Source organism: Oreochromis aureus, linkage group 3, assembly GCF_013358895.1.
Source record: "Oreochromis aureus strain Israel breed Guangdong linkage group 3, ZZ_aureus, whole genome shotgun sequence".
NCBI lineage: Eukaryota > Metazoa > Chordata > Actinopteri > Cichliformes > Cichlidae > Oreochromis > Oreochromis aureus.
The window spans coordinates 20,402,822-20,649,177 of NC_052944.1; the positions used below are offsets into that span (position 1 = coordinate 20,402,822).

The following is a 246,356-nucleotide window of genomic DNA, read 5'->3' on the forward strand; positions in this document are numbered from 1 at the left end:
GTTTAGCTCAAACCACTGTAGCAGACAAAGTATTACAACTTAAGTCATTTTAATGTAGTAGCTATATAATTACATTTTCTGTCTAAAAACAACAAACAAGTGATTTAATATTCATACTTGAAACATGAAGTCATATTGTTTAGTAAGTATTCATATAGTACGTTTAAATGTGCTGTGGATTTATTTATCTATTTATTTTTTTTACAATAAAATTAAGCAAAATAAAGAACTTCCCAACGATTGACACATTAATACATTTACTTCCCTCAGACCACATGGGGTGAAGCCTAACTTGGTTATTATAACCCTTTGAGTGACTTTACATGTTTCCCCTTGTGTTCAAAGCTCAGGTGAGAGTGACGGAGGGGTGTGGTCTAGTGAGGTAAAGGAAAGAGGTGGGGAAGGAACCCGCAGCATTACAGGTAGATGACTTATCCACTTGTCACCGGGAAACGAAATAATATAGGGCAAACCTGTGACTAAAAACACCCCGAATTTGTCACATGGTGATTTAAAAAGAGCGGGTTTCGGGCTCAGACAGAAGCTTTGATTTGAAGCGAAGCACCGTCGTCGACGTCGTTACAGGTTTCACCGCAAACATGGAGCACTTGTCTCGAAGCGTCTGTGACTAAGACAGCCACCAACCGGCGACTAAAGCGTTTTAACAAGAACTCAATAATATAAGTAAGTTTGCTGAAATTGTTTTTTTTATTTTTTTATTAAGAAATGCAAAACTGTGTTAAATGTACTGTTTTGTATCCGACTGTCATTTCCTTTGAAGAATAATTGAGAACAAATTCTGAGAGTTAATGTCTTTGTTAAAGTACTGTGTAGTTTACTTACATGGTGCTTTTATACTAGCGTGTTTCACTACATGTATCTATAAAATACAACACTTTTTAGTACTTTTTTACATTTATTTGACTGCTGTGTTTTCAATACAGCTACAAAAGATTTGATCAGTTTATTGAAGTAGGTGCAATCAGTTTAATAATAATTAAACCACCAAGCCCTTTATATGGCAGATCCAGTAAGGTAACCAAAATAACTACATTATCGTTTATTCTCTGAGTACTACTTTTTTCAGTTATTAGCCTTCTTACATACTGTACATATTAGTATGCTTACTAATTACTGCTTTTTACCTAGGTAAGAAATCAAATCTCTTAATGCTCATAGTGTCCTTTTTTAGGCACACCCAGCACCCTTTCAATCACAGATCAGAGTGTCTGTGGACTATAATATTCCAGTCATGACTAAAAATATGCACTTTCTTTGAAAAGTAATCCTCCTCTGCGCTTCCTTGTCAGTTTCGTCTTGATTCATTCTTAAATTGCTCAAGTTTCTGCAGTGTAAACATATGCACCTGTACTGGATAAACAACACAGTTTGGTATTTGAAGTTGGGAAGGGGAAAAAAAAGACTGCCTGTGTGATAAATGGTGGGGGAGTGCTACACGTGACTGTTGAGCCACATTAGGCTAACTTCATAGTTGAACTCCTTGGGTTCACGTGAGACTGAGAGGAGATTTCAGTAGCTGGGCAACAGGTTAAATATTCATCACTGTGTACATAAAGACAATGATCACAGAGTTATCTTTGTTTACCTGTGTGCATTTTTGTGTGTGTGGGCTTTCACTAATTAACTTGAACGCAATCTGCAGGGAATTGAGTTGATTTGAACTTGCAGTAGGTGCTCATTTAATTGGGAGTTGTCCCTACAAATTGTAATGCAAGCCCGGGCTAGTACCCTCTTGCACCCTGTGCATGGCTGTTAGAATGAGGAAAGCTAATTGTCAAATATAATGTAGCCCAGCTAGTTGCTAAGTCTAAGGTGTTTTTGTTTTGTTTTTTCCTCAGAGTAGCTGATAGGGGAATGTTGAAGGCCTTCCCTCTCTCATACCTGCTCGGCTTAGTTTGGTGATAAGCAAGTGTTTTATGGCGGTACAGTCTTCCAGTAAACTGAACAGCATGGTTCATAAAAGAAGAATTTGCTGACATTTAACATTTCGTTTCTTGTAGTGAGGAAGTTATTCAGATTAACACACTCCTTCTGTTTCACTCACAAAGAGCTTCAAAACTATCAGCACTAACATTGGTAAATTTGAACTAAATATGACCAGAATCTTCATATCAGTCACAGTCATGCAGCTGTTTCAGAGTTATTACAACACACATGATCACTTCTGCAGTTACATAAATGCTGTGCGAACAGGATCCGGTTAGACTGGTGCCCCTAAACCTCAGACAAGCTAAAGTTTCCAACTGTGTTTTTCACAGAGCACCGGGATCGTTGCCTCTGAGGTTCAAAATTAGTCACGCACAAGCATAGACTGGTCTTTTTGTAAGGTCCTATTTTGAAGGCTAGACTGGATCTGACTAAGAAAGCGAGGGACAAAGCACACTCTTAAGGTGTTAACGTGTGAACCAAACTCAGCCCCAGATTAAAGCAGATATGAAAGACTACATGTATAAAGGCTAATTTACACTGTGGAGCCCTGCTTTCAGGAGTGCCACAGCTCCGACTCTGTGAAGGTGTATTTAAGAAATACATGAAATGGAAGTTTTTAGAGCATGTGTTACACCATCTTGTTTAAGTACAGAACGTGGCGTCACTGGGTTGGTTGGTTGGTGCTAATATTTTACATGAGCTAACTAGTGACAGAAACAGTAACTAATAAAGAGCAGTTAAAAGGGTCATTTCTGTGCTGCTCCTGGCTGAAGAAATGAGTTTTCTGTTAAAAAACCAAGGATGTTTACGTTCACTCTCTGTCTCTAAAGCAGTAAATGGTTCTTCAGTGTTTGCTAGCTGCACTCAAACAGGAAAACCCACCTGTTAGCTGTAATGTTCGGGTTTGTAGACCACTTCGTAAATGACGACAGTGTGGAGGAGGGCCTGTTTGAGGCAGATGCACTGGTATTCAGCAGACTGTCAAGCTAGAGTCAGATACAGATAGTTTTTCAGTTTATGCAATGTCATGCTAGTCTGTGTTTGTGGTACCTTTGTCTGCTTGTTTCATTTTCACTTATCTGCATCTTCCACCACGTTTCAGCACTTTCTATGTCACATTGTGACCTCATTTGCGTATCTGACAGAAAGTGTGAGCCATATGCAAATAAAAGTATGTTTATATATATATATCAGCAAATGTGAAGTTGGTCATCATTATACGATTCCTGCATTGTTGAAGAAAAGTTGGCTCTTTGTTAAAAGCTTAGCTAGAGCTTTCTCCTACTTGACCTAAGCGTGAGCTGAGGATATTACAAGTTTTGGTGTGATATCCTCAGGTCCCTGGATGTTTCGTCCTATAAGAATTTTCCATCTACTAGAACAACATTAGATTTTTCAGGAGAAGGAAAAAATAGGCCAGAAATTCTCTCCACTGTCTTATAACCTCTGACCTATAACCCCAACAGGAAGGTCAGCCAGGTCATGGTGATGGACCAGGACACTCAATGGCTATACCAACTCCTAGCTGAAGTCCAGCTGGAGAAGTTTTACCTGCGCCTCAGAGATGGCCTCAATATCACTCGCATTGAGCACTTCAGCTACGTCAAAGAGGCCGATCTGGAGCAGATAGGAATCAGCAAACCTGGTGAGCCTGATCATCCTCTCTGATCATTCATCCTGGCTGTAAATGAATAGGAACTGCTCCCCCTGACTGAAAACATTTCCCCTTAGGCTCAGTAATGGAGTTGGGCTAATCACAAAAGAAAGACAGGCTTTAAGTGCCCCTCAAACAAAAGCATTGTCCCCTGTTTACCTGCAGGAGATTGGCTTCTAATCAGTGTAGGTCTTATTTAATGATGAATTTAAAGCCCGTTTGAGTAAAGAGTTTAACATAAAAGAATCTTTTTCGTAGCCACATCTTCTGGCATTTCAAACTTCCCCCTAATTTAAAATAATAAGAAATGTTTTCTGATGTAAATGAATTCACGTTGTTTGCAGCTAAGATTATTAAGATACCAGCTCTACCTAGTTTTCAACATACTGTCACACAGAGCAGCAACTATTTCATAGGTGTATTATCAACTATTACTTGATAATGTTATGGTTATTCATTTAGTGTGTACCATTTCAGAAGGGTGTAGAATAAAGGAAAGTAACAATTGCTGCTGATTTAAAGATATTCAATATACTTAACAGAAAATGCAAACATTTCTGTATTTTCTTTCCTGTAGGACAAAGAAGACTATGGGAAGCTCTGAAACGCTACAAGACAAGCGCACGCGGGCGGTCATGGGTGCCAAAGGTCCGAAACACTTTGCATTAGCTTTATTATGAACTGTTATGTGTTAGCTATATTTCTCAAGCCTGATATCATGTTTGTCATTTTTATTGACTTAATGATGCACACAGGTGTTCAGCGGCCGAGGTTCAGATGGCGGAGAGCAGTTAACTGGAGGTGGCCAAGCACAGGGCCAGGAAGTCGGAGTCCGGGCTCTTCCTTGTCTGATCCAAGACAGTGAGCTGATTCTGGCGGAGAGGCTGGGCTCTGGGTCATTTGGGGTGGTGAAGAGGGGAGAGTGGCACACGCCCACTGGAAGAGTGGTGAGGACCAGTTACAGATCTGCTGGACTTTCTCTGGCACAAAGTTTGTTTTTAACAATTACGTTAACAACTTTTTGGTTTTTACAAAGATTAAATACGTTTTAAAAACTGTTACTGGCAAATAAATTTTAAAAGAGTTTTGGCCACAACTGTATGCAAAAGGTGGACATAATCAACATAACATCATCCCAGTTCATCCATTGGAGTGTAATCGTGTATCTGAATGTTGGGCAAAGTCTTTTAACATTGAGGGGAAAAGTGCTTATATGAATGTAAGGGCACTTTGAGTGCTCAAAGAGCAGAAAAACATTGAATAAGTACCAGTCCAATTACAATATTTGGATGACAATGCTAAACTGTCAGCTAACAGCAAGCGTGCTATCTTGCTAATCAAGCTAGCAAGGTACATCCATTGACTAAAGTATTACTCACATAGTACGCTCACAAAAAACTGGAGCACATACTTCTTAAGCAGACTGTTAGTGTAATTAATCGCATAGCATTCATTGTTATTAGTCAGAAAGTTAAATTAAAAGCGCTCCAAAAATGACTCAGTGAAGGTCAAAGCTTGCTCATAGCGGACAGTTACAGCTGCCAGCGTGAACATGTGCTTATCAGTCAGAGAAGCCATACTCCTCAGTTTAAACCTTAATAATGTATAAATTTGTGAGTTAAAAAAAAATCACAAAGGGAAACAATTTTTACATAGACAAATGAAAATAGGTGTAAACTTTTTTTCTGCTCTAAAGTAGGACATTTTAACATGGAGTCCATGAAGATTACTTTTCTGCCACTTGATTATGCCTTGCAAACGAAGCTTGCTAAGATTAGCTGATAACTTATCATTCCATCGTTCCGTATAAATAGTGTTAGCCATTGCTCAAAAAAAGAAAATACCAGCAGGTGACTTCAGAGTGGCTACGTTTACCTTTCGTGTTCTTTTTATGATTGTACCCTGGAACAGTAGGCGTGTACACAGTGAGGTGTCGATCTTTGTGCCTGATTGAAACTGAGCATCTGTCTTTATCCCCTTCCTCTCCTCAGTTGCCTGTGGCAGTTAAATCGCTGAGGAGCAGTATGTCGAGGCAGGCGGACACACTGAAAGACTTTCTTCAAGAAGTAACCGTCATGCAGTCTTTAGACCACCCCAACATCATACGACTCTATGGTGTGGTGCTCACACAGCCCCTCAAGATGGTAAACTAGAAATAATTCGTTGGCGTATGCCAACTACTGTGTTTTCTAGGAGGCAGATTTTTTTTTTTTTAAATCCTTTTTTTCCTTTCATCTAGGTAACAGAGCTGGCCGCCTTGGGCTCGCTTTACGACACCCTGCGTGCACGTCAGTATGAGTACTCTCTGGTCCGCCTTTGGCTCTTTGCTACGCAGATTGTGTCAGGCATGGAGTACCTGGAGAGCAGGAGATTCATCCACAGGGATCTGGCTGCAAGAAATGTACTGCTTGCATCCAAGGATATGGTGAAGATCGGGGACTTTGGTCTGATGCGAGGCCTGAACCAGGAGAAAGATCACTACATCATGTCGGCACACAGGCGGATACCGTTTGCATGGTGAGGGCAGTTGGGTAAAATTTGAAGCTTGAGTGGGAAATAATTAGAAATCTAACAGATTCTCACTAATAACACCAATGACTCTTTCTTTTGCTTCTGGTTTGTCTGCCTCCCTTCTCTCCAGGTGTGCTCCAGAGAGTCTTCGCGTCGGCTCTTTCTCCCTTTCCTCGGACGTGTGGATGTTTGGTGTCACTCTCTGGGAGATGTTTACCTATTGTGAAGAGCCCTGGTTTGGTCTGTCGGGCCGGCAGGTAAGCGTTTGTCAGAACACTGACGCCATGTTTTTTCTGTATTTGTGTGCATGCCAGGCAAGGTATTTGTCATTCATGTTTGGAATGTGTAGCACCGCCCTTATGTTGTTTGTTTTTTCTGGCATGCTCTATGACTCAGTGTGTTAGCATCACTGACATTCACTCTTCCCCTAGATATTATGGCGGGTAGAGCGGGAGGGCGAGCGCCTGGAGAAGCCACAAGATTGCCCTCAGGAGATATACGCTGTAATGCGAAAGTGCTGGGCATGCAATCCTACAGACAGACCCAGCTTTGCCCAGCTCACCGCGATGGTAGCAGAGGTCTGAAGCTTTTCTTGTCCTTTTCATTAAAAAAAAAAATCAAAGCAGAGATTGCTGTTCTAGCACTTTTCTGCATGTCACATCATTTCTTTTCCGTCTTCCTCCACAGGCTAAACCCAGAGAGGTGCAAGCAATAAGAGAATTTGCCGAACCCAGAAAGCTCGCCCTTTTGCCCAACGACCTCGTGACTGTCATCGACCACAGGTGGGTGAGAGAAAGGAGGGTGGGCGGGACGAAAGGGGAGTAAAGGAAAAACTTTAGCTGGCACAATGGACCTTTGTTGAGACGAGACGGGGATTTGAACCAGCCCGCTCTTAAAGAGACATTCCGCTCTCAGCGAGTCTTCGAATGCATTTGACTTTGCTGAACAGGTCGAGCAGCTTTGAAATCTCCCTGTGTTGTTTTTATTTTACGTAACACATCTGATGGGTATATTGGTATTACCTACGTCACGATTAGCACTTTTTTTCCACCAATCTTGTTGAATATAAATCTGACAAACTTCATGAAGTTTATTGTTTGCGACACAAAAATCTACAATTAAAGGTATATTAGTCATGCAGTGAAAGGCCAAAGTTAAATCAGATTATCACACGGCAGGTATTCTCTTTAGAAGTGACTGACAATGCTGGAAGTTAAGCCCACTGATGTAATGTAACTGCTTACGTGATACAGATGGTATCCAGGCAACAATAGTGTTTTTGTAGTAGTGTTTAGTTTTATTTATTTATTTGTTCACCATGAGTTTATTGTGACGTCTCCAAACAGAATGAGTAATGGTCGAATTTCACTTCACCTCGATTTGTTTAGCAAAGCGACTTACTCAAAAATATGTGCTTAGAAGTGATCTGTATCCTGCCAGCCCCTCGATGGTTGCTGCTATTTAAAGTGACACGGTTTAACTTTAAAATGAGAAGCTAACACATAATTTCTGTTACTAATTAGGTTTTAATGCCGAAACAATAAAATGCACCTTTTCATGGTTAAGCTTGATTTATAAGCTGCGTTCCAGTTACCTCAGAAGTCGGAATGCAGGAACTTGGGAGTGACATCAGTCTTGAGTTGTGCCTGCCAGAAAGGAAGTCATATTTGTTTAGCTTTTTAGCAAGGCAGAGCTAGTCATGTATCACTGGCAGTACAGCGTATTACAAATACAAATACACGTCAAGGGCAGATTTAAAGTTTAACAGTTTAACTGTTGTTTACCTTCAATGCCGCCATCTTGGATTGTTAACTCAGGGTTGGAGCCGACTTTCCGAGTAGGAAATGTCAGTTGAGGGAGCGTTTCACATGAACATTCTGGCTTATTGCATCATTATTAGAATTTATTACATTTTGTTTAATGGAGGCATAATCATTGTGCTAATCATTATACTGTGTTTTCACTGCAAATGACCACCAAGTGAGCCGATTACACATAACTCTCAGCTACTTTAGAGGGAAGCTGCATGTCAGTGTAAGGCCTCATTTAGACTTCCGCAGGGAGCAGCGATGTAACCTACATAAGTGGCCGATGTCATTGCCGGCATTATGTGTTAATTACCTCGTGGGCATGTTTTGGTGTTTTATGTGCGGTGCCAGCTGATAGAAACAAATAAAACGCTGTTTTGTTTCCTTATTAACCAGTTGTTTTCCCTTTCTCTTTGCAGTCTGGAGCTGAGTGAGTGGAGGGGGCAGAACCAGAGGACGATGGCCATCGGCTGGTTTCCCGCAAGCCTCACTGTCCCATCACTCCCCTCAGGTGCCGCAGTGTCCTCCAGCAGCTCCGGGCCTAACCCTGGTGGCTACATCTCAACCCCAGTAAAGGGCAGTTTGCACCACACCGGGCACGGAGACGTCAACCCTGATCACTCCTGGGGAACGCCTGTGACCCTGGACGAGTCAGTCATAACCCTCATTCACTTATCCATAAATTAGTTTTTTAAAGAATCTTTGAGTCTTTAATTATTTTTATTCTGCCTCTTCATAATGTCCTGATCAGATAGAAAATCACGTCCTGTGAAATAGCAGTGAAAAAGATGTTTCAGTTATAACTCACACAGTTATTCTAACTGACTAGTTTTGTGTCATGGAAAGAAAAAAATATAAATATACATTTTCATCTCAGGTCACTGAGTTTTATTGTACAATGACAAGCATAGCACTCCACTGTTTCCTGTTTTCAGTTAATATATTTTGTGAGTTAAAGATGTCAGTCTAACATGTTAGCTGTGGTGATCTGTGCAGGGCTGGCGGTGGCTGGAGGTCAGGCCCCGGCAGGGAGAAGGAGGGATCCAATCTGCAGAAAATGGCAGGTAGGACCTAAGAATACATGTGGGTATAAAATGTAGTGAGCAAAACCACCAGGTACAGCTCTGAAAAATACAAAGTCAACATAAAAAAATAGACTGTCAGAAACTGAAGGCAAAGACATGATCATTTCATATTGATGTGTTAGTATATTCTCTGTGTACATTATTGTTTCCATCATTTAGTCTAGAATCACCATTCATTGTTTTTGTAAGACATTTAGAAGGTATTAATCTGTTTTATATACAGCTGAATGAAGCAATTGCAGTCTTAACCCTTTAAAGTTCAGACTTCTTTCATGAAGCATCAAATCCATGTCAGGTGGAAATTGCTCACTTTTGTTTAGCAACTCTGCCCCCTGGTGGCTCAATCAGGAAGCTTGTTAGAAGCTGGAATCTGCATCACTGTGGTGCTGTCTGTGTGGAGTTTGGATGGTGTCATTGTGCCTCTGTGGGCTCGCTCCGGGTACTTCCATGGCTTCCTCCCACAGTCCAAAGAGGACTCCATGTTTAATGCATGCATATTATATTAACTGGGGATTCTACAGACTGGTGATCTTTGATAGCTGGTAGAGGATCGAGCACCACCACAACCCTGAATTTAATTAGGAAATGGATGGATGAAGAGAAAATGATTAATATCTGAACCAATATGTTGGTTTTCTAAAGAGCAATCAGCAGCAGTTGCCCAGCTTTCTGCCTCAGCTCACTAGTGCATAACTTTAATCTACTTGATCGTTTTTACACATTAAAAATGATTTTCCTTTGTCTTCAGCTATGACTAGAAGCCTGGAGTCAGTCTTAGGTGGACATCGGCCCCGAGCTCAAACAGTAGGGATGTTCAGAGTGGATCAGCACGGCAAACTCCTTCCTCCTGTGATGCCGGCTCATAGTGCGGTGATGCAACAGGATCCGCGCCGGTTGAGCGAGGCTAGTATTGTTCCCCCTCCTCGACCGCCACCTCCCAACCTGAAAGTGCTTAGAAAAATCCAGAGGAGACCTACAATTAACCAAGCCCAGGGCAATGCATTGCCCCAGCAAATGGTTCCCTCTGCTCTGATACAGACACAACCTCAGCCTCAGCAGGTTGTCGGGGGTTCCAACCTCACCAAAATGGCCCAGCTGGCACGCTCTACCCCACAGCTGGATGAGTACTCAGACAGCAGAGAGAGAGATCGGGAGCGAATAAGAGAACGGGAGAAAGTGCCTCAGAACACAAGAGAGGGTCTCATCGCACAGGCAAGTGATGACATTCCTGCAGATCAACATGATTTTATGCCTCTACAGTGGTAAAACTGAACCTGTTTAGATCAAAAGTGAAGGTCAGTATGACCTCCTGTTCATGCACATTTTGTGAAATACCTGTAAGGAAACAAGGGCTCACCTGAAAAATGTCTCATGGTATAAAAAAGAGGACATTTTATATTCAAAAAAATCAAAGGTCAACTTCACAGTGACACATTTGTTGTGCAAAAGCCCTTTTCTGGCTATTACTGAATCATAGACAGTATAAAACATGGGCATAGCTTCCGCTTTGGAAAGAAATGAAGCCAATGTGGAAATTGTCTCAAATCTGCATTCTATCTGAAGGCCAACAGATGGCGGTAGCTGTGGTTGCAAAAAGACTTCCAGTGATATAGAAGAGTATGGAGACACAGTTTCCTGTCAGCAAACACTTTGTCATTTGAGAGTCATATTGAATGAAAATTGGTCTTGGTCATATTTAAAAACAGAGGATTATCCGTGGTATAAAACCACACGTTCATTAGCTAATTTGTAAATCACAGATTACCCACATTACCATTATCCAATTGTTTTGCAACCACCCTGCCTCACCACATCAGCTTTTTGTAACCAGGATGGTGTCAGTATAAACCAACAGATGACATCACCCTGTCTACATCCATCTTCTGTCCTGTTTATGTACTGAACACCATAAAAGACAGGAAAAAAAGGACAAATTGCGGCCACAGTAAATTCACCTAATAAATTCTTTCAGAGTTTTTACTAAATATACTGTGAGTGCGGACAGACACTGATGTAAACTACAGCTTGTCTGGTTGGTAGTAATTCAAGTTTTCCTACTCACTGTCAGCTGTTTTCATTTCTCTGTTCAGGTTATGGAGGCGGTACATGGCGTGACCACAGATGAGGTTCACAACGCACTTCAACGAAATGAGTGGAACCCAGTGCGAGCTGAACAGCAACTAAAGGTCAGACCATCAAATAAAAGAATAATTAATTTAAAAACCCACTTTGCTGCACCTGTTTTTTGAAGCTAATGATAAAATACAAGCCAAAGGAATCCAGTTTATACCTGTAAAATATAAATGGTTATCTAGGGAACTCAAAACAGTATATGTACGATATAAAAAAAGTCATAATGTTAACATATACTGCCTATTCAACATGCACATAAATAGTAACAATACTCAAAATATGCACATTAATACAGCACAAGAAGTCTTGTTTTGTTTTGTGCCCTTTGTTAGCAGGAGATAAAGGCAGGTGGTATATTTCTAACTCATGATATGAATTTTGCAGAGGGTCTCTGAGTTAAAAGCTCGGGACCATTATTGTTTTAGTTAAGTTACGTTATTTAAATCAACACTATGGCAATAAAAAAACAGAGGTCATTAGCCAGTGGTTCTGCAACCACCCTTCCTCATCACATCAGCTTTTTTGCAACCAAGATGGTGACAGCATAAATGCTCATCTCAAGACTACAAAAGAGGAATTCAGAAACCAACAGATTGGTACAATAAATGGGGCACAAAAGTAGGTAACTCGGCCCATACTTTTTGTATTATGGCAGCTATTTATCGCCTGGTTTGTGCACTTAATGCTAGGACGCCACAGGGCAGTAGAGGTGAGTTTAATATGTAACCAACAGTGAATCTGTGTCCAGAGTAGCCAGTTGTGCTTTACAGGCTTGTTCATGCATGTTAAAGCAATACTTATTAACTGTAAACTTACTATCAAGTAGTTAAAGAGAGGAAATCTGCAGTCTGTGCACATGTTACATGCTGCTTACGGTAAACTGCTGCTTGTGTTTGTGCTGCTTCCATACCCACAGTGGGGGGGTTTCTCTTTCTGAGCTTGCTCCTCTTGTTTCTCTCTGCAGATGGAGCAGCTGTACTCGCTGAGCCTCTGCTCCAGAGAGGACTGCGTCAAGATCCTCGCCAAATACCAGTGGAACCTGCAGATGGCCAGCCGCTATCTAATCCGACTGACTGCCAGCGACAGGGCCGGCCCACCTGAGAGGGATCGGTCTCTGATCAGCCCGGAAAGAAGAGTCTAAAGAGATTTGAGGTGGCCACTGTGGCTGACTTTTTCCACACCATCCTGGTGTAACAGTGACACACTCCAACGCTTGGAGCCCCTTGACTACAGGAGCGCTCCCGTGCACATGGAAGTAGAAAAATGAAGGTGGACAAAGACAAAACTGACTAATATTTTTGAAACAACTTAGAAGAAAGATGTGACAAGATGACATGATGTGGTTTTATATAGCACGTCTTTTGCACATAGGTTTTCTATTTTAATACATTTGTACATATTGTAGGAGAAACTTTGTTAAATAAAACTGATCTCTGGTGTGTAAAAGTGTGTATGTTGCATCCATTTCCTGTTTTATAGCAAAGTCTTTTTTAGTATTATTGCTAAGATTGCAATAGCAGGTATAATATTAGGTGATTATGCATGAAAACAAACTGCAAAGCAATGCGTCAGTGTTCCTGAGGGATGGATGGACATGTGCACAACGACATGTGAGTGCACAACTTAAATCAACTGTACATGCTTTGGTTAGTTATCCTAGAGCGTACTGGCCACTCAATATATACATATATATTTATGCATGCACATACAATACATTTGGTTGGTGATGGCAAACAGCTAGCTGGATTTGAAAGCACTTGTGGCAACCAGGTTTCACACTGGAGGTGTTCCCAGAACAAGAGTGATTATTAAACACAGAAGTGCAACATTAACCTCTCTTCTATCAAAGTCTGTAGAGCAAAGCAACCAAATAAGAAAACAAGTCAATGGATTCAGTTAAGATTCTGGTCTCCCTCTCTCTTTCTCTGTACCAGCAGTCATTATAACTGCAGCAACTCTTTCCAGGGACTTAAGAACTACACAGTGTTTCACGCAAGCTTTGCTGGTGGGGTTTTCCAACCATTCTGAGGCCAGATCAATGCTCACTAACCTCAACATCTGCTTTTAAATTTTTCCTCGAACCCTGCAGTTTGCAGTTTTACCTGCAAAACAGATAAAACTCCCACTCAGCTTGTTCGTGGCAAAAAATGGCCACCTTTTGTGTACCTTCACTAAATGTTATAAAATTAATATATATATATATAAACATTTTAATACATTTAACGACTTGACTCTTTAACTTAGCACCAGTTTTGGTCATGAGCACAAGACCATTTAGAGAAATGTCATTCAAATTCAGAATTTTAACCCTTTCAATACCAGTTAGATCACATAATTGTAATGATTTAGAAAGAGAGAAAAGCTTAAAATCATTATTTCTGTTCAAAATAAAATATGCAATGTGATTTATTTTCTCACCATGATTGCAGTAAGATGTATATCAATAATTAACAGTATCAATTTATTGATTGATTTTATATGCATAATTACTTTTTTGTGCAGTGACAGAAAAACTCCAACTCAGCATGTTCGTGGCCAAAAGTGGCCACCTCCTGGTTACGTTCACAAATTGCTATAAAATGAATATATATTAAAACAGTTTCCACTTGACTAGTTAAATCGGCATCAGTCCTTGTCATGAAAACCAAAAATTTATTTAAATTCTTTTTTTTTACCCTTTAAATGCCAGTTAGGTTATATATTACCAGTAACTTTTCAGAAAAAAGGGGGATAAAGTTCAAATTTTTTCACCATATAATTGGTGAAACGTCATATTTTTTTCAGCTGAGCATTAACTGTTTGGGACCAAAAAAATAATAATGACATTGTTTCGGCGCTTAAATGAACTTTTGTATGAATCTTAAGTAACAGAAGAGAAAAATAACCATTAGCATGAAGATCCCACAGTCAATTCCAAAGTCTTGGCTCGGAAAACCCTTTATTACAGTGAAAATAAAGGCTCATTAATAAAATCCCTTAAAAGAAGACGAGTGTAATTCAAACTAGCACATACCTTCAAGTCAAAGTTATTTTTTACTGACCACTTACTGACCATCAGAATGTGAAGATGAGAAAAAAAATCAAATAGTAATGCATCATGCTGATATAGTTTATAAGCAAGCATGTGAATGTACTGTATGTGCGAACACTGCAGATCAACAAAACATGATCTGGGATGCACTTAACCTGGAACACTGAACAGGTTCCTTAAAACTCTGGAACAAACCAAACATGCTTATAAAAATGTGACCTCAAAAGTGAAACATACTTTTGGCCACTAAATCCTGCCTTTGTGTATAGTGGGTTAAGCTTAAAACTCTTCATATACAACATACAGTACCTTTGACTGAACAATTTTAGTGATAAGCTCAAAGCAGCCACGTCCAATCTGAAAAAATTAATGAACACTTTATTATTATATATTCACAGACCAAATCAGAAATACTTACTATAGATTCCAATTGTTCATTTAAACCCGGAGTCCAAAAATCAGCCCGCGTGAGACATCCACTAGACGTTTCAGCAATCAGCTCATCTTTGGGCCTGCTGATGTCCAGAACATAGTTGAGCTAAAGATAAGTATCATACACTGTGGATGAGAAAAGTAGATAAGTACTAAAAGTACCACTTTGTGACATGTGAAAACTTTAACATACAAGGGTGCGGCACAAAAGACCACGATGAACGGCTGGCCAAAATGTTCTCAGGCGCTGTCAGGGCTTTGCACGGTGGTCCACACAGGTCAGGAAAAGTTGCATCTGTTGATCTTCTATTGCCTTTATTGTCATCAACTGGTACCAGAGGTTGTATAGGGATTTCCACAGGTTTTATAACACTACAAAACACTACATATTAAAGAACACAAATGCAAGAAAAACAAGCACTATTTATAGAAGAAGGGAATGCTTTTAAAACAGCAGGTAAGGAAATCTGTTATGAACCCTCAACTTCAGCAAGATAATGAATGCAAGATTATCATTTCACCTATATATAACAAACACTACTCAAACTAAGAAATTTGAAGCTGACTGGTTCAACACAGTTTTAGTGGTTTTTCTGGGTTTATTGCACACCTGTAGGGCTAGGGACACAAAGAAAACAGCAATATACACACAATCAGGAACAAATGCAATCTGTGAACAATGACAGCTTTCTGGTCTTGTGAAAAACCATATATCGTTTACTTACAACAACTTGACCCAGTGCAGACAGTGAGATATTGATCTGTCCAAGTCGACCATGTCTTAACTGCCTCTCCAGAGGTTTCTTGTTGGTGACAGTGTTATAATGGTGAATTATATTTCTCATCAAAAACACATGTGCGAATGGACTCGTATTACTTCAAAAGTAATTATTTTTCCTCATGATAACAAAGAACTGTTCAACAACTTGACTGCTCAGCCAGCCTTTCAGCTCTCGGACAAGTTGAATTCTATGTAATATGTCCTTGGGATCTTTTGTATTTCTCTCATGAAATCAGGACATAATGGTCAGATGATCCAGTGACAGCATGAGGATTTTTATTTATTCTGACCATCCTTTCATGTAGCCATGGAAGATTCACTTGCAATCCTCCATCCCGTGCAGCCTTAACATTTTCCTCAGTGGGCTCAGCCAGTCAACCTTCATGTGGATGAAATGGCAGTCTATTAAGAAACCGCAAGTTGGTGTGTGCCACCAAACCCCTCACAAAATCATCATTTGGTATTTGCTTCCAAGACAGGAGAAGGTCAGCAAAATCCCTGGGACTTTCAGCACAAAGATTCAATTTAATATTGTATACAATGCCATGCGGACATAGTATTACAGACCATCCACCTGCGAGCAAAGATTCAACATGTTGTCTGTGATTGTAAACAATAATTTAATGCTACTTCTTATAATCACTAAGTGATGCTTACCAGAGGCACCCCATATGCTTTGAAAGACCTTATCACATGTCTGCCTGCTCTTCATCTTCTCCCTCAGTCTGGTGATGACATCAAAGCGGGAGCCTTTGGAGTCGATGTTGCAGGCTTTGCACAATTTTCTCACCACTCCAACCTGACAGTAATTAGGGAAAACTGCAAATGGAACAACCACTGAGCTTTATTTGACATATTCTGAAAACTTCAAAGCAATGTTACCTTTTGTTTGGCGAGTTCATCAAACAGACAATCTTCTGCAACACTGCTAAGCTGTGTTTCATGTGAAGAGCTTGTTCTTACTTTTTTAAACTCCGTGTTAAGCACAATGTCACTCGTTCGAGTTTCACTCCTGATCCATGGTGCCCAGTGCGTGTAACTTGGTGGAACTGAAAACTGATTCTTCACGCTGCCTACACAAAATGGTATGCTTTTATTCACATTCTCAATTACTTTAAATCACTGAATGACTGTAAATACGTTTTTGCCATCACTTACATGGAAAAAACCCATTGCCTATCATCTCCAGGTGAATAGAGTTCAAAAAACTTTTAATTTCATGTTCACCCTTGAAGTCTTCAGGGGGGTTGAGGTCACTCACTGTAATAACTTGACTCATTAGGGTGCACATACTCCATGAACTATAAAAACAAATGTAAATAAAACTTATCTTCTAAGGTGAACACCCCTTTTCTGTGTAAGTCCATAACTACAACAGGGGTAAAATCCACAGTTTATGCAGGAGTACAGGTAATCTGTGTCAGTCAAAGCCTCACAAAACAAAACAATGTGGTTGTCAAAGTTATGATGCAAATCCATCTAATCCTGGTATCTGTACACCATGTGGCACTGAGGACACAATCTATGGTATGTTAAAACATCTGTTAAAGACAAACCACATTACATTACAACATTAATACAGGAGCAATTATAAGTCATAATTCCCAGAAGGCTTTGCAAAAAGATACTTTACAAGATACGTATGTCACAAATAAAAGTATCTATTGACATACAATACATACAATTTAACAAAGGCTAACTAAAGTCTGGCAAATGCAGGTGGAATGTGAGACATGAATATAGTGCAATATGCAGTAAATGGAACAATGTACATTGATGTTACAGATAGTGAAAAGTAGTGAAGTGAATTTGTTCAATAAGAAGCCAAAACCAAATACATTTAAACTGGCAAAACAAAGTATTTGTACTTTGTTACTTTCCATCTCTGATGCCAACAATAAATCATATTCTAATGCAAAATGTGGTTTAGAGACTATTTTTGCCATGTCGCTCACAGAAGCCCTCTTACTTAAACCAGGGCCAGGAAACAAACATATCTGTGTGTTTCTCTGCCATGGAGCACGATAAAAACAAAAAACAAAATTTAAAAATGACAGTTGTTGTTTCTGCCTACTGCACTCCACAGTGGTTGCAGCCAGACGCTTCCCCCCAGTTTACCGTAGCTAAATGTTTCCCATAAGCTTTGGTTAAATGACACAAGGACTTAGAGTGATGCACTTCCTGGCTGTAGTTAGCATTTAGCCCAAATCGAGCCTAAAGTTAAAAGATTTGCATGGACATACAAATACAAATAATGTCAAGCACATTTAATGATTAGCATCCGCAATTATGTTTTAGTGTATTTACAAGCTAACATTTGCTAAATAACCAGAGCGGTATTACCATGGCTAATGTCCAGGTTTTCTGATAAGTGACAAAAAGATTAAAAGCTGTGCTAGTGGCGCTGTATAGTGGGACTGGCCCAGAAGTGGTTAACGCCAAATGCTTATGCTAAGATATTCACAGTGACATTGATATAATGAAGCCAAGGCAGGTTTGAGGCTTACCATATCAAGCATCATATCTTAGTGTGTTTTTACATGCCAACAGTTGCTGATTAACACTAAATACAGTGGAGGCTCAAAGGAATGTAATAGGTTTGGTAGAGCATACACCAAAGTAATAAACAAAAGCTAACTTTTAAAATAAAAATATCTGTACACAAAATATGATTATAGTCAGTACAGAACAAAAGTATCTATAGAAAGACACTCCATCATACCAAAGCAATGGACTGACAGCCAGACTCTGCCACCATTTAACTGGATAAATGAAGGCAAAGCAATGAATACATCTTCTACAAAACAGTATTGCACTTATACTAGATACACTGTGTTCTCTATCATATCGAGACTATCTTTCCACTGCGTTATACAGTATGACCCCCTTTGGTCTTGGCATGTGGATATTTCCTTAAGACACCTCGGCTAGTAGTTTTCCCTCCCATGGCCCCACCTCCGAGCCTGGGCCGGTGGAGGATGGCTATCAGGTGGAGGACGCTCATGAAGTGTCCGTTCTCTCCTCTGGTGCCCCTCACCTGTCCCCTGGATGGCCCCAGCTGGCTTCCCAGGCACGGCCAAGTTGCATGGAGCCATGACTACGCAGGCTTGCCTTCCCAATTAGCGGCCATTTTGGTGCTCCACTTGCGGCACTTGGCACGACAGCTGCAGGCGGGCTCTGGGGACCCAGACAGTGCAGGGGAGCTCTTGGCTTCTTCCTCGCACCTAGCCTCGCTCATGAAGGAGCACGCCATAGCTACTGGCTGCTCCTTAGCCTCATTTTGGGTGGCAGGCCGCCACCTCTGGCTTTCATAATCACAGCTCCGGTCGGACGACCGGAAGTGCCTGATGTGGCTGCTGGGTGACCCTACAGCCACCTCGCCGCGCGGCTCAGGAGAGGTGAGGGGGCCTACGCAGGCATATGGCCAGAGTGGGGAGGCCCAGAGCTGGACCCTGGGACTCCAACTTTGGGCCCCGGAGATCTTCTGTCCCAGCTTGTGGCCTTTCGTACATAGGGGAGGTGCGGAGGACCTGGAGGCAAGACTCAGCTGTTCTCCAGCCACCAAACCCTCCTGACATGACATCCCTGAGTCAGGCCCAGTGGCAAGCTGCTGCTACAGGCTATGTTCCCCTGGCGTATTGCCTGTTCACAGGTTTATACACCAGTTGAGCCTTGCTGTGTCTGACACCTCAGCCAGCAGTTGGAAGTTTTCCAACCTACAGTGCCAGCTCTCTGTCTAGCGTATTGCCCACATGTTGCGGGTTTACGCAGCCAGCAGAGGCCCGCTCAGTGAGCTAACACTCCCTGGATGCCCACGAGTGTCTTGTTCCCGAGTTCGCTCTTGCTCCTCCCCTGTCTGTGGCCGGTGCGGAGTGGCTGCTCAGCTCTGGGGATGGGCCGTCGGGTCATGTCCCTGGCTCAGCCCTCCACTTAGTAGCCGAGCTGCTGCTGTAGCTGCAGGCTGTGTTCCCCTAGCATTTTCCCGCGGTTTGCCGGGTGTTGCGCCAGTCGGACCATGCTGTGTCTGATACATCAGCCGGCCAGTGTGAGTTCTCCAGTCTGCAGCGCCAGCTCCTTGTCCAGTGTATTGCCTGCGGGTCACCTGTTTGTTCACCCGGCATGGGTCCCCTCAGTGTGCTGAGCTTTTTGGCTGCACCTGTGTCTTATTCGAGTTCACTCTTACTGCTCCTCTGTCTGCGACCAGCATGGAGCGGCTGCTGGGCACTGGTAATGGACCTTGGGTTCACATCCCCATTGGGCCCCTCCACTCTCAGTGGACTAAGCCACCAGCCCCTCCCTTGTCTTCGGATGTCGCGGGTCGCTTGCTCAGCTCTGGGGACAGACCTGGGACCCCGTCACTAACTCGGCCATCCTGCGTCTCTAGCTCGGCCATCGGCAGGCTGTCTTCCCTCTGGCAAGTTACCTGCGGTGTTGTTGATTAAGTGCCAGTCGGATATCTGTCATGACTGAGACTTCTCCAGCCTGCAGCACCGGCTTCCCATTAGGAGCAAACCACGATAATATATTAAGTAATCCAAACTATTCAGAATACGTTACTCTCATTGAGTAATGTAACGGAAGACATTACAAAATACATTTTAGAGCATGTATTCTGTGATCTGTAGTAGAATACATTTGAAAAGTAACCTTCCCAACACTGTCCCCCAGGAGTCTACACCTGTTGCAGCATAACTAAGGGAGGATTCAGGGTCACCTGGTCCAGCCCTAACTATATGCTTTAGCAAAAAGGAAAGTTTTAAGCCTTCTTAAAATCTTAAAAGTAGAGATAGTGTCTGTCTCCCGAATCCAAACTGGAAGCTGGTTCCACAGAAGAGGGGCCTGAAAACTGAAGGCTCTCCCTCCCATTCTACTTTTAGATATTCTAGGAACAACAGGTAAGCCCGCAGTGCGAGAGCAAAGTGCTCTAATGGGGAAATATGGTACTATAAGGTCATTAAGATAAGATGGGGCCTGATTATTTAAGACCTTGTATGTGAGGAGCAGGATTTTGAATTCAATTCTGGATTTAACAGGGAGCCAATGAAGAGAAGCCAAAATAGGAGAAATCTGCTCTCTCTTTCTAGTCCCTGTCAGTACTCTTGCTGCAGCATTTTGGATTAGCTGAAGACTTTTCAGTGAGTTTTTAGGACATCCTGATAATAATGAATTACAGTAGTCCAGCCTGGAAGTAATGAAAGCATGAACTAGTTTTTAATCGTCACTCTGAGACAGGATATTTCTAATTTTAGAGATGTTGCGCAAGTGGAAGAAAGCAGTCCTACATATTTGTTTAATATGTGCACTGAAGCACATATCCTGGTCAAAAATGACTCCAAGGTTCCTCACAGTGTTACTGGAGGCCAAGGTAATGCCATCCAGAGTAAGAATCTGGTTAGATACCGTATTTCTAAGATTTTCAGGGCCGAATACAATAACCTCAGTTTTATCTGAATTAAGAAGGAGAAAGTTAGAGGCCATCAAGGTCTTTAAGTTTTAAGACATTCCTGCAGTTTAACTAATTGGTGTGTGTTACCTGGCTTCATGGATAGATAGAGTTGGGTGTCATGTGCATAGCAGTGAAAATGTATACTATGTCTTTTGATGATATTGCCCAAGGGAATAATGTATAATGTAAACAAAATTGGTCCTAGCACCGAACCCTGTGGAACACCATAATTGACCTTAGTGTGTGAAGAGGACTCTCCATTTACATAAACAAATTGGAGTCTTTTAGATAGATATGATACAAACCACTGCAGCACAGTACCTGTAATACCTACGGTGTGCTCTAATCGCTCTAATAGAATATTATGGTCAACAGTATCGAACGCAGCACTGAGGTCTAGCAGGACAAGCACAGGGATGAGTCCACTGTCAGAGGCCATAAGAAGATCATTTGTAACCTTCACTAAAGCTGTTTCTGTGCTGTGATGAGCTCTGAAACCTGACTGAAACTCTTCAAATAAGCCATTCCTCTGCAGATGATCTGTTAGCTGTTTGACAACAACTCTTTCAAGAATTTTTGATATGAAAGGAAGATTACAAATTGGCTTTTAATTAGCTAAGACTGCTGGGTCTAGAGATGGCTTCTCAGTCTACAGCGCCTACTCTGTCTGGTGTATTGGCCGCATGTCACGGGTTTACGCAGCCAGCTGGACCCAAATTGGTAGCTCGGTGTGCTATGCTTCCTGGCGGTCAGCCAAGCGGCTCGTGGGCTGACCCTCCCCCCAGCTCGGCCTTTGCGTCTGACGAAGCCCTGACCAGGCTGGTGCGTAAATATGCACATTTGTATATAGTTCATTGGTACTTTCACTCTGGGATTCAGTTGCACTGTCTCCTCGCAGGGTGTCTTACAGAGTTACCCTGTACATAGTGAATATGTAACGCAGTGGAGAGATAGTCTCTCACTCAGAGAACCAAGGTTACAATGTAACCGTACAATCTCTTCATAAAGCTCGAGCAAGCACATAAAATTACTAATAATAAAAGACAAACTGGTGGTGACAAAAAAAAGAAAAAGAAATGAAATGTGAACACAAGTGCAGCAAAAGCACATTCAAAAGGATGCGTGTACAAACCCGTTTCTAAGTTTAATTTTCTTTGGTAGTGTAAAGTGTTTGCTACGAATACAGTGATGTGCTTAAAAAGAGGTGAAACATCTACAGACTGTAAAGAAACACTGAAAACTTCATTTCAGTTTTTGCATTTGGAGAGATTTCCAGCATTAAATCTAATCAAGATTTTATTCGCTCACAATGAGTTGTATGTGTATATAAACAGATTCTGGGACTGGTAACAAAATCAACAAAAAATTTTTACATGTTAAATAACAGGAAATCCCCCCCAACATTCCCTGTTTCCTCTGTTATGAAAACACATTGCTTCGCTGGTTGGCCTCTCCAACTTTCTCAAAGAACATGAAATCCTGCAAAGCAACGTCAAAAGTATTACATTTTTTTATTCAGCAACAAGCCACATATTTCAAAATCAACAATGTTCATCTAGATCGTGAGGAACGAGGAAGCAGGCGCCCATCAGCACAGCTTTCATCTTCACGTCCAAGTCCAGCGGGAACTGGATGCCAAAGTTATCCGTGTCAGAGAAGGCTTCCTTCAGAAGGCCGCTCCACTGCCTGCTGATGCGACCAATGGGTGGGCCACCATCTTTCCCCTTCAGCTGAACAACAATAAGAATACCAGCGTTCGTCAGCCACAATTGCTTTCTTAAATGCTCAAAACTGTTAACATTGCTGCTGATTTGTTTAAATTTGTTTTGCCTTCTTGCTGAGAAATATGAGCTTAATATGCAGTTAGCTCACCAGGAGATAAACCAGCTTTTTTGGTTCTGTATGAAAGGTAACAAAATCAGACCACCAGCACCACTAAGGATCATTCACTTGGTGTCGAAATAATGGGAAAAATTAGTTTCCATGAATTAGTGTTGGAAAAGTAACTGTAACTGTGTTGGAAAAGTGGGAGAAAATACTGACAAGCAAGTTCACCAACAAACAAAAAGAAGACAAAATAAAGAAAATCTCAGAGACAACGATTGTGGAAACAGATGACAAAAGTCGAGCTCTGCTGCAATCCTGGCAGATCAGCTGACCTGATCTGCTTTTTAAGCTGCTTTAGCCTGCCTACAATTGCAATTCACCTGCAAGCTGCTTTGCAACCAACCTCCACCAAAGCTCCTGTTTTTATAATTATTAACTGCCCAGTCTATTCTGTATGAAGGTGTTGCTGCTGTTCTCCCCACCTCTGCATTTTTCACATATACACATGGCAGGGTGAAAAAGTAATGACTGAAAAATGTGCATTCCCTGACAAGTTGTTAGGTTGGTTGCTGGAGGTTGATGGTAGTCAGTGTGAAATCGATTGCTAGAGACCCGTCGTTGACCAACCACTTGCATATTCCCTGATCGTATTTGCTGCAGTGCTAAGGGACAACTTTTACTTTGAAGGTGAGCAGTCTCCATTTCTGTTTTACATCACACGTTTTCAAGTTTTACTATCTCTGGGCTACGTAGTTAGAGAGTGTTTGCCAACGAGTCTTTCATGCAACTGCAACGAACTAAATAATTACAGGAAGATGGTGCAGCACCCCTCCTGCGACTAATCACAACTAGCGTCAGCCACCAACCTCCAACAACAACCACTCGAAATTTTGTCCTTGCAGCCAGTAGTTGTATCATGTCAACTCTCAAGTAATGTGTGCAGGATGTCATGTGGGAAACCTGAAAGTGAGACTAATGGGAGCATTTAATTTTTTCAGGGCACAGGCTGAATAGTAGCCTGACTTCGAGGTGTACATTCATATTTTAGGGACAGATAAGAGTCGCATCAACCTTTTCATTAAACTCTACAATGAAGTGAATAGAAAGTGTTTTCCAAAACTATCAACTATTCCTTTGAGTTTATTAAAAACATCATCAACATCTCTGCGACTGCCACCAATCTGTAACAAATCACTGTTGGCTGATGGATGAAATCTACTTAAAGTTCAGTTTCCCCCACAAACAAAGATCCTCTGAGCTCACCTCAAAGTTGAGATCTTCACAGCAGTTGCAGGCAAAGTAGGGCCCCTCCAGTCTCATGAGTGTCTCCTTGTTTGCTCCCTGGATGGAAAACGTTGGCAGGAAAGGGTGCCAGTCCTGTTTGATGTACCCTATGGTGGTCCCAGGTGGAGCCTGGACCTCCATCTGTTGGTCACATAGTTAGTTAGACACATAGTGGCTCTGCACAAAATTAGAAAATTATTTCACAGAGCTTAGTTTGCTCTCTTTCCTGGACACTGACAGCTATAAATATAACGTCAGACGGTTGCACAGTGTCACGCTGGACAGCAGGAATGATAAGTGAGGCTGACTGCTTGATTGTTAAACCATATAAACAAAGGGAATGCATCTCACATGGTTCCTCTCTGAGTAAACAGAGAGCTGCAGTATGAGTGCATATCTGCTTGGATTCGTGCCAGTGGGAACGGGCGAAGAGAAAAAGGTCTCAGTGGACGGATGGCAAAGGATCAGGGTTTCTAGCAGATAGTTTGGACAGACAAAGGGTCATTCATGGTCTTAACAAACCCCTGCCTGAGCAGAGTGGCACACAAAGGCACTGAAACACCAGTCAGCAGCAACCACTCGGCAACAGTAACAGTAACAGTAAAGGTAAAAGTATGAGCCGCTGGCACTGTGAGGCTGCAGGTTGTTATGAAGAACTAAGAACTGATAGGCCTCTGTAAGGTTTTCTTCCAGTCCGGCTCCAAGTAGCAGTATCAAATGTCAGTTATATGCACTATAATGTGCACTACAAAAAGTAAAAAAATAAAATATCACATGGCACACCTAAAGGGAGTGCACAGAACAAGGTGCTAAACACACTGACAATTTAATAACCAAAGTCTGTTGATAATAAATTTGAATTTGATGTTCTAAACAGGCTATAGAACAGTGTATGATGGGTGATCAGAGAGCTCTTGAATCAAAAGCCTTCCCTGATTCTAAGTTTGGCCTTAACACCATCTTCTTGAGCATGCCTGGATGGACCACGGTTAGTAGCTGTTAATATTTTGATTGCTCTCTGGAAGCCTCGTTATAAGTGCTTACATTGTGCACTGATGATGATACAGGCAGGGTCTGCAGCGACTATCAATGCAGAGAACATTAATCTGCATGCAGTTGTTTCCAGCACAGAGCACACTGATAACTCAGAGCAATTTCTTTGGTCACCTGGACCAATCAGCAGTAAATCACTAAATCACCACTTCCCATCCCGAACAAAAATTATTTTAAAAATCAAATTTTCAGTATTTTGACACACTGGAGGAGATCCAGCACGGTTTAGACATGCAGGAAAATCAGATTTGTATAGCAGCTCCACTAAAAACATGTCTGATAAGTAGAAGTAAATCCTGAACAGCAGATGAGCTGTCATGAGTATAAGCCTCACAGAATAAACTACAGAGCACGTTTCTCTTAAAATCTTCAGATTTTTCTTTTAATTTCTGCATTACATAAAAAAATGTCATTTATTTGTCTTTATCTGATCTAACTTTTGCATCTATCTTTATTTAATCAAAAAAGTGGTTAGGTATGGCTTATAACATAAACTATGAACCGAGTGCTACAGAAAGTAAAGAGTTTATTCTTCCCTATCAGAGTCTCTTCAGATATTTACTATAGCTAAACATTAACCAGCACATCTAGGTCAAATACAATAGTCCAGATATGATGGATGAGTACTCAGATTTGACACCAAAAATGCTTTTGACCGGGAACAATATTGGTCTAGGTGTGGTAAATGAACATAATATGACTCCATTAACCTCTTTCAACACTTGCCAAGTCACTTCTACTCAAACACAGAAACATTAGAGTGGACAGACCTCTTGCAGGCAGCAGGGACAGCAGCAGGAGACGCAGCGGAAAGGCCTGATGAGACGGATGACCTCCCTGTCCATGTTGTCTTTGATTGTCATGTCAAAGCTGCGCAGAGAGCCACAACAGTTCCTGGTGCAGCAGTCACTCTTCTCTTTGGCCTTGTAGATCTTTTGACCCAGAATGTTTTTTATTTCATACTGTCTGTTTTTCTCAAAACCGGTGAATGCTGGGCGTGGTTGGGAGAAGAGAAGGGAAAACAGTGAGCAATGAAGTAACGATAAGTAAGGAATTTCAAGGGCAGACATCATTTTTCTTCCATTCGTATTTATCTTGAGAGGCTTTAAACCTCACACACAGCTGCTTATGAGCTGATGAAGGATTAAATATTCTGTGTTGAACAAGATGCGCGCCTCACCTTCGACATTCTGATGGATCAGGATCTGGTCAATCTAAAGCCAAAGGAGAGAAAGCAAACTGAAAATGAGGCAACTCTGTGGCACATCCTGCAGTTTGAAAGTGTCTTCTTTATAAGAACAATTAAAAGCACATATCAGGCATTCACAATGCAAAAGACCTTCCCAGATAAACATTCATTCTTTAACGTCTTGATGCATTCTCAATCATCCAGGAAAGTAAATCTCCAAAAGTTGATTCTGTTCATCTGGACGTAGCGTTTTGTGGGAGAAAGCGTTTGTCACTCATCAAGTGACTTCTTCAGTCTCAGCTGACTGCAGTCTTCCCCAATCTTATAAACAGTACATTTGCATAACGACTGAAACCAGCCCACTGAAGGAACAATGGGCTGTGAGGTCAGTTCCTTAATCATAATTATGCAAATTCTCATGACCATTGATCAACAACCACTGACCAAAACCCACTGATCAAAGACCACTGATCAATTGCCATGAGTACCATTCACAGAGAGTTGGGGAATGGCTGCAATCAGTGATTGTTGATCAATGGTCATGAGAATTTGCATAATTATGATTAAGGAACTGACCTCACAGCCCATTGTTCCTTCAGTGGGCTGGTTTCAGTCGTTATGCAAATGTACTGTTTATAAGATTGGGGAAGACTGCAGTCAGCTGAGACTGAAGAAGTCACTTGGATGAGTGATGAAACGTTTCTCCCACAAAACGCTACGTCCAGATGAACAGAATCAACTTTTGGAGATTCATTCTTTAAGCCACAGAGTATTTCAGCTCCATCAGACTCTGTTAGTTAAACAAAAGTTAAACAAAAATACCTTCTTTTTCTTTGTCTGGAAAGCCAATCAAGCACTAACGTGTATAAAATGGGAGGTGTTTCCTTTAATATCTGCACAAAGAAATCCCATAGAAGGATTTTTTAAGAGAACAATGTCGAATGTGATCTTTAACAGGGTTCAAAAGGCCAACGGGAAAGACCTCACCTATTGTTTTTAAAAGGAAACTGACGTCACAAATTTCCAAATCCAAAATGAGAGTAATGACCACCAGAAAGTGCAGCAAACTACAAGTCTTTCAATGATGAGCCAATAACAGAACTAGAAACCGCTACTTTAACTCACTACAGTCTTAAACGTGTGACCTTTTCTCTTACAACAGATCGAGGAACTGTATCAGGTTACGCCCACGGCCAGCAGCTTTTCAGGTTCATACAAAATCATACAAAAGAGTGCATTCAGATCATAATTGTGACTCCAAAAGCTGCTGGACAGGACGGCGTATAAAAGAAAACAAAAAAAAAAAAACTGTGGTGCTTTAACCTATCTCTGCCCTACCTGTGTGAGGTACTCGAGTCCAGGTGGGACACCAACAGCGACTGCTGGAACTCCAGGAGCTGGGGAGATCCCTCCTGGTGGGCCACCGTATTCAGGGCCTGGAGCTGGCCCTACGGGTCCTGGCTGGTACATGACCGCAGGTTGTCCTGAATAGCCCATGATGAAGCCCGGTGTGGGGGCTTGACTGGGGTGTCCATATCCAGGAGGAACTGGATAGGGTCCTCCGCCGGGCTGAGACATGGGATAGGGTGGCTGGTTTGGAGCACCTGGGTAAACTGGAGGGAAATCTTTTCAGATATACAGACAGTTTGATTTGACTGAATTTGAATATATGAGCTCAGTTGTTGCTGTAAAAACTTGAGAAAGTAGATCTCAATTTTTACCATGGCACAAATGAGAAATACAAGGGAAAAAGCCATACAATGTAAGAGAGCACAAAAAACTCAAACAAACCATCAACTCTGAGTATGAATGAGAATATAAATATACACTGTAGCATCCCTGGCTGAATGATGGTCTCTTATACTGATGCTTCACAGAGGTTTTATTGGAAAAGTTTTTATTGAAACATTCAGTGAAGACACCGTAAGAGCTAGGAGCAAAACAAAACCAACAATATTAATACCATAACATCAAAAGAAACAAATTTCTCCTGCTCACATATAGCATATACATTAATATTTACATCACTCAATTCATTATATCACCTCACTAACTTACAACTACACATAAAGGTCACGGTCAAGGTTAACAACACATTAACTCTATTAAACGACATTTTGATTGCACGTAACTTATTCCGTTAAAGGAAACATTAACAAACCTTGTACCACTGTCAGCTACTAATTGGCAAAGGAAACGTACATATTTTTCACTTTAAGGCACACTATTTATTGTATCCTAAAACAAACGTTACTAACAAGCCCTTTAATGGTTTTGCGCCAGTTTCCTGTTTCAAAATAAAAGCATGGATTTCAAAATAAAACCGGAGTACCTTTAAAACAAACGTAAAAAATTTTACCAAATTTAAAGGTCATTTACACTCCCACCAAATCATGAATGTTTTAACAAAAGGGAGAACCATAACACGAATGATTTTTAAAAACAAATGACCTTAACCACAAGGCCTTTTACATAACGAAAATAAAGATTTATCCATGCATGAGCCCGCAGGTAATGTCCACAAGTCTTCATACAATAAAGGATATAGTCGTTGTCTTAGACAGCCTCTAAAAGCAAGATCAGTTTCTGAATGGGCCGTTCAACAATAGATGGGTTGCCAGAACATTGACCCTCCCTTTTCATTTTCTGGTCTCCAAGACGAATTTTAACTTTCCTCACAAGTCCATCTTTATCAGCGACTGTTTCTTCAACTCTGGCTAATCTCCATTCGTTCCGTGGCAGATCATCCATCCTTTCGATGACTATGTCACCAACTTTCAGATTCCTTCTAGAAATATGCCAACGTTGTCTAGTGGCAATATTAGAGAGATACTCTCTTCTCCAGCGGTTCCAGAATTGCTCTGCTAGATACTGGATATGACGCCATCTCTTACGAGCATACATGTCTTCTCTGATGAACATCCCCGGAGGTGGTAAGGCTCCAGTGGGTTTCATAGTGAGTAGGTGATTAGGAGTCAGCGGTTCTGGACCATTTGGATCATTCGGGTTATCCACAGTGAGTGGACGGCTGTTCACAATAGACATTGCCTCGTAAAACAATGTCCTCAAACAGGCATCATCTAATCTTCCAGGTGAGAGTGAAAGAGTGGACCGAAGTACATTTCTTACTGTTCTGATCTGTCTCTCCCAGACACCTCCAACATGGCTTGAATGGGGAGCATTCATAATGAAGTCGCACTGCCTCTCAGCCAAGAATGCAGTCAGACGACTGACATCCATTTGTTTCAGCGCATTATACATGTCATTCTTAGCTCCAACAAAATTGCTTCCTTGGTCACATCTTATTTGTCGTACTGCTCCTCTTATGGAAACAAAACATCGGAGGCCATTAATGAAGGCATCTGCTGACATATCATTCACCATTTCAATGTGAATTGCTCTACAACAAAGGCATGTGAAAAGCAGACCATAACGTTTATTCACCTTACGCCCTTGCTTTGTAAAAAATGGCCCAAAACAGTCCATTCCGCAATAAGTGAAAGGTGGAGATGGATCCACCCGCTCAGATGGCAGGTCTGCCATTCGATGCTCCTCCACTGATCCCCTGAGTTTCCTGCATTTGACACACTGATGCACATAAGATGCAACAGCTCTGTTCATTCCTGGGATCCAGTATCCATTTGATCTGATCTCGTTGATGGTTATACCCCTTCCTTGGTGTTTAACCTGTTCATGATGATGAGCTATTATCATCCTCGTTATGTGGTGGTCCTTTGGAATGATCATTGGATGTTTCTGAGAGGCAGGGAGACATGCATTTTTCAGTCTTCCTCCCACCTTGAGGATTTCATCTTTGTCAAGAAAGGCATCCAATCGAAACAGTTTACTCTGGTGTGAAAGTTGTAAGCCATTACTAAGTAGCTGGATCTCATCTGGATACACTCCTCTCTGTAAATCTCTTATAATGATGCGCTGTGCATCCTCTCGCTCCTGAACTGTGCTGTGACTTGTTGACTTGTCACTCTTGGCTCGGCGAAGAAGTCGTGCAACAGCTTGTTTGACCTTACACCATGAAGAAAACTTTGACAAGCGGTCTGAAAGAGTCACTTGTTCTGCAGACTCCAAATTTAGTGCTTGAACCCTTTTAACTTCAGGGTCCCCAACTGGGATTTCTGGGATTACCTCTACCTCTGGTGATACCTCTTTCTCCCATAAGAACTTGGATCCAGTAAACCAGTTCGATGTCAGAAGCTTGCTTGCACTAGAACCTCTTGATGCAAGGTCTGCAGGATTCTTGTTAGTAGAAACATATCGCCACTGCTGAGGAGTTGTACTGAGATGTATTTTCTGAATCCTATTTGATACAAATGTGTGGAAGCGACGTGCCTCGTTGTTAATGTACCCCAGTACAACCTTGGAGTCTGTCCAGAGGTATTCATCAATCCCTGAAATTCCCCGTTCTTCCTTTAGAGTATTGCTTGCTGCAACTGATACAACAGCAGCAGTCAGTTCTAAACTGGGGATGGTCACAGCTTTGATTGGAGCAACTCTGGACTTTGCCATAATCAGAGCACAATGAACAGTTCCATTTTCATTCACATGTCTCAAATATCAGCACTGGCCATAACCATACGTCCTTGCATCAGAGAAGTGATGTAGCTCTCTCTTTGTGACCTTTCCAAAGTCAGCTGGTACATAGCATCGGGGTATGGTGATTTTATCCAAATTTGCCAGATCACTCTTCCAGGATCTCCAGACTGGTTGCAGTTTACTGATGAGTGGGTCATCCCAACCTGTACCATGCCTACACATTTCTTGAAGAACCCTTTTCCCAGTTAGCAGGAAAGGAGCAATAAGCCCAAGTGGGTCGTAAAGAGAGGCAACAGTGGATAGTATACCACGGCTGGTTTCTGGTTGGTCCTTCAAACGGGTATGGAACCTGAAACTGTCTGACTCAATGTGCCAGTGGATTCCTAAGGCTCTTTCCAGCGATGAATCACTAAAGGCAAGATCAAGAGCCTTTACTTCAGTGGCACGCTCAGATGGTGCTATACTCTCAAGCACCTTTGCATTGTTACACACAAATTTGTGTAGTCGCAGACCACCCATAGCACAGAGCCTTTGCGCTTCTTTTGCGAGCTGAATAGCCTCATCTACATCTGCTATGCTTGTGACACCATCATCCACATAGAAGTCCCTCATAATGAATTGGGAGCCCAGAGGAAACAGGCTCTCGTTCTCCTTAGCGAGATGTTTCAACCCATAGTTGGCACATCCCGGTGAAGATGCAGCACCAAAAAGGTGAACTTTCATACGGAATTCCTGCGGCTCCACACTGAAGTTTCCATCCTTCCACCACAGGAAACGTAGGTAGTCTCTATCCGCTTCGCGCACATGAAACTGATGAAACATCCTTTTGATGTCGCACATCAGAGCAACATGGTTCTGTCGAAATCTGATAAGAACACCAGTTTGAGTATTTGTCAAATCTGGGCCCGACAGGAGATGATCATTTAGGCAAGTTCCCTTGTACTTAGCCGAGCAATCAAAAAGCACTCTGAGCTTCTCTTGTTTTTTGGAATGATAAACTCCGTGGTGTGGAATATACCATGTTTCACCTTCCTTCTCTTCACAGAGAACTTCTTCAGCATCATTGTTTTTAATTACCTCATTCAAAAACGTTATGTAGTGAGTCTTGTAGTTCTTGTTGTTCAGCAGCTTTCGTTTGAGATGGTTGAGCCAGATGATAGCTAACTGCTTGTTGTTGGGAAGGTAGGGTCTCTCTTTAAAAGGGAGAGGTATCTCATAGTGACCATGGGCGTTCATGTAAATGCTTTCCTTTAGCATATTCAGGAAGAGGATGTCATCTTGAGACACTGTTCTGCTGTCCTTGCTGATGTCCTTAAAGTCAGACTCAAGTACTTTAATGGCATCGGATGGTGTCACTGGAGGAAGCTCTTTGACAGTTACTCTATGGCATATGTTGGCGACAGGAGGAGATTCAAGGTGAGGTGGTGAGCAGCCTATGATGCTCCATCCTAGGTCTGTGCGGCCTGTGAGCAGTTATAGCCTATTAGAAGACCAACTTCACAGTCTAAATGTGGCGGAATGTCATCTGCTATTGCTTTGAGATGATTCCAATGCCTCGCCGTTTCACTGGTAGGAATGTGCCTTCGATTCACTGAGATTGTGGAGGTATAGCCACGCACTCTGAGACCTGAGACTCTTTCACTGTGTGTTACTGTGTCCTTTCCGATCATGGCGGTTAGCTTTAGCCTTACAGGATAGGTCTTGGTTGTCAAGCTACGACTAACATCTTCATCAATAAACACAGTGTCACTCTGGGTGTCGAGCAGAGCATAGACAAGCCTTTCTATTCCTGGGTTGTTGGAAGAGGAAACCCAGACTGGCAAAATCATGGATGTAGTCGTAGATGTGTGCTCAGTCTCTGTATTGAGAGACAATGTCATAGCTGCTTCATCTGTGTTCTGATTAGGGGCTAACACAGGATTCATGTTGGAATATCTGTCGTCATGAAGGCAAGTTGGGTGTCGTCCCTTACAGATATCACATAAGTGTCTGTGGCGGCAGTCTTTAACATTATGGCCTGGTTTCAGACAACCATAGCAGAGTTTGTTTTCCCTTACATACTTTCTTTTCTCTTCCAGAGGCGTTCCTTTAAACTCTGGACAACTATGTAGGCGGTGTTTGTTATCATGACAGAACGTACAAGGGGGCTTTAAGCTTGTCTTGGATGGTACATTCTTCTCATTCTCTGTAAGTGTCTGTGTATGGAGAACAGTAGATTTATTTTTCCTTTCTTTCAGATGATGTTTCTCTGCAGGTAAGTCTGATAAACGTAATGCATGGAGGGAAGTTACTGGGTTACAGGCAATCTCTGCTTCTAATGACATGAAGTTGAGAAAGTCCTGAAAGGCTCGAAATTCCCGTCTGTCCTTCATAAACTGGGTCACCTTGCGGTTCCACCTTGAAGCTGCCCACTCAGGTAACTTTTGGACCAGCTTTTGGTTCTCTTCACAGTCATTCAGAATGTCCAGCCCTTTAATATGAGGCATGGCTTGCTGACATGCATGTAGGAAGTCGGCGAATGCTCTGAGTTGTTCTGCATCCTTTGAGTGGATCTTTGGCCAGCTAGCTAGTTTTTCTCTGAAAGCTCTCTGCAAGACGAATGGTTGACCGTACTTGCTATTAAGGCGATCCCATGCATCCTTATACGCTTCATCATCCTCCCTGTAAAAGATACCATCAAGTGTCTTTCGTGCAGGGCCTCCCACATATCTTCTCAAATAATGCAGTTTGTCAGCTGAACATATGTTCCTTTTATCTATGAGGGATATGAATGAAGATTTCCATTCAATGAACTGGATTGGGTCGCCGGTGAATACAGGTGGCTCTGGCATTGGAAGTCTGTTCATGGCTATGCTGTCTTGTACTGCTTGAGCTAAGTGGGACACATCTGTCTGTGGAGGTGAAGCTGGAAATCTTGTGAGATGCTGAACTGGGGCCGGAGACACAGCTTGATGTGGGTGCATATGTTCCTGGTTCCTTAGTTTGCTGTTAGCAGAGCACAAGCTGCCCTCCTGCATTACTTCTTGGTTGTAAATTGACAATCTTGCTCGTGCTGCTCTTATATCCTTTTCAGCTCTTAGTCTTTCTAGTTCATGTTTTTGAGCTTCAAGATCCCTTTTCTGTTGCTCTACTAAGAGCTGGATCCTTTCTTTTTGTTTTCCTTCCGCCAATAACAACTCATATTCCGCTTCCTTTGCTGCTAATTCTGCTGCAGCATCTGCTCTTTTTACTGCGACAATGGAGTCTATAGTGTGTTGACTTGGAGGTGAAACTGTGGATCCATATATGGAATGAGCATAGTCTCTGTTAAGGAGCTCACGAAGGCGTTCTTTGACTGCTTCACTATCATAGTCTTCGTCTAAGCCTGATATTCTTTCATATGCAATTTTAATAATGTCCTTTGTTACGGCCTCACATGCATCAACACGACGTCTCGTTTCACTGGATGGTGTGAGGTGATCTCTGATTTGTACATAAATGTCTGTAACATCATTCATGTATTTCTCTAAGATATCAATGAGAGCTGCGATTTCACTCTCTGGAATGTCTAGCTTTAGCTGATGTCTTGCCTTACGTGCCTGGATCTTCCACTGATCATAAAGGTGCATGAGCCGCTTCTCCTTTTTGTGTGCCTCCTCTCTCTGAAATGCAAGCATCTTCTCCGTGGGATTTCTTGGGCGATCAGATCTGCGAAGTTCCTCATCCTTGCTTGCTTGACAGATGTCCTTTATCTGATCTGAGCCTTCTGCTTCTGCAGTTAATATCTGAGATGCTTCCATTTTGAGCGAGTGTCACATTTAGACCATCACCATGAATCCCTCTTCTCTCATCATAGACTTTGGCAGTCAGGTGAAACTCGTGAGGCTGAAGCTCTTACTGTAGCATCCCTGGCTGAATGATGGTCTCTTATACTGATGCTTCACAGAGGTTTTATTGGAAAAGTTTTTATTGAAACATTCAGTGAAGACACCCATAGCTGGACTGGCCATCGGGCATACTGGGCATTTGCCCGGTGGGCCGATGGTGATTTTTCGTTTTTATGTTGTTGTTTTTTTGTTTTTTGTTTTTTCCTGTAACGGTATAAACACTGAAAGGTGGTGGATTGGCCAGATGCTGGGAGATGTGTAAAAATAACTCAATTGTTTGGTGGTGGCTATTGCAGAGCTTCCACAGATTCAGTAATATTAGCAAGTGGTGGAGGCCAGCAGATGCAAAACGCTGGCAGGTGGATGACAGAAACGCAGAAGGAGCAGAGACCTGAGGCGGTGAACTGAACTTCAGGTAAGAAGTTATGACCTGCAGTCTATCTGGGTCAGATATAAACCAAGTTTAGGTGGAGTTTATTTTCGTTGTGCTGACTTTTTACAGTCAGTTACAATAACTCGTACTGCTTACTAGCTAGCATGACGGAGTTTATATACTGCTGGGCAGGTGCTATGATATTATTGATGTTGAACTTGTTTTATTTTATTTTATTTATAAGGTTAGTTATTAGAGTCTCCAACCGTCCTGTAAAAAACGGAATCTTCTCGTATTCAGAGTAAATATTGCGTGTTTTGTACTGAGGTGAAAAGGAACACAGTTTGTCCCAGACTTCAGCTACAATGAAAAAGACACAAAGCTGGAATTATTCTGTGTCTTTGCTGCACAGCTGCCTCTTCTTCTCCCATTCTCTCCCCCTCCCTCTCCTGTTTCTACTTCAATCATGAAACTGATCAATGATCAGCTGATCGGCTTTTCTCTCTTGTTTATTTATCGCCCACTTTGCGTCAGAAACAGGAAACTGGATGTCGCGCTAAACAACAGCAGCACATTTAAGCTTAAACAGCTGTTGTTAGAATTTATTTAATATTAGTTTCTAGTATCAGCTGATGTTTGCTGGAGCCACAGCTGTAAAAGCTGCTGGTCATGATATCGGTTTGGATATCTGGTGAGAGGGAAACATGCAGATGAAACCAGGAGATGTCCTTACTGAATCATCAGAGCTGAACAGGTGATGGAGAAACAGGTTTACCTTTTAGGTGACATGAATGGGTTGAAGGGAAGTTATGAACTGTTTCTGAGAGACAAATAACACCAGGATCCTTTTCTATGTAGCTGACAGCTGGTAACTGTGCAGGGGCGGGTCTAGCAAAGTGTTGCCAGGGGGCCAGGTAGGGCATTAACAGGGAGAGGGGGGCACAAAGAAATACTTTTCTTTCTTATTCTCATTTAAAATGTCTCGCTTTTAACAAAAAATTATCTGAATCTTACAACAAACATTTTCATCTGATGTAAAATATATAGAAATCCATTATTGTACATAGTAATTTTTTTAGGGTCCCATCATAATTTCTTCAGAAGTAGCTAAGTACTGTATATGATGCCAGTATTTTCCCACATTTTCTAGATTCTGTACCAGTACTGTGTGTAAAATGCCATCAAAAAGTCAATTAAGTTTTATTCTTTCTCACCTGTCTTTCTGTCTCCTTTCACTTTTTAAAGGTTGCCATGTTAGAAAAAATATTTTGCCCTGCCATGCTGTTTATTGATGTGGCAAATGAATGGTTTATGAAAATATATCTAAATCTGTCATCAGTAATCAGTAATGATCATGTCTCACCTCTAGTCTTCTCTGTCTTAATTTCAGGTTTTCACCATGTGTTGTAGATAGTTCAGGAGGTTAACTCGACCAAGCAGTCTACTTTCGGGTACTGTTTAGAATACCAGAATAGGGAGGATGGTGTAGGTTTAAGTTTATTAGACTGATACATATATACCAACAAGACAGTGTACATCACTGTGACAACAGTGTTTGTTTTCATTCAAAGGATTTATGGTTTTTCCTATAATACCTGGTGGGCCGGTCTCTAGTCAAAATGCCCGGGCCGATTTTTTGTCCCAGTCCAGCCCTGAAGACACCGTAAGAGCTAGGAGCAAAACAAAACCAACAATATTAATACCATAACATCAAAAGAAACAAATTTCTCCTGCTCACATATAGCATATACATCAAATTTACATCACTCAATTCATTATATCACCTCACTAACTTACAACTACACATAAAGGTCACGGTCAAGGTTAACAACACATTAACTCTATTAAACGACATTTTGATTGCACGTAACTTGTTCCGTTAAAGGAAACATTAACTAACCTTGTGCCACTGTCAACCAGGTACTAATTGGCAAAGGAAACGTACATATTTTTCACTTTAAGGCACACTATTTATTGTATCCTAAAACAAACGTTACTAACAAGCCCTTTAATGGTTTTGCGCCAGTTTCCTGTTTCAAAATAAAAGCATGGATTTCAAAATAAAACCGAAGTACCTTTAAAACAAACGTAAAATTTTTTACCAAATTTAAAGGTCATTTACATACACACATTAAAATTACGCTAAAAATTACGATTATAAATATATATATATATATATATATATATATATATATATATATATACACACACATATATATACACACATATATATATATATATACATATACATAAACACTCTTACTTCTTAATATTTTCTTCCAAAGAAAACAGGAAAACAAAAGTCACCATAAATGTGAAATCTTGTCACTTAACAGGAGCAGACACGGTGAAGAGCTTTTCTGGGTGGAGGAAGAAAAAGGTCAAACTTCCCGATGCAATCCCACGGTTTCTATGGGAAACTAAAAGGATACAGGGAAGAAGAAGAGAAAAAAGAGGAGGGGTGGGTGTAACAGAAAAAAGCTTCTTCAGTTCTAAGAGCAAATCTTGGACTCCCCACTATTTCCTCTTAGAAATGATGAAGCTTCTCAGATGAGGTGAAACATCTTCAAGAAATTTAAAGAAGTCCAGATGCTTTTCTTTCCAAGCTCCTTAGACTAAGAAAAAAAAACACTCGAGCACTGATAAGGTGAGGAACAGCACACACTCACACAAAAATATCTCACCTCTCTGGCTGTTTCCCCTGAAGTGAAAGCGACAAGAAATGAAACTTAAGTGGGGGAAAACAGAGGTTTGCTGTCATCTTCCTCTAACCCGTTAGCTGCAGCTCTGCTGTTAGCCTCTCATGCTTTCACTTCTCTGTAGTCTCCTCCCCCTTTCCAGGATGTTAAGGCTAAGGCTTTGGTGGGTCATTGAGCTGTAAAAATGAGGGGTTTTGTGCACTGGGCAGAAAGAGGAGACTGATGTTACCAGGGACGTTTAAACTTGTTAAGGCTGGCTGCAGCTGCGGGAGGAAGTCAAGAAGGAGGGGTGCGATCTGTGAAACACTGGGGCAGCTTCGACCACCAGGTGGCGCCAAAATGCCAGAAATCACAGCCACCTCCTCCTGCTCCTCCTCAGGAACCACAAAGACTACAGTAAATACACATAGAGTGTACTGTGACACTTTTTGATTATACAACGCTGAAGTTAAAGAAGAGTAAAAAGTCAGACTGATATTGTATAAGAGATTAGTAATAATTTTGTGAAACACCTGTAGGGAAACAAGGGCTCACCTGAAAAACATTTTATGTCCCAAAAAAAAATCAAAGGTCAACTTCACAATGACACATTTGTTGTGCAAAAGTCCTTTACTGGCTATTACTGAATCATAGACAGTATAAAACATGGGCGTAGCTTCCGCTTTGGAAAAATGAAGCCAATGTGGAAGTGTCTCAAATGATCTGCATTATATCTGAAGGCCAACAGATGACAATAGCTGTGGTTGCAAAAAGACTTCATATAGAAGGGTATGGGGACACAGTTTCCTGTCAGCAAAAACTTTGTCATTAAAGGGTCATACTGAATAAAAATTGTGCCTTGTTCAAATTATATTTAAAAACAGAGGATTATCTGTGGTATAAAACCGCACGTTCATTAGCTAATTTATCAATCACAGGTTACCCACATTACCATTAGGCAATGGTTTTGCAACTGCCCTTCCTCACCACATCAGCTTTTCTGCAATGAAGATGATGACAGGATAAACCAACAAATGACATCATGCTGTCTAGATCTTCTGGTACCCAGTGCGAGTTGAACAGCAACTAAAAAATTAAAAAAGAATATTAAAAATCCCGGTTGCATGCACCTGTTTTTGAAGCTAATGATAAAATACAAGCCAAAGGAATCCAGTTTATACTTGTAAAATATAAATGGCTATCTAGGGAACTCAAAACAGTATATGTACGATATAAAAAAAGTCATAATGTTAACATATACTGCCTATTCAACATGCACATAAATAGTCACAATACTCAAAATATGCACATTAATACAGCACAAGAAGTCTTGTTTTGTTTTGTGCCCTTTGTTAGCAGGAGATAAAGGCAGGTGGTATATTTCTAACTCATGATATGAATTTTGCAGAGGGTCTCTGAGTTAAAAGCTCGGGACCATTATTGTTTTAGTTAAGTTACGTTATTTAAATCAACACTAACTATGGCAATAAAAAACAGAGGTCATTAGCCAGTGGTTCTGCAACCACCCTTCCTCATCACATCAGCTTTTTTGCAACCAAGATGGTGACAGCATAAATGCTCATCTCAAGACTACAAAAGAGGAATTCAGAAACCAACAGATTGGTACAATAAATGGGGCACAAAAGTAGGTAACTCGGCCCATACATATTTTTGTATTATGGCAGCTATTTATCGCCTGGTTTGTGCACTTAATGCTAGGATGTCACAGGGCAGTAGAGGTGAGTTTAATATGTAACCAACAGTGAATCTGTGTCCAGATCAGCCCTAACAGGGTATCCAGCTGTGCTTTACAGGTTTGTTCATGCATGTTAAAGCAATACTTATTAACTATAAACTTACTATCAAGTAGTTAAAGAGAGGAAATCTGCAGTCTGTGCACATGTTACATGCTGCTTACGGTAAACTGCTGCTTATGTTTGTGCTGCTTCCATACCCACAGTGGGGGGGTTTCTCCTTCTGAGCTTCCTCCTCTTGTTTCTCTCTGCAGATGGAGCAGCTGTACTCGCTGAGCCTCTGCTCCAGAGAGGACTGCGTCAAGATCCTCGTCAAATACCAGTGGAACCTGCAGATGGCCAGCCGCTATCTAATCCGACTGACTGCCAGCGACAGGGCCAGCCCACCTGAGAGGGATCGGTCTCTGATCAGCCCGGAAAGAAGGGTCTAAAGAGATTTGAGGCGGCCACTGTGGCTGACTTTTTCCACACCATCCTGGTGTAACAGTGACACACTCCAACACTTGGAGCCCCTCGACTACAGGAGCGCTCCCGTGCACATGGAAGTAGAAAAATGAAGGTGGACAAAGACAAAACTGACTAATATTTTTGAAACAACTTAGAAGAAAGATGTGACAAGATGACATGATGTGGTTTTATATAGCACGTCTTTTGCACATAGGTTTTCTATTTTAATACATTTGTACATACTGTAGGAAAAACTTTGTTAAATAAAACTGATCTCTAGTGTGTAAAAATGTGTATGTTGCATCCATTTCCTGTTTTATAGCAAAGTCTTTTTTAGTATTATTGCTAAGATTGCAATAGCAGGTATAATATTAGGTGATTATGCGTGAAAACAAACTGCAAAGCAATGCGTCAGTGTTCCTGAGGGATGGATGGACATGTGCACAACGACATGTGAGTGCACAGCTTAAATCAACCGTACATGCTTTGGTTAGTTATCCTAGAGAGTTCTGGCCACTCAACATATACATATATATTTATGCATGTGTAACAAACGGGGGAACTAAAGCAGTCGCGCCAGAATGTCATGCTAAAAAGAAAGATTCTTTAAAATGCAAGGGGGAGCAAGCGAGTCAGATACCACGGGCACAGAGATGAAGCAGGTCTAGTCAGAAACAGTTTATTACTAGACCAGGGAGCACAAATAAAAACACCATTAATATGTACGTAGTAAAACGTTGTCAATCTACTAAAACTAAATAAAACAATTCTAAAACCCGTAAAACTACCATTTTCTACATTCACTAAAAAAAACCCTGCTAATAATTATGCCACATGTTCATTATGGGTCCATCAGCAGGCCAGGAATTCCTTCTTTAGAGCAGAGTCCACGCCAGCCTCGTCTTCGGTAGACAAGAAAGAGCCTCCCATCTTCTTGTCCTTCCACTGGCCCATCACTTCCCAGCCCGGCTTGCGTTCTGCACCCGAATCCATCATGCGACCACCGCCACAGCTCCCCTTGCGTCGGTGTCCTGAAAAAAAAACAAATAGGGGCCAGAACAATGGTCCCAGAAGCAGCCCTGGCTCATGGCCATGGCGGTCCCAATCCAGCTGCACCCAGTAAACAACAGTAGAGACCCTACTCACAAATGCAGGTAAACCTCTGCACTGCTGCCAATCACACGCGTTGTCTCCTACTGTTGCCGTTCCATGAGGTCAGGACTGGGTCACCGTGTCACGCTGGCCATCTAGCATTCACCTTCCAGTCTGGGGTCTCTCCCCTTCAGTGCTCAGCTAGCCTGCTTTTAAAAGGTCTTTACACAGCTGATAGGCCACCTCTGGACACACCCATGCCTCAGCAGGTGGTCCCTATCAGCTAATTTGTCCCATGTGTAGCCAGTCCACAGTGGATTAAAACCATGTCATGTAAAACACTAAAACCATGCAATAGAAACAGAACAAAACCATGCAAATAAAACGACACTCATAAACAAACACCAAAAATCAAAATAAAACAATATACAAGATAAATACAAATTTCCACTGTGTGACATCCCCCCATATTTTAACTGTGACAGTCCCCGTCACAACATTCAGGTGTTCTGTCCAGGAGGGTAGCTGGACAACATTTGACCTTGCTGGCTAATGTGTCTCTGGTAGTCCCTTCTGTACACGTAACACATGAAACATCAGCAATAATCTGCTACCAACGAGTTCCTTTGAATGTATCCTAGGAAAGTTACAGCATAGGTGAGTTATACAGTCCAATTCCCACATCCAGATAACCTCCTTTTCTTCAATTTTGTGACCACATAGCATAGCTAATATATGGGATTATTAGAACACCAACTCCTCTCAGCCAGGCACTACTGGGATCCTTCCAGGCATAACCTGGGCTTCATGCTTCTCCTCAAGCACTGCTGCATAGCAGCAACCCACGATCCCACAGCCAGCAATCCTTGAAGCTCAGCTCCTCTGATATCCCTGTGGATGAACACTACTCATGAATCCTCACGTGGCAATAAAAAGTCTTGTCTGTGCACCCCTTGCTCACAACCCTCAACGAGGGTAGCTGATTTAAACACTTGACTTTGCATTCTATCATCTATATCTGTAGCCCAGGCACTGAACACTGCTCCCAAACTTGTATTCTGTCGATAACGCCAAAATTATGTAGCCGCTAAACTGGTGACCTAAATCTTCGCCACCACGTCTATATACATACAAGCGTAAGGGGAGAGAGTGAATCAGCCCTCGGAGTACGGACACTGGGTTGGCTTTAAACACACCATTTATTTTTTAGAAGAACAGCCAGAATCACAAGTATGAGTTAAAATCCCCACTATACAATGAAAAATAAATGTTCACAACCTGCTAAAAGCCCTACCGGCAGAGATAAATATACAATAAAAAAATCAAAGCTAAATGAAAAAACTTCCCCCCCCAGAGTCCTCTATTCCCAGTGTCCAACCACACACACTCGGGCAAATGTTCCTTAGCTGAAAGAGACAGAAGGGGAGCTCCTCTTCCGGGATGGGGAAATCTCGCCAGCAGAAGGCCAGGGAGGAGGCTCCTATCCCCACCTGGCGGCGCGTGACCGTGCAGTCCAGCCACTCTCCACACCCGCACACGGCTTCCCTCGTAGCCCGGCCCTGAAACAACAAACACGGGCCAGCAACGTTGTCGGCACAGCCACTGTTACCCTTCCCCTGCAAAGCCACGCCTAGCGCCCAACAGTGGGAAAGCGATACTCACGGTTGCAGGCAGAGGCATCCCCTCTGCCCTACTGTGGATTTCACACGTCGCCTTCCACTGTTGCTATTCTGTCCGTCAGAACTGAATCGCCGGGTTATGCTGGCCGATCGCCGGAAGTCTCGTGACGCCTCACAGGCAGGCCGGTCCTTCTATACATGTGCTCGTCTGCACACGTTTGGTTTCCTGCTCTTCGCTTTCCGTGTGTCTCTCTTTTCTGTCTTTGCACTCACTATCTCCCTTAAGTCCGTTTGGCGGCCAATAGGCCACCTCGGGGGGCACGCCCCCACCTCACAGGTGCACCCAATTATCTGTCCAATCCACAGTGGAATAAAAAAAGAATACTGTACAACAACACAAAACACACAGTATAAATATGGAATAAAATCATGCAATAAAAATTATTACAATAAGATCATGCAACTAAAATTGACACTATGCACCAACACACAGTCCAATCCAAAACAAAACATAAAAACACAATTTTCCACTGTGTGACATCCCCCCATATTTTACCTGTGACAGTCCCTGTCACCCTAGTCAAGCGATCTATAACGGGCGGGTGGCTGACCAAAATTAGGCCTCGTCGAGTGCCGCACCTCTGACAACTCTCCCGGCTGCTGGGCTGGAGTGCTGGGCACAAAACCATAAAATGGAGGCTCAACTAGCATCTCTCCCTCAAGGCTGACTCCCTGCCCCTCTGGGTGGTAGTCTGCTGCAGGGGTAATGCACAACTTTAGTGCATTCCGATGGAGGACCTCCCCCCCCCCCTTTCTCCGGCTGCACCCTATACACTACACCTGTATTGCCAACCTCTTCCACTACCACATACGACTCTGAGCTCCAACCTGGGTGCAACTTGCCTTGTCCCTGCCTATTCCTCTCCCTTATCCAAACTCTCTCGCCTGGCACCAATGGTAGGGCCCACGCACTTCGGTCATAAGCCCTCTTGTTTTGGGTGGCTGCTGCCCTCATCTTCTTCCTAGCCATCTCATAGGCAAAAGATAGTTTCTGGTGATGGTCCTTAACCCACCCTCCCAGGTTGTGGTATGGGGATTCCCGCTCAACACCTAGGTTTAAATCCACCGGCTGTCTCAAATGTCGCCCAAACATCAGGTACGATGGCGCATACCCTGTGGCACTATGGACAGTATTATTGTATGCTTGTAAGAGCTCTGGGAGATATTCTGGCCACCTCTGTTGTCTCTCTGACTCTAGGGACCGAAGCATGTGCAGCAATGTCTGGTTCATCCTCTCAACCCCACCTTTTCCAGCCGGGTGGTATGGGGTGGTCTTGCTTTTTGTAATGCCATAGCACTTACACAGCTGGTACATCAGGGCAGACTCAAAACTACCACCTCTATCTGAGTGTAGCCTGGTCGGGCAACCGAAGGTCTGAATCACGTGAGCCCAAAGAGCATGCACTGCAGTCTGAGCAGTCTGATCTTTGGTAGGAACTGCCCAGGCGTACCGTGTGAAAAGATCAGTCATCACCAGAATATTCTGGTACCTGTCTGTGGGCCTCCCCAATGTAAGAAAGTCCAAGGCCACAATCTCAAGGGGTTACAACACAATAATGGGATGCAAAGGAGCTCTAGGCCTATTTCTATCTCGCAGGCTACACGCAGCTCACCCTAGCTGGAATTCACGCACCTCCTCTTCCATGCTGGGCCAATAAAAGAAGCGACGTATCCTGGAAAGTGTCTTTTCCACTCCTGCATGCGCCGCTGCCTCATGATACTTCTCCCACACCTCCTTGTGTCTCTCTGCAGGACATAGGATCTGAAGGTACATTTCGTTAGTGTTAGGGTCCCTTACCTCTCTGCACAGCGTACCCTCACAAACCTGCAGCCTTCTCCATTGGTGTAATAACTTCTGTACAGGGCCAGGCAGGGATCTCCTCGTTGGTGCATCCGGGGGGACTCCCCGTTCCACATACTCCCTCAGGATGCGCAGATCCATGTCCTTTTCCTGCGCCTCCTTCCAGTCATTCATCTGCGGCACCAGCCCCTGTGGATGCCGACATGGCGCACTCGTTGTGTTTATATAGGCTATTTGGCAGTCTGTGGGGTTCCTAGAGAGAGCATCAGCATTAGCATTCTCTTTTCCGGCCCTGTACTTAACCTCGAAGTCAAAGGATGCCAGCTGCGCCACCCAGCGTTGCTCTGTTGCATCAAGTCTAGCATTCTGTAGGTGGGCCACCTCGGGGGGCACGCCCCCACCTCACAGGTGCACACAATTATCTGTCCAATCCACAGTGGAATAAAAAAAGAATACTGTACAACAACACAAAACACAGTATAAATATGGAATAAAATCATGCAATAAAAATTATTACAATAAGATCATGCAACTAAAATTGACACTATGCACCAACACACAGTCCAATCCAAAACAAAACATAAAAACACAATTTTCCACTGTGTGACACGTGCACATTCAATACATTTGGTTGGTGATGGCAAACAGCTAGCTGGATTTGAAAGCACTTGTGGCAACCAGGTTTCACACTGGAGGTGTTCCCAGAACAAGAGTGATTATTAAACAGAGAAGTGCAACATTAACCTCTCATCTATCAAAGTCTGTAGAGCGAAGCAACCAAATAAGAAAACAAGTCAATGGGTTCAGTTAGCATTCTGGTCTCCCTCTCTCTTTCTCTCTGTATCAGCAGTCATTATAACTGCAGCAACTCTTTCCAGGGACTTAAGAACTACACAGTGTTTCATGCAAGCTTTGCCGGTGGGGTTTTCCAACCATTCGGTGGCCAGATCAGTGCTCACCAGTGTTGGGACTAACGCGTTATTAAGTAACGCGTTACAGTAACTACGTTATTATTGTGGTAACGAGCACGGTAACTAGTTATTATGCCAAAACCAGGAACGCGTTACTCGTTACTGGGATTTAGATAGGCTCGTTACTCTCGTACTGTGTGGTGGATATCGCGGAGCTTCCACAGATTCAATAACATTAGCAAGTGGTGGAGGCCAGCAGGTGGATGAAGGAAAAGGGAGGCAAGAGCAGAGACCCGAAGCGGCCGCCGGTCCGCGTGTCAGGTGAACTGAACTTCAGGTAAGAAGTTATGACCTGCAGTCTATCAGTCAGATATAAACCAAGTTTAGGTGGAGTTTATTTTCGGTATGCTGACATTTTCGTACTGCGTGCTAGCTAGCATGACGGAGTTTCTATACAGCTGGGTGGGTGCTATGTTACTGATGTTGAACTTTATTTTGTTCATACGGTTAATTATTAGAGTTGCCAACCGTCCCCTAAAAAACAGAATCATCTGGTATTCAGAGAAAATATTACGCGTTTTCGCACTGAGGTGAAAAGGAACACAGTTTGTCCCGGACTTCAGCTACAATGAAAAAGACACAAAGCTGAAGCTGCACAGCTGCCTCTTCTTCTCTCATTCTCTCCTCTCCTGTTTCTACTTCAATCACGAAACTGATCAATGATCAGCTGATCGGCTTTTCTCTCTTGTTTATTTATCGCCCACTTTGCGCCAGAAAGAGGAAACCAGCGGATGTCGCGCTAAACAACAGCAGCACGTTTAAGCTTGATCAGCTGTTGTTAGAATTTATTTAATATTAATTTCTAGTATCAGCTGATGTTTGCTGGAGCCACAGCTGTAAAGCTGCTGGTCATGATATCGGTTTGGATATGTGGTGAGAGGGAAACATGAAAATGAAACCAGGAGATGTCCTTACTGAATCATCAGAGCTGAACACGTGATGTAGAAACAGGTTTACCTTTTAGGTGACATGGATGAGTTGAAGGGAAGTTATGAACTGTTTCTGAGAGACAAATAACACCAGGATCCTTTTCTACGTAGCTGACAGCTGGTAACTGTGCAGGGGCGGATCTAGCAAAGTGTTGCCAGGGGGGCAGGTAGGGCATTAACAGGGAAAGGGGGGGACAAGGAAATACTTTTCTTTATTATTCTCATTTAAAATGTCTCACTTTTAAAAAAAAATAATTATCTGAGTCTTACAACAAACAATTGATAGATTGATACATATATACCATCAGAACAGTGTACATCACTGTCACAACAGTGTTTATTTTCATTCAAAGGCTTTATGATTTTTCCTATAATGGTGGGCGGTCTCTAGTCAAAATGCCGGGACGATTGTTTTGTCCCAGTCCAGCTCTGTATGCAGCTCATCTGCAGTCTGGTGTTACCTACATCTTCCTATTCAGAAGGCAGAATTTCCAAGTTCTGAGTACAATCAAAAGCACCACGACTGCAGTTTTGTGTTGGATGTAAAAAGCAGGCTAGAATCATGGCGGCGGTCAACGACGGTCCAGGCGTGGGATTTCTCTCGTGGAAATGTGCGCATTATTTTTTCCTTTCTATTGGTAGGTGGCACAGTGCACTTGTGGCAAGTAAGCAAGCTAGAAGACTGGAACTCTCGCTGGGTATCCAGTTACGGAAGCAACACATTAACAAGAGAATTCTGAGTAAAACCAAAGTTACTTTCCCTAGTAACTAGTTACTTTGAAAGTAACGAGTAACTTGAAGTAACTGAGTTACTTTTTTAGAGAAGTAACTAGTAATGTAACTAAGTTACTAATTTAAAGTAACTTACCCAACACTGGTGCTCACTAACCTCAACATCTGCTTTTACATTTTTCCCTTTGACCCTTAACCTGCAGTTTGCAGTTTTACCTGCAAAACAGATAAAACTCCCACTCAGCTTGTTCGTGGCAAAAAATGGCCACCTTTTGTGTACCTTCACAAAATGTTATAAAATTAATCTACAGGGTGGGCCATTTATATGGATACACCGTAATAACATGGGAATGGTTGGTGATATTAAAGTCCTGTTTGTGGCACATTAGTATATGTGAGGGGGCAAACTCCTCAAGATGGGTGGTGACCATTTAGAAGTCGGCCAGCTTGGATACAACTTTTGTTTTTTCAATAGGAAGAGGGCCATGTGACACATCAAACTTATTGGTAATGTCACAAGAAAAACAATGGTGTGCTTGGTTTCAACGTAACTTTATTCTTTCATGAGTTATTTACAAGTTTCTGACCACTTGTAAAATGTGTTCAATGTGCTGCCCATTGTGTTGGATTGTCAATGCAACCCTCTTCTCCCACTCTTCACACACTGATAGCAACACCGCAGGAGAAATGCCAGCAAAGGCATCCAGTATCTGTAGTTTCAGGTGCTGCACATCTCGTATCTTCACACCATAGACAATTGCCTTCAGATGACCCCAAAGATAAAAGTCTAAGGGGGTCAGATCGGGAGACCTTGGGGGCCATTCAACCGGCCCACGATGACCAATCCACTTTCCAGGAAACTGTTCATCTAGGAATGCTCGGACCTGGCACCCATAATGTGGTGGTGCACCATCTTGCTGGAAAAACTCAGGGAACGTGCCAGCTTCAGTGCATAAAGAGGGAAACACATCATCATGTAGCAATTTCAAATATCCAGTGGCCTTGAGGTTTCCATTGATGAAGAATGGACCCACTATCGTTGTACCCCATATACCACACCAAACCATCACTTTTGTTGTTCCAACAGTCTTGGAGGGATCCATCTAATGTGGGTTAGTGTCAGACCAATAGCGGTGGTTTTGTTTGTTAACTTCACCAGTCACATAAAAGTTTGCCTCATCACTGAACAAAATCTTCTGCGTGAACTGAGGGTCCTGTTCCAATTTTTGTTTTGCCCATTCTACAAATTCTGTGTGCCGATCTGGGTCATCCTCGTTGAGATGCTGCAGTAGCTGGAGTTTGTAAGGGTGCCATTTGTGAGTAGCTAATATCCGCCCGAAGGATGTTCGACTAATGCCACTCTCCAGTGACATGCGGCGAGTGCTACGCTGTGGGCTCTTGCTGAATGAAGCTAGGACAGCCACTGATGTTTCTTCATTAGTGACAGTTTTCTTGCATCCACATTTTGGCAAATCCAACACTGAACCAGTTTCACGAAACTTAGCAAGCAGTTTGGTAACTGTAGCATGGGAGATGGGTGGTCTCGTAGGGTGTCTTGCATTGAAATCTGCTGCAATGACCCGGTTACTGCGTTCACCAGATATCAATGCAATTTCAATCCGCTCCTCGCGTGTTAACCTCTTCGACATGTCACTGGGCTGTGAACAAAGAGAAACTTGTAAGTAACTCATGAAAGAATAAAGTTACGTTGAAACCAAGCACACCATTGTTTTTCTTGTGACATTACCAATAAGTTTGATGTGTCACATGGCCCTCTTCCTATTGAAAAAACAAAAGTTGTATCCAAGATGGCCGACTTCCAAATGGCCACCATGGTCACCACCCATCTTGAGGAGTTTGCCCCCTCACATATACTAATGTCCCACAAACAGGACTTTAATATCACAAACTATTCCCATGTTATTACGGTGTATCCATATAAATGGCCCACCCTGTATATTAAAACATTTTAATACGTTTAACGACTTGACTCTTTAACTTAGCACCAGTTTTGGTCATGAGCACAAGACCATTTAGAGAAATGTCATTCAAATTCAGAATTTTAACCCATTCAGTACCAGTTAGATCACATAATTGTAATGATTTAGAAAGAGATAAAAGCATAAAATCATTATTTATGTTCAAAATAAAATATGCAATGTGATTTATTTTCTCACCATGATTGCAGTAAGATGTATATCAATATGTCTGTGAAGGTTCTCAGTCATCCAGGTCATCGTAGTCAAAGGAGTTTGCAAAGAAAAGCGTCTGGACTTCTTTAAGTTGCTTGAAGACCAACTGTCTGCCATCTATAATCCAGTTTTGAGTTCCCTCCCCAGACGCCTTAACGCCCACTCACATCCTGGGCCATCTGACCTCAGGAAATCACATGATAGGGTGGGGCCAGGTTTCACAATGAGCTCACCCGAAACCCTGGCTGATTAGGTCCCACACCCGCTTTCACACCTTGGCGCATGTGATTAGAGGATCACCAGGGAGTCCTTTGTCCCTCCTTGGGGGGATTCTCCCACTGGGTTTAAATCTGGGACTCTCGGCCATTTGACCTTAGAACTGAAGAAGCTTCTCGGATGAGAGGTGAAACGTCTTCAAGCAACTTAAAGAAGTCCAGACGCTTTTCTTTGCAAACTCCTTTGAATGTATATCAATAATTAACAGTATCAATTTATTGATTGATTTTATATGCATAATTACTTTTTTGTGCAGTGACAGAAAAACTTCAACTCAGCATGCTCGTGGCCAAAAGTGGCCACCTCCTGGTTACGTTCACAAATTGCTATAAAATGAATATATATTAAAACAGTTTCCACTTGACTAGTTAAATCGGCATCAGTCCTTGTCATGAAAACCAAAAATTTATTTAAATTCTTTTTTTTTACCCTTTAAATGCCAGTTAGGTTATATATTACCAGTAATTTTTTCAGAAAAAAGGGGGATAAAGTTCAAATTTTTTCACCATATAATTGGTGAAACGTCATATTTTTTTCAGCTGAGCATTAACTGTTTGGGACCAAAAATAATAATTACATTGTTTCGGCGCTTAAATGAACTTTTGTATGAATCTTAAGTAACAGAAGAGAAAAATAACCATTAGCATGAAGATCCCACAGTCAATTCCAAAGTCTTGGCTCGGAAAACCCTTTATTACAGTGAAAATAAAGGCTCATTAATAAAATCCCTTAAAGGAAGACGAGTGTAATTCAAACTAGCACATACCTTCAAGTCAAAGTTATTTTTTACTGACCATCAGAATGTGAAGATGAGAAAAAAAATCAAATAGTAATGCATCATGCTGATATAGTTTATAAACAAGCATGTGAATGTACTGTATGTGCGAACACTCCAGATCAACAAAACATGATCTGGGATGCACTTAACCTGGAACACTGAATAGGTTCCTTAAAACTCTGGAACAAACCAAACATGCTTATAAAAATGTGACCTCAAAAGTGAAACATACTTTTGGCCACTAAATCCTGATTAAGCTTAAAAATCTTCATATACAACATACAGTACCTTTGACTGAACAATTTTAGTGATAAGCTCAAAGCAGCCATTTCCAATCTGAAAAAATTAATGGCCACTTTATTATTATATATTCACAGACCAAATAAGAAATACTTACTATAGATTCCAATTGTTCATTTAAACCCGGAGTCCAAAAATCAGCCCGCGTGAGACATCCACTAGACGTTTCAGCAATCAGCTCATCTTTGGGCCTGCTGATGTCCAGAACATAGTTGAGCTAAAGATAAGTATCATACACTGTGGATGAGAAAAGTAGATAAGTACTAAAAGTACCACTTTGGGACATGTGAAAACTTTAACATACAAGGGTGCGGCACAAAAGACCACGATGAACGGCTGGCCAAAATGTTCTCAGGCGCTGTCAGGGCTTTGCACGGTGGTCCACACAGCTCAGGAAAAGTTGCAGCTGTTGATCTTCTATTGCCTTTATTGTCATCAACTGGTACCAGAGGTTGTATAGGGATTTCCACAGGTTTTATAACACTACAAAACACTACATATTAAAGAACACAAATGCAAGAAAAACAAGCACTATTTATAGAAGAAGGGAATGCTTTTAAAACAGCAGGTAAGGAAATCTGTTATGAACCCTCAACTTCAGCAAGATAATGAATGCAAGATTATCATTTCACCTATATATAACAAACACTACTCAAACTAAGAAATTTGAAGCTGACTGGTTCAAGACAGTTTTAGTGTTTTTTCTGGGTTTATTGCACACCTGTGGGGCTAGGGACACAAAGAAAACAGCAATATACACACAATCAGGAACAAATGTAATCTGTGAACAATGACAGCTTTCTGGTCTTGTGAAAAACCATATATCGTTTACTTACAACAACTTGACCCAGTGCAGACAGTGAGATATTGATCTGTCCAAGTCGACCATGTCTTAACTGCCTCTCCAGAGGTTTCTTGTTGGTGACAGTGTTATAATGGTGAATTATATTTCTCATCAAAAACACATGTGCAAATGGACGCGTATTACTTCAAAAGTAATTATTTTTCCTCATGATAACAAAGAACTGTTCAACAACTTGACTGCTCACCAGCCTTTCAGCTCTGGGACAAGTTGAATTCTATGTAATATGTCATTGGGATCTTTTGTATTTACCTCATGAAATCTGTCATACAGGGCATAATGGTCAGATGATCCAGTGACAGGATGAGGATTTTTATTTATTCTGTCCATCCATTCATGTAGCCATGGAAGATTCACTTGTAATCTTCCATCCCGTGCACGTACATGGACAAGCCGTCGGGGCTTACCATCATTCCACTGCAATTCATCCATAACCCGTCACATACCATAAGAACGCGGAAGGTCACCTTTCGCATTCCTCACGAACGCCGCAGGACGTGACAAAACATTGGTATGCTACGCCCCAGGAATGAGAACGGGCTGCTTTTTTTGCGCTAGATTCTGAAGCTGCAGGTTTTGTCTCTCTTCACCCAAAATTGACTGAATCAGCAGCAATAGAAGATCAAAACAAGACTAGAATATTTAGTAAGCATTACAGGGAACGCTCTTGAATGGTTTAAATCGTATCTTTTGGAAAGGTCCTTTTCTGTTACGATGGGGAGCTACTCTTCCTCTGTTACCCCTTTTCACTGTGGTGTGCCCCAGGGGTCTGTTCTTGGCCCTATGTTGTTCTCATTGTACATGCTACCCTTGGGCTCCATATTTGACAAATATAACATTTCTTTTCATTTTTATGCTGATGATTTTCAAATCTATTTTTGTCTAACCGACGATACCCCATCTTCACTACACTGCTTTCTTGATTGTATGAGGGAGGTCAAAGGCTGGTTATCGAGTAACTCCCTTTTTCTAAATGAAAAGAAAACGGAAATTATTGTCTTTGATAGCCATATCCCTCGGGGACAATTAGCCGATATATTAGTGGCCCTTTGCTACCTCCCTCTCTGATACAGTACGTAACTTAGGTGTTATTTTGGTCAGCTCCTTTAAACTTGATAAACAAGTGTCCTCTGTAGTACAGTCTAGCTTTTACTAGCTACGACAAATCTCTAAGGCTAACCATTACATACCGCGAATGGATCTTGAAAAACTTATACATGCATTTGTTACTTCAAGATTAGACTACTGCAACTCCCTTTACCTGGGCCTCCAATCTACCCTTCTTCATAAACTACAACTTGTCCAAAATGCAGCAGCACGCCTTTTAACTGGTACTAGGTTTGATTCTATTACCCCAATCCTTGCTGACCTACATTGGCTGCCCATCAAATATCGGATTGATTTTAAGATTTTATTGCTTACATTCAAAATCGTAAATAATATTGTGCCTTGCTATTTAACTGAACTTCTCAGCCTGTATACTACGAGAGCACTTTGATCATCGAGTCAAATGCTCTTGGTGCAACCTAGGTCCCGGATGAAAACCAGAGGGGATCGTGCCTCTGCCATTGCTGCACCTAACCTCTGGAACAGTCTTCCAGCTGATATTCGCGCATCGGAATCTATTCAATCTTTTAAAACACGATTGAAAACTTATTTATTTGATCTTGCATTTTAGATTAGTTAGTGATTTGTCATTTTAAGCTATTGGTTTTTCCATTTGATATTGCTGTGTTGATTTTATCTAACTTTTACACTAGGTGTGAAATATTTCTTTTAACATAGTACTCACGTCTTTAAATGTGCTATATAAATAAAGTATTGATTGATTGATTGATTGATTGAAAACTATGCTTCAAATTTGATAAACATCGTCATGAATTCCCTCTTACCTTTGCTGTTTTACTTTCACCACAATAAAAATCACACTTCCTGAACAGCTGCTCTCTCTCTCTGTGTGTACTTCAAGAACAGTTTCCCATCTAAAATCTCTGTTTTCTACATTATTCATTTGCTTATTACGCACAAGGCATGTACAGCGCTGTTGGCTGCTGTTTTTTTTGTTTGTTTGTTTGTTTGTTTTCCAAAAATGACCTCCGACAAGAGAGCCTCATTTCTGCTGTTTAATAGCAAAGAAATTTAAACTTTTTAAAATTATGCCAAATTGCAAAACGCTTGGCTGTGTCTGTAATAAAACCTCTTTAACTTTGCTCTGCTTCACTTCAGCAGCATCAGGTAATGTGGTATAATGCAGACCTCAATGATACATGGCAACTAGAACAACTAAGGCAGAACTTGGCTAATGACCTCAAGCAGATAAACAACACTGCACTGAAGCTGAAGCTGTGGTGCTTCCAGTTTGGGTTATTACCCAGACTACTGTGGCCGTTGACAATGTACGAGGTCTCACTCATGCCAATCGACTAGAGAGGCTAGTGAACTCCTACGTTAAGAAGTGGCTCGGACTTCCCAAATGCCTCAGCAGCGTTGGACTCTATAGCGACGGGATACTGTAATTGGATCAGAGGCTAATTTTTCCCACAGAGATCGTAACAACTACTCTGCGACCAGACCTCGTCCTTTGGTCTAACTCCCCAAAACTTGCGTACGTCATTCAGCTGATGGTACCATGGGAGGAAGCAATTGAGGAAAGATTTGAGCGTAAGAAGCTGCAGTGTGCTAACTTGGCAGCTGAGGCAGAGGACAGAGGCTAGAAGATCAAGGTGCACCCGGTGGAAGTGGGGTGCAGGGTCTTTGCTGCCAGCACAACAGCAAAACTGCTTAGAGAGATTGGGATCAGAGGACAGACGCAATGCCAGGCTATAAGAGAATTAGCTAACACTGCTGAGAGGACCGGTCACTGGCTATGGCTAAAAAGGGCTGACATCACTTGGGCAGCTAAGGCAGTCAGCTAACCGCTAGACATATGCCCAGGATTGATCGACCCATGGTGGGCCTGCCTCAACAGGGGGCATCAAAAGGGTAAAACATAACATTAGAAGTTTTGCTGGTTGACTGATACAGCTGTCTCAGGGCCTCCTGTGCAGTTAACCTCATGGTAGAGAAACCTAAAGGAGGAATGAAAGAATAGGAAAGAAAAATGTTCCGCTCCTCTCCCCTTTTCTGGGAGGCAGTGGGGAGGTAGAGCGTACAGCCCGATCCGGCAGGGAAGTGTGGGAAGCAGATCGGGCGCCCCCCTTCCGGTTCTCCTCTCTGCTCTTGTCCTTTTTGTCTTACTTCTCTCTATCACCTTTTCTATCCCTTTGAAGAAGTGAGGCTCCATAAATGTTAAAAAGGTAAGTTTTATTTCTCAGTTGCAGTAAATAGATAGAAGAAAATAAACTGTAGAAAACCAAACAGCAGAAAGAAGAAGAAATAACAGTTTTAACATAAACCAGTGACACACTCCAGGGCCTGATCAACCTTGGCAGGGCCTCCTTGGATGAGGGTGTCTAGTGATAATGGCTGAAACACCCGATGAATCCAAGGTCCACTGCTGACGATGTGTCCCAAATTTTAATATGATAATGAAGATCAGATCTCTAATCCCTAAACCTAACCAAGGAAATATGGCAGATTAGCTTGGGTAAAAGACCAAAAGTTGAGGCACACAACGATTTGTGCCACTGGTTAAGTTGCTGGGCTGCCTTTCCTCATAAGAGCCATCCCTCAAGATTTTCTCCATTTAAAGCAATGCATTATAACATCTAGTCCTTTTACTGAATATGTTGATTCATGTTCATTATGTTCATTCACGTTTCCTTCAGTTTTTGTTCTACTGCAGAATATTTTTAAGGTTATCTGCTATTAAAAGCCAGGCCAGGCTGATGATTAAGTTTAACAGTGCCTACAATATTGCCACGGTGCTCCAAATACAGAACTTTGTGTTGACAAGATTGTTAGTTAATCATTTACAAATCAATATTGTTTGTATGGACAGCAATTTAAAAAACAAAACAAAAAAAAGTGAATATGTAAAACAGGGGTTCAGCGATTCGGGTGAAAAATTTGGGTGCACCTAACTTTTGTGCTGGTGGTGAAAACACACTGCTGCAATCGTTGGTCTCTCTGATTTTCTCAAAGAACATGAAATCCTGCAGAGCAACTCCAAAAGTATTATTATTTTATTCAGCAATACACCACATATTTCAAAATCAACAATGCCCATCTAGGTCGTGAGGAACGAGGAAGCAGGCGCCCATCAGCACAGCTTTCATCTTCACGTCCAAGTCCAGCGGGAACTGGATACCAAAGTTAGCTGCGTCAGTGAAGGCTTCCTTCAGAAGGCCGCCCCACTGCCTGATGATGCGACCAATGGGTGGGCCACCATCTTTCCCCTTCAGCTGAACAAAAATAAGAATACCAGCGTTCGTCAGCCACAATTGCTTTCTTAAACACTCAAAACTGTTAACATTGCTGCTGATTTGTTTAAATTTGTTTTGCCTTCTTGCTGAGAAATAGGAGCTTAATATGCAGTAGGTTACCAGGAGATAAAACAGCTTTTTTGGTTCTGTATGAAAGGTAACACAATCTTGACATCAGCACCACTAAGGATCATTCACTTGGTGTCAAACTAATGGGAAAAATGAGTTTCCATGAATGCTCTTTAGTGTTGGAAAAGTAACTGGATCAGTGGGAGAAAATACTGACAAACAAGTTCACCAACAAACAAAAAGAAGACAAAATAAAGAAAATCTCAAAGACAACGATTGTGGAAACAGATGACAAAAGTCGAGCTCTGCTGCAATCCTGGCAGATCAGCTGACCTGATCTGCTTTTTAAGCTGCTTTAGCCTGCCTACAATTGCAATTCACCTGCAAGCTGCTTTGCAACCAACCTCCACCAAAGCTCCTGTTTTTATAATTATTAACTGCCCAGTCTATTCTGTATGAAGGTGTTGCTGCTGTTCTCCCCACCTCTGCATTTTTCACATATACACATGGCAGGGTGAAAAAGTAATGACGGAAAAATGTGCATTCCCTCACAAGTTGTTAGGTTGGTTGCTGGAGGTTGATGGTAGTCAGTGTGAAATCGATTGCTAGAGACCCGTCGTTGACCAACCACTTGCATATTCCCTGATCGTGTTTGCTGCAGTGCTAAGGGACAACTTTTACTTTGAAGGTGAGCAGTCTCCATTTCTATTTTACGTCACACGTTTTCAAGTTTTACTATCTCTGGGCTAGTAGTTAGAGAGTGTTTGCCGATGAGTCTTTCATGCAACTGCAACAAACTAAATAATTACAAGAAGATTTTTGGTGCAGCACCCCTCCTGCAACTTAATCACAACCAGTGTCATCCACCAACCTCCAACAACCACTCGACATTTTATCCTTGCAGCCAGTAGTTGTATCATGCCAACTCTCAAGTAATGTGTGCAGTATGTCATGTGGGAAACCAGGAAGTGAGACTAATAGGACGATTTAATTTTTTAAGGGCACAGGCTGGATAGTAGCCTGACTTTGAGGTGTACCCTCATATTTTATGGACAGATAAGAGTTCTATAAACTTTTTCACTAAACTCTACAATAAAGTGAATAGAAAGTGTTTTCCAAAACTATCAACTATTCATTTGACTTAATTAAAATCATCATCAACATCTCTGTGACTGTTACTAATCCTGTTTAGATTACCTGAGTGGATCTGTAACAAATCACTGTTGGCTGATGGATGAAATTTACTTAGAGTTCAGTTTCTCCCACAAACAACGACCCTCTGAGCTCACCTCAAAGTTGAGATCTTCACAGCAGTTGCAGGCAAAGCAGGGCCCCTCCAATCTCATGAGTGTCTCCTTGTTGGCTCCCTGGATGGAAAACGTTGGCAGGGAAAAGTGCCAGTCCTGTTTGATGTACCCTATGGTGGTCCCAGGTGGAGCCTGGACCTCCATCTGTTGGTCACATAGTTAGTTAGACACATAGTAGCTCTGCACAAAATTAGAAAGCTATTTCACAGAGCTTGGTTTGCTCTCTTTCCTGGACACTGACAGCTATAAATAAAACGGGGAGAAAGCAGAACAAAGTGGTAAACACACTGACAATTTAATAATCAAAGTCTGTTGATAATAAAATTTGAATTTGATGTTCTAAACAGGCCGTAGAACAGTGTTTAATGGGTGATCACAAAGCTATTGAATCAAAATCTTTCCCTGATTCTAAATTTGGCCTCAAGACCATCTTCTTGAGCATGCCTGGATGGACTTCGGTTAGTAGCTGTTAATTGTTTGACTGCTCACTGGAAGCCTCCTTTTAACTGCTTACACTGTGCACTCTGTACATTTCACCATAAAACTCAAACTTGCATAAAAAGCAAATACCAGTGTCCTTGTCAAACTGACTCCAATTTCACATGGTAAATGGTAAATGGCCTGTATTTATATAGCGCTTTACTAGTCCCTAAGGACCCCAAAGCACTTTACACATCCAGTCATTCACCCATTCACGCACACATTCACACACTGGTGATGGCAAGCTACATTGTAGCCACAGCCACCCTGGGGCGCACTGACAGAGGCGAGGCTGCCGGACACTGGCGCCACCGGGCCCTCTGACCACCACCAGTAGGCAACGGGTGAAGTATCTTGCCCAAGGACACAACGACCGAGACTGTCCAAGCCGGGGCTCGAACCGGTAACCTTCCGATTACAAGGCGAACTCCCAACTCTTGAGCCACGATCGCCCGCACATCAATGATCACTAATGATACAGGCAGGGTCTGCAGCTCCAATCGACTGTCAATGCAGAGAACATTAATCTGCATGCAGTTGGTTCCGGGACAGAGCACACTGATAACTCAGAGCAGTTTCTTTAGTCACCTGGACCAATCAGCAGTAAATTAGCCCACTTCCCACCCAAAAAACTATTTTAAATCCAGCAGGGTTTAGAGAGGCAGGGGAATAAATCAGACTTGTATAGCAGCTCCACTAAAAACATTCCTGAAGACTAGAAGTAAATCCTGAACAGGAGATGAGCTGTCGTAAGTGTAAGTGTCACAAAATAAACGACAGAGCTCACGTTTCTCTTAAAATCTTCAGATTTTTCCTGTAATTTCTACATTACATTAAAAAAAAAATCATTGCCGCTTATAAAACTGTAATGTCTTTATTTATTTGTCTTTATCTGATCTAACTTTTGTATCTATCTTTATTTAATCAAAAAAGTGATTAGGTATGTCTTATAACATAAACTACGAACCGAGTGCTACAGAAAGTAAAGAGTTTATTCTTCCCTATCAGAGTCTCTTCAGATATTTACTATAGCTAAACATTAACCGGCACATCTAGGTCAAATACAATAATCCAGATATGATGGATAAGTACTCAGATTTCACACCGAAAATGCTTTTGACCGGGAACAATATTGGTCTAGGTGTGGTAAATGAATGCAATATGACTCCATTACCTCTTTCAACACTTGCCAAGTCACTTCTACTCAAACACAGAAACATTAGAGTGGACAGACCTCTTGCAGGTAGCAGGGGCAGCAGCAGGAGGAGCAGCGGAAAGGCCTGATGAGACGGATGACCTCCCTGTCCATGTTGTCTTTGATTGTCATGTCAAAGCTGCGCAGAGAGCCACAACAGTTCCTTTGGCAGCAGTCACTCTTCTCTTTGGCATCGTAGATCTTTTGACCCAGACTGTTTTTTATTTCATACTGTCTGTTTTTCTCAAAACCGGTGAATGCTGGGCGTGGTTGGGTGAAGAGAAGGGAAAACAGTGAGCAATGAAGTAAAGATAAGTAAGGAATTTCAAGGGCAGACATCATTTTTCTTCCATTCGTATTCATCTTGAAAGGCTTTAAACCTCACACACAGCTGCTTTGAGCTGCTGAAGGATTAAATATTCTGTGTTGAACAAGATGCGCGCCTCACCTTCAACTTTCTGATGGATCAGGATCTTGTCAATCTAAAACCAAAGGAGAGAAAGCAAACTGAAAATGAAGCAACTCTGTGGCACATCCTGCAATCTCAAAGTCTCTTCCTTCTAAAAACAATTAAAAGCACGTATCAGGCATTTTCAGTGCAAATGACCTTCCCAAATAAACATTCATTCCTTAATCCATAGAGTATTTCAGCTCCATCAGACTCTGCTGGTTAAACCAAAATACCTTCTTTGTCTTTGTCTGCAAAGCTAATCAAGCACTAATGTGTATAAAATGCAAGTGTGGGAGGTGTTTCCTTTAATATTTGCATAAAGAAATCCTATAGAGGGATTTTTAAGAGAACAATTTTGAATGTGATCTTTAACTGGGTTCAAATGGCCAACGGGACTGACCTCGCGTATTATTTTAAAAAGGAAACTGACTTTGGTGTCACACATTTCCAAATCTTAGATGAGATTAATGATCACCAAATAGTGCAGCAAACTACAAGTATTTCAATAGTGAGCCAATAACAGAACTACAAAACGCTACTTTTACCCACTACAGTCTTAAACATGTGACCTTTTCTCTTACTAAGAGGCCTATGACAGATCGAGGAACTGTATCGGTTCACCCTCAGGTTCATACAAAATCCAAGTAAAATGGGAGGATTAAATGAGCCATCGTCATTGTTGGAAAGTTGAGTTTAGTTCGGCTTTTAATACCATTGTGCCTGAACTTCTCTCCTCCAAACTCTCCCAGCTCAGTGTGTCACCAGCTACCTGACAGCCAGAAAGTAGCAAGTGAGTCTGGGGGAGATCACCTCTGAAACTCGGTCCCTCAGTACTGGTGCCCCACAAGGAGTTGTCCTCTCACCACTATTGTTCTCCCTCTACACCAATGACTGCACCTCCAAGAACTCGGCTGTTAAACTCCTGAAGGTTGCAGATGACACCACCGTCATTGGCCCCATTCAGAATGTTGACAAGTCTGCATACCGGCAGGAAGTTGAGTGGCTGGTACTCGGGTGCAGTCAGCACAATCTGGAGCTGAACACGCCTAAGACTGTAGACATGACAGTGGACTTCAGGAGACATCCCTCAACACTTGCCCTCACCATATCAGACAGCCCGGTATCGACTGTGGAGATCTTCAAGTTCCTGGGTACCACCATCTCCCAGGACCTGAAGTGGGAGACCAACATCTCCTCCATCCTCAAAAAGACCCAGCAGAGGATGTACTTCCTGAGACAACTGGGGAAGTACAGTCTTCCACAGGAGCTGCTGATCCAGTTCTACACTGCAGTCATTGAGTCTGTCCTGTGCTCCTCATCACAATCTGGTATGGTGCAGCCACTAAACAGAACAGGTGCAGACTGCAGCGGATTGTACGAGCAGCAGAAATAATCATCGACACCTCCCTGCCCTCCAGGATCTGTAGCTCTCAAGAACCAGGAAACGGGCAGGGAAAATCATCACAGACCTCTCACACCCTGGACACAGACTTTTTGACGGTATAGAAGCCTGCAGACCAGGACCACCCGACATAGGAACAGTTTCTTTCCTAAACAGTTGAACTGTCACACTACCAGAGTGCAACTGCACCTTATGTACATTCTGTGGTATTTATTCACTTCTATATGCATACACATACATCTATCTATCTATCTATCTATATGTAAATATATATATATATATACACACATATATATATATATATATATATATATATATATATATATATATACACACACATACATACATATACATACATATGCATATACATATATATATATGTATATATATATGTGTGTGTGTGTGTGTGTGTGTGTGTGTGTGTGTGTGTGTCGTTAACATATTGTTGTGATTTACATTGCTGTGCTAGTCACAATCTACCGGAATCAAATTCCTTGTGTTTGCGATATGGCCAATAAACGCGATTCTGATTCTGATTAAAATTCATGACATTTGACAAGACACTGGAACCAATGCCGCAGCACTCACAATCACCTGATTGCAATGACTTTTTATTTTTTATTCTGCCTGTCAGCCTGGATATTGTAATACTAAACATACTATGCAATGACTGATATAACACTAATAGAAAGGAATAACTAGATAGATAAAAGTAAGACATGAACAAGTGGAGCCTACAATGAATCAGAGCTCATCTTGGAAAAGCAAAGTATGTTTGGCACAAGAGTGCATTCAGATCATAATTGTGACTCCAAAAGCTGCTGGACAGGACAGCGTATAAAACAAAACAACAACAAAAACTGCACTGGTTTAACCTTTCTCTGCCCTACCTGTGTGAGGTACTCGAGTCCAGGTGGGACACCAACGGGGACTGCTGGAACTCCAGGAGCTGGTGAAATCCCCCCTGATGGGCCACCGTATTCAGGGCCTGGAACTGGCCCTATGGGTACTGGCTGGTACATGACCGCAGGCTGTTTTGTATAGCCCATGTTGAAGCCCAGTGGAGGACCATGACTGGGGTGTCCATATCCAGGAGAAACTGGACACGGTACTCCACCGGGCTGAGACATGGGATAGGGTGGCTGGTTTGGAGCACCTGGGTAAACTGGAGGGGAAATCTGTTCAGATATACCGACAGTCTGATTTGACTGAATTTGAATATATGAGCTCGGTTGTTGGCATACAAACTATGACAGTCAAACTTGAGAAAGTAGAGCTCAATATTTACCATGGCACAAATAAGAAATACAAGGGGAAAAAGGTATAAGATGTAAGAGATCACAAAAAACTAAAACAATCCGTCAACTCTGAGTATGCATGACAATATAAATATACACACATAAAAACTACGCTACAGATATATATATAAATTCCCCTCTCTATCCTTCAAGCTCGGGTCCTCTATCAGAGGCCTGGGAGCTTGAGGGTCCTGCGAAGTATCTTAGCTGTTCCTAGGACTGCGCTCTTCTGGACAGAGATCTCTGATGTTTTTCCTGGGTTTGCTGGAGCCACTTGCTTAGCTTGGGAATCACCGCACCTAGTGCTCCAGTAACCACTGGGATCACTGTTACCTTCATCCTCCACATCTTCTCCAGCTCTTCTCTGAGCCCTTGGTACTTCTCAAGTTTCTTGTGTTCCTTCTTCCTGATGTTGCCGTCATTCGGAACTGCTACATCGATCACTAAGGCCGTCTTCTTCTGTTTGTCTACCACCACTATCTCCAGTTGGTTGGCCACCACCGTTTTGTCCGTATGTATCTGGAAGTCCCACAGGATCTTAACTCGGTCATTCTCCACCACCATAGCTGGCGTTTCCCATTTTGACCTCGCGACTTCCAGGCCATAGTAGGCACAGATGTTTCTGTATACTATGCCGGTCACTTGGTTATAGCATTCCATGTATGCCCTGCCAGCTAGCATCGTGCACCCTGCTGTTATGTGCTGGATTGTCTCAGGGGCATCTTTACACAGCCTGCACCTGGGTCCTTGCCTGGTGTGATAGACCCCAGCCTCTATGGATCTTGTGCTCAGAGCTTGTTCCTGTGCTGCCATGATTAGTGCCTCCGTGCTGTCTTTCAGTCCAGCTTTGTCCAGCCACCGGTAGGATTTCTGGATATCAGCCACCTCCTCTATCTGCCGGTGTTACATACCGTGCAGGGTACTGTCCCTCCATGATGGTGCCTCCTCTTCCTCGGGTTTCTGCTGCCTGAGGTATTCACTGAGCACGTGGTCGGTTGGGGCCATCTTCCTGATGTATTCACGGATGTTCACTGCCTCATCCTGGACTGTGGTATTGACACTCACCAGTCCCCGGCCTCCTTTCTTCCACTTAGCATACAGCCTCAGGGTGCTGGACTTGGGGTGAAACCCTCCATCCATGGTCAGGAGCTTTCTTGTCTTGATGTCAGTGGCTTCTATCTCCTCCTTTGGCCCACTTATTATCTCAGCAGGGTACCTGATCACGGGCAGGGCGTAGGTGTTGATAGCCCGGATCTTGTTCTTACCGTTCAGCTGACTCCTAAAGACTTGCCTGACCCGCTGCAGGTACTTGGTGGTTGAAGCTTTCCTAGCGGCCTCTTAATGGTTTCCATTTGCCTGTGGGATCCAGAGGTACTTGTAGCTGTCCTCGATGTCTGCAATGTTGCCTTCTGGTAATTCGATCCTTTCAGTTCTGGCTACCTTCCCTCTCTTTGTTATCGTCCGACTACACTTCTCAAGTCAGAACGACATTCCGATGTCATTGTTGTATATCCTGGTGGTGTGGATCAGTGAATAGATGTGTTGTTCACGCTTGGCATACAGCTTGATGTCATCCATGTACAGGAGGTGGCTGACAACTGCTCCATTCCGTAGTCGAGGGGGTTCAGGCCTATGCAGAACAGCAGTGGGGACAAAGCATCTGCTTGGTAGATCCCGCACTTGATGGTGACTTGTGCTATGGGCTTGAAGTTGGCGCCACATCCAACTGAGTTCCTGATGAAGGCTCTTAGGGTCCTGTTGATCTTGTATAGGTCTAGGCATTCCAGGATCCAGCTGTGGAGCATTGAGTCATAGGCCTTCTTGTAATCAATCCAGGCATTGCACAGGTTGGCCAGCCTAGTCTTGCAGTCTCGGGCGACTGCTCGGTCTACCAGTTGCTGGCGTTTTGCGCCTCTGGTATTCTTGGCAATCCCTTTTTGTGCTCCACTCATGTATTGAGCCATATGCCTGTTCATCTTAGCCGCTATTATGCCTGACAGGAGCTTCCATGTGGTATTGAGACAGGTTATTGGTCGGTAGTTGAATGGGACCGGTCCCTTCTGGGGGCCTTCGGTTAGCCATTCTGGGTGTCTCTCGACAACTGTCGTCCTGGCTCCCCCTTGCCGTAGCATGTGTGTTGTACCTCATCAATCTCTAGCTGTGAGAGCAATCCCTTCTTCTGAATGTTGGAACATATATATATATATATGTATATACATATATACACATATATAAGATATATAAAGCCTATAAAGCATGAAGTGCCTGTGTCATCCAGGGAAGGACTGACTCTATTGAAAGTTTTGTTTGGTATGTTTACTGTGTTTTAGTGTGGAGTGTCTTTATTTATATTTTTTGTATTGCATGTTTTGGTTACAGTTTAAAAGGGATAGGCCAAATAAGAAGATGGAGGATAGACTGTTGGAGCCAAAGCCAAGGACCACTGAGCAGATGGGTATGGACAGTGTGCGCAGGTATGAGTGTTTGGCCACAAGAAGAGTGAATAAGGAATGTCCAACCTAGGTTATCATGGGAGGTCAGCTGCAGGGTTGCGGGACGTGGGGTAATGGTTTGCTGCTAGGCAGCAGTGCTTGGGATTAAGCACGAACCCAGGTTAGGCCTGGAAGTATCCCCACAGTAGCAGCTAGGTGCAGTTTAGGACCTAATGGCTTCCGGGTAGCTATGCTATTGGAACGTGAAATGGATTATTTTGTGGCATGGGACAGAAGGGCGCATATCATTATACTTCTGCTCAGGTTTAATAGAACAGAAATTGGGACTCCAATAAGTCTGCAGAATGTCGCTGATACTACCAGAATTATGGGACTGGAAGCTGTGCCGTAGCAGGGACTGCTAACGTTTTAGTGTGGGGGGACGTCATCCAGGGAAGGACTGACTCTATTGGAAGTTTTGTTTTGTATGTTTATTGTGTTTTAGTGTGGAGTGTCTTTATTTATATGTTTTGTATTGCATGTTTTGGTTATATTTTTGTGGAGTGTTTTATTTATGTTGCATGTTTTATTGAATATATTAACTTCCCCTGGAGAGACTCCGCCCACTTCTAATCACAAATCAGATACACCTGGGAAAGCACAGAGGTGGATAAGAGAGCCTGCCAGACTGCTGGGAAAGAGGCTCGAGGAGGCCTGTGAGACAGAGCGGCAGAGATGGCTCAGTGAATGGGGTCAGGCGGCGGCGCCTGCAAGCCCGTAGACGGGCTGGTGTAGGTTGGCGGCGGTGAGTTACAGACAGTGCTGAGTGACACATACACACTGGTGGAGCTTGGCGTCAAGCGGGCAGCAGGATACGACGCCAGATCACGCTTCTGTGGGGAATTAGAGGTGGCGAGAGAGTGCTCTACCTCCGCGGCGAGACGGGCCGGTGCCGATTGGCGTGTTCAAGGAAGCGGCGGGCAGAGTTGAGAGCTCTGCCCACCCGGGGTAAGTCTTCTGACTTATCCCACTCTAACAAACGGCACCCGCTAAAAGAGTAGTGACTGTCGCTGCCCTTTTTTGTTTTGTTTAGCATGCCGGAGCAGAGAATACGGATAGGACGGCGAGGACGCCGCCGGGTTTCCCCCTTCTGCACCGCTTCACTGAATTTTTAATTCTTAGTGACTTTTATACCGTGGCGGTCGCCACTGGACTTTTAATGTTGTGTTTTATTGATTTTTATTGTGTTGTCCCCTGGCCAGGGCTGTTTTAATTCCTTTTATATTTTTAACTGTTTAAATATAATAAATTATATTTTAGAAATACAGTTTTTAATTTAGTGCATTCCCTTGGCTGCTCCACTGCTCTGTCCGTTTTGAGGAAGGTTTCCCTCCTTTTAATAACACTTGTGCTAAAATCACCTTCCCTCCGTTACACCTGTATGGTTTCTCATTTCAGGATTTAAGGCCAGGTTCTTACCTTCCAGTTAGAGAAGACACAGAAGCTGAGAGCAGTGATTGGCGAGTGTCTGGCCCAAAGCAACTGCTCTCTGCTCACCAGAGTGCGAGTGCATGTGTGTGGGCGCTGTGAATCCCCCCCATCACCCCCCTTTTTTAAGTAGGCAGGGAAGAGCTAATTAGCCAATGATTGCTACATGACAGTTAGAACACACCTATACTGGAAAAACTGAAACTATGATACGTTGGAAACCAATTGTCAGTATTCCCATGGTGGAAAAACTGAATATATGATGTGATGTTATAGCCTGGGTCTAAGGACCCAGGGCTCATGTATTTTTTGTATATGTTTATTTTTCCGTATGTTTTGTTTTGGTGGTTTTCTCTCCTTTTTTCCTCCTTCTTCCTGTGTGTGTGGTCCAGCGTTTGGGTCCTCAACTCCACGGTCTGCCATCGTTGACCGTGACAGTGATAACAAGTGAGTTGTTTTTCTTTTGGGGGGGTGGACAGGAATCTCTGCTCACATTTTTAAAACACTCTTACATCTTCATATTTTCTCCCAATGAAGAAAGGAAAACAAAAGTCAGCATAAATATGAAATCTAATCACTTACCAGGAGCAGACATGGTGCAGAGCTTTTCTGGGTGGAGGAAGAAAGATAAGGTCACACTTCCCAATGCAATCCCACGGTTTCTATGGAAAAGTGAAAGGATAAAGGGAAGAAGAAAAGAAAAAAGGGGAGGGGTGGGTGAGATAGAAACCAGCAGGACTGGAGGAGGGTGCACAGAGAGCGACAGTTGCACAAACATGAATGTTTAACCTTAATCGGTTATGCCCTCAAGGCGAGCGACTCGAAGTTGTGTGTAAATGTGCCCTGTCTGGGATCCCGACACAGAGCTTCACGGATAATATTCAGACACAGCTCAGAGGTCCAAAGCAATCCTGACAATGTTGGGTTGAAACTCGTGGCCCTTTTGTCCCCGATGCAGACCTAAATTATGAAAATCAAAAGATTGGGCGTGCCCCGTGTCAGGGCAGGTCTTGCAGCTAATGGAGCCCTTTTTTCCCCATTTATATGTCATTAAAGTAAACTCAGGTGCCCATAAGAGCTCATTAAAAAGAAAAACACCTACAGCTTCTTAAAGCCCGCGAGCATCTCCTGCCTCGTGAGCACTCTTTACGTTGTAGTAAAAGAAAGAATAAGGAAAAAAAGATGTCTGTGAAGGTTCTCAGTCAACCAGGTCATCGTAGTCTAAGGAGCTTGGAAAGAAAAGCGTCTGGACTTCTTTAAGTTTCTTGAAGACGTTTCTCCAACCATCTGAGAAGCTTCTTCAGTTGTAAGAGCAAATCTGGGACTCTCCACCATTTGCTCTTAGAACCCAAGAAGCTTCTCAGATGATAGGAGAAATGTCTTCAAGAAACTTAAAGAAGTCCAGATGCTTTTCTTTCCAAGCTCCTTAGAATAAGAAAAAAACACTCCAGCTAAAATAAGGTGATGAACAGCACACACTCACACAAAAATATCTCACCTCTCTGGCTGTCTCCCTTGAAGTGCCAGTGACAAGAAACGAAACTTAAGTGGGGGGAAAGCAGAGGGTTCCTGCCCACTTCCTCTAACCTGTGCTGTACGCCTCTCATCTGGTCTCCTCCCCCTTTTCAGGATTTTAAAGCTAAGGTATTGGTGGGTCATTGAGCTGTGAACATGAGTGTTTTAGTGCGCTGGGCGGGAAGAGGAGACTGGTGTTACCAGGGACGTTTAAACTTGTTAACGCTGGCTGCAGCTGCGGGAGGAAGACGAGAAGGAGGGGTGCATGCTACCTGCGAAACACTGGGGCAGGAGGCGCCAAAATGCCAAAAATCACAGCTACTTTCTCCAGCTCCTCCTCCTCAGGAAACACAGAAACTACAGTAAATACATACAGAGTATACTGTCAGACTTTTTGATAATACAGCACTGGAGTTAAAGAAGAGTAAGACTAATATTGTGTAAGAGAGTAGCAATATTATGTACAGTATAATAATATGTCTGCTCTAATAATATGTAATATAAGAAACAGCTCCTTGAGGTATGTGTGTGGAATACCATGTCTGTGTTTACCTGTCACAGAGTGAGGTTATTATACAGTTATTATACAGGTTTATAGACAATAGTAGGAATGATTTCCTGAAGCTGTCTTTATGGCACTGAGGTTGAATCAGTTTGAGGGAGAAGGGGCTCTGGCGCATCAGTACTGTGGAGTGGAGCGGGTGTGATGGGTTGTCCATGATGGAGAGCAGTTTGTTTAGTGAACTCCTGTCTCTGACTGAAACGCCTCCAGATTTAGGCCATCTTGTTTACCCTGCTGGCATACCCTGACATACTCATTTTTAAGAACTCACATCGCTAATAAGTTATTGCAGTAACCCATGTTAAGCCTTTGTTAATTACTCGGTTAATAGTAGCTACTAGGCCACATTGATCTCTTCTCATTTGTTTTCTAATTAAATAGCAAAGTAAGCTAAACATGTTTCCCCGTGTTAACACTGCTTTTCTTTGTCTTCAGCTATGACTAGAAGCCTGGAGTCAGTCTTAGGTGGACATCAGCATCGAGCTCATACAGTAGGGGTGTTCAGAGTGGATCAGCACAGCAAACTCCTTCCTCCTGTGATGCCAGCTCACAGTGCGGTGATGCAACAGGATCCTCGTCAGTTGAGCGAGGCTAGTATTGCTGCCCCTCCTCGACCGCCACCTCCCAACCTGAAAGTGCTTAGAAAAGGCCAAAGGACACCACGATTAACCAAGGCCAGGGCAACGTGTTGCCCTAGCAAATGGTTCCCTCCGTTCTAGAACAGACACAACCCCAGCCTCAGCAGGTTGTCGGGGGTGCCAGCCTCGCCAAAATGGCCCAGCGGGCACGCTCTACCCCACAGCTGGATGAGTACTCAGACAGCAGGAGAGAGATCAGGAGCGAATAAGAGAACAGGACAAAGTGCCTCAGAACACAAGAGAGGGTCTCATTGCACACGTAAGTGATGAGATTCCTACTGATCAACATGATTTGTATGCCTTTATAGTGATAGAACTGAAATTATTTAGATCCAAAGTGAAGGTCAGACCTCCTGTTGATGCAAATTTTGTGAAACACCTGTAGGGAAACAAGTGCTCACCTGAAAAATGTCTTATATTATAAAAAAGAAAAACTTTTATAACCAAAAAATCAAAGGTCAACATCACTGTAACATCATATGTTGTGCAAAAACCCTTTTCTGGCTATTACTGAACCATAGACAGTATAAAACATGGGCATAGCTTCCGCTTTGGAAAAAAATGAAGCCAATGTGGAAATTGTCTCAAATCTACATTCTATCTGAAGGCCAACAGATGGCGGTATCTGTGGTTGCAAAACGGGTTCCAGTCATATAGAAGGGTATGGGGACACAGCTTCCTGTGAGCAAACACTTTGCTCCTGAGTTTATGGGCTCAGTAAGTCATAGTAAGTCATTTGAGAGTCATATTGAATAAAAATGGTGCCTTGGTCAAATTCTATTTAAAAACTGAGAATTATCTGTTGTATAAAACCGCATGTTCATTGGCTAATTTTTTCAATCACAGGTTACTCACATTGCCATTAAGCAATGGTTTTGCAACCTGCCTTCCTTTTTAGCAACCAAGATGGTGACAGCATAAACCAACAGATGATGTCACCCTGTTTACATCCATCTTCTGTCCTGTATATGTACTGAACACCATAAAAGACAGAAGAACAAATGTACAGATGTAAACTACAGCTTGTCTGGTTGGTAGTAATTCCAGTATTCCCGCTCACTGTCAGCTGTTTTCATTTCTCTGTTCAGGTTATGGAGGCGGTACATGGCGCGACCATGGAGGAGGTTCATAAAGCACTACAATGAAATGACTGGAACCCAGTGCGAGCTGAACAGCAACTAAAGGTCAGACCATCAAATAAAGAAAAAAAAAAAATCCCACTTGCCTACATCTGTTTTTTTTTTAAGCTAATGATAAAATATAAGCCATAGGAATCCATTTTATACATGTAAAATATAAATGGCCATCAAGGAAAATCAAAAAAATATATATGCTCTATATAAAAAGGTATTTTTAAAAAAAAAAAAAAAGGTAATAATGGTTACATATACTGAATATACTATTCTTGAAACAGCTTAGAAGAAAGATGACATGATTCATTCATTCATTTGCTTCCGCTTATCCTTTTTTCAGGGTCGCGGGGGGCGCTGGAGCCTATCCCAGCTGTCATAGGGCGGGAGGCGGGGTACACCCTGGACAGGTCGCCAGTCTGTCGCAGGGCTAACACACATGGACAGACAACCATTCACACTCACTCGCACATTTACACCTAGTGGCAATTTGGATTATCCAATTAACCTATCCCCACAAGCTGCATGTCTTTGGACGGTGGGAGGAAGCCGGAGTACCCGGAGGGAACCCACGCAAACATGGGGAGAACATGCAAACTCCACACAGAAAGACCCCGGCCTGATGGTGGAATTGAACTCAGGTGTGCGGCAACAGTGCTAACCACCGTGCCACCTGTGGCTAAGACATGTGGTTTTCAAATAGCACGTCTTTTGCACATAGGTTTTCTGTTTTAATACATTTGTACATATTGTAGCAGAAACTTTGTTGAATAAAACTGATCTCTGGTTGCCTGAACTCAGGATCTCAGCTCTGAGGCTCTTTAGTTCTCTAAGAGAGGCTGTGACCCTTGTCCTACTGCCTGCTAAGATCGACCCTGTGTACACCGACACGCTACAACTGGGTTAAATATTTGCAGAACAATAGCAGGTAAAATATTAGGTGATCATGTATGAAAACAAACTCCAAAGAAATGCCTCAGTGTTCCTGAGGGATGGATGGACATGTGCAGACATGTTCTGAAATACTATACATGAACATCTCACATGCTCCCAGGAGATGGAGCACTAAGATTTGGTATCTAACCCATTGGCACTGCGGTTGTCTTCCACTCATGCTTCTGAACTAGGGCATGGATATAAATAACTTTCTGTTAATAGGCAAATAGTATAGAAAGTTCAGACTGAAGTGAGGATGACATTCAACAGTTAAAAAAAGAAAATTGGCTAAAGCACGATTTGAATGGAGCTCATTTTGAGGCGGAGCACGAGGGACTAGATTTCCCCCACTAAACCAAAGCTCATGTTTTCCAAGTGCAACCAGATGGTCCACATTTAGGCCGACTAGAGTGCCTTCCCCAGATTTTCCCGCAGCATCACTTGGGCAGAAAAACAAGAGACAACTGTGCTTTTAATGAAGGCTTATCATTGCATTTGTTTATTGGAGAAATACATTATTGCTTGTATATGTAAAAATGTCCAATCACAAGAAAAGTGTTACAAAACATTTTTGATTAAAAACACGGGAAACATGTTGCAGCCCCTCCCAGCTGCACATATATGATAGAAAAAGCCTCCAGAGGAACACTAAACTGTGAGTTCCCAACTTAAATCAACTGTACATGCTTTGGTTAGTTATCCTAGAGAGTACTGGCCACTCAACATATACATATATTTATGCATGCACATACATTTGGTTGGTGATGGCAAACAGCTAGCTGGATTTTAAAGCACTTGTGGCAACCAGGTTTCACACTGGAGGTGTTCCCAGAACAAGAGTGATTATTAAACACAGAAGTGCAACATTAACCTCTCATCTATCAAACACTGTAGAGTGAAGCAACCAAATAAGAAAACAAGTCAATTGATTCAGTTAAGATTCCGGTCTCCCTCTCTCTTTCTCTGTACCAGCAGTAATAACTGCACCAACTCTTTCCAGGGACTTAAGAACTACACAGTGTTTCATGCAAGCTTTGCCGGTGGGGTTTTCCAACCATTCTGAGGCCAAATCAATGCTCACTAACCTCAACATCTGCTTTTACATTTTTCCCTCACCTATGTTCAAACACAGTGGTATGTGAAAGAAACTAGATGGTGAGGTGTCACCAGTGTCACAGGCAACCACCAAACTCCATAAAGGGAGCACAGGACCATTTAGAGTAAAGCCTGTTCAACAGCTTTGCATCATGCACCGTGGCTGAAGACATGTTGCTGAATAGAAAGAGTGCACTTTAGTAAAAATGTGTGATTCACAACTTCACACCAATAAAGGCAACACATCCCTAAACAAGTGACAGCGGCTAACTCGTTCAGAATTTTTGTAAGGCGGTCAACTAACTGCAAAATTAGGACAAGGCAGGTACTGTCTGTACGTAGGCACAGTAGAGCTTTGGGCTAAATGCTAAAACCTCAACAGTGGCACATGTTAACAACAGGTTGTTTAGTAGTTAAGATGCTTGCCATTTCAACCATCTAAGTTAGCATGTCTACATGCTATTACGATGTCACTTCCTTATGTGGGCTAAATGCTAACAGCCAGTTTACTGTGGCTAAATGTTTCCCATAAGCTTTAGTTAATGCCAAAAAGACTTAGGGTGATGCACTTCGTGGCTGTAGTTAGCATTTAGCCCAAACTGAGCTTAAAGATAAACTATTTACATGGATGATAAAATAATGTCAAGCAGGTTTAATGATTAGCATATCTGCAATTATGCTTCAGTGTATTTACATGCTAACATTTGCACATGATGCCACCCTGAGCTAAATAACCAGAGCAGGATTCCCGCGGCTAACCTCAAGGTTTTCTATATGGCTTCTGATAAGTTTCAAAAAGATTAAAAGCTGTGCTAGTGGCTCTGTGTAGTGGGACTCTGGCCCACAAGTGGTAACCGCCAAATGCTTATGCTAAGATATTCACAGTGACATTGATATAATGAAGCCAAGGCAGGTTTGAGGCTTACCATGTCAAGCATCACATCTTAGTGTGTTTTGCATGCCAACACTTGCTGATTAACACTAAATACAGCCTACAGTGGAGGCTCAAAGGAATGTAATAGGTTTGGTAGAGCATACACCAAAGTAATAAAGAAAAGCTAACTTCTAAATTAAAAAATATCTGTACACAAAATATGATGATCATCATACCAAAGCAATGGACTGACAGAGCGACTCTGCCACCATTTAACTGGATAAATGAAGGCAAAGCAATGAATACATCTTCTACAAAACAGTATTGCACTTATACTAGATATACTGTGATCTCTTCATAAAGCTCGAGCAAGCACATAAAATTACTAACAATAAAAAACAAACTGATGGTGACAAAAAAAGAAGAAAGAAATGAAACGTGAACACAAGTGCAGCAAAAGCACATTCCAAAGGATGCGTGTCCACACTTGTTTCTAAGTTTAACTTTCTTTGGTAGCGTAAAGTGTTTGCTATGAATACGGTGATGTGCTTAAAAAGAGGTGAAACATCTACAGACTGTACAGAAACACTGAAAACTTCAGTCTTTGACTTTGGAGAGATTCAAAGTTTCAAATCTAATCATGAGTTTATTCGCTCACAATGAGTTGTATGTGTATATAAACAGATTCTGGGACTGGTAACAAATGAACAAAAAAATTGCAAATGTTACATAACAGGAAAACACCTTCATCACAGGCCGTCCCCCCCACGTTTCCTTTTTCCTCTGTTATGAAAACACACTGCTGCAATCCTTGGTCTCTCCGCTTTTCTCAAAGAACATGAAATCCTGCAAAGCAACGTCAAAAGTATTAAATTATTTTGTTCAGCAACACACCACATATTTCAAAATCAACGATGTTCTTCTAGATTGGGGACTTACAATGAGGAAGCAGGCGCCCAGCAGCAAAGCTTTCATCTTCACGTCCAAGTCCAGCGGGAACTGGATGCCAAAATTATCTGTGTCAGTGAAGACTTCCTTCAGAAGGCCGCTCCACTGCTTGCTGATGCGACCAATGGGTGTGTCGCCATCTTTCCCTTTCAGCTGCAACAAAATAACAATACCAGAGTTCGTCACAAGTTGTTAATCCTGTCGCATTCGCATTCTTTAAACACTGGAAACTATTCACCTTGCTGCTGATTTGTTTAAATTTTTCTTGCCTTCTTGCTGAGAAATATGAGCTAAATATGCACTTATCAGGAGATAAAACAGCTTTTTTGGTTCTGTATGAAATGTAACACAATCTGACCACCAGCAGCACTAAGGATCATTCACTTGGTGTCAAAATAATGGGAAAAATTAGAGTCATGGATGCTCTTAAGTGTTAGAGATGTCCGATACCGATATCATAAATTTGGATATCTGCCGATACCGATATAAATCTGATATAGCGTATTTTATAATGAATAAAACTTTTTTTTTGAAATCTTGCTGCATTTTGTATAAGTTGATACTCAAGTTAAAAAAAAAAACAAGCAAAACTAAAGCTATTCTGTTATAGCTGTATGCAAAAAATACACTGCACCCAAAATATTTCATAGTTCAGCAACACTGATCAATCTAATAAACTTAAACCTACTCCATCCTCCCTATTCTGGTATTTTAAAGAGTACTTAGTGGAAATATTAAGCATCCTAACTAATAGGGTTGCCAAGTGCCAAGATTGAAGTAGCAACAGGAGAGGGAGGGGGAGGGGGAGAGAAGAAGCAGTTACTCCATATATCGGTTGTTAAGCTTAACGTGGGACTGCTTTACAAACATTCAGAGATGAACTTACACACTTGCTTTACTTCTCTGGCATACCTTTCTCGGAGATGAAATGCTGGTTTAGAAGCGATGCTCCAAAGGCTCAACCAGACCGTCAACAGGTCTCGCACGCCACAGCCGCTCTATCACGTGACACATACTCCTCCGACGTGCTATGGTCATGAGCTGGGTTACGCTATGTCGCAAATTTTGTGAGGTGCTTTTGTGATATTTAATGGATCGGATTACATTTTTTATTTCCCTCCGATATCCGATCCAGTAATTTAGGTCAGTATCGGACCGATATGATACGTAATATCGGGTGGATAGTAGCCTAACTTCGAGGTATACCTTCATATTTTATGGACAGATAAGAGTCATATCAACCTTTTTGTTAAACTCTACAATAAAGTGAATAGAAAGTGTTTTCCAAAACCATCAAGTATTCCTTTGAGTTCATTAAAATCATCATCAACATCTCTGTGACTGCTACCAATCCTGTTTAGATTATCTGAGTGGATCTGTAACAAATCACTGTTGGCTGATGGATGAAATTTACTTAGAGTTCAGTTTCCCCCACAAACAAAGATCCTCTGAGCTCACCTCAAAGTTGACATCTCCACAGCAGTTGCAGGCAAAGCAGGGCCCCTCCAATCTCATGAGTGTCTCCTTGTTTGCTCCCTGGATGGAAAACTTTGGCAGGTAAAAGTGCCAGTCCTCTTTGACGTACCCTATGGTGGTCCCCGGTGGAGCCTGCACCTCCATCTGTTGGTCACATAGTTAGTTAGACACATAGTGACTCTGCACAAAATTAGAAAATTATTGACAGCTGACAGCTATAAATAAAACGTCACGCAGTGTCACGCTGGACAGCAGGAATGATAAGTGAGGCTGACTGCTTGATTGTTAAACCATGTAAACAAAGGGAATGCATCTCACATAGTTCCTGTCTGGGCAGTAAACAGAGAGCTGCAGTATGATTGGATATCTTCTTGGATTCGTGCCATTGGGAATGTTCTGTAGACAGACCGCTAACGATGTGATTACACAGGGGCAAAGAGAAAAAGGTCTCAGTGGACGGATGGCAAAGGATCAGGGTGTCTAGGAGATAGTTTGGACAGACAAAGGGCCATTCATGGTCTTAACAAATCCCTGCCTGAGCAGAGTGGCACACAAAGGTACTGAAACACCAGTCAGCAGCAGCAACTCGGCAACAGTAACTCAAGACAAAGAGAGGAAAGGCAAAAGTATGAGCCGCTGGCACTGTGAGGCTGTTATGAAAAACGAAGAACTGATAGGTCTGTGAAGATTCTCAGTCATCCAGGTCAACGTAGACTATGGAGCTTGGAAAGAAAAGTGTCTGGACTTCTTTAAGTTGCTTGAAGACGTTTCACCTCTCATCCAAGAAGCTTCTTCAGTTCTAAGGTCAAACGGTGGAGAGTCACAGATTTAAACCCTGTGGGAGTGTCCCCCGAGAGGGACAAAAGGACCCCCTAATGATCATCTACCTAATCACATGAGCCAAGGTGTGCAAACGGGTGTAGGTCACAATCAGCCAAGGTTTCAGGTGAGCTCATCGTGAAACCTAGCCGCACCCTATCATGTGATTTCCTGAGATCAGATGGCCCCGGATGTGAGTGGGTGCACTGTGGTCCTAAACACAACGGATTACCACGCAAAGATCACTACTCTCCTGAGTGACAACAATACCTATGAAGCCTTAAAGAGAGACCCCACAAGCAGCTACAAAAATAAAGTTATAGCTCGCCTTCAGAACCTTGAAAAGGACAAAATCACTGACCGCCCTACATATCATCGCCTATACCCAGGGGATGCCATACCCTGCATTTACGGACTTCCTAAGATCCACAAAGAAGGTGTCCCACTCAGACCCATTGTTAGCAGCATAAACTCAGCCACTTACAACATTTCGAAACACCTTGCTACCATCCTAGCACCACTTGTGGGGAACACCCCACATCACATCAAGAACTCCACCGACAAGGTCCAGAAACTTACCCTGGATCCAGATGAAACCATGGTGTCCTTTGATGTAGTCTCTCTCTTCACCTGCATACCCACCATGGAGGCAGCGGAGACTGTCAGAAAACGACTACAAGAAGACAGCTCCTTGGAAGACAGGCCCAACTTCACCCCCGATCAGATTTGCACACTGTTAGACCTCTGCCTCACCACTACATATTTCAAATACAACGAGGGTTTCTACAGGCAAAAACATGGCTGTGCCATGGGCTCCCCCGTGTCACCTATTGTAGCCAACCTTTACATGGAGGAAGTGGAAAGAAAGGCTCTTGGCTCTTTTAAAGGGAGAGTACCCAGCCACTGGTACAGATATGTAAACGACACCTGGGTCAAAATCAAAACACAAGAAGTGGAATCCTTCACTGCGCACATTAACACCGTGGATAAAAATATCAAGTTCACCAGTGAAGACACAAAGGCCAACGGTTTGCCTTTCCTGGACTGCGCTGTGCACATTGAAGAGAATGGAAACCTCAACATTGAAGTTTACCAGAAGCCCACACACACGGACCAGTACCTCCTCTTTAACTCCCATCACCCTCTGGAAAAAAACTTGGAGTAATTAGGACCCTACATCACCGGGCAGAACATGTTCCCTCTAAGCCTGAAGGGAAAAAGAAGGAACACATACATGTAAAGGAAGCTCTTAAAACATGCGGTTATCCTAATTGGGTGTTTATAAAGTCAGCAAAGATGCACAGAAAAGAAGATCAGACACCAGCGAGGGAGGATAAGAAAGACAGACGCAACAACATTGTCATCCCCTATGTAGCCGGTGTATCAGAGAAACTCAGGAGAGTTCATCTTGTACATTGGAGAGACCAAACAGCCACTTCATAAACACATGGCACAACATAGAAGAGCCACCTCGACGGGACAAGACTCAGCAGTCCATCTGCATCTAAAGGACAAAGGTCACTCTTTCGAGGATGCCAATGTTCACATTATAGACAGAGAAGACAGATGGTTTGAAAGAGGAGTGAAAGAGGCCATTTATGTCCACTGTGAGCGACCATCTTTGAACAGAGGTGGTGGCTTACGACACCAACTGTCTGCCATCTATAATCCAGTTTTGAGATCCCACAAGGTGGTAAACACACTGACAATTTAATAATCAAAGTCTGTTGATAATAAAATTTGAATTTGAGCATTAATCTGCATGCAGTTGGTTCCAGTACAGAGCACACTGATAACTCAGAGCAGTTTCTTTGGTCACCTGGACCAATCAGCAGTAAATTAGCCCACTTCCCACCTCAAAAAAAAAACAGTTTAAAAATCAAGTTTTTAGAGAGGCAAAGAAGTAAATCCTGAACACTTAGACTTATGACAGGAGATGAGCTGTCATAAGTGTAAGTGTCACAAAATAAACTACAGAGCTCGCGTTACTTTTAAAATCTTCATGTTGTTCCTTTAATTTCTGCATTACATAAAAAAATGTAATTGCCGCTTATAAAACTGTCTTCATTTATTTGTCTTTATCTGATCTAACTTTTGTATCTATCTTTATTTAATCAAAAACTGATAAGGTACATCTTAACATAAACTACGAACCGAGTGCTACAGAAAGTAAAGAGTTTATTCTTCCCTATCAGAGTCTCTTCAGATATTTACTATAGCTAAACATTAACCGGCACATCTAGGTCAAATACAATAATCCAGATATGATGGATGAGTACTCAGATTTCACACCAAAAATGCTTTTGACCGAGAACAATATTGGTCTAGGTGTGGTAAATGAATGCAATATGACTCCATTAACCTCTTTCAACACTTGCCAAGTCACTTCTACTCAAACACAGAAACATTAGAGTGGACAGACCTCTTGCAGCCAGCAGGGGCAGCAGGAGCAGCGGAAAGGCCTGATGAGACGGATGACCTCCCTGTCCATGTTGTCCTTGATTTTCATTTGGAAGCTGCGCAGAGAGCCACAACAGTTCCTGGTGCAGCAGTCATTCTTCTCTTTGGCATTGTAGATCTTTTGACCCAGACTGTTTTTTATTTCATACTCGTTGTTTGTCTCAATACCGATGAATGCTGGGCGTGGTTGGGAGAAGAGGAGGGAAAATGGTGAGCAATGAAGTAAAGATAAGTAAGGAATTTCAAGGGCAGACATCATTTTTCTTCCATTTGGATTCATCTTGAAAGGCTTTAAACCTCACACACAGCTGCTTATGAGCTGATGAAGGATTAAATATTCTGTGTTGAACAAGATGCGCGCCTCACCTTCCAGGAGTTCGACTTTCTGATGGATCAGGATCTGGTCAATCTAAAACCGAAGGAGAGAAAACTGAAACTGAAAAATGAGGCAGCTCTGTGGCACATCCTGATCTGAAAGTCTCTTCCTTCTAAAAACAATTAAAAGCATGTATCAGGCATTTCCAATTCAAATGACCTTCCCACTTAAACATTCATTCTTTAATCCACCGAGTACTTCAGCTCCATCAGACTCTGCGGGTTAAAGAAAAATACCTTCTTTTTCTTCCTTTGGAAAGCCAATGTAGCATACTAACAGGTATAAAATGCAAGCGTGGGAGGTGTTTCCTTCAATATTTGCAGAACGAAATCCCATAGAGGGATTTTTTTAAGAGAACAATGTTGAATATGATCTTTAACGGGTTTCAAAAGGCCAACAGGACAGACCTCACCTGTTGTTTTAAAAAGGAAACTGACTTTGGTGTCACACATTTCCAAATCCTAAATATGATTAATGATAACCAAAAAGTGATCGAAAGTTGAGTTTTAAATTTGTGACATTTGACAAGACACTGGAACCAACCATAGCAAGCAAAATCACCTGATTCACTGACTTTTCTTTCTTTTCATTTTTTTTTCATTCTGCCTGTCAGCTTGGATATTGTAATACTAAACATACTATGTAAAGACTGATATAACACTAATAGAAATTAATAACTAGATAGATAAAAGAAAGACAAAAAACTGCACTGGTTTAACTTTTCTCTGCCCTACCTGTGTCAGGTACTCAAGTCCAGGTGGGACACCAACAGGGTCTGCTGGAACTCCAGGAGCTGGGGAGATCCCCCTTGGTGGGCCACCGTATTCAGGGCCTGGAGCTGGCCCTACGGGTCCTGGAGCTGGCCCTACGGGTCCTGGCTGGTACATGACTGCAGGTTGTCCTGAATAGCCCATGTTGAAGCCGGGTGGAGGGGCTTGACTGGGATCTCCATATCCAGGAGGAACTGGATACGGTGCTCCGCCGGGCTGAGACATGGGATAGGGTGGCTGGTTTGGAGCACCTGGGTAAACTTGGGAGGGAGGGGGGGCGAATAGACACAATCAAAACCTGTTCAGATATGCCGACAGTCTGATTTGACTGAATTTGAATACACAAGCTGGGTTGTTACTGTACAAACTATGACAGTCAAACTTGAGAAAGTAGAGCTCAATTTTGACCATGAAACAAACAAAAAAATACAAGAAAGAAAAGGCCATGAAATGTAGGCGAGCTTCTGTTTGGTTTCTCGTTTCAGGATTTAAGGCCAGATGTGTTGACTACGGCTGGTCGTCTCCAGGTTCTTACATTCCAGTTAGAGAAGAGACAGAAGCTGAGAGCAGTGATCGCCGAGTGTCTCGCTAGAAGCAGCTGCTCTCTGCTCACAAGATTGTGTGTGCGCTGTGAATCAATACTTTTTTCCTTTTCTTTTTTTTTAATAATAGGCAAGGAAGAGCTAATTAGCCAGTGATTGCGACATGACAGTAAAAGACTTACCTTGTGATGGCTGCATGCAACCACACAATTGAACTACTTGGGTAATATTCATGTTTCCCGTTTTTGTCTTACTTTTACATTCTGCTCTAAAGCTTCTGTGATTATAAGTTACAAATTCAAAATTTTGAGTTTATCTGTAATGCATGACAGCAGTAAGCTATAGTCCAAATGGTGGCATAGACTCTGTTTTGCAGTGTTTATTATTTTTTATACGGGTATATGCTATATTAATTATTTATCTGTTCTTTTTGAGTTACCTGGCTGCCACTCCAGGCCTTCCTGGTTTGGCTGAAAGAGGAGGCAGAGGGTGGAGCTGGTTTAAATGCAGAAGCCAATAAAATGGACTGAACCATCTATTGTGACCATGCAGGGGGGAATGGGGTTCTTCTTGAGTGATGGTTAGATGTTATCTCTGTGGTTTTCACCTTTGTTATATACAATGGTTTATTCATTTGCTATAAAACTGGAGCTGTTTCTCATTTGGGCAGGTCAGTTTGTTAAGTTATGTTTTGTTACGTGGCTTTTGAGTAGAATTGTGTTAAGTTTACCTCTTTTATGGGCCCACTTGGTTCTTATAGTTTGTTTTTGTCATTTTGGATTTTTGTAATCATTTTGTCCTTTTTGGGGTATAATAAAACCAATTTTTTTGAAGATTACACCTGTGCCTGTATGTTCTTGACTTCTTGGTCCCTGATATATCTATACTGGAAAAACTGGAACTATTATATGGCGGATACCAATTGTCAGGAGGAACTATGACTGGAGAAACTGAATATATGATGTGATAACATTGTTTGATTTGGGAGGTTTTTTTGGACAGGAAGTTCTGCTGACATTTTTAAAACACTCTTACGTCTTCATATTTTCTTCCAAAGAAAAAGGAGAACAAAAGTCAGCACAAATGTGAAATCTAGTCACTTACCAGGAGCAGACATAGCGCAGAGCTTTTCTGGGTGGAGGAAGAAAAATAAGGTCACTTCCCGACGCAATCCCACAGTTTCCATAGGAAATTGAAAGGATAAAGGGAAGAAGAAGAGAAAAAAAGGGGAGGGGTGAGTGTAATAGAAACCAGCAGGACTGGAGGAGGGTGCACAGAGAGCAACAATAACACAAACATGAATTTTTACCATCAATCGGTCATGCATTCAAGGCGAGCGACTCGAAGTTGTGTGTAAATGTGCCCTGTCTGGGATCCCGACACCAAGCTTCACAGATAATATTCAGACACAGCCCAGAGGTCCAAAACAATCCTGACAATGTTGGGTTCAAACTCGTGGCCCTTTTGTCCCTGATGCACAGTATCTCAGACCTAAATCGTTAAAATAAAAGGAGTGGGTGTGCCCCGTGTCAGCGCAGGACTGGCAGCTAACTGCCACTAAATGTCAACACGGAGCTCTTTTTTCTTTTTTTCCCGTTTAGATGTAATTGAAGTAAACTCAGGTTCCCATAAGAGCTCATTAAAGAGAAAAAACAACACAAGCTAAAACAAGGTGAGGAACAGCACACACTCACACAAAAATATCTCACCTCTCTGGCTGTTTTCCCTGAAGTGCCAGCGACAAAAAATTAAACAAAAGTGGTGGAAAAGCAGAGGTTTGTTGTACCCCTCCCCTCCCTCCACTTCCTTCTAGTCTCCTCCCCCTTTCCGGGATTTTACGTGGGCTAAGGCTTTGGTGTGCTAAGATGAGAGTTTTTTGTGGAGGGGAGGCTGGCATCACCAGGGACGTTTAAACTTTATTACTGGCTGCAGCTGTGGGAGGAAGACGAGAAGGAGGGGCGCGATCTGTGAAACACTGGGGCAGCTCCAGAAGCCACCTCCTCCTGTTCCTCCTCCTCAACCTCCCCAGGAATCACAAAGACTACAGTAAATACACACAGATGGTACGACTTTTTGATAATACAACGCTGAAGTTAAAGAAGAGTAAAAAGTAAGACTGTAGGGTGTACACTATAATAATATGTATGATATAAGAAACAGCTCCAAGAGGTATGTGGAATACCATGTCTGTGTTCATCTGTCACAGAATGAACTTACTATACAGTTATTATACAGGTTTATAGCCAATGGTAGGAATGATTTCCTGAATCTGTCTTTACGGCACTGAGGTGCCATTATTTAGATAAGATCTCTGTCTAAATAAATACATTTATTTTAAACGCCAGAGGACCACCAGCATTCTTGTCGGCTCTCCACTGCTGCATTAAGAATCAGAATCAGAATACTTAATTAATCCCTAAAAATTATTGCCAGATGGAAAAAATACCACATGGTGACTCTGCTTATTTATGTATATATTCAATCATTTACATCACTGTATTGACACCAATAAACTATACCAACAACTATACACATGACCTCGTAAAGCTAAACCTTGCCGAGCTAAATATTTGATGGAGCCTACAATCTTCAATAATCCATACCTTACTTCCTCCTGTTGTCTGGCAGCTGCTGAAGAAAGCTGTGAAGCCACAGTGTTCCCTTTTTGAGCACAGATGTTCATGGCATGGATATGTACCTGTGTCATCTGTGTTTGACTGGTTCCTGACACGGGGGCTGAAGTCCCTGTGGTAAAACATGACAAGAAAACCTGTCACTCTCTGAAATAACTGTATATTAAATGATTGTATTGCACATACTAACAACATTATTGACATTGTTGAATTTGAAAAAAATCTATTAATATAACCTTGCATTCTCACCTGCCATTTGCCTGACTGTTGATCTCACCATATGACCCTCTGTGAGGAAACCACATGTCCAAATACAAATCAGTTCAGTGTTCTGACAGTGTGTGCTTGCATGCACAATTATTTGTGTTGTTTTTTTATGTCTGTTACCTGGTCTTCCATGCCTCATGTGCAGCCTTTCTCTCCCTCTCTTTGGTCATCTGACCCACTGCCACCTCCTCCTTTCTGTTGCCCAAGTACTACACCTCCTTTGTTCCTCATCTCTGCTTCCATGTGTCCCTCTTTGATCACCTGCTCTGCAAACCGACTGAACCTGATTTTAAAAGCTCAGTTAATTTTTATATGGTTTGAGAAAGGTGGTATATATTCACATCAGTTCTGGAGAATGCATGTTACCTTACCAAGAAGTTGAAAAGCATTTCAAACACCTTTTGCCCTCTTACTAGCATATTAAGATAATCTTTCTTTTAATGTTGTTTCAGTGTTTCCCACAGAAGTTTACTGTAATACAGTAACTCAGGAGAGTTTTCTCCAAACACGACATCCCAGTGTATTTCAGACCCAGCAACACACTCAGACAAAAACTGGTTCATCCCAAAGACGGAACTCCTAAACACAAACTTAACAATGTAGTGTATGCTGTACAGTGTAGCGAGGAAGGCCCAGACCTCTACATTGGAGAGACCAAACAGCCACTTCATAAACACATGGCACAACATAGAAGAGCCACCTCGACGGGACAGGACTCTGCTGTCCATCTGCATCTAAAGGACAAAGGTCACTCTTTTGAGGGCGCCAATGTTCACATTTTGGACAGAGAAGACAGATGGTTTGAAAGAGGAGTGAAAGAAGCCATCTATGGCTACGTTCACACTGCAGGCAAAAGCGCATCAAATCCCACTTTTTTGACCCTATGCGACCCATATTCGATCATGGTATGACAGTCTGAACAGCACAAATCTGATATTTTCAAATCCGACCTGGGTCACTTTTGTATGTGGTACTGAATGCGATACATATCTGATGTTTTAGAAAGCGACTGCTGTTTAAATGGTCATGTCGCATTAAATCCGTCTTTTACGTCACTGACGCAAGACAGACGCCAATTATCAGCGCCGGAGAAGACAAACCTCTCCACGGAGGTAGCAGTCACTGCTGCAAACAAGGCCATTGTTAAAGCACGGGCTCTCTTTTTTCTCAGTGTGCTTCTTTCTCTAATTAATTTGTCAAAATTCTGTTGGTTACGACTGAAGAAATTGATAAACAGCTGCAACAACACCTACTAGCTTTGCAGCCACCATTTTTACTTCCTTAAACAGAGCGCGTTGTGTGTGATGTCTTCTTTTGCAAATGCGGGCCGCTTTGAGGGCCGTGAACCGTCCACACTAGAGCAACGTTTGCTGTCACATTTTATTTGTAGTGTGAACAACCAGACAAAGAAAATCGGATTTGATCAAAAAAATTGGAGTTGAGCATTAAGACCTGCAGTTTGAACAAAGCCTTAGACCACTGTGAACGACCATCTTTGAACAGAGGCGGTGGTTTACGACACCAACTGTCTGCCATCTATAATCCAGTTTTGAGATCCTTTCCCAGACACATTAATCCCCACTCCCATCCTGGGTCCTTTTGACCTCAGGAAATCACATGATAGGGTGGGTCTAGGTTTCACAGCGGGTTCACCCAAAACCTTGGCTGATTGTGACCTATACCTGTTTTCACACCTTGACTTGTGCAATTAGGTACAGGATCAACAGGGAGTTCATGACCCCCTTGGGGGACACTCCCCTAATACTTAAATCTGGGACTCTTCACCATTTGACCTTAGAACTGAAGAAGCTTCTGAAATGAGAGGTGAAATGTCTTCAAGCAACTTAAAGAAGTTCAATTCAATTCAATTTTATTTATATAGCGCCAAATCACAACAAAAGTCGCGTCAAGGCGCTTTATATTGTACAGTAGATCGCACAATAATAAATACAGAGAAAAACCCAACAATCATATGACCCCCTATGAGCAAGCACTTTGGCGATATTGGGAAGGAAAAACTCCCTTTTAACAGGAAGAAACCTCCGACAGAACCAGGCTCAGGGAGGGGCGGCCATCTGCTGCGACCGGTTGGGGTGAGAGAAGGAAAACAGGATAAAGACATGCTGTGGAAGAGAGACAGAGATTAATAACAGATATGATTCAATGCAGAGAGGTCTATTAACACATAGTGAGTGAGAAAGGTGACTGGAAAGGAAAAACTCAATGCATCATGGGAGTCCCCAGCAGCCTACGTCTATTGCAGCATAACTAAGGGAGGATTCAGGGTCACCTGGTCCAGCCCTAACTATATGCTTTAGCAAAAAGGAAAGTTTTAAGCCTAATCTTGAAAGTAGAGATAGTGTCTGTCTCCCGAATCCAAACTGGAAGCTGGTTCCACAGAAGAGGGGCCTGAAAACTGAAGGCTCTCCCTCCCGTTCTACTTTTAAATACTCTAGGGACAGCAAGTAAGCCTACAGAGCGAGAGCGAAGTGCTCTAACAGGATGTTATGGTACTACAAGGTCATTAAGATAAGATGGGGCCTGGTTATTTAAGACCTTGTATGTGAGGAGCAGGATTTTGAATTAAATTCTGGATTTAACAGGAAGCCAATGAAGGGAAGCCAAAACAGGAGAAATATGCTCTCTCTTTCTAGTCCCTGTCAGTACTCTTGCTGCAGCATTTTGGATTAGCTGAAGACTTTTCAGTGAGTTTTTAGGACATCCTGATAATAATGAATTACAGTAGTCCAGCCTGGAAGTAATAAATGCATGAACTAGTTTTTCAGCATCACTCTGAGACAGGATATTTCTAATTTTAGAGATGTTGCGCAAGTGGAAGAAAGCAGTCTTACATATTTGTTTAATATGTGCGTTGAAGGACATGTCCTGGTCAAAAATGACTCCAAGGTTCTTCACAGCATTACTGGAGGCCAAGGTAATGCCATCCAGAGTAGGAATCTGGTTAGATACCATATTTCTAAGATTTTCAGGGCCGAGTACAATAACCTCAGTTTTATCTGAATTAAGAAGCAGAAAGTTAGCGGCCATCCAGGTCTTTATGTCTTTAAGACATTCCTGCAGTTTAACTAATTGGTGTGTGTTACCTGGCTTCATGGATAGATAGAGTTGCGTGTCATCTGCATAGCAATGAAAAATTTATGCTATGTCTTCTAATGATGCCGCCTAGGGGAAGCATGTATAATGTAAACAGAATTGGTCCTAGCACTGAACCCTGTGGAACACCATAATTGACCTTAGTGTGTGAAGAGGACTCTCCATTTACATGTATAAATTGGAGTCTATTAGATAGATATGATACAAACCACTGCAGTGCAGTACCTGTAATACCTACAGCATGTTCTAATCGCTCTAATAGGATATTATGGTCAACAGTATCGAACGCAGCACTGAGGTCTAGCAGGACAAGCACAGAGATGAGTCCACTGTCAGAGGCCATAAGAAGATCATTTGTAACCTTCACTAAAGCTGTTTCTGTGCTGTGATGAGCTCTGAAACCTGACTGAAACTCTTCAAGTAAGCCATTCCTCTGCAGATGATCTGTTAGCTGTTTGACAACTACTCTTTCAAGGATTTTTGATATGAAAGGAAGGTTGGAGATTGGCCTATAATTAGCTAAGACAGCTGGGTCTAGAGATGGCTTTTTGAGTAAAGGTTTAACTACAGCCACCTTGAAGGCCTGTGGTACATAGCCGATTATTAGAGATAGGTTGATCATATTTGGGCTTCCTCCTCACCGTCACCCAGCCGCCCTCTTTCCCCAGCTGCTTGGGGTCTGCCGGGGAACAGCTAGCGGGGCCTACGCTATCTTCGGCTGCACCAGCTACAGGGGCCTGGCTAGCTACGGGTGAATGAAGGGTGCGAAGCCGAGTCTCCAATTCAGTAATCCTGGCCTCCAGAGATGCAAATATGCTACATTTGTTACAGGTATCATTACTGCTAAAGGAGGCCGAGGAGTAGCTAAACATCTGACACAATGAGCAAGAAAGTGCAGGAGGGACAGGTGAAGTAGCCACGGTGCTAACGAGTCGGCTAAGAGCTAAGCTAGCGAAACAGTACAGAGACAGTGAGTGAATACTTTAGCTATAAATTAGGTAGTGAGTACACAGAAGGGTGCTTCAGATGAAGCACGTGAAGATTATACTATGAAGAAGGAATGTATCTAAAAGATTTTAATTAAATTGCTAAGCAGAAAAGCTACTCAGAAACACCACTGTGGTCGTGTCCAAATTCATGGGCTGCATCCTCCTGAGGCCGCATTTGTAGACCGATTACGTCACAGCGACGCGCCAAAGGGCTGCTCCGAATGCAGCCGACAAATGGGTCCTCATTTTCTCCGAATTTGAGGATGGGTCTGATGTATCCTTCTTTGCCCACCATATCCCAGAATTCATAGCGCGGCCCAGCCAAACTCTAGTTTCCGGTAATGGCGGCCGATACTACGTTTTAAAATTACTCTTATTAATTTTTCTGGGTCACAAAATAAACTTTTAACATATTTTCAGGCGAGAAAGTAGCTGTGTAAACATCAAATATCTGCTCGGTTTATCAAGATATCGCATATTTGGAAAAGTGCTTCGACGTTTTCCGAGACGTCTGTTACCCACCAGCTCGATAGCTAGCCGGGAGCTCGACGGTCACTGAAGCCGCCGAGAACGGCACAACTCCCGGCACATCATTTTCAGATCACCGCGGACTTTCGCTACTCGGGTTAAACGTAGTATATAAGTACCTGAGACAACCTGAAAATGTTATTGTTGGGCTTTTTCAGTGTTTTGTTTGTTCGTGAGTAAATCGGTTTGGCTGAGATTAAAGTTATTAGATTAGATTAGATAAAATAAAACTTTATTAATCCTCCGAGTGGGTTCCTCCTTGGTTTTTATACAGCTGACTAAACGTCAAACAGAAAACTGATTAAACAGAAGTGTGAGATGGTCGAGAATTTATGCCAGTGTACTGTTATATTTTACATAGCAAGGAGCAGACGGCCGAGTTTATTAAACTCCACCGAGACAGCGGTGACGTTAATCAGAAGGCTAGACCGTCCAATTTCACTGCCGTTTACTTCCGGTCTACCCGACCGTCTGAGGACCCGGCCCACTTAGATTGCGAAGGCCGGGTCCTCAGGAGGATGCAGCCCATGAATTTGGACACGACCTGTGTTTGAGCAGGAACAGGAAGTGATACTCTACCACAAAGCGAGTGAACACCAAGTGACAGCGCCACCAAGAGTCTAGTGCCAGAGTTTCAAGTCTAGACACTTTTCTTTCCAAGCTCTTCAGACTACGATGACCAGGATGACTGAGAACCTTCACAGACGTAATACAGTAACATTTACACTACATTCTTTTTACAGTGTCATATAGGGCTGGGCCATATCATACCGTTCACGGTAATACCGGTGTAATTTTGGACGACTTTGCTAAGCTACGAACCGCACCGCTTGATGGATTGTCGGAGCATTACGGCTATCGTAGGCAGGAGCCTCGCGGAGTGATACGTACTGTGCTTCAACATAACCTCTTTTTAAGTTTTGTGGATATTATACATGGTTATGCTGAGGATATGTCGGCCAATTTCCACTGGAAATGCCTTTTGGTTAAACTGTCAGCAAGGAATTTGCACTGTTACATTTTTATATAACTTTAATGCAAATAAAAAACAGCTGCTTGTTTAAGTGAAAATACATTGATAGGTTTTTTTGCACTAATAAAGTTGTGGAGTTGTAAAGTATTTTGTCTAGTGTCAATTATATCGTCAGTTATATCGTTATCGCAAATTTTCAAATATATATCGTGATAAATATTTTTGGTCATATCGCCCTGCTCTAGTGTCATATACTTATAACACGCACGTATATACATAACATTCCTCTATTGTTTGACCTGCCTTTCTCTCCCCACACTTCTACATACAGCACAATGCCCCACACTCACAAATACCCACACACCACTGCCATCATCAGTAAGCCCCTTCCCCACATATACAGCACAGTGTTAACATCTACATTTGCAGTGATTTATAGTGGCAGACGTCAACAAATAGGGCAAATATTTCCTTTTCCTTACATTGCAATTATTTTGCATTTAGTATTTCAGATTTTTTGCAGACAAGCTAAAGAACAGCTGACCAGATGTTGCCGTTAATCCTCAACTCACCGTTTCCGTAATAGACTACTTTTTGTAACTAACAAGCCTACAAACATGCACCGTCATTCACCGTATGTCTGTCTGCAGGCGTGTACGCTCGAAATGAGTGGAGTCATCCCCTATGCTCTGAACTAACCATCAGCAGCTAGCTGTCAATGACAGAGTTAAGCAGAAGAACGCGTGTATTGTAGCAAACAGCTACTTAAGTTACAATTCAGCGAAACTGACATTGGTCCTAAACAGTAGGCTACATCATTGACAGCCTCCGGCTTTTCCTCACAGGAGTCTAGGCTGGCAATCGAACTACTAACTAACCAGCTCCGGTCAACAAATCATCATATTGTCTAACTCTAACTTAACAACACGGGTATTTACCTCCTTTTGGTCATGACTTTTTTTTTTCTTTTTGCAAGCGTTTGGTCTTCACCAGCAATTAAACGGTGTCGTCTGTCCGCCTCATTCATGTCCGACATCTCCACAGTTCAGTTAGCAGGGACTTAGTTCGCACCAGCGACTGCGCTAACAAATATACAGCAGGTTGTGAAGGCTTGGTAGAAAAAGCGGGTTGGGTAATACCAAGTATTCGGCGAAGGAGGCGCGGGAGGGGGGTAGATTACCATACGATTAAACGCTACCCCTCCTCGACCGCCACCTCCCAACCTGAAAGTGCTTAGAAAAGCACAAGGGAGACTCACGATTAACCAACCACGGTCAGGACAACCGATTGCCCCAGCAAATCCCTCTGTTCTAAAACAGACACAACCCCAGCCTCAGCAGGTTGTCGGGGGTGCCAGCCTCGCCAAAATGGCCCAGCTGGCACGCTCTACCCCACAGCTGGATGAGTACTCTGACAGCAGAGAGAGAGATCAGGAGCGAATAAGAGAACAGGACAAAGTGCCTCAGAACACAAGAGAGGGTCTCATCGCACAGGCAAGTGATGAGATTTCTACTGATCAACATGATTTGTATGCCTTTATAGTGATAAAACTGAAATTATTTAGATCCAAAGTGAAGGTCAGACCTCCTGTTGATGCAAATTTTGTGAAACACCTGTAGGGAAACAAGTGCTCACCTGAAAAATGTCTTATGTTATAAAAAAGAAAAACTTTTATAACCAAAAAATCAAAGGTCAACATCACTGTAACATCATATGTTGTGCAAAAACCCTTTTCTGGCTATTACTGAACCATAGACAGTATAAAACATGGGCATAGCTTCCGCTTTGGAAAAAAATGAAGCCAATGTGGAAATTGTCTCAAATCTGCATTCTATCTGAAGGCCAACAGATGGCGGTAGCTGTGGTTGCAAAACGAGTTCCAGTCATATAGAAGGGTATGGGGACACAGCTTCCTGTGAGCAAACACTTTGCTCCTGAGTTTATGGGCTCAGTAAGTCATAGTAAGTCATTTGAGAGTCATATTGAATAAAAATGGTGCCTTGGTCAAATTCTATTTAAAAACTGAGAATTATCTGTTGTATAAAACTGCACGTTCATTGGCTAATTTGTCAATCACAGGTTACTCACATTGCCATTAAGCAATGGTCTTGCAACCTGCCTTCCTTACCGCATCAGGTTTTTAGCAACCAAGATGGTGACAGCGTAAACCAACAGATGATGTCACCCGGTTTACATCCATCTTCTGTCCTGTATATGTACTGAACACCATAAAAGACAGAAGAACAAATTGCGGTCATATTTTACTAATTAAATACACACACACACACATTTTGTGTGTGTGTGTGTGTGTGTGTGTGTGTGTGTGTGTGTGTGTGTGTGTGTGTGTGTGTGTGTGTGTGTGTGTACAAACACTGATGTAAACTACAGCTTGTCTGGTTGGTAGTAATTCCAGTTTTCCCGCTCACTGTCTGCCGTTTTCATTTCTCTGACCAGGTTATGGAGGCGGTACATGGCGCGACCACGGAGGAGGTTCATAAAGCACTTCAATGAAATGACTGGAACCCAGTGCGAGCTGAACAGCAACTAAAGGTCAGACCATCAAATAAAGAAAAAAAAATCCCACTTGCCTACATCGGTTTTTTGAAGCTAATGATAAAATATAAGCCATAGGAATCCATTTTATACATGTAAAATATAAATGGCCATCAAGGGAACTCAAAACAATATGTGCACGTGGAATATATGCACCTTCAGTATGTGTAAACATATACTGAAGGTGGATGAAGACAAAACTGACTAATATTCTTGAAACAGCTTAGAAGAAAGATGACATGATGTGGTTTTATTATAGCACGTCTTTTGCACATAGGTTTTCTGTTTTAATACATTTGTACATATTGTAGTAGAAACTTTGTTGAATAAAACTGATCTCTGGTTGCCTGGACTCAGGATCTCAGCTCTGAGGCTCTTTAGTTCTCTAAGAGAGGCTGTGACCCTTGTCCTACTGCCTGCTAAGATCGACCCTGTGTACACCGACACGCTACAACTGGTTTAAATATTTGCACAGCAATAGCAGGTAAAATATTAGGTGATCATGTATGAAAACAAACTCCAAAGCCATGCCTCAGTGTTCCTGAGGGATGGATGGACATGTGCAGACATGTTCTGAAATACTATACATGAACATCTCACATGCTCCCAGGAGATGGAGCACTAAGATTTGGTATCTAACCCATTGGCACTGCGGTTGTCTTTCAACAGTTGAAAAAAGAAAAGTGGCTAAAGCACGATTTGAATGGAGCTCATTTTGAGGCGGAGCACGAGGGACTAGATTTCCCCCACTAAACCAAAGCTCATGTTTTCCAAGTGCAACCAGATGGTCCACATTTAGGCCGACTAGAGTGCCTTCCCCAGATTTTCCCGCAGCATCACTTGGGCAGAAAAACAAGAGACAACTGTGCTTTTAATGAAGGATTATCATTGCATTTGTTTATTGGAGAAATACATTATTGCTTGTGTATGTAAAAATGTCCAATCACAAGAAAAGTGTTACAAAACATTTTTGATAAAAAACACGGGAAACATGTTCCAGCTCCTCCCAGCTGCACATATAAAATGATCGAAAAAAAGCATGCAGAGGAACACTAAACCATGAGTGGACAACTTAAATACACCGTACATGCTTTGGTTAGTTATCCTACAGAGTACTGGCCACTCAACATATACATATATTTATCCATGCACATACAATACATTTGGTTGGTGATGGCAAACAGCTAGCTGGATTTTAAAGCACTTGTGGCAACCAGGTTTCACACTGGAGGTGTGCCCAGAACGAGTGATTATTAAACAAAGAAGAAGTGCAACATTAACCTCTCATCTATCAAACACTGTAGAGCAAAGCAACCAAATAAGAAAACAAGTCCATGGATTCAGTTAGCATTCTGGTCTCCCTCTCTCTTTCTCTGTACCAGCAGTAATAACTGCACCAACTCTTTCCAGGGACTTAAGAACTACACAGTGTTTCATGCAAGCTTTGCCGGTGGGGTTTTCCAACCATTCTGAGGCCAGATCGATGCTCACTAACCTCAACATCTGCTTTTAAATTTTTCCCTTGAACCCTTAACCTGCATTTTCTCTCTCCCCTATGTCATTACCCGGGCACACGTTCAAACACAGTGGTATGTGGAAGAAACTGGATGGTGAGGTGTCACAGGCAACCACCAAACTCCATAAAGGGAGCACAGGACCATTTAGAGTGAAGCCTGTGCAACAGCTTTGCAACATGCATCGTGGCTGAAGACATGTTGCTGAATAGAAAGAATGCACTTTGGTAAAAATATGTGATTTACAACTTCACACTATTAAAGGCAACACATCCCTAAACAAGTGACAGCGGGTAACTGCAGCCAAAGTTCAGGATTTTTGTAAAGCAGTCAACTAACTTCAAAATTACTATAAGGCAGGTACTGTCTGTACGTAGGCACAGTAGAGCTTTGGGCTAAATGCTAAAACCCCAACAATGGCACATGTTAACAACAGGTTGTTTAGTAGTTAAGATGCTTGCCATGTCAACCTTCTAAGTTGGCATGTCTACATGCTAGTACAACATCACTTCCTTATGTGGGCTAAATGCTAACAGCCAGTTTACTGTGGCTAAATGTTTCCCATAAGCTTTAGTTAATGACAAAAAGACTTAGGGTGATGCACTTCCTGGCTGTAGTTAGCATTTAGCCCAAACTAGCCTAAAGCTAAAAGATTTACATGGACGATACAAGTACTGTCAAGCAGATTTAATGATAAGCATATAAGCAGTTATGCTTTAGTGTATTTACAAGCTAGCATTTGCACATGATGCCACCCTGAGCTAAATAACCAGAGCGGGATTACCATGGCTAACGTCCAGGTTTTCTTTATGGCTTCTGATATGTGACAAAAAGATTAAAAGCTGTGCTAGTGGCTCTGTGTAGTGGGACTCTGGCCCACAAGTGGTAACTGCCAAATGCTTATGCTAAGATATTCACAGTGACATTGATATAATGAAGCCAAGGCAGGTTTGAGGCTTACCATGTCAAGCAACATATCTTAGTGTGTTTTTACATGCCAACAATTGCTGATTAACATTAAATACAGCCTACAGTGGAGGCTCAAAGGAATGTAATTGGTGTATGCTCTACCAAACCTAAGTAATAAACAAAAGCTAACTTTTAAATTAAAAAATATCTGTACACAAAATATGATGATCATCATACCAAAGCAATGGACTGACAGAACGACTCTGCCACCATTTAACTGGATAAATGAAGGCAAAGCAATGAATACATCTTCTACAAAACAGTATTGCACTTATACTAGATACACTGTGATCTCTTCATAAAGCTCGAGCAAGCACATAAAATTACTGATCATGACAAACTGATGGTGACAAAAAAGAAAAAAAGAAATGAAATGTGAACACAAGTGCAGCAAAAAGCACATTCAAAAGGATGCGTGTCCACACTTGTTTCTAAGTTTAACTTTCTTTGGTAGCGTAAAGTGTTTGCTATGAATACGGTGATGCGCTTAAAAAGAGGTGAAACATCTACAGACTGTACAGAAACACTGTAAACTTCAGTCTTTGACTTTGGAGAGATTCAAAGTTTTAAATCTAATCAAGAGTTTATTCGCTCACAATGAGTTGTATGTGTATATAAACAGATTCTGGGACTGGTAACAAAATCAACAAAAAATGACAAATGTTACATAACAGGAAAACACCTTCATCACAGGCTGTCCCCCCCACGTTTCCTTTTTCCTCTGTTATGAAAACACACTGCTGCGCTGGTTGGCCTCTCCGACTTTCTCAAAGAACATGAAATCCTGCAGAGCAAAAGTATTAAATTATTTTATTCAGCAACATGCCACATAATTCAAAATCAACTATGTTCTTCTAGATTGAGGACTTACAATGAGGAAGCAGGCGCCCATCAGCACAGCTTTCATCTTCACGTCCAAGTCCAGCGGGAACTGGATGCCAAAGTTATCCGTGTCAGTGAAGACTTCCTTCAGAAGGCCGCTCCACTGCTTGCTGATGCGGCCAATGGGTGTGTCGCCATCTTTTCCCTTTAGCTGAACACCAATAAGAATACCAGCGTTCGTCACAAGTTGTTAATCCTGTCGCATTCGCTTTCTTTAAACACTGGAAACCATTCACCTTGCTGATGATTTTTTAAAATTTGTTTTGCCTTCTTGGTGAGAAATATGAGCTTAATATGCAGTTAGCTCACCAGGAGACAAACCTGCTTTTTTGGTTCTGTATGAAAGGTAACAAAATCAGACCACCAGCACCACTAAGGATCATTCACTTGGTGTCGAAATAATGGGAAAAATGAGTTTCCATGAATGCCCTTTAGTGTTGGAAAAGTAACTGGATGAGTGGGAGAAAATACTGACAAAGAAAGTTCACCAACACACCAAGAAGATTACGTAATAAAGAAAACCTCAAGCACAATGATTGTGCAAACAGATTACAAAAATCAGGCTCTGCTGCAATCCTGACAGATCAGCTGACGTGATCTGATATAGGGCTGTTTAAGCTGCTCTAGCCTGCCTACAATTGCATTTCCCCTGCAAGCGTCCTGCATCTAATCTAGTGGTCAGCCACCGACCTCCAACAACCACTCAAAATTTTGTCCTTGCAGCCAGTAGTTGTATCATGTCAACTCTCAAGTAATGTGTGCAGGATGTCATGTGGGAAACCAGGAAGTGAGACTAATAGAAACATTTAATTTTTTCAGGGCACAGGCTGGAAAACTCGCCTGACTTTGAGGTGTACATTCAGTTAAGAGTCGTATCAACCTTTTCATTACACTCTACAATAATGGTAAATGGCCTGTATTTGTATAGCGCTTTACTTAGTCCCCAAGGACCCCAAAGCGCTTTACACATCCAGTCATCCACCCATTCACACACACATTCACACACAGGTGATGGCAAGCTACCGGTACATTGTAGCCACAGCCGCCCTGGGGCGCACTGACAGAGGCGAGGCTGCCGGACACTGGCGCCACCGGGCCCTCTGACCACCACCAGTAGGCAACGGGTGAAGTGTCTTGCCCAAGGACACAACAACCGAGACTGACCAAGCCGGGGCTCAAACCGGCAACCTTCCGATTACAAGGCGAACTCCCAACTCTTGAGCCACGATCTATTCACAATAAAGTGAATAGAAAGTGTTTTCCAAAACTATCAAGTATTCCTTTGAGTTCATTAAAATCAACATCAACATTTCTGTGACTGCTACCAGTCCTGTTTAGATTATCTGAGTGGATCTGTAACAAATCACTGTTGGCTGATGGATGAAATTTACTTAGAGTTCAGTTTCCCCCACAAACAAAGATCCTCTGAGCTCACCTCAAAGTTGACATCTCCACAGCAGTTGCAGGCAAAGCAGGGCCCCTCCAGTCTCATGAGTGTCTCCTTGTTTGCTCCCTGGATGGAAAACTTTGGCAGGAAAGGGTGCCAGTCCTGTTTGACGTACCCTATGGTGGTCCCCGGTGGAGCCTGGACTTCCATCTGTTGGTCACACACTTAGTTAGACACATAGTGGCTCTGCACAAAATTAGAAAACTATTTCACAGAGCTTAGTTTGCTCTCTTTCCTGGACACTGACAGCTATAAATAAAACATCACGCGGTTGCACAGTGTCACGCTGGACAGCAGGAATGATAAGTGAGGCTGACTGCTTGATTGTTAAACCATGTAAACAAAGGGAATGCATCTCACATGGTTCCTGTCTGGGCAGTAAACAGAGAGCTGCAGTATGAGTGCATATCTGCTTGGATTCGTGCCAGTGGGAACGTTCTGTAGACAGACCGCTAACAATGAGAAAAAGGGGCAAAGAGAAAAAGGTTTCAGTGGACGGATGGCAAAGGATCAGGGTGTCTAGGAGATAGTTTGGACAGACAAAGGGCCATTCATGGTCTTAACAAACCCCTGCCTGAGCAGAGAGGCACACAAAGGCACTGAAACACCAGTCAGCAGCAACCACTCGGCAACAGTAACTCAAGACGAAGAGAGGAAAGGTAAAAGTATGAGCCGCTGGCACTGTGAGGCTGCAGGTTGTTATGAAGAACTAAGAACTGATAGGCCTCTGTAAGGTTTTCTTCCAGTCCGGCTCCAAGTAGCAGTATCAAATGTCAGTTATATGCACTATAACGTGCACTACAAAAAGTAAAAAAATAAAATATCACATGACACACCTAAAGGGAGTGCACAGCAGCTAGACATCAGCCTAGACTATGGTGCATTCAAATGTCTCAACTGTGCAGAGGATTATGTCCTCTGCCTGAGCAGCAGGATTTTTAAAAAAGAAGAAGCAGACTTTAAGTTCAATCTAAACCAGCGATGTCAAACATAAGGCCCGGGGGCAAAAACTGTCCCGGCAAAGACTCAGATCTGGCCCTCTGAACAGCTTTTGAAAATGTGAAGGATGGCATCAGTTTTGGACTTGGCTTTTCCTGCTGATACTGACTCTACCCCAGCCACGGAAAGAGCTTCACATGAAGCGTTTCAACTGCCAGTATTTCATATTTGGTCGACTGGTGGATGGGAGTGAACATGTATTACTGTGTGTGAGTGATGTGTGCACGCTGTTTTTTGCACCTGATGAAATCACGAGGTTTGGACCGAAACCTCGTGATTTAATAAAAGTCTAAGCTGTAAATTTGTTAGAGATGTGTTGATAAGCAGCTTTTTTACATGTTACTTGTATCTGAGCCACAACAGCAGGGGGCTCCTGCTTAAAAACAAAGTTATTTTAATGGATCTGACTGTGCACAACATGTTTAACTTCACCTCCAAGAGAAGCCAACACCAAAGCGAGTCTGTCCCCACAGTCTTCCTGTGTTAAACTCAGCAGCTTTAATTAGCATATTTACAGCATGCTACCAAACAGTATCAGCCTTTATGTGCTGCTTTCCCATTCAAAACATCTGTAGAGGTTTTCTTAAAGAACTCAACCATCTGATACCCGATGTTCTGTGGGAAATTCAAGAAATTAAACAGTCTGCATCTGTTCAAACTTGCATACAAGGAAAATACCTGTTTCTTTGTCAAACTGGCTTTAATTTCACACGAATGATCACTAATGATACAGACAGGGTCTGCAGCTCCGATCGACTGTCAATGCAGAGAACATTAATCTGCATGCAGTTGTTTCCAGCACAGAGCACACTGATAACTCAGAGCAGTTTCTTTGGTCACCTGGACCAATCAGCAGTAAATCATCCCACTTCCCACCCTCCAAAAATATTTTTTTAAAAACAAGTTTTCACCATTTTGACAAATTGCAGGAGATCCAGCAGGGTTTAAAGATGCAGGGTAATAAATCAGATTTGTATAGCAGCTCCACTAAAAACATTTCTGATAATTAGAAGTAAATCCTGAACAGCAGATGAGCTGTCATGAGCCTCACAGAATAAACTACAGAGCACGTTTCTCTTAAAATCTTCATGTTGTTCCTTTAATTTCTGCATTACATAAAAACAATGTAATTGCCGCTTATAAAACTGTAATGTCTTTATTTATTTGTCTTTATCTGATCTAACTTTTGTATCTATCTTTATTTAATCAAAAAGTGATTAGGTATGTCTTATAACATAAACTATGAACCGAGTGCTACAGAAAGTAAAGAGTTTATTCTTCCCTATCAGAGTCTCTTCAGATATTTACTATAGCTAAACATTAACCGGCACATCTAGGTCAAATACAATAACCCAGATATGATGGATGAGTACTCAGATTTCACACCAAAAATGCTTTTGACCAGAAACAATATTGGTCTAGGTGTGGTAAATGAATGCAATATGACTCCATTAACCTCTTTCAACACTTGCCAAGTCACTTCTACTCAAACACAGAAACATTAGAGTGGACAGACCTCTTGCAGGCAGCAGGGACACCAGCAGGAGACGCAGCGGAAAGGCCTGATGAGACGGATGACCTCCCTGTCCATGTTGTCCTTGATTTTCATGTCGAAGCTGCGCAGAGAGCCACAACAGTTCCTGGTGCAGCAGTCATTCTTCTCTTTGGCCTTGTAGATCTTTTGACCCAGACTGTTTTTTATTTCATACTGGTTGTTTGTCTCAAAACCGATGAATGCTGGGCGTGGTTGGGAGAAGAGGAGGGAAAACGGTGAGCAATGAAGTAAAGATAAGTAAGGAATTTCAAGGACAGACATCATTTTTCGTCTTGTGAGGCTTTAAACCTCACACACAGCTGCTTATGAGCTGATGAAGGATTAAGTATTCTGTGTTGAACAAGAAGCGCGCCTCACCTTCCAGGAGTTCAACTTTCTGATGGATCAGGATCTGGTCAATCTAAAACCAAAGGAGAGAAAACTGAAACTGAAAAATGAGGCAGCTCTGTGGCACATCCTGATCTGAAAGTCTCTTCCTTCTAAAAACAATTAACACCACGTATCAGGCATTTCCAATGCAAAAGACTTTCATTCTTTAAGCCACAGAGTATTTCAGCTCCATCAGACTCTGTTAGTTAAACAAAAGTTAAACAAAAATGCCTTCTTTTTTTTTTGCCTAGAAAGCCAATTTAGCATGCTAACATGTATAATATGCAGGGCAGGTGTTTCCTTTAATATCTGCACAAAGAAATCCCATAGAAGGATTTTTTAAGGGAAAGACCTCACCTATTGTTTTAAAAAGGAAACTGATGTCACAAATTTCCAAATCCTAAATGAGATTAATGATCATCAGAAAGTGCAGCAAACTACAAGTCTTTCAATGGTGAGCCAATAACAGAAGTAGAAAACGCTACTTTTACTCACGACAGTCTTAAACATGTGACCTTTTCTCTTACTAACAGGCATACAACAGATGCAGGAACTGTATCAGGTTACGCCCACGGCCAGCAGCTTTTCAGGTTCATACAAAATCCAAGTAAAATGAGTCATCGGTCACTGTTAGAAAGTTGTTTAAAACTTTGTGACATTTCACATTTCACACTGGAACCAATGCTGTGGCCCTCAAAATATTATCATTATTGTCAAAGACTCAGATCAGGTCATACTAAACATGGAATGTAAAGACTGATATAACACTAATAGAAATTAACAACTAGATAGATAAAAGAAAGACATGAACAAGTGGAGCCTACAGAGAAATTTCAAAGCTCATCTTGGAGAAGCAAAATATGTCTGGCACAAGAGTGCATTCAGATCATAATTGTGACTCCAAAGGCTGCTGGACAGGACGGCGTATAAAAGAAAACAAAAAAAAAACTCCACTGGTTTAACCTTTCTCTGCCCTACCTGTGTGAGGTACTCGAGTCCAGGTGGGACACCAACGGGGACTGCTGGAACTCCAGGAGCTGGGGAGATCCCTCCTGGTGGGCCACCGTATTCAGGGCCTGGAACTGGCCCTACGGGTCCTGGCTGGTACATGACCGCAGGTTGTCCTGAATAGCCCATGTTGAAGCCGGGTGGAGGGGCTTGACTGGGGTCTCCATATCCAGGAGGAACTGGATACGGTGCTCCGCCGGGCTGAGACATGGGATAGGGTGGCTGGTTTGGAGCACCTGGGTAAACTGGAGGGAAAAAAAAATTAGACAGAATCAAAACCTGTTCAGCTGTACAGATAGTCTGATTTGACTGAATTTGAATATATGAGCTGGGCTGTAGCTGTATAAACTATGACGTTCACACTTGAGAAAGTAGAGCTCAACTTTGACCGTGACACAAATAACAAATACAAGGAAAATAAAAAAAAGCCAGAAAATGTAGGAGAGCACAAAAAAACTAAAAGAAACCATCAACTCTGAGTATGAATGAGAATATGAATATACACACATAAATTAAAAAGCCTAAAAGCAGGAAGCTCCTGCCTGGTTTCTCTTTTCAGGATTTAAAGCCAGATGTGTGATCGTCTCCAGGTTCTTACCTTCCAGTAAGAGAAGAGGCAGAAGCTGAGAGCAGTGATCGCCGAGTGTCTCGCTAGAAGCAGCTGCTCTCTGCTCACAAGAGCGTGAGTGCGTCTGTGTGCGTGCTGTGAATCATCCGCCCTTTTTTTTTTTTATAATAGGCAGGGCAGAGCTAATTAGCCAGTGATTGCGACACAACAGTAATAACCTACCTATACTGGAAAAACTGGAACTATGATATGGTGGAAACCAATTGTCAGTGTTTCCATGGTGGAAAAACTGAATGATAAAAGTGAGTTTTGGGGTATTTTTTTGGACAGGAAATGAAGATTCTTACATTAAGTGAGGATTTCAGTTAGGAAGAATGGACACCGCCAGCACAGGAGAGATATGCAACTTTGTCTCTCAGAGTGTTTGCATGTTATTTAAAGCAGCTGTTGCTGTTCATAAGTCTCCAAACCAACAGAACTGTAAGTGCACACTAGTCTCAAGAGGCTAGCAGCCAGCCTACCCTGTGTCTGCCCTGGAGAACGCCACGAGGGGACATAAGACTTTCCACAGGGCCACTTGCACCTCTGCTGTGTCTTATGGGACTCAGTTTGACAAGATTCATAACAATGAATAACTGGGGATTGCTTACTTTTATGAATGTGTAAAATGCTGTTATCAGATAAACTGCAAGGTCCACTGGAACACAGCTGTCCTCACAATCATATGTTATGCCAATAAAGTCTAAACTGGGTTAAATGGTTTGTAATGTCCTTGCTTAAAATGCAAAAATGTGATCATTCTCATTTCATAACGACAACAACATCGGTCACAATTACACAACATTGACCGATCGGTCTTTGGCGTGTAAGAAGACACATTTCCCCCACCACTACAGTCGTGCACACACACGTACACATATCTCGTTCCATAGTACAGACCTCATTTAGAGCACATAGCATTTAAGCCCCACTGTACAATGTGAAGTGCCAGAGACAATGGAAAATCAATGGCGAATTTTATTAACCGCCTTCCAGCTTACGTTATCCTGCTTCCAAGAATAAAGGTTAAAAAAAAAAAAAAATAGTTAATAGTCTCACTATCATAGGACTGCTGCTGACATTCATTTTTTTGTAACAGACAAGATTAAAAAAAGAAATCTGGTGTGGTGGAGAGGCAGAAAATGTAGTCTTTAAAAATTTTAATAGTGCAAGTCTAATGCATCGTGGTGGTCGTTTATACTTGTACTGAGGACAGTTTCCTTTAGCCCTGAGAACTGTGTGTAAGCCGGCTTGACCTAAAACCCCAATGTCACGATTATGGTTATCAACTTCCTCGATTAAGCCAGGCTTTCTGCCTCAGCCTCTGTGTGCGAACACATTAAAAGAGACAAAGTGATCCCTGTGAGCGTCCCCTATGACATTATCAAACGATGATGATAAATGGTGATGATAATAAAAATCTAATGGTGAAACTCACCACTGTTACAAACACAAACATATTAAAGCTGCAGAAACTTGTTGATTTTGTGATTTAGTAAACAGAGCAGTAAAAATAAACATTTTCATTTGAGAAAATTATTGAAACACTGCATGGTGCTCTTGTTTTGTTCTAACATGACGGCTACACATTTAACTAATAATAAACATTAACATCCCATGAATTAAGACGTGGAAATAGCATAAAACAGACTTTGCAGCACATTAGAATCAGATCTAAAAACATTTATACTTTTTCTGCATCACCAATCAAATACATCCAAATTCCAGTGACACTGCAAAGCACAGTGCACACTGCTGTAACTTTACCTGGTGCTTCTGACCAGGTTATGTGCACAGCAAAGGTTGCTATGGTGATTTAAAGTTAATTTCAGCGGCTCCCTTATTGACAAAGGGTAACTCCACATATTTCAATGTGACAGAATTTTTTTACTATATGTCTCCACCTGGGATCAAAGTGGGGCTCTTAACGTATTAATGAAACACACAGAAAACTCACTGGAGAACACATTTAGAGAAAGTTGTGAACTGTCCAACCAAAGAAAAGGAAGCTGAAGTGGAAGCTGAAACCATTTTGGCTCTTAGGGAAATTATTGTTTACAGAACGTGATGGTTCACTTTACTACACAGTGAGTATAAACCATAAAGTCACTGTCTTAAAACACACGGCGTGATGTCATGTGTTCCTGAGTCACACCTGCTGACAGACCGTCACGTGAAATTACCTGTGCTGTGGTGTTTTCTAACAGCATTGAGGACAAAATTTAGATCAGAAAGATCAGATTTAGATCAGCTTATTTTTGGTGGCGAGAGCCTCCACGTGCCGGTTGGGTTTCTCTCTGTATGTTATATATGAGCTGCTTTACAGTGTGTTCTTTACAGATGTGCTTTTTGATGTGAATCACAGCGAGTATACTGGTAATGGAAAAAAAAACTAAACAAAAAGGCCTATACACATTTAAATGAAATGGCATGTCAATAAGGGATTTTGGTCTCAAGACTGGCCAAACTGGTTTTTATTCACGTCTTGCAAATACCCGAAGCACGTGAGTCTAACTTTTCTGAAGGTCACTGGCCTGTGGTTTGTTTTTTTCCCCTCTCTCTCACTCTCACACACATGACCAAGTAAAAGAGTGTGAGAGAAAGGCAGCTGTAGGAGTGCCCGATGATCTTTCCACAGGCTCATCTAGAAAATTTTACTCCCTCTTGTGAGCAAGCATGGACTTCTATGGAAGGGAGAAAATGCACCATGAGTTCAAGTCTTAGAAGCAGAGCGTCTTCACTCCCCCCCTTCCACCATTTTTACTTAATTTTATGACTAATATTGGTTTACATATTGACCTAACAAGGAAAAGATCTCCGGTTCGATGCCGGGAGGATCCTTCTTGTGAAGTGACGCCATCACTGATGCAGATCTTGTCCCGTTTAAAAAGACCTAACACTATTTGCGCTCTCCTCCCCTCACTGCTTTACCACCTATGTGCAGGTCAGGCTCAGTCAGCAGTGAGGAATACATGTAAACTATAAAATGATGTTTCCCATCAGTTTGTACTTGATATTCCCACACTTTTCAGCAAGAAGGATAAATACAAAGTTGACAACTTTTTGTTTTGTTTTTCCCCCTTTCCTGTCTTGGCACTGTATCGATTAGAATTGTTGTCCGAAGGCCAAAGAATGCCAAAGAGATTTAGTTTCACGAGTGGAGCATTACTTTATTTTGAGTTATTATAACCACAACGAACAAGACCAGGTGACTGGAAAAGCCCATTTAGTCATGAGTTTGCTGGCAAAGGCTGATGAATGTAATAAAGCCTCGTGGACTACAATTAAGACGGAAAACAACCTCTTGTGCCACTTCTGTTTAATGGCAGTTAAAAAAGGAAGTTAGACAGTGTGAGCTAGACAGAGGTCTGCCTTTGCTCAACATCCCTCTCTTTACTTCACATTAAAAAAAAAACAGAAAAAAGTGTGGGCACATCCACTGCCCTCGCATACACAAACAATAACACCTTTCACCTTTTCCAGTGAGAGAAGTCTGCTGGGCCAAAGACTCTGACGTGTTTTCAAGAAAATATTCCAGGAATTTCTTGGAGGAGAAAAAACAAAATAAAAACATCCCCCACCTTCAAGAGTCTACTGTGTGGGCTGGACAGTGTGCTCATTATTCAGGCTGTGACATTTAGTGGAAAGCTAACGGGGCAAGTGTGAGAAAACTTTTAGCGTTTCACAAAGCTGACGTAATGGAAACAAAGTGTTAAAGCTGTTAATGTACGCAACACTAACCACATTTTTAAAACACGCTTACGTCTTCATATTTTCTTCCAAAGAAAAAGTGAAAACAAAAATGTGAAATCTGGTTACTTACCAGGAGCAGACATGGTGCAGAGCTTTTCTGGGCGGAGAAGGAAAAATAAGGTCACTTCCCGACGCAATCCCACGGTTTCTAGGGGAAACTGAAAGGATAAAGGGAGGAAGAAGAGAGAAAAAAGGGGAGGGGTGGGTGTAATAGAAACCAGCAGGACTGGAGGAGGGTGCACAGAGAGCGACAATAACACAAACATGAATGTTTAACCTCAATCGGTCATGCGTTCAAGGCGAGCGACTCGAAGTTGTGTGTAAATTTGCCCCGTCTGGCATCCCGACACCAAGCTTCACGGATAATATTCAGACACAGCCCAGAGGTCCAAAACAATCCTGACAATGTTGGGTTGAAACTCGTGGCCCTTTTGTCCCTGATGCACAGTATCTCAGACCTAACTCGTGAAAATAAAAGGAGTGGGTGTGCCCCGTGTCAGCGCAGGACTGGCAGCTAACTGCCACTAAATGTCAATATTGAGCTCTTTTTTCTTTTTTTCCCCTTTAAAGGTAATTAAAGTAAACTCAGGTTCCCATAAGAGCTCATTAAAAAGAAAACCGCCAACAGCTTCTTAAAGTAAGGCTCGCGAGCATCTCCTGCCTCGTGAGGACTCTTTACGTCGTAGTAAAAGAAAGAAGAAGAAGAAAAAACACTCACACAAAAATATCTCACCTCAGTGGCTGTTTTCCCCGAAGTTCCAGCGACAAGAAATGAAAAGAAATTGGTGGGAAAGCAGAGGTTTGCTGTCCTCTTAACCTGTTAGCCGCAGCTGTGCTGTACGTATCTCCCCTCTCCACTTCTCTCTAGTCTCCTCCCCCTTTCAGGGATTTTACGTGGGCTAAGGCAGCGGTCCCCAACCTTTTTTGCGCCACGGACCGGTTTATGCCCGACAATATTTTCACGGACCGGCAATGAGGTGTCGCGGATGAATACAACAAAATAAAACTAGTGCCGGTACCGAAAAAAAGAAGATTTATTCATAACACACGTGAAAAGACCCAGGAAAACCGAGTTAACGATAAAAACAATAACAAAATAACGCTGAAAACCGATAAAAACCCTGAAAACCATACATTTCACACCTGAACCTCAACTCTCGCGGCCCGGTACCAAACGACTCACGGAACGGTACCGGTCCGAGGCCCGGGGGTTGAGGACCGCTGGGCTAAGGCTTTGGTGGGTCATTGAGCTATGAAGATGTGGGTTTTTGTGCACTGGGCGGGAAGAGGAGACTGGCGTCACCAGGGACGTCTAAACTTGTTATCGCTCGCTGCACATGCGGGAGGAAGACGAGAAGGAGGGGTGCGATCTGTGAAACGCTGGGGCAGCTCCGACCACCAGGGGGCGCCAAATGCCAGAAATTACAGCCACCTTCTCCTGCTCCTCCTCCTCCTCAGGAAACAGGGACACTACAGTAAATACACAGAGTGTACTGTAAGACTTTGATTATGCAACGCTGAAGTTAAAGAAGAGTAAAAAGTAAGACTGATATTCTGTAAGAGAGTAGTAATAATATGTATACTATAATAATATGTCTTCTATAATAATTACACTGTATTTATAAACCATATTTATTATAGTATAATACAACCAACATTCCTACCTCTGTTTATAAACTGTATTTTTTATAAAGCAACCACAATTCCTACCTACCTAGTCCTGCCTCTTACTCAATGTGCACTACCACCGATCACATCGCACATTATATTGCACTGATCACTTGCTCCTTAAATTGCACCTGCTCCCTTATATATGGCACATATAATTTGTATACAACTTGTACACATCTGTGTAGATACTTACGTTATTACATACATTCCCTGTGTAGGCACCTCATAAACTTTTTTTTCTCCTTGTAAAGGAACTTTAATGTAAATATCTACATGCTGCTATTGGAAAGATGCCAGACTGTGTTTATTGTTCTTCTAACAGTGACAATAAAGATTTATTCTATTCTATTCTATTCTGCTATAATAATATGTATGATATAAATATAAGAAACAGCTCCAAGAGGTATGTGGAATACCATGTCTGTGTTCATCTGTCACAGAATGAAGTTACTATACAGTTATTATACAGGTTTATATTCAATGGTAGGAATGATTTCCTGAAGTTGTCTTTTTATGGCACTGAGGTTGAATCAGTCTGAGGGAGAAGGGGCTCTGGCGCATCAGTACTGTGGAGTGGACTGGTTGTGATGGGTTGTTCATGATGGAGAGCAGTTTGTTCAATGACTGTCTCTGACTGAAATGCCTCCAGATTTTGGGCAGCTTGTTTACCCTGCTGGCATACCCTGACATACTCATTTTTAAGAACTCACATTGCTAGTAAGTTATTGCAGTAACCCATGTTAAGCCTTTGTTAATTACTCGGTTAATAGTAGCTACTAGGCCACATTGATCTCTTCTCATTTGTTTTCTAATTAAATAGCAAAGTAAGTTAAACGTAATGCTTCCCTGTGTTAACACAGTTTTCCCTTTCACAGCACACATGGGCTCTGAGGCCGATATTGTAATTCAGTTGAACTACACTAATCTAAAGTAAATTCATGGAAAACAAGACAAATAAAAACATTAGTTGATGTTACAGCAATTTAACTAGCCAAAATACTGAAGTAGCTATCTAGCTCATTTTAGCTAACACTAGGTCACTGTTTCCTTTATATTCTCTAAATAGGACAAAAGCAAATGACAATGTTAACAACACAGGACTAAATAAAGATAATTTAAACTCCTTTAGACCAAAATTCAGATGCATATTTAACTGTCTTTCAAAATTAATATTAAAAGAGTACAATGTGATAGGAACTGAATTATAAGCATCTGATGTCTGTTTAAACTCATTTACACAATGTGGCATCCACTAGATGACAAAGCTAGTATCTAAGTTTAACTAAGTGGTGTAGATCCTATCTGCCTCTGCTGTCTTTTCAGTGTCAGAAGTGTGTGAAAGGTGAAGAAATCACCTGAAAGAAAAACAAAAAAAACCCCAATAAAGTTGAGAAACAACAAAGGTTTGAACATAATGCAGACTGTGGTCTTCTGAATGGTGAAGAAATCTAGTGATTAAAAAGAAGATGTTTTTTGTCTTGTCTCGTTGTCTCACCCCAACCAGTCAAGGTTGCCCCTTCCCGAGCCTAGTTCTGGTTTCCTCCTGTAAAATTACATAAAATTGAATTGAATTGACTTAACAGTTTTGGTGGAAGATGTAGCAGATGGCCATCTTAGGGACTTCTACATCGTTATCTTAGACAGATATAAGGAGACTTATGTTGGACTGACGTATTTATCAGCTGGCAAGAAATTCACTCACTATAAATCCTAATATCCACCCATACTTGATGTTTGCTAATCTGTCCCCAATAATCAAAAGTACAATTAATCCAGCTTTAAAAACAATGTAAAAGTGATCTTAAACTCAAAATATAATGTTTAAAACTAACTTGTTCTTCTTATAGAGCATTTTTCCTATGCTATACTCTGGCTTTTCAAACATAGCAAGAGGTTAAAAAATTAGCAATAACTTAATTTAAAACATTACACAAGGGGAAATCTGAGTATTCATAGAAGCGAGGAAGGATTAGCAGTAAAAACTTGAACTAAAAATAAAAATAGTCATACTTATATCAGCAGAATGGAAACTGTAAGTATTATATTATTAAATTAAAATTAATTCTAAGTTTCAGTAATGGGTAAACACCAATTTTACATTGGTAAGATCTTGTACTGCTACTGCTATATATAAAGTCATGCAAAACATTGGACTTTATGGGGCAACTAAAGTGTCCTATAAAATGAACAGGCCAAAAATAAACATATGAGTAGTTTGTATAAAAGTAGAAATAGAAATGGCTCCCATCAGCAGCTCAGTGTGCGTTTGTTTTGGGTGTCTCACTTTGTACTAGCTCACAGTGTATTTACAGCGCTGGTTTCTTTCACAATAATACGACAAATGTCTTCCGTCTCTGTTATGCAACTGATACGTTGCTCATTTTGATATTTCTGCTCATCTCTGTGTGAAAACACTAACACAAATAGCTGAACTTACATTGCATTTCAATGCAGATTCAATCAGAGAAAAATACAGTTATATATATATATTTAGTTTTTTCTCGTTAATATTTTTTGTGAACGAGGATCGTCTCTGTGAGTCTATATTTGGGACCTGCTGCAATGCCTGATACTTATAGGCCAAGAAGACGGGGCGGGGTGTCAGCTCACACACACAGTTAGAGAGAGAGAGTGCCATACACATACTACCAATCACTCTACTGTGCAAAATCTTGAAGCCTCCACTTATTTCCAATATTTTGCTACTAATGAGCCAAACTTTTTTACTTTTTTAAAAAGTGGTCTTAAGCAATAGTTCTCCAGGCTTTCTGTAGGTCTTTCTTTGTTCATTGATTGCTTTTTCACTCATTTTCAACACAGTTCTTGTACCTGTCATGGTTTAGAGCTGAATTTCAGCCAGTGGTGTTGGAGAGCTTGTATAAATTTATAGAATTATGAAGGTAGAAAAGTGCAGATTTTGGTCAACCATGCTGTACCATCTCCAAAGAGTTTGATTGCCGACAAGTTCATTTTTCAGCATGACAATGATCCCAAACACACTGCCAGTGCAGTAAAAGCATAACTGGATAGAAAAACACACAATGACAAACTATCAGTGATGGATGGGCCTCCCCAGAGACTGGACCTCAACATTACTGGAGTAGTGTGAGATCGGTTCAGAGGAGGGAACAAAAAGGCAGAAACATCCAAAGAAGAGCTTTGAATGTTCTTCAAGAAACCTGGAGAACTATTCCTGAACACTACTTAATAAATAAGAAAGCGTTTCTAAAAGCTGAGTTCCATGTATGTTTGTACATGTTTATATATGTCGCATCAATCAAATCAATCAAAATATAAAGAAGACCGTACTGTATCCTTTCACTTACGCCTGCTGTCTTTGACTGTATGCTAATACACTTAAATCCCTATCCATGACTTTTGCATTTTAGACATATGATTAATTTTGGTGTCACAATTTTACTCTATACATTGTGAACAAAAAATATTTAAATCCACTGCATTTACATAGATCTGTTGCAATTTAAAACATTATTTGAGTATGATCCAATTAAAATTAGCTAAAAATGTGTGCATGCGTGTTATGTTATGTAAACATTTTGATCTGGTTTATTTGCTTTATTGATTGATTTTTATATTTTTTTAGAATAGAAAATCAGTAACACTCAATAAACATTAACCTATGACCAACAAACATGATTAAATGTACCTACTGGTCAGCTCTTAAGTAAGCCAGCTGCTAGGCATCAGTACTCTCCTCTCAGCCTCAGAATTAGTAAATATTAAATTTAGGCTCAGATCAAGTGCAGGTAGTCTTAGCTAGAGTTGGATGTCTCGAGACCGGTCTTGGTCTCGAGACTGGTCTTGGTCTTGAGACCGGTCTCGAGACCACTTTTACGTGGTCTTGGTATTGTCTTGGTCTCGGATCCCTCAGTCTTGTCTTGGTCTCGCTGTCTCGGTTTTGCTGTCTCAGATCGACATAGTAGTCGGGAGATTTGGAGTCAACAGTATCCATGACACACAACGTAACGTTCGATAATGTGTCATGCGCAAAAGCATCAGCTCTAAGAGCCGTGCTTAGAGAGTGCTTTGTAGTAAATCAGAAGAGACGACTCCCATTGAGCGAGAGCCGACTCCACACTTAATTTCTTTTCGCTGCTCAGCTCTCACACAGTGGCTCAGCTATGCTCCAATCCCTCCATATTTTGGCCAATCACATGCGAGGATATAGGATAATATCATTATGTGAAAAACAGAGAGGGTGAGAGACGAGACAGTCAAGTCAGTAAGCGAGTGAGACAGTAGACAGCGGTGAGGAGGGCTGTGCGAAAGCAAAAACACATAAATATGCCTGACACCCATAAACAAAGCAGCATCTGGCTGCAGTTTAAAGACTTTTTTGTCTCGGTCTCGGTCTCGTCTCGACTTCGTCTTGGTCTTGACTCGGTCTGTCTTGGTCTTGGTCTTGTCTTGGTCTCGATACCCTCTGGTCTTGGTATTGTCTTGGTCTTGGTTTAGGCGGTCTTGACTACAAGTCTAGCCTTAGCACACCTTTAAAAACCCAAGACGCAGGAGCATTTGTGTGGCTTAATCCTAGCCTTTAGCCTCTAACCAATCCTACCTCTCTACTGAAACCTGTAACCTCTTAAACACGAGAGCCAACAAAATGTCCTAACATCTGAAAGATGATCCTCACGTTTACATCGTCGGGAGGACATTTGGTCCTGTGTTGCAACAAAAGGACACGTACAGTCGCACACCCAGCTCGAGGCTCCTAATGAGGCCTGTCCCTGATAATGGGGGTAATCAGTGCAGCCTATCTGGCCTCTGCCCGTGCTGACATGCTGCCAGCCTTGTCGTTTCTTATTTATACACGACTGATCTATCAACACTGGCTCTATGTTTGGTGAGCCTCAGTGTCCCGAAATAGAAATAATTAGGACAGGGCGGAAAAAGAGGAAAAGTGAAAACGTGTCTCAAAGCGCATACCCTTCAAGTAGACCCCCACCGGCCCCACCCGATTCTCTGCCAATCTCTATCCATCCCGGCTGCACTGTCTCTCCTGTGTTTTGTTTTCTGCAGCAGGCCGGCGGGAGGAAGACGGGTGGAGAGGGCTGTCTGTGTGGTCTCAGTGGGGTGGTGATTTGAAGTCGGGCGAAGCAGAGTGCTTTAGATTACCACACACACTGATGCTATCTCTGATTGCTGTGGATGGGTCCTTTTCTTTGGGGATTTACAACACAAAAACAAGCTGACTTACACAAATACTTTAATTAATTAGTAAACTTACTACAGTTTTCATTGGTCAGTAATTATTAATGATTGATTAGGTAATCTAGATACACTTATTGATTGCAAAATGCATTTAAATTCTGTAATAATTGAGCAAGTTATGTGTTCTCTGGGTGGATGCTAAACAGATAGCGGTTTCCAGCAGAGAGCAAAAGGAGTACAGCATATTTTGTTCTTATCAGAGAGAGAATGAACCTTCATTTGAGATGTTATTTGTCATCTGATGTTTGTGCATTTCAGCAAAAGTCTTTTAATCTTTAAACTCTTTCAAAATAAGTTCCCTGTATGCTGTAGTCTGATTATTATAGGCTGCATAAAGGAACTTGTTTGAAGAAAACAACCGCACAGTCTATAGAAACCTGACAGAATAATCCAGCTGAAATAACAAAAGTTGTGTGTAGCTGAATTCACTGCACGGGCTCAGGAGCACCTCTGAATACCATGCTCAAAGAATATAGTTGCTTTACACACAAATGTTAAAACAGTCTCCACAAACAGCAGTGTCTTCTCTGGGCCTGAGTTCCTTTAAGGCGAGGTGGAAAAGTTGTCTTGTAAAATGATGAGTAAAAAATTGTGTTGCTGCTTTTCAAACGTTCACAGATGCTGTATGCTCAAGGTGAGCCGCGCCATTGCTGCTGTTTTTATATCGACACGCGGCTCAAAATACAGCATCTGCAATGGTATGGAGGCACATCAGTGCACATGGCACATCTGTGAAGGCACCACTGATGTTGAACAATATGTGCAGGTTTAGGAGGAACATATGATGCCACCCAAATGACTTTTTCCTTTTCAAGGAAGCCCTTGCTTAATTAAACAAGATAGCGCCAACACAAATTTAATGTGTTGGTAATAAGATAGTTCATGGAGCACTGCAGTGAGATGTTGCTACACCCACTCTCCGACCACAGTGTGACGGTACTTGGCTTCAGGACTTCGGGTGAGCAGTGGAGGTGTTCGGGGCCCTGAATATTGAACTGTCAACAGTGGATCTGCCAGTGGAATTCGTCGCTGTTGGTGCTATTTGAATCCAATTTGAATCAACACATTGTTTGGATTCCTCCATCAGATGACATCCAAATGACTCCAGCTGTGGTCAGTGGTTTTGGATCCTGACCATCCTCTGCTCCACTTAATGCACATGCAGCTGAAGACTTTATCTAACACGTGTTTGAGCTCCACTGCCACGAGGACAGCTAGAGAAAAAAGTTGTACCACAATACCTGCATTAATTTTACATTTAATAAAAAGCTTTTTGCTTTTTTGTATTTTCCTAACTGAGCTCCTTATTAGTGTAATTTTGGGTTGTTTCTTTTAGCTATTTTGTTCTGTGACAGCGGTGACATAGCAGTAAATAAATTATTTCTTATCTTATGTTAAGCTATCCTAGTTTAAAGAAATCTGGGTGGTAAATGTTCTCGCAGTTTGGATCTGTCACCCACTGAAAAGAATTTATTTTGAAAAGACAAAAACAACAAAGGACACTACGAGCTGTATATAAACATACTTTTCTCCCAACTTTTATTTTACATTTAAAGTAAAATACTCATATTTATCAGCTTCATGATTTTATATGTCAGCTTTGAATGTTTCTCTAAATGATTTGCAGATCAGTTCGCGGTTCATAACTCCATGTAAATCTCTGCTTTTGTAAAAACCGGGCTGACCAGCATTCGATGTGATAGAGTATAAAAAGTATAAAGAGTATAAAGATGTTGTTTTCACTCATGCTTCTCAGCTTCATGCCTGCATAAATGACATGGGAGGATGTAAAGCCTGAGGGTATGCATTACTCCGGGCGAGCTTGTAAACTAAGTGGTCTTATCATACTCTCATCTGTCCGCAGCAGCAGTAATGAAAGCGGAGGAGGGCGTGGTGGGGCTGAGGCCATGTGTGTGTGTAGTTGTATGTAAGTGTGTCAGGGCATGTTGTCTGAATCTAAAATCTCTTAAGGTTTTGACAATAATGATTGACAATAATGATGTTAAGGAAGCAAGGCGGCAGGTTTAATTGGCATGTCTGAAGTCACATAGTCTCTCTCACACACACACATACACACACTTAGCCTAAACAGCCCCATAATAGTCCCAAAATATAAACCCACCCTGGAAGCATGGCTACAAATACCCTCGTCTCCACACTGGTCAGCAGAGAGAGAACCGCACAGAGACGCACAGTTGGACCCAAGACAGCTTAGAGTCGAAATCCAAAGAAAAAACCAGAGATTTTAAGGTGAGCAAAGGGTTTGTTTTCAGATTCATTTTCTTGTGTGTCTGCACCCTTACAGGGAATTAAGACTCACAGTCTGTCTTTTGCACCGTTCAGATGCTTGGCTCTAGATGGATGCTGCCCTTCCTGGCTCTTTACCTGCTGCTGGAGGAGATATCTGCTGCTGTCATACCAAGCAGATCCAGAAACAAAAGGGTAAGCCGCCTTCTTTTTTTAAAATTTTTTTTACAGACATTAAATTTATCACCATTTTCAGACGAGCAATTTAAACAGCTACTGGCGTTTAATCCTTTGCCATCTTATTGAATGATCTGATTACGTCCTCAGGAGGTCACCTTAATGGACCAAGAAGTCTTTTCCCACCTGTTCGATCACTTGGACATGAGCGACCTCTCTGTGGGTGACACAGGGGAGACAGTGGGAGATGTGGGCAATCGCTCCTTTCAGTCAGAGACTTTCATCGCCCCAACAGAACACCTTCCTGCCCAGCGGCAGCACCCGAACCAGCACCAGCATAACCGGAAAGCCAACGAAAAGAGGTTAGGACAAATGGCTCTAGATATTTGTCGAACAGTTAGTTATACAGCCACACATGATAGAGAAAAGGTGTAAATAGTACAAATTAGCTGTAAATACAGCAACTATGTGCTTATGCAGCTTAAATAAACTGACAAGTTTTGATTTATGGAGATGATTGTTACTTATATTAGATATATTAATCCTATGATGTAATTTACAAAAAAGGGAACTCATAAATTTGGAGTTAAGTAGATATAGATTTTTAGCTCTTGGCCAAAATACATGTAATGTTAAAGTTTTGTGTATTCTGATGTAAAAATGAGAAGATCAAACGATCAGTCCAGAACCAAATGATGTCTTTTGATTTGATTCCAGCACATCTTAAATTCCCCGATGTTGTGTTGAATTGACTGTTTTTCTCTCTCTGCTGCGTCTACAGGAGGAAGGTCGCTCCTCTGGACCCCATCGGCGGCTTTCAAATATCCAGCTTCAGAACCCGAATGGTGAGCTGCAAACGACACTTTTCAAGCTCCTTAGACACTTAGACCCATTTTCCCCACCAAATAACCTGCATCACGGCAACATTTAAATGCCACAAGCTCAACACATGCACACACTCACCCTGTTGAAACATAAAGTATACATGTGGGCCTGAAACATCGATGGCTTTAGCTTTAAAGAGCTGTTATTAATTAGATTATTTTTAGCAGACTGCAAAGTAAAAAATATTAAAACAGAACTATATGCTGTCCCATTCAGTGCAAAGAAAGCAATCTATTCTTAAACTTGTATTCTATGAACAAAAATATCTAATAAATAGTATAAAATATACATAAATACACAGATATCTATGTGTGGATGTGCACTGAAGTTATTATTACTTGAATGTCCTACTTGCATAGGCAGCTATCGTCTTTCATGGCTTGTTGAAGTTTTCCATGACACTGGTAGCCATTTCTAGCTGTACTACAACAATGCTTCAGCATTAATAATTCAAAAACCTTGCACTTGTCTAATATGAAGAACTGAGCATTTATATATTTTGTTTTGCAGGATGAACCAGACCTCCACGGGGAAGATTATCAGAACTAGAAAGCCTGCTAAATATCATGCATGAACTTTGTAGAACTTGGTATTTATTCAGCATCTGTGCCATACTAACGAGTGAGATTCCTGCCAGCTGTCGCCCTCTGCTGGTAGAAAACAAAACCTGACAAACACAACTGTGTGCCAACACCTAATAAAATGTGATATGTAACTGTTTCTTGTTTTGTGTGTGTGTGTCATTTTATTAAAGAAAATTAAAAACTCAACCAGCATGTTCCCAAAGACTTTTATTTTTCAAGCTACAATTAAAGGAAAAACAAAACAATATCAGACTGCAGAAAATATAGAATTTGCTTGAGTATTCTCTCTTCACTTTCACATATGTACATTTGTCAAAGAACAGGATATGTACACAGAAGTTTAAGTTGTACGGAGAGTGCAACTGCTACTGGAGACTTACCATGACTCTCCCACGAACAAAAGAAAAAACGCACATGGTAAAACCAAACAACATAAACAAAATGACAACCTAGACAGCCTCGACTTGTTTTCTGTACACTACAACTTTGTTCTCGATGTGAGACAATCGTATGTCCTTTTTCTGATGCGGGGTGCATCTCTAATCCCCCCCTTCCTCAGAAAGCCTAGAAATAAAAAATACATATATATATTTTTTAAACAACCATTCATAAACGAGCCTCAGAGCCACTTTGACATCGTAAAGCACGGCAACAAACCAGTCGTCTTACAGCAACGTTCCCCCCGCCCCGATATCAGATGATTTAAATACAAAAACAAACACATAAGTAAAAACTGACTCACGGTTAATGGCTAAGTGATTAATAAGCCGGACTGTGAGAAACACTAAGCGCACCATCGACCAAGTCCGGTTTTAATTAGCTGTAGCTCATCTTAGCCCCGCCCCCAACTTTCAAAAAAAAAAAAGAAAAAAAAAAAGAGGCGGGGTGTATTTAGGTTTTAAAAGTGCACTGCTGAAAGGATAGTTTGAGTACAACTAGATGCATATGAAGATGCAAAGTAATAAATCTTATCCAAGTCAGTGAATTGAAACTTCTTATTTCAGGAGGCTTAAAGACAACCCAAGAAAAAGCTCAACACAAACTACCAGAGTACGATCGAAACCAAAATGAGCTGCCCGTCTGGCATTATGACATGCGTATAAAGTAATAACAGGAGTGACATTATCCACCTCTTATGTGACACAATGTAAGCTGGGCTTCCCTCTCCCCAACTCTTCATGTGTTGCATTGATTTAAGGGTGGGAATGATTGGAGCAAGCTCAGAGTGGTACTCCGGAGACCAAAGGAAAAGGTTTTCACTAATTTGTCAATATGCACAAGAAATAATTTACAAGTCAAAAGTGGACCTTCAGTCTATATGAGAACTATTGAGAGAAAAAAAAAAAGTATATGCACATCACCAGAACTGTAATAGCAAAGCCAATCAACGTTGACGTCAATTAAGAACTTAAAAATGATTTGGAACCGTCAATATTGCCTTTTTTCCAGTTCTTCACAGTAGCCAAAGGGGGAACGAAAACTAGACGTGAGGGATAAATAAGAATGGTTGTGATTGTCGAAAGAAATCCAACAAACTGACTTTACAGTTGCCCTCCAGGTGATAGTTTAGGCTGTTTTGGCTGTAGGCATCAAATAAAGTTAAGTGTCAGAGGACAGCAAAAACAGATCAAACGCTCCTTTTCCCCTCCAGTCCTGCTCAGCTTTAAGTGTCTTTTTTGTGTCCCGACCGCCGCAAGTCCCTGCACTTGTGGCAGTAAAAGATGTCGGGAACGTTTGACTTCTTGATCTTTGCGCATGACAAGTGCACCCATATGCCGCACTGGTTGCACTCGATCATCGGCCGACCCGCGAATGGCTTCCCGCAGTAACAGGTGATCAAGTCCCATGAATCATCCCCTGTGTGGATAAACAGACCAGAGTTACAGGGGGATTATGGTTGTGAGTTAGTTCAAAGTAAGCAACCACCAAGTAAATAACAGACAAAAGGTCAAAATCACAGTGTCTTACCCGATTCCACCATAATGTCTTCATCAGCGATCCATGTCTCACCCTCACTGGAGCTCATTTCTGCTTCCCTGGATTCGTCTGGCTGCACCTTCCCCATGCTCTGCATGCTCGAAGAGGAGCCCCCATGCCCCGGCAGCTCCTCCCTGCCAGCTCGTACCTCGGAGTGCGTATTCCGTGCCTCGGAGTCAGTCTCGCTTTGAGGAGCTGAACTCTTGAGCTTCTTAGCTTTGGGCTGTTTTGAGTTCTTGCTGCGTTTGATGCGGGCTCTTTTCTCACCCTCGCTGCTGCCACTATCTGCTGCCCCCATGGCAGAATCCAGTGACAGTTTTTTCAGTTTTTTGTCCTTCTTGCGCTCTCCCTTAGTGCTGGCCTGGGTCTCATAAAGAGAGTCTTTAAGCTGCATCTTATCCAGCAGGGTGCTGTCAGAGTGCATGCGCCGAATATTTTTGCCCTTATTTGCTCGAGCTTTGCGGACAAACGTATGGATGGTGTGGATGTCGGAGCCCCCATCTGCCCAAGCATTGCCATTGGAACTGCTCCCTCCACCTCCACCATCTGCTGACAACCCCGAACTATGTGCAGAGCTGGATGATGTCGGGGACCACGAGCTTTCCTATAAGAGCAGACAAAAACATCTTCTGTCACAACTGCAAAGCAGTCACTACATCTAATATGATACTTTTTTTTAGAAAAGGGGAAAAAAAGAAAGAAAAACAGCAACAGCTCACCTCTTTTGGACTGGGGATGTAACCAGCATAAGCCAGGACGAAGCTGCAGAACTTGTTGAAGTCCTCAACAGTCCTCTTCTTCTTCTCTGGGGGCTACAGGAAACACATGTCTTTGTTTAAGAGAGTGAAGCTAACCTACACAGCCCTCCACAACAGAGGGCAGCTGAGTCAAATAAAGTGCTCAAATGATAAAAATACTCACCAGAGGTTCCGTTTTACACGTTAACAGTGAATCTGTTGAAGAAGAAAACACGTCTGTAAGTCACAAGTGACCACTTTTCAGCCGCTTAACAGCCACTACATTACAAAGCATACTGTTGCCGAGGGAGAGAGTGGACTAATGCTAGCATTAGCTTGCTAACACGGCTCAATACCTTAATCGGGATTATAAACGATGAAGCGCATGCTGGTCTTATTTTAAAACAGTGTGTTTGTAAAAACTACGTTAAATTAACGTACATAATTGACTGAAGGTCACTTGAGCGAAAAAAAAAAAAAAACAACCAACTAACATCTTCAAGACAACTTCTGCGTCCTTAAACAACCGCAACCGGTGTCACTTTGTGACTGCTTGAACTTCACAAAATTAGTGGGTGTTTAAAAATCACTCTAGAAGAAGAGTTCATCGTTTTCACGCCAAGTTTATAAGGAAAAGTTGACTGGATTGCTAAAATCGCGTCTGTTTGCTGGACACCATGCTTTTGGTACATTTTGTGTCTATGCTAATGCTAGGTGACGTTTAGAGGGGAAGCTAACTGAACCGTATGTAGTTTGTAGCGTTAATCGCAAACGGGCAAGGGAGAGTTACTTCATTTCATTGAGCTTCTACAACGATAGTTTTGCGTGGTTGAAGGCTTAATTTGATAATTTTAAGGGTTGTCTTGTGGCTAACACCCTCTTGATCAGCTAGCAAACCAAGGTAGCTTTCTTGATACAGCAGTGGGAGGCTCCATAGCAGAGATAGCTTTGTGCTATCGGCTAATGTTAATCGGGCGTGTCGTGCTGGCCACCTTTGAAGTTTGAGCTAATGTCCAAAAAAAGGGGGCATTTTTCGGAATTATATTTGTAAGCCAGATTATCTCAACTGACACGTTAGAGAGGCTTCAGTGAGTTGGTTTGCAACCGTGGCTATGCAGCTATTAAGCTATGTGGTTCGGCGCGTTAATTAACTAGCAAGCTAACGGGAACTGTGTAATAAATGTTAACGTCAAATTTATGAACTACAATAACTATACAAAAAGTTGGAATCACACAGTCTTCACTTTTAAAGAACTTTCACGGTAGTTTAACGACAACACGTCCGACTGTCGGTCAATAGCGAGCTGTGACATTATTACAACACACGCAACAACGACGTTAGCCGTAACTCACTTTAGCTTACTGTCCTCAAAACGACAGCTTTACGCGACGAACAGATTAACATCAAGTGAGGACTGTTTTTCGTTGGGTTTTGTTGATAGTCCATAAGCATACCTTGGTGTTCAGACATTATGTCAAGCATTGTCGCCTCGCCGACACGGCCTCGATCCGAGAAGCAGAAACAGCAGGCGAGCTAGCCGGAGAGTGGCGCGGCCGTCGCTCTGCGCCTTCTCCCGGCGTGGCTGCACCTTAGCACCGGGAAACTTTGGCAGCAGAAAGCCAACTGTGTGGAGGATCGAAGATGCTGTCCTTCAAAGAAACTCCACACTTTGTCGAAGTCGTCCTTGTATTCCCTCGAGGGGGAATCCCAATCGGGGGCAAACCACCACCGACCTGTCGCCACACTATTAGCCCGACAAAATACTAATACCACCGTCGCTTGTTCTCAAATCTCCCACTCTTCGTCAGTGCACTAATCTAACCACAACCGAAGTATAAACTTTCATCTAATTAACGCTGCGAATCACTGCAGATCCATGACGGAAACTTCCCTCGATGAAGTTTTTCGTTTCTTCGTCGTAGACATACAAAACGACCGGAGTTGGGGCTTTTTATTCCGCACGGTCCTCTTCGTGCGCGGCAGAAGCCTCTTGAGGCTGCCAACCAAGGGGTATGCTGCAGTGTATGCTGGGTAATGTAGTTTAACTTTCGGCCTTTCCACCAAACGCGTGTACGAGTGTAAACGTTTAATAAACTACATTTCCCTACATGAAGACGATTGAAGCAACAGGGAACTATGGGATACGAAGTTTTTTTTCTTTACTCTAACCACCCCAAACATAGTAGCTAACGAAATCTGCTGTACTTTCACTGGACAGGGAAAGCTTTATTTTCCTGCGAAACATTACTTGTAGCGACTTTAGGTACTTATAATTGTTAGCTTTAAGCTACGTCGTTCTCGTGAAGGCGAATTACTCATGTTTTCTTTAGTATTCATGTTTTAAACGGTGGTGAAGCAGAGGCATGCTAACTAGCTGATGCTACCATGTTGTCTGAACTATTGCAAGGCACTGATACTGGGGCGGTTCTTATAATACAAGGTAAATATGTGAACGTTGTCGAGCATAAGTATACACTGTTATCAGTAATGATGACATTAATTGATGTAATTTATACTTTCATAGATTCTTGTAGTTATTCTGGGCAGCACCTACTTAAGAGCTTCATCAGTGCCGCATTGAACAAGTATGTAACCGTGTTTCCTTACATGTTTCCTTGTTTCCTAGGGCAACAATAGGTATATTGTTGCCCAAAAATATGTCTAAGTTATGTATTGGCTCAAAAAGTAACTAGCCTGTGCTATGATTTTAGAGAAGAAGCTGTCCACGTGCTTGGTTTTGATGTCAGTGAGGAAGAACTGAAAGATGGATTAACAGCATCTACTCAGAGGTATTGAACTTTAATGCTGAAACAGTTATTTGATCAACAACAAATGATGTGATTTTGCTTAAAAGTTTACTTCATCTACCAAGCGAAATGCATAATAGTACCTGCTTCCAGTTTTTCCAGTGTGAGCCATTGTTACTCTGTTAAAAGAGTGTGTAATGTGTTTTTTCAAATGGCCATATAACATATATAGACTAACCAAAGACCCACACATTGGACAGCTAAACGGAAACATGATACACATGGAAATACTTGATGTATTTGGTACACACGGCAGATTCTATTACACCAGACTATTTTCCTCCCTAGAAGGCCTCGGTCCCTGCCTTCTCAGGGCAAAAACAGAGTTTTCAAAATTCTTTAAACTTTCTTATGAAGCTTTCTTGCAATTTCTTTAAGTATGTAGGAAGGACATTCAAAGGTCTTCTTATAGATTTTGGCTGGCTTTTGTTGTATTCACTGTTGAGATGGTCCCACACTGCTTCAGTAATGTCTTGAGGTCCAAATCTGGATTCATAACTCTTATCAGACCTGTTTTCACTGATTTTCAGCCAAGTTCTTGTGTAATCTGGCATACCTCAGCCTTTTCTCACTGTTTCCTTAACAATAGCTTCTTGACAGCCTCCCTTCCACTGACACCATTTCTAGATCTTTAACGTGCAATCAAACGTTCATCTTGTGCTTCTTTTACTTCAGGTTGCACTTTCACAGTGCTTATACGGACCCCCTTGGGTGGACTAATCGGACGGCTTTTACAGTTCACCAGTTTTGTGTGGAGGAACTCACTCATCTGCTCAAACAAACATCACACCCCAAACCAGTGACTTTAGTAATCGACTCGCTGTCGTGGATATTGAGACATGTGAGTCCACCTGCTGTCTGCAAGACTCTTCAGCAGCTCAAGAAAGGTGATAATGTGTCTCTGTGTGTGTGATTCAAGGTCCATGTCTTCAGTAATTTTACAGAATGAAGGGAGGTCTGACTTCCAGGGTCTGAGCATGCTTTTAATGCTTTGACCTTTTACCAATCTTTCCCTGAGCCTAACTGATCAGAAATCATATCGTATCAGCATTTCTGTTGTGCGATCTGCAGCGTAACAAAACAAAACGTAATGCAGAAAAAGATGCTCATCTTGGCTCCCCCCCAAAAAAATCTATTAAGTGGTAATCTTTCTTTAAAAAGCATATTATGCACGAAAGGCTGTCTGTGTTCACAGTCCTTTATCAAAAAGACCTTCACGGGTGGTTTATTTTTAGTAGGCTGTGCAGCACTTCCTCTGTTTAACGATTACTTTCTGTGTTTTCATTAGGGGGAGCTGTGAGAGCTGTTATTGGTCTGCTCCACGCAGATATGCACCAGAGGGGTACTGTGGGAAGCGTCTGCCACTTAGCTACTTCAGTTATCACAGTGGCACCTGGAACAAAGGGAGATGAAGCAGTGGCAAAAATAACAAAGCGATCAAAGTCGGGGAAAGTTATGCAAGATGTAGGAATTGTTTGAACTTTAATTACTATTTTAAATTCCTACAAATTTTATGAAATATTTATTGTTCTGCTTTTTGTCATTAGGAGGAGATATTCAGCATCAAAGGGGATTTCTCAGTTACTGTAGTGAGTAAAACCAGCCATGCCGGACACAGACAGACTGAACCAGAGGAACACCAGGTACAGTGTAACATGTGTACAACAGCTTCACACATTATATGGATAAATAAGCAAATATGTTATGACGTAAGTGTTCTTTTTGTGTCTGTGTAGACGGACCCAACAGCTAACTTGACCTTCAACATTCGCCTGTCTGACACAGAGCGCGAGGCCAAGGAGAAACTTGCTCTTCCCTTTGTCTTCAGCAAAGAGAAGTCAGACTTTTTTTCAGTGACCACATCTAATATATGTTGCTTTTCTTTCTTTCTTTTTAATTTTTTTTAAACAAACAACTTAAAAATACAGTCCCCTTTTAATCTTGCAGGAAAACCGCTCTGCTCCAGTCGGGTCCAGGTTCAGGTCGAATTCTGTATGAGCCTGATGCCAACGATGACTACGACCAGGAGGACCCTGATGATGATCTTGATGTTTAGATTTAAGGCAGGAAAATCTGCTGAAGATCCACGTTTCATCTGCTTTTTTCGCCATTGAAGGACTGAAAAGCTTTCAATGCTTTAAACTTATTTCATTTGTGCTATCTGTTGGAAACTCGAAGACAAAAAGTCATGTACGAGACGTTATCATTTCACTTTTTCTAAAAGCAAAGTTGTTTTTTTTTCTTTGTGGATAAAATTGTTATTTTTTTCTGGTTGTGTATTTACAAAATAATTTATTTTTGATTTCCTGACTTTTGCACTGAAATGACTGTTTTTCACACTATGATTTATTGCAGTGACTGAGACAAAAATAAATGAGAGTTCACAAAGTGCTTAAAGAAAGACCAAAAAAAAAAAACCAAACAGGTTTCTCTTACACAAAACAGTATTTATTACTTGTGTTCACCTTAAAAATCCTGGATATCTGTTCATCTGCCAGATCCCCAAAACATCCTATAGTAGGAATTAAATCAAATGCTGCTCACAACCAGAAAATGTGAGAGTCCTGGATATATATTGTCTCATTGGGAAAAGTGATCTCAAACCAGTTGCTCTTTTGTGTACAAAACTTGAATACTTTTTTTTTATTTATGAGCCTTTGAGGTTGAGTTATGATCAATATATGTTTAAAATGTGATTTGTGAAAGGGAAGTTTACAAGCTGGTACTCAGGCCTGCCACAGTGTATGGTTTGGAGACAGTGGCACTGAAAAAAAGACAGGTGGTGGCAGAGCTGAAGATATTAAGATTCTTAGGAGTGGCCACAATGGACACAACTAGAAATAAGTACATCAGAGGAACAGCTCAGGCTGAGCGGTTTGGACATATGCAGAGGAAGGATAGTTGATACATTGGATAACGGATTTTGAAGTTGGAGGTGCCTGGCAGAAGGGAAAGGAAGACCACAGAGGAAGTTCATGGATGTCACAAAGGAGGATGTGCAGAGGGCTGGTGCAACAGAGGAGAAGCTAGGGAGGGAGTGAGATGATCCACTGTGGTGACCCCTATAGGGAGCAGTCCAAAGAAGTTGAAAATGTATATTGATTTATAGATGATGTCAGCAGGTAGGTCTGATGGCACTAAATAATTAGTTTTGAGCAACAGTTCGACATAAACACCGATGCCAATTGCAGTGTCAGATTTAATAGTCTGATAGTTTACAGAAATTTGATTCAAGCAGCTTTTTAGCATTAAATTACATTCACCAAGTCCGTGATTTACTGACAGCTGTCAAATACAGTCGCATATTAATTTCAGTTTGGTTTGATTTTGTCGTTAAACAAGCTACACAGTCCTCCAATAAATCATCAATAAGTATTTATGTAAGAATACAGCTGAAGAGTTAAAGAGCAAACATAAAGTTGTTAATTTGAAGGTTTTAGCCGACATGCTCGTCCTCGTCGGTTTGTTTTCTTTCCACGTGGACGTGCTGCGCGCAACCGAGCTGGTCGCGGAAGTGACGGCAAGGCGGCGATGGCGGCTCGCAGTTTCATTCCGGATTTCCACTGGACTACAAACTGATTTTAACCGGCCCGGTTAGACTTTGGGGAACTTTTGCAATACTGTCTCCATTCGGACGCCGCACAGACTCAAGTCGCGTTGAAGTGGTGCCTGTCAAGGAAGGACCCCACAGCATTTTTGTGGTCTATTTTTCTCTAAGGTTCAAGGTGGTCACCCTGTCGAGCTAGCGGTAGCTCGGTGGCTACGAGCTAACGGTAGTTGGTATACATACGGCTAGCTCCTGAGCTAGCTTGTCAACGAGCTGCGTGCTAAGGTCCACACAGCAGCAGTCGTCATTCTCCGGCTTTTCTTTCGACCACCTCATCGTTTGCTTGTCACCGTTACAATGCGAAGTTACCCTGTTTGATGCTAATTGTGCCGCAATTGTGCAGAGCGAGGTACTCACACGTTTGCTTGGCCTCTCCAATAATTAAGAGTTGCTAGTTTGGCGGCTGTGGCTAGACACCAGAATTTTGACTCTGTGGTAAGCAAGTCCTTTCAGTAATTACCCCTTCCCAGCAACTTGGTGAAAACCGCGTTGCCTAGTTATTAACATGCTGAAGACCCGGCAGTGTTTACTTGGCATCCGCACTTTTCTCGGCGTAACGTCCAGAATATGGGGCTTCATCATGTACATCCTCAGGAAGCACCTACGAACGGTGAGAGGGGATTTGAATAATGTGTGACACTTTTCCGTGCAAGTCTTTACTTTGCTGTGACTCCAGTGTGCCTGAATGTTTTAGTTTTAAATGAAACCCACCTGCTGAAAAGCTTGGTTGGTTTTCAGAGAGCCAAATTACTGGCGCTCTCCACCTGAGATGTTAAATACTCTTTGATTATGACAGTTTTTTACATGTCAGAAGCCTCAACCTCCCAGTTAGGTATCAAAAAGTATTGCTTAATTATTCATAACAACTATTTTTTTCACAACTAAGTTTTTTTTAGTTAAAACAGTAAATTGAACCTTTATTGTAAAGCATCAGACACATTCCCGCAAATGAAGTATATAATGAGTCACACAAGATGTTAAAGTGCGCCAAAATATCCTCATGACTGCTTTAATTAATTATTTAAAAGTGTCACTAATTATGTCATTTTAAATTGGTACTTGTCAAATCTCTTTAGGTTATGGTCACAAGTCTTTAAATGGTCTAAAATCTAAAAGGCTAGTTAATTTTTTAAAAAGAAATGTCAAAATGTTTCTAAATCTAAAACCTTTCGGTAATTAGACCCCCCCCCCCTTGCACATGATGAGTTATCAAAACTGTTGCAGATTCATTTATGAATGATTTGGTCAAACGTCAAAACAGTGTGTGGGTTTTTTTTGTTTGTTTGTTTGTTTTTTAATAGCAGGACTGCTTTATCCGACTGCAGCGCTCAGTGAAAACTGCCACTGCCACATCCAAACCCTAAATTTAAAGTGCATTAAGCGTGCAGGTCACCTTCAATCGCTCACAAATGCCTCCACAATAAACATGGCATTTGAGGTGACATAAGCCACCTGCTTGTAACTTAGACATATGCGCAGGTGTCGTGGAGTCGTTAATAGATGTGCATATGTGGTGTAACATGAGTGGACTTCGGCTCGAGCGCCATATCAAACCAACAAAGCTTGGAGGACTGCCCCCTGTGTTGTAATCATCTTGCTGTTTAGAGGTTTGTCTGTAGTTGATTGTGTGGCAGTAACACCTCAGGCCCTGAGTGTGAATAGTTCAGTCCATGTTGTGGCTGAAGTGAGAGGGATTAAGTCAGCACAGAGAGTGCACTGTTCTACCTCTCTCTGCCTCTGTTTCTCTCGTTTTCACTCGCAGTTTAGCTCTCTTGTGCACGGTCTGTGATGCACTGGAAATTTGTCATGATGATCCAAGTGCAGGGCATCTATTATGCTGATATGTTGGGGCTGTTTAGATTCATTTGGAGGGAAATGTATGTGTGTATATATATTTTCTCACAACTGGGATAACCAGTTTTCTACACTTAATAATAACCTCTTGTTTATCCACAATACGTAGATCTAAATGAAGATAAGATTAATTGGATTATGTATTTTAGGAACCGGTCATAATCCCAGGCACGCTATCCCATGTCAACAAATGACGAGATGGTTGTTTATTAATCTTACCCACATCAGTGTTACATAATCGTTGTGTTTATCATTCTGCATGCAACAATTGGCTAAGCAAAAAACAACTACCAGCTTACATAGCTGATATTTGTACTTCACTGATTAGCTGATTAAGAATAAATCTGCAATGGTTTTCATAACTAGTTAATGAATAATATATATTTTTTAAAGCAGCTTTGCTCCAAATCATCCACTGTAGCTTCTTTCTGCAGATCTGCTGGTTAAATTAATGTCTTTATTAATTCAAAACAAGCAGCCTGAATATGTTGTCTTCAGCTCTGAAACGAACATGAACCAATTAATTAAATTGTTTTACAAATTAATTAAGGGGAAAAAATGTTAGTTGCTGCCATCGTCCATTTATAGTCATTAGTAATGTCCCGAGTGTTCTGGTTACGAGAACACGCAAGCAGAGGCCCGCTGCTACATGAGGGTTTTTCCTGCGTTTGAAAGATTTGGGCACCCACCACGAGGTTTTGATTCATCCCTAAGGGGAAACATCAGGACTGTGAAGTAATATTTGTTGAATAAGAGTTTAATTTAGTAACAAAAAGAATTTTGTTTGTCTAACGGTTAGAAATAATGGGACAGTAGGCAGACATCTGTCATTTAAGATGGCAGACTAATTGCCTTTACTCTATGCAGGTCACTTTTGTCTGGGTGTACAGTCACACCCCCCCAATAGACCAGTTTTAAACCAGGAAAAAGCCCTGCACATGTCGATGTAAAATTTAGTGTTTTTTTTAGATGATGGACAGGAAAAACAAATAAAAACAGTCCAAATTTTATTGTTTATTGTTGCCTTAGTTTGGAGGCACAGGACGTTTGCGTGCCAGGTTTTTTTTTAGATGGACGTTTGTAAAGATACAGAGAGCTGAGTCGGGGGTGAGATTTCCCCCGTGGGTACCCAGCAGCTGCTTCCAACAGTAGGCTTCTCCCAGGCTTGCCCTGCCAGGCAAGCGGGGGGGGCATAGAGGGAGGTCCTGTCCAAGGCAGGTACCAAGCAGCTCAGTCAAAGTCACCCTGTGAGTCTCCCTTTCTGTGTGTGCCCCATGCAACGCTGACACCCACCGACAGCTGGGGGGGATAAAAATAGCCCTGTGAAGAAAAGTGCAGAGCTCCTGGGCAGGAGCGGCACTGGGAAGGATCCTCGCGATAGTCATTTGGATTCCAGCAGAGGAAGCGGTATGGGTTGGACGCAAGCCACTTCGTTATTTCAGTGTAGTGCCCTCCTCTGTCCCCTTACTTGATCTGGTTTCCTAAGAATGCTTTATCTTAAGGAGCTGAAAAAGAAAAATTCATATCCTGGTAAAATCTCTTATCAACCCAAAGCACAATTAGGTTTCCGTTTTTACTGTTATACCCTAAAAGATTCCTAAAAGATGAAACATTTCCTCTTCTGTAAAATCAAATGAAAAGTTCTTTGAGGTCAGAGTGATTGTAAATAGGGGTTTGAGGCTTCTGTGTACTTGGTATGCAGTTTGAAATTGTCAAATATATCACAGTTTAAGCTCTGGTCGTGGTATATTTAAGTCATTGTTTAAGTGTTTAGTGCATGTTACAGTATGTGCTCCTTCTATTGAGAATTCCCTTTTTGATTCCCTGTGTTCATTTGCAGATAATCCAGTATCAGACGGTGCGATACGACACTTTGCCTCTGTCCCCCATCTCCAGAAACAGGCTCAGTGAGTACAGTTGTTTTCATGATATTTCTTTGTATAGAAGCTTTCCTTGCTAAGTCTTAAAAATGCTTTCACTAAGTCACATCAGTGTGTTGGAACAAAATGAAGGAACCATAAAAGCATCTTTGTAATGTGGACAGAAAAAGGAGGTGATAAAAGTTCGTCAAGTAAGAAGTGATTGTGCTGACTTTTTCTGGAACAGATGCACAGTTTGGAAACTTTCCCCCTCGTGTTCACCTTAAAGTAAAGACTAAATGGCCACCATGTCAAACTGACTGGCTTCTCCACATAAGGAAAATCACACTAGCTTTTAGACCTTTTTTTCCATGACCTTCTTTTATAGATACAAATATTAAGTTGCATTAAATGGGTTCATGCACAGCTGTGTTGTCTTTGTCAATTGTTTTCATAAACCTGTTTTGCTACATTGGTCTGTTGTTTTGCTCTGTTTAACCAACTAATAGCTTACCAACAGAGTGTGGTTTTGCACAAAAGGTATTTGGCTGTATATTGGCACCGCAGCATTTCAATTAGATGACTTTATTTGGTCTTTAAAAGAAAAAAGAAAAATTGTAAACGTAAAACAAATGTTGGTTTTTTGCAGAGCTGTAAATGTCGGCTGAATATTTTCCAGTGAAGCGTACTGATACAGTCATGAGTGAATTAACTGGTGTTAGCAGCAATGTCAACACTGCATAATGTAAATAGTCTTTGACGTTATAAACTGCATTGCACGCAGAGTCTTTAGTGATAAGGGAGTAGTATATAGACCATAGAAATCCTCAAGATGTGTGACAGCAGTGCTAAAGTTGTGAATGTCTAATGTGTAGATGCACACTAGCTGTATATACCAATACCAACCGACAAACTTAACAATTATAACAGTATCAACATGTGAGAATCCACATAATGCAATGTCATCTTTGATTTAAAAAAACAAAACAAAAAAACTGGCTTTCTGCTTTGAATTAAAGGATAGGATATGTAAATGTTACAGGCTGGGCCACACCACTTGCTCAGGCACTGACCGGTTTGGTTTGTGAGCTCTGAATGAACTTCCCTTCTGTCAGCTGAGAGCTCATTCAACAGCACACTCTTGACTTAGAGGAAGGATTGTATTTCAGTCTACTTTACTTGCCTCTCACTCATTCCTCTGACGTCACCAGCACATCCAGGTCCAGTCTCTAGTGAATAAGTGTACATTAACTTAGCTGCAGATGGTGGGTATTTCTGCTAGAAGTAAAGCGGCAGTGTGGTTGCCAAATCTGTGCATCGGAATAAGGTCAGCTTCAAAGGTTAAAACGGATACCCAGAGTCCTCGAAGCGTTTAACTGGAATCAGCTGGGAGTGTCTTTGGGGGAATAAATGAGTCTACTGAAAAAGTAACTGGAATTGGCTCAAAACACATTAGGAAACTCATCAAGTCGGGGATTGCAAAGAGATGAGGGAAAAATGAAGGAACCTGGGTGTCAGGGCTTTAATTTCCACCATTAATTATAAAAGAGGATGTGTTATAATATTGTTAGAAGATACTTTTCATAAACCTGATCATAAACAATTCTTACTCAGCCCACCATTTCTTGTTGACTTTAAATTAAAGTGAAGTACATTATATCCTCACCAGGCATAGAGGAAGCTCACATAATGGGTTTCCTTTTGTTTATTTGCATACCATTTAAGTGCATCAGTCAGAGTATTGGAGTCACAATAAAGAGATCTTTACACATGGTGGTACACTCTGTTCTAAAAATTAAAACTGAAAAACCACTAAGGAAGTTAACAACACCAAAACTGATGATGACTTTGTAAAATCCACGCGTTCTGCAGAGTTTTTCCTTTCGCTGTGCTGTCTAAATGCTCTGGAAAAAAATAAAACTGCTTGCTTTTTTTGGGTCAAGACTTAAAATAAGCAGTTCCTTGTTTGACATATTAGAAGTAAGAGAGAAACCTGCTTGTTGACATCGACATGTTGTATAAAAGTTAACTGAAGTGCATGATTTTCCACGTAGCCTAATTTCTCTTAATAATTTTGTTTGTGTAGATGTGCTAAATGAAGCATGATGTTATTAAATGAATGCAGATGCAGTAAAGAGGAAGATTCTGGTTCTGGACCTAGATGAGACCCTGATCCACTCTCATCATGACGGGGTCCTGAGGCCTACAGTGAGACCTGGCACACCGCCAGACTTCATCCTCAAAGTACGGGCAGCCAACCATATACGAGCACGAGTTACTCCCAGTTTAAATACCAATTCTGCCTAAATGAGCTGGTTCCACCCGTTTCCCCTTTCCTTACAGGTCGTCATTGATAAGCACCCAGTCAGGTTCTTCGTACATAAAAGGCCACATGTTGACTTCTTTTTAGAAGTGGTGAGTGTTATTCAAACAACCGTGTGCATGTGCGAGTGTGCGTGTGGCGATGGTAACAAGCAGTAAATCACAAACATCGTCACTCCTTTAAATCCTGCCTGTAATCCTTGTCATTAATCTCCATTGTACTGCACTCTCTCACTCATAAAAGTGTGTTTATTTTTTGTATTGACCCTTTGTGACTTGCTAAACACTGATGGTAACTTGTGCACATACACTGTTATGTTCTTGTGTATATAGGTGAGCCAGTGGTACGAGCTGGTGGTTTTCACAGCCAGTATGGAGATCTACGGCTCGGCAGTGGCAGATAAACTGGATAACAACAGGAACATTCTGAAACGAAGATACTACAGACAGGTACTGCTCTACGCTGTCTTCTGACAGCCTGTGTTAAACCTAATATTGATCGAGTTTCTGCTTTCCCTCTGACTTTTGTTGGTGTAGATGATTATATTTGAATTTTCTTCTTTCTTTTCCCAGCACTGTACATTGGATCTAGGTAGTTATATTAAAGACTTGTCTGTAGTACACGATGACCTGTCTAGTATTGTTATCCTGGACAACTCGCCTGGTGCTTATCGAAGCCATCCAGGTAAGATTTCACTTCTTTACCCAATGTTTTGCACTCGTGACCACTGTAAACACTTTCCTGCACAGTTTGTCGACTCAGTCACTCATTTTATGTCATTGTGGGGAAAATTAGGCCCCCTTTATAAATCTTGGTCATACAATCTTCCCAAATTGGGAAATAATCTGTGGTATTTCACCACATACTCATTGGCTAACGTGTTGTGAATCACAGATCCTTAGCCAATGAGTGCGTGATTTCATACCCACCCTTCCTCATCACACAAGGTTGGCTTTTTTGGAGGGGGGGGGCTTCAAAACAAGATCTCAGAAACCATGAGTGACATCACAGTAGTTACGTCCATGTGAAGTTTAATTAGAAGTTGTTTAATGGCCTTCAGACAACAATTCTGATGCCTAAAGAGTCCTGCTGATTCCTGGATCAAAGCTTTATTAGTGCTATTGAGATATATATACACACACACACACACACACACACACACACACACACACACACACAGTTTGTACTGATAATATAAAGACATGGAGCAGAGGACCCAATTTCTCCCTTTTTTTTAAATGTCTTAGACCTGTCAAGTTTACTCTAAACCACTTCTTTCTTTTTTTTATAGGTGTAAGTTTTTCTGTTTGGATGCTTTGAAAGTACTTTATTGATTTTGGTCACATAGAGCACCTTTGCATGTGAACAGCAGAAGATTGTGGCTGTTGAGCTTACAGCTAGAGCTGTGGGCCTGACATGACCATATTAGTTATAGTTCCTCTCACTGACTGTCAGATGTGGAGCATTTGAGTAGTTTGAAGCTTTTGGTTCACACGTATTACTTATACATAAGGTCACTGGATTATTTGAATTTCCCCCCACTGTAAGTATAAACACACATAAATAAGAAATGGCATGATACCTGTTATAGAGTTATATATTTGGCTGCTTGTTTTCTGTCATGTTTAACAGATCAATTCAATCAAATCTTTGTCTTGGTAGAATTGAACTTTGTAACAAGGACATAACTGAAGGTGTTTTCACTTCAGGGCCTGTGTTGTAAAATGCTATTGCAGTACATTAAAGCGAGGCTCCTTGAACACTCTGTGGCCTCTTTAGAAGAGCAGCACAAAATCACTACCATGTCCATTTTTCTGACACAACTGACTGGCTGTTTTCTGCCCTCCAGACAATGCAATACCCATCAAGTCCTGGTTCAGCGACCCTAGTGATACAGCACTTCTTAACTTGCTGCCTATGCTGGATGCACTAAGGTAAAATGCATAATTAAGCTTGCATGAAAGCAAAGGGATAACGCAGACACTGGCTGCAATGGCTTACTTTGTTTTAAGGTTATTTGCATACTTCCTCATTCTAAACGAGTTGTTTAAGACATGTAAAGCAAAAAGCTCACAAGCTGTCAGTGTGTTAACACCAGACTAAATCCTCATATGACCACAAGGACTCAAGGTATCATCTTTATTTTGGTGGTTTTACTTCGTTTCTCTTTATAAGTCGGCCGTCATGTTTCAGCAACAAAAACACTTTTCACACAATTTGTCTGCAGTTCCTCTTAGAAATAGTTCATTCGCTTTAAAGAGCTGTTTCTATTCAAAGTGTGAGATAAGAACTCACATGTGAATTCATTCAGAAGAGTGACAAGCATCTGAAGTTTCCTACAAAAAGCTAAGGCTAACAGCAAACCTGCACAGTGTGTAATGTATGAGGTAAACAAAGGAGATGCTGAGTGTTTATCATCGATTTTCAGATGACTATGTCAGGCGTTATTTTAACACCAGGTTGATTTATCCATTGTTGGATTAAGCTACTGTACAAAGTAACTTGTTACATTACATAATTACTGATATCAAAAAGTAATGTACTGAGAAAAGGAAACAGTGGTTTGCAGTTAGCTTGTATATGTTGGGTATATGACGATGGGGTGTGTAAGCTTCTGCATGTTTACCTCTCTAGTGTACTGGCATTACCTCTGCACAGCGAGTATTATTGGTAGCATCGTTGACTGAACCAAAAAGTCACTGGCTGTAGTTTGTGAGTTTTTGCTCCGGTTTTACCGTTGCACAAAGAATACTTCCACAGAATAAAAGCAGCCACCTTTGCCGTCACGTTCCCTGACTTGGCATACACACTGACAGAAGTATAGGACTGGATCTACGAGTGTGCAAATAAATGAGCTTTTTTTCCTCAGAGTTAAACATGCATTGGTTTCCCTGCTACGATGGCAGTGCGTACACTGAAATGTCCTCCTGTTTGTCATAGGTTCACTGCTGATGTCCGCTCCGTCCTCAGTCGAAACCTCCACCAGCACCGGCTCTGGTGATTGGCTGAATTGAGAGGGATCGGGCTTGTTGACCAGCCTCTTCTCTCCGCCGGCTTCCACCCTGCCCTCCATTCCCACGTAGACGACCCACCAGCCCTCTCCGAGCCCCTCAGCCGCATCCTGAGGAGACGGGGGCTGGGGTGACCGCCTAACACAGGATGAACAGTATGGGATCAACAGAACCCACGAACTACTGGGGAGGGAGGGGGAGCCAGCTTTTTTTTTTTTTTTTTTTTTCCCCCCCCTTGTTGTTGTTTTTTTCTCTTGGTTCTTTATTTGTACTTTTTTTTTTTTTTTTTTTTTTTTTTTTCTTCTCCAAAACAAAGAGGAGCCTCTCTGCCTTATCGCTCCTGATACTGACTGTGTGCATATGGAGTCGGAGTACGCTTGCTGAGTTAGTCCTTTTTAAAAAATTTTGAAGATAAAGTTGGGAGATAGAGGAGGATCGGCAATGCAACAAAGACTGTTTTTGTTTTTTTTCTCTTTCTTCTTCATCATCAACACATACTGCACTTCAGCAAACTGATCAGTTTACTGTCTTAACCTCTTGGAGCAACTGAGTAGGGGGAAAATAGAAAACTACCCCCTTGTTTTTTTCTTCTTTTTTTTTTTTTTAGATCACCATCATACCCCAAGCGGTGAGTCATCGATTCCCAAGGTACTTTTTATTTTTTTCTCCCCCAGCAAGATTGGATCAATTTAAATTATGTAACTGATGGACCCTTGCTTGCAACATACCACCCACAGGCATTTTTTTTCTGGACAAATAGCCAAGAAGTCTAAGTTTCTTTCCTTTGTTTTTGTTTTTTCTTTTACCCTCAGCCATAACAAACAACTGTTTCCCCCAAACTTCTTCATGGGACTCTGTGATAAACACTTTAAAGTTGTGAGGAAAAAAAAAAAGAATGGCTTGTAATGATACATGGACTGCCGTGCCGCCTTTCCATATCTGATTGTTTCTCTGTTACCATGATATCTGCTAATATGACTTCTGAATACCACAACAATTTCCTCTCCTCCTTTTTTTTTTTTTTTTTTTTTTTAAATACTATTTGATGCCATCCTGGTTTCATTTAATAGGAATTGCACTTAATCTCCTGTTTTTGTTTTTTTTGTTTTGTTTTTTTTGCAGTTTGTTTGTTAGTTGATTCAAACTTGCAGCCTTCCCATCCCTTTGCATTTTTTATTTTATTTTTTTTACCCATTCCCCTTTTTATTGTATCAGTTCAACTATTAGACGCTCCATCTTTAAATGCCTTCTGAACAATGTCAGTCTTGTCAAGGCTCACAGCGGCTTCTTATTGGCTCTGTCTCCAGGTCTGTGTTACTAATAAAACACTTGTCAGTATCGACCAGTTACAATTCAGCTTGTTTTCTTTTACTGCGAGTAACACCCTTCATGTTTGAGCCCTAACATTTGCAGCTCTAACTTCACTGGAGTTCCGTTTCTGTGAGAGGAACACTTTGGTTAATCATCTGCTGCCACCATGTGGTGTAACGAGGAACTGCACTGATCTCAAACTAACTTTGTTTCAAACTGGAATAACCTTTGTCCCCAAAGCTCTAGACAATGGGTTTCTGTCTCATCTTTGTTGTTTATTTTATTTACAGCTTGAACTTGAGACAAAAAACAGAAGCTGTTCTTGTTCAGCGATGTAAGCTGTGCGTTTCAGCACTGCTGCAGGCCATAATCGCTTCTAAGTTTGTATATGTGTACGTTCATTTTGTGTTGTGAAGAAAAGTGTAATTTTAAGACAAAGTATGCAAATTAGTTTTATAGTTTCTATTTTTATATGCATTTCTACTTGATGATAAAACATCCTCACATGAAGTCCATTTGGGAGAAGTGCTGACCATCTCAATTGTGTCGCATAATCTTTATCAACGGGTAGTGTTTTGTACTGTTTTGTGACTGTTTTGCAAATGAATGACTGTCAGTGGAAAAATATCAATGTTTTTCTTACTGTATCAAACATACAGTGCAATACTCCTCTATTATAAGACCTGCATCAGTTGCACATCTGCTAGACAGCCATAGCTGTGCGTGTGATGTTGTGTAAATGTTTTTGTTTTTTTGTCCCAAGCTGAAGACTTCAGCATGTGATTTCTAATCACGGTATAAGGTGGATACAGTATATGCTGGTTTGCTAACATCTGCCTCTCACTGATGATTTAAAGGCTGAAACCCAGAAAGAGGTAAATATGTTTTTGCCATTTTTGGGACTACAGCTTCCTTCCAGCCACCTTAATTAAGGAAATCTGTTACGCTTTTATACTCCTCAATTTATCCTCTCAAACAAGTAGTTTAAGCTTCCTTCCCTCTAAGCCAACAGTCTTCTGATTAGCTGCCCCTGCTAAACGGCGACAAACAGGCGGGTGGAAGAAAGGCAATAGAAGTGATTTTAACCTTTTAAGCAGATGGGTTACAGCAGTGGGTTCCATTCCTGTCAGCTAACGACAGGAAACTGAGACTACAGTTTGCACAGGCTCACAAAAGTAAATGTTGCCTGGTCTGATAAGTTTCTGCTGCAGCATTCAGATGGTAGACTCAGAATTTGACCCCGCCATCCGCATGAAAACATGGTTCCATCCTTTCTTATATTAACAGTTGAGACTGCTACTGGTGGTGTGATACTGTGGAGAATATTATCTTGGTTCACTTTGGGCCCCTTAGTGTCAACTGAGCATCATTTAAACACCACAGCCTACCTGATGATTGTTGCTGAGCATGTCAATCGCTTTTGACTAGTGCACGCATCTTCTGATGGCTGCTTCCAGCAGGATAACACACCATGTCACAAACTTTAAATCATATTAAAGTGGTTTCTTGAAGGTAAGTTTGCTTTAGTCTAATGACCTCCACAGTCACCGTATCGCAGTCCAATAAGCACGTTTGGGATGTGGTGAAGTAGGAGATTCACATCATGGATGTGCAAAGCTGCAGCAACTGTAATGCTGTGTGATCACGTCGACATGGACCAAAATCTTTGAGAAATTTTTCCAACAACTTGTTAAATCTGTGCCACGAAGAATTGAGACACCTAATAAAGTGATGCATGTACATGTGATAGAAAATTAGGAAAACTGTAATAGGTTCCCCTTTAAACCTGCCTTGCTTTCATCCACCTTGCAAATCGAGCGGATTCCTTTGCGAGCTCACTCCAAGAAGAATCTATCATGTTATCAATCTCACACCCCTGTTCTCTGTTCACCATTGGGAGTGGGGGGCCGGGGGGAGGAGTTAGCTGTTTGGTTGGGGTCTGGGATGCTTGGCCTCCCTGCTGCTGCAGGACCGGGGGCTGTCTGCTTGTCTCCACCCCAGAGCAAAGTGCAACATCTCCAGGGCCTGGGGGCGGATTGCCCCTTTGGGGGTGATTGTACCTGGACCTGGGGGATGTGAGTGTGTGTACAGTGTTCATTTCTGTTTGTCTTCACATTGGGCGAGTGCTGAGTATTTGCATATGTGTGCATGAGGATGGGAATGCATGTTTGTCTATGTGTCAGGTCGGGTCTTAGACTCCACCTCTCTGGGAACATCTCAGGCCCCCCCAGGTGTGGGGGTCTATCTCCCTCCACCACACTCCCTGCCAGTGGCTGATGCCCTCAGCCATCGGTGCTTTGGTGGTTCACGGTATCCAGGGCTGGGCGCTCGAGTATGTACTGGCTCACTCCCAGTGGCTGCTTTTGCTTGTTTTCTTTTTTTTCTTCCAGCAGGTAATCCAGCTGATTTTTTAGTGTCTTTTTTCACTGTCCCTCTTCCCCTCTCCTTTTCTTGAACTTCTCTTGTCTAGTTCTTTCCCTTTCCTATCCTCCAGCCATCTCTCTTCCGTTTGTAATAACTTAAAAGTTAAAAATAAATTAAAAAATAAAATAATATAATTAATAATAATAAAGATCAATCAAATGGACCACGGCAAAGCCATAATGATCCACTTGGAAAAATAAATCCGTTAGGCATTTTTCTTGGCCTTCAGACAATCATTCTAATTGCTACAGTGCCGAGTGGGAGAGGCAAAAAAAAAAAAAGAATATCATGTTTAATGTAGATCAGTCAGTGTTTGTCATCAGCTGAGTATACACTTTAATTCTTAAAGTTCCTGCTGTGAAAGAGCCATGAGACTGAAATCTAGAACACAAAGGGGGAAAAAATACAACCAAAAAAATGTATAACCAATAAAGAAAACAAGAGACAATATTAAAATTATCAGCCAACGTTCTGGTCTGAAGCAGGAGAGGGTTGTTTCACTTTAACAGAAATATGTGTTGTAATTTTTAGATATATGCAATCTGTCTCATCACTGTGCACAAAAGGAAGATCATGAGGTTTTGAACCAAAAGGATGTCACATGGATGTGACTCACAGACCTGTGGGTCATATGCGCAATAGGCAGGTGAGTAACTTTTCCTGAGTGTTTCAGGATGTATGAGTGGCAGCTTTGGAGGCACAGTTTGTTTACCAAATGTGTTCATGTCAAAACTTAAAAATTAAACTCTTTTTTAATATATAAACTTATGAATAAAATAACCCAGTAAATTCCCATAGTTACACATAAAGTTATCCTAAAAACAGCATTTAGCAACAATTTGCATAAATGATAAAACTCCTGATTATTTGCTGCTTTCGTCTGTTATGGTGTAATGAGTCGTAAACCCCGAGTAATTAGAGGAAACTTAGTAGGCACTGTGTTCACCATTAAATACGCAGTAACTTATGCTTACATAAAATAATCCAACATGCTGCAGAAATGTGATAAACGCGTTTGGTTCAGGGTTTATCACCGTGCATCAGCGAAACCCGTAGCACAATGAAATGTCGCATGTTTTTCAGTTTCTCCCCCCCAACCACAAACTGCTGGGCCTCGGTCATATGACAAGGACAGATCCCTCCTCAGTGCCCTGCCCAGCGTCTTTATGCGCAGCGGCTGATAAAACATAAAATAGTTCCACGTAAAAGAAAAGAAAAAGAAAGAAAGGCAACGTTGATTCGTAAGCCCTTCGTATACTGTTTATTTCAAGATTGTTATTATTTTTTTCTTGAATACGCGTCGATTATCATCACACAGTCGACGTTAACAGGGTTTAAAACAAGGTGAGGTACGCCCCTGCGAACTACCCTTTCCTCTACGTCATCTTGTTATTGTATCCCTCCGCTGCAGTCGCACTAGGAAAACAGCTGTGGCGAGGCTAAGGCTAGTTAGCATCGTTTGTGTTTGTGTGTCCGCGATTCGAGTCACTTCTTAAGCAACCCGTACCACCGCGGAGTGACCGACTTGTTGTCTGTCATCTCTTTTAAAGATGAAGTTTCAGTACAAAGAAGAGCATCCCTTTGAGAAGAGGCGGTCCGAAGGCGAGAAAATAAGAAAGAAGTATCCGGACAGGGTGCCAGTAAGTAGCTAACGTTAGCTCCTTGACAGCTAGCTATGTTGCCTTGCTGTTATACTGCTGTCAGGCTAATGTCGTTATGCTCACTGTTTTATTTTTATTACTAATGTAAGCTTAATATCTAAATGTGATATTGTAGTGAGATTTTACCCACACAATGTATTGCTTAGTTTGTTTACTGCCACGTTGTAACCGCCACACATGGTAGCTAACAACGGCAGAGGTTAAGTAGGAATTTCGGCCGCTTTGAGCAGGCCAGCAGGTGATCTCCGTGTTATTCTTCCGTGAATCATCATTGGTGGCCAGATAATGGTGGTTATGACTGTAACGGTGGTTACGGTGAAGACATGCAGGTGTGCACAGACTCTTTTAGTGGTCTGTAGCTGGATGTTGAAACGCAGTAGAGCGCCTTAAAATAGATGCTGTCAACAAAACGGGGTTGTTTACGTCGCCCAGCTTCTTGGAGATAAATCATAAAGGCTTTCCCCAGTTAGTCTGGCCTATCGAGACCCTTTGTGTCACAACTATCAGCTGATTTAATGTGGGGATTTTGGGTTTTTCCTGTAAAGTGTGACGAAATTCACTTGCCTTTCAATCGTGATCACTTTTAAGCTTTCGTTTTACAGTCCTTCAGTCGTCGTTTACCATAAACTTGTTCTGTGGCTACAACAAACAATTAACTATCGTAGTCAATTACCCACTGCTTATTTTCTCTATTAATTGAATACCTATTTGGTTACTAAATGGTGAAAACAGTCCATAACAACTTCCCAAAGACCCAGATGACATTCACAGATGTCGTGTTTTGTCTGATCATTTGAATTCAAACTCTCATTCACCATCATAAAATGGTACTGACAAAAAAATGTCACATCAGGTGCTGATTCATTTAAAAAAAGAGGGGGCAAAAACGCTGATTAATTGTGGAGTCAGTGTTTACCGTGTGGGCAAGTGATATTTTACCAGTCCTATTTTTAGACTGGAGAGAGACTTAAAGAGGTTTAGTAAGGAAGGCGTTCAAAAATTAAACGGCACGTCTGATAGCCGGGGTGTAAATATACCAGGTTCTTTCCAACACTGAAATACTTTTTCGAAATATAATCTGTGTTATATTAAACACTTCGTCTGGGTTCGATATGCTCGGCCTCGCTTGACTGACAGTTTGGTACACTCTCAGATCCCTTTTCCGAGACAATGAAGCGAACACCATATTTCACCCTCTACACTTGCAGCCTTTCTAATAAAAACATGTTGTACACCTGTTGTGTTTTTTTTTTTTTTTTTTTTTCTTTCTTTTCTTTCTTTTCTTTTGTTTTTCTAACCTTTTAGGTAATTGTGGAGAAAGCACCCAAAGCCAGAATAGGAGATCTGGACAAGAAGAAGTACCTTGTCCCCTCTGACCTGACGGGTAAACATTGCCTTGGAGCATAAAAAGTTGTTTACTTCTATTTTAGAGTGGCAATGTCACATCTGAAATTTCTACTATTACATATTGTCTCTTTCATCAGTGGGACAGTTTTACTTCCTCATCCGGAAAAGAATCCACTTGCGAGCTGAGGATGCGCTCTTCTTCTTTGTAAACAACGTCATTCCACCCACCTCAGCTACCATGGGATTGTTGTACCAGGCAAGAGTCCTGTTAAGCTTCCTGCTCACTCACATGCTCTCACATTATGGCTTAACCAGCATGTTGCCTTTGGTTGTTCCTCTTTAGCCTCTCCCTACATTATTGATATTGCGCTAACATGTTTTTTCTTTTTTCCCCTTCCATCAGGAGCATCATGAAGAGGACTTTTTCCTCTACATTGCCTACAGTGATGAGAGTGTGTATGGGGACAGCCAAAGGGAAATCTGATCCCACTTCAACCACTACCCACCTTTCTGAGACCTCCACATCCATTCATTCATTTAAATATTAAATCCAGCTCAGCAGCCTACAGTTCCCAGAGTGAATATGTCAAATGCACTTTCACCACCCATACATTACCCCTCTTGCATCCAATTCTGTCTTTATTACTCTGCAGTCTGAATTGTATTTGTCTCCCACTTTTCTTTTCAACAGTAACTAAGTGGTCTCATGGCCAGTTCAATTTCTAGTGTCAAACCGATTGTACTTTACTTAAAAACAATGAGAGAGATTAATGAAATAATACTAGAAATAGGCCTTTTTTTTTTTCTTTTTTTTTCCATTTGTGTTAGTTTGAGCTTAGGCTGAGAAATGAAAGGGAAAGAGAACTCTTTCACTAGGAAAAAACAAACTAAAGTGGCAAAATTTATTTAAAGCATGTTAAGGAGAATTTAGCTTGCTGCCCTGCATTGGACCTTAGCAAGGAGTATAATAGAATTCAGACTAAATTATCATCCTCTGCTTTAAGTGGTAAGACTATTATGTTGACTGCTAATGATTATTGTTGTTATTGTTGTTAATTTTTAGATGGCTTACTTTCTAAGGGTTGTGTAAAGCTGAGTGCAATTTTTTTTCTTCTCTTTTTTTTAAGGGTTTGTTTTTTTTTTTTTGTAAGAAAAAAAAAATTACAATTTGAACTCTGTATACAGCTGCGTTACTGGCTCTTTCTCTCTATTCATGACCATACATAATAAAATGTGATGAAATACTATCTGCTGTTTGTCTTTTTTGTCCCTTTGCTACAGAGTAACAAATAATTACACTTTTATTTTTTTAGCCACGTGAGTTGTGCCTTTCAATGTAATGAAACGTTACATTGGTTAATTTGACACTGTGCGCTTCAAGGGAGTTACAAAAGTTACAAAAACATGAACCTGTGATTTAGTTTGGTTTTTTTTCTGGTTGCGTGGGTTGTTTTATCATATCAGCTTCTGTTGCTGCACTGATAATCTGACTCGCAAAGTCATGCATGTCCACGTGTATGTTTATAATTTTTGTTATATGCAAGGAAGCCATTTGACTCCAACATCTATTCTTTCCTCCACCTGCTTTCTTTAAGGCGTTACAAAAGTAGACTGGTAGGACAGGGACATACAAAAAAAAAAACGGGAAGGAAGCTCTGATGTGGCTCAGTTGGTAGAGCAGGTTTTCTACTAATCAGAGAGTTGGTAGTTTGATCCCTGGCTTCTCTAGCCTACAAGTCAAAGTATGTTTAGCCAAGATACTAAAACCCAATTTGACCTCAGTACATTCATGAAAAGAAAAGTGTTTGGGTGAATGAGACTTGCAGTTAGAAAGTGCTTTGAGTGCTCTAATAGTTGAACAGTTCTGTGTAAGTAGCAAATAACAAAGAAGGTAGTATGTAATGTAAGTATAAAAGAAAAAAAGACAAGTGGAACATGTAATTTACTGTTGTAATTAATGAGGAAATTACTCATGTTTTGCCAATGAAATCAAAGTGGTTAGCCCACATTCGGCACAAGGAAGCTTTGGTGTTTCCTAAGTCATTCCCTTGATAGGAAATCAAATATTTGAACTGTAAAACTGTCAAATCAAGCATCAAGGAAAGAAAACACGACATACACAAAACTGCTTGGAAGTTTCATTTTGCTGACGTCAACGTGAGATTCGCCGCATTGCACTTCAAAACTACAACTCCCAAAGTGCACTTCGAAGCGTGACCGCGTTCTTTGAACCGGAAATGCAACAGCATCCCCGGTCTGGAAATCGCTCCGTCTGTTTATGTTTTGTGGGAGAAGTTTTGATTTTTATCTGTTTTAACCGCTCGAGGTCTATCAAGCTGAAAACCGCCAGACGGTTAGATTCTTATTAAAAGACTCACAACGAAATAAAAGTAAGCTTTTTACAGTTTTATCAGCACAGAATTCAAAGCAGATCATGTAGGATAAAATGCGTAACGCAGTTAAGTGCTCTGCAGCTAGCCTCGCTAGCTAACGTTTGTTCCCGGTTAAGTTAAAATATATAATTTTTGTCAGGGGTTTACACTTGTAAGCTACATCACTTGTAATATTAAATTACTATGCCTTCCGTTGGTGCATTATACTCTAAATATTGTCATGTATTGGGAAGTACAGCTATCTGTGCTAACTTAGGCCGATATCGGCTAGCTAGCGAGGCCTGTGGTTGTTACACTTGTTTGGGTGAGCGTAGATGCACACTTTGATGTAGTTTAATGAACTTTAAATATTTCATCTGACCTTGTCGATTCATTACTGACATTTTGACCCACACCAGCTGGCCCCTCCACTGCCTGTCACAATGCCCGCCCTGCTTGAGAGACCCAAGCTGTCCAACGCGATGGCCAGAGCTCTCCACAAACACATAATGAGGGAAAGAGAGCGCAAGAGACAAGGTGCTCTCTCATTTTGTGTGTGTGTGTGTGTGTGTGTATGCGCTTTAAAAAGTAGTTTAGCCCTAGTGTGTCACAGGGTGTCACATCTGACACCTTTAAGGATTCTTGTAGAAATAAGCAAGCACTGTTAAGATGCTGAGCTGTGTTTGGAAAGGTAATACTCCAGAGCAGCGGTCCCCAACCTTTTTTGCGCCACGGACCGGTTTATGCCCGACAATATTTTCACGGACCGGCAATGAGGTGTCGCGGATGAATACAACAAAATAAAACTAGTGCCGGTACCGAAAAAAAGAAGATTTATTCATAACACACGTGAAAAGACCCAGGAAAACCGAGTTAACGATAAAAACAATAACAAAATAACGCTGAAAACCGATAAAAACCCTGAAAACCATACATTTCACACCTGAACCTCAACTCTCGCGGCCCGGTACCGAACGACTCACGGACCGGTACCGGTCCGAGGCCCGGGGGTTGGGGACCGCTGCTCCAGAGTATAAATTGTTTTTAGCATTTAGCCAATAAAACAAATTAATTAACTTTTCTTGTTCTTTCTTTGTAATTCTGGAAAATTTCACTAAGGTCTGCGTCATCGAGATTAAAGTCCTATGTTTATGCGTGTATTCTTCAAATAATCTATAATAATAATGTATACTTTATTGATCCCCGTGGGGAAATTCCTCTCTGCATTTATCCATCCATGATTGTGATTTACTATGTAATAATACACTCACCTGCTAGTTTGTTAGGTACAAATACATAATCATCCAGTGCATTTACCATATCGACATGGTCAAGACGACCCACTAAAGTTCAAATTGAGCATCAGAATGAGGAAAAAATGTGATTTAAATGACTTTGCTCGAACTATATTACAACCAAGGTGTCACTGAATGCACAACACGTCAAACCATGAAGCAGATGGGTTAAAGCAGCACAGGGCACCGCTCCTATCAGCTAAGAACAGGAAACTGAAGCTACAGTTTGCACAGGCTCACCAAAATTTTGCAATAGAAGATTGACAAAAAACAAAACAAAACATTTGCCGGTCTGATGAGTGTCAGTTTCCACTGCAATATTCAGATGGTAGGCTCACTTTTAGGTGTAAACGGCATAAGAGTATGATTCCATCCTGCTTTGTATCAATGGTGCAATGATATGGTGATTTTTCTCTTGGAACACGGTGGACCTCTTAGGACAAATTAAGAGTCGTCAGCCCTAGTATTGTTGATGAACATGTGCGTCTGCTTCCAGCAGGATAGCACACCATGTCTCAAAACTCAAATCAAATTGAAACTGGTTTCTTGAACATGACAGTGAGTTCACTGTAGTTAAACTACATCCACAGTCACCAGATCTGAATTTAATAGAGCACCTTGGGATGCGGTGGAACAAGAGATTCACATCATGAATGTGCAGCAGCTGTGTGATGTGCCATGTCAACATGGATCATTTCTGAGGAATGTTTACAGCACATCGTTGAATATGTCCAGTGAAGAATTAAGACAGTTTTAAAGGAATAAAGGGGTTCAACCCTATAGTAGCAAAATGTACCTAAAAAAGTGGCTGGTGAGTGTATATGTTATTGCTGTCTGCCTGCAACCTGTTCTTTGGTCATAGATCTAAAAGGCAATCAAAAAAAAGTAGCTACATTATATTCACCTTAATAAATGTACTTTTTTTCAGAGGAGGAAGAGGTGGACAAAATGATGGAGCAGAAGATGAAGGAAGAGGAAGAGAGGAAGAGGACAAAAGAGATAGAGGAGAGGATGTCCTTGGAGGAAACGAAAGAACAGGTTTGAAATGTGACATTTCAGCAAGTCTGTGCTCCCAGCTCTATACAAAACAAAGTCTGTGTGTTCTTACACCATGATTTCCTCAAATAAACATCAGGTGATGAAGATGGGGGAAAAACTTCAGGGACTACAAGAAGAGAAACATCAGCTCTTTTTACAGCTCAAGAAAGTTCTCCACGAAGAGGAGAAAAGACGAAGAAAAGAGCAGAGGTTTCTATATGTACTTCACTTAGTTTGTTGTTTTGTCAGAGGATTGTTAATTGTCGGTTAATCTTTTTGGTCTCCTTCTTTAGTGATATTACAACTTTGACATCAGCGAGCTACCAGCAGAGTCTGCCCATGCACCCAGGACAGCACCTCCTCGGCATTCAAGGCGAGAAAAGTTCCAGGTTCTGCGCCTTGCCAGAGTCGTCATTATTTTTCATATAGTGACATTCTCCTTTTCTCTCCTTCAGGCAATCCAGTCAGCCACAGCAGACCTGCCCCACTGCTCGGAGAAAGGAGCAAACAGCTGTTCCCAGCTGCTGTCCTCCCTGTGAGTAAAAGGAGTGTTCCACTTAAAGAATTCATAAAATATAATACGATCTATATAATATGCTTCTTACAGTGTTTACATGTGCACGTTGTCCTCTTTTAGGCACGCCATTATCAGACGCCTGGCTTCAGCTCAGGCTCCGCAGAGCATGGCCAGTTCAGCGGAGGTCAGGGGGTCCATGAGCCCTACGGAGTGGCTCAGGCTCAGCATCCTTCCAGCTACGCCCCCGGACCCTCAGTGCCAGTCAGTTTCGCAAGCAGCTCTCAGATCAGAGGTAAGATGAGATAAGATTTCTTTGCTGTCAATGTGTACAGTGGTACAGTAAAATTTTGAGTAATGTGTCACAGTGACATGACTTACATCCAGTCATATACACGATAAAAAAAAACTGTATAAGACAGGAAGAAACAGGAAACGAGGGAGTGAAATAAGATGCACATTAGGTGAAGGTGTAAAACAGCAGAGCACAGTACCACGCTGTTTGTGCGTCACAGTTCACAAACACAAATGTGTTATACACTAGTTGTAATTGTGTAAGAGGTCATTTTGTCCTTTAATGTTCAAACAATGTTCTCTAGTGGCACAGTGAACTCACAAAGAAATGAATTATCAGCATCATGTGTGGGATTCCTCCATCTTTACTTGGATTTCAGGAGCTGACATAGAATACAATCTGAGCCGGTTGCAGGCTGCTGTGTCAGGCTGGGCTTGTTGAAGTATAGTTGGGCAGTCCAGAGGGAGGGTATAGCCATTATTCAAAGGTTAAGGAAGGCATTCTAGTAGTTTTAAGGCTATATCCTTATCAGAGTCTTGACAGTAATAAGCATGATACACATAAATATAGCTAAAGTTAAACTAATACATGTAATTGAGTCCATATATGGTTCAGAGAACATTATGTGTGTGAGTGTGTGACCTCTGGTAAGCAGTAGATCATGTATGTGTGTGTCTGTGTGTAGTCTGAGTCATCAAGCTTCATTCTGGGCCTGCTTCAGAGCCCTGTGGGTGTTTGAATTTGAAGAGAAAGGAAAGACTGTCCAACCAATCAGAAGTTAGAAACAGTGCTGGTATTTTAATATGTGTTCATTGGCATAAAGAGAAATGCTTTTGTTGAGCAAGATGCATGTTTGAGTAGGCTGAGCCCATCTCAGCCCACAGGTACCACCAGTCTTAGTTGATTTTGATTGACATAGACGTGTACATCGTGTTTATACAAATCAACTATGAAATCATTTCTCGCACAGTTTGAAACTCTCCGCTCAAACAGTCTAAGCTCTAAACTGACAGTCCAGCCGACAGCTTTCGTTTGTTCAAAGCAGCCTGATTTCAGCCGAAAAATAAAATCCCCCACTGAGTGCGAAGTCATTTTTCTTTAAGCTTGCATTTTTCAAATGTGGATGCACCGTGGAGTCAGCGGTATGCTATTCAGATGCTCCCGTGTGGCGTCAGTAATGTCGGAAACCCGCTGATTGATCATTAAAACAATCAGATCACAGTGAGATGTATTGATTGTAATGACTTTGCCTTTTTCCCCACAGGCGCATCTGCATTTCAAGCAATGCAGTACCTCCCTCACCAGCAGGCTGGTTACCCTGTTCACTTCACCTCCCAGCAAGGTGGGTTTCACTGCTGTAAATTATACCTATGTCTAATTCCACGATCTACATAAAATTCAGAGTTGTAAAGTAACCTGACCATCTTCTGCAGGATACATCCCTGGAGCAGGAATACCCCTGCAGAAGCAGCTGGAACATGCTAACCAACAGTCGGGCTTTACTGACGCAGTAAGACCATTTCAGCTTTAGATGCTGCGATGCAGAAACAGCAGATGTTGCTGGAATATTAGATTATTTCCTGCTGTTTCTATTCATATTAGACCAAACACAAAAATAAACTCTGTGACATGTGATCGTCTAAATAACAGAAGTTGTTCCATTAGCTGATCAGTTTTCCTTCTGTCATGTCAGAGTGGTTTGAGGCCCATGCACCCCCCAGCCATGCATCCTTCCGCCCCAGGTCTGCTGCCCACATCGTCGATGGCGGTCCAGATCCCTACTGCAAAGGTGAACCCCCAAAACACACACACCATTTGTTTTTCATCCTGTGTTATGGGGCCAAGTAACTTGTATATTACTTGTTTTTCTTCTAAACATATTCAGTATAAGTAAAGTCTGAGCTGCTACAGTGTTTATGTTCATTAATGTTCTGCTTCTTGTCTTTCTTCTGATCATGGTTCCTCTTTCCTTCCCCAGGCTCCGTTCCAGAGCTCTCCCCAGAGCGCTCCCCGTCATAGCTTCCTGCCCCACAGCCAAAGCGGGCAGAGGTTTTACCACCACGGCAAGTAGATGATCAAACTCACCGGTGCTCAGATTTCAGAAGTTCACTCAAGATTCTGGCGATCCTGTTGGCGCTTAAATAGCTTTCTTTTTTTTTTTTAAGTAGGCTGGATTATGCCACATGATCTGTTTTATTCTTTGTATAGTTTGGTTTTTTTTTTAGCTTTGTTTTAATGTTGTTAATAAGCTACTAAGCAGCTCTTCAACATATGTGCTCTGAGCTTCAGACTCATATTTTACTTCAATTAATGTTGTTATTTTACCTGCACTGTGAAGCCATCACCGAGGTGCTTATGTGCGTTTAACTGTTAGTAACACTGATAAAAGCCAGACTACACGGTCCAGAGCCGGTTCTTCAGTGACACCAGGGGAGTGTCCAGTGTGTCTGGAGTACCTTTGCTCACTATCAAGTAGCAGGAAGTAGAGGAGAACTTGTACAGTATTTGGATTAAATTGATGTTTTTGCTCTGTATCTCTCTCTCTCACACACACACATTGATGAACACTACTACAGTCTAAATACTCCAGATTAACTAAAAGATTGTTTCAATGTGTTACCAGAAAGTAAGAGAACCATTTTCTGTCTCAAGTGTTTCCCATCATCCCTCACAGCTTCAATCAGGTTTAGGTCTGGTCTATTTTTTTAAGCTTTTGCTTAAATGTTCTTAAATAAACAATAAGCAACAGCCAACAGTTTGTGTCGTCTTTATTTGTTTTGGCCAAGAAGACATTCTGCACAGTTTGGACTGGCTGTATGAACACAAAGTAAGGACACCAAACCGCCACGACTCGTCCGCCTCCCGAATCACTGCTCGCAGTTTGAGAGTACGACAAATAATACTCCAAACAGTGAAGTGAAATGGAGTTTTGGCTAGCAGACTTTAAAACAGAAAAAAGAATTTCTCCTTGAAGAGGATTGGTTTCTTGTTTCTCTTTGACGCGTCTCTCTAAACCTTTAGACAAAAACACGCTGAACCTCGGTGTGCCATGTCGGTAAAAACCCAAACTAAGGATGATAAAACGGCAGGAGGGGGCGGGGCTTGTTCAGGACCCCGGTGCTGAAATGGTGACATACAGAAATACAAAATCGAGGCATGTATTTACTCCTGTATGGCACACGCTCAGCAAGCCTCAACAGAACAATGCAGGTGTGGAGTTGAAGCCCTTTATAAATCGGGGACAAATAATAATAATAGTCATGACTTTAACAGCTCGCCCCAGAAGGGAAGTAGCTACTCAAACATACACCACCTCCATCTTTAGTGAGACCTACCACTACGCCTGGACACGTGTATGTACATGGAGTATGTTTTTTTTTAACTGTTTGACATTTCCAATTATTTATTAACTAATTGAACCCGAAGCAGGGACAGAAAACAGTGAGAGAGGGAGAGTATGAAAAACAAAGAGGGAGAATAACTGACGAGGCAATATCCCCTCCTTTCCCCAGGTCCAGTGCATCTCGATTACCCCTGAAACAGAATTGGAAAAAAGGGAGGGAGGAATAAGAAGAAAGAGGAAAGGAGAAGTCAGGAAGGAAGATGCTTAAGAAAAAAAAAATATATATATATATATGTCCTTAGAGATGTACTTTAATGAGATGGTTTAACTGGCCTCTGCAGAGGAAACATTGCACAAAAAACAGTGACTTTATTCTACAGCCCACAGTGTGGAGGCGAATTACAGGAAAGAAAGTGCATAAAACAGGTTTGACCCGACAATTACAACAGGGCTGCGAGCTGCTTCTTAAGAAACACAGGAAGTAACAGGCTGTAAAATAAAGTGTAACCCACAGGAAAAAGATAAACACTGATCAAATATTACAATATTAACTTTCAGCTTTTCATTTATATTTCTACATAAGAATGATACACATGCTCTTAATAGTGTTACCGTGAAACACAAGTTTGACAAACTTGTATATGTTTTCCTCGGGTTTGTGGTGTTTTTTATCCATCTAGATTGTTCTGGCATGAGTTGCCCAGTCCTGGCTGTAGAGATGACCTGAATGTAATGATCATAGTGCCAAAATAATGTATTTATATAAGCCAGCAGTAAAGTATCTGAACAGAAATTATGACCTGGCTATGCGTAAAAAAAGTCAACAAGCCTCGATGTGAGCAGTTTAATGCACGGACTATTTTCTGAGGTTCCAATTTGAACACTGCGACCCACGAAGCATGCTGTGTTTGCAGTCAAACCTGATCACGGTGTGACGGCAACATGTTGATGTTTCCACGAAGAATGGAGTTCCCTTAATTCAAAGCAAGAATGCAGATCATATTACTGCAGCGAAGCAGCTTAGTGTCTGCTTTGTTTTGGCTACAAGGTGGCCGTGTAGACACCGCTACACAAAGTCTACTCCACGCACACAGATAATTATTATTTATTTTATTTTAATTACATTTCTCTACAAGTACATTCTGTCTTGTTTGTTGCAGGTGAACTTCGCTTAGCTGGACTGTTAAAACTGATACTGATACTTGGTGTCTTAAAAATCCGATATTTCAATATATCGACCAATTTTTTTTATTTCACACACACGAAACATGTTGTGGTTTATTGTTTTTAGTTTATCAACGTAGTTTTTATTTTTAAGTTTACTGTCTTGCTTACGCTTTGTCCAAACTGCTCGAATCAGCTGCTTGCAGTATGCAGCATACTGTTTGCGAGTTCAACAGTGCCCTCTGCTGGACACACTTTGCAATATCAACATTCGCAACATGGTTGTAGAGTGTTTCTCCCATCTCTTTTTTACTTTTACTTTTACTGATAGCAAAATAACTAATAATGGCTGATAAAATACCAGCATATCACCATATTATCAATAAATCAGTTGGCCTGTAGTTACGAGCACCGCTTTTGTGCTCCCCCAGTGTTAGCATTAAAAACCCTGTGATGTAATTGCCTCATTGTTTTATCTGTTAGCTCAGTAGGAAAATAAATCAACCACCGAGTGAGAGATCAGGAGTTCAATTTATCCTCAGTGTGTGTCCTATTTCTTGTTGTTCTGATCGGTCTCTCAGTTGGGAATGTTTTGTTTTCCTTGACAAAAGGATAATATGAAACATTGTCGACCTAACTTTTTCTTGTTATAAAGTCTAAGAAGAACTAAGAAGTATGTCTAGTGGGCGGATAACTATTTTTCATCCAAGACTAAATATTAAGAAACACCAAAATGTTGACAAGGAAAGAAAGAATGCAGATAGCTAATTAGCCAATTATTAATAACTGCATCAACACAGGAAGAAATCTGCCAGTCGTGCATTGCTTTATAGATTTAACAAACTCCAGTTGCCTTGGTAACGTAAGGTATTTACTACTAGGATATATGTCAATCAACAGTATCCAGTAGCTCAACAGCTTGCTATGACTAGCTAGCAGTGGGCTACTTCTGACAGCTAAGCCAAGGCGGGAGGATCAGTGTTTACAAGGTGCCCCTAGTTCGAGCGTCTCACCTCAGGTACAGCCACATGTCCTTCTGCACAGCACGGTTGTAGTTCCAGAGAAACAAAATAGTTCCTACATGAAACTGCTCACAGAAAGGTAATAACATTTTTCTATTCTTTTTCTTTCTTTCCTTCAATGATGTGTGTTAGGGGACGTAACACACTGTCATGGATTCTGCTGACTTTTTAAATTTCTATTTTTTAGTGCTTTACAGCAAGCAGAGGGGCATTTAGTTCCACTGTACGATATCTCCAAAACCAGCCAACTCACGCTTAAACAGCCTAGATTCATAAACAGCACTACCGGTGGAAACACATATTGGATTTGGGGTGAAACTGTTTCTTTAAAGGGGTAGGCAAATCCACCAGGTCACCCTGCTCTGTAACCACCACCTCATACAGTATTAAATTTAAAAAAAAATTTGCAGAATTTGTTACATTTTGTCAAGTGACATCACTAATATATCCAGTCCAAACAAGTATATAGAGAAAAACACGCATTCATATTTAAAAACATGGATATTTCCAGTATAGTGCATATTTGTAATTGTAAATAATTGTAAATAAGGTCATGTTTATTTATTTTTAATAATAGCAAAGGCCTCAGCCTCGGATCTTGATGTCCAGAGTTGCCTTCCCCTTGCTCCACTGACGTACAACATCTGTACATGGCTTCACACACACATCGCACTGGCATGGAGCATGCTGGTGGTTCGTGGTGTAATGACCGAACTCACGCGCATACATAATTTTACATGAGACACACTCATAAGCGCACACACACTTGTCTTCAGGCAGGCTGGGGTCAGGGCGGCGGTTGCGGGTAGAGAACAGCTGCGTGCTGCCACAGCTGCAGCTCTGCATTTACCTGCACGGGCTTATTTCCCCAAAGCTTTGATGCCAATCGCAGCTTCTTCATCCATTGCATTTAGGACGGTGATCTGAAAGAGCAGAAGTTCTTATGTAAAGTGCGATCATTTAAATTCGCAACGAGGCAGCCGTGGAAGCTGTCCGGTATCAGGCGCGGGAGAAAAAGGCAACCGTGCTCACCAGGATCTCCTCTCCGGCTTCATGCTTGCTCTCTATCTCCTTTCCCAGGTCTCCCTCTGGGATCTTCAGGTCCTCTCTCACCTCTCCACTGTCCTGGAGCAGAGACAGGTAGCCATCCTGGATCCCGATCAGCTGAGAGAGGGCAACAGCAAAAAAACACAGTGAAAAAAAAGAGTCAAAAGACTCTAAATGAATTAGGAGCTTTAATCACAGCGAGCTGTGATACATGCAGGCTTTATCATGTTCATCTTTCTGTTCCTTAATTAATTAACTGTAGTTTTGTTGTCAGTTTGTGAGCTTGAGTATACTGCTGCACACAACATGTTTTAATCCAGCATATCTGATCAACAGCGGCAGCACTCAATACCCTTTCTGGTCTCTGCACAAATATGATGTAACCTAGTTTCCATCTGTATGTGATCGGTTTGAGGTAAAAAAGAGGGTTTAAGTCTACATTTGAAGAATCATTAGAACATGACAAATGGTTATTTTTCTTTTACAGTATCTTCTTTTTCCTCTCCTTTGACTCCAGAGAGAAACACCTGACTCTGATATATGCTCCCCTGTATTCATCTTCACCTGGTGCTGAGCATGGCTGCTGGATTACAGCAACATTTTCATTGATACTGAATATCTAAAATAATAACTCAAATGTCTTTTTGATCACGATATAATAACACAGAACAAATAAATGAACTAAACAAACCAGAGCTTGATTAACTGCCCAGCCTGAGCATTGGGTATGTAGAAATGGCTCCTTTTTAGCGCTTATACCTGAAAATAATGCTGATGGGAGCTGAGAGACTGAGCCGAAACTGTAAAGCTGCTGCTGCAGAACCAAAACAAGATGCTGAAAGATGCTAAATAGCTCCATAGTGCATACAAGACATCAGTCAGTGCATTGTTGGAAAATAAAGTTTTCACAGGACTATGTGGCCCAGCGCAAACGTCACTGCACTCTTACTGCTTCCATAAGGAATTAAGAGGGTAACAAGCATCAGATGCTGATAATGAAATGCACTTGATTAACTGATCATCAGCAAGTTTGAGAACTTCTATAAAAGCAGACGTTTTCAAACTTTGCAGATCTAGAGCATTTAGGTGTGTGTTAACACAAAACCACAGTCGTCTCAGGACATCTGTCTGACAGCTAAAGCTAACCTGGGTCATACTGCAGAACAATGATCATAAGCGTTTAAATCTACAACAGAATGAGTGAAAAAGAAAATAACTAAGGTCAAAGTTCACACCGAAACTTGACTGAAATGCTGTTGGAGGCTAATAAATCTGAAAGAAGTGAGGTAATGTTTTATAGAAGAGAAAATTCCTCTGCAGTGATCTGAAAGACTAATAAAATCATACAGACAATGATTACTTGTTACTCCTGGTAAAAGCTGTTTCTACAAGCTATTGATTCGCAGGGTGCACTTCAGGGAGTACTGGGAAAACTTTCTCTGTTGTAGGTGGATACCCAGATTAAACACGGCCAAAGTTTAAGTAAGGAGGTCAGTATATGGACAAGTAATCCATGTGAGCTACTGGATCACATGCTTTTCAAACCTTCTGTTTGCCAGTCACAGCCAATCGGAAAAGAAGAGTTTTTAAATTAAATTAAAAGGACACCGTAGGAGAGTATAAGATAAAAAGGGATCGATGTAAACTCTCAGTCATGCAAAGCTACTACAGCAGAATCCCAGAATGAAAATGTTTTTGTGGAAATGAGCTTAACGGGTTTTAATTTTCGGGGGATTTCAAAGTCACCTAATCTAAACTGGGTCTTTTCCCCCAGTCCACACTTTGGCTTGTCACAGCAGGTAAAGCAAAAGTGTTACTGCTAACATTATTGATGGCCTGGTTCTATTTTTAGACACCGGGAGGTCACGACAGTATCAGTGAGCCAGCATGCACAACACCGGCACCCTGAAACTGAACCAACTACAGCAAATTCGGCCTCTTCTCTCTTTGACATATCCATGCGGTGCGTTGATGCTTTCAAATGCGCGGCTGCGTAACAAAGCCGTGGGGTGCTGTTTTCCTTCCGTGTGCTCATGAAAGATTAACAGGATATTAAAAGACGTCATTAACGGCAGCATCTCCTCTTTCCTTCCCCGCGTCCACGTCTTGCAAATCTTCCCCCCCCAATTGCTACCTAACTGCCGACTGTCCTCGAGCAATCGGAAAAATTGTATCAGAAAATCTTGTGCTTATTAAACAGCGACACACATATTTGTGGTTATTGCTGTGCTGTCAAAGGCGGGGATGTTGATTTCCCGGTAATGACAAATAACGCATTCCTAATGATCAAATCAAAGCTTTCACAGAGGCGAGGAGAAGGAAAGGCTCGATTTCTAATGTCACACGAACATTAACACAGCGTGACAGAGACGTCTTATCAAAGACGTCGCTTTGAGCGGCTTCATTGTGGGAGCTGCAGAATTACTCCTACCAGCATGGGAGCCGCAGCATCTGTGCCTCACCTGGTAATCCATTCTCTTGATGTTGGGGACGTCCATGTTGTGAGTGGAGGGACAAATATCTTCATACTTCTTACCAGAGAATATGTCGATGCCAACCAAGTGCACCTGCGCACACAAACACACACACAGAGGGTGAACAATGTCCTTTCTAATGGGCGTGCAAAGAGAGCACTTCAGCTACCTGCTATCCTCTAAAAGCCATGATTTGCTATAAATAATATTTCCAAGTTTAGTACATGTAATTTTCCAAGTACTTGAAGAGCTGAAAGCTACAACCCTGATGAGGCACAATGTTTTTGAACAGGCTGAAAGCGTGAGTTCATATGCATTAATATTAGTGACCGTGACCTCGTGTCTATTTCAGAGATGAACGGATGACCAGCCCAGCGCTAACTCACCGACTCTCATCGCTAATTCTCCCTCAGCTGAAGCTCCAATGAAAATTATTTCAGAACTGCACTGCATCTATACTGCGTCCACATTGGAGAAGACCTGTTTTATTACAGTCATTATTCTTATTTTGCAGATAGATATGTCCTGGCATGAGAATCCCCTGTGTAATTCTGTACATCAGGAATTTACCGACCTTGGCGTGGCCGTGCTTGCCAGTCTTGGAGGTGGACATCTCGACAATCTTGCAGGGTCGGCCTTTCAGGACAACAAAGCCGTTTTTGCGCAGGGCAGAGCACTGCATGGGGTAGGTGGCGGATGCCCCAGCATCACCAGTCTGGAAATCCAGCTCTGCATCTGCCATGCCTGCTGCAGAGGCCAAGAAAAGGAGAGTAAGGAGGTGTATATAATTAGCATTTCAGCTAAAAATGAATCCACTTTTAATCTTTACCAGCTTAACCAGTCCTACCAACACTAACAGCTAGAAGAAGGCGGATTGGTCCAAGTAGCGATGCTGGTATCGGTATCAGATCGATACTAGGATGACAGGATCAATAGTTTGTTTCTGTCTGTAGTGTTACTTCAAACATGATTATGAATAATGCCTGAATCTTTTTGTGCTGACTGTCATGTCTATTTTATTTGAGCCTATAGCGCATTTAGACAACGGAAGTTGACCCAAAGTGCAAAATGCCTATGATCCAAACCTGAATAAAGAAATACTGATCATTTACGCACAATTTCTTACGTTTAGCTCACGAATCCGAACATTTTAACTTTGGGAAATCTTTCTGTGCGTACAAATGTCTAAAACTACTCCTCTCGCATTTGAAATCCATAAGTAAATCAAAGAGGCGTCTCCGTGGGGTGACTTATTAAACCCGCTTGTTGTGAAGCAAAATAAAAAAATGTTTCGGTAAGTCACACCCCGGGTGGTAAAAGTCTGTGTGCTCACTCCGCAGTGTGCAGCCGACTGCGGCCTAGAGCTCACAGGACGTGCCACGGCCCGTCGGCTGCAACGTCGCTGTACCCCCCCGTATCCATGCGCACTGGCAGCTGCACTCTGGCCGAGGCCCTCCAGATGAAGGCGGACAGACCGCATTTTAAGACCCTTAAACCCTCCGCACCATTAAGGAGAGCTTCTGCATTACAGTGGCGCTGGGAGCCCACACGCCCACAGACGTGGAAATTTGACTGAATGCTGTGCCTGTACCTCACAGTAATGACTAAGCTAATACTCGCCATGGCTACGGCGGGCAGCAGCAGTCTGAGGAGACGATGCCTGCGAGTTTTTAGCCAAGTTTGTGCGCTGACTGTGAGAGTTCACAGAGGCGGTGTCAGAGTCTGCTCTGGTTGACAATTTCAGCAGTGGCTTTTTTTAGGATTTGAAGAGCAAAATAAATTATAATGATAATGGCTATCTTTCGCTCTTTTCCCCTCCAAACAAGAAAAAGGGAGGAAAGCGTCAGTGTAACCAGACTGTTGCAGGATGTGATGGGTTAGCGGAGGGCGTGTTGGAGCTTTGGGTAATTAGGCTGCTGCTGGCAGCCCGAGGTTGGGGTTAAAGGGACTATATCATAACAGGGCTTCGGACGGACATGTGCACAGGATAACTGATCTGCTCAGGCGCAAACACGCCCCGTCTATTGGATGTTTTGATTAGGAACTCACCCTAGTGATAATGGGTCTCCTCTCCTGTGTCACTTATCAGCCTTTCTCCCCTTATTCCTCCTCCTCCTCCTCTTTTGCCTCTCAGTGTCCGTGCTAACGGGTCGTCTGGCCCGGAGCCTGTTTCCTCCTTGGTGGCTCGTTTGCGAAGTCCCCCACTGTCTCTCTTTTTTTTCCTCCAAACAAACAAACAAAAAGCTATTCGCTACCTCCTTTATTCCGCTTTCATTCCGGGTCTTTTAGCACACCTGTCCTGTCCCAGAGAGCAGTTTACCTCGTAAAGAGGTACACCGCCGCTAAACTCAGCCGCCTGGCCCAAAAAGAATCAGAGCCCTACACCCCGCTATGTATGTACTGGCTGTACCCTGCACTCCACCTTCTCCGTCTCTTCCCTCATCCAGCTCCCCACCACTGTCAGGGCATGGGGATAAAAAGAAGTCTAAACTGCCCGCTTCCCTTTGGCACTATCAAAATAAAATCCCCATCCATGTTATTGCGTCTTTATTGCGCAGTTGTGACCGTTTTTCCAGGGTTTTTAAAAATAAAATACAGCCTGAAGTTTTTATTTTTATTTTTATGTGATTCTAATGTTTGCAGATGGAGAGAGGGCAAAGTGAGAGCTCGTTATCCAGTAACGTTAGCTAGCAGTGGTTAATTAGTTACATGCAGTTTAGAATAGAGTGTATACTGCAGTGTAGCTACAGTGTAGCACATTCAATGCAATGTCTACAGTATTTATGGCAATACACTGATATTTCACATCACTGCATGAGCAAGCCTTCTTGATAGGAAAAATATAATAATAATAATAATAATAATAATAATAATAATAATAAAATAAGTCAGGCTACACTTCAAAACTAGATCTGTTAGAGATCTATTGTGGGCTAACTGTAAATGTACTGTCTGATATGCAGTACTGTGCAAAAGTCTAAAGCCACCCCTCATTTCTTTATATTTTGCTTCCACTGAACCACACTCTTTGAACATACCTTAAATGTGGTCTTGAGCTAAAGTTCTCCCGACTCTCTGAAGGTCTTTTCTCTTTGGTCATTGGGTGCTTTTTAATTCATTTTCAGAGGAGTGTTTTTGTTGTTGTTTTTCAAGCCACTTCACACTGACCTATGAATCATTCAGGCATTAAAAGGCACCTAACAGACAAACTTAGCAAAGATTGTATCTTTAGGGACTTTGTTACAAGCAGCCTGTAACAAAAACAGAATTTATTTTTAGCTCCACAAAATCGGTGTGTTCTTAAAAAAAAATGGAGGAAAATGAACAAGTGGAGGACAAAAGAAGAAATGGGCTGAAAAAAACTGTCTACCAAAAATGAGAGTAGGGGAGACCGGGGATAGTTGTAACATTTTTGACATTTCTGTCTGTAAATTGGAGCTCTTTTAAGGTAGTGGATTCAAAATGTAATGCAAAGTATTTACATGTCTCTGCTATTAAATAGTGCAGCTATTTTCTCTGCAGCACAATTACCCATTGCATGGTATGGTCTCAAACACAAAGAGTGAAATGTTACAATTAACCCCATAGTCTGGGTTAGTTGTAACATATCATGGGGTGAAATGTAACACAATGAAATAAGGGTACTGACAAAACATTTACATGTAATCCTTTTTATGCAACACCTGAATGCACTTAGAGCCATTTATGCAGCTGTGTGTGTGACAGAATGCAGTAATCTAGCTTTTGAACATATTCCAACCCCCCAAAAAAGGCAAATTATGGAATTTTCTGCAACTGAATATTTCATTAATTTTGGTTGGTCTTCCTTGAGTTTGGCCTCATTGGCTCAGTGGACATTATAACCTACAACTCTTGCACCAACTTTTGAACATAACAATGAAGCTGAAAAAATGTAGCTGTGCACCAGCATCGCAATTCCATTACTTTTTATCATGGCTTACCTTGGTGTGGTTTGCAAAGTGCTTCAGAAAGATGAGGAAATCTGTTTCTTGCACCCATCCTGATTTATTTCCACGACCAGTACTTCCTACTGGTCCATCTCTGACACAGTGGTCTGCATAATGTATGTGTGGGAACACAAACAGTGGTTGTGTTGCCAATGGCATTAACCGCATATACAAAGGCGACCAGTGAACCTCTCTCTGCTGATGTCGTTGCCCCAACTTGTTTAATATAAGTTAAAGTAATAGTGTGGTAAGTTGTAACATCTGCATTATTGTTACAACTAACCCAGACTGTTGTTGTTACAACTGACCCAGACTCCTATAGCCATGACCCAGCTAAGATTACAGCCAACGGCTAAAACATTAGCACTAAAGACCTACACAGAATATATCCCCATAGACATACAAATAACATAATTTAAGTTTGATGAGTTTAACTGCAAAGCAGATAATGCTATTAGAAATTGAAATAAAGTAGAAAAACCTACTTTTTGGCATACAAATTACTTTTTCTCGTGTTAAATTGTCTGTGTTTGACAAAATGTGCTGATTTTTCACATGTAATAGCAGAAATGAATTGGGCATGCACAGGATGAATCACATCATTTGAAACTTAGCCCTGATTGGAGAAATTGGAAGTGTTACAACTGACCCACGTTACAACTATCCCCGGTCTCCCCTACTTATATGTGCTGTATTATCCTGTATGTTTGTATGCGTTTCAATAAATCACTCCAACTATTTCCCATTTGTCTAGCCAAAATACAAAGAAATGAGGGGTTGCACAAGACGTCTAAACAGCACTGTGTATACTGATACAGATACACAAGCACACAGAATAATACGACGCTGATTATTATAGAGTGTGAATCGACCAGATTTTGAACCCTTTTTTCATTTTTTGCTTCTCAATAAAACACCGAAAGCTGTCTGTGCCTCAGTACTACAATACTACAATTCAATGCTACAAATAATATAACTGCTCGTTAAAACGCAAAACCACGTCTCCTTTCATTATTACAATAACACGCTTTTATACTGAAGGGGAAGTTCTGACTTTTCCGGTCTTTCTCTGGCTAATTTATAGCGGCTTGATGCTGCTTTCATACCAATGTCCACGAAACAAACCTCGACAATTTGGTGTATTCTGCGCATGCGTAGCTTTTCTAGCGCAGCATGCATTCAGTCCTGCTCTTATTTACCTTGCCTTACCTTACCTTGGGGTGTAGTTCGTAAACGCTACGACCAATGTGTGTACCAAAGATTTTACAACAGTTTTCAGAGTGCAAAATTTTTTTCCAATAGCAGAAATTATTCCTTAAAACTACCATCTGTTAAATTCCTGTTCCAGAGCTGCAGTGCGTTCATAGGAACATTGCCCACCAGATACACTGTCCAGAAAATACAGTTACATAGAAAAGGGTGCATACAGGACCTTAAACAGGATACAAGTATATCCCCTTATAATTTAACCCAGATCACTGAAAACATTCCTAATCCAGAGAGCCAGTGCTGCCATCCTACGGGCGATCGTGGCTCAAGAGTTGGGAGTTCGCCTTGTAATCGGAAGGTTGCTGGTTCGAGCCCCAGCTTGGACAATCTCGGTCGTTGTGTCCTTGGGCAAGACACTTCACCCGTTGCCTACTGGTGGTGGTCAGAGGGCCTGGTGGCGCCAGTGTCCGGCAGCCTCGCCTCTGTCAGTGCGCCCCAGGGTGGCTGTGGCTACAACGTAGCTTGCCATCACCAGTGTGTGAATGGGTGGATGACTGGATATGTAAAGCGCTTTGGGGTCCTTAGGGACTAGTAAAGCGCTATATAAATACAGGCCATTTACCATTTACCATCCTGCCAGTGTGCCTCTCTGCATTCTGCAATTCCCTCTGTTACTAATTATTACTCTTCTCATTAGCGTCTTTTCTCTGTCCAGAGACCCATGGCCTCTGCGTATCCAGCGAACTATCTCGTTGAACTTGGCAGTTCTTGGAGCTGCTGGGTTAAATTTAGTGCTCTGAAATTAGAGTCCTATGACCTGAGGGCTGCAGTTAAAGGTATACTGTAGCTTAACCCCCAAATTAAAAGGCTCTTATTGTTGCCCCTTTTTAACTTCATGGAAAGTCACAGCGACCTACACATCAGGGCAACAGTCCTCAAACGGGGAAAATATATTTATGGGTAAAAAAAATGACCATCGAACCTCTGAAGAGAGCTCACCCACCAATCAAGTACAATTTTAAAGTTGATCCTTGGCCAGGGTTTATTTGGTAGAGGTGGGTGGATCGATCCAAATATCGAGAGCATAGATACCAATGCTGGTGTTGGTGCTTGAGCGATACTGGCACAATATGATCAGTAGTTTGTTTCTCTAATCTAAGTTCAGTATGTAGCCCACAGAACATTGCTCTATGAAAAATGCCTGAACCTTTTTATGTTCACTGTCACATCTATTTTATTTATAGCACACTTAAACAACAGAAGCTGACCCAAGGCGCACATTTACATTCCAGGTCACCAGGTCCAGGAATATGATATTGTCTGGTGCACAGACTATCTATGTTGGCTTATTTTTTTAAACATGGATACATAACCGGACGAACATTTATATCGGGTCATGTAATACACAGGCATTTAAATGATTGAAAAACACTTAAGACTCTTTATTGTCATTGTGCAAGCATAACAATATTACACTTATACTGCCTCACATAGTGTACAAATTTAAATAACAGATAAATATACTAAGCGAAAAAGGTACAAAATAAGTGTATATAAGGAGTACATACATATATATGCATTTATCAAGATCTACTCCTTTTTCATAATAAAAATGAAACCTTAATGAATACTTTCAGCTTGGGTTACTGTTGTCTTCATCGACAAAAATGAAGACAAGGCTTCATTAAAACACAGAGAGACAGCACTGAGTGGAACATTACCTATAGTCATGCAATTTGTTTTTAAACAGATGACTGAAGTTATGATGTACTTTTTTAAAAATGCTGTGATAATTTACAATAGTCCCTGGCTTGCCGAAGATAAGGATTCATCGCAGGTCAGGATTAAACATTTAAACTGTTTAGGCTGGCTCACCTCCAGATCCTCCAAGTACCAAATATTAACTCTGCTTGGAGAAGGGTCTTATGGCACAGTTGCAAAATGTGTCAGAATGGCCCCCCCCAAAAAACTGTAGCCATTAAAATAATGAAACGTGAAAACTGAAAAGACCCGTTGGAAAACCAAGAGGTAAAAACTGCTGCCTACACTGAAAAAAAGGCCATGTTGGATTTACTTGATTCAATAGTGGACATGGGTTGCACACAAATGTTTTGCTTTGGCAGAAACTTAAACAATTGAGTTCAATCAACACAACTTTTTCATATTCAATAAACCTGTGCATTTTGTGTTCATAAAACGCGATTGAAACATGTTAAGATGAAGTAAGTTGAGCTCTTGGAATATTTTAATCCTTCACAATTTTGTCATTTTATTTCAACACTATTCAATAACTTTTACCCCAATACTACTTGGTCACTTAAATACTACATGTTCTCTTATGTAATGTTCAACAAAGTCTAGATCCTGGTTACCATAAAAATTGAATGGATGTACAACAACTACCATCCTCCTATCTTTATCCTGGTTGCAGGGGGGCTGGGAAATAACCCTGAAGTGATAGGTTACAAGGCAGGGTACACCCTGGACAACTCATAAGTCTATCACAAACAACCATTTGCACTTACATTGACAGGTAATTTAGAATCACCAATTAACCTAACTCTAACAACTGCATGACTTTTAACTGTGGGAAGAAACCAGAATACCCAGAGAGAAACCAGTGCAAATTAGCCAGACTGTGGATTTGAACCCAGGATCTTCTTACTGTGAAGCAACAGCACTAACCACCATGCCACCAATCCAGACTTAACAAAAGCAGGAAAGCTATGATTTCAAGGCTTGATGCAGAATTTTTTTGTACATTTTTGTCCTTGACAGGTTAAACCACAATAAATAGCAATAGCATACACGTGGTGTGTGTGTAGTTGTCTGCCTCTTATAACTCCAGTGATTTTCCTGCAGTTTGACATCTCGTGCGATCTTGTGAATTTCATGAGTTCAGCAACTAACCACTCTTACTAGATTGTATCATGTCATCTCAACAAGGACAAATTAAGTTGTTGAATTTCGTACAGATCCTTTATGATTTAATTACGTTCATAGAAACATGATATTATTGTGTTTAAATTACAAGTTAGACTTTTTTAATGTAACAACCACCCAATTTGTTTGATTTGACTGAGATGGATGCCTTCCTGAAACCACGATCCAAAGCGTACGAGACTGAAAGTTATTGACTTACTTCACTCGAACATGATATGAACAATTTAATCTAGCCTCTCTGCATATCATGTAGTTTCTACACTATATAGTTACACTTAACTTTAAAGCATGAGGCACTTATGTTAAATACACGCAAGATGTTTACGTAAATCCAAGAGTTGGCCAATCCCTTTTTTTCAGTGTAGAATTTCAGAAAGATGTGTGGAGTGGATGTAAGGACTGTGATGAAATGCCTATAAAATGTTTATTTCTGTTAAACTAATGTAAAAACCATCTGTAAACTATGTTTCTAGCTCACTGTTAGAAAACTTAACACCTGTAACTCCAACAAACACAATATAGTTAAATGGTACCAGGCTTTTACAGACAGTGGATGTCTATGCCTTGAGTTTGAATATCTTGAAAAAAGTCTTTTCGACTTTATGAAAGAAAGAAATTTCAAACCTCTGAGATACATAATGGAGACCCAAGGACGACCCCCAGAGAAAATGTTAGACTCTCAACGTATTGTAAAACATAAATTTTGTGCTGCCGATTTGTCCAGTGTGCTAACAAGTTTCTCTATCTTTTCAGACAGCTGAATAATATTTTCAAGAGTTTGGGATTCAGTTCTTGGACAAAAGGAAAATAAAACTGAGTTCTCTGGATGACCTCTTACATGTAACTTTACTTTTTGACCATTTAGTGGGCAAAAAAATGAGAACTTATTTCTGTGGAGAACATAACACACACAAATAAAAAAGTATCTAGAAGTGCTGATGGATATAAATAATCAGGGGTACAGTGAAATAAAGGACATTTTGATCAATTGAAATTGCACTCTTCATCCATCCAAATAGCATCCATCTAAAATGTACCAGAAAGCTGATTCTGCTGCTGACTTTTGCCTTAAGCTTCTTGTACCCCAGATACTGTGACTCTGCTACCTTGGTCAGTTGGTGTCTGATCCAAGCATGCCACATTTGACTGGTCTACATAGCGTCCGTGCCATATGGCAGAAAGCTATATTACAGTGTCCCCCCCACCCCCTCAAAAAATCCACAGGCTAAGCAAAATACAAGGACTCCAATCGAGTCCGAGCTTTTATTTTTAATCAATTAATTAATTACTTTTTTTAAAAATTCATTTTGAGAAATTTGTTGTTCAGGAGCTGAAAGAAATATCAGAAACTTTTCATTGTTGCTGTATTTACATATGGGGAAAAATCCTCCCAGATCACTCAGCGTTCTTTTGCAGACCTGAAACAGGTTAACAGCAGGTAAAAATGCTAATGTGTATCAGACTGTATGTGTCTAACTTCTACAGTTTCACTGTTGCTGTTATATTGCTGTACTGGAATGCAGCTATTGGCTCTCTACATGTTGTATATGCATATTGGGATTTTCACTCACCGATATAAACAGCATTGTGTCATAAAGAAATTTTTACTCACTAGCTGCTAAGTTGTGCTGTAATTTATGTTGTGTGAAAAGCCACTACGAGGCTGTGTTTTTAAGCTATAACATTTAGATCGATAGGGATGAACGGCCTCTCATAAACTGACTCCAGTCATTCTATTTTTATATAAATAGAACCCGCCGATTCTATTTTTTATAAATATATATATATAAAAGAAAAAAAAAATCAGCCTCCTTTCACTCATGCCTGTCCTCCACCTGACAATTTTCCGTCCCAATTGCCGCCCTCGCTTGACCAATCAAATTCGAGCTCGCGCTTTCGTGGAAACCAATGAGGGCGCGGCTTCCGTCCGGCAGTCCGAGGGGATGCCGGGATAAAAACTTAGCAGTGGCGCTTGGGAAAGTTTCGGGAAGAGTAGGAGGGAGGGGACTCGGGAGTGGAAGTGTAGTAACCCGACAGCGAGCATGACCGACGCCGAGGCGCAGAGCGCTCCACCATCGGCACCGGTGGAAGACAAACCACAGCCGGAGAGGAAAGTTATAGGTGCGTGTAGAAGTACTCTATCCGCCGAGACTTCTTGGTAAACGTCCAGAAAACGTTTAAAGTTAGCGCCTTCTGACCGAGCCTGGGTGTGAAAAACAGAATGTGTGTGTGTGTATTTTACCCTTTCTTCTGTGATTTTTCTTAAAGTGTGTGAAGCTGTCTGTTAATTACCGCAGCCTGAGGTGCCACTGCTGTCTCCGGTGTGGCTCGTTTTAGGCAACACGTGTTTGAGGCTGAGTTTTTCAGGTTTTTGTGGGGACTATATTCCAAAAAACATGCTTAAACTCGTGCTGTTGAAAACAAAGTTATTTGACTGTCACAAATATTGACTTGTTCAGCTCATGCCTAATAAAAGGTCTCGAGGACACAGGTGCTTTTTTTTTTTTTCTTTTTTTTAATGTTTTCCCCACATGTCACTCCAGTGGCTGCCTCTGGTTTAATCACAGATATTTGTGTTTGTGTGGGTATGGAGCTGATTCAGACTGATGGCGTTGTTTGTATAGAAGTCCATGTTAACCGAACACTTTGAACGCATGACCCAAATTTTCTTCTTTATCAGCTGTCGTTCACGCGCTTAGTAAGCGAAACACGCGCACGCGCCCTCCCAGGTGCAAATCATTGCAGAAGGAAATTTGGCCAAATTAAACTAGTTTAAACTGCCGTAAAACAAACACAAAAACGAGCCGGCTTTGAGCTTGTCTCTGTGAGGAAGAACACATCGTTCAGGTGTCCGTGTGACTCGTCTTTAACTCCTTAATTGTCAGACGTGTTCCCATGTCGCCTCGTGACCTAGTGCAGGCCTGGTTTCAAAGTCTTGCGGTTAATGATTGACACACAGAGCTCCCACTTGTGAGCAGGTCACTGCTGATGTAATCAAGATAACGGTGTGAGCTCTGAACGACTACTTGCTCTGTAACACTCCCTTATTCATTTGATGTGCTCTTGTTGTAGCCACTTTGGTCCAAGGCACAGTGAAATGGTTCAATGTGCGTAATGGGTATGGATTCATTAACAGGTAAGGTGTTTCTAATTGTTTTTACCTTTTACCCTTATTTTGGAGTATTCCTCCCATTTTTTTTTTTTTTTTTTTTTTTAGTCCATTGTTTGCTAATGAAGTTTTATTTCTTGCAGGAATGACACCAAAGAAGATGTATTTGTTCATCAGGTAAGGTATGGGGGGGTTTGTCGTCGTCGTCTTCTTCTTCATGTGAGTTAATTGTACCCACATTTTTACTGCTAGCCATGTCTCCTCAGACAGCAATCACGAAGAACAATCCCAGGAAATTTCTTCGCAGCGTAGGAGATGGGGAAATTGTGGAGTTTGACGTGATTGAAGCAGCTAAGGTATGGCGGGGACAAAATGTGACATTCTCGCCTGTTTAAAAAAGAGATAAAAAAACTGCTCTTGGAGAAAGCATTTCAGGCATGTCTCTGTTCCGAAGGGCTCCGAAGCAGCTAATGTTACCGGTCCAGGTGGTGTTCCGGTAAAAGGAAGCCGCTATGCGCCCAACAAACGGCGATTCCGTCGACGGTTCTTTCCCCGAAGCCCTCGGCCCGGCGACCAGAGCAAACCAGCTGATGGCCAAGGTCCTGATACTGACAGATCGGGAGAGAGTGAGGGAGCGAGGCCTCAGCAACGCCGCCGTAGGCCGCGCAGGCCACGGCAGGAGACACAAGATGTAAGCTAAAGAGGAAAGATGGGTGTGAGGGAGACTACAACCTTTGGGATGAAGCTTAGCATTGAGATGGACTGAAGTAGTTTAAAGCTTATGTTGGTCTTTTGTGTTTGTTTTTTTTGTGTTTTTTTTTCTTTTCTTTTTTTCTTCTTTTTTTTCAATTTAGGGTGAAGTTGGCGAGCAGAAGGATGGAGTCGAAGAGGGTGGTCAGACACAGAGTGATCAGACCCAGCGGCCGCCACGACGCAGATTCTGGCGCCCATACCGCAGGTAACTTAATGGTCCTGCTTAGATATCCTGTTTGAAGGACTTCTTGAGGCAATTTAATGTGCTTTCCTCGGATTCAGGCCATTCCGTCCTCGCCCACCTCCCAATCAGGCTGTAGAAGGCCAGGAGGCGGCTGCACCAGCAGAGAGCCTGGAGAAGAGCGAGCTGCCGCAGCAGCAGCCACAGCACGACGAGGCGGCGGCGGCGGCACCTGAGAGCCCACAGACCAATGGAGAAGCAGGGGAGGGCCAAGGCCAGAAACAACGCCGCCAGTTCAGACGACGCAGGCAAAGGAATTCAGAGTCCTCTGTCTCCAAAGTAAGATATTTATATAGCTGAAGATCATAAATATCACTCAGTGAGGAAACTATGCACAGATGAGCTGTTAGTGATGTTTGGGGAGGAAAAGATCAGTACCCACATGAGCTTATTTTTCACTGCAAAGCTGTCCTGGCCACAGAAAATGATTATCAGAAGATATTAAGGCTCTAATGCAAGCAGTAAAATGCTGAACACTGCCTGCAGCCTGAGACTTGTAAGAGTATGTAATGTGTTATCTTCACCATGCCTGGCGGATGGGTGGGCGGGCGAAACACACCTAAGTTTGAATGCAAGAACGAGGTGACGTAGGATTTTGAAATTGATACTATGGGTGCGTCTACAAAAATCTTGTACAAGTTTCAGAATCTCAGTGACCTTGACCTCAAGGTCAGAGGTCACATTTTTCTCAAAATCACCTAGGATTTTCTAATGTATAACTTAGTTGCATCTGGTAGGAGGATGGGGGGCAGCACTGGGAGCTGCCACCATTTTTAAATATATTATATATATTACACTTGACGTATGTTATTCTCATTGGCTTTAATCAGGACCTGAGTGAAAAACTGCAGTTCGCCTCATCTGAAAATATGCCTGAATGACAAGAAAAACCCTTAAGTCCCTGTAATATTTACTGTCTAGCTGGTAGACAGGAGTCTAACTATTAGAATTTCTATGGTTTTGTCCCTGTGATTATTAGCTTTAGATCTTCTAAAGTTCTAAAGCTTTAGTATTTTACTAATATTTTCACTCTTGTCTTTTCCATGTATTGAAGAATGATACAGAGAAGTCTGCATCAGAGCCTGGCACCCCACCACAGACCTCAAAGCCATCTGATACAAAACCTGCATCAAAGTCGCCAAAGACCTCCCCCAAAATCTCCCCCAAAACGGTAAAATCGCCTGAGGTAAGACATTAAAGTTGCTCTTTGCTTTTCTAGCTGGTTCATTTTTCATTGGTAGGTGTTTTGTTGACAAATCTCAGCTGTGTTCTTCCCTTCAGCAGGCAGCTCCAACAACTGTGCCAGCACCAGCAGAGTGATGACCACGAGGATGGTCACATGACCCTTGGCAAGAGGTGGGACCCCACATTAAAGTGGCGCAACCTTGGATTAGACAGGGTGGGAGACGTGAGGGTGTAGGGTTGCACTTCTTGTGCTGCATGTGCAACATTAGCAGTCTGTCACAGAGGGCCTGATGATGGACATTAACTCTTTAGTCAAGTAAATGGATTTAAGGCGGAATGATGGCATTGAAAGGAGTCTTTGAGAACGCTGCCTGTGTTTGGAGTCAGACTTTTGTTTAACACAGGGAAGATTTTTGGCTCAAATTCTGGGAAATTGGATTTTCTTTCAATATAATCCTTGACTCAGGACTAAGTGCCTCTTTTATTTTTTTATTTTTTTTATTAAAGGTCTTTTTTGTGGTCTCTTTCAATCCATCTCTCCTGCATTTTCTTTTGTTTCCCATAGGTCCTAGGGTTGGAGGACTGGACCTATTTAAGACCACATGCACTGCTCTCCCCTCCCTGCGCTCCCCCAATCCTCCAACCTACCACTTCTCGCTGTCATCCTTCAGGCCCCTTCCCCACCCCCTCATCTTGTCTTGTGTTGTCCTGTCCACACTGACATCTGGAGAGGGTGGGAAAGGGGGGGAGGCACGGGGTAAGGGGATACAGGTGGTTGGTGGGTGCACATTTAGAAATTGAAAGTACATCTTTTAAAAAAGGGGGAGAGAGGAAAAAATGGGAAGTTATTCCACCCCCACCCCTTAGAAATATTTTCTTTAATAGAGCAGATGGGGCCCATCATGTAGTTTAATTTGGCTTCTGATTAATTTGGTTAAAGAGGGGAACGCTAAGCAGGTCTGCGATTGGTGATGCATAATGGGAGTCGGTTTAGTTCTTTTAACACCTCAAATCAATTCTTGAAACGTACTACTCCCTTAATCTTCTTGGTTGAGGTTGGATTAAAAAGAAGCTTAATTTCCTTTTTGTTTTACTTGTGTGTGTGCTTTTCTTTGGAGGGGATTATGTGCAATGTTAATACTTAAAATGCTAATTAATAAATCATGTTTGCAAATCAAGATTCGGTCTTTTTTTTTTTTTTTTTTTTCCTTCCCCTTCTGACTGGAGTGCAGGTTCACTGATGCCTTTGTACCATGTTTATGTTGCCAAAGTAACTGGATTTCTTTTGTAGTGAAGAAATTGAAGGTGTAGAAATGAGGGTTCTTCAGGTGTTTTCATTAACAGTACATAACCACTGCATCAACATTCACACTATACAGATTACAGATCTCTGAAAAGTCTGACACATTAAAGAATAGACGGCAAACGGCACACGTGACGGATGCAAAGGCAACGCAACACAAACTTGGTGATTGTGTGGCACAAACCTTGAAAGTCGGTGCTTGTACTTGGAAGTTTTTCTAGTCTGCCTACAAAGCCGAACACCACCAGCTGGAGTGCATGAAGAATTTTAAACCTAGACCCTCAAACACACTATGTACACATGAAATACAAAAGGCTTGATCAGAAGTAGCATTTCTGTGGTGCAGGGAGTTTCCTATTATCAGAGGAATACTTTCACACTTAAGTTGAGAACACATGTGAAAACCCCAAAATATCAGCGTTTTGGTACTGATGCAGAAAACACTTCAGGTAACCTGACAGCCAGATGACTATGAGGGCTCATGTTCAAATTTTTGATTTGAAAACTCATTTCCCCAGAGCCCTACCTATACTGAGCCAATCGCAACCATGCATCCAACAAGGATAGTTTGTTACGACTGTTTACATTTTCAGGTTACACAGTACTGCGTCACACTATAATCTGATTGGTTGCAGTCCTGTCGACATGAACTTTGAATTACCTGTGCTGTGATTTGTGCAAATGAAATCATGTGGACAGAAGCTGGCCGTGAAAGACCATTAACTGTTCAGACTATATGAATGTGACACTCGTGTCCTGGGATGACCCCTCCATCGGCTAATATCTGGAGGAGTTCAAAGCAATGTCTGTGAAAACAACTCCAGAGGCATCTTGGTCCGCTTGATAATGCCCCTTGAGAAGTTTCAGACTGGTATTTGTATACTGATGCCAGGTTACACTTTGGATACATTAACATAGCACATAAAATCAGTTTCTAAAAGTATAACATGATTAAATGTATCTGTTACCTGTTCTTAAAGAACAAAAAACACCACCTACCCACCATACTACCTTTTCTACATCTGCTTTGAGTATATAACACACTTCAGACACACTTCATTTGGCGCCAAAAAAGATTCAAAACCCACAGTGAGTAGACGTGATTCCTGTCATTGGAGATTTAAAAAAAAAAAAAAATCAAATTCATATGTTAACCTCTTAAATATGTGTTCCCATCTTTGGTAAAAATAGGCACGCTCCATCACACTCCTGGCTGCTGATCCTATTGTTTCTATGCCTAAAAACTTTGAAAACTTTAGATATCTGTTTATAAAGTGCAGGAATTCCCAAGTCTCTCCACATCCATCTGTCAATACTGCAACTGATTGCCATCACCATGGAATAAAGTCTTATTACACTGGCAGTCAATGCCAGACAGGTTGTTCTTATGTGCATCTTCTTCCCTTGAAACTACAGCAGTCGACCTTTACTCCCCTGGTTCGTAGCCTTTCAAGTGAAGCCAGAATTCATAACCATTAACCCTGTACTGCAGTGCTACGAGCAAAGGACAATTCCATAACACCCAAATTGTCACACACTTTTAACACTGCTTTTGCACCACAAACTATGTGAAAAAAAATAAAGATCTCAATATACATATTAGTAAATAAAAGTTTGGTGTCATGCCCCTTTACCCAACTTTTCTCAAGCTGAGCTCAGTTCCATTTTTCTCAGTTCCACGGGGCGTCTTCAGTTCATGGTATCCTCCCCCAAGTAGTCCATCTCAGTGCTGGGTTTGTCTATGTCCATACCCATGCCTATGCTCATATCCATATCCATATCCATCATCCCTCCAGCTGAATGCTGGTGAAAATTGGCTGCAATCTGGTCAAAGGTCTTGCCCCGTGTCTCTGGCACCCGGAAAAATGTGAAGATGAGGAAGAACAGAAGGAGAGCTGCGAAGATCAGGAAGACGTATGGCCCACACAGGTCCTGCGGAAGAACGGGAGGAAGGTTGGATTATAAAGAGTCGAACTCAAGGAAGAATTGCAAACTTGATGCCGCGTGCCTCTATTAACCGGTCAAGTAGCGGTTTTCATGTTTTCATCTGTCCAGACTTAACTTTTCATATGTGAATAAAAAATTTGATTTTGTAAGGTTGGTGACCTTTAAACACCAAAATCTAATCAGTTTATCTAAGAGGATAAAAGATTGTAGAGCCAAAAAAGAATGCCAAAACAAAACGGTAGTGGGTGAAAAACGGAAAACCATTAGTGGACATGCACAACATCCATTGTGGATACTCACAGCGACATACTGGAAGCACATGCCAATAATAAAGTTGGCAGTCCAGTTGGAAAAGCCTGCCACAGCCATGGCAGCTGGCCTTGGACCTTGAGAGAACAGCTCAGCTACAAAGAACCAGGGGATGGGACCTGGGCCAACCTCAAAGAAGGCCACAAAACCAAAGATAGAAAGCATGCTGATGTAGCTCATCCATGGAACACTGTCCTATAGAGCGGAAGAAAAGCGGATTCAGATGTTTGTGGAGACTAGAAATCATAGATAAAATACTCAAAAGGCACGCAAAGTCTGAATTTTATTTATTTTCATTTTTTTTTTTTGGGATGGGTGGCTTACTTACAAGTAAAGCAAGAGCCACAGTCATGATGATGGCACAGATGCACATTCCACCAAGTCCTAACATGTGCAGTGTCCGTCGACCCGTCCTCTCTACCAGGAAAAGCTGTTAATGTGAAGGTAAAGGGGGGATGGGGGGTTAACCTCAGCTGCCATTTGGAGCTAAAGCATTTAATTTGTCAGATTCTTTCTCAAATATATATAACATCAAGGCACTATCATGCTAAAAACACATTTACCATATACTTAACTGCAGTTCAGGACTTCTAAAACAGTGTTAACCATAGTTTAGCAGTGATTTTGCAAGCGTGCGCTCATAAAACAATCTATTGTATCCAATCACAATAGTCAGTCTCTAATCCTGAAGCCGTGGCACTCTTACGGCTAAAGTCGTACATCTTAATCCGCTTGATGACACTGAAACATTTTGACTGGCCTCCTCTTATCTTGTTTACCCTTTGATAACAGTGTTAAACAGTAATAGGGTGACTCTGTGACAGGGCGTGAATGTTTATTGTTCCAAATTCAAAAAGTTATTTAAACGCTCCCAAATTGAATTTCAAAAGTGCGTTAAAGGCACGTCGGTGCGATTTCTCACCGAGACTACCGTGAAGGCACAGTTCACCACCCCGGCTCCTATGGTGGCATAAACTGGACTCTGGACTCCTGCTTTCATGAAGATACTGGTGGAATAGTAGAAGATCTGCCAGAGGGGTAAACAAATTTAGGTCAATGTTAAACTGCACTGGCTCCTGATTTTAAAGGACTGCTTGTTTCTGGAACTTTAGGTGAGTCAGTGTAATTTGAAGGACTCACTGCATTAATCCCCGACAGCTGCTGGGAGAGCTGCAGGAGGATGGCGATGATGATGGGCTGGCGGTAAAGCGAAGAGCGAAAGAGTTCGGGTATGGACACCTTCCTCTCCATGTCCATCCTCCTCTTCTCCTCCTTCATCTCCGCCAGCATGTCACCCACCTCCTGTCTGCCTGTTAGCCTCCTCAGGCCTGCAGGAAGTAGAAATGTAGGAAGTTTCATCTTGGAAAGGACAAAGCCTTGATGAAGCTTCGTAAGGCCAACTGATAGTCTGAACACTGAATCCTGTAAATGTCTGATGATGTGATGGTATAGGCACGTCACCATTAATCCTTACTTTTTGTGTAAGGCAGTAGTTGAAAAAACTGAAGTAAAAGATATCCAGATTTTCTGTTGTGTGTAACATGACATCACCCAAACCTCGAGGGATTTTGGCGATTGCAATTTTGGCTTGCAAACCCAGACATCATGAGTGAGGAGTTGGTCTGACTGAGAAACTGGAGACACCACACAGTATGTAAAGGCTTATCAAAGGCCAGATAGCCGTGTTTTAAACTATAACCTGATTTATCCACTATTTAACTTACCGTGAGACTATGATTTACAGAATTAGTTAAAAAATATTTTAAAGAAATTACTGAGGCCATAAACTCAGCAGAAAAAACAGTTTACTGAAGTCGCAGGTAAGCTAAGACTTGTACAATCAGACTTCTTTTTGTAACCAGAGGAGTCGCCCCCTGCTGGTCGCCAGAAAGAATGCAGGTTTCAGGCACTTTGAGTCAGTTTCACTTCTCAGGTACAAACATTAGTGTCCATCAGTTATATATAAGAAAGTATAAAGTGATATGGGTCAAAGTGGGACAAACCCAAACACAGTAGATGACTGCCTCTCCCTGAGCTTGGTTGAACTGAAGGTTTCTTCCTGTTAAAAGGGAGTTTTTCCTTCCCACTGTCACTAAGTGCAGAGTTTTCTCTTTAGAATAGAATAGAATAGAATAGAATAGAATAGCTTTTTTATTGTCACTGTTACAAGAACAGTGAAAGGCAGTTTGGCATCTCTCCATGTGTGTGGAGTACACAATAGCGTAAGTATTTACACAATAACAGACAAATTTACATTTACACAAGAAAGATATGTACAAGTTATACATACACCTGCAAACATACACGCACATACATACATATATGTATATATACATATTTGCATCCGTACATATATACACACACATATTTCCACATACACGCTAACATCTATATACATACACATACATGCCATCTAACTAGCAGGTGCATTGAGAGGTGCAGTGTGATCAGTGATATTGCACATTGAGTGTGTGGGGGGGGGATGATATTGCACATTGAGTGGGGGGGGTGCTGTTGGAACTATACTAAACAATGTTATAATAAATACAGTTTAAAGAGGTAAGGGTGTTGGTTGCATTGAAATATAAACAGAAATACGATTTATAAATAAGGTGTAATGTCCATGAGTATTGGCAGTGCAGTTATCCTCCAATCAGGGTGGAGGTAGGGCATGTTTGACAGCCTGTGGGTAAAAACTTCTGTTGAGTCTGTTTGTCTTTGACCTGATGGACCTGTAGCGTTTACCAGAGGGAAGGGGGGAAAAAAGTGAGTGTCCAGGGTGCGAGGGGTCTTTGATGATGATGCTGGCTTTCTGCTGAAGTCTGCCAGTATAGATGTCTCTGAGGGGGGTTAGTGAAGTGCCGATTGCCCGCTCTGCTGCCCTCACCCTTTATTATTGTAGGGTCTTTATCTTACATTATCAAGTGCCTTGAGATGACTGCGCTATATAAATTAAATTGAATTGAATTGAAATGAAATTGCAAAAAAAAAAAAAAAAAAGTCCTACATTTCCCAAAATGCAACTCAGCAGCTTTTTTTTGTAAGGCCCTACCTGCCTCCTAATACTAAAAATCCAGTTTATAGTGTGGACTTTAAAATGTAAAACTTCACACGGTCAGTGGCTGTAGTTACATAATAAGAATAATAATAGTAAACCAAGACCTTAAAATAACGCTGCTCTACTCACCACTCTTGGCATGGTGCTCCTGACACCGGACAATGTAGAGGAATCGGGGGCTCTCGGGGCAGAACGGCAGCAGAGCCATCTGAAGTACAGTCGGCACAACAGTTAATCCCAGCAGAACAGGCCATAAGTGCTCACTGCCGAGTAGCGACTCCAAGCCGAGGACCTGCACAGGGAGAGGAAGCAAGTTTGAGTGTGTGACATTTCAAGATATAATACGATAAAGCACCTAAAGACAATCCTTTATAGGTGGAAGTAAAGGAAAAGAGGGGGAGGTGCACAGACAAAGGGAATGGATTTGAGGATTTAAGATGTGGTTCTTGTGAGCAGATTTTTATAAATGTGGCCTGGAAAGGCCCACTGAATGTCGGGGACATGGATACAGAGAGAAGATGCTGATGCTATTTATAGACAATTGTTCCTACCATACCTGTGCGATGAGAATGCCAGTGACAATAGCCAGTTGGTGCAGCGTGCCCAAAGCTCCTCTGAGACTCGTAGGTGCTATCTCACCCACGTACATTGGTGTCAAGCCAGATGCCAATCCTGCATCAAAGGAAGAGTTAAGGAAGCAAGAGATTGTTAAACCACTCATTAAATGGACACATTAATAGAGAGTAAAAGAGGGAAGAGACAGTGGGCAGCTCACCACAGTAGGCACCAATGATAAAACGTCCAAGGATCATCATTTCAAAGGAGCGGCAGAGCTTGGCCATTCCCATCAGACTTCCTCCAATAAAGGCAAACAAGTTGTTTATAAGCATGGCTTTCCTCCTGAAAGAAGCACAGTCCGGCATCTTTGAAACCATTCTCCACATGTTGAAATCATCACTGCAAAATCCATTTCACATGATCCAATTCTACCTTTTTTTATTGTTGTGATGTATATAAGATTTTATTTAAAACACACACAGAGACAGTTGCTTGAAATGATAAAACAGCAGGTTTTTGTCCAGCTTTACTGCTCTGAGTTGTGCACATCTAGTTTGGATATGCACAATGTTTAGTAGTGAAAACCCCTAAGAAGCCACTAGAGGGCAGTATCACACAAAATTTTTCAGTATCGCACAGAAACACTGGTTTATTCAGCTCTTTAACACTTAGTTGTTCCACAAAATCCCGTAGAAGGCACAGAGGAGTATTAAAGAAAAGTAACATCGGTGTGACTAGATTTTGCAGTCTGGTGTTATTTCACTTTACTAGACTGTGATCAGAACCAAAAAAGCTGTCTTTCCCACCTAATTTAGAAGTAGCACGGTTCCTACAGCTCAGATTACACTGTCAGGGATTTACTTGACACAAGCAACAAGATATCTCATGTATATATTTTGTAACATTCTGTTAATACCTTGGGTTGAAAATGTTTTTTAATATATATTTTAAAAGTCACTGAAAAGTTTATTCTCAGCCTATGAGCACCGGTTGTAAGCTTATGTAAGCTGCACATTCAGAGCCTGATTTGCTTGCAGTTGTGATGTCACAATCATGCTTGATATGTGAGATGAGCCCCCTTCCCTCCCTACCCCACCCCACCCTTCTCCCCCCCACCGCCATGTGTGGAGAAAGTGACCGCCTGCACATTCATTGTTCTGCACATGGATCCACTGAAGAGCACTTTTAAGACCTCCAGTACTCACAGATATTTCAAACCACCCACCAAACCATAAAATACACTGTGTTTTTGTAGGAACACCTTGCCCCGAGTGTACCCTTTCCAAAGTCTACCATCCCCTACTGGCACTTCGCTCCACGCCCCTGATCACCCAATGCCATCAGCTCTGTTAAGATGTCCTTTCAGCCAGTGGAAGCTGTGGACTGCAGCCCAGTTTGCACAGACTCAGGTTGCAGCGGGAAACTGGGTCATAACATCCTGGGCAGAGCTTTCATTGAATGACTGGCATTGGTTTTATTTTTGGGCTTATACAGAACTGAGAAGGAGATACTTATGTGTCACAACGAAGGCTAGCTAGAGAAGGCTTTGGACTAATGTTGTCGTTTGCTTAGATTAAGGTTTTAAATGCTCTGTTTATAATAACGATTTATCCTTTGCTGTTGTACACTGTGTGGTGTTTTGTAGTGTCTGCCTGGCTTTTTCCTAAAACAGTTTTAGGTACTTGATTATCGTTGTAGTGCATTAAAACTTTAAGTCTATCTCTACATTTGTGGTGCTTTTTAAAATTGCTTTCTCGTTTTTCATTCACCCTTAAAACCAAGTTTATGTGGATCCACTCCCGCTGCATGCAAAATCCTACTTTCCTCACATAAGTGTGTCTTTTTGTGTGTGTTTGTGTGTATCGAGTGCTGCTTTCTTTCTTTTTTTAACTGAAGATACTTCAGACAAACTCCCTACCCACTTCACTCTTCATTAACCTACGGCTTCTGCCCTTATACACATGAAAAATCAGACCTCTCATTTGTATGTAAGCAGAACAGGAGACTGTGAAGTTTGTGTGTCATTCAGGAAGAAGAAATGTGTACTTTTTAAATCTTTGCTCATGTATTCTGACTTTGTGCAGTTTGTTTCAGATTTCCAGAAAATCTTGTGCTTTGCTTTGATGAACAACAAAGTCATCTGTGCAGCCATGGGCACAGACAGAAACCATCCTCCAAATGTTACAGTTAAAGTAGATTTTAAGATTAATGAGCTGCAGCCTGTTCTATCTGCTCCATCTCATAAAACAGTATTTCATAGGGTTAACTTCATGAACCTATCAGGATAAAAGCAACGTATCCCCTTCGAGACCACTAGAAAAGGCTAAGCTTGACCTGCGTTGTCTTACCTGCCCAGCCATTCAGAAACAAAGCCCACGCAGAAGGAAGAGAACATGCCGCCGATGGAGAAGATGGCAACGGACAGCGACCAGAGTGAGGTGAGGGTCCCCGTGGGGATGGGCTCCCCGTACCGGTACATCCATGTTGCATTGTAGTCCCCCTCAATGATCTGCAAGGAGTGCCAAGATAAGTTGGAGCAAGTGACTGGAGGAGTGAGAGAAGAGCAGCACAAACTGGGTAAAACGAAAGGTACGTTTGGAGCGAGGTGTTGCAGACAGGGCCTTTGTAGAGCTTAAAATCAGCTTTTGTAAACATGGAGTATATAAAATGGGCTGTTTGAAGGCTGGTGGTTAAGTCACTCGTCTGCATGGCTTTGGGCGAGATACTAAATACAGTGAACTACATCAGGAAAAAAAGCTATATGTCACTTTAAATATGAACTTGGATTAGATAAAGGCTGCAGCGTGAAGCGCTTGGAATGGCTGCATGGACTACAAGAGTACTATGTAAATCAGGCCATGGGCTACTTAAATAGACAAGCACACCATGTAAGTAACAGCTTACTCCCATAAGTTCATATTTTCAGAATGCGTTCCTCATTTTTTAAATATAGACTTATATTCTCTCACATATACACACTTGTGCTTGTGCATTCTCATATTAAAAATTGGCAGGTTTCAGTTAATGAGATCTTTGTATGTACAAGTAACCACTGAGAGCCAGAGGTTTAGACTTCAGAGTGCTCTAAATACTCAGTTTCAGAGGGTTTTTTTCTATTCTTGGATCTACATGATGTCATAGAGAGTGGAAAACCCAAATATGGTCACAAATCAGCCCCACCCAGCTGCTCTTTAGGTGATCGCTTTACGTGGGGCAGCCAATCAGAAGAAAGCAGGATTAAAAAGGCTTAAATATAGAGTTACCTTAAAGGGAGTGTTGCTCTTTGTGTCACACTATTTGTAAGAAAGACGTATTTTGTTAAATCAAACAAGTGATCCGTAGATAATTATGCTCACATTTTCCCAAGTATCAGAAAAGTTTAGTCGATAGCTGTCCTGACCCGTGCCAGGATTTTCATGATCGATGTCAGAGCTGAGACTACATGTCTATAAATGCAAAAGGCTTTTCTACACAGCGTCCAAGCATCATGGTGCACAAATGAAGGGCCGCTCTGTTTAAAGAGATAAAAGCGGATATACACACAAAATTTGCTTTCAGCTGTGGGGAAATGAATCGTATTTCTCACGCCTTTTTCTCATCATGCAAACAGAAATATTTCCTTGTTTCCATGACACCTGGAGAAGGGATGTGTTGTCATTTTTGTGATGACACGTAAAGATGGAAAGGAGCCTCACCCTGCTGTGTCTGTGCTCACCTGACTTTGCTTTGGAAGGCTTCACATGACATAGTTTTAATTCTTTTTGGTTTATTGTCTAAACATCACCAGGCAGCGTGTTGTGGTGTCAAAACACACCACCTTGTAAAATCAGGCGAAGCGACTTTGTTGACGTCTGGTTAAATGACAGTGTTAGACTAGTGCATGACACCAGTGTTACACGTGTTTCATTCTTTCATTTTATATTATATTCGTGCTTCTTTCTTTCTTTCTTTCTTTTTTACCTTCTGTGGCGCGTTGATGACACCGATGTTATATCCAAACTCCAAAGATCCAAGGACAGCCGTGAAGACTGACAGAGCGAGGGTTCCAGTCACTGTCTGCACCAGAAACACACACACACACACACACACACACACACACACACACACACACACACACACACACACACACACACACACACACACACAAAGAAGTGAATTACAAATAAAAAACATTTTTTTTCAGAACAGTGAAAAAAAAAGTGTTTTCATAACTGTAACAATAAGATAGCTGTTGGACAACCACAATTATCTTTTTAACTCTCTCTCTCTCTCTCTCTCTCTCACACACACACACACACACACACACACACACACACACACACACACACACACACACACACACACACACATAACACTGCTGCTCGGCTAACGTCAACTATATATAACCGTGATCCTGACTAGAGACAATCTCTGCAGTGCCGTTCATGACTTCTCTGACTACTTTAATGTCGACGCCTGAACTTTAGCTTCCCTCCAGTTTCCCATCAGCCCTCTGCCACCTGTCTGCAGGGCGACAGACAGGATGACCTTGGGGAAAATGAACTTCCTCCACTCAAGCATGGTTATATAGCTTTTAATTTCATTTTTTTTATAGCTCTTTTGTGCTTTTGAGCGATGCGGCCTGTAAGATTTGAGGCTATAAAGTCTGTGATGAACTGTTGGATGAACACACAAACACAGACAGGCACCGTCGAAACAACGAGCTTCCTGAAAAGTTTCTTTTTTCCATTTTGGTGATGTGGGCTTACGGACTGACACAACAGCGACATGATGCTGGTGATGCTGGTAAAATCTGCTGGACCTAATTTGACCCCGCAGTTCTGCTCAGCCACCTTCTGCAAATATGTTGTCCGTGTAAATCTGTAACTCTTGACCTTGCTGAGTTGAGCTTTTGATAAGTGCTGCTTAACATTCACAAACCACAACAAAGGGGTGTGTACTGGTGAGCGTGTGCGTCCTTGTGGAAAAGGTAAAGTGCCAGAAGTGGCCACTAATGTTTCATTACACATCCCGCACTTCACTGCATGCACACTTCGCAGTAATTTTCCATGCATCATGCATGAATCTGCACCTGATTGTATTTACTCTGAGATATAACACAAGCCCAGATTAAACACAATCTCAGGTTGTGCAGGTTATACAAATTCCAAGTCCATAGTGATTTAAAAAGAGATAAGCGCATAACTGGTTTTGGATTTTATGCTTAGGATAAATATTTTTGCATTAAACAAACACACACACGCGCACACACGCAGATACTACATCCCAGCAACACCAGCCTCTCTGATTTCACATATCTGTTTCCAGTTTATTCCCAAGGTAGAAACTTTGGGAATCCTTGCCTTAATCCCAGCATGGATAGCAGCCTATTCTTCCTATTAATGAGATGATGGAAATCTATATCAGGGGAAAGTCAGGCTTATAACCAGCACTCCTCTACGCAACTTAGAAACGACTTCTCCAACGGAGCTTGAGGTGGGCAGTAAACACAGAGTTTGTTTAGAAAGGCGGTGGCCCGTGATAAGCTCCCAGTTATGAGGCCTGACTTGTAAACTCAGTTTTGGCTGCTGTCACGGGTTCAAAATATTCAAGGTCACCACTAAGGACAGAAAGGCTTCCCCCACTCTTTGAAGCAGAGTTACTCAAAGCTGCTTCTTCTAGATTCACGACTTTCTTAACATTTGGATTTTGCCTTTAAAAATCTGTTAAAAGTGTTTAACAACTCATGTGATTATTTTTAAGGAGCGCACTACAATCAGGAGATATTTAAAGGTTTCAGGAATCATAAAAATCTTATTCCATGTGACTTCTAGATATATATATATATATTTATATTTATAGTCTTTCTCTTATAGTCAGGAAAAAGTTCTATGCGTAAAATCTTTCCATAGCTGAAAGAACACATGGCAAAGTTCACAAATAACAGATATTCCTGCAACATTTCACACTTCAGAAACTCTCCAAACAGGCACAGCTCGATTACCAAACTGTTTATAACAAACTCCAGAAGAAATTACCTCCACTCCAAGCTGCTGAAACCCGGCCGGCATGATTTTGGCAGCTCCTGGCTCCCAGTAGGAGTCTGGTGACAGATGCGTCTGGTGCCAAACAGAGACAAACCCGGGCGTCTTAAAACTGGAGCAGTTTAGCACTGAAATCGAACCGAGCTATTAAATCCGAAAGAGAACAACAAAGAGCTCTGGTGCGTTGTGCCCCGCAGGTTGTCCTCTCTCCTTTGAAGTTTGTGTTGCCTGTCCAGCTGTTAAAGAGTTGACACCGGCATACCCACGTGCACGCCTCTCAGGAGGAGGGGCGGGGGCTGAGGCAGACGCAGAGAGGCCCTGCAACAGAGGTCAAGACGCAAGCGGGAAGCTCTCCTGACCTAATCTATCTTGGGCTGAAGAGGTGGTGGTGGAGGGGGGTGGGGGTTATTTAGAAGAGGTGTCTGGTTTTTATTATGGTGCTAAGAGATGAAGAATTAAATAACAAAAGGTGTGATTACATTTTCGGATTCCTGTTTAAATCAACAATAATTTATCATTCTCTGGAGCTGTAAGCCAGAGCGACGCAGAGGCCCAAATTTGGTCTCATTTTGGACCGTTTTCATGAGCTTTGTTGCATAATGTCCACAGACCCCCCCCCCCCCAAAGAACGATAAACTCAATCTGCAAAGCATGTGCAAAGATGCTTCTCCCTTATCACTGACAGCTCAAGGTTAATCACTTCATTTCTGGACCTGCAAATGGAGGCCACACGGTTGTGGAGATGTTAGACGTCAGGTGACCTAAAAGTCGGAGTCCGCCATTATGACTCAACTTCCCTGATGGGAAGTGAAAAGGGGGCTCGTCTTTGCCACTCTGGCCGCCATTGTCTGCCTTCCCAACAGATACAAATCCCTTTCTATTTCAGATCACATGCCAAAGAGGTCATCAGCCTCATTTCACCCCCCATCTCCCCTTCTCTGTTGCACACAACAAAGCTTAATCCTCTTCCAGCAGGCAACAGGTGGGCCCTAAAATTGGGCCCTGCCACCTGAGTTAGGAGTGTACAGTAGGTGTGGTGAGGGGGAAAGTTTGGGGAGGGACCGTAGATTAGGGAGTGGGTTGTGGGAGGGTTTTGCATTGGGCGGGAGGAGTGCAGATCCTGCAAGCAAGCTCAGTGGAAAAAAAAATCTACTCTAGATTTCCCAATAAAATGATTCATGACCACCCCTCGCAGACACACCCCCACCTCACACCACTCTCTGATCAGAGCATGCCGCCCTCTCCTTTGCCTTTTGCTGCCCTCAAACAGTGGGAGAACCCGACACCCCTCATCCAAAGCCAGGGCCCCAAGCACAGTCATGTGTGACTCTGACTAAATGTAGAGAAACTTTACACCATCGGAATAGTGGCGTAGAGCCTCTTCAAGCACAGTTAAGGGATTTATGTACGCAACTGGGGGGGAATTAAGATGATGATATTACAGAGCCAAAAAGTATCACATGAATTCATTTGGAGTGAGCAAGGAACGCTGAAGACTGGCAAATCGGTACAAACGCACCTCCCAGACTCAGCGAGGCGCCGAGGAGTTAAAGTTTTTAATGTCACAGTGTCACCTGCGTGTGTGTTTTACTGTTATCCAACCGAAAAAAAGTCGCACAACCACAAACACGCACTCAAACACCACGTGACACAGCCAACTAACCCAGTGTGTAAATACTACTCCTCCTTGTCGTGACCTATTTATGCATGCACAGGCATGTAGGGGTGTATATGTGTGTGTGTGTGTGAGAGAGAGAGTGGTTGGTGAGGTCACCTGGTTCAAAATCATGCTACTGTAAATAGAGCTGCTGATTGAATGACAGGTGTGTGACAGGCAACAACATTTGCACCAACCTATGTCATGGATTTTGTTTTATTTCCTGGGATAAAAAAATCTGGGAGTCATGATGTCAAAAAGACTGGAAACAAACGTCAGTAATAGAGTTTATCGTTCACATACCACACATGCAATTTTGGTTGAGTAGTCTCTTTTTATGTGTCACCGTCCTGCGGTAGAAAGAATGTGATCCAAATCAGCAAAAATAGATTTAAGGACACTTTAACAACCCCGATTAATGTAAATGAAGCACTTTATTACACCCAACTAATCACTACAATTAGCAAAAAAAGTGTGAGGCTTTATAAATGAAACAGTAACTCTCATCCATGTGTATACCTTTCTTTAATGAACGAGCCTGCAGTCAGATCAATTAATATGCTGCAGCATTGTGAATGAATCCTCCACAAGTCTTCTCCCTATCTGCGTTGTGCTGTTGCATTAGACCTCACTGTTGTATCTATATGCACTCTGGAACTGATCCAGAGTGGACTCAGTGGCCCCGATCAGCGCTTTCATTCAAAGGTCAAACGGCCACCAATCCCCAAAGCGGCACCAGCAATCACTGAGCGCTCGGAGAGATGGACGACGACCAACATTCAGCGCGTTCTCTGACAGATCATGCAAGAGTCCCGCAGCGTGACACAAATCCTCCGGCACAGCTGTAGAGGTTGAGAGCAGCCCCAGGGGCCCGTCGGTGCAGCTGTTCGTCTCGCTGGCAAAGGTGCGTCCTTGATGGGTGATGAGAGGCAACACCGTCGGGCCTGTTAGGAGAGATTATGAAGGAGATTATTCCATAGTGTTTCTGGTTTAAACCTCAATGTATGTAAGTTCAGAGTAAAGACTGAGAGACGATCAGACGCACGCAGGAGCATACAGTAGCTTTATTAACACTACAACTGCCAACTGTTTTGATCCAGTGCTGTGCAGTTACTGATGAATTTGGAATGTCATACAGTGTGTTTGTATGTTTCTAGTACATTATTTGTGCTTAAAACACACTTCTCCAATATATAATTATTTAGTTCCTCAACCTTTTGAAGGTTATAATTCAAGCATGCGTTAACCACTTTGCAGTATATAGAGCCCTTCAGTTAACCCCCCCCCCCCGAGTATCCCATTGTCAAATTCAAATCAGTTTCATATATTTAGTACCAAATTACAACAGCTGTCATCTCAGGTGCTTTATATTGTCAGGTAGAGATCGTACAATAATATAGAGAAAACTCCAACCAGTCAAATGACACTCTTTGAGCAAACACTTGGCAACAGTGGGATGTAAAAACTCCCCTTTAACAGGAAATACCTCTGGAAGAATCAGGCTCAGGGAGGGGAATCTACCTTCATAGTCAACCCTGATGTAATGCCAACACCACCCTTGAACCCATCTGTCACTCCAACCGAACACCTCATAAATGTCTTGTTGTTCTTGAGGCACCTGCTTACGTTTAAGGGTCAAACAGTCAGAAAATATACGCCCCACTTGGTGACAGTATGAACGTCTTTCTGACTTAGAATTTGGGCAACCCGTAACTTGTTGTGACTGCACCTCTTTCTATATCTGGTCATGAGAGGAAGATTAGGGTTTGCTCACAAAAATATCTTTGTGTCAGAGCAAACTCTTCTGCCAGGACAGCCACCTCTTGTTAAGTGGTAACCTTTTGCATGTTCGTGTACAACACTGTCATTATCTTCATCCTTGTTGGAAGGTGGAGTGGACAGTTGACTGCAACTCCAGCTGATGGATTCTAATAGCAGCTTCAGCTTCTAGTTGCCTGCACTTTAGCTTAAACTCCAGCTCAATCTTGTGTTCCTTCTCTTTGGCTTCAAGCTCAAGACGGGCTAGACGTACCTTTAAGCGTGTACCAACATTCGGACTGGTGGACTCAAGAGAAAGGCTCAAGCCGTGGAAGTGAGGCCAGAGGTGAGCTTCCACTGTGAACCAATACACTTGCCTTTGTAAATGTACACATTTACCCACAAATAAGTCACACCAAGCCACACAGGGTTACACAGTTACAGACACGATCACTGCAGATCAGATCCCAGGGAACAAAAAAAGGCATTTTGAGATGGCAGTCTTTATGCAGTGGCTAACGAGCTGCAACACATCTCAGCTATGGCAATAAGGCATACTTGAAACAAAGGATGTGTTTTTCAAGCTGGTATAAAAAGTCCATTGACCAGCCCAGATTTTGCAGCTTTTCCAGCTATAACAACTTCAGCTCTTCTGGAAAGGCTTTCCACAAGGTTTAGGGCTGTTTTATGAGAATTTCTGACCATTCTGCCTGAGGTACATTTGTGAGGTCACATGCTGGCCCACAGTCTCCGCTCCATTTCACCCCAAAGGTGTTCAATTAGGCTGAGGTTAGAACTCTGTGATGGCCTTTCAAGTTCTTCCACCTCAAAAGATCTCATTCATGTCTTTATGGACTTTTCTTTGATGCACTGGTGTGCAGTGAAGTTGGAACAGGAAAGGGCAATCCCCAAGCTGTTCCCAAAGACTCCTGAAAAACATCCCCACACCATCATCCCTCCTCCCCTAACTTTACATTTGGCACAGTACAGTCATATAAGTCTTTTTTTTTAAATTTAACCTTTAATTACACAGATAGCCAGTGTGTTTTAAGCACAAATAATGTACTGGGATATGAGAAACATGCAAACACACTGTATGTAATGCCATCTTTGTGCGACAGGTAGTCCCATTGAGACTCAATGAGACAGTGATGATTTCACCAAAACATTTGTACGTCTTTTGAGACGCACAGTGTCTAGTCATTGACTAAACTGTTTGCGTAACATGTACTCTGTTAAATAATAGGGCAGTAAACCAGTAATAGATTTATAGATAAAGTGATACCAATGAACCATCCTACGTAAGGCCAATGAGGACAAGTCAACCAGAAAATATAGAGTACAGTGGTGTGTTAAAGGTTTACAGCCTGTTATAAATCGTAATGCCCCGTGATAGACAGAATCCAACAGATGAAGAGAGTGAGCAAAGGCATTCATGTAAATTATGTCACCGCAATCCAGGAAGGGTAAAGAAGGTTGACTTTACAGGAAGTTGGCGACCTCTGTGCGCTTTACGCCTCAGTATCTGCTGACCCTGCTCTGTGATTTTACGTGACCTAACACTTGTTAGTAAATACTTTGGGCAATACAGTGTATGTCATCTAGACCAACCACCTTTCCACTCTTCATCCTCTGCCCTCACTGCCTCCTTACCAATCCCCTGCACCTCCTCATTCAGTAGCTTTCTTTCTGTCCTGCTCTTTCTCTCACTTTCTTAATTAATCAGTTCCTCAGAGTGCTCCTTCCATCTTCTAAACACGCTCTCCTCATTTGTTAGACTAGAAAGAAAGTATTTCTGGCAAAAGACCTTCTGAATTTCTTATTTGTAAGCTGAACATATGGATAGTATTAAACTGTACTTTGACATCCAGTCGTTTCTCTCTCCTTTTATTATGATGTCATGATGTCACATTCAAATACTCACCAGAAAACCTTAAAATATGAGAAATCTGGCTGAAAAGGAAATGATCAATAAAACCAAGACAATTGAAAATGTATTAGCCTATAGCGTAGCCTCAGCCTTTGCATTTGGATAACTTAGGGAAGTATTTAAACACTGCAATCGCAATTTTGGTGTACAATATGTGTTTGGTGTGATTTATTCAAATAAATGTATAATAAAGAGAAATTTCTTGAGATCTCTCTTGAAAACCAAATCACATCAATGAAAGCGTTGACACTTTTCCATAATAAGGTTAAGGTTAAGGTCATGGGTTACATTTTGATCAAGTTTATCGCTTTTCCTGCGAACGGTGCCGTGTTTACGATAGTTTTAAACACATCATCATCGTTTCGTTTGCGTTGTGTCAGAAAAGCAGCTCTGCGATTGGACAAGCTAGCCCTTAAGAAGAGCCCCTCCTCCTCTTTCTATGGGAATCCCCTCAACAACGTGTTCGGTCCGCAGAAAAATATTTTGGCTTGTCGGCGGTTTTGACGCTTTGCTGTCACCTGTGACTCACCAGTGGGACGCTTAAGGTACCCGTGTGGTCGTACATGCCTCATGCACTAAAGCAAATCCCCGAGAGTAACATTTATACGACGGTGAAGTTTTTACGACAGTTTCGCTAGCTAACGTTTAACCGAACGTCGTGCTAACGTAACTAGCTAGTCATGCTAACGCAGTTCGACAACCTCAACCTATAAATGTGAGGCGGGCTGTGGATGCACAGTGTTTATTTACTTCGGGGTACGTTTTGACTCGAAATAAGTGTGTACGGGGTGTTATTACTGTTGAGACGTCGACACGGTGGCCATACTTGAAACGGCGAGCTAGCTTCATTCAATTAAAACGTCGGCCTACTACTGGACGGTAGCTAATCGTAGTGGCTGTTTGGGCCGCAAAGGCAGAAGTTGGTCTGGTATTTAAATGATCTTCAAAAGCGCTGTTAAGGAAAAAAATCTCTTATTATTCTTGCTTTTATAAAATCTGTTTATTTTTAAGCTAACCGTAGTTGACTTGGTTAGTTGGCAGCTTTTCGAGTCAAAGGCCTGCTTGTTTTGAACTCTGATTTCCTGTGCCGCAGAAACTGTTTTTACGACGATCTTTGTTTACAAGACTTAATCAATTAGATTAAAACTGCTTTTCTCTGCTCCTTGTTTTTCCTTTCGCTTTTTTGTTTCGACCACACCAAATAAATAAATCAATAATAACAACAAAATAACAACAATAAAGCGAAAGTGCTGTGGTTTTCTAAAAAAAAAAAAAAAAAAAAAATAGAACGAATGCTAGATTGAGTTTGTTTGATTAAACTTGTGGGCAAACTGTTAAATTAAGACTGTAGGAGATGTGAGTTGCTGCATACCTCCATTAAGTTAATCTCCCGTGCTCATTTCCTGTTGATATCCACAGCCTGCCTGCTTCACCACTGGGAAAGGAGGAGGGGGAGAGACTATGGCAGAGCCGGGCTTTGAGGATTTACAGCTGAGCCAGAATCTACCCCTCAGCCAGGATTCATTTAAAGAGCTGTGGGACAAGATTATACCGTGAGTAAAGTATTTATGTCAGATGCCATTTAAGAAAAAAAAAAAGTCAATTATTACTTCTACAATGTGACTGAATCTCTGTCTGTCTGTTTGGACACTATCTCAACTTGAACAGCAGTACAGCAGGTCATGAAGAAACCTGGAGGTCAGATGGCACCATGGAGATGCTTCAGGTGTGATTACCCGACCTTCTGCAGAATAGCATCTTTAAAGATTTGTAGAGATTCCTGTGACTTCAACCTGCATGTTTATTCATGGAAGCAAACTGACTTCCCTTTCTGTTTCCAGCTCATCACTGACCACCAATTGGCCGAAAACTTTGATGAAAATCTCTTTGAGCTTCCAAATGACATTTTACATAAAGATGGCATTACACCCCCGGCCTCCACCGTACCGGTTACAACTGATTATCCTGGCGAATGTGGGTTTCAGCTGAGATTTCAAAAGTCTGGAACAGCAAAATCAGTGACTTCAACTGTAAGTTATGGTTCATCTGACCTCTGAAAACGTTATAACTGTACTTGTAGTTTTCTTTCTTTTTTTAACAAGATGATAAATGTTATTTGTCTCACATCTGTTTTAATTGGTGTGAAACAAACGACCAAAAATGTCACCAGGAATTTTAACATAATGGGAATTTTAACTGAATCCAAGTAATTAAACAAAGATGCATTATATATGTAAAGTTTGAAGGTGCTCTCAGTCGATTATTCTGCAACCACATGACATGGAGCAGAAAGCTGCTTTTTGAGGCTTTCGCCACAGATAAAGAAGACCTTGAGAGCTGCTTTTAGTTTAGGCACCAGTTGCTGAACTTAGTTTTGGTAGTTTTTTTTTTTTATGCAGAAGGGCGTATTTTATTTGTTTTGTAACTGTTTTAATTTAATAAAACAAGTTAAACTCTCATATAGAGTTTAAAATGTGGAGGCTCTTTAATGAAAAGGTCTTAAATGAGTAAAGTCACTGCTTTTAAGTTACCCCTTGATTGTTAAGATGAAGAACAAAACATCTTACCTTGGCTTTTTATTAAAAATCCATTCTTTGGTATCGGTCATTGTGCCATTCATGTGGAATCTTATTCATTGTGACGATTCGCTAAAATTTAACTTCCACAGTCAGTTGCTGCATTTGAAGAGCCAATAGTGTTGAAGTCTTCACAGTGACTCACCATGTAGTGCAATGCGGTTGGCTAGCTCAGTTAAAGTTAGGGTGCTCTGCAGTGTAATCCCCCGCCACCCCCGCCACTTGCTCTGGTCTGCAGGAGAAGTGCCTTCTGCTTGCAAAGCGCTGCTCTGACATGACGGGACATGTTCCTGCACCATCAGAACAGAAAGGGTTAAAGTTTTAATCTGGTTCATTTTGCTTTGCTGCTTAGAAAAGTTAATGTATTTAATTTGGGATTATTTTGTTTTAGGGTAGAAAGACTAGTTGAACATTTGGATCTGTTTGAGATTGAAGATTTAAACATTTTTTTTTTAATTTTTTTTTTTGTCTTTGGTGAGCATTTCAATCCAGAAATATGTTATTAACGAAACTTCTTATTTTTATTTTTTATGAAGTACTCAGAGGTGCTCAACAAACTGTACTGTCAGCTGGCAAAGACCAGTCCCATTGAGGTGCTGGTGAGCAAGGAGCCTCCTCAGGGTGCTGTACTCAGGGCCACCGCCGTGTACAAGAAGACGGAGCATGTGGCTGATGTTGTTCGCAGATGTCCCCATCACCAGAACGCGGACTGTAAGGGACACTTTACTTTACAGCAAATTTTTTTTTTTTTTTTTTTTTTTTTTTTTTTTTTTTTTTTTTTTAGGAGCAAATTGGTTGAAATATGACTGAGCAGAAGAGTTGGAGGTGGATTGAAGGGATGCATCGATTCTGATTGTTAGGAATGATGCCAAGGCAACAATGTGGCAAATTTCAAATTAATTTGGGAGTACAAAAAACCCTTCATTTATTAAAAACAAGTCTTTGCAATTGTCATCACACCATATTTAAATAATTAACTAGTGCAAAACTAACACAGACTACACAGTAAATGTAGTCTTGCCTAACTGTCGGTGCATCCCTGACTATTTCAATTTGTTTTAATCTGTCGTCTATTCAGCTGCGGAGCATCGCAGCCATCTGATCAGAGTGGAGGGCAATCAGAGGGCTCAGTATTTTGAAGATCGACACACAAAGAGACACAGTGTGACTGTACCATATGAGCCCCCACAGGTATGACTGCCCAACTGTGTTCACTCTGAGGTGCACATCCCTGCTTTTTCTACACTACTTTGATTTGTACCCATTCATGTTTCCTCCTTTGGTCTCATTAAATTTGTCAGTGGATGGATGGATGAAGTGTTACTGGGATAAATCTAGAGCTGCAAGAGCTCTAGACGTTTTTGAACACACACCCACACAGGTCAGGGTAGGGGTACGATTTACACATAAGTTGAATACTTTCACTTTTATACAGGTGTGCATTTCTTCAGTGGAGTTTCATACAGATTACATATAATAATCAATCATCCAAAAAAAGACTTAATTTTCATGATCTTGCTATAACTTGATATGTAATAAGTTGTACTTTTACAATATAAAAAAATGTGGTCTCTTTTTTTTACTTTGGAAAGAACAGTGCAGACTAACACTGGTGTTTGTAATGCCACATAAAGGTGTGTGTGTGTGTGTGTGTGTGTGTGTGTGTGTGTGTGTGTGTGTGTGTGTGTGTCTGATAAATGCTCTTAGAAAAGGGTTTTTCTTTTTTTTTTCGTTTTCTTGGATGTGTGTCCTATTACCTTTTAACTCTAGTTGCGTGAGCCAGAAGTACATTTTAATATTTATACTCTTCCTGTTTCAGTTGGGCTCAGAGATGACCACCATCCTGCTGAGCTTCATGTGCAACAGCTCCTGCATGGGCGGGATGAACCGCAGACCTATCCTCACCATCCTGACCCTGGAGAGTCCAGAGTAAGTCAGTCTTTTCTCATGTGCTCAGAAGGGCAGCAGAAACCATTTCTCTGGTGATGTTGTTTAACAGGTCATCTTGGTTTTTGGTCTATTTTATCTTTAAAACTGCTCAGTCTCATCTTACAGTTTGTTTGTGCAGCAGAGAAAAGCCGTTTGATCCTTACTGCATTGCATGTGCTTCTCTAGGGGGCTGGTTTTGGGCCGGAGGTGCTTCGAGGTGCGCGTCTGCGCTTGTCCAGGCAGGGACCGTAAAACTGAGGAGGACAATAAACAGAAGAAGGAGAGCGGCACCAAAGAGATGAAAAAACGAAGTACGTTTATGCTGCTTTACGCTGGTTTCAATTTCTGTTCTTGTTTTGTTTTCTTCCTGACCTCACTGATTTATTTATCTCCTAACCAGAGAGTGCACCACCTCCTGACACGTCCACAAAGAAGTCCAAATGTACCTCCAGTGCTGAGGAGGAAGACAAGGAGGTTTTTCTCCTCCCTGTAAGTAAATATGCATACAAATACACTGAAATTCTCTCTCAGCCTTTCAATTTCATGACTGTCCTCTAATTTCTGCCGCAGGTTCGTGGGCGTGAGCGTTATGAGATGTTGAAGAAGATCAATGACGGTTTGGAGCTGCTTGACAAGGACAGGTAGGATGCACCCTGGAAACTTTTATTGGATATGACAACAGCTACTGCAAACTGACAACAACAGGGAGTCAGTCTCAGCTCGTTCCACTTGTCAGGTGTGCCTTTGGGCTTTACTGCAGTAGAATTTATCCTGTTTTCATCATAACCTGGAGTCTCCTAATCCTGACACTAGAGGTCGCTGTGTGTGGTTGTTAACCATGAAGCACATACCAGCATAGCTCCACATTAAGTATTGTTTATGATGCTCACACTATAGCTAAACAGAGCTTTTTGTAATAAATTAGCCGTGTCGTTTTGATGGTCCGTCTGTTTTTCATGTTGTATGAAAACAAAGTTGAACCTCTGGTTTCACATTGTTTGATGTGAGCACTTTTAAACTACTGTAAACATGGCATTGCTACAACGTAGGGTGAATACCAGTATTATATCAGGTGTGTAAGTATAGGGTGACATGTCCACAGTTAATGTAGAGATCAGAATTGGCTGCATGAGGGTTCTAATTTAAAACAAACAAACTCCTTACAGGGAGAAACTTTAGGGTTATACAGATGCAGCTCAGTGCTTTCTGAGTTTTACCGTCACGGTAATTATAGATGAAAACAAAAATGAAGCATCCAGTGTTGAATACCCAAAGGTAGGGTAGAGTAAATTAACATGGGCTATTCAATTGGCTATGCCATGGTTTTGTTGTGTTTGCTACCTGTAACCTTTTGGGTATTTAAAGCGGAAGTAATGCTTTTGGTTTAGCAGCTTGGATGAGTGTACTGGGATGTACATTGATCCTAAATATGTTGCATCATTTTATAACCCTGCTTTCTCTCTGCAGCAAAAGCAAGTCAAAGGTCTCAGTGAAGCATGAGGTTCCCGTGCCCTCCAGTGGAAAGAGGCTGCTGCAGAGAGGAGAGAGGAGTGACAGCGACTAAGATGCCCGTCACCTTCATTTTGAAAACAAACGTCACGTCTTTGTCTGAGCCTTCAGGTCTATTTCAGGTTTTAAATGCCCATTTAAAAACCAAAATGCCATCCTGCCTCAGTTAAAAAGGTTCTTAAAACTGTACTGCCTGTACTCAGTCACTGTACACTGACATACTGTTGTGTTCAGTTATGTTTTTCTTTTTTTTTTAAAAATGTTTTTGAGAAAAACCTGTGTTCTTAATTGGGTTGGAGCCGTTCAACATGGTTTGAGTGAGATTATGAACGATCCTTGTCATAACGAGTCACTGCCGTTTATTTAAATAAAGTTCAAAGCTAGGCTTGGAAAACTTGAATGGAATTTGCTCCTGATGTTGCTGTATTACTGTGCTACAGTCCTGTTGCACCATATAATTTTTAAACAGATATCTAGTTTGCATGATTGTCTGGGAAATGCAACCACCTCTGCCCAACCTTGATTCATATGCAATGTGTAATCATGTCTGCAGTGTAAAACAGAACTAACCCATAGTATTAACTGATCATTCTTTAGTGGGGCTTTTTTTTTTTTTTTTTTCTTTCCTTTCTAAATGCGGATGTATCAGTTTTCACTGTCACCATTTTTTGTTTGCCTGTTGTGGGGAACATATTTTTTTTTTTTTTTTTTTTTTTTTTTTTTTTTAAATTTTATTTTATTTTTTTATTTTTTTCAGTTAGATTTGGTAGATGAGGGGCTGGCTGGATCATCCCCTGAACTAACAGTCTTTTAGTGTAGATTTTATTACAGGAGAAAAAATAAGTGTCTGATTTGTAAAAGTTAGTGTTACTTGAGTAGTCGCACACAGTAAATGGATGCAATGACAACAAAACCTTTTTCTTCCCCTTTTGGACCTTTTTCATAAAAAGTAAATGTGAGCTGTCCTGTTGATGTCCCCGCTGACCAAACCGTTTTTACACTGCCAACAAAAATGTGTTAAAAGGCATTCCTTATTATTTTTGATTAGTTTGGGAAAATAGTTTTGTATAAGAGGGTTTCTCTATATTTTTCTGTTGTTTTTCACTTTTGTATTGTACTAATTACTTTTTGTGTAACTTTAAGCTTTAACGTGAAATAAATGCGATAAGGATCACTGTGGTGTTGTGTTCTGTTGGACAGCATAAACAAATATTTTTCTGTGCTTTGCAAGTCTGGATTATAAATGCAAAGCTGGTGCTGTTTAAAGGTTCCTACAGTTGAATGGAGCCTTGTGACACCAGTCAAATGTGCGGTTTATAACCGGTTTTATTTGCCAGCATCACAGAGAGGTCACAAGAGATGCATCGTCTGTAGACTGGGTGAGTGGTGAGGCATCAAGTATTTCACCTTTTGGCTGTTGTCTTTGATTAGCTGGAGTTTTTAGTCACTTTGTTTCTTTTGTTTAATTTATTTTTTTCCCCTCTTCTGATACAGTATCAGGCTGGGAGCGTACAGAGCGCCAATATGGCGAAGTTTCAGGTGAAATTCTGCATTTTACTGTGCTGTGGTGAGTATTTAGTTTATTTAGAAAAATTTGATCTGTATGTCAGAAAATATTTTGTGAGACTGTGTACAACAAGGAGACATCAAGTCCAGACTTTTAGGAATATGATAGTCCTGTATTTTCATCCTATGTGATAACTGCTGTCAGTTTATTAACATCCTGCGATCCTGTGTCCTTATGTGGGAACATTACATTTTGGCTTCTCTGCACCCTGTACTCAATTCTGCGTGAAAACCGATGTTTTAATTGAGCCATAACGCAGACCACTGCTGTTCACTGCTGTGCTTTAACTTTTTAACGCTCAGTTCTTGTAAAATCAAGTTAAACCTGAGGGTTGTCTTCCAATTTACAAACAGCATAATACTTCAGTGAGGGTTTACCCCCCAAAAAAGTCTTGCTTTGATGGTCACAAAGCAAGAGATGGATATATACAAAGTTATCACAGCTTTTTCTAAGTGTCGAGGACTGGAATGAGAAACATAATCAAGAAAATCAAAGAGAGCCACACAGTACAGAACAAGCCTGACAGAGGCAGGAAGCAAATGGTTTCAAAGACACCACAAAGAAAACTAGTGGAAGATGTGCCTAAAGATCCCAGAACAAACCCTAACCCGGGGATTTCTCGGAGACGTGTGTGAGACTAGTTTAAAACTACAATAAACGAATGCAGCCTGTTATCCAGCAATAAAAGATACACGGTTGACTATTAGCAAGAGGGAGGCTAATAATTTCGACCCTGGTAGTTTTGGGGAAATAACAGTAAAACGATAAAGTAATGTTAATCTAAAATTAAGATGTTTGGAATACTAGTGTTAAAGATTCTATGCACTGTGTAACAAGATTTGGGGATATACTTTAAAAAATGTTTTAAATATTGTGGATAATAATTCTGTCCTCATCTGTACTTTAAAACACTACTTTTTGTTCAAAGATGATACTGAAGTGTGGGTAATAGGACTGGGAGCATGTTTGTGTGAAAGTGTTCTTATAGTCACCATTTAAAGGTATTTTAATCTGAAAATGTTCATGTTTTTTAGATCTGTTATTCCACTCACTACACTACATGGTATTATAGTCTCTGTAATCATAGTGCAAATACAAGATGACCCCAGCATTGCGAAAACTCTGGAAAAAAAAGCTAGTTATGCTTCCTGATTGGTTGACTGATAACTTGGAAAGCCTTTAAAAACGCAAACAAGCAAACCTTTGTCTGCCGTTTCCTTCCTCAGCTCTGACGTCGATGTACAGCGATGCACAGCGAGAGTATTTCATCCAGCGCAAAAATCTCACCTGGGTTGACGCCCGAAACTACTGTCAGGTACAGGCTAAACCTGAAGTTTATGCACTAACAGGCTGAAGCATGAAGCTGAGCTCTACGACGTCAGTTTTATTCACTAAGGCGGATATGTGAGAGGGGATTCAATATGGAACTTAAAAAAATTCAGACTTGCCATTGTGTGCAGTACAGATTGGAAGATTTGTTTTCTTCACTGTCATTTAGATTCAGTTATGATCAAGATTTAACTTTATTTCTGGCTGTTTTTAAGAAATTATTATTATAGTTGCTTTTTTGAGTAGCTTTGATTTCAAGTAGAAATAAAGCAAGATGACTGAGAAATTCATTGTTGTTCAATTCAGCTTTATTTAAATAGGGACAAATCACAAAAACCTTAAGGTGCTTCATATTGTAAGGTTAAAACCCTACAATCAAGAGACCCCTTATGAGCAAGCAGTATCCAACAGGGGCAAGGAAAAACTCTTTTGATAGGAACAAATGTCCTTTCGGGTTATCTGGCTTGTATTTATGAGTCCAAGTATAGTTTAAGTAGCTGCTCTGAGTTGGCACACAGTATTGCAGATAACAAAGTGGTACGCTCTTGTAAACTTTGTTACAGCGCTTTCAGAAGATGTTTTAGAGCACTGAATTTTTGTTTCCAGTGCTGTGTAGTGCACTATTTTTTAAAGTAGTGGTTTAAAGTAGCTGCTTATTGGAATTTTATTAACAAATGATCAGACAAAAGAGTGTTTCCAGGAAAAAAAAAGTTAGGTGTTCAGTTTCTATGCCATATGGGCTCATTTATATATTCAGAGGAGCAAATTTAGACTAACAATACATTCAATGCTATGTTGAAGTGTTAAAGTTCAGTGTTAAATGCTGTCATTATCAGCATCTATATAGATTTTTTTTTTCAGAGATGAAGGCACTTATGACCTTTTTTGCCTGGCAATTAGCTTCACCAGCAGCATCCTTCCACCACATTAGCAGAATTTCACAGTGCTGCACTTCGCTCTTTGAAATACACTGTTTGTCTCAGTTGAGTTGATGGTCAGAAAACCTCTTCACCTTGCTTGGGCTGCTGACATCTAGCATCGTCGTCCTAATCTAGCAAAGCCATAAAAAGGGCAGCTTTTCCAATGGTTTGCATTTTTACCCCTCAGCCATAAAAGACCGATGAGGTAATGTCATCACCCAGCCTGACGGGGGCGCAGGTTGGCGGTGTGGAAATGCAAGTTTGTGGATGCGATAACTCAAGAAGCAACTGACATAGGAGTTTGAAATTGATATCTAAGAATCTCAGTTTGAATCTCAGTGACCGTGAACTCAAGGTCAGAGGTCAAGTTTTCTGAAAATCTTGTGAAATGTGATAACTAGAGAACAAGGCAACATAGGATTTTAAAACTGATACCATAGGTGTATCTACTAAGAGACAGGTGACCATCAGTATTTTCCAACTTCTTTTCCTGGTGGTCGTTACTGGGTTTGAGATCATCCTCTGTATCAAACAGACCCTTTTTTATATTTTCCAATTACGGCCTGAATGGATTTAGGTTCCCTTTGATGAAAGGATATCAATACCTACAAAGTAGTGGCAAAGGAAATTTAAGTTTTTGTACACCTGTATCACAGGAATAATAGAAACATGACTTGCCTAACATTTGGAAACCTTGGTTATGGATTAGACTAGCAGCTGTTTGTTAACTTAGAATAGCCTAAATGCTAGCAACAGGCATTCAGTATGCAAAACTCAGTATGCAAAACTGACGTACCGGGTTATATTTGAAGCAAAAAAGTGTTTTTAGTGGTGCTTGTGTCGACTGTGTGCTTACCTGTGTGTTTAAATGCGGCGGATATATCTTTAGCACAGGTTGTATCAAACATCATCTTGCAGTTTAGAGCCATGAGCCACATCTATTGGTATATGTGAGCAATTTTAAACACTGGTCTAAGACTTAAGACAAAATCTACTAGTATATAAATTTGTAGCGCTTTTCCTGTCATTTTTCTCAGCTTTATAGATTTAATCTAAATTGTTAAAGAAAACCATCTCATAACATGAAATGCTCTCCAGTCTTTGGCCCATCTATAAAAGACTGACGGTAGCTTTTTGTGTGTGGCCAGGCCTGCTTCAAAGAGCTGGTGACACTGACTCCAGACAACAGTCAGGCCCTTGCCCGGAACGTCACCTCTGACCACTGGATCGGTCTTCGCAAGAACTTTAACTTCAAAAACAACTCTATCGACAACTCCACCGGCGACTTAACCAGCACTGTTGCAAGCTACACAGAAAGCTCCTTCACCGCACACTATATCAACGGCAGTGACTCCAGCAGCCCCATTATGAACTGGACTCGGTGGGCCAATGGGGATCCCCTAGCGTTCCAAAACTGGTACCCTGGCTGGCCGCTGCCTAAACCTTCCCCAAAACCTCCCAACAAAACCGTGTGCTGCAGCTGCTCCTGCACATGCCCAGCAAGGCCAACAACACCCATGACTACAAACGCAGAATTTACAACGCCCAACACGACAACAACACAATCAGGACATAATGTGACAAGTTGGAGTCATGACCCGGCTGAAACAACTGAATTCACACCAGACTTCACGTCTACCGACGAAAGTACAACACACGTAACAGGAACAAAAAACATGACAACTCAGAGAACTACTCCATATTTCAGCACAAGTGCACCCTGGACGACCGCTGAGATGCCATTAGCAGCACAGTGTGAGAAGTCGCCTGTGCCGGAGCCACAAGAACCTGAAGATGAAGACGACAGTAACGATAAGAATTACATTGAAGACTCGTGTGTGGCCATGCTCAGCTTTGGGCCGTGGATTGAAAAGAGCTGCCTGGAGCTTCTGCCATTTATTTGTTATGAAGGTAGGTCATAAACTGTATGGGTGCACAGATGCAGATACCTGCTAATTTATCACACAAATAAAATACTACAGTTAAAACTAAGGCCACCCTTAATGCTTCCATTTAGGAATTTAGAGGTTAAGTTACAGCCAGATGCTGTGAGCACTTTAGGGGTGTCTAAACACAGTGCTGCAAGTAGTGGACGTGTTGCCAAATTCACCCCATGGCCAGACTGTGCAATGAAAAACTGCAAAGACCCCAAGAGTTACAGTTAGCATGTTAAATGTTAAAGTTTATGACAGTACAATTAGAAAAAGACTGAACAAGTATGGTAGACGTGTTACCAGGAGAAAGACTGTTCTTTCTAAAAGATCATGACACCACGGCTTAGGTTTGTAAAGCACCATTTGAACAAAGCTCTGAAACAATGTCCTTTGGACAGGTGAGACCTAGGTGGCAATTTCTGGCTATAATGTACAGCACTATGGCTAATCATCTCCACTTCTTTTGGATCGAACCAAACAGCATATCAGTGCAAATACCTCATACCAGCAATCAAGCACAGTGGTGGTGGTGGGGTGACGATTTGGGCTTGTCTTGCAGTCACTGAGTCAAGCTCCTCTGAGTTCTCCTCAAAGTGTTCTACAGTCAAATATGAAACCATTTGTTTGGCAGCTAAAGTTTAACTGAATCTGATTCAGTGCATGAAAAACACTAATCACCTCACTCTGCTGATGATCTAGCCACTTCATCAGATTTAGGCTAATATGATTGACCTTTTTGAGGCAATACTTTAAATTCGCCAAGTATCCAGATCCAGATTTGTTGAATGCAAAATCATACATAACACTCATAGTTGCCTGTTTAGTATAGTGGGTCTAGACAAGAGTAGGCCTACTAAAACAATAAAACACAGGTTAAGACCATAAATTCATTTATTTTTTTTATATTTAAAGAGTAGGAGTAGATTTATTCTGTCATAATCAGATATATGATGTTTTAATTCATTATAGGCTCAGAACATTGAGTAAACTTAATCTCAGTATCTTAATGTCCACTTTATATTTCCTGCCAATAAAAGCCCTTGAATATTCCTTATTGCTTTAACTGTAGGTGACTTTATTACACATAGCTTAAACAATCATTTAGAGGAAGTAAGTTTTATACACCACACGTTTTATTTTAGTATCTCCCTCCTCAACTCTTTGGGGCATTTGTCCTTGCCTTCATGTTGCTGTCTAAGTAATATTCTTCATCATGTTTTCAAACAGATCGCTTCATGGGACAAGTCAGCGTCACCAATATAACTTTTGAGAGCGCCAACCTGACATGGATGGTTGCACCGGGCGATATCAGCCATTACCGGGTAGAGGTCAAAGGTCAAAAGGATAACAAAACATGGGTGTTTAACCACACTGCTTTGACCTGTGGCCTCTCCAACCTGACAGCAGGCACCTCCTACTCGGTTCAGGTGTTCCCCGTCAAGTGTGAAAGAGACCTTAACCCGGAGAACGCCACCTTCTACACCAGTGAGTTTCAATGGACGTGAGAAATATAGATTTATTTACGCACCTGTTCACCTGCTTATAGTTCTGATAATATACCCCGAACAGCATCATGTAAACACCCAGAACAACACTCACACTTAAGATCACGAATTTGCCGTTATTGCACTACATGGTATATTTAAGTTTACCCAAAGTTTATGTTTTTCTTTTCTTTATGCTTTCCCCATCTGAGCCTGGTTCAGCCTGACGTTTACAAAAAAAAAAAGAGAGAGACACTGATGATATCTGTGTTTTTTTTCAGTACCTAAGGCAGTCACAAACCTGACAGTCAGTTCTGTGGAGAAAAACTCTGTGTTTCTGAGCTGGGAAAAACCAGAGGGAAACGTGGATTTCTATCGTCTGACTTACGAGACCAACACTGTTAAGGTGACAACAGAGACAGAAACAGTTAAGGATTTGATACCTGGAACCCCCTACAATTTCACTGTCGTCTCGGGAGTCAATGATGCATCTAAGTGGAGTTATGAAGCTCATGTCTCAGCGTGTACCAGTGAGTTTTTGCTCATTCTTTGTCGTGTATACGTCTGTGCTACACATGTAACATTCATATCTGTTTTTCTTCTGTTAGTAGCAGGAAGTGTAATATGTGATTGAAAACAGCGAAAGGCACCGAAAAGCTTGTTCGTGCTTAAACGAGGAAGCGGTTTACAGTTTGTCCTTTCTTGCTAACATAACATGAAATTCAAATCAGCAAAGGCAAATGAGAGCCACTGCTGACGTGAAGAGAGGCACCTGTAAAGTTTTCCTGGTGGATGTGTCTGTTTTGTGCTCATCTGTTTGTTCCTGATTTCAGAGCCTGATAAGGTTTACAACCTGATAGTGTCTAATAACACGGATCAGTCGATGGTGGTCAGATGGGATCGACCTGTGGGAAACTTCACAGATATCCGTGTGGTAGCTAAGAACTCAAGTGGAACGTATGTATTTGTGGAAATCCAGCCACACTGTATGATACACATTTTTCTCTAAGCAGAGTTCATGTTTCTCAGACTGTGAAGACAAAGTTTTGCACTCCTTCTATTTATTTTAAACTTATAGGAAGTTTGCCAAAAAATCAAATAGAATTAAAATAACAATATACGCATATGCAGCCTGTTGTGTTATTTTGTCATTTAGATTCCTTTGCTGTTTGAGGCTTTATTTTTGGAGAGATCAGCTGTAAAAATGCCCTAACTGTTGACTTTAAATGTAAATTTTAATTCCAGTCAGTGTTCCATGTATTTTTATTACATTTATTTGATTGGTATACATTGACTCTTTATACCCTCCCTCAAAATTCACAATGAAATAAAAAACCTGTGAAAAAGTTTCAACAGCAATTCTGCTTTCCAAAAATCACGATTTGGTCACTAGCCCAACTGGTCACTGTTTGGGTGTATGTCTCCTTCTGGACAGTGATGCGGTGATAGGTAGCTTCTGATTTTGAGGTTAACTGTCCCATCAGGTCTTCTTATTACAGCTGAATAGATCTTCATATTCAGCTGGATGAAAAGAAGAGTGGAGTTTTGGCTAAGAGCTTTAGTAACAGTTTCTCTTTGTGACAGGAGCCTGTTTACTGCAACTGTAAATCATACTCAGCAGAAGGAGATAGTAACAGGTCTGCCACCAGCCACACATATATTCATCTCTGTGACTGTGCGGGTCAACAAAGACCTGGTGGGAGAAACCGTAAATATTGACAGCTTCACAAGTAACTCTTTCTCACTGTTCAGATTTTTTTCATTGTTGATGCACAGAAACAAATAAACAGGAACTGTCCCACGCTACACTGATCGCCTCTAATCTGACTGCTTGTCTGTTTTGTAGCTCCTGGACCGATTTCAAATTTGATTTTGAATACAACTAATGACTCCCTCACCGCTACCTGGCTGCCTCCTAATGGTAGCGCCTTAAATTTCACAGTCGAGCTCAGCCTTGACCAGACACTTGTAAACACAAAAAATGTATCAGACACAAACATCACATTCAGTGGTCTGAAGAATGCTGCCAATTACTCTGTGGCCGTCTATGCAGTGAGTGGACAATTTAAGAGCACGGCAGAGTCCACCTACAAGTTCACCTGTGAGTCACTTTTGTCATCTTCTGTGGTCAGAGTTGTTTGGTTGCCACCACCAATGTTTACAAGCAGAAATATCTCAATTCTTATTCTAAAAAAGCAAATCTGTGAATGATTGTTACGCCACTGAGAAAACAGATTTGCACGCAGAGCTAAGTTGAAATTTTGATGTAAACTTCAGTGGCAGAAACGATCTATTTCATACAAGTCTGATTTATAAAAGCACAAAAAACATTACTTCATTACACTTATGTCAGGCCGACTTGACTGCAAAATAATAATGAGAAATGGCTTTCTAATTTTCTCCATCTTCTTTGATTTTAGTGCCAAATCCTCCTAGTCCTCCCAGAGCCAGTAGTATCAGTAAGGACAGCATCACCTTTGCCTGGGACGCACCTGGAAACACATCAACACCCACGTATGGTGTCAAACTCAGCTCTAGCTTCTGGGGTCAGAGTTGGAGTAATACAACCTCTGACACCACGTTTACATTTCTTAACCTGACATCAGGGACCAACTATTCTTTCAGTGTGTACACAATCGCTGATGGACAGAAAAGTGCCTCAGTAGGCTGTGCAAATTTCACAGGTAAGATTTTTAGCTTGGAAGAAAAACTGTTAACAACATCATAGGTGACACTTGGCAGGAGTTAGCTCGTCACTTGCACTTTTTTTGAGCTTTTGTGGCGTTTTATTCAACTTTCATTGAAAGTTTCATTTTGTTTTGTGTGCTTTTGCAGTTTTTTTTCTGTATGCTGGTGTTTTCATAAGTTGCAGTGTGTTTGACCCTTCAGGGCCACTGTAGAAATAATCCTTATTATGGGAAACTGAAGAGAAGAGACTTTAATCAGTGATTTGCAAACTTTTCCAAAAAAACATCAAGATTAAAACTAGCTCTGCCTAAAATCGGTCACGGAAATTGACCGCCCCTGGTTCTGTTAAAAAGGAGTTTTTCCTTGCCACCATCGCCGAGTGCTTCCTCAAAGGGGTGTCGTTTGATTGCTCAGATTTTAGTGAAATAAGAGGAGTCTGTCTTGGATATGATTGGTTGCCATACTCCTTGACTTCATCATGGATTTTGATTCTCATTAGCTTGTGCAGTACAGAAAATAGTGACGAGAAAACTGCTGACTTTCTTTCTGTACTTCACACATGATTATGGGCTGCGTCAGGTTTGAACATCTTTTATTATCATTCCAACACCAGTATTCACATGAGGTGAAAATTGCACTTACATCCCATTTAAAAGCCAACAAGCGTAAGAAGACAAGAAGAAATATTCAAAAGCAAGGAATAGGACAATGTATTTACATCGTTCATTAAGTTTAAATAAGAAAATGCCAGACTCAGTTTTCAGAAATCAGTGTCTGGTGGATAGTCCCTAAGTCTCAGTCACAGATCTGTCACTGAGTATTAGGGACTTCTGGTTCAGAAGTTTTCTGCTTCCAAGATAAAACAGGCTATTTCTTATTTGATTTTAAATTTTTGAGGAGCTGAATTCAGTTATGGCTGTTGAAAAAGTTAATTGGCCACTTTCTCCATTAGATTTAGACAGCTGTGCTTTCCCCATGAATTGTAAGCATATGCATTCTCCTGTTTTTATGTTTGCATCATATGATAACATTTCAAGTAGCTGTCTAGCCTAGGTGGATTATTCCACCTCAAAAAGAAGTTCTGAGCCACAGAAAGGAACCAAAAGGAAAAACATGATTGTGTTTTATGTGACTTTGCTTTTTACTTAACTGTTTTTTTTCAAAAGGTGAAATCCAGACTCGAAGTAGAGGACAGATATAGTTAATATTATCTGATTTGAAATTTGATGATTGCATTTCATACCAGGCCACTTATCAAAACTGGATAAACAGTTCACAGAGACTGGCAATTTGAAAACCAGCAAATTAAGCCCTCAGGTCAATTTTTGCAAAATAAAGTAAATAGTAAATAAGTGATTAAAAAAAGTAAGTAAGAAATGTAAAGGTACTTATTTAGATCTCTTTTTTTTACTCAATTTGAACACCAGGCGGTACCAATTTTTTAACTTAACGTGATAGATGATAGATGGATTGAGTCTATAGTAAGTTGGAAAAACTACGCTTTGACACGCCACTTGGAGCAGCCAGGAATCAAACCAGAGACCAACAGATGACCCGCTCTACCTCCTGAGCCACTGCTGCTACATGCACTTTAGTCGTTTCTGGTTTCAGTTAAGATATTTATGTCTCAAACCTGACCTAATAGCGTATCATGAAAACTACAGCAAACCAACAATTTTAATCACCTTCAGTGACCCAAAATTTCACAAAGAGCAGAGAAATCCTTACAGCCTCTGCTCACCTGCTGGGTGAATGAGGCAAGTTGTGTAAAGCACTTTGAGGGCTCAGAAAGCGTAGAAAAGCACTATATAGCAACCAGTCCGTTTACCATTTACAGTGAGTGCGAGCTTTTATATGACTGATAGAAAACTCACTTGACAGACTGAGAGAAGTGTGGAAAAAACAAAATGCTATACAAGCAAAAGGTGACGGCTGGGAAACATGTCGGACCAGCTAGTCCAGGATTTTTATTTTTCTATCTGTAGCTGTATTTATTCCACCACATGCAAATTTTACCCATGAATGGAAGCATGCCAGTGCTTGCCTTTTCCCCTCCTGTTTGCACGTCTCACAGTCTCTGTTCGTTTCCCAGTTCCAGAACTACAGGAAATCAGCCTGTCGATGCTGTGCTCCTCGTCCGAGGCTCTCCTGTGTGATAACAACACAACAAGGACGGCTGTATTTAATCAGGTGAATCTGTCACCACTTGGACAAAAGCAGCATTTTGATTAGCCAAGTGTGCTGAGCTGTGGCTTCGGTGAAAGGTCTCAGCTTTGTGTTTTCAATTGTGCGTTGTTTTAATAGTGTTGTTTCTATTTGTGTGTTTTGCTACAGCTGAACAACACATTCAAGAATCTGTTGGACGGGCACATCGACTGGCATCTTGAGCACTAAAGGAAACAAGGATATGACACTTCGCGTTTCCTGCGATTTAGTCGTAAAAACTTAAAGGTTGTGCTTCAGTAAAATGTACAGCGACTTTTCTGATCAGAATTGTGATGCGTGATTACCTGCAATTATATTCATTTATTGATTAATTTTTATTTTTTTCATTTTGTAATAGGCAATAGGAATAAAGTAGATGACCAATCATTATTAAAATCAGCATTTTATTTGTTCTTTTTTTCACATCACCTTCTATTTTTTTCTTCTCGACCTGAAGTTTGTATGCTGAGGATGTTTTAAATAAACACACTATAATCTAACTGTGGTCTGGATCCTGTCACTGCATGTCACTGTAACACAGATATTTGTGTAAGGTTGACGTCACACCTTAAAGCATCTTCCATGATACCAAGTCGACTAACAGAAATAATATCCTCTCCTGCACTTGTTAGTTCTGAATTTATTACATTTCCGAACGGATCATAAATTACACATAATTGCTGATGATTGTTCAGCTGTTAAGATTTTATCAACATCAACAGTAAAAAAAGAAAAAAAAAAACCTCAGTCTGTGTATACTTGTTCTCTTAATTCTACATGCATACAGACACTTCCCCTTTTTCCAAAAAAACAACTCTTGTTGCTCAGTTTTTGAACAACAAATACGTCAACAGCGAAGACCTGATGCCCTCGAACATACTGCAGTTTTATGAGGTCAAGTAATGGCATAAAACCAAGCACAAAGCTTAATGTCTGCGGTGCCTCTGTGCCTGCATATGTAACATCTATAACACTTCCAGGGTGTGAGCTGGTCCCTGTTAACACTTAAGTCACGCTGCGTTTAAGCAGTTATTCTCTGCACAGCTTCCTCTGCAGTGTGTCGGTAACAACTTTAACGCTCCAGAGTAAGAAAGCACACTGCAATATGAGGAAGGGGTGGAGTGATCACATTTTTTTTTTAAAAAAAAAGCATGTAAATGTGAAAAAAAAGAAGCATCAGAGAGAAGAAAACGTGAGCCAAAAAAGCTTTCGAAACTGCTGAAGCAAAACCACAATCGAGCAGCAGCAATGGAGTCTTCACAAGGACACGGAGAAGATGAAGCTAAGAGGGAAACACTTGCAGGTTAGTTTAAAAAAATCAATTAAAGGAAAGGCTTTAAAACAGGACACTTCTGATGAGTTAATATTGAAAATAAAAATGATATGTTTCTTTGTTTCTGAAAAGGAGATGGGCCTCGGTGTGATCAGAGGCACATTTCTCTCTATGTTGCATCCTTTCATGATTTAAGTTCTTTAAAACTAATATAAATGACCTCCTGTTTGTGATTGAAACAGAATTTCAGTTTCTTCCTTTGCTGTATTTTTGCCTCCACGCTCCCAATGCATTCATCGGCTGACAGGCCCATGATATTTTGGACAAAGAGCCGTTTTTCTATCTTTTCTCTAGGGATTTTAAATCAAACAACACGTACCTTAAGTGTAGACTTTCACCTTTAATTGAAGGGGTTTAAAAATTGTTTTCATTTTTAAGAACATCCGACATTTTTATATGCAGTCCCTCATTTAGAGTGGCTCCAAATTCACTGGACAGACTAACATAATTTTACAGTTATGGATTGTTTTTAGTATTTGGGTGAAAAAATCTTTTACGGTCACTGACTGCCTGAAGTTTAAAGCCCATCAACACCACCCAACACTGTGTTTCCTCCCTTGAGGTGCCCACCAGGCCTTCACTGCAGCTGCATTCAGTTTTGTCTTTAGTAACAAGTAACTGTAAAGCACGCTCTGTTGATCGTGACAGATAGCTCATTGAAGAATGTCACATTTTTTGCCTTGAGAAGTTCTTGGGTTGCTCTTGCACTATATGCTTTGATCCATTTGCCCCGTGGAGCACTGTCTGATCAGGTTTGGCTGAATCTGAGCAGAGAGTACAGCCCTGCTGCTTCTATCAGCAGTCACATCATCAATAAATACTAGTGAGCCAGTCCTACAGCCATAGATGCCCAGACCATAATACTACCTCCACCATGTCTGAGAGATGGTATGCTTTAGATCACAAGCTGTTTACCTCTTTCTCCATACTTTATCTCTTCCCCTCAGTATGATACAGGTGCATCTTGGTTTCAGACTCTTTTAGATGCTTTGTGGCAAAGTGTAATCTGGCTTTCTTGTTCTTCAGTGTAACCAGTGGTCTGTCAGGGACGGTTCTACCTGCTTGACAGTGCCCGTGCCTTTGTTAGATGTTGTCAGGTTGTTTTTCTTAACCACAAAAATAATTCTATGATTGTGCACTTCAGCTATTTTCTGTGGTCTTTGAGGTCTTTTGGTGTTGTTGTGCTGGTCAGCGTGTCCCTTCTCAGATTGCTGATTTGGTTTTCGTTATCTCTTTCTTAGGCCTATTTTTAATATATGTTTATTTTCAGCCTAATGGCCTTAAATACTAACCCCAAGTTGCTCTTTAATCCATCCACTGGGGTGTGAATGTGTGCGAATGTTGGATCGAAAGCACTTACGCAGAAAGAGCATAGATAAAAGTGTCTGTTTGAATGGGTGAATGAGGTCAGTTGTAGAAAGCGCTTTGAGTGCTCGGGTAGGCTAAAGAACTTTTATCATTACAGGTACAGGATCCTGTCAATTTTGTCATCTAACAGTTGGAGTTGCTGTTGCTATAGCAGCATTAACCCTGATCGCAGGACTCCTATTGTCTTTCATTGTATTTGGTGAGTCTAAATGTGCGTGCATATAAGTAATACATGCATGAATTATTTAATCTGTAAACAATTGGGGAGATTCCAGGATCAAACCTTTCCTCATAAGCTTGTGCATACAGTGCCTTGAAATTATCATTAAAGATGCTGCTCCATGTACCTGGACAGCAAGCAAACTGAAAGTAGTTCATACATACAGAGTTCATACAAATCCTCCCTTTATTCTGCAGACTCAGCACAGAGCATCATCATGTACCCCAGTGGAGAATAGATCTGGAGAATCGTGTAAAATGCCACATTTCATATCAACACGTTCTGTTTCAAACACAGTGGTGTGAAAAAGTGTCTACTTATGTATGTTTGAGCATTTAGGCTAAATGTTCCCTTCCTGATTTCCTCTTTTTTTTGTTAAATGTTAGTCACACTTTAATGCTTCAGATCATACACCATGTTTAAACACTAGAGCAAGATAACACAAGTAAATTCAAAATGCAACAAAGTTTCTAAATAAAGGTGTTTATGATTAAGGGAGGGGGAGTGTCCAGGCCTACATGTCCACGCGTGAAGAAGTGTTTACGTGTGTTGACTTCGTCTAATATTTAAATGTTTTTGATGACCTGAGACATTTAAGTGTGACAAACATACAAAAAAAAGAGGAAATCAGGAAGGGAGCAAACACACTGCTGTGTGTGCTAACAGTTTTTGAGTGCGTTACTGTAAAGCGCACATAGCATCCATAAAAAATATCTAAAAGCATTTAATTTAACTTTTTTATTTTTCAGCAAGTATTTTTTTCCACTTAACTTTGCTCCTTCTTCGCTCTGACAGCCACAAGCAAACACACTGCATTTATATAATAACATAATTATATAATAATAATTAATGTTGTTATTATTACGGTTGCTAATCCACTGAACTGGAAATAAAACACTAAAATAATAAAGAACACCACCTCCTTGGCTAGCAGCTATGACAGCAGGCTGATGGCTTTGAAATCTAGAATTAGCTGATCATTTCCAGACATTTAGCCTAAATAATCAAACATACATAAGCAGACACTTTATAAGTCACACCAGTGCCCCCTCACTGTAAGAAGCATTTGCAGTTTTGCTATATTTCAGGTAAAGAGTCTCCAGTACACAAGATGGCAAAATACAACAATTGAAGACAACATCAGAAAATAAGACTAAAACACATTATTATTACTATGATTATTATGGTTATTTTTAGGGGTGCAATGATGGAACTTTGGGGTGCTTGAGAACCCCGCAGAGGGTATAACCTGCCAGAACATAATATATAACATACTTAATCTATTATTTTCTGCTGTTTGTTTTTGTCTCTGTGAACCCACAGTTTCCACTTCCATATTTATCCCTTCAAAATTCCTCCAAATGTGAAGAATAAATATTAAAAATGCATCTATGTTAATTTATTTGAAGAAAATTGGTTATAGTATGATTAAATCTGTCTTTCTCAGCATTTAAAGTAGCTTAAAACAGCAAAAGTAATCATAATCTGCTTTTTAGCTTTCAATATAAATGAGAAAAAGGTAACACATGGAGCTATAGTGTCCAAATCATCTGGAAGACATGATGTTTATTTTTTTTGCCTGTAGTGGACCTTCAGTGCTCAGCTCTTATCTTTATAATTTTATTTGTCAGTCATATTGACAGCAGCACCAGAAGGAAGTCAGACGTTAAAGCGTGAACTGCTGGAGCAACTGCAGCAGTGCCAGAAACAGCATCGTGATGTGAACCTGATGCTTCACACTGTCACTCAAGGTGATTTACATGATCTCAAACACAGTGAACACAGGTGAGCTGCCACAGCACTGCATCACAGCATGTTTCTGGTTACATTTGTGACATGCTTCACACGCAGAGTGGTGAAAGCTGTGGGGCTCCACTTCTCACAGGATTTTATCTGACACTTAAATCAGTGTTTCTTTCTCTTATGTGTGGAGACTCAAGGTGCAGTTTGTGCCCTGAAAAGTGGCTGTGGTGGATGGGTCGTTGCTATTTCTTCTCAGTCGGACTGCAGGAAAATCGTCGATGGAATGAAAGTGCCGAGTTCTGCCGGCAGTACAACAGCAGCCTTATTGTAATCGAAGACTCTGCAGAGATGGTAAGTGCACCCTGCACAAGTCATGTGAAGCACACACACGTACAGTCCTGAGGTTGTACGTATCAGAACCACTTTAAGCTGCTGAGGAAGTTTGGCCCACTCTTCTTCACAGCGTTGCTTCAGTTGGTTGAGATTTGTAAGCATTTTTTTATACACAGCATTTAAATCAGGTTGAGGTCTGGACTCTGACTGGGCCATTGCAACGCCTTGATTCTTTCCTTTGCCTGGGATCATTGTCCTGTTGCATGACCCAGTTTAGTTTTACTGTCACACAGATGGCCTCAAATTTGACTTTCGAATACTTTGGGAGGAGTTCATGGTCGACCCAGTGACTGCAGCGTCCCCAGGTCATGTGGCTGCGAAACAAGCCCAAATCATTACCCCTCCTCCACTGTGCACTTTGTTCAGACGCAATCCCTTCCAAACAAGCCACACTCGTTCCATCTTTTCTAATTGTGTTTTCATAAATTTTAACATTTAATATGCCAACTGAGGCCTGTAGAGTCTGAGTTGTACTGGGTGAATTTGCTGTGATGTCAGTGATTCCAGCTTTGGAACTTTACACTTTCACATTGGTGTGATGCCAAGAGAGATCCATGGACTAGTAACTCCTTCAAGCCTCTCATACCTGTGCATATACTAGTTTTATTTTCATTGAATTATAATAAGATGCATGACTGCACATGAGAAACGTACATAAAAAAGAAGTTCCAAAAAAACAAAAGAAAACAAAAAAATTGCTAAACGAAAATTGAAACTTTGCTAAGGACTCCCACAAGAAATTCACAGATGTATCCTGCAGCTTCTGTCCACCTTGACTTTCTTCTCAAGGAAGTTAAGTAACCAGTGTAGAACTGGTGCTAAACCAGTAATGGCCCAACCTGGGTGGATGCCAGCTTTCTGTACCAGCACTTGTCTTTATTTCTGTGGAAATAATTTCTGTAGTCAAACATACAGCCTGGGGGCCAGAATGAGCCCGCAAAGGACTCCAGCCCGTTGGTTGGCTTTGGAAAATGTCAAGAAAGGCATAGATTTTATATGTTTTATACATTTCTTACTGTTTTTACAGCATTTTCTACTGATAAAATTCCCAGAGGTCATTAAGTTAATTAAGTAATAGATGAACATTTAAAAGTTTAGAATTTTTCTCTGTCTGCAATAGAAATTTTTTAATTTTACAGTAGGTCCACGCAGTTAAAAAAAAAAGAAAGAAAGCAAAGAAAAAGCGAACAATTTTTTAAAATTATTTATTTATTACAGGACAGTCTGGGACAGTTTATTTTTCTGTAATTTTACACATTTATTGCTTACAATTTAGTCTGAAAGAGTCGTGCTGATAAATTTCTTCCATTTAACATAGAAGCATTTCTTTATCGTGTAGAAAAACTGAGACATGCTGTTGAAAAAATGACTTTTTCCTATGAAGTTAACTGAGGGATTCAGTGTGTGGTTTAACTTCTGTACTCTTACAGAAAGGGGCGTGTCGCTGCGCAGGCTCACTTTAGTTCAAAGTGGGCTGTTTGTGCTCGGTGATGTAAAATGAGAGTGAATGTTGCTTTCACCACAGGATTTCATTCAAGAAGTGATGACGAAGTTCCCCCAGATTCCTTTCCTGTGGGTGGGACTGACAGATGCCAAGCAGGAGGGTCAGTGGCTGTGGGGCGACGGGAGGGCCGTTCAGCACTACATGCAGTAAGTCATATCACAACAACAAAATAAAAACAATAAAATAATACAGTATAATTAAAGAACTCATTTTGGAAGAATTAAAAGTAAAAGTGCAAGGAGTAAAAAAAAAAAAAAAAAAAAAAAAAATTATAAATCAGTTACAAAGTCTTCATATTAAAAACTGGATTTGCAGAACACTTTTGCCTGGTGCAACGATTGCAAATGCAAAACAGTCATGGTTATTTGCACTGAGGGATTAACAGGCAGCAGGGGCGACATGCCAAGTCTGCCTGTGGGTGGAAGCTGCTCGAGGCTTTTTGTCTGACTCCAGAGTCCTCTAGTGGCGGGAGTAGGCCATGTCGGTGGCCTGTACACTGTCGGCCCTCCCGATGACCGTGGTAGCGTAAATGCAATGATGAGAAGGCTGCTCCTGAGATATGCCCAATAACTGCAGAAATATGTTTTAGAATATAACAAATATTAGTAGTATTCTGCCTGTTTTAGCCACAAAAATGTATTTATTAAATGAAAAATGATCTATCTCTCTATCTAATATACAGGCACATAAAATTAGAACACAATCAAAAAATGAAAACACAAACAGAAACGTTTAAGGTTAAGTTAATCTTTATTACAATATTATAACAAACAATATACACATACACATGACACACATATTCAAAGGCAAACACACACAAAACACACACTTTTTGTTTAACGTGACTGTACGTAACGGGACGATATGTAACGTGACTGTACACGACGTGACTGTACATATGTTTATTTATGTAACATATTTACAGTTTATATTTTTTTTATTGAGGTTTATTGTCATGTACTGCTTGCTTTAAACACTGAGTTTTCACTCCCACTGTGTGTTTCAAAGGGTGATGGTGGAGTGGGATGCTGATCACAGGGACTGCGCAGACCTGAGGGGAGGCGCGAGTCTGTTCGCCGCTGACTGTGAAGAGTACGGACCGTGGGCTTGTAAGAAGGAGTACTGACACACAATTAAAATTTATTTTACACACAGTTTACTTACAATGTCAGTTTGGCATGACACAAAAGGTAAACAAAATACTGTTTACAACTCTGAAATCTACCAATCTTAGGAAAAGAAGCCGAAAGGGACAGGAATAAAAGATTTTAAGTTAGCCATATGAAACATTTATTGCCATCTGAAAGTGCATTATAAAGTGCATTCATGCATGAAGAGGCAAAATATCGAAAAAACAAGCAACATGTGTCAGCCGTTGCCTTCAGTTTTGGACAGAGTTAGCTTATTCTTTAAATTGCAGTCTTTTAAAATAAATCTTTCTATTTCTATTTACCCAGTTCTGCAGTTTCTGCTTGTAACTGCAAAACCTGAATTGTCCTGAAATATTTGCTATGACTGAAAATATCAATAAAGTCTTCCTGCTATAAACATCATTAGCGTTGTAGCTTATAGCTTTTTTTTTAAAGCTCAGTTTTTGAGTTTTAAATATTTGAAATTGTTTTTTTCTTTCTTTTTTTTAGATGAATATTTAAGACAAACTTCGCAAAATTACCTTTTAAATATTTTGTTTTGAAAGTGAGAACACACACTTTTAATTTCTATAATGACCTACTTTTATACTTTTAATGCATATTCTGGGTTTTTCTTTTCTTTTCAACCCTGTGAGGTCTGAGCAGCTATGACAACAGTCAACCCTAACCCTATGTATGCTTCGGAAAAATACAAGAAGCAATAGTTTCTTGACAGATCTCAGTTAGAGTGATTTTTGTCCCCCTGGTTGCCAAGAAAAGACACTTTTTTAAAGCCAAAAAAATCCCTAATTATCACTAATTAGGGACTTAGACCTCACAGGGTTGAGTCAAATTAAAGTCCAGTGAGATTTTCCATCTCTCATTTCCCTGAGATGTTGTTTGGCGGGATGATTGTCATAAGTGTGCGTCCATCCAATGGGGCGAACAGAGGGTACAGTTTCTCTCTGAAGGTTCCAGTGAAGGTGTAGATGTGGAACTTGGTTTCAGCGTTGTAGAAGGAGATCTGCCCTTCTTCGTAGTCCAAGTAGACCCCCATGCGCCTGGGCACGAGGCTGAGGGGGAGCTCCTTTTCTGGCTTGCTGCAGGCGTAGAATTTGTGCGTGCTGCGCCACAGCACCCAGTAGCCCTTCTTTGGCATCATGGTGAACTTCCCGTGCCGCTCAGAGTCAGCGGTGGTCACGCCCACGCGCCAGTAGCCGTTGTTGGCTATGTCCACCTCCCAGTAGTGGCGGCCGCTGCTGAAGCCATCGCTGCCGAGCACGCAGGGCCAGTCGTCGAAGCGCTGGGAGCTTTGAAGCTGCTCTAACGCTACGTGGGACTCCTGGACTTTACGCTTGTCATCTGAAAGCAGCAGCCATGGGTGGTTGGTCATGGGGTCAAGAATCACATCAGCTGTTGGAAGAAAAGAAATAAAAAAGCTCATTAAACCACATGTTCTTTGGTGTTTGTCGGTTGATTTCTGGGATGGCGATAAAGCTGAGGCTGTTGTTACCTGCTGCGCTGCAGATCCAGCCCCAAACTGAAAACACAGATGAAGAGAGTTTTATTATAGTTGCCGGAGAGATGAGTTTGGCTCTTAAAATAGTCCCCTGGCCTCCACAAATTGTTCTAAGCATTGGAATCATTATTCACAATAAAAGCTTTTTTTGGTGCAAGTTTTAAAATTCACACCTGAGTTGGGGATGTATCGAGGAACTCCTGCTTCCCAGGACTTTTGCTTTGCCAGCAGCCACAACTGTGGGACGATTTTCTGATAAGGAAAAACATAAAAATGAAACTCATACTCATGAAACTCAACTCACTTTATATTCCTTTGCTTTCTATTTCCTTATGACTGGGTAACCTATGCCATGTTAGTCAGTGCATACATAATTAGATAGATAGAGCCTCAAAGGTCATGGCTCTGCACAAAAACCTGCAAGTAGTAGTGACAGGTGAAATATTTGAGCCTAATTTGAAACTGATAAAGTAAAGCAAGGCACCAGAGTCAATCAGAGCTGTGATAAAACAGCACGCCAGCATCTGTAAATGTGGCGATCTGCAGACTGCCCCGTCGTTCACGGGGGACATTGACACGCGTGCTATCAGAGCAGAGCCTGATTAGGGTTGTTAAACTGAATCACTGAGATCTTTCATTGATATATGCGGGCAATGAAGGAGCAGAGTTCATTCAGATCACACATGGCATAAAGCTGTCCCACAACCTGGCCACGACTGCCCTGCGTGACATTCGAAATGAACAACTGGTTTACTACACACTGGTTTATTTGTGTGCTATCAAACCTCTAAGATGTTTATCTTTTACCTCAAACTTACATCTTGCCATTGTTCTCATCTCATTTTCCAATTTATGCCAGAGTTTCTGCATAAAGGATGTTTTTAAGGGCTGATTCAGGTTTCTCACCGTGCTTCCTTCCTTGAGCAGGGACCAGGTGATGAACTCCAGCAGAGGCATCAGTCTGGCCAGCCGGTTCTTCTTCAGAGTCAGCGCGCGCAGCACTTTACCCAGCTCATTGCTCTGAACGCCACAACGCTGCAACACAAACAAACGCTCGCTTCAGATTTGCCGCCATTTACTTTGAAAATTATGACACCAACCAAAACATAAATGACATAAAAGTAAAACATATTTGAAGTTCGGTGTCTGGTTAGTGACCTCCTGCTCACCTCGCTCGCCTCCTGCAGCTCCTTTGCCCACTCCATGATCCTCATGTGTGCCACCTCTTTGGCATCCTTGTCTTTAGTTTCGTGTTCTTGACTGTCAGATACCCAGGGAGTCTCCTTCAGGAGCTATAAGGACATTGAGTTAATCACTACATTGTTAGATTTTAACAGTTTTCGTTTCACCTTGTATATCAAAATAGGATTTTCAATTTAATTCAATTCAGTTTTATTTGAAGGGTCAATCTGATCTGGTCTGATCTCACATCAGCGTCTGTAAATACTGACCCTGTCGACATCGCGGAGCTCATCTGCCCACTGCAGGATCAGCTTCCTGCTCTCCTCGAGGCTGCGCTCGCTGCGCCCGTGTGAACTCTGGGCTTCCTTCGTGGTGCCTTCTCCTGGATCCAGAGGTTCCTGCTAAAAGACATCACACTGTGTCAGGTGGTGTGTCAAGATTGAAAAAACCAAACGGATTTTGGCATTTACTTGACAAAAACAGTGCGTCTTCTAATTGTAACTGCACTACATGGGTCACATAGTGGAGGTTCACCTTTGGCATGTGTCAGGTGTTTAAAGGATGGTATATCTTAGGAAACGCCCATCCTACATATGCTATAAGGGGAAGGGTGTGAGCTATAAAGAGTTAATGAACAGCTGCGCTATCAGCATCCATACACTCAGTGCTGTTGTGTGACAGAGTTCTTGTGTACAGTAAATATTTTGTCATTGTGATCCTTATCTGGTCTGTGCACTCTTAAATCTGGCTATACTAAGACACATTAGAAAGGTGAAAAATTTGACTGTGGGTCACTTCACACATTTGTAGTTTAACTGCTGAGTGAACATGATCAACCACGTGTACAATCAAGTCCTATGATTAGGTTCATTAACAACACTGATATAAGTCTGCCAGTTTCTACCTTGCACACTTGATCCACCTGTTCCTTCCACTGCTGGATAAACTGCACGCACTCCTGCAGGCTGCGGAGATCTTTCAGGCCGTTTTGGCGAGTTTGTTGCTGCAGGAGACAGAGGTGGTCACAAATAGCCCAAACATACACTAACTAACTGTAGGGAAAAGCAGTTTGAAGTGTGTGGTTTACCTGTGACTGTTTATTGAGGCTGTTGGTGGGCCTGCTGGGGACCGAGCTGTGAGGCTGGCTGCTTTCATCATGGGTGGGCAGGTTCCAGCGTACGGCCCCGATGGAACTGCTCTGGGTGGCGCTGCCGTCCTCCCCAGAGAGCAGCATGCTCACCTCTGAAGGGGTAAAAAAAAAAGCTCTTTTAAGTCTCAGTTAATGTCATGCTGCTTTTCCAAACTGAGAAAAGCAGCAGGAATTACAAGCTTTAGATAAAAGCTTTTCAGCAGAGGCTGTGTAAATTATAGTGATAGATTTATGGCTCTGGCAAATGGAAACATTTAAGATACTGTATCAGTTCACACAGTATCGCATCACGCAAAGGCTGATAGTTATCAGATGGGAAAGAAATGTGTGCTAAGTGTCACTATGAAACACAAAGGAAGAAAAAGACTTACTTTTTTTGGGTTTTAGGATACTTTTCATTTCCATCATGGCTTCCTCACTGTGGAGAAAAAACACACGCCACATGAAAAAGATAAAATATGAAAGTATAGAACTAAACAAACACACACACACACACATATATATGTATGTAGATATATTTGCAAGTTTTAAAACTATATCCTCCTTGGACTTGGCGTCAGGACATTATACTGCCACTGTTCTATCGAAATTTAAAGCGAATGTCCTCATATGTGGATCTAATTTTTCTCAGAAAGAAAAATCATTTAATTCTTTGTTTTTACATTCATGAGCTCCCAATCTGCCCCGCAAAGAGAAATTAAAAATGCACGCCATGAAAGAGTTCGGGTCTTAGGAGGTTAAATATATATGGATATACAGAATTATAAATAATCAAATATAAAATAATACAATTACTTTGAATCAATAATAAAAAAAATAATACTAATAATACTAATAAATATAGAAAAAAGTTAAAGCTAGATATAAAACACAGCTGTAAAAAGAAAATAAGCAATAAAAAAAGAAAAGAAAAAAACAAGCAAACAAACAAAAAAAGCGACACACCACAGAATTAAAACACAAACCTGCCTTATGTTTGCCAGTGAATTCATAAAATAAAATAACGGTTCATATTTGAAATTAAATCATATCCCACAGACCTCAGGTATAAAGAGACACACTAAACTAATACGCAAACTTATTATGTCATACCTGTCGGTGGTGCAGCTCTGCTGGTGGCGAAGACTGGACAGTCACTGCTGTTGGACTAATCCTTTTGTGTCTCCCTTGGTTTGAGCTTTGGACTTTATGACAAGGAAATCTGCATGCAGAATCCCCTGACACGAAACCTTGTCAGTTTCCTGGCAGCTCCATAACCGAGGGCGCTGTGAGGGTATAATGGCGTGATTTTTTCTTTTTATGACTGCAGTAAATTTCCGGTTATGACCGGGAGGGAGACAGATACTCTGTGTGGCTGTTGGTAAACTGTATATACAATAGGAGTGTTAAGAGTCATTTACAGTATCTGTGCTTTATAAACTTCAGTTGTGTGAGCTAAATCATAAAACATAAAGATTCTTCAAACAGTAAAAAAAATGTGATTTTTACTTTTTACTGCACCACTGGATTCAGTTTGACTGTAACCGAAACTGAATCCTAGCAACTCTTATCTTTGCCTTGACACATATTACACTAATGGAGATATATGATGCTCCACTTTGTTTACAGTAATTGGTCCCATCTTGTCTGTAACACTCAAGTGGATGAATGTCATGGTCCTCACTGTTCTTTTTCCAGGATGGAATGATTGTCCAGCATAGATCTTTAATAACTTTAAAATGCACATGTTTCAATCTGTTTTGGATTTTCTCTCATCCACACAGGCTCTAATATTTGGTTACATGTTCCTTAGCAAGTTGCACCTCGACCAGATGCTTCTTTTAGCCATCAACAAGCTTCTGACTTTATTCTATTTTTGTTATTTTTTTGTGTTTTCAAGTAAATCTTCATGTGAAGCACTTTGTAACTCTGTGATGAAAGGTGCTATATAAATAATTATTAGAAGTGAAAAGACAAAAAACCCACACACTACAGCTCTACATCTACATCTTACATAATGTGGGATTTGTTTTTATGCTTTTATTTCCTTTTGCTTAACATCAAACTATGAATTCTATTTAAGAAAAAGAAGCAGAAGAAGTTACTGATTACTGCCCATAACATCCAGGGACTGGACTGATAACGTCCCAAGCGGGTGTAATTTGGAAGGGTATTGCGTGGTGTCAGAAAAGGCAGAAAAATAGGAACTTTCCCTGAAAATGACTCAAGGCATGCAGAGCTGGATGTCTTCAGCATTACATGCAGAAACATCACAGAATCACATACTTCCCAGTATATATCATCAGCGCACTGCCCTTTATTCCCCTTTAGTCATCAGTGTTACATCTCACTGCACTGTGCAAAATGAAACAGGCATATGAGAAGGACTTCCAAAAAAACATGAGAGGATTACTTTTAATAACCAGGAGAAGAAGAATAAAAGTTACAGTGCAGTTATACTTGGTCCAGGTTTGATTTTTAAAGTGGGGTCCTTGTTCCTGCACTGAGTTTTTCATTGTGTGTTTCTTCCACCGCCTGGTTATCTGTGACTTCAAGGTCAGAGCGTCATTATGCAAGTCGCTGAACCCTACGCGTTTCTGTTTGTATACAATAAAATCAACAATCTGGTGTAAACTATTAGCTGCTGAGTTTTTTTTCCCCTTTTGAGCAAACTTCAGTTTGCCTTTTAATATGGAGTCAGGTGGAGATTAAAACTGAATAAATCATCCTCCAAGAGAACATTTGTGAATTTTCTAACCTTCAGCAGCAGTGTAACCTAAAATATGATCAAATGTTTCCACAGTTGGTGTAAGAGAACCAAATTCAGCAAATTAAAAAAGTGCTTCCATTTATTTACTGAGGAAAATGAACAAATCTGCAAGGGGGGAAAAGTTTGCAAACCTCTAGGATTACGCTTCATTTGAAGGCAAAATTAGAATCAGATGTTTTCAACCGATGGGTTTAAATGAGGTGTGAGATAAGGAAGAAACGCTGTATCTGTTAGAGTCTGACTTTAAAAACATACTTTACTGAAAACGAATCTCTGCATTAAAACAACAACAACAAAAAACAGCAACCTTTCAAAACCTCCTATAATGAGTTCGAACTCAAGCAGCCTGCAGTCAGAAAGACTGGGTACAAATCAGGGGAATTCAAAATACCTCGTGCCTTCCCCAAGGGAGGCTGACCAACACAAATCACTCTGTGAGCAAGACGTTATAGGACTGGGAGGCCACACGGAGCTCAGGGTAGCTTCTAAGCAGCTAAAGGCCACTTTCACACAGGATAATTTTATTGTCCGTCACAGCAGGGCCCTGAGGAGAAACTTATTTCTACGTCGAAAAAAGCTGTAGTGTATATTTGCAGCTTTTGCAGCTTTTTATAAATGGTAAATGAACTCAAACCACTCAAAGTACTTTATACAGCTTGCCTCATTCATAAAAGCACTTTCTTTTAATGCAACTTGGGCTCAGTATCTTACCCAAAGATATTTGGCATGCAGACTGGGAGCAGTCAGGGACTGAACTACCAACCTTTAGATTAGTCGATGACCTGCTCCACCTCCTGAGCTTCAGCCACCCCAAGATCACAGAGACAAGTCAGAAAGCTGTCTGAGTAACATTTTGTAGTTGTAGTTAAATGCCTAAACCAGAGGTTTTTGGTTAAAGCAGAATAAACATCAGCATCAGAGGCTGATCCCCTCTGAGAGACATCTGGAGGTGGGAGATTTGGGTCTGTTTCAATGCGCCTGCTGATTATTAAAGAAGCAATGACCTTTGTCCTATACCAGCTAGTCATTAAGAGAAAATGCCAGGGCATGTTTCTGTGAGCTTAATCTAAGTAGGAAATAGGTCATGGAGCCATACAAAAACCCAGGCAGGGACTGGTCAAAGAGGAATGATGACAGCATTTTGGGAAGTGAGTGAAGGAAACAATTAGTGGCATTTTTTAGTCCCACAGCTGGTTTACTCTGAATCCTGAAAGTCACGGATATGGAATAATGAAGGCCTGATAATATTGTCTTCTCAGATTATTTAGGGTTTCCTCGTCACCCCCTTTTCAATAGTTGCGTGAAAACAATCTTGACGTCGTGTTTGTGCAAAATTACAAATTTGATATCTCTGCAGCTGAAGCCGAACAGGTAAAAGGTAAAACAATATATATAACTGTTCTTTCAAAAAGTCCCTTATGTAAAAGTATGCCACATATTACTCAGCAGTAAATGCAATGCCCCCTGTGACCGACTTAATAATGCCAGATTGTTTAATCGCTAATTACTGTGGAAGTTTATTGATGGCTTATTGTTAATTATTAAATGGCGTTATTATAAAGTTGGGTGTAATATTTGTGCAGCCGTGGCAGCAGTAAGGGCATAGTTTAGAATAAAGGTTATATAAAGCTCACAGTTGTGGGTGGAGACGTGACTGATAAGCATCAGCTAATTTCCCCACATGATGACTGGAGGAGGGGGTAAAAAAAAATCAGCACAACTTCCTCCTGTATAAACCAGAGTTTTACATTTATTTTTGAAATGCAGGCAAAACTGGGACACCATTGAACCAATGTAAAAAAAGCACATCTCATTTACTTGAGTTATAGCTAATATTTTTCCTTATATCCTTTTTCTGTTACTACAAGTAGCTTGTTTTTATAAAAGTGGCATCACATCTCGAATTCTACCAAAGTCCAAGGCAAGAGGCAGCTTACTGTCAGCCTTACACTTTTTATGTACATACAAGTCACTATATATATATATTAAAAAAACAAAACAAATGCATTTTGTAACAGGTGCTCTCTGAAGACACGCAGCCTTGTCTCCATGTGCAGGATTCCCAGTGAAGTGCTCAGTTCCAGTTTTTGAAGAACTGCTTGAAGATGATGGTCTCCTTCCCCTGTGGCAGGATTTCCACCTGTAGTGCAATGCACATAAAACTTTACTGCTAACCGCTTATATAAGAGACCTTACAGTTGACATCATAAACTCACACGTCAGATCTGTGGCTGTAAAAATCAAAACTAAGAGACGGTACGAGCTTTCCTGTCTACAGTAAAGAAGGACGCAGCAGTACCTGTGTTTTCATGCGAGGGTAATTCATTTGCTCGATGAATTTGTCCGCCATCTGCAGGGCCACCCTCTTCTCCTCAGCATTGGCTCCGTTACCTGATGATTAAATGATCGAATGTTAATTAGTTCCTCTATTTGAGAGCTTTTTCTCACACAAAGTCACAGGCTTTCAGGGTAACTAAATTAACCTGCTGTTGTGGCCAAAGGGGTTTGCCGTTTGCTGTGTGTTCAGAGATGCTCTTCTGCTCACTTTGAACTTTAGCTTTGATCATCTTTACATCCCTGAATGCACTGAGTTGCTGCCATGCGATTCACAGATTAGGTGTACCTAATGAAATGTTGGGTGAGTGCATGTTTCTACGATGGTTATTCGCCTTCGGTGTGTTGTCTGATCAGTTCAGAGGTGATTTGCTTTTAAATGCTGACATTGTGAAGCTGTAGCTCTTTAAGAAACCCTTACACCAGTCACATGTAAGCAGGGCCTTATTTTCATTATTTTTCACTGTGTTCATTACAATTTTAATCATCAGCTATCAAATATGAGGAGGTGGCGAGTTTGCCGCTTCGAGTTTGAGTAGCAGCTCCTCACCTTTCCAGACGAAGACCTTTCCGTTGGAGCCGTTGTCCAGGATGAAGCAGTCGTCACGAATCAGCAGCTCCTGGGCAAACGGGCTCTTATCGGACACTTTGGTCGTCGTCATGGAACCGGTGGCATCAGACACCTGATGAGCGAGCATACAGTGAACAGTGATGGAATTGTGGTTTAAAACGTCAATGCCGTGTACATAGTTCTGCATATAGAGCTTACCTTGTAGAGGGAGGCCATGTTGGAGGCGTCTGCTTTGCTGTCCTCTTCTGGCGTGCTCTCTGGCAAAGTCGGAATCTGTCCTAGGACCTGCAAAGCAGCACAAAAACATCTTATAAAGACTACAAAGAGATCCAATAGAGAAGCTTTTTTTTAAAAAAAAAAAACGTTTTTTTATGTAATCATTGACTTGGAAAAAAAAATCCTTCCTGAATAAAACAATTAGACAACAAATCAGGAAAACGTATTTACTTTGATCATCTCCTCCGGCTCTTCCCCCTCGTTTGCATCCACAATGCGGGCTTTGCCGTGTCGGTCTGTGTCGCGGATCAGCGAGGCGATCTCGCGCACCTTTTGCTTCTCGAAGATGTTGGCTTGCGAGCCGATCCACGACACAATCGTCTGGGCACAATTGTCGACATTAGATCAGCACAACGTGGTAAAAGTGGCACTTTATTTTATTTGCAGGTTGCAGCAAAAAATGTCACTGGTTATTGTGTAGCGCACACATAGATCTGACACGTTTTAAAAGAGCAAATGATTCGGTGGCGTTTGGCTGCACTTCTCCCCAGTATGTCCTCCTTTGGATGGATTATCTCACCTCTCCGAGATCAAGGATGAAGCAGTCTCCCTTGTTGAAGCTCTTCCAGGACAGCTCCACCTCTTTGGCACGGATGTTGCGCTTTCCTTTGATTTGGTACAACCTCTGCACCGTGCCAGAGCCCTGAGCCCTCCTGAAACCTGACTCCACACCACCCTCCTGTGAGGAGAAGCAGAATCATCACTTGGATGGGACTTTCATGGTTGTCTTTTTTTTTTTTTTTTTTAAGTTTTATAACAGTTGACTTTTTGGACGAGCAATTTCAGCCATAACATTGATTCATTTTAACAAGCTCAGATTGGTACCTATAAAGAAGTCATGAGAAGCTCTAAAACGATAAAATGAGTTATTTATAAAACCAATGGTGTTGCTGAGGTGGCCAAATCTACAGAGATCCGACCACCTCAGTCTCCTAAAAATAAACTAATAAACACATACATTTAAAAATAAAATATTGTATTTTAAAGCTTGTTGTTGCTTGTTTTGAACGGCAGTGCACAGTTCTGTGCGGTCAATATTTCATTATGAACAACACAGGTATGCTGTGGTAATAAAGTTACTGGCATTTTCAGTTTTAGGCACCCAAACACGTCGCTGTTTCCAGCACCGTCTAGAATCAGGCCTGCTCACCTTGTAGCTGACCCCTCGGGGGAAGAGCTCCATGAACTCCGGAGTCTCGAAGCCCTGAACGTGCCTGTGCTGAATGGGGTCTCCACCCAGAAAATTATCCAGCTGGGTGGCCAGCATGGCACAAGCTACCTGCTCATCTCGAGACGATTTTTCACCTGGAACGAGGCGGAGCACAGGTCATTGAAAAGCATGTTCTTCCTGTACAAAAACTCAGTTTATTTATGAAGGATTGGGGATGTGAGAAACCAAGTTTGGGGATTAAAAGCTGAAAAACTGCTCTGGACCTGTTGCTGCAAGTTTAACTTATGAGCATGATGTAAAATAAACAGTCTATCTTTAGCCTCTGCTGGTAGCCCACAGTTGGGTCTAAATTTTTCACTCCAATTAGAATTTGTTCTCACTTTATGGGAGATTTTCCAAAGCATTCAGTAATATATTAATACATTCGACCAGCTGAGGTCAAGTTTGTGATGATAAATCTACCTCAGTGCATCCAGTAGGAGCTGCTTTGACTAACAAGTTATTTTCTGGTTGTTAATTTGAATTCTCACATATTCAAAACGTCTTTACTTCTGTATTTAGTGATGAGAGAGTTGAGGCTGACCTCTCATTATACTAAAGGTACGAGACGGTGTGGAAATTAGCCCACAGGGAGTGGTGCCACATATTTTCCAGGATATTCAGGTTATCTGTGGACCTCTGCCGCATCATCTAACCCTACGGCTACAAAGCACTGTTAGCTCTGCACATAACATATGAGTAATGCTACATGTACTACCAGACTTACAGACAGTTTGTACCGCCAGGCCATCAAACTTCTTAACATATCTAATTATTACACACTGCATTTGCTTTCTTGCTTCTCTACATGTTATCTTATTTCTTGCACTGCTTGCATGAGAATGATTGCTCCTAAACCTTTACTCCTACCCTTGACTAAAGCTAATTTTAGCTTTACCAGTAAAACTAAGTATTAATACTTAAACAGGGGTCAGGATTAACTGTGGGCTGGCCAAAACGTTTTAATTAAAGGAAACAAATCTATAATCTAAAACGTTTCTTCCAAAAATAGTTGGAGCTGTGTGCATTTATTTTGTCGTCTCTGGTTTCCTGTAACAAATAAGCATGAGCAGTTTTCAAGAAAGCCACAGTCTGCATCTCCTTCTGCAGAGTTACACTTTACCATACAGGGCATAATGAAAAAGAAGAAGAAGAAAACCTCACGAGTTTCTTACCAGGTCTTTAAATAATGTAAATCCAACTTCAGATGAGCAACAACATATTACTCATTAAACTGTGCTATTACCAGAGATGGGCAGTAACGCGTTACTGTAATCTGATTACTTTTTTCAAGTAACGAGTAATGTAAGAGATTACTATTGCAAAAACGGTAATTAGATTACCGTTACTTTCACGTAGGAACGCTGCGTTACTAAAACCGTGATTTTTTGCGTGAACGTCTCATGACAGTGACGTAAGCGAGTGCGACGTTCGTGACAACAGCTGTGTGCAGATCAACAATGGATCGAGTGCGGAGAGAGTATGAGCCTGCAGCGTTTAAAGCGTGGAAGTACTGACCTTATTTTGAGTTTGATTCCATAAAAAGTGACAAAAACATCAGTGTCCGTTGTGCGTGGGAAGAAAACTTCTTTTTACAGCGAAAAACCCCCTAAACTTCCAAGCAAGCACCGAGTGTACTATGACGTAATGTGAAATTCACAGAGAAACTCGCGGATTCTTCCACTGACCGCTGCGGCACACCTGCACCAGGGTAAACCTCCGCCTACCCCAGTCCTGCTTTACAGGTGAAAATAGAGCAACAGGACCTCTGAGTCTTTGATTTTATTTATTTTCTGCTGTGTTTTACTTGCATCTATTTCAAAGAGTGAGTGTAAACACAAAAATATTTTATTTTATGTGCTGGAATGTGCAGAAAATAGGTTTAAATGTTAAACAAATTTCTTCCAGTCAGAGAATGTTGCATATAATTAAGTTTTTGCTTGATGCATAAAGTTAAAAGATTTAAAGTTTAAAGTTTTAAAAAGAGACGTTTCCATTTGATTACATTTTGTATGATGGATTATGCAGAAAAAGTAGAATTGGGCTGAAAGATCTATCGCTTTATCACCTATTCAGGTTGTAAATTGTGTTTTTAAAAAGTAACTAAGTAACTAAGTAATTAATTACTTTTGAAAATAAGTAATCAGTAAAGTAACGGAATTACTTTTGGGGGGAAGTAATCAGTAATTAGTAACTGATTACTTTTTTCAAGTAACTTGACCAACACTGGCTGTTACTTATTTAACAAAAACTGAACCAAAGTGTAGAAGCAGTGTGTGAAAAACACCCATAAAAACAAATACACCCAATGATTCGGTTTAAACAGCTGTGCAAGGAGAGATCGCAGTTCTTGGGAGTAGTGACATGACACAGGAGGGTATGACCCGCGGATTTGTCGACCCACCTTTAGCAACAGTAACTTGAAGTAATGGTTTCTGTATGACTATCAGTGTCTCCACTTGCTCTAAAAGGAATTTTGGCCCATTCATCTTTGCGGTGTTGCTTCATTTCACTGAGGGCACTCAAAAGCATTAAAGTAAGATTGAGGTTTGCCTTGCAGGACCTTATTTCTTTTGTTTTCCAGCCATTCTGCTCTAGGTTTGCTGCCGTGCTTAGCATCCTTGTCCTGTTGCATGGCCCAGTTTCAGTCAAGCTTTAGCTGTCAGACAGACGGCCTTACATTTGACTCTAGAATACATTAGTATACAGAGAAGTTCATGTCTGACTCAATGACTGCAAGGTGCCCAGCTCCTGTGGCTGCAAAACAAACCCAAATCATCACCCTTCAACCATTGAGTTTCACAGTTGGTATGAGGTGTTTCTGATCTGCTTTGTAATTTCTCTGAACCTGCTTCCAATATAATCTAAATAATCTTTCTCACTTTAGACTGGAATGCCTTTATAACTCTTCCTTGATGGGCAGCAACAGTTGCTTCTCTAAGATAATTTCTGACATCTTTTCTCTTTGGCATCATGTTAAAACAGACCTGGGTGCCAAAACGCCTGCTTTTATAGAGGTGCTCACACTTGCTGAAGATCAGTTAATCAAGTGCATTTGATTATCAGCACCTGGCTGCTACTTACCCTCTTTGCTTATGTGGAAGCACTAAAGGTGTGCTTAGTGTTTCACATACTGCTTCTCATCGGTTTCCTCTTTTCAAATAGCAGCTTTATTATTTAGCTGTGTGCAACATATTTAGTGGAAATCTGTAAATTGTACCGATTATAAAAACGATAACAGGTTACAGTCTCTAATCAGGTGCTGGTACGACTGATTAAAAAAAGCTGAACTAAACAAACGGTGGACACACAAAGTCACCGCCGGTCCATCAAGGAGAGGAAGAGGGAGGATTAACAGAGGTGCACGCTTGAGCGAAGAGAGGGCTCTCCAAGTTGTGACAATCAGCTTAGTGTTACCAAAGCACCGGATACATGCTGGAAACAACAGCCGCATTTGAGTACTATAACAGTGCTCCTGTATTTTTAATGCTTCCCTCTGGACTCATTCCCTCATCATCCCTCTTCATCCAGCCTCTCTTGACAAACAATGATGCATCAGGGCAGCAGAGTGTCTCGTGTGTCATCGCCATCAGCGGGGTGGCTACTAGCCTTTCAGCTAGGGGTAGGTGTGTAGCGAGCGCCAGACAATGCTTAGCTCTTTTACTGGGTGGAGTAAAATGGAAATCAGATACTCTTCCATTGTTTTTCTCCAAGTAAAGTCAAGACTACTTTGTGTTTGATTTGCATCGGGTAGCATGTTGCATAAGCCAGATGCGTCTTCAGTCTCTTACCTATCCACATGTGGAGGTCAACTCCCTCCTCCCCGCGGTTATCCAGCACCAAATAGGAGTCTCCGTTGAAGAAAGCTCCCACCTCAGAGGAATCTAGTGGCACCGCCTTCATCTTTTCTACCCTCCATACCCACAGGCCCTGCTGCCGGACCTCTGGGCTGAACTGACCTGGCACTGGCTTCAAGGGGAGCATACTACATGGAGAAAAGAACAAAGAAAAAAGGTGTTAGAAGAAAAAACACATAAAGAGTAGGGAGCATATGGGAAGCTTATCCATGGAGGACATCTGAGTCACACATCATGTCCCTTAAAGAAGGAAGAAGAAACAGGAAGTGGCAAAACAGTGTTGTGTCACTTGTTCCACATGGGAGCGCGTGCACGGATTTGGCTGGAGTAAGTAGAAGTAAAAGAGGAAGTTGAAGCCACAGTGTGTCTAAACTGAGCGGCTTTACGTGACTTTTCTTGTCTACTCCTCAAAGGTGCCTAAATTCTCACTAAACTCACACTCCTCTCCACACTCAAGGAGAAGGCACACTTCTGAATGTAGCTGGAGGTTGTTTGATTCGCTCTTACCGCAATCGCTTTAAGGCAACAGAACAGAGGCTGGAGACACTGTGATGAGTGTAATTATATCTCAAGTAGACACAAAGTGTGGGTTGTGTTGCTGCGTAAGGACCACAAGCTACATTACATGACTTTTATGCAACACGACACCAACGCAGCCTTAGTGCCACTGCACAAAAACAGTTGGTGTCGCAGGTAGGAACGAGGCCAGGGTGGACTCGCGTAATCGTGCCCCTTTTGTTTTTCATTAGCAACGAAAAATTTGTGTTTTTTTTGTAGTACACAAACAAGTGTGTCATCCAACTACACGCCCACGTCTTCCTGTCTTTGGTTGGTTTTTCTGGTTTGTCTCTTTGCACGAGAGCAGACGGTTAGCCTTGTAGGGGGATCAGATCACCAACGTCACCACCTTTCATGTCTTTATCTCTCACTGAGCCCGACTGTATTTTTACATTGCAACTAAATTGTGGAAACTTGCAATCATATTTTTTATTGCTTGTACCTATTAGGGCTTCAGCCACACACGACCCAGAATTGGACAAGTGGAAAATGGAGATAAGGATGACATTTGTCCCCTTTATGATATGTGTACTGTTCATTTCTGACCATCAGTCTGTTTTTGTATGCTTGTTCAGTGTTATCCAGGTCACAGTGGTGAGGGTGCTGGAGACTATTTGAAATGCCATAGAGTGGCGAGCGGGGAACATCCTGGACAGGTCCCTAGTCTTATCGCTAACATACTACTACATACTTGCCCTATTAACCAAACTATTATGTATATATTGGTTAATAGGACAAGTATTTAAGTTTTATTTTGTTACAAAGAAATAAAAAGGCAATAGATCACACTGGAAAGGCTTGAAGTGTCTTTTTTTGGGAGCTTTCAAGCACATCCGAGTTGTCCTTGGCCGGGGCGGCGACTCATTGGATCATGCGAGTGAAGGTTTGCTCTTTTGTGAGGTAAGGGTGATTAACTCAGTAATCTTTATCTACTGAAAAAGACCAAGAGATATTTTGAAAGCTCTGGGACAGTGGCCATTTCTTTAGGTTAGTTAACTTTCACGCAACAAGAATTATGTTGTTTAAACAGAAAAACAGAAACTGTAACTTCAGTGACGGCCAGCTTCCTTGCTCTACAGTTTTCAGCAAGATCTTCTGGATGAAGACAGACCATGTTGAAACTGACTTTGTTGGACTGATGATTTGAGGAATACCCTTGCCAGCTGCTAAAAGCAGCACAAAACTATATAAGGGAACCGTAAACAAAATTATTTGGAATTAATTTTGCAATGACTCACAGGAAAAGGACACAGAAGCCAAAACCCAGGTTTTAATGCAAGCAGGAGTCAAAAGCAGAAGGTAAGGTTGATAAAACACGCCAAGAACGCACAGGATCGTCCTTAAAAAGCTAAAAATGGATGAGGAACAAAGAAAACAATAACGGGAACTTGAAGGTCGGCGACGTCATAGCTTACCAGGTCCACGATCGACCACAGCTCATAAGTTAATTTGTGAAATACACAAAGTTTTGTCATTGGCTGTGCAACACAAACTAGTGAGAGTTAGAATCCATTGAGAAGTTGGGGTGGTTTGGAAACAGTGATAATCTGGACAAATTAATCTCATTCACCAACAAATGAAAGGGCTTTGGGTCAGAGTATTGTGAAAGTAGTAGTAGTAGTAACCATTGATATAAAAAGCATGAAATTATGAGCACGCAGCAGCACTGTTGCATTGATTGTATTACTGCAGTTAGCTTGTGATATGAAGGCCACACCTATATAACCAGGAAGTTAACCAATAGGACCACTCGACTCCATGATCAACATTTCAAAATTCTTTCTTTAAAATTTTGTACAAACTCTGTAAACCTTGAGATTCTTATGTCACTGACTTTGCTGAATGGCTGAAATGCTGAAACTGTAAATATGGATGAAGGTAATACTGTGAAAACATATATAAAAAGTGCTGTAAAATGACAAACATGACAGTGACTTATAATTTGGATAAACTTATGTGATCACTGTAAGTTTCACTAAAATGAGACCAACAGTGCAGGAAAAGCAGAGATTCTTGTGAATTGCGAATAAATGGATGACAATGCCGTGGCACGAGCTCATGAACTAAAACTAGAAAACACAAGGTTATGTCAGGAAGATTTGACAACGGTGATAACCTGAATCAACCTGACAAATGACGAGTGCAAAGCAGGATATATTTACACTGATCAGGTTAACATCATGACCACTGACAGGTGAACGAACAACATTGATTACCTCTTCAACATAGCACCTGTTAGTGGGCATGAGGTATAAAGCAAGTGAACATTTTATCCACAAAGATGTGTTAGAAGCAGGAAAAATGGGCAAGTGTAAAGATTTCAACAAGTTTGATTAAGGCCAAACTGTGATGCTCGACGACTGGGTCAGAGGATCTCCAACACTGCAGCTCGTGTGTCATGTTCTCATTCTGCAGTGGTCAGTATCTATTAAAAGTGATCCAAGAAAGGAACAATGGTGAACCAGTAACAGGGTGATTTCAAACAGATGAGCTGCTGTAGTTTAGATTACCTAAAAATTTAATTCTGGCTTGAATAGAAAGATGTGAGAGTGCACAGAGCATCACCGTTTGTTGTGTAGGGCGCTGCATAGCTGCAGACAAGTTAGGATAACCATGCTGACCCCTGTCCACCACTGAAAGCGACCAACAAAGAGCACGTGAGCATCAGAATGGGACCACAGAGCAATGAAAGAAGGAGCCCTGGACTCTATTTACATATAGGGGATTTTAACATACGTCACTGAAGGATGTGAAAATGACTAGACCTTCTGCCCCTCCCTTTCCTCCTTTCTAAATAACAGGATAATGCCACAAAGCAGAAATGGTTCAGGAATGGTTTGAGGAGCACAACAAGCTTGAGGTGTCGACTTGGCCTCCAAATTCCTCAGATCTCAATCCAGTCGAGCATCTGTGGGACGTTCTGGACAAACAAACCTGATCAATGAGGGCCCCACCTCGCAGCTTACAGAATTTAAAGTATCTGTTGCCAACATCTTGGTGCCGGATACCACAGCACACCTTCAGAGGTCGAGTGGAGTCCATGAGGAAACCAACACAATATTAGGTAGGTGTTCATAATGTTATGCCTGACTGGTATACTAAGCAGACTGAATTTCTAACTGACCACAGGTGTGGTACAAAAGGGTGGGAAACAGAACAGAGACCTCAAAATAAACAGGAAGTGGCTAAACAGTAGCTGATGATGAGACAACTGGTTTCAATGGCCAAAAACCAACTTTCAAAATGTCAAAGAGCTGACTGATAAATATTAACTTCAGGGTCGCTGACGAGCGAGAAGAAAGACTTCCCAGCTTTTATATAATCATTATCATATTGATGCATGCTGATGTATATCTGCAGTTTCACATATTCATCATCAACCTTATCATGAAAATGCGTCACAACGCCAAGAAGCTGTGCGGTTGTTTTTTTTGTCTTGTGATAAAACTAATTAAAAAAAGGTGGCAAACTTATGGGTGTCACAACACATTCAGAGTGAGCCCCAGTGGGCATTTAGATAAACATCTCTTTATAAAATAAAGCACGGGTGGAGCACTTACACTTTAACACGTTCTTTTAGCTCAATCATCATATAAGTGAGTAGTTTTTGTTTTAACTGTGCTGCTACAGAGGCAACGTGAAGATAGAGGAGGGCTGGAAAACAAGCAATTAGCTTAATTATAGGGATTAGAGTCAAGTGATGATCCAACATGTAGGAAGCTGCTCCCAGCGCTACTGCGTTATGTGTCTTAAAACAACTCATTAGGCAGCAGAAAACAGCGCATCTATCAATGCTGACTATCAGCACTGTGGTCTGACTAACAGGATGTCAACATGCTTTTAAAACTCAGCATTATTTTTGTAAACTGTCAATCGAGCAAACAGCGCAGTGTAGTGAGCATTTGAACATATACTGTGTATTGTAGAGGGGGTGCAGGGAAACGGAGAAAGGCGGCACATGCAGAGGCCACTGGGTTAAGGTTACAATGCTTGGACAGCCGCTTGAAGAGTAAGTAAGGAGGCACAAATAAAAGCACCGGTCCACTTAACTGTATGATCTCCTCTGGTACCTCCGGCATGCTGTCTGACTCCAGGTCCATTCTGCGTGTCCACTGGAGTGTGTGTTGGAGGTTGTAAGATATCGAGGGGTCTGACGAGGAGGAGTGCTTGAGCTCACCTGGCCTTGTTAGCTTATATGTGGGAGGTAACTGAAGCCGGAGTGATGAAAGCCTACCTGAGGCCCGAAGATAGGACGCTGCGTGTGTGTGGAGGTGGGGAGAGTCGGGTTCCTGGTTTCCTGGCTAAAGCTAAACACCAAGCTGATAATTACAGTGAGAGCGAGCTGCTGGCTTCTTCGTCTTTCCACTGTTTCCCCCTCCTCTATCGCCATCTCTTCCCCTTGTCCCCATTTGCCCTCTTTAAAACAGGAGCGAAGGGCTGGTCTAAGTAAAGCATTTCTGTATCCAGCCTCTGAGGTTCAGAGGGTAAGTAGCAGCCAGTTGCCGATAAGTGTGAGCAGTTTGGAGATCTGAAGAATTCAGGTGTCTTAACATAATGCCATAATCTGCTCAGGAGCGTACGTCACAGCAAATTTTACCCCAAGATAAGGGCCACGAGATACATGTCAGAGTCTACAGGTCTCAGTTAGCATGGTAAATGTTAAAGTTTGTGCCCGTAGAAAAACACTGAACAAGTATGGCTTGTGTGGACGGGCTGCCAGGGGAACGTGGACCATCAAGTCCTCCGTATACCAAAGTATGCTAGAGTCAGATGTGAGGCCATCTGTCTGACAGCTAAAGCTAATCTGGTTCATGCAAGAGGGCAATGATCCCAAGCACTGCAGTAAATCTACAACTGAACAGCTGAAAAGGAAAATGATCAAGATGTTGCAGTGGCCCAGCTGCAACCACCCAAATGACTTCGTAACAATGAAGCCAAATGTAATGAAGATACAATAAATAAGTGCGTGCACGAAAATCAGTCGGTTTCATGAAACAGTCTGCACGAGGTGGGTCATGCATTAGCAGCCTGATGACTTAAAGAACAGCGTCCCAGGAGGTGGTCTTGAAAGGGGCATCTTTTTAGTTACTGCATTATTTGTATTTTTTAATGTAAACAGTGATATAGAAAGAGTAACCTCAGAACTACAATTTTACTTTTCAAAACTAGCTCTGAAGCTAAGCTCATTTTTAGATTACAAGCCTGGCATCAAACTTCCAAAACCGAAATCTGCTTATATTTTGTTTACTGCAGTTTCCATTAAATGTATAAATACTGATAGGCCTGTTTTTATTTCTCTCTTTCTTTCTTACTTCATTTTAGGTTTCTATTATTTTTCAAATTTGGGTATTGGTTTCATTCACTAGCAAAGCAAGGGAGCAAGAAAAAAACCTTTTCCAGACTGAAACAGCAGAGAGGACCTGTTTGGTTTGATGGAGTAACCTGTGCTGTTTGATGCACAATCATGAAAATTTACTAGCAAGGTAGATTTTAAGATTTTAACTAGCATGTACAGAGTGTATTTTCAGTCAGTAATAAACATACAATCATAAAGAGTGAAATAAACTTGAGGAATTAAAACAGTAAGACAAAAATCATCTTTCATGGGCCTTTAAAATAATGTGGGGTATTTTAAAATCAGTAGTTTCTCCTCTGGTCTATTTAATATGGGCCATAATAACTCAGCACTGTGATCTCTAAAATCCAGTCCAGTCTTTCGCAGAGAAACAAGCAAAACGAACTAAAGACGAGTCGCAGAGCAGAAAACGAGGTCGCTCAAGGGGTTAAAATGGTAAAAACGCAAAGATGCCCTCATGGCCTTGTCCACTGAAGCATCAAGTGGCGCCTGGTTAGATGGAGAGGAGAGCCGACAGGAAGGGCTTAGATGGATACACAAGGTCAAAGATAGGCTGCTGGGGTCACTGAGCCAATCAGCCATTCATGCGCTGTTGGGCACACAATGAAATATGAGAGCGTACGACATGCAGGTGCACAGAGCATCAGGCGTGGAGAGACCTGAGAGCAATCTGTTAGTTGGTGACTGGTGAACAGGGTGTGTGTGTGTGTGTATGGTTCAGTGGGCTCTACGTTTATGAGAGTGAAATCAAGACAGAGTGACAGAGATACTGAGAGGACCGAAAAACAAAGAGGGGTTAGAAAGGAAACACAGTGTCATTTTAATGCTGTCTGCAGTTTAAAGCCAAGGGTAGTTTACTTCCTTGTCTAAAGTAATGACACAGATTGGAAGTTACTTCAGTGCCACACCCTAACCTCAAGGAAATTGTTAGAAAGCTGTAAAAGGAAAGGAAATGAAAAACACGGGGCTTGCCTCGCTGCTAACTGTAAGAGCGTCAAAGCGAAAAAGGGTAAACTTTGAATGGAAGGATGGACAGAGGCGAGTCCCACTGACGTGAAACTGAAGACTCATTGTCCAGGAGCAGGAATGTGCTGAGCAGACAGGGGGAAAGTACAGGGAAAAGGAAAAGTGCTGCAAAAGACAAAGTAGGAACAGAAAGAAGAAATCAGAGTGAAGAACTGTAGAGGGAAGTAAAAAAACAAATCCGTGATAAGACTTACCTTGGGAAGATAGCTGGCGGTGGCACAAAACACGTCTGAGCAGGGAGTGGAGAGAAAAGCAGCGATGCAAGAAGCAGCACGACCTTAAACACACACACAGTTAGATATTTCCTGCCTCAGTCTGTGGTAAGCTAAGCCCAGCCCTCTGACTCAAAAAACCCGCAAAACTCACATTTAGTCAAGACTCAGAGTGAAGGCAGAGCTGCTGCTTCACAAAACCACCAGCCAGCTGTTGAAAGTGGTTTAAATCCATAATAGTTTGTGTCTTGTGTCAGAAATGTGAAAATTTGGTGTAAAAAATAAATAAATAAATAAAAAATGACATGCCATACCATCAACATTAGTAGTTTTTTTCTTGTTGTTTAATGAAACCTTCTTCATTTTAACAATATGAGCTCAGTCGGCCTCTCTGTGACTCACAGAAGTTAACAGTTTTCCTGTAATTAGTCAAACTCGGATTCTCCCAGTTGGACGCGCCCATCTGTGTAGTTAATCAGTTCATCACAAGGAATGCCACGCACCCACCCACTTGCACAGCTTTACATGCACATAGTGGGAAACCTGTGATTCATCCTTTCCACAGGTAAAGGATCTCCCAACAGATAAAATGAGCTCTTATCTGGACAGAGGCGTGAACAGCATGCTGTCTGGATTTTGCAATCAGCACCTATTTGACACATCTAAAGCAACACTTCTTGCCTTTGAACTCTGTTCATATTTTCGATGACTTTTTAATTTGCTGTCTATTTACTGATAAAGTGCAAATGTTTTAAATTTAGAAAAATTTGATTCAGATATGGATAAGGATTGATGGCTGGAATTTCAATTCATAGGATCAATTAAATCAAACGAAATGCATAAAATATTCAGGAGAACTTTAAACCTCACGCAATCAAGCTACGCCGTGCTGTCCAAATTAATTAATTCAGTTGTTCCAATCGCTTCCATGACCACAGGTGTATAAAATCGAGCACCTAGTCATGAACACTGCTTCTACAAAGAATGGTGAAAGAATTGGTTGCTCTCAGGAGCTCGTGAATTCCAGCATGGTACCGTGACAGGATGCCACCTGTGCAATAAGTCGGTGGTGAAATTTCCTGGCTACTAAATATTCCACAGTCAGCTGGTATTACAACAAAGGGGAAGCGACTGGGAACAACAGCAACTCAGCCAGGAAGTGGCAGGCCACATGAAATCGCAGGCTGAGCAGCTGCATCCAAGCCTTACATCGTCAGGCGCAATGCAAGGCGTCAATGCAGTGGTGTAAAGCACGCCGTCACTTGACTCTAGAGCAGTGGAGACGTGTTCTCTGCAGTGATGAATCACACTTCTCTGTCTGGCAAGCCAATAGACAAGTCTGGGTTTGGCAGTTGCCAGGGGAACGGTACTTGTCTGACTGCATTGCACTGAGTGCAAACTTTTTTGGAGGGGGGATTATGGTGTGGGGTTGTTTTTCTGGAGTTTCTGGAAACAGTTTGGGGATCGCCCTTTCCTGTTCCAACAAGACTGCAAACCAGTTCACCAAAGAAAGGTCCATAAAGACCCATTTGGTGTGGAAGAATCTGACCGGCCTGCACAAAGTCCTGACCCCAACCCAACAGAACTCTCGGGCTGTAACTAACGACTATTTTTATAGTGAACTAATCTGCCTAATTTTTTTTTCTCTTCGATTAGTCAACGATTATTTAATCTCCACTTCCTGTGGGCAGGAAGCTTCTGCTCTAGGCTCCAGCACCTCCCCTACTCAAGTCTTCCCACCTGTGTGACCTTTGTCACACTTTGTTGCATGAAAATGAAGTAAATCAGAATATTAGGAAAAAGAAATTAATGTGCAAATAGGAAACCAAAAATTTCCATGAGTTCAATTATAGCTTCAAATTAAATGAAAAAGATTTTATTTGCCAGTGTCGCGAAATCGATCAATGTAGAGCAGTGAAACAAACCACGGAGGCCCCAGAAAAGTGCAATCAAACGATGAGTTTATTAATACAGAACAAAATTACCGCATGAGTCTTCTCTATCTCTCTACTAAAAATACATGTGGAGAACACTTTTAAAGCATTGGGGTATCCGCCCCCCCATGGCGTCAAATACAGGTCAAAAATACATTATGTGCAGTCATTGTTTTGCAGACAATGGTACATCTTGTACATTTTTTAATAGCTAGACACAGACATATAACTTCTCTTTTCCATAACACCTTCCATGCACAATCATAGTCCTAAGCCTTCAGAGTATCTGAGGGCTGGTTATCTCCTCCAGTCATCTGTTACCAGGTCGCTAAAAGGGCAGCCAGTTACAAAGAGGTCAAAGACACTTGCCTTTTAAGGTAACCAACTTCAAGCTACAGGGTCTCTAAGAGCTAAAAATGGACACTCGTCATTAATCACTAAGTAGACTAAATTGCAGCAAGTTTCAAGAAGGAGCAGAAGACACTTGGGCCTTCGCTCAGACCTGTCCCTAGATTTATGTGTATTGTAAGCATGCATGCAGTCAATCTTCTATGTTCTCATCTTCCCTCAACATGTATCACCTGGACACTCTCACCAGTGAAGCTTACAACCCTCTTGGATGGAACATCAACTCTAAACAAGCACAGATATGCAATGTGTATAAAATAAACTACCTGTGAATAGAATGAATGTGATGACAAACATATTCAATGCAATATGAACCCTGTAAGAAATATTACTAATCAAATAATGCTGTAAAACATGTTATTAATGCAATTATAATAATGCAGGTTATATGGCAGCAATAAAACAATTTGTGAATCTCCACACCGGTCAAAATGACAAGTTAGCAAAGTTTCCATATAATTTAGTTCATGAATTGACGATTGCAGTGACCATGCTCTGCTGTAAGGCTTGTTCTTATCTTAGAGCTGCTGATAACTATGCTAAATGCTCTCTGTCACGATTTCAACTATTTGAGAGGTGCATGAGCCTCTTTACAGGACAAACTCATCTATGTGCCTTAATGCTGGTAAAACAGAATTAGTTACTAAGCACAAATTTGGTTGCATATCATAGTTTATCAGGTGGTGTAACTTTCATTTCCCAATAAACTGTTTGTCCGACCCACAGATTAACGGCCTTGAGTTGGAAAAAACAAACAAACTCGTAGACAGTGTAGCTACTCCTGTTTAATGGCTTACTTTCGCATTTTACTCATTAGCTAACAAAACTGAAATCGCGTTGGCTTAGCTAGCATCATCCTGAGAGGTTTCCGACTGTCTGTACAGTAATAGAAATACAAAGACGCTATGAGCGTGACGCACTAGCTTAACTATCTAAAACCCACTCAGAGTTGATGTCACAGCTTCAGGGTGCCGGGGTTTTGTTATAAAAGGAAAAGGGTGGGCTGACATCATATTAAATGAAATATATTAAGAATAGGATATCACTCAAGAGTATATGTGTGCAGACTTTATTCTGTTATATTCTATTGTGATTCTTGTGTTTGTCACTACATGTCTGTGGAAAAAAACAAACAAACTGTCCTTAAGATTAAAACTTCAGCATCTGACATTTTGCAGGTCTGTTATCTTTGGTTCATTGCAAAAGCTACATGTCGAAATTTACAAAAATATATAAGCCAACAGACCAAATCATGTAGGAGAAGCAGATCGGCACATCTACCAGAACAGCACAAAGACCCTCTGGCTGCTTCAGCAGTTGTATCTTGCTATTACCAGCCTTCAGAGCTGCCGGAGTGAAGTACGTGTAATGTTCAACAAACCAATTAGAGATGATCTGAGCTTCAAACAGGTTCTTGAAGTGGTTTGTGACTTTAAGGACTTGATTTTAGCTGAGTCAAAGTGGGATTATCAGTGTTTAGCTGAACTAAACACAGCTTTTGTTTTTCTTCCTCAGTCTCACTTTCACAGCTCAATGAATCTTCTTTATTTTCTTTTTTCTTTTGTTTTTTGCATACCTGTCAAACACCTTCATCCAGATAGCTGTTTTACCTGCTACGCCTCGCTGTGGTTCCTGAGGTGAAAGCTTCAGTCAGTCAGGTACAGCTGCAAATTAACCCCATGTTCACCTTTTCATTTTATACATTTTACCTGTGCAGTTTCCACACTAACAGACGGCTCCAATGTCCACTGAAGGACTTTACACTTCCTACAAAGTGACTGGTGAACTCTGTGAGCAGGTGAGCCCACGAGCTGAGAGCGCCCCCAAGAGGACGAGGGGCGAGTAGATTGATTTGATTGATTAGCAGGGTGATTTTTTATGACAGCAGCCACTATGGGAGTGCAGGGTAAACACAGTTGTGACAACTAACATTAATAATTATGCTTCTTCTACTTTGAAGGAGCGGTAAGCTGTTTTTGCCATTTGTATGTTTTAACATAATGGGAATTTTGGTGCACTTCCTTATGAGGGTTTTCTAACTCACTGTCTTGACTGAAAGTCAGTAACAATGTAACTGTAACTTAAAGTTTTGATGTTTTAATAAGATTGAACAAAAACAAGGAGATGTTTATTGATGTTTTAAATGCAGTAAAATTAAGTTTATTTAACGATGAAGTGTCTAAATTTGTTGTGTACATCCTGACAATGCTAGACTTCTTTTGTTGTGTGCACGCGTGTGTCCAAGTGTACACATTTGTGAAATAATACACGTATCTGTTGTTGATTATATATGTTTTTTGTATTAGAGCATATGTTTCTATTCATCTGTCCTGTAGATGAATAATAATATTATTATAGAAAAGGAAGGAGAAGATGTTTCCTATGGAGTCTTAAGGCTGAACATAAATAAAAAACATGCGAAAATGTCAGAAAGCTTAGCCATTGTCTGGCTGAGGTTGTCACAAATAAAGTGATATCACACATTCAGTTCAGTTCAGTTCATTTCAATTAATATAGTGCTAAATCACAAAAGTCACCCAAAGAGCTACAATAATACAGAGAAAAGCCCAACAATCAGATGACCCCTCTGGGTTTCCTGACTTTGTTTTACATCTGAGTAACTGGAAAAAAAAGCAGAATAAAAATATTTATTATGTTACGATTGTTGTTACACTGACAGACGATGTAAAAACGTTTTCAGGTGTTTACATTTAAGACAGACTGGATTTCATCATATTGTGTACATGTGGTCAGAGGCAGTTGTAAAGTTGTTTGTAGATTATGAACTAATTCAGGTAAGAAAATATTTCTGAATCACAGATTCTTGCAAAGGCATTCATGTCATGGGATGTAAAGGCATTAGGGGAGCATCTAGTGGAGTTTGCATATAACTGCAGTCTGTTTTTGTTCCACTTGGAAGAAGTGAAACTAAGATTCAAACATGAGCGATGAAGAAATGATTTCACATAAAGAACAAACAGGAAATGTAAGTCAGTTCAATTTATTCACAAATCAACTACAATACAAATTCAAACATGATCATGAATATGATGCAGTTATTTTTGAAATAATGATTTGTGAATAATTTGTGAATGTGGACTATATATGAAATACATGTATATATATAATTCCCAAAAGACATCATCATACTAACCTAAATCACTCAAACATCCCAAGAATACCTTAAAGATAACACGAATCCAGTGACATCTGAAGAGTGACACGCACCCCCCAAGAAAAAACAACAACATTATGCATTACACGGGCATTATGAAGGATGTTATATTTAAACAACAGAAGTCTATAATGAAGAAGAAGATTAGGGGGAGCATCTACCTTGGACCATGATACAGCTAAATATAACTCTTTTTGTAACGTCTGCAATCTCCTAAAATAAGTAGGACGCATATTACACAATGTTATTATCACAACAATTCACATTCAGGACAATTTCTGAATTTTAAAAAAAACAACATAATTCAAAACTTTTTTCATAAAACCATCAATTTGCCTCTTGGAAGTCACAAAGTCATCAAACCTTCCAAAATATTGCAAATTTTACCCTCTTGATAACACTACTATTTATCTGGATACGTACATTGTCAACATTTTTCTAGTTTCTGTTTGAGTTAAATACAGATACTTAAATTTTTTTTTTTTTTTAAATTTTTGCAAACAATAACCTATTAAATGTATAATATGTTGCAGATTATCTAGTTTTCTAGTTTTTGTGTATTTATACTTGAACATCAACGACCTCATCTGCCTCTTCTTTACAACAGCAACAACAACAAATAAATAATAAGACGTTGGTCAGAGTGGTGCTCCAAAATGCAAAAAGGTAGAGCGTCTTATTGCAGTATCTGTAGTCTGTAATCTGTAGTTGTTTATAATTGCTGTAGATCACTGCATTACCTGCAGAAATATGAGAGAGATCTCAGAAAATGAATGATTTTGGTGCAATATCAATTAAAGAAACAGTTGAATAGAATGTGTTATATATTTCTATTCTTTGGGTACTTGAGAGCAGAACAAACACAAGCTCTGCGATGAATCCAGTCGTTTTTAGCTTTCACTATTTCTATTTTTCTTATCTTTTTTTTGGTGCAGCACCTCACTTCATCCACAGCTGGAAACAAGTGATTTAAGCTCCTCCTCCTTTAATCCCATCAGTACTTGAATTAGTATGATATTTTTTCTTATAGTCCTTTATTTTGCTGAGTTAAAGTCTCCTTGATGTTAAAAATGTCCATTTCCAGAGTAAACTGGTCAGGTTTAGGTTTAGGATCTGAACTTATCACTTGGTTACTTGAATAATTCCTATATTAACTATGCTTATAGTTTTGCTTTATGTTTTCTTTCTCTGTCATACTTGTTGCTTGCTTAATCTGGTATTTTCTTCTGTGCAGGCTTCATGTTATTTTTCAAGAGCCGCCTGCTGTGGTCAGAAATTGAGTAAAACCCTTAAAGCTTACCAGCAATGTACCAGCAAATGAAGAAGAGGGTGGTCACGGACAAACAAAGCAGGTTACATGACCTGTACATACACCATGCAAAGAAGGCAATGATGGGTCCACAAAGATAAATAGGGATGAAGGGAATTCCTGGACAGTCTTCGTTGTACTTCCAACCTTTTAGGCACAAAGACAAAGTATCACCAGAACTGCTTGCACGTCACCCGTTTGATGACGATCTTATTATAAACCTCTGGCTTTTCTCAGGAACTGTTTATTTGATCTAGTCTACACTGGTGTGTTGTTGGGGACACAGTGAAGGGCTCACTCACAGAGTCGCAGTTTTCTTAATTTGACTGTTAAGCTTTTACAACTTCTGCTTTCTTGAGCAATCAGATCCTAACAAACAAAGTGTGAAGCAGACAATCAATATGTGTCAATATGTGTGGGACGTCTTACTGATGCTGAGAGGTAGTCTCAGATGTTATGTATCTAATTTGTTTGGAATGCAGGCTGCAGAGGACAAAGACACCTTCTTCGACACACTCATTAGTTAAAGTGCAGGAGCATAAAGGGAAGCTATGGTATTCTTACACTTATGCCATTTTCTATTGTCTGGCTCTGTTAGCTCTGGCAACTGTATGTGAAGCAACTAATCTGTTAATAATATCATAAAAATAACATATGCTAAATGCACTGGTAATATATATTCAGATAAATTCAGTCTGAATGTGCTGCTTCTTTCACTTACCAACTATCACTTGAGCAAAGACTGTGACGAATAAAAACACTAAGATGCAAACTGAAGGGAGACAGAATAGATTTTTAAAATCACAAATGAGACGACTCAACAGCTGCAGATGTGCTGCACAGCACTCTCTTACCTGTTGGTGCTGTTTGTTTTGCCATTATGCCAACTTTCACCAGCACAGATCCAGATAGTCCAGTTGTTTTTATTTGTCAGGAAAATGAAAAAATCAGTCTGACAGAGAAGAGAAGTGTTTACTACCCATACAGTCTTACAGAATGAGCAACCACCTAATCCCCCCCCCCAACAGAAAATAAAATCAGGTGTTACCTTTCTGCCGTGTAAGACACTCAGTTTATGTAAATGTTAGTAATGTGCCACAAAAAACATTAAAAAAAAAAATTCCCATAAAGGACAATGATAAAGTGGCTCCTCCCATTTGTACTGGCAGGACATCTACCACAAAACAAACAACAAATTTATTTGAACATTTTTGCTCTTTTCTTTTTTTAAAAGTAACATTTAGTTAATGCAGGCTCCAGCCCCTCTGGATTGGATAAGGTGAAGAGAATTAATGGACAGAAGTTATTGTAAATAGCCTATTAAACATAAATGCAAATATAAAAGAGTACAATACAGGATGTATTATGAAACACCGAACAAATCCACCAATGGGACGATATGACACACAAGACTGAGCGTCATGTACTGATAAGCATGTAGAGATGTTCTTAACTGGCATTAAAAGTATGCACAAGTACAAGTAGCATAAAAATTGTTATACCTTCATTCTGTGTATAAGGAAACGTGTTTACCTGGAGGTGCACTGAAAAAAGATGTGAAGATGTATCAAGGAAGAAGCCGGCGCCACCAAAACAACAATGCTGGAGGATTAGTGATGAAACAGAAAGTTGTGTCCTCAGGAAGCCACGTATCTGCAAGCACTTCCTCTGGGGTTTAACTGCAGTTGGCATCTGTTTACAATGCATTACTGCTAATATTTCATTAGTCTATCACAGTTTTCTCGGATTTATTTTATAGAAAAAACCTAGATAACAGTTTCCTCCTCTTCACTGAGGCTCCACTCATAAATAAAATTGCTAAAACTGCCACCCCAGCCCTTCACTTTGCAAGCCTCTATGCTTTTTGGTATTTCCTGCATGAAATCATCACAGTCTCCACTGTTTCTCTTTTGTGACACCAACAACATGGGCAATTTAACCTCCTAGGACCTGGCATCCACATATGTGGACATCACATTTTGGGTTATTTAGACCAAAATACTCAATTTTGCTCTACATGGGCCTGATATCCACTTACGAGGACATTATACTGCTACTGTTCTATTGAAATTTTAAACGAATATCCTCATATGTGGATCTCATTTTTCTTAGAAACAAAAATTAGGTAAAAAAAAAAAAATCTGGTAATTCTTTGTTTTTACATTCATCAGGTCCCAATCAGCCCAAATATCACAGAGAAATTAAAAATACATGCCATGGAAGAGTTTGGGTCTTAGAAGGTTAAAGGTTTTCCCATAATGAAAGGTGTATTCTACATACCAAACAGAACTGCACTGAATATGAGCCAACCCATTTAAAAGGGTTTGAACAAGTGTGATTGTAAAGCACTTAGCTTTATTACTTTCCCTAAACTGGCTAGGCAGATAAATGGTTAGTTTATCATCATTCATTAGATTTTTTTTAAACATGATATATAATAGGCTCTTATTCAGTGGTTTCAATGGTCCAGATTAGTCAGTTGTCAATGGCAACTGACTATTCACAGACACTAACCATTTTCAATTCAATTTTATTTATGTAGCGCCAAATCACAAGCACTTTATATTGTGAGGTAAAGACCCAACAATAGTACAAAGATAAAACAAGTGGCCCACTATGAGCAAGTGCTTTGGTGACAGTGGGAAGGAAAAACTCCCCTTTACCAGGAAGAAACCTCCAACAAAACCAGACTCATGGCGGGGCGGCCATCTGCTGTGACCGGCTGGGTTCAGGGGAGAAAGACTGGACAAACACAGGGTGTGGAAGCAAGCCAAGCCAGAGAAATAATAACTAATAATTTAACACAGAGTGGTGTATAGAGGTGTATACTTCAATTCTTAACCATAGTCGTTGTGCACAGAAACAGACATTTAAATTAATAAGCTTTGATATTGAGACAAACTTTAAAGATCAGATCGGTTAAAAATAACTTTATCGACCATTGTGCAATTGGGTCTAATGCTATTTTGCACAGATAACTTCCGTTTAGCGTGTAGGTCCAGAATTTCTGCTTTTCAGATGAAATCGATTAGACACACAAAGCTTCCCACTCTTGTCTTTCATGTTTATTTCTGACATGACAAAATACTTTTATTGCTAATCTCAAGATTCATGATCCATAACTTACAGCGATAAACCTCTGACAGACTTTAATGTTGTGATTACATTTTGAACAGTGAAATACAGAGAAGTGTTGGTTTCCACAGAAAACAAACCTACACTTTACAGAATTGTAAAGTATGAAAAACTGCATTACACAGGATTCTTTAGTATTTGTTTATTCCCTGAATGATACCATTACCAAAGTGACTTTTTAATTTCATCATGTACACTCAATAACCCCAAATTGTGGCTCATCATGTAACAGCACATCTACAGATTCACAGATGTATCAGCTGAACACTGACACTGACTGATGCTGAGCGTTTGTCAGCAAATAGGATGGCAGTAAACGATGTCAGTGGCTGATATTTATCTGTACCGTCACTAAAAGAGTTTAATGACGAGCTGAGATACTTGTGAGAAAAACCTTCCTCACATTTATAATGTAGACGTGTTTTCCTGGGACAAACATGGAAACAAATAGGAAAGTAAAACATATATTTGCTGGTGGAATCAGCTCTCATACAAATTCTTAAACATCTGTGTAGGTTCTTAATTTTCAGAATAAAATTCCTGTAAACAGTAGCTGCTGCAGAGGTCTAGAAAATGCTCATCAAGGAGAAAACAGTAGAATTTCAATTGAGAATCTACTGAAAGGGTTGCATCTTTCAACACAAGATGCACGGACACATCACACACTTGCCCTGCCATTTTTTTAGAACGCATTTCCAACATATTTGCTTCGGCAGCGTCCCGTCCCTTCTTTGCTTCCAAAAGTTGTTACACAACATCGTCGTCGAGATTAGCACGGCAACACAGGCAGCAGCACATCAGGAACAAATGCAGATAGGAAACTGAAAATGGCTTCTGTCCGTGAGTTCAAATAAAGCTTCAAATTAAATGAAAAAGATTTTATTTTCCGGTCAAAAATGACAAGTTAGCAAAGTTTCCAGATAATTTAGTTCATGAATTCACGATTGCAGTGTAGATGCTCTGGAGTGAGACTTGCTCTTATCTTAGAGCTGCTGATAACTATGCTAAAGATGCTCTCTCTCACGATTGCAGCCATTTGAGAGGTGCATTAACCTCTTTACATGACAAACTCATCTATGTGCCTTATTTAAGGGCGTAGATTTGGTTTTGGCATTGGTGGGGACGGATGATTCAACCACCGAACCCTGCCCTGTTTCTTTTTTTTCCTTTTTTGTCTTTGTTTCTTAATAAAAAGAGGAGAAATATACTTGCCTACATATCCTATTCTACATGCTTTTAAACCATTTAAAATTACAATTCATAGTTTTATATGTGAATTATATAATATTAAATTACTATTAAACAAATGACTAAGTATTTTAGACTTTAGTTTACTTCAGCCATATTCCATATAAATCAGGTATCATACAAAAATAAAAATAGCTTCAAATACGGTCATGACAATAAAAGAATATGACTTTAAGGACTTAACAACATTACTTCAGTTATAGTACACCAACATCTCTTATACATTAGGACTAAGGGAACACTGAATGACCTGCTTGTTTTTGTCCATAAAACTATTCATCTAAGATTACCACAAAGTAAAAGATCTCTCAGCAAAATTATACAACATTTTAGGGACACTATTGCCCCGATCAACTCAGTGATATGAATGAAATGACTGATATATTGAGAATCAAAAATCCAAAGTTACCAAAAAGGGTCCCTTTTTAAAAGGGGGACGTTCAAGGGTTAAGTTTAATATCCAGGCATCCATGAAAACAGAATTTATTCAATTTAACAGTGTTAGAAGTTAGCAGGGAGTTAGCTCGCTAGTTTCCACCTAAACATGATATACCATGTTCTGACTGAGAGATTTCTGAAAAATTTCAAACATACAGCTCTGCTATCACTTCCAACATAAATGAAGACAGAAAACTAAACAGCAGTGACTTGTGTAGGGCTACTGAAGGATGACTGAATGTAGTGTAAAGCGCTTTGGGGTCCTTAGGGACTAAGTAAAGCGCTATACAAATACAGGTCATTTACTGAAGTTGGACTAGCTGGTATATAACGATGTGCTACGTGATCGCTAGCAACATAGCTATGTTAGCATAACATAAACACAGTGAAGCTGG

General features: G+C 41.3%; 18 protein-coding genes and 4 long non-coding RNA genes across 38 annotated transcripts; 11 read left to right on the plus strand and 11 right to left on the minus strand.

Annotated features, from left to right (window-relative positions):
- The first annotated feature begins 368 nt into the window (after positions 1-368).
- tnk1 (tyrosine kinase, non-receptor, 1) lies at positions 369-12,587 on the plus strand. The gene is made up of 14 exons (XM_031727172.2): positions 369-684; positions 3,417-3,595; positions 4,182-4,252; positions 4,360-4,551; positions 5,596-5,748; positions 5,844-6,121; positions 6,246-6,372; positions 6,547-6,693; positions 6,803-6,897; positions 8,343-8,573; positions 8,920-8,987; positions 9,757-10,220; positions 11,099-11,194; positions 12,106-12,587. Exons 2-14 carry the CDS (start codon positions 3,433-3,435, stop codon positions 12,280-12,282), a joined length of 2,262 nt encoding a protein of 753 aa, XP_031583032.2. The 5' UTR covers positions 369-684; positions 3,417-3,432; the 3' UTR covers positions 12,283-12,587.
- Positions 12,588-21,950: 9,363 nt separating this feature from the next.
- On the minus strand, positions 21,951-37,684 carry LOC116310399 (phospholipid scramblase 2-like). Of its 4 annotated transcripts, XM_039609547.1 has the most exons (8): positions 37,659-37,684; positions 37,282-37,394; positions 36,570-36,644; positions 27,523-27,797; positions 26,176-26,209; positions 25,766-25,986; positions 23,922-24,083; positions 21,951-22,561 (listed from the first exon to the last, which is right to left on the minus strand). In XM_039609547.1, the coding sequence occupies exons 4-8, from the start codon at positions 27,760-27,762 to the stop codon at positions 22,373-22,375; spliced, it is 846 nt and encodes a 281-aa protein (XP_039465481.1). In that variant the 5' UTR covers positions 27,763-27,797; positions 36,570-36,644; positions 37,282-37,394; positions 37,659-37,684; the 3' UTR covers positions 21,951-22,372. The 4 variants fall into 4 exon arrangements, with proteins under 4 accessions (XP_039465481.1, XP_039465482.1, XP_039465480.1 ...); XM_039609548.1 differs by lacking the exon at positions 37,659-37,684 and having other exon boundaries at positions 37,282-37,597; XM_039609546.1 differs by lacking the exon at positions 37,659-37,684 and having other exon boundaries at positions 37,238-37,376.
- LOC120438947 lies at positions 37,492-40,143 on the plus strand. The gene is made up of 2 exons (XR_005612272.1): positions 37,492-37,621; positions 39,661-40,143. It is a non-coding gene; the product is annotated as an uncharacterized LOC120438947 (long non-coding RNA).
- Positions 40,144-48,556: 8,413 nt separating this feature from the next.
- On the minus strand, positions 48,557-53,280 carry LOC120439111. The gene is made up of 3 exons (XR_005612381.1): positions 50,908-53,280; positions 50,701-50,820; positions 48,557-48,715 (listed from the first exon to the last, which is right to left on the minus strand). It is a non-coding gene; the product is annotated as an uncharacterized LOC120439111 (long non-coding RNA).
- Positions 53,281-55,571: 2,291 nt separating this feature from the next.
- On the minus strand, positions 55,572-67,625 carry LOC116310398 (phospholipid scramblase 1-like). Of its 2 annotated transcripts, none has more exons than XM_039609552.1 (7): positions 67,450-67,625; positions 66,534-66,613; positions 61,624-61,898; positions 59,329-59,362; positions 58,920-59,140; positions 57,188-57,349; positions 55,572-55,808 (listed from the first exon to the last, which is right to left on the minus strand). In XM_039609552.1, the coding sequence occupies exons 1-7, from the start codon at positions 67,608-67,610 to the stop codon at positions 55,620-55,622; spliced, it is 1,122 nt and encodes a 373-aa protein (XP_039465486.1). In that variant the 5' UTR covers positions 67,611-67,625; the 3' UTR covers positions 55,572-55,619. The 2 variants fall into 2 exon arrangements, with proteins under 2 accessions (XP_039465486.1, XP_039465487.1); XM_039609553.1 differs by lacking the exon at positions 67,450-67,625 and adding an exon at positions 66,741-66,884.
- LOC120438950 lies at positions 64,158-69,855 on the plus strand. The gene is made up of 3 exons (XR_005612274.1): positions 64,158-66,398; positions 68,464-68,925; positions 69,755-69,855. It is a non-coding gene; the product is annotated as an uncharacterized LOC120438950 (long non-coding RNA).
- A 1,344-nt stretch (positions 69,856-71,199) lies between these two features.
- On the minus strand, positions 71,200-105,024 carry LOC116310395 (phospholipid scramblase 1-like). 7 transcript variants are annotated; one of them, XM_039609558.1, is made up of 10 exons: positions 83,113-83,484; positions 82,975-83,013; positions 82,696-82,837; positions 81,197-81,223; positions 79,515-79,810; positions 78,771-78,813; positions 78,367-78,581; positions 75,108-75,269; positions 73,641-73,802; positions 71,200-73,547 (listed from the first exon to the last, which is right to left on the minus strand). In XM_039609558.1, the coding sequence occupies exons 4-10, from the start codon at positions 81,207-81,209 to the stop codon at positions 73,488-73,490; spliced, it is 951 nt and encodes a 316-aa protein (XP_039465492.1). In that variant the 5' UTR covers positions 81,210-81,223; positions 82,696-82,837; positions 82,975-83,013; positions 83,113-83,484; the 3' UTR covers positions 71,200-73,487. The 7 variants fall into 7 exon arrangements, with proteins under 7 accessions (XP_039465492.1, XP_039465488.1, XP_039465491.1 ...); XM_039609554.1 differs by lacking the exons at positions 81,197-81,223; positions 82,696-82,837; positions 82,975-83,013; positions 83,113-83,484 and adding exons at positions 104,323-104,410; positions 104,986-105,024; XM_039609557.1 differs by lacking the exons at positions 82,696-82,837; positions 82,975-83,013; positions 83,113-83,484 and adding an exon at positions 81,802-82,604.
- LOC116310396 (phospholipid scramblase 1-like) lies at positions 92,016-104,403 on the minus strand. 2 transcript variants are annotated; one of them, XM_039609560.1, is made up of 7 exons: positions 104,323-104,403; positions 99,863-100,137; positions 98,873-98,915; positions 98,477-98,697; positions 95,950-96,111; positions 94,504-94,665; positions 92,016-94,416 (listed from the first exon to the last, which is right to left on the minus strand). In XM_039609560.1, exons 1-7 carry the CDS (start codon positions 104,333-104,335, stop codon positions 94,357-94,359), a joined length of 936 nt encoding a protein of 311 aa, XP_039465494.1. In that variant the 5' UTR covers positions 104,336-104,403; the 3' UTR covers positions 92,016-94,356. The 2 variants fall into 2 exon arrangements, with proteins under 2 accessions (XP_039465494.1, XP_039465495.1); XM_039609561.1 differs by lacking the exon at positions 104,323-104,403 and adding an exon at positions 100,491-104,310.
- Positions 105,025-115,238: 10,214 nt separating the features above from the next.
- phf23b (PHD finger protein 23b) lies at positions 115,239-119,741 on the minus strand. The gene is made up of 5 exons (XM_031727167.2): positions 119,218-119,741; positions 117,947-117,978; positions 117,745-117,837; positions 117,017-117,629; positions 115,239-116,905 (listed from the first exon to the last, which is right to left on the minus strand). Exons 1-5 carry the CDS (start codon positions 119,243-119,245, stop codon positions 116,712-116,714), a joined length of 960 nt encoding a protein of 319 aa, XP_031583027.1. The 5' UTR covers positions 119,246-119,741; the 3' UTR covers positions 115,239-116,711.
- Positions 119,742-119,935: 194 nt separating this feature from the next.
- On the plus strand, positions 119,936-123,124 carry elp5 (elongator acetyltransferase complex subunit 5). The gene is made up of 8 exons (XM_031727138.2): positions 119,936-120,203; positions 120,288-120,348; positions 120,475-120,552; positions 121,246-121,457; positions 121,859-122,034; positions 122,118-122,213; positions 122,307-122,407; positions 122,518-123,124. Exons 1-8 carry the CDS (start codon positions 120,149-120,151, stop codon positions 122,624-122,626), a joined length of 888 nt encoding a protein of 295 aa, XP_031582998.1. The 5' UTR covers positions 119,936-120,148; the 3' UTR covers positions 122,627-123,124.
- A 961-nt stretch (positions 123,125-124,085) lies between these two features.
- Positions 124,086-134,569, plus strand: ctdnep1a (CTD nuclear envelope phosphatase 1a). Its single transcript, XM_031727165.2, has 8 exons — positions 124,086-124,787; positions 127,872-127,938; positions 130,016-130,134; positions 130,234-130,305; positions 130,546-130,662; positions 130,786-130,897; positions 132,063-132,147; positions 133,154-134,569. The coding sequence occupies exons 1-8, from the start codon at positions 124,683-124,685 to the stop codon at positions 133,212-133,214; spliced, it is 738 nt and encodes a 245-aa protein (XP_031583025.1). The 5' UTR covers positions 124,086-124,682; the 3' UTR covers positions 133,215-134,569.
- A 3,792-nt stretch (positions 134,570-138,361) lies between these two features.
- Positions 138,362-141,214, plus strand: gabarapa (GABA(A) receptor-associated protein a). Its single transcript, XM_031727166.2, has 4 exons — positions 138,362-138,599; positions 139,926-140,004; positions 140,105-140,223; positions 140,371-141,214. Exons 1-4 carry the CDS (start codon positions 138,510-138,512, stop codon positions 140,449-140,451), a joined length of 369 nt encoding a protein of 122 aa, XP_031583026.1. The 5' UTR covers positions 138,362-138,509; the 3' UTR covers positions 140,452-141,214.
- Positions 141,215-142,180: 966 nt separating this feature from the next.
- gps2 (G protein pathway suppressor 2) lies at positions 142,181-148,234 on the plus strand. The gene is made up of 11 exons (XM_031727164.2): positions 142,181-142,357; positions 142,759-142,876; positions 144,563-144,672; positions 144,770-144,882; positions 144,966-145,045; positions 145,128-145,207; positions 145,310-145,481; positions 146,746-146,823; positions 146,915-146,991; positions 147,175-147,270; positions 147,460-148,234. The coding sequence occupies exons 2-11, from the start codon at positions 142,783-142,785 to the stop codon at positions 147,550-147,552; spliced, it is 993 nt and encodes a 330-aa protein (XP_031583024.1). The 5' UTR covers positions 142,181-142,357; positions 142,759-142,782; the 3' UTR covers positions 147,553-148,234.
- Positions 148,233-157,004, minus strand: LOC116310390 (eukaryotic translation initiation factor 5A-1). Of its 3 annotated transcripts, XM_031727161.2 has the most exons (6): positions 156,581-157,003; positions 155,106-155,278; positions 154,520-154,624; positions 152,043-152,174; positions 151,861-151,933; positions 148,233-149,015 (listed from the first exon to the last, which is right to left on the minus strand). In XM_031727161.2, exons 2-5 carry the CDS (start codon positions 155,271-155,273, stop codon positions 151,871-151,873), a joined length of 468 nt encoding a protein of 155 aa, XP_031583021.1. In that variant the 5' UTR covers positions 155,274-155,278; positions 156,581-157,003; the 3' UTR covers positions 148,233-149,015; positions 151,861-151,870. The 3 variants fall into 3 exon arrangements, with proteins under 3 accessions (XP_031583021.1, XP_031583023.1, XP_039465497.1); XM_031727163.2 differs by lacking the exon at positions 148,233-149,015 and having other exon boundaries at positions 149,116-151,933; positions 155,106-155,275; positions 156,581-157,004; XM_039609563.1 differs by lacking the exon at positions 148,233-149,015 and having other exon boundaries at positions 149,116-151,933.
- Positions 157,005-164,599: 7,595 nt separating this feature from the next.
- On the plus strand, positions 164,600-169,117 carry LOC116310389 (Y-box-binding protein 2-A). Of its 2 annotated transcripts, none has more exons than XM_031727158.2 (10): positions 164,600-164,772; positions 165,724-165,787; positions 165,904-165,937; positions 166,027-166,116; positions 166,215-166,451; positions 166,615-166,718; positions 166,796-167,033; positions 167,809-167,940; positions 168,036-168,110; positions 168,505-169,117. In XM_031727158.2, the coding sequence occupies exons 1-9, from the start codon at positions 164,694-164,696 to the stop codon at positions 168,072-168,074; spliced, it is 1,017 nt and encodes a 338-aa protein (XP_031583018.2). In that variant the 5' UTR covers positions 164,600-164,693; the 3' UTR covers positions 168,075-168,110; positions 168,505-169,117. The 2 variants fall into 2 exon arrangements, with proteins under 2 accessions (XP_031583018.2, XP_031583020.2); XM_031727160.2 differs by having other exon boundaries at positions 168,039-168,110.
- A 136-nt stretch (positions 169,118-169,253) lies between these two features.
- LOC116310387 (solute carrier family 2, facilitated glucose transporter member 4) lies at positions 169,254-181,335 on the minus strand. The gene is made up of 11 exons (XM_031727154.2): positions 181,132-181,335; positions 179,075-179,170; positions 177,463-177,623; positions 175,332-175,456; positions 175,113-175,228; positions 174,686-174,848; positions 172,639-172,826; positions 172,421-172,525; positions 171,827-171,928; positions 171,490-171,693; positions 169,254-171,174 (listed from the first exon to the last, which is right to left on the minus strand). Exons 1-11 carry the CDS (start codon positions 181,162-181,164, stop codon positions 170,932-170,934), a joined length of 1,536 nt encoding a protein of 511 aa, XP_031583014.1. The 5' UTR covers positions 181,165-181,335; the 3' UTR covers positions 169,254-170,931.
- A 1,705-nt stretch (positions 181,336-183,040) lies between these two features.
- LOC120438952 lies at positions 183,041-189,576 on the minus strand. Its single transcript, XR_005612275.1, has 3 exons — positions 189,050-189,576; positions 187,855-188,015; positions 183,041-183,738 (listed from the first exon to the last, which is right to left on the minus strand). It is a non-coding gene; the product is annotated as an uncharacterized LOC120438952 (long non-coding RNA).
- On the plus strand, positions 187,908-193,670 carry tp53 (tumor protein p53). 2 transcript variants are annotated; one of them, XM_031727155.2, is made up of 10 exons: positions 187,908-188,035; positions 188,151-188,208; positions 188,324-188,512; positions 189,595-189,769; positions 190,137-190,249; positions 190,878-190,987; positions 191,174-191,298; positions 191,388-191,476; positions 191,558-191,628; positions 192,455-193,670. In XM_031727155.2, the coding sequence occupies exons 1-10, from the start codon at positions 187,944-187,946 to the stop codon at positions 192,549-192,551; spliced, it is 1,119 nt and encodes a 372-aa protein (XP_031583015.1). In that variant the 5' UTR covers positions 187,908-187,943; the 3' UTR covers positions 192,552-193,670. The 2 variants fall into 2 exon arrangements, with proteins under 2 accessions (XP_031583015.1, XP_031583016.1); XM_031727156.2 differs by having other exon boundaries at positions 188,154-188,208.
- A 114-nt stretch (positions 193,671-193,784) lies between these two features.
- On the plus strand, positions 193,785-205,123 carry LOC116310386 (mucin-2). The gene is made up of 12 exons (XM_031727152.2): positions 193,785-193,875; positions 193,991-194,063; positions 195,290-195,378; positions 197,461-198,223; positions 199,474-199,731; positions 200,012-200,260; positions 200,564-200,687; positions 201,315-201,460; positions 201,577-201,831; positions 202,151-202,414; positions 204,511-204,608; positions 204,753-205,123. Exons 2-12 carry the CDS (start codon positions 194,021-194,023, stop codon positions 204,810-204,812), a joined length of 2,349 nt encoding a protein of 782 aa, XP_031583012.1. The 5' UTR covers positions 193,785-193,875; positions 193,991-194,020; the 3' UTR covers positions 204,813-205,123.
- A 690-nt stretch (positions 205,124-205,813) lies between these two features.
- Positions 205,814-212,737, plus strand: LOC116310375 (natural killer cells antigen CD94-like). 2 transcript variants are annotated; one of them, XM_031727137.2, is made up of 6 exons: positions 205,814-205,926; positions 207,422-207,523; positions 209,176-209,295; positions 209,478-209,638; positions 211,206-211,330; positions 212,193-212,737. In XM_031727137.2, the coding sequence occupies exons 1-6, from the start codon at positions 205,872-205,874 to the stop codon at positions 212,308-212,310; spliced, it is 681 nt and encodes a 226-aa protein (XP_031582997.1). In that variant the 5' UTR covers positions 205,814-205,871; the 3' UTR covers positions 212,311-212,737. The 2 variants fall into 2 exon arrangements, with proteins under 2 accessions (XP_031582997.1, XP_039465500.1); XM_039609566.1 differs by lacking the exon at positions 207,422-207,523 and having other exon boundaries at positions 205,852-205,926.
- A 136-nt stretch (positions 212,738-212,873) lies between these two features.
- On the minus strand, positions 212,874-217,277 carry si:ch211-114c12.5 (E3 ubiquitin-protein ligase TRIM39). Its single transcript, XM_039609565.1, has 10 exons — positions 217,258-217,277; positions 216,537-216,583; positions 216,103-216,257; positions 215,920-216,018; positions 215,285-215,416; positions 215,003-215,125; positions 214,740-214,868; positions 214,007-214,085; positions 213,828-213,854; positions 212,874-213,727 (listed from the first exon to the last, which is right to left on the minus strand). The coding sequence occupies exons 2-10, from the start codon at positions 216,571-216,573 to the stop codon at positions 213,195-213,197; spliced, it is 1,314 nt and encodes a 437-aa protein (XP_039465499.1). The 5' UTR covers positions 216,574-216,583; positions 217,258-217,277; the 3' UTR covers positions 212,874-213,194.
- Positions 217,278-220,639: 3,362 nt separating this feature from the next.
- Positions 220,640-234,435, minus strand: capga (capping protein (actin filament), gelsolin-like a). Its single transcript, XM_031727151.2, has 9 exons — positions 234,297-234,435; positions 227,097-227,290; positions 223,246-223,400; positions 222,616-222,774; positions 222,267-222,416; positions 222,018-222,104; positions 221,799-221,931; positions 221,214-221,305; positions 220,640-221,054 (listed from the first exon to the last, which is right to left on the minus strand). Exons 2-9 carry the CDS (start codon positions 227,287-227,289, stop codon positions 220,989-220,991), a joined length of 1,035 nt encoding a protein of 344 aa, XP_031583011.1. The 5' UTR covers position 227,290; positions 234,297-234,435; the 3' UTR covers positions 220,640-220,988.
- Between the last annotated feature and the right edge of the window lie 11,921 nt (positions 234,436-246,356).

Bases quoted from the DNA above. Each gene is read 5' to 3' on its own strand.
- gps2 (XM_031727164.2), top strand. From the start codon at position 142,783: ATGCCCGCCCTGCTTGAGAGACCCAAGCTGTCCAACGCGATGGCCAGA. The intron at 145,208-145,309 runs GTGAGTAAAAGG...GTCCTCTTTTAG, and splicing joins TCCCAGCTGCTGTCCTCCCT to GCACGCCATTATCAGACGCC. The intron at 146,992-147,174 runs GTAAGACCATTT...CTGTCATGTCAG, and splicing joins AGTCGGGCTTTACTGACGCA to AGTGGTTTGAGGCCCATGCA.
- LOC116310399 (XM_039609547.1), bottom strand. From the start codon at position 27,762: ATGTCTCAGCCCGGCGGAGGACCCTATCCAGTTCCTCCTGGATATGGA. The intron at 24,084-25,765 runs GTCTGTCCACTC...TGTGACCAACAG, and splicing joins GTCCCTGCTGCCTGCAAGAG to ATGGAGGTCCAGGCTCCACC. The intron at 22,562-23,921 runs GTGAGCTCAGAG...ATTGTTGTTCAG, and splicing joins GTGAAGATCTCAACTTTGAG to CTGAAGGGGAAAGATGGTGG.
- elp5 (XM_031727138.2), top strand. From the start codon at position 120,149: ATGTTGTCTGAACTATTGCAAGGCACTGATACTGGGGCGGTTCTTATA. The intron at 121,458-121,858 runs GTGATAATGTGT...TGTTTTCATTAG, and splicing joins TCTTCAGCAGCTCAAGAAAG to GGGGAGCTGTGAGAGCTGTT. The intron at 122,408-122,517 runs GTCAGACTTTTT...TTAATCTTGCAG, and splicing joins TTTGTCTTCAGCAAAGAGAA to GAAAACCGCTCTGCTCCAGT.
- LOC116310390 (XM_031727161.2), bottom strand. From the start codon at position 155,273: ATGGCAGATGCAGAGCTGGATTTCCAGACTGGTGATGCTGGGGCATCC. The intron at 154,625-155,105 runs GTCGGTAAATTC...TTGTGTGCGCAG, and splicing joins GCAAGCACGGCCACGCCAAG to GTGCACTTGGTTGGCATCGA. The intron at 151,934-152,042 runs GTGAGCACGGTT...CTGCTCTTTCAG, and splicing joins AAGCCGGAGAGGAGATCCTG to ATCACCGTCCTAAATGCAAT.
- LOC116310387 (XM_031727154.2), bottom strand. From the start codon at position 181,164: ATGCCGGCCGGGTTTCAGCAGCTTGGAGTGGAG. The intron at 177,624-179,074 runs GTAAAAAAGAAA...CACTCCTTGCAG, and splicing joins TCATCAACGCGCCACAGAAG to ATCATTGAGGGGGACTACAA. The intron at 171,175-171,489 runs GTGAGTATCCAC...GTTCTTCCGCAG, and splicing joins TGTGCTTCCAGTATGTCGCT to GACCTGTGTGGGCCATACGT.
- LOC116310396 (XM_039609560.1), bottom strand. The intron at 98,698-98,872 runs GTGAGGCGCGCT...AACCACGCCCAG, and splicing joins GAAAGTTGAACTCCTGGAAG to CATTCATCGGTTTTGAGACA. The intron at 94,417-94,503 runs GTAAGTCCTCAA...TTTGCTCTGCAG, and splicing joins TGGGCGCCTGCTTCCTCATT to GATTTCATGTTCTTTGAGAA.
- LOC116310398 (XM_039609552.1), bottom strand. From the start codon at position 67,610: ATGACCCACCAATACCTTAGCTTTAAAATCCTGAAAAGGGGGAGGAGA. The intron at 61,899-66,533 runs GTAAGTGATTAG...TTTCCCCTCCAG, and splicing joins CTGCACCATGTCTGCTCCTG to TTTACCCAGGTGCTCCAAAC. The intron at 57,350-58,919 runs GTCTGTCCACTC...TGTGACCAACAG, and splicing joins GCCCCTGCTACCTGCAAGAG to ATGGAGGTCCAGGCTCCACC.
- gabarapa (XM_031727166.2), top strand. From the start codon at position 138,510: ATGAAGTTTCAGTACAAAGAAGAGCATCCCTTTGAGAAGAGGCGGTCC. The intron at 140,005-140,104 runs GTAAACATTGCC...CTCTTTCATCAG, and splicing joins TGTCCCCTCTGACCTGACGG to TGGGACAGTTTTACTTCCTC. The intron at 140,224-140,370 runs GCAAGAGTCCTG...CCCTTCCATCAG, and splicing joins CCATGGGATTGTTGTACCAG to GAGCATCATGAAGAGGACTT.
- LOC116310395 (XM_031727168.2), bottom strand. From the start codon at position 81,278: ATGGAAACTGTGGGATTGCGTCGGGAAGTGACCTTATTTTTCTTCCTC. The intron at 73,803-75,107 runs GTGAGCTCAGAG...ATTTTGTTGCAG, and splicing joins GTGGAGATGTCAACTTTGAG to CTGAAAGGGAAAGATGGCGA. The intron at 73,548-73,640 runs GTAAGTCCCCAA...GTTGCTTTGCAG, and splicing joins TGGGCGCCTGCTTCCTCATT to GATTTCATGTTCTTTGAGAA.
- tp53 (XM_031727155.2), top strand. From the start codon at position 187,944: ATGGCAGAGCCGGGCTTTGAGGATTTACAGCTGAGCCAGAATCTACCC. The intron at 189,770-190,136 runs GTAAGGGACACT...TCGTCTATTCAG, and splicing joins CCATCACCAGAACGCGGACT to CTGCGGAGCATCGCAGCCAT. The intron at 191,629-192,454 runs GTAGGATGCACC...TTCTCTCTGCAG, and splicing joins GAGCTGCTTGACAAGGACAG to CAAAAGCAAGTCAAAGGTCT.
- LOC116310375 (XM_031727137.2), top strand. From the start codon at position 205,872: ATGGAGTCTTCACAAGGACACGGAGAAGATGAAGCTAAGAGGGAAACA. The intron at 205,927-207,421 runs GTTAGTTTAAAA...TTATCATTACAG, and splicing joins TAAGAGGGAAACACTTGCAG to GTACAGGATCCTGTCAATTT. The intron at 209,296-209,477 runs GTGATTTACATG...TTATGTGTGGAG, and splicing joins GCTTCACACTGTCACTCAAG to ACTCAAGGTGCAGTTTGTGC.
- si:ch211-114c12.5 (XM_039609565.1), bottom strand. From the start codon at position 216,573: ATGATGGAAATGAAAAGTATCCTAAAACCCAAAAAAA. The intron at 216,019-216,102 runs GTAAACCACACA...TGTCTCCTGCAG, and splicing joins GCCTCAATAAACAGTCACAG to CAACAAACTCGCCAAAACGG. The intron at 215,417-215,919 runs GTAGAAACTGGC...GATGTCTTTTAG, and splicing joins AGGTGGATCAAGTGTGCAAG to CAGGAACCTCTGGATCCAGG.
- tnk1 (XM_031727172.2), top strand. From the start codon at position 3,433: ATGGTGATGGACCAGGACACTCAATGGCTATACCAACTCCTAGCTGAA. The intron at 3,596-4,181 runs GTGAGCCTGATC...TCTTTCCTGTAG, and splicing joins GATAGGAATCAGCAAACCTG to GACAAAGAAGACTATGGGAA. The intron at 4,253-4,359 runs GTCCGAAACACT...TGATGCACACAG, and splicing joins GGCGGTCATGGGTGCCAAAG to GTGTTCAGCGGCCGAGGTTC.
- capga (XM_031727151.2), bottom strand. From the start codon at position 227,289: ATGCTCCCCTTGAAGCCAGTGCCAGGTCAGTTCAGCCCAGAGGTCCGG. The intron at 222,775-223,245 runs GTGAGCAGGCCT...TTCTCCTCACAG, and splicing joins CCCGAGGGGTCAGCTACAAG to GAGGGTGGTGTGGAGTCAGG. The intron at 222,105-222,266 runs GTAAATACGTTT...GCTGCTTTGCAG, and splicing joins AGCCGGAGGAGATGATCAAA to GTCCTAGGACAGATTCCGAC.
- LOC116310386 (XM_031727152.2), top strand. From the start codon at position 194,021: ATGGCGAAGTTTCAGGTGAAATTCTGCATTTTACTGTGCTGTG. The intron at 195,379-197,460 runs GTACAGGCTAAA...GTGTGTGGCCAG, and splicing joins ACGCCCGAAACTACTGTCAG to GCCTGCTTCAAAGAGCTGGT. The intron at 204,609-204,752 runs GTGAATCTGTCA...GTTTTGCTACAG, and splicing joins GGACGGCTGTATTTAATCAG to CTGAACAACACATTCAAGAA.
- phf23b (XM_031727167.2), bottom strand. From the start codon at position 119,245: ATGCTTGACATAATGTCTGAACACCAAG. The intron at 117,979-119,217 runs GTATGCTTATGG...CTTCTTCAACAG, and splicing joins CATAATGTCTGAACACCAAG to ATTCACTGTTAACGTGTAAA. The intron at 117,630-117,744 runs GTGAGCTGTTGC...CTGCTCTTATAG, and splicing joins ACATCCCCAGTCCAAAAGAG to GAAAGCTCGTGGTCCCCGAC.
- LOC116310389 (XM_031727158.2), top strand. From the start codon at position 164,694: ATGACCGACGCCGAGGCGCAGAGCGCTCCACCATCGGCACCGGTGGAA. The intron at 165,788-165,903 runs GTAAGGTGTTTC...TATTTCTTGCAG, and splicing joins GGGTATGGATTCATTAACAG to GAATGACACCAAAGAAGATG. The intron at 165,938-166,026 runs GTAAGGTATGGG...ATGTCTCCTCAG, and splicing joins AAGATGTATTTGTTCATCAG to ACAGCAATCACGAAGAACAA.
- ctdnep1a (XM_031727165.2), top strand. From the start codon at position 124,683: ATGCTGAAGACCCGGCAGTGTTTACTTGGCATCCGCACTTTTCTCGGC. The intron at 127,939-130,015 runs GTGAGTACAGTT...AAATGAATGCAG, and splicing joins CATCTCCAGAAACAGGCTCA to ATGCAGTAAAGAGGAAGATT. The intron at 132,148-133,153 runs GTAAAATGCATA...TGTTTGTCATAG, and splicing joins CCTATGCTGGATGCACTAAG to GTTCACTGCTGATGTCCGCT.